This window comes from Coccidioides posadasii, chromosome 2 (assembly GCF_018416015.2).
Source record: "Coccidioides posadasii str. Silveira chromosome 2, complete sequence".
In the NCBI taxonomy this organism is placed as follows: domain Eukaryota; kingdom Fungi; phylum Ascomycota; class Eurotiomycetes; order Onygenales; family Onygenaceae; genus Coccidioides; species Coccidioides posadasii.
Genome location: NC_089408.1, coordinates 6389021 through 6653397, shown reverse-complemented (window position 1 = coordinate 6653397; position 264377 = coordinate 6389021). Strand labels below are relative to the sequence as shown.

The following is a 264377-nucleotide window of genomic DNA, read 5'->3' as shown; positions in this document are numbered from 1 at the left end:
GTCGCCAGATCTTTTCAAATCGGTTCCACTCTTTGTTCGTGACGTATTTTCAAGTCCAGGGCCCTCCAGCTCGTCCTCATCATCATCCCCCAAAACATTCTTCTTGATCAAACTTGGCCCCGTCACCGCCGCATCCCCACCCCCCCTGGAACCAGCATTACCCCCCGAAACAACTGTAAATGAACTCTTAAACCCTCCTTTCTTAAACCCCCCACCACCGCTGCCTCCGCCGCCAGCGCCTCCCTTCCCGCCAATCGCGGTTTGGGCCGTACCAACAACAACTAGTCCGGCCTCAGCATCGGCCTTGCGTTCTGCTCTTCGCGCTCTTTCTGCGGCATTGGGGTCACGCGATAATTGCTTCAAGTCACGTAGGCGCTTTTTATGCTGGTGGTCGTATGAGGAGATGTGAGCTTCGTATTCTGGATGGCGCGAGTATGATTTGTTGCAGAGGGTGCAGGTAAAAGAGGTCAATGCGGAGCGGGCAGAGTCGGTCTGCGAGATATACATAGTTAGGATGTTCGCTGTTTCTGCCGCAAAGAGTATGAAGGAGAGGTTTACCTTGGGAGCCGGATTGGTGAAGCCGCGCTGTATGGGAGAATGAGTAATCGCAATTCTTGTCTAAGCTAGAACCAAAAGGATAGTCCATAATAACTTACTGGTGGCATATTGACTGTTAAGCGACGATTTTTGGAGATGGAGTTACGGAGTACACACTGGCTACAAAGAGCATGCCGAGCTCCGATGTTGTTTCAAGCGGGTCAGCCCTATGATGATTATGTCAGCCGCTCGGATGCTTGGCATCAGGAGTCTGCCCATCACGCACTTCCCTCTACCCCGTACTTCGCAGAAGAGCAGCAATTGGCAAAATGGGTAGAACCTGATGACTATTTCAGGTCATAGAGCTGCAGCCTCAAATGGATTCCATGGGTCTTCAAATACTGCATGGTGTGACGGTATAAATTTCTAGTTATACATTGGAAAAGGTTTCAAGGAAAAGACGGGAGCTAAAAGGGAGCAATGCTGCATAATAAACGTGGGTTATCAGTCAATACATTTTGTAAAAGGTGGAAGGAGGAAAAAGAATAGTGGCAGCATAGCCCAAAAACTCAGAAAGTGGTATCAGCCGTAATCTTATACACGAAGGAGTTTGGCGGCTTGCGATAGAATAGTATCTTCCTGGGGGAAGCTCATCTCCTCCAGTTTCAATGCATATGGGGTGGGAACCTCCGCGCCGGTAACTCGGATGGCAGGTGCTTGGAGATAGTCGAATCCATATTCCATAGTCAAGGCTAAGATCTCTGACGCAACACCAAACATGGGAAAGCCAGATTCAACAGCCATCAGATGGCCAGTCTTCTTCAGGGATTTTATCACTGTTTCAATGTCAAGCGGCTTAACCGATCGCAAGTTGATGACTTCTGCTTCGACTCCGTATTTGCTCTTGAGCTGAGACGCAACGTTGAGAGATAGACCAACACATCGGGACAATGTTACTATGGTCAGGTCCTTTCCTGGTCTCTCAATCTTGGCCTTTCCGATGGGAAGGACAAAGTCATCTTTCTGAGCAGCTTCGCTCATAGGGAAAACTTGGCCGTACATAAGCCTATAGCATGTTAGTTTTGACTGCTGTTAAAGCCGGTGGGAGCCGCCAAAAGCAAACATACTCGTTTTCAAGGAAGACAACGGGGTTAGGATCGCGAATTGCTGCTTTCAAAAGCCCTTTTGCATCTTCTGAGCTCCAAGGTGCGAGAACCTTCAATCCAGGTATGCTTCCATACCAGGCGGCGTAATCTTGGGAGTGCTGGGCGGCAACACCGGCAGCGAAGCCATTGGGTCCTCTGAATGTGATATTGCAGGGCTGGATACCTCCAGACATGTAGTGAGTTTTCGCCGCAGAGTTGATGACCTGGTCGATCGCTTGCATGGCAAAGTTGAAGGTCATGAATTCGCACTATGGTCAACCAAGAGTTAGAAAGAGCTTGGAGAAGGCAAAATATGAACATATTTATTCAATCCAATCTTTGAATTTCCTTACCACTGGGTGCAAACCAGCCAACGCAGCTCCTACAGCCAATCCAGCGAAGCCAGCCTCTGTAATCGGGGTGTCAATCACACGCTTATCGCCAAAGCGGTCCAAAAGGCCTTTTGTCACTTTGTAGCTGTGAAAGAGTCAGCCATGACTGTATATTGAATGGATACATATGCTCTAGTAAGCCCAGGCCGGGGATACTACGTACGCTCCATTATATTGCGCAACCTCTTCTCCGAGAATAAAGACCTTGTCGTTAGAAGCCAGTTCCTCGGCCAACGCTTCATTTAAAGCATCTCTGACCGCAACTTCTTTCACGCCGGTCGCATCGGCATAAGTTCGCTTTTGGTGTAGGGATTGCGTGCAAAATGTTGGTTGAAACGTTGAACGGAGCGGAGCGGAGCACAAGCGGGAAGATAGTAATCTGGAAGCTGGCCGGAAGAGTCTGTGAGCCGCCATTGCGAAGAGAAAGAGTGGCGAGAACCCGGAAAGGATGGAAATTGTGTAAGACTCGGATTGACAGAGAGTAAAGGAAGGGTTGAATAGAGGTGCAATCAACGAGAACGGATTAAAGCGCAAAGAAACTGTCCTTTCACAGGCGAGCTTGGCCTGAACCCCGTCGTTGACAAGTAACTTAACCACCAACGACTTTCTTTGGGGTTGGCCGGCGCTGCTTTTGGCTTAGCTTCTTGTTGGGTGATCCCAAACTTTAATCCGCGCCAAGAATACGCTGTATTTCCGTCCGTACGATATCATTGATACACCGCTGCTCAGCCCTTCGTTGCCTGCCGAACCAGCAATGTGCTGGCGGGAAAACACCACCATCGATCCTCGCTTTTCGCGTCTTCTCGCATGACAACAGCGTATACTAGAAGGTGAGAGACTAACCTGCATGAGAAGTTTGTAAGGCAACGATTCTTCTCTGTTAAGCTTTCATCGAGAAGCAATTGTGGGGCACGTTGACGGACTAAAAATTTGTCGAAGATACATTGGCTACAAGCAGCTTCGAGCCTGGGAGACAGGCACGAATTCCGGGCTCAATACACAGCCCCCGAAGTATACAAACGAAAGCGTCTGGGAAGGATGATCATGAGGATGTGGACGATTGTACCGAACATTCCACCAGGCCCCGGCAGAGAAGCATGATATGAAGAAGATGTGGTCCAACTTGATTTCCATACATTTCGCAATTTCAAAGGTACTTTTCATTGGAGGGATCAATTAGTTCTCGAATCCAGCTGCTAGAACTCTGTCCACCGGGTCTATATGACATATCCGCTTGTTGAATATCATGTGCGGCCCGCTCTTGGTGAATATAAAAGAAAGTGACGCTCCTATTTAATCGAAGGTTGAGAGGGTTTCTGCTGTAGCTGTGCAGCTGGGTGTATTGTCGGGGACAAGCAGCGTGTAGCTGCTAAACCAGGGAGGTTCGTTCTTCTAACGGCGAATTTTTTGGGAAGACACCTATGGGCTACACGAGACGAGTATTCAATCCTCAGCAAAACCCGCTTTACCATATTCAAGCGACGAGTATCGTGTTAAGCCAAATGCCGAGGTCGAGCCACCCCGTGCCGAGCTACATAGCTAAATGATCCAAATATAACTGACATCTCAGAGATTATGTGCAAACGTGAGGACGAGAAATACATTTTCCGATCAGCAGCAGATCGAAAGTTGTATGAGAGAGATGGTTCGTCACCGAGCGTTGATTAGTTAACTAGTCGGCAAGCTTGCTGCATCGGAGCTAGATTTGCCGATTCCCGAGCGCCGCCAGTTTTGGCGCGAGCACTGATAGAGCTGCAAATGGCGCCATCCCCAAACATCGAGCGTCATCCTCGGTGCAGACTCTCCGACCTCATGAACTAATAACTAAGTCCCCGTTCGGCATGTTTAAATATGCTTAAATCCCTTACCGCTGTTCTTGTGGGGCTTGCTGGGTCCGTCCTCGGGACCCAGCCGAACGCACCAGATCCCATTCCCGCACCCTTGCGAGACCTGACATGGGGCCAGTTGAACTTCCTTCACACGACAGATACTCATGGCTGGCTGGCAGGGCATTTGAATGAGTGAGATATCCAAGTTCAACCATCCAAGCGCCGACGCTGAACGCTTTCTAAACAGGGCTCAATACGGTGCAGACTGGGGAGACTATGTGTCGTTCGCGGCCCATATGCGGAAGAAGGCCGAGGCGGCCGGAACAGACCTCCTACTTATTGATACAGGAGATAGAATAGAAGGAAACGGGTTGTATGACGCGTCAGACCCGAAGGGGCGATATACTGCAGATATATTCAAGTCTCAAGACATTGACGTTCTGTGTTCTGGGAACCACGAACTCTACAAACGACAGTCCTCCGAGGACGAATACTTCATCACCGTTCCCAATTTTAAAGGACACTACATCTCCTCAAATATCGACATAATTGATCCAAGGACGGGTGATATTGTACCATTGGCTCCCAGGTTCAAGAAGTTCACCACACAAATACAAGGAATCCGAATTGTAGCATTTGGATTCCTTTTCAATTTCAAAGATAATTTTAACAATACCGTTGTGCAGCCTGTGGAAGAGACCGTCAAACAGGAATGGTTCCATGAAGCCATCCAGGATAAAGAGGTAGATCTCTTTCTAGTCATCGGACATGTCCCCGTTCAGTCAAAGGAATACGACACCATTTTTAAAGCAATTCGAGGTGCTAACTGGGATGTACCAATTCAATTTTTCGGAGGACACTTCCACATTCGAGATTATGTCAAATACGATGAAAAATCGTACGGCTTAGCGAGTGGTCGCTTCATGGAAACAATCGGCTTCATGTCAATCAGCGGTCTCTCGGCTGGAGGCAAAAAGTCTTCTGAATCTTTATCATTCAACCGAAGATATATAGATAACAATCTTTGGTCATTCCACTATCACTCGAGCCATAACGAAACGACTTTTCCCACGGAAAAGGGAAATGCCGTCTCTGAAATGATCTTGAAAGCCCGCCGTGCTCTCGACCTTGACAGGATCTACGGCTGCAGCCCCGAAAATCTGTGGATGTCTCGAGCTAAGTATCCTTCGCAAAGCAGTATATACACATGGCTAGAGGAGAAAGTACTCCCGGACACTCTCCGTGGCGACAGACCAGCAATGGCCATTCTGAACACTGGAGCCATTCGGTTCGACTTGTTTAAGGGGAGAGTCACCGAAGAGTCAGCCTACAATCTATCACCTTTTACAGGGGGTTTTCGCTTCACCAAAAATGTGCCTTATGACAAATCTATCAAAATCTTAGAAGTCTTGAATAAGGCACCGCGCATTTTCTCTCAACAACCAGGCGTTCCATCCTCAGCTTTACTCGTTTCACCTGAACAATTGGCTACTTCCGGTGACATTAAAAGTCCATTACAACATAATCAGGTCCCTTTTGAAGTTTCAGACTTTTCATCTCATGAAATGGATTTAATACCCGGTTACACAACTGAGGACGCCGCCGGAAATGATGGAGACGACACAATACATTCTCCAATATCTTTCTACCGCTTGCCGAATTGTATACAAGCGTTCATTCCCGTGGTAAAGGAAGAGAAGCGTACTGTGAAGCCCGATACCGTGGATCTAATATACTTGGAGTTCATCGAGCCGTTTATCGATGTAGCAGCCAAATTTGTCGGGTTAGATTTTGATGTCAAGAGGGACACGGCGGAATATAAACCTGGCTCGAGCTTAAGATCGATTATTGTTGACTGGGTCGAGCACAATTGGAAGTGTGAAGGATGATGCTGACATTACGACGCCACTCTATTCAGCCTTAGATGTTCGTAGCCACTCGTTCTGCTTTTCAGACGCCTCGCCCAGTTTATTTTAGTTACACCAGTGGTAATAGACCAGATGCATCCCAATGCTAGGTTATTCTTAGAATTTAGAACAGCGGCTAAATGCAAAGACAATATTTGGCTCCTTAACACGTAGTAACGACGTTCATATTCGAAATTACATCGGGACCCGATATGACCCATTCCATGCAGCTATGATACCTGTAATTTACATGGACCAACAACAATTAAAAGATATAGATTCGCCTTCTAGTCTCCCTCATACACAAGCACTCCCTTCCCACTTCTAAACCCAGTCAAAGTTCCCTGGACCTCTTGCGCTAAATCTTCTCCCTTCGTGTCTCGCGTCCACTTGATCTCCTGGACAGGAATATCCTTGAATTTCCCGTCTCGAGTCATCCGAAGGATATCTCTAATCGTATTCTCTTTCAACGTAGGGTTTTGATTTCCCCATTGCGACACCCAGAAGCCCTGGAAGTTGATGTTCTTGAAGATCAAAAGGCCGGAAGGAAGGCTGAGAGGTTTCTTTGCCATCGCGCCATATGTGACAACTCGCGAGTTTGGCGCTAGGACTTTAGCAAGAGCGGTGGCACCATCACCCCCTACGCAGTTCAACGCGAGACGGATAGGCTCCTTACCCTTCCGGGTTACCTCTTGGGTTATCTCACGCAGCTTAGAAGAAGAAAGAAGCTCTGACTCGGTAATAACGACTGTTGCTCCAAGGGACCGAAGATCATCCTTTAGAGCTTCGGTCTCGGCCTCTGTTTTTCTTTCGCGAACCACGTTTATTGTTTTGATACCCCATTCACGCGCTAGTTGGATCACTGCCCGTCCGACACTAGAGTTTGCGCCATTTTGAATAAGCCACTCCTCACCACTACGCATCCAATCCCACTCGCAGAAGTCTTTAATCATCCGGTAAGCAGTGACAGGATTCACACCAACAGTACCCACTTGTAAGGGTGTTAATCCAGTGTTATCGACCTTGAGGAGCTCTGATTCATCAAACTGGGCGTGTGTGCGCCATGTCCCCATTCCTGTGCGTTTCATAATAACCCAGTCTCCTTTCTTGATATTTTTTACACCCGCACCAGTGGAAAGGACTTCGAAGGCTCCTTCGTTGCCAGGAACCGCATGTGGCTCCGGCGTGCCAAGCTCTGTGGTAAAACGTGGTTTGGTAGGGTAAACTCCTTGAATTTGGTTAATATCGGCGGGATTTAGGGGAGCTGTGAGGAGGCGGACTGTGCATTGAGTATCGTGGGGCGGGGAGATGGAGTACGAGTGTAGGCTGCGCGAATAGCCGTCAACCACGACCTCAATTGGCAAGAACAAAATATTAAAGCATGTAGACAAACCTGAGAACATCCTTTGGTTCACCGAATTTAGAAAATACAAGGGCTTTGGACTGCGTATACCCGAAAGCAGAGATGTATCGTCGTCGGTCGAAGTTGACTGTGATGGGGGAGTTCCGGGAGCACGACAGCACCTGCCGACCCAAAGGCAGGCGAACAGCAGGCCTCACCGATATCATCCTGAGTCACCAATGAAGCACTCTCAATCCACAACCATTCAACTGAAGCAACAATCAGCGGTTGTTGTCTGACAGGCTTGGTTGATGTGCACCAAAAATGCAAGCTGACGTCGGAGTGCATTATTGTTTGGCCGAGGTCCGGCCGTGTGATCCCGGTTATGATGTCATCCCAAGCTTCCACCAAAAATCAGTTACAGTAACAGTTCCAGGGATACACGTCTCACAAGGATACTTTGTAGAGGAGTTTGGTCAGATCGACATTCCTGAAAAGCCACTGGATACTTTTCAGCAGCAGTTACAGACTAAGTTATTTGGCCCTGAACAATCCACATGTGTTGGGAACTAGAATCTCCATGGCAGGTACACTTCATTTACTAGGAACATATGATGAGGCCATGAAGATGCATCAGCAGGTGCTTGAGCAGCAGAGGAAAACACCTGGGTATAAACACCCAAACATCATCAGGACCGAGCGTGTTACAATCCGAGCTGTGTTAAGATTCGTCTTCAAGACAAAGCTAGGATCTGCAGGATGGGAAGGTAAATCCTATCCATGAATCTAAAAGTGTATGCACAAGAATGTAAGGGCTCTTATATTTGACATTGTAGCTAATATCCAAGGGACTAGTGTCAGTAGAAGCTTTGACTCTTGTTAAAACCTTAGATATTGTTGATGTGGAAGAAACTCAAGTTGGAGATGGCCCATGAGAGCAAGCGATGTTGGACTGAGTGTTCCAATGCTAGATATTCCCTACTCCTTAGATCATTTCCATATCTATTCATCCTAAAATAAAAAAAAAAAAAGAGAGAAATTAATGGATGATCATATCCCTTCGTACAAACACATAGAAATCTCTTTGCGTTCATCAACGCACCGATTAACTTCGCCAAGTATCACAGCCACAGAGTCAAGCAATGGCGAAGCTTTCTTACAACCCAAGAAGACATCACTCCTTGCGATTTGAAGGCGTTTTCAGGAAATGACTGCTCATATACTGACAGAACCGGCCCTTCAATCTTATCCATCCTGAACCTCCATGCTCGCGGTTCAACAGCGACGGCCCTCCCGGATACTTTTTCGACCGTAATCATAACCTCATCGATGCTGATGTGGCTATATAATAGTCCGTCTAAGAGCACCCAGTGGTCACACCTGCGCGAGAACATTCCCTCGTATCCTGTATTATCGGCATCCGCTGGTACGACTTCTACTACCAATCGGAACGAAACATCGGTGCAACTTTTCCGGGATCCAGGGCATATCGAATCCCTCGTGAGCTGTGTCGGAAACAAACGGACTCTTGCAGTGTCCGAAGAGTTTCTGGAGCCAGCAAGGGTTTTCAATATTTCAATGACATCCGTACCATTACTATTCCAGCTAGAAATGCCAATTCCATGGTGTTTGTCATTTGCGTCCAGGACGATTGATGAATTCACGCCAGAGGCGCGATATGTCCCTGCAAAGTTCATCTGCGCCTGTCTCCTAGCTTCCTTCTCCAAGGCAGGAATCAATTGTGATGTCATAACCGAAGCAATGGGATAGAGTGGGCTTGGGCCGGGAGCCGCAACTAGGATGGTGAAACCCACATTGTGATCCGGCAGTAAAAAGAGGAGAGACTTGTAGGATCCAACACTCCCACTCTTCGAGTACATGTCGATCACGCGAGGAGAATCGACACGAAAAATCTCCCACGGAGCACCCACTGAGTAAGAAGTCGACCCAGTGTGCGTCATCGGTTTCATCCAACGACGCGTGTCAGTTGCGGAGAGCAGAGTAGCGTTTAGAATGGCCCGGCCCAACCGAGATAGATCATTAGCCGTAGAATAAGCATTGATCCCCCTGGGACTGAATTAGCTGCCGAACATACGAATTTGGGAATCCAAGGATGAGCTTACGGCGCCTCTAGCCCAAAAGAAACGTTCCAGAAGGAACTCATAGGACTCACTGGGACGATTCCCCAAGAGTGATTTTTAGGTTGGAGAAGACTCGTTCGCGACAGGCCCACCGGGACGAACACAGATTCATTCATCATATCCTCTAGTGGCTTACCTTTGATCTGTTCCAGGGCCAAGCCTAAGAGGGTAAACGCCGTGTTAGAGTAAATAGGAGCGCTGAAAGGAGGATAAACTGGATGGCGAAGTAATACTTCATCCAACAGCGCTACCGTTCAAAAGTAAGCACGTGGATATCCGAATCATATTCCATGTAATATATGGTATAACTCACCCTTTCTCGAGCATGGAGCATTTTGGGGTGAATATCCACACGACAATGCATCTTCTCCATCTAATGGAGGGAATGACCCTTCGGGAATGTGCGATGATTCAATGGTGGGCGCCAGGTCCCCGAAAGTAGCTATATACGGTGTTAGAAAAATATGACTTCGTAAAGCAGGCAATTTCATTGGTACCGGCACGGAGAATCCCAGCCAGGTGAGTCGCTAGGGCTCCGAGAGTAATATCGTTCCACTGTACGGTGTCGGTCTCGACCCCTTTCGGAACAGCCGCAAGCTCTGGGATATACTTTGTGATCTTTTCATCGAGTACTTCAAATCCAGACTCAATAAGCAAAACATATACAGTGAGCAGTTTGGTAATGCTGGCTATGCGGTATATTGTGTCTCCGTCCAGTCCCTCCGCCGGCAGGGTTCCATTGAACTGGCTCGCAACATGATGGTACTCCCAGATCGGCGCTTCGTCCTCGACGGTAAATATATTCAAAGAAAACGACGACTCAGCTCCATTAATCGTGGACGATTCCAACGCCTCTGCGAGTTTCCGAGATAGTCTATCTAGGTCGTCCTTGAAGCTTTGACTTGAAGGCAAGTCCGTTGGACGGGGAAATGCTGGGCCAAGTAAGGCGCAGTCCCTGGGTTTTCCCCGGGCCCAGACACCATACAATAAGAGTAAAGAGGCGCAAAGACCTAGGAGAACTCTCATGGCAACACTCCTTAAAGACTGAGTCCGACAACTGGGGAGACGACCGTAGGCGACGAAGCAGGAAATCTCTCCCCTCGGTCCACGTTCTTATACTCAGTTTTAAGATTTTGATAGCGCATCAGGCAAGGAGGCCAAATATCTCAAAAATAGCAATGTACGGAGTAATCGACTGGAATATGGGAGGAAGAGGGGCAAGATAAATAATTCACGAGTTACCATTGTTGCTGGAATCGAGTAACTAACGGGCCTGGGTGGCGTGCAAATCACATATATATGGCAATCCCAAATCCATAGTTCCATTCTCTGTGGAGTGCGTAGGAAGATCGGAAGCATCGGAATCGGTCTCCCAGCATCCACACCGACAGCTGCCTTGCACGTGTGCAGAAGACCAGGACAGGACAGGAGAGAACAGAACGGTAGGGAGCACAGTATCCAGAGGCTCTCTGGCTTCTGCAAATGAATGCGTACCCCGTATGGAGTACCCGCCCTCTCTTAACGAATCCACCGGGTGATCGGCAAATTTGTATTTAAATTCAGCCATCTCCGCTGAGCCCGCTCAACCGAGATGGGGAAATAACTAATTTAGACCACATCCATTGTCCCGTCGCCCTATCGGCGTTGAGTTGCCAACTGCACTTCAAAGAATGCAGAATTGCAGGGTCTGGTGGTTTAGGGTGCACCTGATTTGCTTCTGCGGGCTCGAATTCGTGCGCCATTCGTTTCCGGCGGGGAGAGCCCTCGTCAGACCCTTTAAGCTTACTTTTAAGGTCAGAGGGTGGTTTGTGGAGATGGTTGATTGGTTGACCCGTGGGCGAGAGTTGGTTCAATCACTCCGGCTGGTGGTTTTGCAGCTCTGGTTGGTAACTAGTCAACCACTCCCTACAGTGCGTGTGCGGGGTTATAGATATTAATTAACTAGCCGTCTCTCGCAGTCGGAGCATCGAGAAAACGCCGTTCCGTTAAAAGTGAACTCTTTACCTCCAAACCATGTTCTACATAAACCATCAGAGAGCTTTTTCATATAGACTGCATATCAACCGTTTATGAAAAAAAATCTCTACCATTAAAACACCATGGATGCAGCAGATCTATGTAATAATCTTCTAGTTTTGCTTTAGAGCTATCAGTGAGACAATCCTCAGTGACGTGGGCTATCGGACTAAATCGCTGCAACAAGCATATCCAGATCCTTTATCCTATACCTTGTTTGTCCAAGGCACACCCCGAATTCTGAACTTATTTACGGCCGGTTTGTCGTCTCGGCCATTTGAGCCAAGACCACCAGCACCCAGAATGGACCACTCCGCAACAGTGGCTCCAGTACCGTTACCGGCTTTAATCTCAGCATCCCCAAGACCCTGGTTCCCACTAATCAGGAGTGTCGCGAACTTCGTCACTGGCACCGGTGAACTCAGAGTGACATTTGTAGTATTGCCCTTGTAGCGCATAATTTTATTCAGGTCCGTCACGTTTGGCTTGTAGGGATCGGACACGGCTATCTCAGAAAGATCAGCTACAACGATGGAGCCTGGTGGGCTCTCAGCAAAGATATCTAACACGGGCGGTAGTGGAAAATCGTGCAGCAGGACTTTGGCATTTTGGGGAGGCGCTTGGGCCCAATCAAATCCAAATCCAGAAATGCTGGAGGAGAGCGCAGACTCTGGGAAGGTAACGGTAAGTGAGGCCGTCATATTGGCACGGGTGGGCTGCCATTTGGTCGATGCCGCCCCGTCAACCGCAGCGATGGGGAATTGGCCAGGTAAGTATTCATGTGGGGAGCTGACGGGTTGGCACTGCACGAGATTTCCAGGAAATGTATCGATAGAGCCAATCTGACGGTTCTGAATAACTAAATCTCCAGACGGTGGCAAGGAGTATACTGTCACATTGCTTTCGGGGCCGACATGGACCGGGATGGGTGCATCTGCAAAGCGTTGGTCAGCCGTTGGGAGGGCAGTTCTATGTTGCGCACGTCGGATTGTCGTATGTGTATAATTTGATTCAGCTTTAATCGGCCAACCATGCCAATAGAACGTTCGATAATTAATATACGGAATTTGTGGAGGTAGGTTTGGATCGATGTGAAGGACGGAATCAGGCAGAAGGCGGTAACCGAGATATCCAAACAGAACAACTTGATTCGCGCCGCCTTTTCCAGTCAAAAATGGAAAAGCAGGATGAGTGCCCCCGTTGGTTAACCAGTCATCAACCAACTGCTCCGAGAATTGGAAGAAAGGGGCTCGAACGTATGGGCTAAACGAGTATTGCGCATAGGTGTATGCGGAGCAGCCCGATGGAGATACCTCGTTTGCGACGATGGAGAAAATCGCGTATGTCATGGCTGGACCGTCTGGTGATTGCTTCGCGGCGTACTGCAGATTCCTGTTAGAATCTTAACATTAAAAGAACATAAGCACCAAAAAGGGACTATATACATAGTCTAGATCTAGTAGCGCATTCTCTGGTGAGTAATTTTCGGTATACCGCAGAGGAAAAGTATTAAGAACGATATCTGCCTGCTTAACCTGGGTGCTCCCGTTCATTGTTGTATATTCCAATGTGATACTAGAGCTAGGATCCCTAGATATAAGAACGTTCTCTGCCATATCATTCCATGTCTGATTTTGTTCAAGTCCAAACATTTGACGAAAGCTGTTCGCATATATCAGGGTAGATGCAATCATCGGCATGGTAAAGCCACCAGCATCGACGTGATTAGCGTATTCATCCTGGAAATAGGCTTGATTAGCAAACATCAAACGTAAATATTTCGTATTGTAAATTTCATACTGGATCCGTCATGTTCGTAAGAGTCCATTTCGATCCGTTTCTCTCCAAGACATCGGCAAATAGGGTAGCGATCGAGTTATAGAGAGGAAAAAGGTCCGACTTAAAATATTCCGTATCTCCAGTCGTAACCCAATTGTTGATGAGCTGCAGCCCAATATCTCCATTGAGATGATATTGGTAGTCGAAACAGGGACCTGTTCCCGTGCAATTTCCGAAGCGCCCACTGGTCCAGGAATAAATAGCAGCATCCGGGGAGATATGCGTCCGGTTCTTTGACGAAGTGAAAGCGGTCTGAGCATTTGCTAAAGCTTGTCCGTATTTATCAACCCGGTAGTTGGTAAAGGACTGAGCCGCTTCGGGGAACGCGGGTACAAATCCTGGCTGCATCCAGATATCTGCATCCCAAAAAACAAGTCCTGCGTAAGAATCTGAAGTCAATCCACCAACAGCCATACTTCCTCTATTTATTGGGGCATCGTTGACAGCTTTCCTTGCATTCGTACTGACTGTCGTCTGAAGTAGGTAATAAGGGTTGGCTACTGCTGTTATCGCAGATTCTATAATGTGATTGTCCAGCGGCAAGTGACCTGTGTCCGGCAAAGAGAAATTATCAACAGAATCATCCGGGAACACAATCGCCCATTCGCCGATATGGGACCTTAGGGACGTTTCAAATCCATTGTTCAGTGCCTTGGCACAAGAATCTTTGGCCACCAGCCGAGGGTCTGCAAATCCATCTGTCGAAGCGGCTCCCACAAATTTTGTTACCCCCGTTGTTACCCCAGCTCTTAATCTGACGCTCACAGCCTGCGCAATTGTCGAGTCATTTCTCCGAATATAAGGCTTATCGGTGACAAGAGAGAGGGTAGACATGTCTACCTCATCTGTGCCTGCCATTTGAGCATAGATATAGGCGGTAACGTTGCTAATACCGTCAGGCCGGACAGACGAGTAAATAGCCTGCCCGTCAGTTCCGGAACCAGCAAATTGAGTGCGAACAGCAGAGTAACCCTCCAATATGTTAACGATTGTCGCATCTATATTAGTCGATGGGGTGATCTCCATATGCACGACTGCTTGGTTGACGTGTAGTTTATGGGCAAATAGCTGGTAGGCGATATCAAAGCTGTCATTACGGCCCGCAGGAGTCCACTTATATTTCCAAGTTAAAGTCCCCGCCTTCATGTCCAACGTGGAAACAAAGTCTGAAATTGTACTGTTCTCCACAGATGCATCCAGATACCCGTCCTGCCCGAGGTCTAAGATCATTCCGCTCCAATGTGGAACGCCGCTGATGACGCTTTCGCCTCCATATTGATTCATCCAGGGGAAGTTAGTACCATTTGTTTCGGGTTGTAGGTCATGAAATCCGGAAATCGTCGCAAAAGTCTGCCGTCGAGAGAAAAGAGGCCATCCATTGATCACGTCGCCGTTGACTGGCACGTCCAGCTCAAAAAAAGGTCCCACTGCGGCAACGCTGATACCCAAGTAACCGTTTGCGATCGAGCCACGGGATTGATAGTGACCTTGGTCAAGGACCGTTGTCGTTAACCTCCAGTTTGTATTGTCCCAGGTTACCCCACTGAATTTTGTCGGGTAGAGGGGAGCCTGGATATTCGATTCCCGCTTGTCTAAACGTTGGGATAGAATATTGCGGTCTAATATCTTCGAAGCCTTGGAACCATGGGAATGAGCAACACCAAGAACCTGGCCAGTGAAAAGGAGACCAGCACAGAGAGTCTGTTGTAGATTAGCCTGTCAGCATCCTGGGAATGGAATCCTCCTTAAACTTACATTTGCAAACATTATTGCGATAGTTGACCCCAAAGTGCTATTAGTCCTTCAAAGCACCATTCTAGGAACATCCGATTTTCGATCTAAACAACAAGGGTATCACAAATTCTGTATCACAAGCAACGTGCAATTTCTGGCAGAAATTATATGCATAATACTGAAGGATACTTTCAGCACCCGTTCCAATAACCCGGCACAGGGAGGCCCCAGTTGCCGGTCTATGAAAAATTCAGCCAGAGATGTGATGACAAGGCGAGGGTTTCGTTTAAAAATTCTTGGGCAAAATGTTGTAACCAGCGGTATATCTATCATCACATCCGCTTTGTTGAGCGTGAGATCTAAAATAGCGCGCGAAAGAACGGAGAACTTCGACAGAGCCTTCCAAGGAAGAAACCACAATACTACCTCGTGTTGCTACGCCATGAAAAGGGACCAGCTGTCTTCCGGATGTCGAAGCTGTGAGTGGGGGTGCGGGTTGATTATGTGTGCTCGCCCGGAATATCAGCATGGATTGTACGACCCTCGGCCACGAGGGATGCTCAACCTCGTGGACAGCAGTGATCGATTGATCGATATTATTGTTGCGGACGGCCACGCCGAAAGGTTCTGTGAGAATGCTTTTAATAATTTTTTTTTTCTCCAGGTGGGTCGAGGGTCCATGGTACTGGTCGGAGAATGTATGTACATTTTCCAATCCATTATGGGTCATCGGCACATCGCTGGTTGAACGGCCTGAAAAGCGGGGAGCATGTTCGAGAGCTCCGAGCCACACGGGAGAGCGCGCCCTTCCCCTGCACTTGCAGTGTGATAATCCATGGCACCTGTCATCGTGCGCGGTGATCGGCATCAATGGGGAGCTTAACTTCACTCAAGAGTGTGGACATCTTCATGCTTTGACGCAGGCAAGCACCCATCCAACAAGAAAGAAAAATCTGCTCTCTGCAAATGCCCTCCCCCCTAAAGCCGAACGTTGTACCACGGACGCTGGGCGCTTCAAGTCTGGAGAAACCTCGTTGGAATAAGGTTGTCTGGTGCCAAGGAACAGCCAAGAGCTGGTGACGCAAGAGGCTGCTGTCGGTCTCGAAGGATCTCCAGTCAACCAGAGAGAAAGAAGCTCGAAACAAACCTGTAAATCAGCAGGAAGCTGGGCCATATCCTCCATGCCTTCAAATGCCAGAGGAGATATGAGTTCAACAAGTTAATTTTAACTGAACTCGGACCAGCACTACATGCTGGCTGATTCACGGGACCTAAAGAGTGCTTGGATTGAGTCAGGGGGGAAGTCAAATATGAAAGTCTGCTCGGTCCAGAAGCAGCGCCTGAAGGCATCGCGAGCGCACATGATTGGCGCAGCATCCAACTTTCATACCAAGTGGTTATTAGGTGAATACCAACACCGTCTCTTCAAGGTACAAGGCGAACAGGCGACTGATGCAGGTTCTCGGCCATACCTTGGGGTCGGTTATCTGATAAATCGATGGATATAGGTTACTCCCTCTGATATTGTGATGGTCATCGAATTTAGAGATATCTCCTTATGTTCCCTATCGGTTACAGTGCACTGCAAACGGAGTGCAACAACTCCTCGCTGGTAGACGTATATCACACTTCAAGGCCATCATCAGAGTCTACCGACGATAATCCACTGAACTTCTCCCGGAACACCATCAATTGAGAATCCGTCATATGACTTACAACTCATAATCTTGTTCAGGACATGGTCACGGATCTCGTCATGCACAGAATGGCTGGGAGGTGCCGAGACCTTTATCCAGTGTAGGAGTAGCTGGTACCAAGGCTCGCTCTTTAAACATGTCACTTCCACTTATAGAATGCAGAACCGCAGCTTTTATCGGCATCCGGCGTGCAAAAAGTTTCAGTGGATCACGTAGCCTCAAGCCCAGAGCTCTTTCTTCTGGTGAAGATGGTTTTGATCGAGAAAACTTCTGGCACGAGCTGGGCCATCAGTTTAGTCCCTGAGATGAACAGGCTGCCGTGAGAAGAGGAAAAAGTAGATTAAAGGTTGCATTTATAAATATTCAACATTAGCATTATTTAAGGGACTGGTTGAATGCCTGCACCAACACTTTGTGTGTTTATGTGGGAGATAGGGGCTTTTCGCTTCGAGCACTTTTCTAGAGACCGTTGCTCGGTTACGCATAAACTAAAACTCTCCAAGCTGCCTAGCTGATGCCGCATGTAGCGTGAAGATGGGAATGCCTTAAGACTTGGTCGTCTAATTTCTTTCGAAAACTTTGGAATAGCTCCCGGAATAATGCTTGGCGTGATAACAGATAATGTAGCGAAATCTATATTATCTCTAACATGGGGATGTTTTGATGCCCCACGGACAGGAGGAACAAAATCCATCGCTCGATAGCCAACAACGAAGCAAGCAAGTCCGTTCCTAGGTCTGGTGTCGATAAACCGGGACCCAAACGTCACGATGTAGCTGTACATGAATGCTATTCACATCAATGAATATCTCCATGTAGAGACAACACTTGCGACCTCAAATTTATGTTCTGGTGCTCTTGAATGATGCATTACAAGTAGCACGTGGTACGATGGAGGTTCTAACCCGAACCCATAATTCATCGTTAGATGGCGGTCGTATGCAATAAAGTGTAAACTCGAACTACGGGCGCAAAGCCACGTTCGAATCCAGGCTAGTAATTTCTACAGCACAGCGTGGAGCGTGGGATATATAGTAGACCTACCTGTCGATTCTCGGGTAAAAGGGTGACGGGGGATTTTATCTGGAAATGGATAAAGCACACCCAATCTTTATATGAGAAAGGGCGCAAACGGTGGCGAGAGCTTGCCACCCATAGAGGTGACTCTTGATTATTCAAAACCACCTGCATTGGGTTCGATATCCATTTGTGTTGATGTCCGCAGGGAGGTACGCGGTGCAGCACCGGCCGCACCTCGCGAGGCCTGGTTAGACAGAGCACGTTCGCCAACAAAATTATTCTCTGTCCAATTGGTTTTGCAAAGAGGGCAGGTTTCGGCTCTCTGCAGGCGAAAGAAATTTTGAACACACATATTGTGTAAGCGTGCTGGACATTGACGCTGAGAACACCGTTGGCCCTATGGTAAAATTAGTCGCCAATTTAACTATTTGAACCCGCAGACTATTGCCTGCCGCCTGATAATGATATAAAACCTACCACAGTTATCAAATCCTTGCAGGCAAAGCAAAACTTTATTTTGTCATGCCTTCGTCCATTATCCTGTTCGTCTTCATCCACATCATCATTATAAGATTCAATGAGCCATGTTCGCAGCTCCATCAGTGCGCGTGGTGTCAAGGAATAATTGCCCTTGCGGCTCTTTTCAAACCACCCTTCGTCGACTAATCTCTGCAACATATCTTCTGCTTCCCTCATACTCAATGGCTGCGCATTGCCTCCCTGTGTTGCACTCTGAGATTCTCGCCGACTATTATTGTTGGAAACTTTTGCCAATTGCACAGCCTTGATAGCGGACACTACCATAGCTTCCTCGCGTAATGTGTTATTTGTCTCAAACATGGCGTCGAGAAGTCGCTTCACGTACGCGATTTCATCCGCCGTGTAGGTGGTCGCAAGCTGCATGAGAGGATCACTGGTGGTGTTAACTAGAGCATAGACTCGAGTATGATTCGTCTGATGCACTGAATTACGAATCTCGAAGTCGAAAGGTGAAATAGCAGTGTTAATTGAGGAAATGTAATTTGATAGATCGGCTTGGGTGACATCTTCCGGTAGTACTTCTCGGCCGTCTACATAAACGAATGTTAGATGATGTGGGATACATTGTCAACGGAAACATCTAAAACATTAAAATAAATAAATAAATAAATAACTGCCATACCTTTGACAGAGAGGATAGCTGCTAAAATAGGCTTTGCTTCGTTAAGAGTCATGGTGGATCGAGCCATCAAAGCCTGCAAAAATGCCCGATGGCTGTTATCATAATTTTCATCTCCAGCGACTGGCATGGATGCAGTATTCAATTGTTTCTCGTATAATACCCTCAATGAGTCTGGCTAATGTGGTCGAAGTTGAGCGTTGAGCTATGATGGTTTTCCGTCAGACGTGAGAAGTTCAATTCATGCTGGAACTTTAAATCAATCTAACAACACGTTGCGACGCGATCCGGTTGCCCCTCAACTTTCGTGTAGCTTGAACTCCATGCGGAGTATTCAACTTGGAAGCGCAACACTGCTGCCCAGGGACTGTGTGAAGAAAGATGTGAGATCGATGGACATGTCTATTGAATAATTCTATTTCATTATGTTCATTATGACCGATGATACTGAGATTAGATTATTGGGTTCAAAGAGCACCAAGTGTTGCCGTCCGTGAAAACACACCGAAGGCAGGCGGTACGAACTCCTGGTTATAGGCGACTAGAGATCAGCCCGGCCTCTGCATTAAGGCCTAACTGTCCAACATCTGCACTTGCTCTTTTGCCAGTCACCATGTCTGAAACAACCTTCCCTGTCCCTAGCGAGAGCGCAATCCCCCAGGGACCATGGCCCGTAGCAATGAAAACATTCCCAGGGAACCTAACATTGGAGTCGAGCTGCTTATCCTCAATTCTACCAATGATCGGCCTTCCACTCTCTGTCCAGGGACGGAAACAGAGAGCTTCTCGTACGACTTCAAGATCATTGATATTGTCTGCCTCGCTCTGCAGGTTGGCAGCGATACCAGGATTGGCCCGCCCCATCAACATCACCGCCGTCCGTTTTACTCTGTCTGACTTCTCCTTTTCCATAATCTTGTGTGAGTCTGTCGCCACCTCAGGGAGCGGAACATCGAGGCTATTCAAGCCGGCGATGTAAATCTCAGCGTTATGGCGGGAGAAAATCTCTGGAGCGAAGCCACAAGATTTCGGATGAGTAGTGAAGATGGCGTGGCATTTGCCGCCGTATCTCTCTCGTTCGTGCTCCAAGGTATGCCGAGGTGACCGAAACACGAGTGAATAACCGGATAGAGCCCCAACGGGGATTCTCGTGTTTGATTTCGGAAATAATGTTTTGAAAACCCTGGGTGTCCACGCTCCAGCCGTGAGAATAAGATTTTCGCATGGGACACTCAATTCTCCCTTTGTGTCAAGGCGTTGCAGAATCAGTTTTGCAGATGCACCGTTCTTGGAAATTGCGACTGGGTGGGCGGGATAATGAACTCGAACGCCTCTCTCGAGACATTTTCTTATAAGAAACTGGCAGAGCCGTAGAGGGTCACTAATATTACGAGATTAGCTTCATATTCCGGTGCGGAAACCGCCATAGTTAAGGTAAACTGACACTTGAGCGACGCTGCCATTGTTACTTATCTTTTCGATGGTTCCCCCCCTTTGTTCCGTCAACCACAATGGAGAGGGCACGCCATCGTCAGCAGCTGCTTCGTCTCTTACTGCTACCTCCGCTCTGCTTGCGCCGCGGCGGAGCCAATCATCTCCTCGTTTAGTCTTTTGCCCATCTTTTCCAACAACCTGCAAACTGAGTGCAGAGCTCGTCATATAACCCCATCTTTCAGCTCCCTGATTATCTTCCGCAAGCTGACGATGTAGATTAAACGACAATTCGCCCAGTGGTGCAATTTCGGGCGAGAACCAATCTTTGGCGATGAACCCTGCGGCAAAACCAGATGCAGAGGCGAACAGTTCCGCGGAAGAGTCGATAATGTGAATCTCTTTCGGCCTTGGCGATCTCTGAGGGTCTGAAAGGTAATACGCAGTTGAGACACCAATTATCCCTCCGCCAACAATGACTGTTGACATGACCGCGTTTATTCAACAGAAGTCTTCAATTGATCACTTTCCGTTTGAGAATGCGAGTCCTCTCTGACCATCAATCAAGTGCAAAAGCCCAGAGTGTTCTCAGCAATATATAGCAACGGGCTCAGAACCAAGGGAAACGCGCAGCAGAAAATCATCTGCTTTGACCTTGGTCAACTGACGTACAAGTGTCATTACCGTGCATGATAAAAGCCCAGCTATCCAGTCGTTCGACTGATAAGAATTCTGGCTAGCGCAGGTCTCAGTCAAGCTCGATAAATGGTTCCACTTAGAGAGTCAATTCCCGTGGAAATGAATGGATAATGGCGGACAAAGGTTGCACAATGGGGGGTCTAGAAGCTTTTCCGTTGCGCCCTTTGGTCAACGGCGACCAGCACAGCATCTGGCTGTCCCCGCGCGTGGGGAATATCAGGGTGAAAAGTTGGTGCGGGGAGTTGACCCGGCGGAAAACTTCCACCGATGTCGGCTTTCCATTTTGCGAACCGGAATCGAAAATTATCAAGCTTTGAAAATATACGGTACGTAAGCTAACACCTCTCTTCCCTAGGTCAGGAATCACGGTTTGGCAGAAGCAGGAAAAGCCTAACTTGGCTTGAACTGTCCCAAGATATGGTGGGTAAAAAAAAAGATTCTCAAAATTTCCGACCACGCTGCGATTCGAACGCAGAATCGCTGGTGGGTTCAGTAACCGAAAACCAGCGCCTTAACCATTAGGCCACGCGGCCGTTCCGTGGGGGAAGTGGGTATGGAACAATGCTCCAGGACTTTCATTCCGCTTTGTTCTACTCCGTACTCCGATCTGTAAAAAGGGCTATAGATATCATTGACGGATGAACCGAGACGGCTAAATGTGCGTTAAATGCTGGCAATATTTTGTGTTTGGGGTTTTAATCCCGCTTCCTGTTCGACGCTTTACTGGCCAGCAACTGATCATCAAACTCTATCCATGGAGAATAACAATGGTTGCTCGCAACTTATCTAGGTGTCGGTTGGTGCACTAATTTTCAGCGCAAATGGCTCCAGGGAGATACGGTGCAGGAACCAGACTCCTGATCAGGGTTGGTAATGCCCCGGCCATAAAAACCGTAACCCTGTCTAGGAGCTTGGGAGTATATTGGCATATCAAGTCTTGAGACCCATTGGCAAACATGCTATCTGTGGAGTCATAGGTATCGAATCACGTTATTCTTTTCTGCACTATTGTAAGGTCATCGGTGATTAACCTCAAATTTGAGCCAGTGTAGCCCTTTATCGTATGTGCAAATTAGTCACACCCTGTTAAGTCTCCAATATTCCAAACTACACAGCATATTAAGGAGCACATTGAAGCAACAAAAGTGAGATGTGCGACGTAGATGCATCGCGGAGCCATCCAAGCAACTTCTGTGGCAGATCCCAAGGCGAGTTTAACTACTAAACCCTAGATGGCTTAGCGCGCCTCCAGGTCCCGGAACTCCAACCCCTCGAGGGGTTCACCGTGCGCCGTGATGCAGCTTCTCACACCAATCAACACGCGAACGTTCTCAAAATGAAATTTGCAACTGGCCGGACTATTATTCTTACTGGAGCTTCCCGAGGCGAGTTTTAGAGCACTTGTCCCGGCTAGGAAAAATGGTTTCATGTAGTTCTAATCAATGGCATTACAGGAATCGGGTGGGAAATTGCTCGTTGCCTCTTGAGTTCGCCGCTGTCCAGCAATGTTGTAGCGATTGCTCGCTCCGAGCAACCGCTCTTGAAGCTCAAGGAGCAGTATGGGCGGCAAGTTGAGATTGTGTGCGGCGACGCGACGGAGCGCGGCATAGCCGACAAAGCGGTCAAGGCAGCTCTTACGGCCTTTGGCAGGATAGATGGCCTAATTGTCAACCACGGGGTCGTGGCTCCCGTGACTAAAGTGGTAGAGTCTGATATGGAAGCATGGAAGAAAGGGTTTGACATTAATTTTTTCAGTGCGGTTGAATTTGTAAGTTGCAGGGAATATATATTCTACTAAGCTGATTTCTAATGCCAGCCAGGTCAAAGCAGCGCTTCCGCATATCCGCATATCAAGAGGAAACATCATCTTCACTTCCTCGGGCGCTGCTACATCGGCTGTAATCGGATGGGGCTTCTATGGCGCAAGCAAGGCTGCTATGAACCATTTCAATGCTACTTTAGCAAAGGAGGAGCCTGAAGTCACATGTATTGCGATCCGCCCCGGCATGGTGGACACGCAGATGCAGGAAGAACTAAGATCCGAACATATAGATGTACTCGGTCCCGATGATGGGCAGAGATTCATCACTGCGCACAAGGAAGGGAAGCTACTGCCACCCGAAAAGCCGGGTCACGTAATTGCCAAGCTCGCGGTTAGCGCCCCTCGCGAGCTCTCTGGCCAATTCCTAACGTAAGTACAGTTTATTCCTGTAGCAGTATCCATCAAAGCTGACTCGAGTAGTTGGAATTCGGAAGAATTGAAGGATTACCAGGATGATGCATGACGCTAAGGAACTAAGGACCAATTGATGAGGTTAGCATTATCCTCGACGAACTACAAAATACAGCAGGTATCGTATATTAGAGCCATAGAATGCATCAGTCGAAAGGTTAAATGGATACATGTAGCTAAGCATCAGATGCAAAGAGCACCTTCATATTTAGCATGGAGTGATGTTTTTTTTCATCATTTTGCCAGGACTCGAATCCTGAAGTGAACAATGTAATAATGGCAAGACATACCTACTTAAGGAAGTAAAAGAGCAAGTGTTGCTATGAATGATACTCTGCTGTCAGGGTCAATTCAAATCCATCGGGGAATCCGCGATAAAAAGACACCCCAAGACTTGTGCCGATGAGGCAACAGGCAAATATATAGTCTTCCGGTGTTTGAATTGAATAATTGACAAACGTTTGTTCATCATATCAAACAATCCACGAAGGCTTGCACATTCCTTTTACAGCAATGTATTTACAGGATGCAAAACGAGAAGAGGAACCTAAGTTTTGGCTTGAGTCAGAATTGATTCAACTCCAAAGAGCGGCGTAAGAGGCAGAAGTTATGACAAGGGAGCATTATCAGAAAGTCCGTTTGGCTTGGACAGGTAAATCACCACATGGGCAGTGCCCACTGTATGATAGGGGCGACAACAAGGTTCATCATGGTAGAAAGATGGAAGGAGATAGCAAACAAGAAATGATTCACTCACATTTTACATCACACCAGAGTCATTAAGGTGTTTGCTGCTTCTGCCATGTTATTTCACATTCCTGGGCGGAGGGTTTTCTTGGGAAAAGAAACAAGAGAAAAACAGAAGCTGGAAGTTCTCTGTGGAAGTTGAATTTAAAGGCATCGCGAAAAAGCTTAACTTACTTAGTTAGTTTATGTTGTTTGCTTGACTGACTAAGCAGAGCTTGACTTATCGCGTAATCACGTGATATCGACTCCCATGCTGGCTACGGAGTACTGAGGCATAAATAGCAGGCGAATGTGCTCGTCATCCTTGGGTGTATTTGTAATTCCTTTGGTGTGACGATATAGTATTTGGGTTGCGGACCATCCATATTCACTATGTCTGATAGAGAGTTTACCAGTAAGTCAAGTATCCCGGTATTTCTTTTCTGTCAAGCGCCGACGTGACTGACGGAGGTGTAGGTAACGATGACCTCTCACTCCCTAAAGGTGCGGTTTCTCCCAGTCCTCAATAAACGCTGTAATTTATTCCTCGCGAGGTCCAATTTTCCAAGAAGTTCTCCCTTTTCCTGAGCTTTATCTACATTCTGAGTCTGACGGCTATGATTTGAATGTAGCTACGGTTCAAAAGATCATAACCGAGATCCTGCCCCCATCGTCAGGGCAAAACTTCGCCAAAGATGCGCGGGATCTTCTTATCGAGTGCTGTGTCGAGTTCATAACTCTGATCTCGTCCGAAGCAAATGAAATTAGCGAAAAGGAAGCCAAAAAGACGATTGCTTGCGAACACATTGAGAAAGCGCTTACGGATCTTGGATTTGGAGATTATGTGCCCGATGTATTGGCCGTGGCGGAGGAGCACAAAGAGCAGTTGAAGGTTCGTTCAAACTTTCGCTTCCGCGTGGCAGGGATGACGATAGTTCTTTCTTCATACAGTGGATGGAATCTTACTGACCCTTGTCACTTATCTATAGTCCCGCGAGAGGCGGACAAACAAAATCGAGCAGAGCGGGATGTCTGAGGAACAACTTTATCAATTACAGCAAGAGCTTTTCAGGTCGGCTGGTGAGAAATATCATGCAGGTAGTTAAAGGTTCTTGGAGGTTTCCCTTTGCGGCGTTCGGCATTGGCTTCGATTACTTTAATACGAGGTCCTAGATGCCAGGAATGGGTAACTATGGCGTTTTGATTTGAGACTTTCGTGGGCTATGCATGGGCATGGGATACTTCAAACACATTTCAGCCGATAGGTTTGGTTTTCTATATGGAGACTTATGAGACATGATTTTAATGCGTGATGCACTAGATTTTCTACTTTCTTTCTCATAATTTCATATTTTACGGAGAGAGCTATCACCCAAATTTACAGGGCTCCCGTCAACTGTATATAAAAATTGCACTCCGTACGGAGTACATCGCAGACCAATTCTTAACCCCTCAATCCGTTCGTTCGAAGGACAGCGGCATACAAGACGCAAGCATGGATATATCCCTATGATATGATAACCACTTGAATTGCTCCATTGAACTCCGTACGCAGAGCTCCGAAGTTCTGGGCAGACGTGATGGCGAAGTTGCCAGAGGATTCGCTTAGTCAGCCGAAGATAAGGAATCTCCCACGCGTTTCTGGCAGGCGCTTCAGCCCATGACCCGCAAGCCCTCTCTAGTGATCGATCGTCAACATGCCGTCTTTCAAAGATGAACATATCCTGGTAAGGATGGAATGGATGCGCCTCCCCTGGATGGATTCCTAGCTGTTGACACTACCTGGTTCTCACGTACAGACCGCTAACAATCGCATTTGTTCTAGATTATTGCGCCAGGGTCGCAAACTACCCTGGCGCAATTGGGGCTTCCGGACTCGTTCACGCCGGCGAAGTTTCGTTTTCCGACTCGCATGTTTCCAGCTGAAAAGAAGGGAGAATGGGAGCCATTTAAGATACGTCAAAAGGTTATCACCGTTAAAAAGACTATCCCTAAGGACTCCGCCACTCGCAATGATGCCACCGCTCCTACTACAGGAACCTCCAATGCCGCCGAGAAATCAGAAGATACCGAAATGAAAGATGCCGCCGACGGTGTGCAACAACCAGCAAAGGAACAGGACACGCGGCCCGAACTAGTGGAGGTGGAGGAAGAGCAAGTCGTTTACGAAGAGGATCCAACATCAGATGAAGGAGCCGTCTACCCCATACGCGGTGGTGCCGTTGTCGATTGGACGTGCTTTTTCGCCTTGCTAACACATATCTATAATACGCTGAGCCCTCCATTCCATACTCCGATTATGCTCATCGCGGAGCCGGTCTGGACCCTACGCGACCGTGAGACACTCACACAGTTTATATTTGAAAAGTTTAAGACGCCGGCATTTTGCTTGATGGATTCTGCCGTGGCTGTATGCTATGCCTATGGAACCCCGAATGCCACGGTTGTTGATATTGGTCACGAAAAGGCGGATGTGACGGCTGTTACAGATTTCATGGCCAGCGAATATGGAAGGGGAATCGCATTACCAGGCTGCGGTGGCGATGCCATGACTAGCCGCCTTTTTGAGTTGCTGCAGTCCCAAGGGTTTACTCGAGAAATGTGTGAGCAGCTAAAAAGGAGCAATATATGCGAAATTCTTCCAACCGGGACTCCCCTGCCGACAAGTGGACAGGACCGGGAACCGGCCAAAGCTCCGCCACCGTCTGCTCCTGGAAAGGGCCCGGATATCGCTCGAAATGTTGGCAATGGTGATGCTGAAGATGATGAGGGTATTCTCGATGTGGCTGCCATCGTGAGTGGGAATACGAGTGAGTACCTGGCAAAAAGAGAGAGAGAAAAGGCAGAGAAAGCCGCTACCCGTAAAGGACACGGAGATCCAAGTGCCACTACGAAACAAGTGCGCCTTCCGAATTCCAAAAAAGAGAAGGCGACTTTCCAATTTCAAGAGTACAAACCCGTTGAATCCAGAGATGAGAGTGGCCAGAAAACAAAGCAGTTCGTTTTACACAAACGAGACGTTGAAGTCGGGACTGAAAGGTTCTTGGCTACAACTCCAAGCGACACCAAGGCTAGCGAACACGGCTCCTATAGCATTCTCGACACGCTCGCGGCGCAGATACATCATACAATTCATTCTGTCTCCGACACGTCGAAGCGAAGCGAATTATGGGATTCCATGATCATCCTTGGAAATGGAAGCAAAATACGAGGTTTGTATTGCCTCCCCCCAACAAACTCAGCGCATTTATTAGCGGGTCTCAATGAGCAACATGAATGCTAACCCTACGCTACAGGATTCCCCCAAGCACTTGTTTCCACAATAACGCAGAAATACGTGCTATCGCCTTCAGGCACCATATTCACTTCCGAAATCCCCTCTGCACTCTCCACTCCTCTTCCCACAGGAGGCACAAATACCCCCGCACACCAGCCGAACCCTAGTCCACTCCTACACCCCGCTGCCCATGGAGTAAACCCTCTTCTTGTTGCTGCTACTCACGCAAATAACCCGATTGCCCCTAATCACCTAAATCCAAGTATGAACAACCCCGCAGACCCGAACGCTTCTGCGCACCACAGGTCAACAGGGCATTCCCAAACCCCGACTTCCGTCAAACTTCTCAGACCACCGGAGTACTTTCCGGAATGGAAAGATCAAGGAAGTGGTGGGAGCTCCGCGGCGTCAATGGCAGCAAATAACGTCTCTGCTTCTGGAGGAGCTGTAACGGGTGTAGCGACTAGCTCTAACAACGTTGGTATGGAGGAGGCAACATTCTTGGGAGCGCAGGTCGCTGCAAAAGTTATATTCGTCATTGACCAGGGTTTGACAAAAGGATTCCTGAGTCGTGTTGAGTACAATGATGCAGGGCCCACTGCGATTCACGACTACTCGGTATAAAAGTTATTTCGACTCTACGAATGCTTCTTGAGCTCCCAGACGGTACTATACGGATGATTTGGGTCCTTTTTTCCCCCATATCGCGTTGTTTTTGATGGCTTCAGATTGTGTTTAGATTGCGGGAACAATAAAAGATGCAAAGGATGGTTGGAGTTGGGTTTGCAACCTGTATTTCTCCTAGTCAGCGTTCTATCAATACACCACCATAACTTAAATCCCCCTTGAGGTGCAGTTCAGTGTTTGCCTACCTTGTTTCGCTGGCGCATTTTTTTCGCGGAGGTTAGTGGAGATCAGATAACGATGGCGCTAATCCTATTTGGGAATCACTTATCACACATCGCAAAAATGTTTATCAATCCCACCTGAAATTCTGTAGATTCGAATCACAGCGCCGCCTAACACAGGGGTGAAATAAAACAAGTCAGGAATTCATAACGTTGCTGTTTTCTTACGCAGAATCTGCTGCAGCAAAACCACAAATCTCCTGATACTAAGAGTCACTTCCGATACTAATGCGATAAGGAGCACCCTATATCAAAAAATACGCCCAATCCAGCTACGAGATTTCCATATCTATGCCTCGGACAACAGCTGCGCGGCCGTCGACCGCGGCCGCTGAGCGGCGACATGTTCCCCTCGCCGATGATATTCTTAATGCGGGCCATCTCCGCACCAAAAAAGCTAACAAGCGCAAATCTCGACATGACGACGATGCTGAAGCCGATGATCACTATATCGACGCCAAATCCTCCAGGAAGATTCTCCAGATCGGTCAGGATTTAGCTGAGGAAGAAGCTGCCGAAGAGCGCGCCGCGGCTGCAGCTAGACGCCCTGCTGCTACTAATTCAGCGTTCGATTTTGAGTCGCGATTTGGAAGAGAGCTTGAGGAAGGTTCCGATGAAGAAGAGTTTGGAAAGTTCGGGGAAGAAGAGGACCAGTGGGAAGATGAGGGAGAGGTAGAAGAGGTTGTACGTTATTCTCCGGTTTTATCAACCCGCGGGTCTCATTTTTTTTTCTATAGGGTGGAAAAGGCTGACGATAATTGTGTTTTCTAGGAAGTTGATCCGAATGACCTTGAGATGTTCCACAAGTTCGTTGGCCGCGACGATGAAGATCCTATTTTTAACCCTAGACAGCCTGGTGAGGAGGAAGAAGGGGAGGGCACGAATTTAGCAGATCTTATCTTAGAAAAGATCGCTGCATACGAGGCAAAACAATCGGGTCAGCCACAGATAATTGGTGGAGGTTTGCCGGAAGATGCCGTGCAGCTGCCAGCCAAAGCAGTAGAAGTATATGAAAAGTACGTATGAACCTTATCTAACTCTTCGTAGCCCATGTCGTTGTATTAACCAACGGTATTTAGAGTCGGCTTCCTCCTTTCACGATATAAATCCGGCCCTCTCCCGAAACCCTTCAAAATCCTGCCCACGTTACCTCACTGGGATACATTGCTCGACATTACACAACCTGACAAGTGGACTTCAAACTCGATATACGCAGCGACTCGGATTTTCATATCTGCCAAACCGCACATCGCACAGCATTTTATCTCCGTTGTGCTTTTGGACCGAGTACGGGAAGAAATCCGTGAAAACAAAAAGCTCCATGTGCACATCTATAACGCACTCAAGAAAGCTCTCTACAAACCTGCTTGTTTCTTCAAGGGATTTCTCTTCCCACTTGTCGCCGGAGGCACGTGCACCCTAAGGGAAGCCCATATTGTATCCAGTGTGATTGCTCGCGTGTCCATTCCCGTCCTTCACTCCGCCGCCGCACTCCTTCGTCTTTGCGAAATTTCAGCAGAGCAAACCTCTACATCACTCACATCTGAGGGAACAGGCGCTACAAATATTTTTATTCGCGTATTTCTGCAGAAGAAATATGCCCTACCATATAAAGTAATTGACGCTCTCGTATTTCACTTCCTCCGTTTCCGTGCCGTCCAGCCACAGGATACCAATGGCGACACAGATATGAACGATCCCTCGGCAGCCAAAGCACACAAATTACCCGTTTTATGGCACCAGTCTCTCCTCGTCTTTGCCCAAAGGTATAGAAATGATATCACAGAGGACCAGCGCGAGGCACTATTAGACCTACTGCTTGTTGCAGGACATAAAGACATTGGACCAGAGGTGAGACGAGAGCTGTTAGCAGGCAGAGGGAGGGGCGTCATGGCTCCAGAATTGCAGCAACAAAATAATGGGGGAGATGATACAATGGATATGACCATGTGAATACATTTATCTCGAGTAATACTCGGCAACAAGGGTTTGGTCTTGGTTTTACTGTGCTTAGCATTTTGGTATAGCTCTGATTTTAGAGCGCTTGATGTGCATCGGCGTCCTTTTCCTAGTTCCTTAAAAAATATGAATGGACCATATTAATTTGACGAGGCTATGAAATATGCACGGGTTTGCAAGTACAGATACCTCCCGTGGCTCCATAGCATCCGCTTCTCATGACTTTTTGTATCTCTCGGTCCCATCAATATGGCTTTTCGTGGCCTTTGGAAAGGATATTGAGCATAGTCGGGAATTTTATGCTACTCGCTATACACTATGCCCTTTCAACTATCCACCGGAGCTGGTGTCCCACCAGCTCCATCTATTTGCATTCGGATATCGCCCGCCACAGACTGCGCTCTCGGCGTTCCCGTCGCACTGCCAGCCGCGGTACCATTTCCTGTTCCACCTCCAGCGATATTCTTCAACCCAGCCAAAGCTTCGGTTACACTCCAGCCCATAAACATAGCTTCAATCTCATCCACAATATCAGCCACCACATCCTCCACGATTTGATCATTGAATCTCTCCCCGAACGGCTTAGCATCTGGGAAATCCTGTATCGGCGGACCAATCCACCATGGTTCTTCAAATCGGCATTCTACCGCTCCGCCGTTATGGCAGCTCACCATGGGATAATACCCGATCATCCCGTCATCTGCGTTTTCTCTTTCGCCGATCCCAAGATTGTTCGATAGCTGGGTGGCGCGTGAAGCCGGTGGGAGGAAGGCATAGAGGTTAGTGAACGGAGTACCCATTCGGACTCCATTCTTGTAAATTGTTATGCTAGATCCGGGAAGAGTGCGTAGAGAAGGGTCCTCTGCGTTTCCGGGTGATGGTGGGCCGTATGTTGGTGTTTCTTTGAGGTTAAAAGCATAGTCTCGGAGGTGTTTGGACGGGAAGATGTGACTTTGTTGGTAAAGGAAGTCTGATTTCAGGTGGAAAGGTATGCGATCCCGAATAAAATTGATGGAGGCTGGTTGGGATGCGCAATTGCTGTGTGATGAAGGATCAGATCTGTCGCCGTCCACTGCCGGGTCATACGTTCCGGCCACGACTTTCTTGTGTAGGCCCAGCGGTGGCAGTGTGATTAGCATTCCTATCACGTCTCCTTCATTTATAGCTTCATCCTTAGGAAAGAAATACTCGCATCTCATGCGGTTCACAACCTCGCCGTTAACGTCCCGGATTCCGTATCCGTAGCAATCCACGCCAACGTTGACATCTAAGTCTGCCTCCCGACGCGCAAACCCCAGCCTTACGTTACCCCGAGGCGACGGACCGGGAAGAGCATTTTTACTCGGGACAATACCGCTAATAACCCGAGCTTCGTAGTAATAAGTGCCTTCACGCGCGCAAATATTGGCGCGGGCTGAATGCCACGGGTCGTTTGTGCTAACCGCTAACCCACTTTTTGTAAATGCAATTGATGAAGGAGAGTCTTCAAAGCTGAATCTCGAGTGATATGGAGGGACATCGGTCTGGCGGTAGAGGATATGTGGGAATCCAGGGTCCGCGACCGCGTAAGTGTATCTAAACCCGTTCCGGTTGCTCACTCTGGACGAGGAAAAAATATGTTAGTCGAATAGTTCCCTTAGCATATTAAGTACTCCTCGCTAAAACTCTGGTACTCACTTGTCTGCAACCTCGAAGAAAGGCCAGGACTGCTTTAGCACGTCGGAATGCCTGGTGAAGACGGGGTTCAGCTGTCGCGGTCTTGGGGGCAATACGTCAATTGATCGTGGGTCTGCTAGTGGAATGGGCATGGACATCGATAGTTCAGACGATGGAATTGCTGTGCTGGAAGCCGACGAGGTCACCTTCTTGCTGTAAGAAAGGCTGCCATCGTCCAGCTCCTGTCTCTTTGCGCCGCGTTTCTCGCGGCCGCCACCGTCGCGTTTGGATCGTTTACCTTTTCCATTGGTGGGTGCAGTGCTAGTTGCCATGTTCAATGATTTAGATTAAGGCAGTAGAGATTAGCAGATCAGTTCGGGGCCACGCATGGCTAAATGCAGCTCGAAGCAAGATATGAGGGTTGAGCAGTTCGTCCTTTTGTTATCGCGCCTGATAAGATAACTGGTTAGCTCTAAGGTGGCTCACCACTCAACGAGCCAAACCACTCAACGAGCCAAATTCCTTCCAATGCTCCACGCTACGAATTTATTAATTATCTCAACAACGAATTATTATTATTAAACTAGCTATTAAATATTAAATGAGTGTGTTCTTTAAAGCATAGAAATTAGTGTGGCTATGAAAATAAATGTGTGGACGGCCTGATATTGCGGCCAGAGCGAGAGATACGGGGGGTGGATAGGAAAGATTGTAAAGGAATGTCAGCAGTAGATTTCTCAGCTAGAGAGCCTAAAGACTTGTTAGGGAGGCTAGTAGAGCTCTTACTACTGCTTTGGGAAGATTGTATAGGCTTGCTGTGATGAGGTTCTTTCATAGGGAGGCCCTGCTGATGGTGCTTTGAAGCCGGCGCTTGAAGCTCTGACTGCCGGCATTTACTAGCATGTTCAACAGCCTGTCTCTCCTTCTCTGCTTGTTGTAAAGCCTTTTTCTCCTCACAGGCAACATGCTGGGCCTCTCATTGTATAGCACATTCAAGCTTTTCAGCCTCTTGTTGCTCGCGGGCCTTTATACAGGCAGTCTCTTGTTCAATCTGTTTTTCTTCAGCCTCTCTAGCTGCCTGCTCTCTTTGGAGCTCCCATTGAAGCTTTGCCTCTTGTGTTTGAGTGATTTTGTGAGCTTTCTCAGCCTCTATTTCATCCTGGCGTTCCTGAGCCTGCAGAACTTTTGTAGGACTCCAGAACTGGGCCTGGCTTGGATTATTGTAATCAAGTAGGCCTAGGGGCTTGCCTCGCTTGCGGCACTGTTTCTTCATCACAATAGTCAATTTTAGAGCCTGATTTTCATGCTCTAGCAGTTCATTTTGTATTGCAAATTGCTCGCTGGCTTTGATAACCTGTCCAATACTCTGTGAATTTAAGCTGTGCTGAAGACAAATACCCTTAATCTCTTGACAAAGCTCCTGTATATTTGTAGGGATGGAAGGCTCAACTAGTGGTGCAGGGCCTTGTTGATCAGCAGTTTCAAATTGGCTTAGTTGATGCTGGGGATCCAGGGGATAAATGCCAGTCTTTGCAAAGCCAGCATGTATATTGTCACCTGTCAAAGCCTTCTTCCATGCTGCATTGAATAGTCTCCAGAAATCCCTTTTTGTCATTCAAATATAGCCCAGTCCACAGTGTAGTAGGGATTCCAGCTTGCTGGAATACATCTTGCCCAGCGGCCCAAAAACACCAACATCAAGAGGCTGCAAACAGTGGGTAGAGTGCAGTGGAAGAATCAACAGCAGGATCCTCTCGCGGTTTGCATATTCAATAAATTTCATATTTATATGGGAAGAATGCCTATCTAGTAGAAGCAGACATCTTGCCCTACCTGCTTTTGCCTTTGTATGTGGATTAAAAACCTGTTGCAACCACTCCAGGCCATATTCATTATTGCTCCAGCCATTCACTAAGGCTGCAAAGTAAGCATATTTGCTTCCATCAAAATCATCCAGTCATGTATCCTGAAGATCTCTGGATTCATTCTGATAAATAAGAGCTGGAGGTAATGCAATCCCATCTGTAGAGACTGAACAGAGCAGTGAGAGGAATTCCTGGCTTCCATTCTGAGTTGCAACACTTTTACCAGCTTGTAGGGCTTTAATAGAGACAAGGTGCTTTAAGGCATGACAGGAGCCTAGGAGGAATCCTTTTTCATCAAAGTTGTATGTGTTTTCTGGTGTAATATTATACTGGCTGATTTTCTCACTCAACTAAATGCAGCAGTGCAAGCACTCAACAAGTTAGCCAAATTCAACAACTGCACTTGCAAAGAAGCAAAAAAAAAGCATCAAATTACAAGGCTATAGAAGTGCTGAAAGCAGTGGTAATTATCTGCTACCTGTCTATTCTTGTCAAGTGGCTTGAGATAAACAGTCTTGATCTTGTCCTTGTGGCGCTCATGAAACCATGTCACCCAGTTGATTCCCATGTCCTCTCCTGTCATCTCTTGCACAATATTTTGAAGGATTTGAGGTGTAGGAGCAAGGCTGTGGTTGCAGAGCTTGTTTATATACTCTAGGAGCTCATCCTCCTGTATATTGGTGAGCTTCTTCTTATGTCTGGAGGTTGCTTCATGGCAATTGACTTGTAGGCCTTGATGCTGCTGGTGCAGGGTCTCTTGGCTGAGTGAATATTTTTTTGCGGTCGCACTGTAATTTGGAGTCTCTTGTGATTCAAGATCTTCAATTGCAAGCTTAATTGCTTCGTTGTTGACCATGCTATTGCATAATGAAGTTGAGTGTTGAAGAAATTTGATGGTGCGAAAATTTGGCTTGTTGAGTGGTTTGGCTCGTTGAGTGGTGAGCCACCTTACCTCCCAAGCACGGACATTGCACGGACTACCCCGTACTCCGTAGCAACATTGCCAAACAACTTTTTTGTAATTTCAATGCATTTATTGAGGCTAGGTAAGTAAAAGTGAATTTGAAATGATGTTGATAATGAAAGCGGAAATTACAAAAGCAGGCTGCTTCTAGCCTTATGAAGTGCCAACACGCTTGAAACATTATGTCGCTTACTATTTTACACAGGAATGGATCTATAACTACATACTAGGACGGAGTAACCTGTACCGTCCTATTGTATATTCATCTTCTCGAGTCTGCTCCCAACATCCAAGACTAGCTGGTCATCTCCAAACTGCCCAATGACCTGTATACCGAGAGGACTCTCCTGCTCACGATCTCCAGGAGTAACAGGGACACTCAAAGCAGGAAGACCTGCCAAGCTAGCCGGGACGGTAAAGACATCGTTGGTGTACGCTTCAGTCGGCGCAGCATTCTCCAGGGAGCATAGGAGAGGAGGAGGTGACGGAGCAGTCGGGCAGACAAGAACATCTACCTTCTCAGCCGTATCGCCGTCGGATTCCAGGGCTTTAGGATGAGACGTAAGGGTTGCCTGGAGCAATGGATTGTGAAGACGGAACACTTTATTGAAGTCCGATTGGACTAGTCGCCGGACCTTTTGGGCTTGGATAAAGTAGTTATCTATCGCTTCAGCGCTGAGAGAAAACGCGCCTAGAACGATGCGTCGCTTAACCTCGGGTCCGAAACCTGAACCGCGGCTCCTTGCGTAAAGATATCCTCCTGTATTATCCGGGGAATCAAGGTCACGGGTACCATAGCGGACACCATCGTATTTGGCAAGGTTAGAAGATGCTTCAGCTGGCGCGAGCACGTAGTATGCGGACAATGCTTGTTTTGTTGCGGGAAGAGAAACGGGATGAACGGTGTGACCTTGATTTTTCAGATGCTGGATCGATTTACGCCACGTTTCGCGAACAAAAGGGTCTAGTTCGAGAATATTATACTCTATGGGAACGCCAATGCGCAATCTTTCGCTCCGCGTTTTCGAGGTACTCCCAGTTATTTCGTCGATACGAGAACGAGTAGCCTTGGAGATGCTGGTTGGATCTCGATGGTCATAGCGATTTAACACTCCTATCGCATACATTAGAGAGAATAGTAGAAAATAGTTGTATATTTGAACCTTACCGAAAACTTCACTAACCGTGGAGGTATTTGCTCCAATTATCCCAACCGTATCAAGGGAATTTGCATACGCCACCACTCCCCACCTCGATAATAACCCATATGAGGGCTTGAAACCAACAGTTCCCGTATAAGCAGCTGGCAAGCGAACAGAACCCCCCGTATCAGTTCCTAGTGCTCTAGCAAGGATTTAGCAACGGTGGAACATAGAGAGGCAGGAGCCGGACATACGCGTAACACTGTTCGGTAGCTACAGCAATCGCACTACCTCCAGAGCTCCCACCCGCGGATACATGGCCCAAGTCATCCGCACGAACCCCTTTCACTGGCCCAAAATGAGAGTATGTAGAGTGTGACCTGAAATTCCATCAACCATTGCACATCGTGCCGAAGCAGGGTGTAGCGGCATACCCCATTCCAAACTCATCCAGATTAGTTTTCCCGGCAACAATAGCACCAGATTCCTCTAGAAGCTCCACCACTGTGGCATTGAACGGGCTCGTGAAGTTTTCGAGGATCGCAGAGGCACATGTCGTTCGAACATCACGAGTGCAGATGTTATCTTTAATGGCGATGAGTTTTCCGTCTAATGATGACTTCGGCGCGCCTATAACCTCCAAAAATAAATATTAAGCTCATTATCACCGCCCTGATCTGCCATAGCTTCGCACCTCGCTTCCGCCGAGCATCGGCGTCTTTCACACGTTCAATCCATGATCCGACTCGATCGAGCGGCGTTACGAAGGCATTGAGGCTCGCAAAGGCCTTTCGGTTAACAAGACATCTTTCCGCTTCCCGTAGAAGGGACATTTATGCCGCTGCAGCGAGAGAAGGACCGGGTGAATGTCCACCTGTCATGAGAATATACAGACCGACCGAACGAGACGGGAAACCCTTTGGAATGCTTGCCGACGTCATGTGATCTACAGTTTAGTCAGTTCCGCAGAGCGGGCTCTAAAACTCAGCCAAACGATTTTCCATCGTCAAAAGCTCCGAAGAAGAGGTTCATAGCTTTGGGTGAATCCACGATTGGAGCCCGCAGACACGGGTACTCCTCTTTTCATCTCCTGATTATATTCATACCTACGCTCCTGCAGCATGACGTACCCGCACCGCGCGCCTGCTCACCCACATTCTAACCCACATCATCCTCCACCCAAGATTACTTCCGCGATTCCTCCGCCCCAAGGGCCTTCTCCGGTGTACCACCATCCCACCAATTTGAATCATACTCCCGCAATGCACGTACAAGCCCATCCTCCGAATGTGCACCCCACACCACCTCCAAACCCGCCACCCGGATATCTTATGCTTCCCATTCCGTTCCCCGTGAGACCGCTATTCAATAACATTCTCAATGCGCCGGACAATATCGGAGAGATGAGACGGCGATTTTTCCTTCTAGGGACACCAATAATCCAATCCCATTACGAACATGAGATATACTGGCCGTTCATGGACAACTTCTGGGTGCGGAACAAAGTCAAAGACTCTGCAGATTGTAGGACAGAGTATTACTGGTGCCGATTGTTCAGGAAGCAGGACCAAAAGTTGGTTTATCTGCTAATTGCTTTTAACGGCTACTGAACAACGATGCTGATTACGCGCTATTTTCTAGATCCGCCGTTCCCCCCGAACTACGAAAGCGAAAATGCTCCATTCGCAGCGCTGTGGGATGCGAGATGAAGCTCCGGAAACGCTTCTGGAGGGATGGCACCGTCGAGATCTCAAATCACGGAACATGCAATCAGCACTGCCATTCAATGGACGAGATGGATCAGATCAAACGCAACTCCGCCGTTAGGCTTGCGATTGGCAACGAAATCGGCAAAGGATACAGACCCACCGAGGTGAAAAGGGTGCTGCTAAAGAATCGGGAAATTTTAACCGCTGCTGGCGGACAGTGTATCACGATAAAAGACTGCCATAACGCCGCGCTAGTACATAATAAGGAGCAGAAAGAGAATCAAACATCAGTAAAGGGGGACGATCAGCCGGAAGTACAGGAGAATATTCAGGATGACGATGAACCTATGCTGGGGTCTGTGCTTGAAGACAACAGCCGTGTGGGGCCAGAAGCCACAAAAGAGCAGAGCAGCAGACCGCCAATGCAGGGTCAGCTGCAAGTGGCGGGGCAAGACCAGCAAGAGCCGGGTGGATCTGGAGCTCATTTGGCTGTGTCCACAGCCCTAGAGCTGACGAGAGATATAAACGGCGAACCCGATGGGCAAACTAATCAGGGCTAGGTAGAGATATTATAGTGTATTGTTCGAAGCCCCAATCTACACAGAACCCTCCCCCCAAAACGCCATCCCGGGACACCTGAAGACACAAGAAGAAATCACAAACAAGGGAAAGACGTATCCATCGTCACCCATCAATCTATCCCAGCGGAGTGGAGCTGGGCGGGCGCAGGAGCATGCAGCGAAATTCCAAGAAAGAAGAAGACCAAAAAGGGAGTCACAATCTATGATCTCAGCGCTCTCAGCCTGCCCGCCAACCCATCCTCGAAATCCGGTTCCTTCTGCTTCCCCGCCTTGACGCCAATCTCATCACTCGGCGCGGCATTCTCCTCCAAATTCTGCCTCAAATCCACTCCAGCATTATCCGCCAACCTCTCCATCAACTTATCAACCTCATCTTCGGCGCCCTCCGCCCCGTACTCCGCCATCTGCACGTCCCTCGACACCCCCTCCAGCGCAGAGCCCGCCAGCTTAAAATCCTCCGACCTCGACACGAACGCGTTAGCGATCGCCAGCGTTCTCTCAAGATTGATGCTCCTGCTCGCCGAATCCAGCGCCTTGGACGCTTTCATCAGCGACCGCGTCGAGTCCCGCGTCGATTTGGCCGCCGCGAGATCGGAATATATCACGTCCGCCTCGGCGGCCTTGGAGAGCAACGTGACGGAGCGGCGCTTTTCGCGGATCGCGGAGCCAGCGTGGATGCGCGAGATTTGGAACTGGCCCTTTTTCATGGCCTTGGTGGCCTTGTCTTCTTGGGCACGCGACATGGATTCGGCTTTGGTGGCTTGTTTGCGGAGTTGGTTGGCATTGACCTTAAAATCCGATTTGAGCGGTTAGATTAGGTCCCGGGCCGGGGGGGGGAGGAGAAAGAAAATGATGGAACAGAATGAAACAGGGTTTTCTTCACAAGAGAGCTGCGCTAACGTATCCAAGAGAATAACGGAGCGACAGCTCATCGAAATGAATCTTGAACTTGAGAAACACGTTTGTACGTCGAGGAGCACATACCTTAACTTCGGCCATAGCCTCGAGGAGGGGATCTCGAGGGCCCATTTTAAGTTTGGCGCTTAAAGAGGAGATGCGGATGAACTCAGTGTCGGGGTGAAAGTGTACGTGAGGCTTGACGACTATCCGCAATACAGCAATGTGGAAGAAAAGAACGACTTGGAAATGCCCGCACAGCGGGTGTGAAGTTTAGAAAGGCGCCTGATTCCGCCCAGTGCGTCATGATGCGCTTCTTGGCATCACGTGGTTGGGTATATGGCACACAAGTGCTTGGCGGGAGAACAGACGGAGTTCAGATGCATGGACCGAGTAACTACGAAGAGCACAACTTATAGACAAGAGAATAAATAGGGTCTGAGACGTAAAACTTGAATTCAAATGAATCTAAAAATTACATGTACATTGAATGGCACAAAAGGGTAGACATCAAGAAGGCAACCAATCCTCCGAAAAAAAGGGGCTCAATGATACAAATAACGCTAGAAATGGCTATACCCATCGTAGTCCACCGTACTCCTGGAACTCCGCGAACGACGTAGAAATAATTGTTTCGCCCTGGCATGATGTGCCGATCGAGCTGCTCGGTGCAATGCTCGGGACGGTTTAGAATAGTGGTAGCCATGCGATCTTCCGATTCGATCAATTGCCCAGACCGTAGTCATCAACAACTCCCAATCCTGGCTAGGCCGGCCACCTTGGACCATTGATCGATTGCTAGTGGATCGTGGCAAATCACGCACTGCCAGCTGCAATGCCCTGCTCGTCGCATCTCTTAGTGGACGCGCCAAAGCTGGGCTGCACGCTAGGAGTCGGGTGAGAAGCTGGATCCGGAAGACCGATCGCTGGATCGAGGTGTTCGACTTTGACAGGGTCGGGGTCGAAATCAACCATAGAATCAAAGGCAAGTGTTGACAGATCTCCTCCTGGGAAAAGGTCAAAGGAGAACCCTTCTTCAAGGAATGAAAGATCTGGCTTAGCGGAAGAATCACCGTCGAATAGGCGGCGGAAGTCATCATCAGAAAGAGGTGCTGCATGATGACCTGGAGCATCAGAGCAAAGGTCGGATGCGGAGTCGAATATTGATTGAGAGAGACCGTCAGATTCTTCGATTCCTCCGATTGACACTGCAGGTCGCACAACATCGCTGCAGGATGTTGTGTCAGATCGGAGGCATCTATCGAATCGATGACGGCCGCGCTGGGGGAGTAGATGGTGGTGGGCGGGGAGGCGATTGGGACTTTTTCAAGGGGTAGCTCGTCGTCTTCCTGTTTGAAGAGGACGGGAGCGAGGGTGGGGGAAGGTGCCGATACGGACTGTGGGGAAGCACCGCGGGAGCTGCGGATTTCGGTCGATAGTTTGGCGACCTGTTGGCTCAGGCGGTTGTTCTCCGCTTCCATCTGCGCCAGGCGTTGGAGGAGGAATCGATTCTGCTGTTCCATCTTGGCCTTCTCGGTTTCCAGCTTCTCGATCTCCAGTCTCTTGCGTTCCCTTGAGATCTGGGCGGCGGCTCGGTTGCGGAGAACGCGCTCGATTCTGCGCTGCTCCTTCTCATCTTCGGTCTTGGCCCGTTTCCTGTCGCCTGTTAGTTAGCACAGATTCACCATCTCGCCGGTCATACGTAGATCACGGCATACCTTGGTGGCAGATTGGTCTTGGGGATGGGCAGCTCTTGACCCCATGACTTTCTCTTTTTGACAGGCTTCTTTTCCTCTGGCTTGGGCGGCTGCTCCTTGGGCTCCGGCGTTAAATCGTCGAGTTTCAAGGTAGTTTCGGCCGGAGAGATTGTGAGCTGAGGAACATCGGCCCCAGAGGCGAAAGATATCGAGTCGAAGGTGGTAGAAAACGTAGAATCCATGACTGTGGGGTATTGTTTGCCACGAAAAGAGGGAATATACCTTCGATCGTGGAATACTGTGTATGTGTGCGTGTGTGAGTGTGAGACTGTCACACTCGCAGTGGGAGGGAGAGCGAAGTCGAATGCTCGAGAACAACAGAGAGGGCAGAGGGATCAAAGTCAGGCGGTGGTGTCAAGGACACGGTGGCACTACGGGGGCGGGCAGGGCATGGCGGGCTGGCGGGGGGATCGCCGGCAGTGAGAGCGGGAGGCAACAATCGGGTTGCCGGAAGGGCGACAAAAGAGAGGCCAGCTTGTTCTTTTCCCCGGTTGCTTGTGCGAAAAAGACGCTCGCTGGGCTGGGAAAGGGGGGCGCGCCTTCCCTTTTAAAGGACACGCTGGCCTAATTCAGCCTCTCCAGTCACGTGCGAGTGAAGCATTGCCCCTTCCCTCCTAGGAGAAGTCTTGGCGTGTTTCCAAAATTAAATGTAACCTGACTAGTCCTGAAGCAGCCTAGCGCGGAGTCCCCCCCCCCCAGCCCCCGTGGCTGGCGTTCGCGTGCGTTGAGTGGCTGCAACCCGCTCCTTGTCTGAGGTCTGCCGGTTCGTCCGGTTGGGCCCCTGAACCTTGGGTTGAAAGCTTTGGATTTTTGCGCCTGCAAGACACACTCTGCAAGTCCTCCGTGGCGGCGACGGAAGACTGGGCAAAAAAGGGCGCCGGCTGCGTCGCTGATCCCTCCTTTCTCCGTCCCCTTGCTCCGCGTTTGGCTGCGTAACTTCTGGCCCCAGGCCCGGATGTCCTCCCTGCTTTGTCCTTTGGCCGCAATCCCTTTCATGTCCAGGGACGGAGTAAAATATACATCCTGTTCGGAGTGGGTTATGGGGCCAGCTGTCTTCGTGAACCCAAACGGTGCTACTCGTAAAAGTGAACTCTCAGCGTCTCACAGAGGCGCCATAATTTGCACATAGGGTACTCCGGAGTTACTCGGATTTCTACCGCCAAGGCAGGTCTCACGCGTGCTACAACCTCGTCTATCTTCATCCTGCGATAACGGGTGGGCCCAACTTCAAAACCTACACCGCATTCGACTTGACATCCCTCCCTGTTGGGAAGAAAGGTAGCCTGCAGGATGCTTTTGGCGCTAAAGCAACCCGATATGTATGTTGAATTGTACGGAGTACTCGCTACTCCGTACTCCGTAGAGGGAATCAGGAAACACAAAATATAGTTACACATGTTGATATCACATTTGATAGCTTCAGGCGGCGCAGTTCATTGGCCGACTCCCGGTTCCTACCTTAAGCCACTGTGCCACGGAAAAAAAAAGGATATAGTCATATCCGGGAGTCGCTGCGGAGTAGCATATCCGCAAACGAGCAATGATTCGCTGGCTCAATATTTTTTATTCTTTTTTATTTTTTGTTTGAATCAATCATGCAGAATGCCTTTCCTCTGGTGTTGCACTCGAGTCTCACCAGGACTGACGGTCAGATGGATGCTTGGAGTATCGTACCTCGCCTATTCGACCAGCGTTTCAAGGGCCCCAAAGCGCGCTCCCATCCCGCGAACCAGCGCCTTCGATTCACACATCGGCAGGAGACCATGTCCCTGCCCAAGGACTCGAAATTTGTACAAAGGCTCCACGTGGGTACCCTGGGGTAAGGGCGAGGTTAGCCGCTCTGTGGGGTCAAGGTCAATCTTCAAAAGGCATGTTGCAGACATGCACTCAATATCTATCGCTCGCATTGTTCGGTTAGCGAGGCGGGAGACCTGGGCACGGCTTGCAACCTTTCCCTTTGTTCCTGGCTTTTGACACCAGTGAAACTTAATATGACACACATTCGACAATGTGGAGACCCAAGTCGCAATGACCAGGGAAAGCGACCAAGCTCTGACACGGACATCCATGAGTACCTTTTGCGTCTTTGTAATGAAAAAATCAGCACCGGTTTCAGTTGGAGTTCTCGAAGCATCATCACTGGGACACACTTGTCGCTATTGAAGAAAGTTGTGCCGCGCCATTTCATTTTTGTTGATCGGTTAATGGTCGAGCCCACTCGAACAAAAGCTCGATACAGTGGCATCCTCCCAACAATGACCATGTCTATATCGCGCATTGTGACGCCATCTGCGAGTCAAATGCAACTGCATTGTTGAATAAAAGCCAAGGATTCTGGGAAGGCACGGGATCTCAAGGTTCTCCACGTATTTCATATCTGATTTTCACGGGTGCGCATCCTTCAACAGGGATGAGGCTCAGACCCTTGATTGGCCCTGAAGAACCAAGAAAACGGCTCAGAGATTCGGGTTGAATTGTAATCAATATTGTCGTCTTTTCTCGCATCTGCAGAGGTTTTCTAGCCGAGTCTTTGTTCCGTGGACATGCACACATGTCTTGCGTACATACAGAGTACAGAGTACATAACAGCGCCTCCATTATTCAGGAGATGGGAGAGTCGACACAAGCGATCTACCGATCGTCAATCCTTGATTGTCGCGGGTCTGGGCCGGCTGGCGATCATCCAAAGCTTGATTCCCTACCCGTCTGGCTCGAATGAAATTGCATAGCGCCCTTCATCAATAAGCTGCTGCTTGTTCATGTACCCTTGACGATATTTTGCTCCCAGCTCTGGATTGAATCAAAGCTGCAAAGCAACTTTTGGCAATTATCACAAGAATACGGGTCGAACTGACAAGTCATGCAGTAACGTCGATTCAACACATCAAGTAGCACCAAAGCGTCTAAGCCAAAGCTTCGAGGGATTCAATTAATTTCCTTTTTCAATTTTTATTTTTTTTCTCTTTATTTTCCCCCAAGAAGTTCGATCTGCATCGGGAGCTATACGGAGTACGTGCTATGTGTACGGAGTATATATCCTGCATACAGATATGAGGCGTACATTTACATCCAATCACAGAAGCCAAATCCCGTCAACTCCAGCCTCCATATGGAGTACGGAGTACTCCGTACACGCCCCCCCCCCCAAAAAAAAAAAAAGAAAAAAAGAAATTCACACGGCCAAATCGGGCTAGAAGAAAGAGAAGCCAGGACCCCCAAAAGCCTCTCGGGACTTCTAGCTCAATTTCTCAGAGTCTCGACCCCATTGGTCTTCTTTCCGGCGAGAGTCTCCTCTGTTGTCTTTGCAATGATATCGAACGCCCTCCGCACATACTTCTCTTCCGACAACCATGACCCGCTCACGACGCGAATCACATATATCCCTCCAACCACCGAAGACGTGATGAATATCTCACCGCCCGCGTTGATCTTTTCATAGACCTCACGCGTAATCGCCGCACTGGTACTTCCACACGCCGCCGCCGCCGCTTCATCCGTGACGCGGAAGACAGTCAGCCCGAACGCCGGTGGCGTGACTATTGTGAACAAATCCTTCCTGCCGCGGCACATCTCCACAAAGACATCGCCGTGATGTAAGCCCTTGTAGATAAACGCCCTCATCCCGGACAGCCCATATGCGCGCATGACGAACCAGATCTTCAGGGCGCGGAACCGTCGGCCCAGCGGGATCTGCCAGTTTCGAAAATCGACGGTGTCCGGGAGCTCGGAGTAAGGGTTGCGTAGGTATGCGGGCGTGATGTCCATGGCGGAAGTGACGTCGGTCCTGTTGCGGACGAATAGGCAGCTGGCGTCGAAATTGACGAGGAGCCATTTGTGCATGTTGAAGTTGAAGCTGTCGATGCCGGAATCCCATTCACGTGCGATTGGCTGGTATTCTGGCGTCACGAGCGCGGCTCCGGCGTAGGCTGCGTCGATGTGTACCCATATCTTTTGCCAGGAAGGTTTGGACGCGAGAACGGCTTTGATCTCGGCGAAACGGTCAGTGGCACATGTGCTAGTCGTTCCGAGGGTGGTGGTGAGATAATAGGGGACCAGCCCGGCAGCTTCACATTCTTCGAGGACCTTGCGCAGCGAGGCTCGGGTCACTTCAAAGTTGTCCGAAAGCGCCGTGGGGACGGAACGGTAGCGGGTGCCGACGATACGAGCGCCTTTTGCGGTGCAGCTATGTGCCTGGTCGCTACCAAGCGCGACGAGGTTGCCGCGGATAGACATAACTTTATCCTCCCATTCGGGGGTGTCTTCCTTCAGTCCCTCGGCGGCAGCGAGATCGCGAAGCATCCGCTCCCTCGCGGCGACCATGACTGTGACAACGGCCTCGCTCGCGCTACCCTGAATGACACCACCGCCCTTGGTTGGGCCAGTGCTGTGGAAGCATTCTGGCAGTCCAATGGCCTGCGCGACCCAATCCAACACCACGATCTCCAGCTCTGTGCAGGCGGGAGAGCATAGCCAGTTGAAAGCGGGGGCGCTGAACGCTGCGGAATACATTTCGCCCAGGATACTAGGGTAAGTCACCAGAGCCGGAAAGAAGGCCATGAAGTGCGGGGACTGCCAGTGCGTCAGGCCAGGCTTAATTTTGGATTCGATATCCAGCCGTATCTGTTCCCATGATTCAGGTTCTTTCGGGGGGGACTGCGGAAGAAGTGGGCGGAGGTATCCCGGTTCAATGTTTGGAAGAACCCGGCGGGAGGGGAGGGTATTGAAATGTTCGATTACTGAATGACAACCACCGGGTCAGCGGCCTTTTTTCCACCTTGTCCGTTCAACTTGGCGGGAGATACTACTCACTTTCTTCAATGGCTGACTGGGCAGCCTGCCGGAACTGTTCTGCGTCCATGTTGAACACACAGCGCGTGCTGCTAAATAAACGGTAAGGAGACGAGTGTCTAAAAAGCCGATGACGGATGCTCCGGGGCAGGATGTTTGGACGAAGCATGCAAAATATTTATTGTAACACGTAAAGAAGCATTATCATTTGAATCAAAAAAAATAAAAAAAAATAAAAATAAAAAAAATAGCTCAAATCTTTTTGAACAGAAGACAAGCACGAAACAGTTTTTTTTTCTATCCACGACAAAAATCGCTCCGGATGAAGCTTGCAGGTCTTGATTCAAAGGGCGTTTCGTCCAAGCCCTGCTTCTTTTCCCCGCCTTCAGCCGGACGGCCCGATTATCGGAGGCCCTGGAGCGAACCAACAGTCGGGACCGCGGGATCGGCACTTTGAGTTGTTCCAGAATGATGGAGGACTTGTATGCTTGTTATTCACTAAGCTACCTAAAGGGGAATCTCGGCTAATCTATGTGGGTCACGTGAGCGAGGTGCTGGTTGGATTACCTAACACCCCCCCATGCAACGAGCTCCAGCAGCGAGCGAGAGCCACAAAGATCCAAAGCTTCCAAATCTCTCAAATCCGCGATAAAAATTAATTACAGAATCCAGATTTATTCCTTCTTTAGGCTTAGCTCCGTTTCGCCGCGATACCGTATTTTCGCTGGCTTCACTGATAAACCTCCATATTTTCCTGTATCAACTCGTCACCCCTATCGCGCTCACGAATTGAGCGTAGGGATCCATTGCAAGAGCCTTCGTGAGCCCGTCAGCTTTATTCGCGTCGGTTCCAACGTGCTCGATTGAGATTTCGTCCTTTTGAACCCAGTCTCTTAGCATATGGTGCCGAATCTCAATATGGCGTGCTCTTCGCGTTATAGCTTCAGCTTTGGCTAAGTCAACCGCTCCCTTGTTGTCAACACTTAATTTTGAGCTCCTTAGCTTTGCTGAGCCTTCGCTAATCACCCCGGCGTCTATCAACAGGTCGTTGATCCAAACTAGTTCACAAGCAGCTTCGCTAGCTGCCAAATACTCCGCTTCGGTCGTTGATTTCGAGACGGACGTCTGGCGCTGTGATCTCCACGATATTGGAGCTCCGTTCATATTTTTGTAAGACTTTTGGGGATCCGAGCTTGTTGCATTTGTATTTGGCTTTGTAGATCCGCCTTTCTTCTGGTCTTTCTTGGGGATTCGGTGGAGGATATCCTTCAGTAGGCCTTCCAGATCCTTCTCCGGTAGGTTCGTTCCGCTCTGGCATGCCATATCAAATCGGTTCTGTATGAACTCTCTCCATCGGGACGTAATGTTCATCTTCAAGATATCATGTAGGGTGTGGTCAAGTTGTTTGAACCCTAATCTCTCAAATTCCCCACGGATTGCTAGGAATCTCTCTATATAATTCCTTTCTGAGCCAGCGGATTGTGGTGTCATTCTTACTAACTCCGTAAGTAGGCTTTCCCGCTGTATCTCAGGTCTCTCTTGGAAGGCTGTCCTTACAGCTTCCCAGAGTTTGTAAGCACTAAGGCTATCTGATTCCTCGAAGTGCTCTCTGGCTTGTGCAGATATTGTACTGTCGATTAGGCCGTGTAGCCAATTATTCTGAACATTCCAGTATTGTGAAATCTTCAAGCGCTCTGGCCGTGGTGAAGTCTCTTGCCTTTCCAGGATAATCTTCTCAACACCTACTTGGCGGGCTACCTTTAGGATGGCTTTGCTCCATGCTAGGTAGTTGCTGGCTCCAGCCAGGGTCATAGGCTTCTTCACCGTCTTCGTGATCTTCGTGAATTGGGTGATTGCTCTGCCGATTCGCGTATTTGTGTCTATAAGGTTGCCGACATATTCTTCTAGTTCCTCATCAGAGTCTATTTCTCGGTCCTCTTCTTCTTCTTGTTGAGCTTCGTGCTCTAGGTTCTCCTGCATCGTTGCAGGTGCGTTTGCGGTGCTTGCTTGGCCTGATAGGAGGTTCACTTGCTGTGCCAGCTGTTGTACTCTCTCCTGTTGCCTTTGCATCGACTCCTGTTGCTTTTGCATCATCTCCTGTTGATTCAGCATCATTCTGCGCAACATTTGGAGTTCACTCTCCTCCCTAGGCTCCTGCTCGTCGTTTGGCGGGCTGCCTCTGAGCCTACTCGACCGCCTAAGCTCGGTTTGGGGTGTAGGGAGGTTTGTTGGAGCCTCCCGGTCAGGAGTTTGGTGCTCCGGTCCGTCCGTACGGTTCACCATGGCTTTGGCGTTGCCAGGTGTTCGACTTGCTTGCTAGGTGCGTTTAGCAGGCGTTTCGCTCACTCTCTGGTCGCGTGCCAGAAAGCTACAGGGTTCAACTCGCTCCCCAGCTCGGTGCTAGAAAGCTACAGGGGTTGCACGTATAGGAGGCGTCTATCTCAACGTACGCTCTCTCTTGTGCTCGTAAAACCTCGTTATCCACAAGGATAACCGTTCAGGATGTTGATCGTAAGCTTCAATATCCAATTGAGCTGTAAATCAACCTTATACGCTTGCTCTTCAGCGCAAAGGGCTATAACCTGATGGAGGACTTGTATGCTTGTTATTCACTAAGCTACCTAAAGGGGAATCTCGGCTAATCTATGTGGGTCACGTGAGCGAGGTGCTGGTTGGATTACCTAACACAGAAGCCCGGTCGTCGGATCAATAAAGGCCCGCTGTCACGATTTCCGCACCCGCTGACAGACGGCTTGTCGAGAACGCGGAATTAAAAATAAAAATAAAATAAAAATCAGAAAAAAGGAAAGGAAACTGAACTGAACGACTTTCCTGGCGACTCTTGCGTGTTGGCAATCCGACCGATGATGCGTCGAGCAATTTGGCTAGATCGGTTTGTACTGCAATTCAGCCGTAGATCAATCCATAGTCTTAAAAAGGTCTTCAAAGTATGCGAATTTGGTGGACGGAGGTGGCTGCTATACTAAGGTCTGGAACATTTCTGTTAGTTTGCGCATGAATGTTCCTGTCCACTCTTTTTTCTTTTTTCTTTCTTTTTTTTTTTTGGGCCATCAAGGTTGAATGGGCGGCTCTCCCATTTTACTTCACTCGCAGCTCTCAAGCACATAATGGCTCAAATTCACCGTACCCAGTTTTCAATTGGACAGGGCTTATTTTCGATCGTCGTAAACTCTACTCCGTATTCTCTATGCACTTGCAACGATCATGATGTGGAGACGCAAGGGAGACGCCTGTATGCACACAGGTCGGTCTGTGTGGCTGCAGGACCTTACTGGGGATTCTGCACAGACCTCGGCTCTCCGAATAACTTTGTGGTATTTGGTGTGCCAGTTCCATCCTTCATATATTCCCCCCCACCCAACCAACCAAGAAAAAAAAAAAAAAATTTTTAAGTGCCGAAACCTTGGGAGCTATGTGTTGAAAGACAAATGTCTCAGGGACGCATTCTGGTGTGGAGATACCAAACGTAGTGTAGGGGCCCCGTTGGCAAACGAACTAAGCGCACCAGAGATGTTTGTCCCCCATCTCACGCTCTGGCCCGGTAGGTATTTTTTTTGGCAGCATTCGTCCAATGTTTCAGGGCTGCTTGCTGTCCCCTTCAGCACTTGCAGCAGTGGGCAAGGCCATGCTTCTCCTGACATCTTCCAGTTGCGCGAAAGCAGCTCGCGATGTCCTGTCCTTTGGTATGAATACGAGTGCCTTGGGAGACGAGCTGTCACATCGAAAAGCAAAAGACGCGGACCATCGACATAGTCTTGTAGTACAGGAGGTGAGAGGAGGATCAACATGTGGCAATGACTGAGCAGAGACAGGTTTAGGCCTCTGGCATTTCGAACATGTTGCCCGGGCGACTCGCCGCTGAAAGTTCCCCGTTGAAAGTCCGTACTCCGTAAAATATGTCGACAAGTTTTGTATAGTGTACTTAGAAACAACTCAGGTGACGAGCAGCTTCTGTTATTTCTGTGGCAAAGTCCGGGGGACGGGGGATTTGGAGAAATGCTGGCATCTTAAAGCTACAGCGGACCGCAATTCTGCAGCAAGACATGTCTTTGGAGTCTTGTTTGGCACCGGGAAGCCAGCGGGCGGAGCCCAACCGGAGTTTGAGTTGCCCGTCGGAGAACAACAAAATCTTCTCATCGGATGACATAACCAAGACCGGCCATGATCTAGCCTCTATTGGGTTTAGCCTGTCGAACACGGTTGCTCCAAAATCCCCCCGTTCCAGCCAATCAGCAATCACTAATATTGCTTATGTAATATCCACTTTTGGACCGCCATTATCGCACGTGACCAGCCGCTGTCGGCCGAGGCGTGCCTGTGCCGCGCAGCCAATGGGAGGCCGTGCTGCGCTCCGCTTTCGCCGCAGGCTTTCGCTGGGCGGACGAACTTTTTTGGCAGCACTTTATTTTTGGGTAACTTAACGCCAGCGGTCGAGTTGCACACGCCTCGCAGACTCCCCGCTCCCTCTGACCCCCTGCAACCTCATTCTTCTTCTTCCCCTTCCTCCCGGCCTCTTTTCTTTTTTTCCTTTTTTCATTTTTTTTTTTTTTTGTGGCACTGCTCTTCGCTGTCGTCCTGTCGCCGCTTCAATTGTCTTTCTTTTTGACCCGTCGCACTTTGCATTCGTTATTCAATTGCTGTTCGGGGCGAATCTGACTGTGTCGAGACGACGAGTCTCGGTCACTGGCCTCTCTCTCCCCCCCCGCAGTAGACTCGCACGCAAATTCTCCGACCTGCAACAATGGTAGCACCGTTCTCAGTTGTCCGACTTGGGGCCCGCCAGCTGGCCTCCAGCTCGCTGCGCAATGCTTCACTCAGGCCCTCCCGTGTGTCGCCGCTCACCGCCTGCAGGCAATGCCTGCAGCTGGTGCGTTACCAGCAGACCCAATCCCACCGCCGAGCCGTCCACCTGAGCTCCAGCGGAGACACCGAAAACCTCCTGCCCCGCGACCTTCACTCCCCCCTTGACACCTTCCCACGTCGTCACATTGGCCCCGGTGCGGATGCCACCGAGCAGATGCTCGCCGTGCTGGACCCTCCGGCGAAGAATCTGGACGAGTTCGTGAAACAGGTGCTCCCGGCGGATATCCTGACCGCCAAGAATCTTTCAGTCTCAGAACCGCAGGCCGCCGCGGAACTTCGCAGGGACGGCGTCCTGGGTGGTCTAGGAGAGAAGGATATGGTCAAGCTGCTGGAGTCATACAAGAACAAAATCGATGCCACGGGGAAATCGTTCATCGGATGCGGATACTACTCAACCGTCGTCCCACCTGTCATCCAGCGCAATGTCCTCGAGAACCCCGCCTGGTACACCAGCTATACCCCTTACCAGGCCGAGATCAGTCAGGGCCGCCTCGAATCCCTCCTCAACTTCCAAACCCTGACCGCCGATCTGACCGGTCTTCCCGTCGGCAATGCGTCCGTCCTCGACGAAGGAACCGCCGCCGCCGAAGCAATGACCATGTCCTGGGCCACACTCCCCATGAATAAACAGAAGCAAGATGGAAAGGTCTTCGTTGTCTCGAACCTGTGCCATCCTCAAACCATTGCCGTCATGAGATCCCGCGCCGAGGGATTCGGAATCAAACTTGAGATTGGAGACATCATGGCTGACAACTTCAAGCTGGTCAAGGACCAAGGAGATCGATTGATCGGTGTCCTAGCTCAGTATCCTGACACCGAAGGAGGAGTCTTTGACTTCCAGAGCCTGAGCGACAGCATCCACGCACAGGGCGGAAGCTTCTGTGTTGCCACTGACCTTTTGGCTTTGACCGTCCTGAAGGCCCCCGGGGAATTTGGCGCTGATATTGCATTCGGAAACGCCCAGCGGTTGGGTGTGCCTATGGGTTTCGGTGGCCCGCACGCCGCTTTCTTCGCTTGCACCGATAAGTATAAGCGTAAGATCCCTGGCCGCATCGTTGGTGTTTCCAAAGATCGCCTTGGAAACCGTGCCCTGCGGCTGGCTCTTCAGACTCGTGAGCAGCACATTCGCCGAGAAAAAGCCACCAGCAATATCTGCACGGCACAGGCGCTCCTGGCCAACATGACCGCGATGTATGCGGTGTACCATGGTCCTCAGGGCTTAAAGGCCATCGCTGAACGTATCATGGCGTTGACTGCTCTTCTCCGTACTAAGTTGCAGCTCCTTGGCTTCAACGTGCCTGTGAGGGGAAATGCCAGCTTTGATACCCTGGTTGTGGAGACAGAGAGCAGCGCTGAGGCGGATGCAATCGTCGGATCAGCCCTTAGCGCCGGCCTGTACCTTCGACGTGTGAGCCCCACGAAGGTTGGCATGTCGCTTGATGAGGCTGTCGGCGTAGACGAACTGAAACAGCTTCTCGCCGTATTCGCAAACCTTTCAGACAAGAAGGGAGCTGAGACTCTGGATCTTAGCAAAGACATTCCCTCAGTCGAAGTGCCCGTCGACATTAGGAGAACCTCTTCATACCTCACCCATCCCGTGTTCAACACACACCATTCAGAAACGGAAATGTTGCGATACATGCAGCACCTCGTTTCAAAGGATCTTTCCCTCGCCCATTCGATGATCCCTCTTGGCTCTTGTACCATGAAATTGAACGCCACTACTGAGATGGTCCCCATCACATGGCCCGAATTTTCGACAATGCATCCGTTTACTCCTGCTCAGAAGGTCGAGGGCTATGTCAACATGGTCGAAGACTTGGAGAAGCAGCTGGCCGACATCACCGGTATGGCTGAAGTTACAATTCAACCCAACTCCGGAGCCCAGGGCGAGTTTGCAGGCTTGCGCGTAATTAAAATGTACCAGGATAGCCTTGGCGAGCCGGGAAAGAGGAACATCTGCTTGATTCCTGTTTCTGCCCACGGTACCAACCCTGCCAGCGCCGCAATGGCTGGAATGAAGGTCGTCCCGGTGAAGTGCGATACCGGTACCGGAAACCTCGACGTTGCGGACCTTCGAGCCAAGTGCCAGAAGCATAAAGACGAGCTAGGAGCGATCATGATCACCTATCCAAGCACGTTTGGTGTTTATGAGCCCACCATCAAAGAGGTTTGCGACATCGTCCACGAATACGGCGGTCAGGTGTATATGGATGGTGCCAACATGAACGCCCAGATCGGTCTTTGCTCACCCGGAGAGATTGGAGCCGACGTCTGCCACCTTAACCTTCACAAGACCTTCTGCATTCCCCATGGAGGCGGTGGGCCAGGCGTTGGTCCCATCGGTGTTGCTGAACATCTCCGACCTTTCCTTCCATCCCATCCTTTGAGCGAGCCCCTCCTGGCGAAGCGCCCGGCATCTGTTGACTCCCCTCCGATCTCGGCCGCCCCATACGGCAGTGCAAGCATCTTACCCATCACGTTCTCTTATATCAATATGATGGGATCTAAGGGCCTCACGCACGCCACCAAGATCACCCTCCTCAACGCCAATTATCTCCTTTCCCGCCTAAAGCAACATTATCCGATTCTTTACACCAACGAGAACGGCCGATGTGCCCACGAATTCATTTTGGATGTCCGTAAGTTCAAGGCGACCGCGGGCATTGAAGCGATCGATATCGCCAAGCGTCTTCAAGACTATGGTTTCCATGCACCGACCATGTCCTGGCCCGTTGCCAACACTCTGATGATCGAGCCAACTGAATCAGAACCCAAGGGCGAGTTGGATCGGTTCTGTGACGCCCTCATCTCCATCCGGGAGGAAATCGCTGCCATTGAGCGTGGAGAGCAGCCGAAAGATAAGAACGTGTTGAAGATGTCGCCTCACACACAGCGCGATTTGCTCACTGGGGATTGGGACCGTCCATACACGCGAGAGAAGGCGGCATACCCATTGCCGTGGCTCCTGGAGAAGAAATTTTGGCCCACCGTGACGAGAGTTGACGATGGTAACCCCCCAAAACCTTTCTCAAGATTTTTGACCCTTTTTTGAAGCCCTGGCTAACTAATTTGCCTAATTAGCTTTTGGTGACCAAAACCTCTTCTGCACATGTGGTCCTGTTGAAGACACGTCTGAGTGATTTCTGACCCCTTTCTCACGATTCTGCATGCGTACCTCGATTCCTTTGATACTCCTGGGATACCTTCGCACATAATGACATCAACTGCATCCACAAGCACCTCTTGGACTCCATCTTTTCCTTCTTATCCCTTCTGTCACGTGTACAAATAAACAACATCCCACCAAAAGAAAAAAAAAAATGACCCTGTAATGTCTGGAAATACAAAATGTTTCAACACATGATGATTGCTGTGTGAAAAAATATGATATTAATACCCTGGTTGTGTTGTGTTTCCTTGTTCATGATAGAGTGACTTTTGTGACCCAAAAAAGAAATTGATACTGACCTTTTAAGAATTTTTTCATGTGCTCATCATTGTATCTTCGCGGATATGTACTCCTTGTCTTCATATTATGAGACGCATATCCACTCCCAATTCTTGTGAATATCATTTGACTCTGGGCATGATTTATTTCCCACCCACTCTCGGTGAAGAGTCGACTCTAGGTTGTCAGGGAGTATTTTGAATTTCGTTGCCATATTTCGGGGTCAAGGTTTGATTTCGTCGAAGACGCCGGCGTCTCTGAGAGTTGAACTCTGTCCTTATTTTTCCTCAAATTTTTTCCTTCTTTTTTTTTTTTTTTTTTTTTTTTTTTTTTTTCCTTTTCCTCGTCCACTCCCTTTTCCTTCAGGCAATTCCGGCTCCTGAAATCACCAATGCCAAGAGTCTTGGCAGGGGTTATTCCGCCCAGCCAGCCCTTTCTGCGAGAAACACGATGCGTGTCGGTTCAGTGCTAAAGTCGAGGGGTTCCGGGGGAAGAGGGGGGAAAGGATAGTAGCTCTATATAAGACCTCGAAGGTTGCGGAATTTCTCAGCCGGACTCGGCGGCTGCGCATCGTCGCGGTGGCTTGCGCGACCGACGCAGTTGTCACATTTTAATCAGAACTGGCACTCTTTCATACCCGTGCCGGGTGACGCCGACCACAGTTTCCGGCGATTGATGCATGTATGTTTCCAGGCTCATTTCAAAACGTCGGGAAAATATTTTTTCTTTTTTTGGGTTCTCGCAACTGCCTTTCTTGCATAATGGCGAGAAATGGACTCTGTTGTACGACCGAGCAGAAACAAAGGCTGGGATCCGAAAATGTTTCCCACAGAAAGCCAGATATTCTCAGAGCAAACCTTGCAGATGGATAATAATGGTTTACGTATGTCTCTGGGGATGAAGGAGGAGACTGGTTGATGGACGTACGCCTAAGTGTCCCCCCCCCCAACAGACGTTTGAACGTCTGGGCTTGTCGTTTCTTGCCGAAATCGCTTACAGCGTCAAGCAGAGACCTTTTAGTTTACGCAACTTGATTTGTTCGGGAATTAGTTGACACATATATATGGCTATAGTCAATTACATGAAGGAGTTATTGTGCTCTAACTATAACGATAGCCACTATTATCTAATAGCATACTCGTGTATGGTGCAGTCTATTCGCAATGACAGAGTACCCGAAAATAATTATCAAATCAACCAGAAATCCTCTACTCAATGTGTCAGGGATGGTTTCCAAGCAAATAACCCGAAAAAGCTGGGTCTTATGGGGTACATCTGTCGGATATATTCCCATGGACCAGCTGTCCTCCCACCCACACGGCCTTGACATTTCTATCGTCACCAGACCACATCCACTTCGCAAGCTTCTCTTCCCAATTCTCCCATCCAAAAAGATCCACGCTGCCTTTACCTTCATCACCATCGTCGTCCTCTCCCACGATCGCACCCAACTCGATCATCTGCGCATCCCACAACATGCCCACCTCAAACCCACCAATATCGTCCTCCATCCTAACTGCTTTAGCCCCACCACGCGTCGCCAAATAGAGCACCTCTTCAACACTCAATTTCTCCCGCCCACTGGTATTTGATGTTTTCTCTCCAGAATTTCCGTTTTGGAATGAAAGCAGCCTTGACACCAGGCATGCCTGCCTCGCCGCCTCAAGTATACTCGGGCTATAACCTCCACTTACATCCGTTCCCAGACCCACAGGTATGCCGTCGTCCAGGAGCGTCCGGACAGGGCATAATCCAGAGCCAATGGCCGAGTTTGACGCAGGGCAGTGGGATATTGACGAACCGCGGGAACGAATTAAATCCCGCTCAGCCTTGGTTAGATGAATACCGTGCGCGAGAATGGTGTGCGGGGTGAGCAATGCGGCTTTGTCGTATACCTCTGCGTAGCTGCTGCAGTCCGGGAATTGGGATAGGACGCCTTGGATCTCGTCCTTGTTTTCAGAGATGTGGGTTTGGATATAGGTTGGCGGCGAAGTTGACGCAGCGAGTGCACCGAGTTCGGAGAGGGCTTGGGCAGTGCAGGAGAGCGCAAAGCGAGGTGTGATGACTGGCCGGACGAGGTGACCATCTGGATCTATAGAACGGATATGGGCGATTGAGGCCTTCGTGGCAGTGATGGATTGCTCGGAAGATTCGTCCCGGTAGTAATCACGACATGTTTCGGTGTTGTCCATGCAAACACGGCCTATAAATGCTCTTTGGCCGCGAGAACGGCATATGTCCGCTAGCAGGTTAGTAGCGGGGACATGGATTGTAGCGAAGTAGGCGGCACAGGTGGTGCCATGGGACAAGGTGCGGGATACTACACGGTTATATGCGGTGTGTGCACTTTGAGGAGCAAGCTCGGGGGTTTCTTTGTTTCCAAACGATGATTCCAGCGGAAACGTATAGGTTTCTAACCAGTCCAGGAGCATTGACGAGCCAAAAATGCCAGAGTTTGGGTATTGCGGTGCATGGATATGAGTGTCTATCTCAGATGTCAGCCCAATTCATAACGGTTGCATGACTGGCCGCAGGTTCAAAATCTCCCTATCAGATACTGATGCTTATACAGGTGGAAAACTTGGTGGAAGCCATAACTTTTCTCCGTTCATTTAGATTATCTACGGAATGAAGAGCCAACATACCCACAAACCCGGGGAAAAAGAACCCGTTCTTCTCGTGTCTCTGCCTCACTATCCGCACAGACTTTGTTGGATGACCCTTTTCATCTGATTTCCAACCATATCTCTCAATAAAGTCGTACAATCCACTTTCGTTTTCCAAATGCCAGTTGAATCCCTCGATTCTCCCAGTCGCATCATTTACCCACAAAGCACCATGATTGACAATTAATCGATACTTTGGTGGTGAGTTTGGCGTTGCTGAAATATCAGGTACGCGCGGAAGATGGAGGAATGTCCCATAATAGATGGTCCGTGAGTAGTTACTCTTCGAACCGTTGGATCCATTCGTCATGACGTTCGGTGCCATGTCCCGCCCTTAGAGAAGAGCGCTCCGCATCAAGAAAATATCCAAAGCTATCCAAATATAGATAAAAAGGCTGTAAATTCAATACGGAGTTCTCTGATATACTTTGAAAAATGAGGGCGAATAAGTGACAATATAGGTAATCAAATCTCTCGACATGAAACGACTAGGAGTTTCTCCAAACCAGGTCGGCCGCCAACAGCGCCCAAACCCTGAGGAGATCTGGCGTAAGTTGATGGATTCCACGGGTGAACGACTCCTTATATACGGACGGTGTCGTCGGCTACTCTGAGCTGAGCCGACCCGACGGACGTCGGCGGGGTCCGAAGGCCTTGCTTACCTAAGGCGTCGATGGCGGCGCTGGCTCCGTGTCACGTCGAAGCGAGTGTGATAATACTTTGAGGATCCTGGTATACCCCTGCATGCCGGAGGAGTGATGGTTAGTTAGTCGATATATCGGTTGCTCCATGGTTGACCGGCCTTCCTTCGAATGTCCAACACACCTTCTCAGCGCTAAACGCTCCTGATTCCACACAGTTAAAACTGGCATCCTCAGGCAAGCTAATCAAACAAACTGATGGTAGGCGGTCTTTACAAGCATAATGGCTTCTGGTGTAACAAGAATGAGTCCATTGCCGCCCTACCAGCTAGGTCCCGACCATCTGCTAGATACCTTAGTTGGCACAGCCTGTCGATGCACCAGAATTTGGTTGTTCATATTCTTTAGCCCCAGATCTCATGCGGCGTAGCTGGTTAATTGGGGATAGAAGTCCCTGATCTTAGCGCCAATAGACGTGATAACAACGCGGTGTGCCCTGGAGGACCAGAACCCCCTTTTCGAAAATATCGAGGGCATCTGGGAGTTTAACGGTGGTTTTCTTCTTTGAAGCATGGCTAGAGGACGAGAATATCTCTTCTTTTTCTTGCGCTGGTCTGCATCAGACCTCGCAAGTACACCCAAGAATTGTATCTGAGCTGTTACCATATGAGCAATCCTGTCTGTTCCCAGGGTCCCTAGCGTCACTAGTATTCCCCTAATCGATGTGCAGGATCAATACCTCCAGCGAAGATCCCGTTTGCTTCTCAGATGCATTGCGCAGACACACTTACCCTGCGTGTGAGGCTGCGTATGATGGTCAAAACATCGATGGCAACTGCTCCGTACGTCCCGAAAAAACTTTCGATGCTCCCGACTCTGGCCTTTCGAGTGAGGTCGAGCAGCTGGTCGGGTGGTATGATCACTTTGATGAACCCGTACTATGATCTCGGTTCCCGCGATTACTCTCGAATCCTGGTTCTGGAAAGTTAGCCAAAGACATTGAGCAGATGAGAACACGACTATCGTCACGTAAAATCACTGGTTTCTATCCAGACCAAAAGCATGACCTGAACCGCATACGCTTCCCAGTATTGAGCTCAAGGTTGCCTTTTCAATCTGAGATAACTGTAAATTACCAGAAGCACGGCGCTCAGATCTCGGAACGTAACGTACTGTAGTAATAGTAGCCAATCCCACGACGATATCCATGCCTCTACTGGGGTAGCAAGCTACATGTGGACTGAAATGGGGATTTTGAACTGTTGTTCAATATCACGCGCTCTTGTCTACGGTAATGCCAGCCCATAACGTTGTTTGACGCCCCATCTTTACGTATATCAATATGTTGAAGTGAGACGAACGAAAATGTAAGGGGGGAAAAGGCTCTAAATAACAATCTCCTTCATTTCATCCAACTAATCATAGTGCTTTAGATGACAGGACTAGAGGATAAAGAGCAACCCCGCCAGACACCATCACCTCTCTGCGCTTCTAGAAACCCAGGACGAGATGAGAGATGGAGGATGACCCTTTTGAGTGTATTAATTGATAATATTTTTTCCCATTTTTTTGTGTAACCTTGTTGTTTTCCCCGATCTCTCGGGGGTTTTTTCCTCCTCAAATTGCGTGTTGAATCATTTTCTTAAGTTTTCCGTGTTTTTTTGATGATTTGAAATATTTTTTGATGCGCCCGTTACTCGCCATCCTAAACTCCTCCCAGTATTCGCCTTGGACAAAATCGGCCCGTCGTCATTCCAGTTGCCGTACCCGCAGTCATTTGTAGAAAAGCAAGCGGGTTTTAGCTTGTTTTCCTTTGTATGCAGTCTTTATGGACGATACTGCACCTCCCTGCCCACTCTGGGCCAGCGGTTCAAATACTCAACATTGCCCAGGGCACTCTGTCCAACATTGCGGATATACATCTGACTTCCATCCGACATAGGCGTATAATCCCAAGCTGTGATCTTACCTTTGATCAAAGCCGAGTAGACTAGTCGACGGCGGCGCTGAGAATGCAAGACTTCTGCCTGGAGACGCTTAAAGTCCCAACGGGCATGGACTTCTTTGATGAATGACGCCAGGAGGCTCGTTATATCGACGGACGTTTTAGCACCGTTAATAACGGTAGTAGCCTTATTGGGGCTTGGGCTGCGGGGCGGTGTGAAGATGGAGGGGTTTGAAGTGTTTGCTTGAGAGAAAAATGGGACCGGGAGTGCTTCAGGGCTAGGAGAGGTGACTGGTGTTGGAAGAGGAACCGGGCCAGTGGGGTTCGAAACTGCTGCTTGGGGGCTTTCTTTGGCGACCACATGATGTGATGGCAGTGGGATTCCTTCGGCGAGGTTAATGGACTCGGTGGGGTCTGCTTCCACATTGAAAAGCATCGGGGGATCGATGGGTGAGTAGATGAATTTCCATGGGCCGCGGCGGATCATAACTACCGGAGCCAGTGTACCTTCTGCCATGTATTCTCCCAATACTGTGTCGGTCTTCTCACCACTAGAGCGCTCATCGAGATAAGGCATCAAAGAGACACCATCAAGGGGCAAAGAAGGGTCAACAGAGCTACCACTCATTGCAACGAATGTGGGTAGTAGATCCATAGTAGATACATTCTCCTTGACCCGTTTCGGCTGGTATTTCGCAGGTGCATGTACAATCATTGGCACTCTTGCAGACATTTCATACCACACCATCTTATACCACAGCCCCTTCTCCCCCAGCATGTCACCATGGTCGCCAGTAAATACAACAATTGTATCATCCGCCAATCCGCAATTCTTCAGAACGTTCATAAGCCTGCCTATTTGCGTATCCACATAGGTACAAGCAGCAAAATAAGCACGACGAGCAGCCTTGATACGCTCCTCAGGGATCTCCTTGCCCCATAAATCAATAATCTTCAGCACGCGCTGTGAATGAGGATCAAGCTTGTCCTGGGAAACCGCAGAGGTCTTGGGAAGAGGGATCTCAACGTCCTCGTACATATCCCAATAATCCCTGGTCATGGTGTAAGGATCATGGGGATGCGTCATGGAGACAGTAAGGCAGAAGGGCTGACCCGTACGATATCGGACATGGTCATACAAGTATTGCGAAGCCCGATGAACAACCTCATCGTCGAAATCGAGTTGGTTGCTCCGGACGCACGGCCCTGCCTCCATCACGGACGACATGTCATGATACCAATCTTTGCGAAGCTCCTACTCACATTACCTTTAGCATGATGTTCCAACCACACATTTTCACAGGCATAATAAAAAATTACAAGAAAGGAAACGAAGGATTACATCGGAGTTTTTCATATTACTTCACTGCCTTTTGTATTCTCACTCACCGGCTGATCCCAATCCACAGTCCACCCGTAATCACCCGGGTAGATGTCGCTGGTTAGGCGTTCTTCATAGCCATGCAGTTGGTCTGGACCCGCAAAGTGCATCTTTCCAGAGAGTGCCGTATGGTAGCCTTGAGCACGCAGATAGTGTGCGTATGTAGGCGTATCAGCAGGAAGGTCACTAGCATTATCATAGCCGCCAATGCGCGAAGGCAGCTGCCCGCTGACCATAGTGAAGCGTGAGGGGGCACAGAGTGGAGAGTTGCAATATGCAGATTCAAAGACAACTCCAGACTCTGCAAGTTTCTCAATATTAGGGGTCTTAATTAGGGAGGAACGGTCGTAAATGGAAAGGAGCGGAGCAGCCATCTGGTCTGCCATAATGTAGAGGATGTTAGGCTTTTTTGTGGTGGCCATCGTGATTGCTTTCTTCTTCCTCTTGGGTTAGTTGAGTATGATATTCAGGTGGCGATGCTTCGAAAGAGGCACAACAGGCGTTCGAACGGCGGTACAGAATAAGAAAAAAATATATCAGAATCGCTAAAGCTTCAAGAAGAGACAAGGCAGAGGCCAGGCTGTCAAACAAGGTGTCTCAGGGCTTGGATGAACGATAGTGGAGAGATAGCGCAGGATGCTGACAGAGGAGAGAAACAAAAGACGGGGAAGAATGCGGGAGATGGGAGGGGATTATATGCGAATCGAGGAGAACCAGAGCCAAGCATCTGAGCTTGCTCTCCCATTCCCAAGCTAGTAACAGTTGATCCATGCAATTCAATCCTTGGAAACTTCGGCAAGTGGCAAAGGAGGGACGGCGGGAGCAGTTGATTTCTCCGCCCAATTGCGTGATGGGTCGATCCAACATAGTCAGATCGCCGACGTCGGAAACCCCGTATTCCATGATAAGCAGCAAGGAAGCCATTCTCCTGGCTTTTCGCCCTCATCTGGGTAATTTTGGCCAGCATACGGAGTATTCTTTGCTGCTTTAAACATCACCGCTGGCTGTTGCTGTGGAGAGTTGGGATGGAAGCGAAGGGAGCAAATCAAAACTTACTTTACAATACGGAGTACGAGCGCATGACCAAATACCGGTTCTGGTTGGCCCCACTCGTCTTAGTAGGAGTGGAGCAAAACCATGAAAACGGGGCTTCGAGAACCGTTGGAAACCATCGTCACACTTGTCAGTTTACATGTCTGAACATGTACAATACTTGCGCATACGATGCCTGGCTCGTAGCGAGTGCCTAGAGACAGGGCTGGTGGCCTGTCGGTGTGGAAATGGTGATGGAGTATGATTCTAATCTCAATTCTGCGGGGTCTTATCGGTGGAAGACGCGGGCGCATCCTGGCTACTTTGCTGCTTGGAATAAGCCAAACAGCAAGCTAAATTGCGCAGGGGCTAAGGACTCTTAGGGTTTAGGGCCGGCTTTAAGCCAATATAAGCTTCGACTTTGCAAAGGGGAAAAAGAAGAAAACCAATAAAAATTACAAGTCTAGATCTGCCTTTCCGTTCGTTACAGTACATTACCGGAGCACCTGTTCATGTGATGAGTGTCCTCGAACTGCCAATTTGATTTGAAGTCAAACCAAGAAGTCTGCCGCAAGCCATGAATCGTTATTGGCCCCCAAAGGCGTCCCTATGTCTGGTGATGAAGATGCAAGACGCCTTGCCTTGGGGATTTCTCGCTTGGCTTCAGCTCAGGGTCGGAGAAAGTGGAAGAGCAGATCCGAGACGGAAACAACACCCAGCCCGAAACAGGAAATGATATCCCTTGTAGCCGTAAAGGCTTGCTTTTAGTTCTTTCGTTATACGTGTGCTGCTCCCGTTCGCTCTTCATGAAACTTTCTTCCCGTTGCGCCGTGATTCAGGATTGTCGCATCAAACTGGGATGCTAAATCCGAAGTGAAAATTTATGAGGGTTCCTGAGCACGTGGGTACCTCAAGACAATGCTAGTCCCAAGAGGGCTAGAGCGGCTCTTGAGCCCAAAAGCTTGGCGCTTAATCGGCTCCTTTCCCATTGGCCAGAAAACCCGCGCGTCTAAATGGACCCGACATTCCGATTGGCGTCGCCCGCGTCTCCACCGTCTCCTCTGATACCCGGGCCCGTGATCGCTGAGACTGAATCGCGGAACGTGCGCCGGTGGGTCTAGCATCATGTTGCGGCTTCACCGCCAGGCCATTGCTATTATTTCAATGCTAGAGGATCTAGACCCTCGAGTGTCGTTACACCCCAAGGATCTCTGTTCTGTCGTGAAGATAGAATGTCCAACCTTCAAGCATGCACGCATATATCCTCCAAAATATGTCGAAACAAACCGAGCGTTCTTAAGTTTTCTGCCAGTGAGCCTTTTTGCCACTGAAACAGGGTGTTACAGCAGTGACACATCCACCACTGTCTCCATCACCTCAATCTGCAGATCACCGTCGCTTGCGCATCACTGCATTAGATGCCCACACTCTTCGCCTCCTCGCAAAACCCGTGTGTATATGTTCCGTATACATAATTATTATTATACCTAACTTTAGCCTAAATACGCGCATATCTCTCTCTGCCCTTGGATTTCGCCCGACTCATTAGTTTATATTAACGTTGCCGTGGTAGGGTTCTGAGATCGGTATCGGCCGTTGCGATATGCAGCCTAGCTCAAGAGTATTGGAATATCGACTAGGGTCTGGCATATGATCTCCCTTCTCATACCACTTCGTTTTCTTATCACCCTAGGCCAACGGGCCATGAAACATAAAATCTGTGTCTCTCAATATGCCAAGGGAATTAAAGTGTTTTCCACACATGCGAATCCCTGGGGGTCGTGACTACATAACGACACATTTTACGTTGCAAATCGCGCTGGATACTTGAGGATTGTGGGAATCTGCAGAAAACGGAAAGAGTCCGTGGTTACATGTACGAGGGGCGTGTCTATCCAAGTCTGGGTTTTTTCTTGCTGACTCGTGCGTTCACATGTTGTAGGGTTTGTATGAGCGTAAAGCTAAGAAGCAGAAACAGCGGGTTAGTAAGATTCCCCGTGGTTTGATACAGAGATCGAATGACGATGACTGACACTACGATGATCAGTGGGGTGCACATCAGGAGAGACTCTCGCTCGGTACAAGATAGTTGCGATCGATCAGCAGAATATCAAATGATCTTCAGCATAGGACGTCATTCATCGCCATCAAGAATTCTTCTGAAATGTACGGAGTACGCAAGGATTTCGAAGAAAGGTGAAAAACATTTTTGAAGATTCTAGCTCTGCCTCGTCATACATGACTTGGCCCTAGCCAATTTTCTTTTAAGTTCTGAAGATCTTGATATCTGTATCTTTTATCTTTCCGTCTCCGACCAATCTCGCTGCCTCCTCGGCATACACCGCCTTGACCGCAGCGGCATCCTTGCCGGCTTTGCCAAGCTTTCCAGCGAGCGCAGCAAGCTCCTCATTATTAATTTGGCTCATAATCTGTTCCACATCCCCAAGCACACTATCAATCTGTGCCACAGACGCGTCACCAGACTCCACAAAGTAATTGACGTCCTTCACACTTCCTTTCAGCACACGCTTGTTCTTCTTCGCAGCATTCTTGGCAGCTTCCTTGGCTTTCTTCCCTTCAGCCTTTTCGGCCTTGGCGGCTTCTTCACGTTCTTTCTTCAGCCGCTCCTCTTCCAGCCTAGCTTTCTCCTTCTCCTCAGCAAGACGTTTGGCCTCAGCTTCCCTTTCTAGTCTGCGCTTGTTCTTGTTTGCATGCTCTTCTCGACGGAATTTCTTGATACGAGCATCGGCTGCAAGAGCATCGTCTACTGTTTTTCGTAGACGGGCAGTATCTTCCGTCTTCTTCTTCCGCCTAGCGTTAGCATTCTTGCGTTCAATGTGGCGTTTATGATCACGGTTTTCATTATCATCGGGGACATCTTCGTCTTCATATTCAAATGATCTCCAGCTGTCGAAGTTGTACCAGAAATTATAAAACTCCTCAACTTCTTCCTTTGTACTATTCTCGTCGCCCAGCATAGGAACTGGTGTGATCTTGGAAAATCGGGCTTCAGATTCGAAATAAGGGGACCAGAGTTTGAAGAAATCGCCCTTCTTCTTAGGGCCTGGTGGTGAAACATTGGCCAACTCATCGACCGAATCCCATTGTCGACGGCGCACCGGGTCAAGGAGGATCTCTGTGGCCTTCTGGATGCATTTGAAGAAGTTGTCATTCTCATCTGAGTCACCTGAAGCAGCCTTCTTGTCAGGATGATGACGGAGGACCTTCTTGCGGTGGGCACGCTTGATTTGCTCATTGGTGGCCTTGTAGCGGTATTTACTTAAGCCGAGGACTGCGTAGTGATCTTGTCCCTGTTAGGTTGTAAGTATATCATCGGCAATTTTGAGAAGTGTGATCGAAGAGTCCATACCTTCCAGTCCTTTGCATCCCTCTGGAGCATGATAGGGTCTTCGGGCTCGGAGATCTCGCCATCGTCTTCATCCTCAACCTTCTTCACATTTTCCTGCGCGAGGATGCGGTCATCTTCGGAGAAAGTGCGATTATGGCGTTTCTAGTGATCCAGAATGTTAGTTTGTTCTCAGAACATTATCGCAAGACGTAAAGGCTCGGGTCGAAGAACGCACTCTCCGAGCATGAGCTAAAAAATGTGGCCCAACGGGCTCAACGGTCCGTTGGTTTGCAGCAGACAAACTTCCCAAGACTTTGAACCCCTTCTCACCACCATCCCAGCCATCAGGCAAGTGAGGCAATGGGAGATGCACAATTTCGGGAGTCGCCATGTCGATAACTATTTCGACAACCGTACTTATGAAGATTTGGTTGGGCGTCGCGCTGAGTTCAACAAACAATTTTTGCGGAATATTTTTTTTTTTTCCAAGGGAGCTCGGCTTGACGGCACTAGACTATTTTGGGACAAGCTTCATTCGAGCCTGTCTGGGACGGCTCCGCCGGATTTTGCGATTCGAATCGTCAAGTCCTGATACTATTCTGAAGAGAAAATCCACAGTGCTATTCGCCGAATAAGGACTTGCTGCTTCTTATATTGAATTTATATTTACCACTCAACTTTTACCACCGTGCCACAATCTCCCTTCCCCTGCAAACGAATCGTTTCTTCCAAAATGGCATCCTCAGTGAACGGGATGAATGCTTACCGCCAGCTTCTTCGCGCAATGCGCATCGCATTCGAAGGTACCATAAAGCTCAAACCCTCTCGCCTGGGCTCTTAAACTCACAATGATCCCATACAGGTGACTTCCGAACGTACCACGCCGCTCGTACCGAAGCCCGGAGGCAATTCGACATGAACCGCCAATTGGGAGAGGGCACACCCGCGCTGATCCAAAATGCGCTGGAAGTAGCGCATATTTTGAAAACAAACATAGTGCAGGGAGAAAAAGTTGAAACAACGAATGAGAAGGGGGAGACCGTAGATCGTTACTGTGGGTTTCCTCCCTCGCCGGAACAAATTTAGTTCCGGAATATGGCAGGCGTTGGCGCTGATTTGACAATAGCTTTGAGGATACATGAGCATATTGAGCGTGGGGATAACGATACTGTCAAGACGGCTGGAAAAGAGAAGGTGAAGGTGAAGCCCTGCTCGAAGTAGTAGAAAACATTTAAAAACAAGTGCAATTGCGCAACGAAAATAGAGATCAAAATACGATTGCAGGGGCATTGGAACGGCGTTCTAGCATGGGACTTTTGGCAAATGTTATATACTGTGGGCTTTGTCTTTTTTTGTTTGATACCATAAATACCGGGAATGTGGATAATCCCCCCTTTGGTTACTTATATAATAAATATAGAAAAGAAAGCCGCCTGGTGTAATCTACATGCATTTCAAACCATAACGCCAAGTCGTATGAGAACCAAAACTCAGCCATATCATCAGTCGCCTGCCATACTGGCATACTGAACCTCTTCTTTTCCGGGAGGAGGAGCCACGGCGTAGGTAGGTCTATCTCCTGATCCCGCAGCATCATGCAAATCACCGCTGACTGGCGCACCTTCGACAGCCCTCTGCCCACCACCAGCAGCTTTGGCGGCAGCCGCCGTCTGTCTACCTTCCCGCGCATATTGCATCCTCTCTTCCCGTTCCATACTATCTAGAGGTCGTGGTTTACCCCACTTCACTCTTAACGGGCATCCTTGAATGACTGCTTTTCCTTGGCAATGAGCGGCTGCAGCTTCTGCAGCTTCTCGTGTGGCATAGTTAACGAAGGCGCAGTGAGATCGATGTGAGCAAATAAGGGAGCGAATGATGCCAAAAGGGGTGAAGAAACTTCGGATCGCATGTTCTGGCAGATCATCTTCGACACCGCTAAGGAAAAGGGATGTGATGTTCGGGTCTGCTGGGGGGAGTATATCTTGTGGTCCAGGTGGTAGCTGAGCGGCGCTTGGGAACACTCGGCCACCACGCCCGCGACCCGCATTTCCTCTTCCACGTCCGGGTGGGTGGCCTCCTTGACGAGTGTCGCTTGTTCTAATAGGCCCAGGGCCCGATCCATATCCTATTTGCTTTTGTCCTGTTTGTCCGCCCTCCGTGGCCCCGCTCGCCTCCAGCCGACGTTGTCTCTTGTAATATGGTTCACTCCTTGCCAATCTCCGTAACAGTTCGCGGGCCTTTTCATCGGTTTTCTCGTATTCTTCTACCGCACCACGGCCTTCTTCAAGCTCTTTTTCGTGCTCCTGCGCATAATATTCTCTGTTTATCGAACTCTGCGGGCCAGGCGCAACCATCTTTAACGCCGCATCACGTACCACGATCGGAAGACCGAACGACAGATCGAGCATGCAGCACTGGCAGCAGTTCTTAAGTCGCGCGCATGTCAAACAGATATTTGTAGCCTTTGTTCGTGCGGTTCGATCGGCCTTCCATCGAAACACTGTCATGGGGCGCGTACATATCTTGCATTCCGCGGCATAGTCTTCTTTGAGCATCTGGACGTAAGGATTATCGGGTAAACATTGTTCGCAAACGGAGGGGAAATCCGTTGTTTCCCAGCCAGACCGATTGATATCTTGCTTTATTTGTGGAGGCATCTTCACCGCGGTTCTGGGGTGAATGTTGGAGCTTCCGACCACCTGGAGAGGCTGCGTTTTGTTGCCGTCATGATGAAAATACCCATCTGCCAAGAACCAAAGCTCGATTATGTAACACAGACCTTTGGAACGAGTAACTTACGTAACCGCTGCACGTGAATGTGGCGTGATCTGGTTTAGTCAATGGAAATTCGAAATTCCGTCCCGTAATATTTGTATTAACCTTTCTCAATTAGGAATGGTGGTATTGCGTTGGGTGGGATTCCGCCACAACAGCGCGTGATTGGTGCAAAGCCGCAACTTAATTTGGGAGCTGGGCGGAGAGCTTCGAGCCAAGCCACAGTTTACCCCTGGAGTCCGCTATCGCCAGCCCAGCACTCTCTCCACAAAGATTCTTCGCCCCCCTGTGCTGAAACTTCCAACTTTTTTTTTTCGAGACTCTTCATAAGTACTCCATAATCCTCCTCACCTTACGAATACCCAGACACAGGAACCTTTGTTTTTGAACCGATTGCCGCCTTTTCGTCTCAATTGAGCGGGCATTTTATCTCCCATTCCAATCTTCTTTTCTCCCAATTTACATTTTTTGAAACAACACTAGATTTATTTTATTCCATTAAAACCCCGATTCTCTCTCACAAACCTGCCGAAATGGCCTCAACAAAGCTCGAACGAGAAGATCACGCTCGTGATGCAGCGTTTAACAAGGCTCTTCATGGCGACTCGGCCAAGGCCCGAGGTGGCTTGCGAGCAATGATGAGCAAGGATAAGGCGGCGCAAGAAGCTGCTTTGGATGAATATTTCAAGCATTGGGACAAGAAACCCTCTGCAGACGAGACAGAAGAGATCAGAGAAGTAAGCTCCGTTCCTACGACGCCCTATCTCCAGGGGACGTTTCTAACTTCCGTAATCGGTAGGCCAGAAGAGCGGAATATGCCACTTTAACAAGACAGTAAGTTGATGCCTAGAATGCCTAGCTCCCGAGCTTGAACTCCCTTTCTGTTCCATCGCCGCCAAGGAGTGATAGGTTGGTACGTTGGCTAACTGATTGCTGCTTCAAGTTACTACAATCTGGCGACGGACATGTACGAATATGGATGGGGCGGTTCTTTCCACTTCTGTCGTTTCGCGTATGGCGAACCTTTCCGTCAGGCTATTGCTCGACACGAACATTATCTCGCACACTCCATCGGCCTCCAGGAGGGCCAGATGGTTCTTGATGTCGGCTGCGGCGTTGGTGGCCCCGCAAGAGAAATTGCCAAATTTGCCGGTGTCAATATTGTTGGTTTAAATAACAACGACTATCAAATTGAACGCGCAACTCGATATGCGGCGAAGGAAGGTTTGTCAAAGCAGCTCCGCTTCACAAAGGGTGACTTTATGCAAATGTCCTTTGAACCAAATACATTTGATGCTGCATATGCCATTGAGGCTACAGTTCACGCTCCTTCGCTTGAGGGCGTCTACAGACAGATTTACAACTCATTAAAACCCGGCGGTGTTTTTGGTGTATACGAATGGGTCATGACCGACGCTTATGATAACAACAACCCCGTCCACCGTGAGATCAGACTTGGTATCGAACAAGGAGATGGAATTTCGAACATGGTCAGGGCAACCGAAGCCCTTGATGCCTTTAAGGCCGCCGGTTTCGAACTCATCAAAGCTGAGGATCTAGCAGACCGTGGAGATGATATTCCATGGTACTATCCTCTGGCAGGTTCTTGGAAGCATATGTCCTCCCTTTGGGATGTACTCACCATTGCCCGTATGACATGGTGGGGACGTGGTTTGGTTCATAAGTTTATGGGTGGTATGGAGACGATTGGTTTGTTCCCAAAGGGTTCACAGAAGACAGCAGACAGCTTAGCATATGCTGCCGACTGCTTGGTCAAGGGTGGTGAGATGAAGCTCTTCACTCCCATGTACTTGATGGTGGGAAGGAAACCAGAGTGATCCGATTATGAGATTCATGACGAGATAGTGGATGATTCTGAGCTGACCCTTTTAGAGAGTTTCCTTCAAGATGACTTTTCCCTTTAACTTTCCTGTTTTCTTTCTCTTTCCAAGCCCAATGGGTTGAGGACATGTGCTTCATATATATCACATCCCTGGCTTGCATGTCTTAGATCCTCATTTAATACTAATATTTCCTTTTACTGTACAGGCGTATACTATGTATGTATAGGCCTTGAATGGTACCTTCGCATTTTGATTCTTATGTCCCGTTAACTTTTACCGGGATTAAAGGCTTTCTGACAAACTCCTTCGACTGTGATATGTTGAGGGCGTATAACTAGGCTGTGATAAGTTACACCTGCATGGCTTTCCGCCCAATCAATTTTGCGTGGACGAAGAACAACAAAAGAGGCATCATAGCTCTCTTATCCTGAATTCATTGATCTTATTCGGAGGCATGCTCATTGACAAACACGCTTTCTCAGCCACCTGGTCGATGCGCATTGGGCTGCTAGGAAATATGACATGCCACACTCCTCCGTACACATGAGTATGGCCTCTTTGTATGTCCACTCCCCTTAGTCGTATATGCTTGCCGCTCATCCAGAATTTCATTCGAATATGATGAAGCCCAGAAAAGTTACTGGAAAAAAAGAAAAGAAAAATCAACAAAAGCATCCAGATATACTAAGGTCGTGCTCACCCGTGCCCTGAGTCTCGTCGTGCCACCTTTTTTTGGTCCACTTCTGGTCGATTCGCCCGCCTTCATCCCAGCTTCAGTCACATTAAGGGCAGCTCACATATACCCTGTGCGACCGGCGCTTTCTCGTCACAAGAAAATTTGGCGAGTCTGCACTGGACTGGAAATCGAATGGAAATGGCGATGCACGAAGATGGCTTTGTTCCTTTCCTCTGGCCGCTGACCTACACCCAGTGAGCCATCTGAACCTTCAGCCAGCAAGGCCTGTAGTCCCAAGACATTTTGCGGGCTGCTTGAATTCCTGGCCTGGAAATCCTGTGGTTTGTGTGAGTGATGGAATACAAAGAGGAATATCGAGTATCCCCAACGGGTTGCTGTCTCAAAATGAAAACGAATGGCCTGACAATCTATATGAGATTTCTGATGCTCGATACACATGGATAAGTCAGGCTACGACAGGATTCCCACACATTCTGTTCCGTCTTGCTCTCGATCCCGGCAGAGATAGCTCAGTTGGTGAATCAAGACGTGTCCAATTTCTATCCACGCAGTAAGAAATGGTTTCAGAAATCCGACAACGCATGAATTCATCCGACTCTCAGAGGTTGCGTTGCATCAAAAGTACATTCGCGCATTTATTGATGTGTTGGGATACGGCGAGGTAATTCTCTCTAATTTTTGTTGGTCGAATTGCGATTCTATATCAATCGCTGGAAAAGAGATCCACCACGGACTTTGGACTGTCCATGCGCTGGAGGTTGTCCCTGCCACCTACTCGAATGACAATAACATAATGAATGACAATTGGCGGCAAGGTTGTACGAGAGATGGCAGAAATTTGGCACAGGCAAAAGTGATCCATCTATTGTCTCAAGCTGGTCAACTTTACAACAGCTTGCGAGTGTAAATCAAGAGAGATGTGCTTGACATTCTAGAACAATTTGTTTTCTGATCCTCTGTTTGTTCTTTTCAATGTGGCTGAGCACGCAAGGTCTTGACTCTTGTATCCATTTGAAGCAATTATACTTGACTAGTGACCGATGCTAGAAAAATTAGCAACCTCACAACTATTTATAGTTTTATGATATGCTTATATTACACCACAAGTTTCCATTCACCACCAATTCCTGCAGGGGATTTCGCTCGGATATCATTACCATACGCTTCACATATCATCAGTATGATTTGGTCAACTGAAAGGAGATGCGGCAAAATACTAACGAGTAATATTGACATCAACAAACTCCTTGAACTGATAGCCAATGCTTATGTCACACCGCCTTCTTGTTCCGTTGTTATACTTGACAATGCACTGATTAGATCTGCCTTTCAAGATCTTAACTGCACCTGTAGGTATTTCCACCGGAGTTCTCTCGATGAAATAAACTGTGATACTTTTCACATCAGGGCCGAGGTCGTTTTTGACATGGTTTTGCCCGGAGAAGAGGATTGGGCCTTCACCAATTTTGAGGTCGGCGCGCAGCCGGTTACCTTCAGTCACAGAGAAATTGAGTTTAATAACAGTGCCATCACTGATGGTCGCCTTGCAATTAGGGGATTGATCCCTAAGCTGTTGCGCTCCGCCCCCAGTATAGTATCTTGGATGAAAATCTTTGGCGGTCGCATCATCTTCAAGATCGACAACAAGATCGCACCACCTCTTGTAACTGTGAATACCCATAGCTAATAAGAACGTCTCTTCAGTCGACGACTCGAATCGTAGCATTCCAGAAGTACCCCTACCTCCCATATATAGGATATAGCCGGCTCTAGATTTCTTCCATTGTGCGCCGTTCCCTCATAATGCCAGCCTGATTCCTTGACAACGTTGAATTCGTCTTGTACGCCATTCTGGAGGTAGAGAACGATGAGCTTGATACGCCAAATGTTATGTAGAGTAAACCACCAAAAATTTCTGGTTTCCCTCATCAAGGTCATGCACGAGGGGGCAAAGACGAAATTATATAGCAACGGGGTGTCCAAGCCCAACAGTTCACTGTCAAAATTTCCAATCACATCCAGACAGTTGGTCACCGACGCGCAGCCAATGCGCAATTCCGTATTCACGGGGCTCCGGGGTCACACGTAGCCCCATCCTACATGTATAAAAAGCATGGTTATGGGCATTAGCGATTCTCTCCAGGAAGCATGGACTAAGCTTTCTGGGACGACTTAAAGTATGTAGACAACTTATACATATCCTGGCTACTATCCTCTATACTGATCGAGCTACGAGGATCATTTATAAGTCTACCAGTCGAAGGTCACAAGGGATGTTTTCAACATTGAGATAACATAGGGTAAATTAGCGAACATCAAGAGGAAGTTGAAGCAAAGTCCCGGACATGACTCTTGACATTCTGGCACAAGTTGTGTTCAAATCCTTTGTTATTTTCAGCGTGATTGAGCACGCAAGATCTGGTAACCTTTTGAAGTGACTTTTTTATGCCTGACAGTTGTCCTTGACTGATGTTGAAAAAATTAGCAACCTCATATTATATGTAGCTCGTTATACACTTACATGCCTATTTACACCACAAGCTTCCATTCACCGGCAACTCCTGACGGGAATTTTGCTCGGATATCGTTACCATACTCTTCATACGATATCAGTCAGATCCAGTCAGCTGAGAAAAGGTGAGATACTGACGAGTAATAGTAACGTCAACTAATTGCTTGAACTGATAACCAGTTTTTGCATCAAACCGCTTTCTGGTTTAATCATTGTATGTGACAATGCATCACTCAGATCTGCCCTTTAAGATCCTCTGTTCACCTGTAGGGATCTCTACTGATGCTTTTCACCTCAGGGCCGAGGTCATTTTTGACATTGTTATCGCCAGTGAAATAAATACCGAGAGACATGGCTGGACTTTGGAAAAAGTTGAATAGGGTATGGACAGGGTCTGTTCTGAAATAGGTATGGTAATAGCCTGTTGTGATAAAAGTATCAATTCTGAATGAAAACAGAAAATAATTCGGGGTCCTTCCCTCTTTTTAACATTGTAAGAAGCCTGTCTGTATTCCACACTCTGCCAGATTCTGAGATTCTCCCCTCCTGATATGGTTCCACTGGCACCCTCGGTAAAATGGATCAGGTTGACTTGCAGGCCACAGGCCATCTCATCGACCAACTGGTCAGCGAGCACCCAGAGAAGGGGCTGAGGAAGTCTTTTTGCGGAGATACTGCAGGCTTGGGTCCCACCGGAAACACAGCCCGAGGTCCAAGAAATTTCGAGCTAATGAACAAGGAGTCTTTTGTATTGGTCGAGCGAGCCAATCAATTGGCTTTCGTATAAAGGACTGAAAGAGACCGACAGTATGTTTCCTCTTGCTCCAAAATGAGAACGTGAAGATGTATAAAAAGCCTAATGTCTAACACGAGGGCAGCCTTGCCTAGCATTTTGAACAGGAAAATTCGTTTCTATCATATGCCAAGGAGAACTTGAACAGTTCAGTAACTTCAGTTTTAAGTTTTAAGGTTGCCCCACAACGGCAGCCTAAAAGTCTAAATTTTGGTTGGGAGATGCATGCTTCTGCGATTGAATCAGAGATGCTGTGTAAATTATAGCTGCTTGACTGAATCTAGGGTACGGATTTCTTTCAATAGATATATGGGAAATTTACCAAGAAAAGCTCGGGGTTGAAACTGACTTAAGGAGCTGGTAGCGGTTCTCTCCCAGCAGCATCCTTAGCAGTGTCCCTAGCATTTCGGCCACATAGTCTATGGCGATCAGGGTAAAATACCTCTCCTCTGCCTGCAACCCACCATGATGATTTGCTATCATATCCTGCAGAACACTATCCCTCGTCAAAAGAATTTTATTGGTCATTCTGAGGAGGCAGAAATATTAATCCTTACTATGCAACTGCAACGGCAATTGAATTCCACACCTGTTGAGCTCCCTGTACCGATGGCGCGACTCAAGACTTTGGCATGATATTTTCACTCCAACAGTCATCCATGTTCTCGCGACACTGAAGAAACACATTGATACCCGAACATATCATGCAGTAGTTTGTTGGAGTTAATAGCTGAGCAACACTCCCAAGCCTCATCACAATGAGCTAATTTCATCCAATTGGCCATGTCAAACCTACCACCACACCTGGTGGTTTCTTGAAGTGGATGATTTTAAGAATATTAATAGGCCATTTATTGTGGTGTCAAACAATCTGAGATATATCCCTGCAGAAAGTGTTGATTGCTGTTCACATCCCAAAATGTGTGAGAATTTCATTGTATCAACTCACAATAGAGATGCTTGGTCTCATTTTCATAACCCTTACGAGCCTTGAGGGCTCAGACCTTGATTAGTTGTCATCTGATGCATGTCTGTGTTTGATGTGTGTCTACTGAATCTCCACTGCCAGGTCGACATTGTGCCTTGGAAAGTGAAGCTTTACCCTACAACTTTTGGGGTCCACTGACTTGCTACCCAGCCTCTGTTCATATTTTTGCGCATCCTTGTCCGTCTAGCTTACGCTGAAAGTAAGCAGCCCTGACCCAGGTTCAGAAAATGCACTGATGATGTGAAAAAATAAATATTCATCGCCAATGGTCAAGAGGGAGTCCCGGCAGTTATGTTTACAGCAAAAATGAAAAAGGAAAATATAGGAGCTGATGAGGGTTGAAAGAGGATATCAACTGAATAGCTCAAGCTACACAGAAAAACCCCTCCAGGAGAGCGGGGTTGCAGGAGGGGAAAAGGAGAGCATATTTTTAGGGCTGCCTGGATTAAATTGAATGGATGAGTACAGTCGAGATTGACCTGTAAGAGATCTAGATAGGCGGTCAGAAGTGGGCATCAAGTTCAACGTGCATTTGATCTACAGATGGAGAATTCGAAGAACTTAGTGGCACGGGAGCTATAATAGAGTCTCAAGTTTCAACAAGTTATATTCGCTACGAGTCCAAAGCTGAAAAGTCTACGTAGTACAGGATGGGTAAGTCAACTTGATATCATTTTCTAGAGGCGGTAAGTCATGAGGAAGAAGTTGCCAAAAGGTGGAAAACAACAGGCTTGATATTAAGCTTGACATTGAAGATGCATTGGCTGGTAACCCGGCCGTATAAATGTGAATGCACCTAGGTCAATGGGAGTGTCCATCGTTTCCCATATCCTCATGAAATGGTTGAAACTTGTGGGTTTCGACGGTTGGAAAAATGGAGTTTTCAAGTAATTTGCAACATTGAGCTGCTGTTAGCTGTTATACTCGACAAACAGACATGAATTTTTGAATAGGCTAGCTAGAGCCAAAGTGTGGCGGAAGCAGGTTAACTCTCAAATGAGAAAGTGATGCTAAAAGGTTACTTGTACTCTCCATATTAGCTTCAGCTATTTATCTTTGTTGTGATCTTTGGTTTATCGCGACAGGGTCTTCGTCTCATTGGGCTTGGCATGGTTGAGCCAGCAAATTTTTTTTTTTTTTTTTTCAAATCAGGTTAGCACAAAATCCTGGTTTTCAATCTCCAGATGTGCATTTGGCTAATAGTCAACACATTTTCCCAGTAAACAAATTGATTAAGACATGAGTGAGTAATCTTTGCAGCTAGACAGCTGAGGATGATAATCTGTCGTCTTCTCTTAACTAATTATGTGAGGATTGTGTTTCGCGGCAGTGTGACAATGACACCCACAAATGGAATATGTGGAAGGTAAAAGTAACCTTATTGTTGTTCTGACAGGCTTTATGAGTGCGCACAACTTACAAGATTGCTACTAGGGCTCTCTTAAGAGATTCACACGGTGGCCATCTTTTATGCGTTGCTTGCAAGCATGTGAGTTAGTGTCTTTCGAGCACACACTCATTCGGTGAATAAGAAAGATGAGGCTTGCTTGTGGAGTACTGGTCTTATTCTCAGGAATAAGTCTGGAGCACTCCGTATTAGCCACTGGAAACTTCCTTGGGGAGAGCGATTCCGGTAGATATTGCAATGCCCGCCACTGCCTAGGGTGGTCATAAAATTCCCCGAGTGGAATTCGAGATAAGCCTAAGTATGGCTGAGCGGACCGGAAGCCCTGTTGTCTGCTTCCTATAGTCGTATGTGCTTGATGTCCGGCTCCAACTGAAGTCCACTGCGCCTGTCCAAAAAGCTACCAACGACGAGCTCAAAAAAAAACATACAACAGCTGGGATTCGCTGGTGGTCACCCACCCAACTACTAGCCAGCCGGCAAGTAGCTTGAGTACGGCTGAGCGGACGGGAAGCCCTATTTTCTACTTCCTATGGTCGTATGTGGTTGTCATACATCCAAATCTTTACCTAAGGCCCGCCACGATCCACAAAGTAGTCAAAAAAAACATACAACAGCCGGGATTCGCTGGTGGTCACCCACCCAACTACTAGCCGGCCGGCAGGTGCCTTAAGTACGGCTGAGCGGACGGGAAGCCCTGTTTTCCACCTCCTATGGTCGTATGTACTTAGCATATGTACCAGGAAGTACTTGACTCATCGTGCATGCCACACTGCATATCTAATTTCATTGCTATAACTAGCATTTCTTGCAATGTTCAACCCCACTTTGTCCTCAGCTAAAATTGCCCCCATCCTTATATAGATATAAGTATATATGTACATATACTCCGCATCGACCTTGGGGAGTGGAAGACGGGCGAAAGACGTCGTGGACGATGGCGACGAGGTCTGGGGTTTCTTCTTCTTCAGTTGCTCATGGAAAGTCTCCCATAGATGCTGATGTTGGAAATCGCGGTTGAATTCCGTGAAGAAGTTTGCGTCTAGCTTGATCTCGCCTCTCTCGATCCGATGCCAGGCGCCGTTTGGAGAGGTGTGTTGGATGGCGTAGTGGATTGGTGGCGTTGTGAGGCTAGAAATGTTCTTCCGGTACCAACTGGTCCATATATTGGGTTTATCGGACATATTTCACCGCCTAGCTTGGGCAGGACCAAGAACAGGCAGCCTATGTTGCGGGTAAAAATCAGATTGCAGATACACCTCCTCATAAGACTGAGATTTCACACGTCATGGCAAACAGTACGGCCAATCATCCAGGCCGGACCGTTATCCCTATAATTCAAGATCAACTTGAAGTTCTGGATCCTAATGGATGCCATACATGCTATGTGACATCTCAGCCTGTAATAGTGTGGCTGCAAGATTATCTTGATGTTTTGAAGTTATGACAGCCCGAATTCTGGCTGCGCAGTTAGTTTTGGCTGTTACATATATAGCAGTGTACTGGCAATCGGTGCCATGCCACTCTTTCGTCCTATCTTACCATGTAATGTCCTTTTAAGCCTAAAAGATCTCTTCCGTTTCCATCTGATATCTGGACTCTCGCTTGCGCTATGTGGTCCATTCTTGGGTCCTTCTTTGATGGCACGCTTGCGTCGCGCAACGACATCGCCTCTCAGAACACAGACCTCCTCAGGCTATCATCCTTTCCAACGTTCGAGTGGTACACGTGGAGGGGCATGTCGCAAATATTTTGACAAGGCAAGGGGGCCAAATCAAAGCCGAAGTTTGTGCCTATCTCTTGACTATTCGACTGAGCAGGAGATATAGGCTGTGCAACAGGAAGGTAAAATAAATGAATTTGGTGGGAAAAAGACAGCAGCCATGCTAGCCACTCTTCGCCTAGTGCTCCAATTCAGGCCAGAGAAACAAGCGACGGCAGAGTCGGTCATGTTTTCTGAATGGATAAGGTGGAGATTGCCAGAGATGGAAAAAGCTCAGAAACTTGAGTGCATATGAACACTAAATCATGCATATGAGTAGGAGCAGAATTGAATGACAAAAGAGTGTCCGGGTTAATTCTTGAAACTGGCTGTAAATATATGGAGAACATACAAAAACACCCACGTTCTACATGTTTGCAACGGTTTCCAAGCCACAACCAATGACAGATTTGGTGCATGAGAGTGCTTTCGCTAAATAGGGTAGTCATCCCGGTGATTGGGCTTCGGAGACAGTCAGAAACTGACAATTCTTTGTATGTTCCTTGCTTTTCTCAGGGACCCAAAGTCATTGTGGCAGCGGTAGGCTGGTCATACAATGAAGCTGGGGATTCATATAGCCATCAAGTACATGCAATCGAACGTGACCATGATATTCTTAAGTTTTAGATCTAGAATACAAGATATAAGCCTGACATTGTCCGAATGAACGGATTTGGTTTGACGAGAATACACACCACTACTAAAAACATCGCAAGTTGTATGAACATAATCCGAACCTCTAAGAAGAAAACAAGTATATGTCTTGACGATTGGAATGGGAAGTATGCTATCCATAAAGCACCGCTGAAAAAGCCAAATCGGCTCCCTCATGGGCTCATATGTCACACATACATGTCTTCCCTGCACCTATGCTATCGGGCATACTGCTGTAGAATCGTAGGTCTCACTTCAAGGGCGGGGGTATAGGAAAGCGTGGTTCGACATGGGTACTGAATTTATTAATCCGGTCGAGTAGAATATTATGCACGTATCTATTACAAAGATATCTGAGGCTTTCCATGGTCAGCAAACCCCCTTGTACCGTACAATTTGAATAGAGCTTCGGAGGGCTTTTCGACGTCAAGTCGACAATAGCGTAACATATTAATTACAAAAAAGAGGGCCTCCAAATCGAAAATAAAAAGGATGGAGCTAAGGTGTTCATTCCGAATCTCTCACGGATACGTATTGTCAGCATCTACAGCAACAAAAAAAAGAGCCAACTGTCAGTAATCGCGGGGCAGGTTGACACGTAAGTATAAGCACATTCACGTTGGATGCTTACTCGGAAAGTCACAGGCAGAGAGTTCCCGACACGCTTCCTCTTCATGGGTTTGTACCACGTTTCATCAAGTGTTGTTTCATACGAGAGCACCTTCTAGCTAGCAGAATCTAGGGAACGGTGCTTTTGAACCTGGGGACGGAATGGACAAGTAAATGGGTGGGTGTATCGGGATTGTTCGCAGGTGCTGGAAGGAGTTATCTCAAGGAAATGATTAAAAAAAAATTCTGGGATATGCCGTTAGAGCTCAATATTCCAACACGAGCATGAAAAGACCTCCGTGGGGAGTTAGAAGTAACATGACATTAGGAGTATACACACGCGGATACAAAAATCCTTTTCACGGTGGTATGATCGCTGTCGTTGACTTAAAACTGAGAGGAAAAACATATGGGCCTCCAGTTCCAAACCAGCTCATCCTTGCGGTTCTGGAAGACTTGTTGATTGAATTTGTGCCAAATAATCGCCATTACGAAGTGGCCATAGAAATTTGAGAATCGTAGAGGGCCATTGGATCTGATCCAGGATACTGTTCGTCAGGGCGCTGAAAGTGCTGGATCCAACACCGTATTTTGAACATAGTCCTTGAATAACGAAGAATATGCTGGTATGCACTCCGTATTTGAAGTTTGAAGCAAGTTCACCACTGGTATCACATATCACCTTCTTTGGGGACATCTGCACCCGCAAAGCTAAACACAGGCTGCACCATAATGATGTACAAGCCAAGTTGTAACTTTGCGCCTTCTTTTTATTTTTTTTATTTTTTGTTTCTCTCAGCAAAAAGGAGCACGCAGTCATGGAGAGCTCTGCAACCCCCTATCTGCAGCCAACGGGGATAGAACTTCAAAGCCTCCGTCACTATCAGGACATCCCCGACCAAGAAGTACTTGGCGTGCTGGGAATATGAAAACGCGAAGTGTGAGTGTTCCCGTGTCCAAATTTTGCAGGCTTGTCGAGTGGACGGCTTTGAGCGGATTCTAGCAGAGTTTGTAAGATACGTTCTCTTCAAACAAAAGATTATTAATAGAAACAGGGGGCAAGTCCTCTTAATTTACTGTGCGGGCCCCTTTTTTTTTTTTTTTTTTTTTTTTTTTAAAAAAAAACAAGACGGCGACCAGTCCCAAAGAGAACCCTGAAAGAAGGTTCGACCCGATGCACCCCCCCACTCTGCTGGCGGGCTCGCCCTTGAACTAAATGGGCGCCGGCGTGCCCAGGAGCCAGGGACTAGGAAACCTCGGGAGGCGGCCCAAGCTGCAACTGTGCCACATGGCAAACAGCAGCGTTCTGCCAAAGTGGCACTCCGTACAAGCTGGAGGTCTTTCCCCAGCCATGATCCGATAGTCGGCGGAGACAACGCAGATCTTGGTGAATTCGGGATTTGATTTAAATCCCGAATAGCGGAATCATTGGTTTTTTATGCCCAACAGGGTCCGTTGAAGTCAGCATCAACCTTCCAACGTTTCTTCAGGCGGGTGCAGATGAAGATCAGGAAATTCCGAGCTGCTCAGGAGCCGCAGATCCTTTTGTTGAAGGGATATCATGCACCTAGTGAAATGTGCAGAGCACGGAGTATTTCCCGCTCTTTAGGTTGTGGCTCAAGAATCGATATACATACAACGCTGGAGCGCCAGTGGGCCATCAATCGAGCATGTCACTGGCCGTTTGTCCTGCTCAACCCCTCCCAAAGAATATAATCAGGAATTTCCTGAACAACTGCCGTAAATAGTTGTGATAGGCGTTTGCGGCCCAGGCTAAAGTTAATTTCTGTTTGCTTCTCTCGACGGCTAGCATCTTCTCGGTACCGCTCAAGGGACTACTGGTTACCTTGGGATGAGAATCCGGATGCATGGATCTTGCCAGTTCCCTCCTCCCTTCACCAACAAACTATTTTGTGATGAGTGGACTTACTACAGCATAACTATGGCCTGGGGTCCCTCGTTGTGATGCCAAGGAGGTGAGACCCATGCCAATTAGCAGAGCGGAAGGATCCATGGGGTCAAAGCCCTGATGTAAAAATTGTTCAAGGCACGTAACGTTTCCATTTCCGGTTCACCGTATCGGCAGGTCAGAAATATGTAGGTTCCGTCTGATCGGGTTCTCCCAAAGTGCTTGGGCCCCCTCTCCCCCCTCGGAGATGTGAGACATCTTGCAGCTCCCGATCGACGTCAGTTTGCGAAGCCGCCCACATCGATCGAATGCTTCGCATCAGTGGTAATGCCATGCTTCATGTCAAGAACGTTCCCGGCCATATTACTCCGTACCATAGGCCTGATCGTAATGACGACGAATTTTCCGATTTTGAGTTTGTTGTGAGAATGCAAGCGACCCAACGTTTGACCCTTGAACCGGATGGCGGTCCGTGTTTCTTTTGATCAGGGGACAATAATGGAAATTCGGGCCACGTCATTTGAGATGTTGATATCATCCCATTTGCTAGGGAGCTCAGGCAAACAAAAAGATGTCAATACTCTAGCTGTTTCAGCAGGATCCCTATCTAAAAGTACTGATTTGTCTAGGTGCATATCTATGGACTTGTTCCCTCCATCCAGCTTTATCTTGCACTTCGGCGGACGCTGCTCGAGGCTTATCTCACTAAGAGAGGCAAACAAGCCGGGATTTGCGTATATCCGCAAATGAAAACTGCATGTATTGAACATGAAAATATGCCCAAATTCTCCTAGATCTGCCAGTACCAGTCATTCGATTAAGCACGTCAAATATCTGCCATCCATTATTCTGAGGCGATGAACTGCCGAGCGAGAGTAAAAAATGACCGCAAATATTACAGCTCTGCCTGTATTAGACAAAGCTTTGCAACTTTGGACAGGGAAACAGAAGCAGACAACTCAAAAAGGAAAGCTAATAATATGCGTTTGTGGTTCATACCTCTGAATCTTTGCTAAAGAATCCTCACGAACTTGCCCTAGCAATGCACACTAATTTTTGAGTTGTTAATAGCAAACAGAGATTCTGGCTCAGCAAAATCAACAATCCCGAAGTGGCAAAGGTGACAGGCGGAAGCTGTCTTCTACCTGCTAGATCTAGGGCTCTCATTCAGCCACACAATAATTACTAACATTCACCGCCGGCACAGACATTGTGCTAGATGGGCTTGCCATGGATGATAAGGATGCTGTGTGGTCCTCGACTCAAAGGTAGAGGCTTACGGAGTACCGAGGACAGTCTCCAGAGTGCGTAGCTCGCCCCGAGTTTACAGGGAATTTCTTTACCACGACTTCAAGGGATGGTGAAGCATCTGTGTATTCGGAAGAAAATTGTGTCAACTTGATGTCAGATTCAGGGGCAGACCCAGGAATAAATTGAGACGAGGGGCTGAAAAGTGATCGCAGCCAGACCAGTCCTTCCCTTGCTCGGATGGCAAGGGTGCCTGGGATTGGAAACCAGGGAATAATAAAAAGCGGCGTGTTCTTTCATACCCGAGCGGCATTGCGCTAATAAGGGTGTCTTCCGTACTTTTGTACGAAGAATCCCTGTTCAAACCGTTGGTGATTTCGTTGGTGCAGATGATTCAAAGCTTAAAGTTTCGCCTTCATGCAGATGATGCTAAACAGGGGCGCATCGAACCAGGCTCGCTGTTGTTGCTCCGAGCTCTGCCCCCCAAGTGGATGGCCGTAATTTGTGCTGGTCACCAACTCGGTGCCCCTTATCTCTAATTATTTCCACAGTCGGAAACTAGCCATGCAAGACAATAACCTCAAGAAAATTGGTATGTATGCGTTGTTAATAATGTCGTGTTTGAAGATGCATTCGACACAAACCTTGTCGTGTTGACGAAAGGATCGAGGATGCGCCATATCAATCCAACAGAGACTTCGCTGTTATTCGGGCAAGGGGCTGGACAACGGATGACGGAATATCTCAACCCATGATTGTGACACCATTAGTTTGGTAGGCTCAATGGCCTTTCATTTTGATAATGTGGAAACTGCTAGATAGGATGCATCTGCTTGACCTGCACATATATGTGCTTTGTCCTATGTCCGCATAATCCCCGCTTCCTTAGGAATAGCCATTTAGGGACTGGTTTGCCCAGAAATGGACGCCAACGTTCCCTTTCTTGAAGCTTTCAAGCTTGTACTTTCCTAGGGAGATCAGCGCCAGCTGGGCTTTCTTTGGAGGCAGCTCACGGGCGCTGCAGACGGATTTGGAATTCCAACCAGCCAGATCGTCATCTCTGAGAAGCTGCGAGCAGTAAAACAAGGTAAAATATCTTCATCGCACCCTCTAGCGCAATGGGGAAAATTTTCAGTTGAAGCCCGTAACAAATACTACTTGGCAGAAACCGATTGTTCACCGGCCGAAATGCTCGCGGGCGATATGAACCGAGAGCGTGGAACGTTTGTGCTCCGGATCTGACCGGCCACCGCTAATTGAGCACAACCGTTGTCTTTGTGTTGAGTGGATGACGTTCTAGTGTGTTGAGGCGATAACATGGCTCAGATCGAGGATCGCCATTGCAAGGAATTGTCCTTTCTTCCGTCATCCTTGAAGCACCTGGTCAGAATTTAAATATGACCACAAGCCCGGTCAGGAGGCCTGCCGGTTCTTCCTATCTGAATTGCTTGGTTATTAACATTAACTATTTATCAACCCCAGTTGATACCAGAGATGGAAAAAGGTGATGCTGTGACGGGGAACATTTGCGTTGAGAGCTTTATCATTCCACATTTCAATATTCGTATATCGTTATTGTAGGGATGTACTCTGAATAGTACATACGTACATACATGTAATACCGTGGTCCTGCGTACGCTTTCTGCCAAGTAAGACTGGAAATTTGATTTGACGGGTTGAGAATTTCGAACGCAACCGGTCTATGGGATTGGTGTTTCTTTAAGCCACGTAAGGTATTGTACGGGGAAAGAGCAGGGAGATATAACGGCTCCCTTTGTCCCTCCTCGGGATCTCTGAAAAATCGGCGGCCACATGTCGTGAACGAAGAGGTACGAAGCATATGCACTCCGTATGTATGTATGGACATACATTTGTTTGAACGCCTGGAGGCCTGAATAAGACCATGATTGAAGGTATTTATGTATCTGAAGTAACGGGTAAACATATATAAGATTCAACCAATCTCACTTGTCGCCGTCACGCATTGGTTGCAGTTCCGTCATTTTGAAAATACGGTGAGCTGTGGAAAAGCACCGGTACGGGTACCCAACTCCACATGGACGGAGTATGAGAGCGGCCAACACATTACTTTCCGGGGGCTGACATACCAGATGCATATGCGTATTGTGTGCATACATTAACTGGTTGCTGCAAGTCACCCTGTGGCAAGGCTGGAGAGCCGTCACACGGTGCGGTAACCGCATTTTGCGGGGTTCGGGGTCTTCCCTTGCGTAGGACACGAAGCAGTCGCGATGTCCTCGATGTATCCAGCACAGAGTTTATCATTTAAATTCATCTCAGATACGAGGCTCTTTCGTTTCAAGAACAGGATTTTAGTGTGCCGTATGATGAGATGGCTTTTTGGCCCTGACAAGTCTCATCGATACTTTCCTTTGAGTTTCCAAAAAAAAAGTATGCTGCAATGTCGCTTCAATCGCGGAACTATCCGCCGTTGAAACCAGCGACACGGTGTCGACGAAAACACATGATCAGGGCCTGCGTGGGGCCGGGTTTGTTTGATGGAATCCAATCACGGATCTCTATTCTAAGAAGATCGACATGGAATTTCCTAAACAGGATTGATCTGACAATCTGTACTCAGGGAACGCTGATATCGTATCAGTGAAATGGAGACAGGACCAGCGCCAGACTCAAAGGAACGGAGGATATCTGCTTAAAACAAAGCGATCAGCAGACAGCTGTATCAGTGAGAAGGAATGCAATTTCTTTAGCCCAAACATGTTACTAAGAGTCTGGGCTTTGACTGTGTCTCGGCGAGCCCCAGGGACGAAATGCGTGGCCAGTGACTTAACAGGCTAGCTCCTCCGTACCAAGGGAGCAATTCTCCGCGGGGCCCGCGACTCCCTCACAAATTCAATCTATCTCCGAAGCTTGGGCTGAAACAAGCCCATCCGCGTTAGAGATCCGTCTGCCATCCAGAAAGCCCTGCCTCGTTGGACTTTGGGGCCTGGAATGCTTCGAGAAAGGCTGCGGGGAGCGCTTCGAGAATTGAGACTGGCCGTCCCTTTTGCAAGGCGAGGCGAGCATTCGGCCCCACATCCCTGTTCCGTTCCAGCAGTTTCCTCCATGATAATTCTGTAGTGACGACGAAGCTTATAAAATGGAGAATCAATTTTCCGCTGGCGCCAAAGACGTGTCGAGGTACGGAGTCGACGGAGGGTGGAGGACTATCTTTCGAGACCGACGGAATGAAAGGGAGTCTCTTGCGCTTTATGCAGTGCGCCATTGGGGAGGTATGACATGGCTTGATACTAAATCTGGGCAATGGCAGCGGTCAGGATGTCCACCAATTCCAGACTCTTCTGCATGGCATTGCGTCGAAAAAGCATTGATCTCGAAATTTGGAGCTTTGGTGAGTAAAACTTCGAGGTAGGCATTCAGGCTCGTTTCCCGCCAACCAAGTGCGATGTTCCATTACTAAGTAATAGTATTACGGAACACCAGTAATCTCATATTACCACCTGGTTACGGAAGCATAGTTTACATACGGTAACTCTGCTTCCGCGATTCCGAACCTGGAAGGTAAGTATCTTGTACGAAGTGCATACTTACTAATGTTGCATCCTGGATACCATAAGGTGGGCAAGAAATAGGACCGCTGGAGATCTCACTTCGACAATTGGAGTCGAGACCAGTTACGGCAGATTGAACTTGAACTGGAGTTTGCACTCGTACATCGCTGTATCCATCCTAACTTTCAGAGGCGGCCTAGACAATTTATGTGACTTTTGGCCCTGGAGCCTGGAGAAGTCGACTATTGAAGGGGAGTATGCTTCGATCGGGGGTGACTGACCATTCCGGCTGCTTACGTGCCTAAACTCTTTGAGCATCCCGGGGGCGGTAACAAGGCATTGGTTTGTCCTCTCAGGCAGAATTCACGAGCTTCATCTGAACTGACTGACGCCCACCAAGAATTATATAAGACGAAATTCTACTTCGTAGTTACGTCCGAAAATAGACGCTCAAAATGGTACAAATTGCTGGACAGATATGCTGACGCCCCGGAACGGAGCGCTTCCCTTTCCCAATCGGGCACTTTGATACGCGTTGCACCATGCCAATGCAAATGGGGCCGTATGACGCCCATTCGCCTTACAATATTCCGAAATGGAAAGTCGAGTTATTCAGCGGCTAGCTCATGTGGTTTGGCAGGAGCCAATTTATGGACAGCGGGGAATATCCAGCGTGCCCAGAGGATGCTTTTGGTACTGGTGAAATGTGTTTGGTGATGTGTTCGTGACCATGGCATGGGAAACTCAGTGAGATGCTACAACTGGTCAAATTGCGATCGAGGAGTGTTTGGAGGAAGCTGCGCCCGAAACTTGCAAGACCGCTCTCTTAAATCCTTTTGGTGGCTCAAAGCCACGTTGTTTGCCTGGAACTTTGCCAATTTCATTTCTTTGGGAATTACACCTTCATTCTCTTCTCAACCCAAGGAGGCCTGATCGCCTTGTATCTCAAGCATATTATTCTGGCTCAGGAGTATAATGATCGAAATATACACTTCATCGATCCATAGTGTTGTATTTTTTCGTGCAGCAAGTTTGCTACGTGGGAAAGGATGAATGTACTTCGTGAATGATTCTGAGTACACTTTCGGGCCTGGCTTAACGGCGCGCGAACCGCCTCCCCACGTTTGACAAGGATTGCAGGGTCAGTCGTCAGTGCTTTTATGCGCCATCAGAAATAGGATTGATATTGACCAGGATAAAATTGGAACCAGAGATTCTCAGAGAACGGCGCCTTTGGAGATTAACCTTGTTGGGCCGCTGTCACAGGTGTGATCTTGCGCCAAGCGGATTTCATTCCTCCATGGTTCTGTCGCTGTGCATGACGACGTATGTATCATACCGTAATACATGGTGTGTTTTGAGCGGAGCTCTGTACGGTACTTTCAGTATGAACTAGAGTAATCTTACGGCACATGAATACTGATATTCCGGATTAACATTGCGCAAATTTGACTGACCTCCTTGCATGGCTCTATTGGGCATCACCACGATGGAGGCGCTTGGGGCCGTCGCAGCCGCCACCACTTCTTCTGATATGGCCTGCTCGAATCTCGTTCTGACGAGAAATATGGCGAGATTTCAAAAGGTCATGCTGGTCATGGCAGTGACTTAGTCCGCTTTCCAGCGTTCCGTCAGCGCCAACATGAGATGTTGCCTTCTAGCGATGGTTAACTAACTCGGAGTCCCTGAGTCGCGATTCGTCCAATTCCCGGCAGTCAAGTTACGAGCCGACGACGATTTCGATGTTCTTCCGTACAGGATCCCATCGCCGTTACGACAGCTTATTAGTATTAACTTTGAAAGTGGACCATTCAGGAGACTGTGTCGAATCGACTCCGTCAGGATTCTCTGGAGTTGGGACTATTATTACTGCAAAACAGCCTGGAACAAGGGAAAAAAAGAAGCGGCGGGCTGTGCAACAAATTGATTCGCCCAATTGGGCCTGCGAGTCTGGCACCCTTGATCCCCTCCGTGATCCACTAGCATTTGAATCCGACCATTCTCACGGGTGCTCGACTTTCGCCGGTTAGCGTGTGACCTGAGATGGAGAATCTGATCCAAATCCCACACTAGTTAACTTCTGCCCCCCATCTCTCGTAGTATCCCCATCAACAAGTAATCCGTGGGTCCCCGTTCCATTAACCTGTTTTCACCAACGCTTAGCTTGCTGTTGTGGAGCTCGTGGCCGACAGAAGCGTGGAGCATGTTTTGCTCTGTCAGGCCTTTCGGATGACTCCAATGTCAGGGTTCTCCTATATACTTTACGAATCGTTCTTGGGACTGGAAGCTTGACTGTGATCACTCTTATATTTCTTTTCTTCCGGTGAAGCATAGCCTCCATGTTATCCTATTCAATCCCTCCACCTTGAAACACCCTCTGCGGCCATCCCTCACTCAAAGTTGGTTCTCAATCTTATATCCCTTTGGATCACCCAAATTTTCGTCCATTACTTCAACATTCTTTCAATCCGTCAACGTGGCTGCCCTTGGAGTATCTCAGCTGTGTCGTTTGACTGATTGTTCACGGCAGACGCGCATACCGACTTGTGATTCGAAACCAATTTCATTGGCTGATCTCCTTCCAGGAGGTTCTCCCTCCCTCTCTCAACTTCGACTGCTCGAGGTGCATAGCCTTTCAGAGAGAGGGAAGGACCACCCATGCCCAGAGACGCGGCTCTCCAGAGGAGACCAGGAGCTTATGTCGAAGCGGTCGCATGTGCCAGATATCCCCGATCAGAGTTCGCCGACTGAAGGTTCCAGCCAGCTCCAGCATGAGCCAGAAAGATTCCCTTCCACGGCCGGTGATACTACTCCTGTTCATGCAGGATCTCGCTCAATCGCAGTGGATTCAATTCTGAATCCGCCCGCAAATCCAACTCTCGAATCACCCTCTCACCAAGGCAGCAATGGCCCACTAGAGTCCCCCGTTTCTTCGACATCCCCCTCTCCCTCCCCGTCTCCAGTTGTGCCACTTTCCCAAACGGACCCCGCGCGCTTTCGACTCGACAGATCCGTGTCTCCAAGGCTCCATCAACGACGAATATTGACCCCTCGATCCCCCGCTTCTCGTGCTGCGAGCTTGGGAACCAGATTTGCTTCATACCCAGGAACCATGGATGTAACCCAATTCCCTTTCATCCAGTCTCCGCCTCCACAAAGCGGTGCAACTTTACCGGGCAGTTATAGTCACCCTCAATCCTCCTTTCTCCCTGAACAGCGAACAACTCTTCCACCTTCACAAGATACTGCCCCAAGCACTCCACATTCTTCTTACAGCCCCTTCCAGCAGGCGTCGCCAGCGCATATGCTGCAACAGCCTTTACCACTGTCCCAAGTGGGACTGCCTCCATTTATAGCTCATCAGATGGCAATGGAAAGCACTCAGGGGCTGATACCAGTGACCATTGACATGGATTCTGGTTCAAAAAAAGCGTCCGACAAGCGGAAGAAAAACAGCCACGCCTCAAGGAGATTCCGCCAAAGGAAAAAGGCAACTGAAAATGAAAAAGCCCGCATCTTAGAAAAACTGCAGGAGGACATGAAATTTTTAAGGCAAGCGGTCGCGTTTTATCGAAGTGAGCGCGATTATTTCCGTGACTACATCAGTAGGATACCGGGTGTGCATATCCCTCCTCGTCCTGCTTCTCCTCAATTTCCGGAGCAGGCCCCGGTAATTCTTACTCAGGCATCTGAATCAGAGTCAGATGGTCGGGTAACGTCTCGTCGCAATGTCCGGTCGCGAACCGGTCCTCCATCTTCGGGAGTGTCATTGCCGACTACTCTTCAACCACTACCATTTAATCTTCCAGGCTATCAATCCGCTCAGCAGTCCCCATGGCCCCCGTCATCCGCAACGACTCCCGAGGCTTCACAGCAATTTCAACCACCTTTCCACGCTCCTTATCGTGCTCACCCTCCCGCATCACCGCAGAGCCATGACGCCATGTTTACCCATCAACAACAACCTCCAAAAGGGTGACTCCATCGATTTATTTTTATTTGGTTGTATTGACTGCCTTTATTGCATATTTCGGATTGGATTGGCTTATTCGAATACCTCGAAGAATTTAATTTGAGGTCGACTTCGACCCGAGTGTGCAGGCGTCGATTAGGCAATGCTCGTAATCTACGTCTTACTCTCCTATTGTTTTATAATGCGTGATCATGGAAGACCAATTTCATTCTTCAACACACCCTTTGCGTTTCTTTGCATCCTCCGTATTCTATCGTTACTATTTGTTCTGGCTGGGGACCACAAACCCCGTCCAAATGTCTGGTTTGTATTTTTACCTCAAGATACCCTGGGTGGCACGAGTTCTTCGCTATGCTTCCTTGAAAGTTTATTCTTTGCCCCGTAGCATAATCATTTTCCTTATTCCACATTTTGTCATTTATCCTGCCGGTTGCACCATTGCTATCTGTGTTCGATTTCCATTTCCTTGGTCTCTCTAAGTTTTGCTACCCTTTGCTTGTTTTCGTTATATAAGCCTTCGGATTGCTTATGCAAATAAATACGTTTTACTAAGGTTAAGATGTGTCGCGAGTCATAGCGAGATGCCCGGATATTACTATCGGTGCGTTTGGTGCTCTGGAGTTTGTTGACTCCCTCCGATGAGAAGTGTGGGACACCGCTTTTGCACTGCCATGCCAAGGTGTGGCATGAAATTTTTCATGCTCCTTTCTTTCCAAGGGTGCCTCTATGCCTTCTGTGGTTTGGGGAGTGGGGGGGTGGGTGTTCTTTTTGGCTGTATAGTTTGACCAGATTGAAAATAATTTCAGTGATTTTGGACATATCTCATGTACCTACTCCGTATAATACATACGGATACTTCGAATCAACAAAGAAATATTCGAAGTAAGAAATTTCCAAGGCAGAGAAGAGCAATGAGGCTGAAGAGATCGCAATCAAAAGAACATATCACATATTCGAAACGGACACGTCCACATGGTTAGCATGTACGGTGTATCAAGAAAGAATCGGTCCAAAGAGGCCCTCCAGGTCTTTATGACATATCAACATAAGTGCGCGGATGTTACTGGAGGAAAGAGAATCCACACCAGTTTTACTGCAGAAATTCAACTGTTTACCAGAGTAGGAAACAATGTGATGCGCAAGTGGGATAGTAGTTTTGTGACCGGTCACATCTCCACTCTGGGCCCCTTTCAAGCATGGCTTGCTTTTGCCCAGGAACCCAATCATCCTTCGGATTAACCACCCGCGATCTGGTTCCATGATCCAGAGATTCGGGCCGCAGATGTCAACGGTCACGTGAGCAACCGGTCTGAAAGTACGGAATGCCAAGCGGCTCACCAGGTTTGGGGCAGGTTTGGGGCTGTAAATTAGGCTGTTCCCGGTATTTTAAATTACGCAGGTGCTGGTAGCCAATCAAGGGCGCGGAAAAAGAAGCTTAATCCCGGATGACTTTCGAACCTTATTTTCAGCACGCTTCGACGGAGAAATGATATTCCTCAACCCACCCCCTGAGCCCCTGTCTTCGAATGTAATACGCTACCGCCTTAGGTGGGAATATGGACAACGCCTCTCAGACTCAGAAGCAATGGCGATGTGTGTCTGATGGTTATCATTATCGAGATATCCAATGGACGCTTGTGAGTTGAAGATGGGGGATGCAGTACGTCGATTTCATCTGTAATTTGAGCCACATTGTCTTTTGTTACCCGTCTCTTGTTCGGGGGCTGATTAGAATTGCTGAGAATCCAGCAATAGCCAAGGTCGGGCTATGTTTTGCAGTTTGACGAGAAGATATCCGGACAGAGAATGGTTCGGATGGGCTTATGACATACATGCGCCCTCTCCGAACTCCTATTCGATCGAAAGCACAGACCAGACGGGAAATATGCAAGTCTGAAACCATGCATGGGTCGACGAACGCAATGTAAACTGATTGCGCTACGGAGTGCTGTGTACAGAGCTTGCTGTCTAGTGGGACAGTCGAATTCCAGATTACTCTTTGAAGCGGTTCGGCTGTGGAGTTTGTGGAAATGGGCCTGGACCTTCCAGAAGCTTCCTAGTCCTTTTTTTGGCCGACGTGCTCCGTACTCCGTACATATTTACGACGCTTTGGAATGCCACGCGCCGTGATTATGTCGGGAACTTTGATCATTCTTTAGAAAGTTCCCGCATGGGGGCGAACGACACGGTATTCGCGGAACTAATGGAGGCACTCGACTTCCAGCCCGTGCGACTCGAAGCCGTTAAAAGTGTGTCATAGACATTGGTACTGGTCTCGCATTTTCCAAGCTACACGTGGAATTTGCAAGGAACGATGAGTCGCATGGCCCTGCAAATCTTTACCCCTCTTTGTAGACTTTCATGGAGTATATACGCCGTATGGTTTATTCAATGGTTTAACTGTTCATTTTGCCCCCATATATACCAAGATCATTGAACCTATGTGAAGTGTACTGTGGTGAAACGAGTTTGATAAATAGATTGACCTTATGTCAGGTCCACAACGATGCCCATTTCTCTTTGACATGAGTGACGTATTCCCAAATCACGTTGCCTCTGTGCATCGGACATAGTTACACTGCGCTCTAGATACCTTGGGCAACGCTAGATCTGGCTCTGCGAATGTATTCGGTGTCCTCCGCTCATGCATATAGGCCATGCGATGCAAATCATAGTTCTTTACACCTGCCACAAGTTCACAGCGACCCTATTTGGAACGAGATATCTCATTTCCGGGCTGCTACAATGCAACAAAACAAAAACTGGGAGCAAAGTTACTGTTTATCTTTCCCATCTGCCTCTTTAGTCCAGTTCAATTCCTGTTTCATTCTGCAACCTGTTCAGCACTCATCTGGGTTAGCTTGGCCGTGCATTCAATTCACGTCCAATATGGAGATAATGACTTGATTGCATTGCATTTAGATCACATCGATAACTAGTATCACTTTCTCTGGTCACTAACTGTTGGAGCCGAGCCATTACCCGCGAAATTGCATGAGAATTGCGGGTGTTGGCTGCCACGGGCGGATCACAAAATGTGACTCTCAAGTGACAGAGCAGGCTTTCTGCATTGTGAAGCTTGAATAATCTTTCACATTGAGAGAGATATACTACAACTGTTATCGGAAGCTCACTGTCCAGTGTAACGGGACCACATTTAAACGCTACTTCCCCGAATACAACTATAGCAGCTAGGTTTTAACTGATGGACAATAGGTCTTTGAGGATATCCATGGACTTTTCTTTCATATATTATTAGGAATGTTCCATGTTTAATAGTACAATCTGCCAGGGCTAACCATAACGAAGCTGTGTTGTTCCTATTGCTGTTCTTCATTGCCAGTGATAGGCTTTGCTTGCTTGAGGCAATGTTATATGACACTGAACCGCATATCTACAGGGATACTTGGACTTTTACGTTGTAAGTATCTTGAAAATGCTTTGTGCTATTGATCTGTCCGTCAAATGTCTGACATCTCCTGGGAATTCAGGCACAACTTTGTTCTTGTTCTGGAAACATGTTTCTAGAGCCAGAGTATTTGAAGACAGGTGTTCAGCATGCCATATTGTGTCTACACCGCAAATATTAGCCTGGTCTAATGCGAAGGACTTTCTAGTCCTTTGAATTGAAATTATTTTTCTTAGATGTTGAATTTGGGCTCCTAGGGCCCGAGACCACACAATTCCCGGTCTCATATATCCAATATTGTTGCTTGCATTATTTTGTGTGCCGTGTCGTACATATTTGGCTACATTGACATGCATGCCGTGTTTGCTATCCTGAATTCGACTGCCACCTGTCATCTAGGGCCAGCGAGTATGACCCATAGCCTGATGGGAACCCGAAATTTTGCCGGTTCTCGATACCTTTGTTTAACTATCTTTTGTGGCATCCCGTGAAACAGCTCATCCGAACTTGAGAACAACGTGCAAGGGAGAGGAAGATCAGAGAGAACCTTCCAGTTTATATATCGCAATATAAAAACGGTCTAATCTCCCGAATCATATGCCGGCGTTGAGAGGCACTCCAGTGCAGCACCCCGAGATCTCGCATAGTCAGCTCTCTTTATTAAGCTATCATAACATTCCGTTTGATCTTCTCAAAATGAAGTTCCTCGCTATTGGTTGTCTTCTCGCAATCGGTGCGAATGGCTTGTACATCAAATCCGGGGCGATCAGGGCCCCGGATCATCTGAGATTGAGATCAGCAAACAGCTCCATCTGCGGCACCCAACTCACCGACAATTTCGAGTTCCCGCATTTGATTGTCCCCGTCAACTCGTCTGCACCCGACACTGCGCTGGGCACCTCATTCAATGGCCAAGTGTCATCGACTATCTCGTCGTTATTTAACTTTGACATCCCCGCGGGCGGCGAGCTCAAGACCTGCTCGCTCGTTTTCCACTTCCCAAGCACGATGCAGCACCCATCCAACTACTACACTTTCGAAGGGGATGGGAATATTCGCTTCGGTAAGCTCGAGACTCCAGCTCAGGTCACGTCCACGTTCAACAATGCACCGCCGGTGCGTGAGGATTATGGGAGCTTTGCCATGCAGCCTGGAAATGCGTATAGTATTGCGAATTTCCAGTGTCCGATGGGAGAGAAGATTGCGTTTCAAATGTCAAATGCTGGCTCGACGGTTCTGAGCTACTTCCAAAATTATGGAGACCCTCCGTAAGTTTGCATGGATGGATCAAGGCGGAATTTTTGTATAGCTAACGAAAAGCGAATAGATTCGGCCTCTTCATCACCCGCTGCACTGGCCAGTAGAGTTGGGTGCTTAGGTAGGTGCGCTCTTGCAAGGAGGGCTGATTTGTTGCTGGGGTTCCGAGATGGCGAGAAGGGAGAATGCTAGATTTTCGGATCTCTGGAAAGTTGAGCTTGTGTAGTCTCTTCTTTTTCTTAAAAAAATTTCTTTTCTTTAAAAAATAATAAAAAAAAAAAAAAGAAAAAGAAAAAGAAAGAAATAAAAGGGCAGGACCTGTTTATGGCCATGTTTTGGCTATTATTGGGAACTTGATCGTGCAGAGGAATTTTTTTTCAAAAATTTATTTGTTTTATTGAACCGCCTGGTGTTGAGCTCAACATCTTCCGTGCATAGCCCGGAAGAACAGCGGATGTCAGGGACTGCAAACTTCAAAGTCAAGATGTAAGGAGACTAGAAAGCACCCTTGCTGGCTAATAACTATTGCGAATTCTACGTGAATGCTGGGGCGTGGATACTTCTGCATACTTGATAGCATAACGGAAGCGAAGCGGTGCGCTTCTCCGGCTGCCACTTGGTCGAGAGCAAGGTCATTATTGAGACACCCATTCTGCCGTGAACCATCAATCTTCGAGGAAATTACCCCGAGGTAACTGAATGGTGTCAGAATGTGCGCGGCCTGCAGCTCCTGTTGGTAGGGCTGGCGTGCAGGGTTCACGGCCGGCCCAGGGTGCTGCCCCGTCGTGTCCTTCGAGGTTGGTATGAGTTCTCCCCAGAAGACGACGAGCTCAAGGCTCAAGGACCTCCCTCCGTAGCGGCGATGTTTTGGAGCCGTTGAACCTACTGACTGTTTCTATATTTGTGACGGCGTCGTCAGTCCATCATCCCGTCAGCGCCAATAAGTTCGGAGTGAGTTTGGGAGCAACCCCAGATGGGAAAACCAGCCACAATTACATAAGGGATCGTCAATGGCTGAATGCTTGGCGGTTACGTGGACTGTGCTGGGCGCCAACTCTGAGCGAGGAGAGAAGCGCATGAAAGGGGAGTCTGGTCGCGAGGTCAAGCAGACTGACGAAAAGACATCGGCCGACGGAGCATGGAGTAGTCGTAAGTAGACAGAGAGGCAGTTCCTCAGCCAGTACGGAGCAGAGAACGGGCCAACGGGTTCGAGGTCTCTCGGTGTGTGGGAGACGCAGCGGCGCTGTCAAGCAGAGTACAGTAACAGCAAATCCAGGGCGCCTCTGACAACGGTTCTGGTCCGTTCTTGGGGTTGATGGGGCGGGCGAGTCCCCGAACCCAGTTAAGGCACAGCCAACCAAGAAGCTAATTTTACCCTCTTGAAACGCTGCAGCACAAGGACTCAACTCTCTTCATCCTGCTCTGTGATATTTTTTTTCTTTTCTCTTTTTTTTTCCCTTTCTTTTGCTTTTTAGTTGTAATAGTTTGCTTGACTTTTGATAGCGAGAACCTTCATTCTTTGAATGCTTGATACTTGACCTGTCTTTCTTTCACATCTCCTTGTCTTTCCCCTTCTTTTCATGAGCCGGACTTTGGTGTTTCGCCGTGCGAAAGGATCGAAGTGATGGAGTCCCAGCTCCCAAACAAACTCCCTTTCTCCAAAAAGCCACTTCGCGCCAGGGTGATTATATCGTGAGTGATTCGGCTGGCCTGCTAGGAGCATGTGACCTTACTGACAGCGTGCCCAGGTACATCCTAGACTATGTTATCCTAGTGTGCGTCCCTCTGCTCCTCCGCGAATACACATGTGACCAAATTCCCCATTCGGCGTCGAGGACTAACACCAACAAATCTGTAGTGCCCTTGTCATCGGCTTCTTCATACTCGATAAAGTCGAGCCCCACCATCAGCACTTCTCCCTCCGAAACTACACCCTTCAATATCCCTTCGCCGAACATGAGCGCATCCCGATGTATCTAGCCCTCGCCATCACCGGCGGTGTCCCCATCGTCGTGATAGCAGTATATACGATTGTCATAGATGGGCTGTTTTCGCACCACAAGCCCACCAATCCTGCCACTGGACGAAGGAAGGTGATGGGGAGGTATCGGCTGAAGGATCGCCTTTGGGAATTGAACTGCGGGATTCTTGGCCTGTTTCTGTCCCAGGCCGCCGCTTTCGTTATCACTAGCGCCCTGAAGAATGCCGCGGGGAAGCCTCGACCGGACTTCATTGATCGTTGTCGCCCACGGCCCGGGAGCGAGGACGCACCAGTTTTTGGGCTGTCGAATTCAACTATCTGCACCCAAACTGACAACGCTATCATGAAAGATGGATTTAGATCCTTCCCTTCTGGTAAGTCAGACAGGACGTTACTCGCGTTAATATACCAGGCTAATCGAGGTTTACTCCATTATAGGACACAGTAGCTGTACGATAATCCTCCCCTAATTGCTCAGTGACCTTACACTGTTCATTTTTCTAACATTTTCCCTTCACTTAGCTGCATTTGCCGGACTCTTTTACCTTTCGCTCTATCTTGCGGGCAAGCTTCATGTTTTGGATAGTCGAGGAGAAGTTTGGAAGACCTTCGTGGTCCTAATGCCCACACTTGGCGCGGGGCTGGTTTCCGTGTCGCGAATCATGGACGCCCGCCACCACCCATTTGACGTGATATCAGGATCGTTGCTGGGCATTTTATGCGCATGGATGTCTTACCGACAGTATTTCCCGTCTATTACGGAAGCATGGAAGAAGGGAAGAGCACATCCCATTCGGACCTGGGGAACTATCCCTCAGCCTCCAGAATTAGTCGAACGACGTCGTTTCGAACTTGACGACGATGATGATGACGAAGCTAAACCCATGGCCCCACGAGACGAGGAGTATCAGGGGGTAACGTCCGCTAGGCCGCCAATGTTTCCTTCACAGCGACGAGAGACTGAGTTTTCAGCCGTCGGCGACAATCCATTCCAACCTCCACGGGCGTACTCAAGACGAAGACGTGATGACGTAGATCCTAACTACTCGTCATCTAGTGGTGATTCACATGGCGGCTACGAGATGCAATCAGCTTACAAGGGAGGAACCCAAGCAAGCGAATCCCAAGAGCGTTTGGATTCGGGCCGTCCCACAGATATCGCCTTTCATTCATCGTCCCAACGAAGGCCGTCGTCGCCCAGCCCACTCCGTCGATGATGGCATATTATATTTGCTTATATTTCGTTCCATCTTTGGGAAATGAGTTCAGAGATAATTCGGCAGCTGGAGTTTTTATTGTCAGGCGCTTCTTCTTGCTTATTTTCACACTGCAATTTCGGCTTAAGGTTTCGTGGGCTGGGAAATTGGGAATTTTGTGTCTCTTTTTTGAGCATTATGATGCACGAAGCCTTGATCTTGCAAAGTCTAACCTTATTACTGTATGTACGCCAAAGCATAGGTTGAATTTTCTTTTTTTGAATCACAAGCATCAGGTATTGGGTGAAAGCTCTTTGTTGTATGACTTTTGGAATATTAAGCTGAGGATAACTCTGTCGATGCTTCTATGGACACTATGTTCACCTCTCAAGACCTTGTTGACTGGTTGATGAGCAGCACATTGCTATGGGTGTGTTGTAAACTTTTTCCCTTATGACCAGTGTTGAAGCGCTTTTGAATCAAGCCCTAGACTTAAATTTCTATCTATGAGGCATGACGCATATACCCAGAAGATTGAAATTGGACGGCTGCATCACTGTCTGGACGCCGTACTCTGTATTCTGTACCCCGTACGGAGTACGCGTGTAGCTTAACGCTTGACATGCTGGGGGATCAGCATACTATTTCGCGTGGGGAGGGGGTCCTTGATTGGTTTCAGTTGGATTAACGCCCGAGCCCTACGGAGTACGACGCTGGTTCCTGCAAGCAATGACGCCGATGGCCATCCACACCTTTGCCGACAGCGAAGCTGGCGGCCCTCTTTGGCCTCATGATTGGGTGTTTTGCCAAAGGGCCAAGCCGTACTAGTGGCATCTTGTCCATCCATCCCCGCCATCGTATTTTCTTTTTTGTTCTCCCAGCCTCCCACACAATGTCTTTCCCCCCCGGCCTTATGAAGTCACGGCTGGACAGATATGAACTGCTGTCAAAATTATATTTGTCTTGCTGCAAGTCATCTTCCTTTATCACTGTTTAACTGGGTGTTTGGGGTTTGTTGACAGCAGAAGTGAGCTGTTGCTAGGACAGTTTTTGTTCACTGATTGTTCCCCACTGTGACGTTGCACACAGAAGACAGAGGTCTTGTTGCCGTTCTTCCTTCGCCCCGGAGCTGAAAGAATTTATTCTGCGAAAACAACATTTAGCCATTGCTATGAAGTACTGTGTTCTTTGAATATTAATTACAAGGGTCAAGTGTTTTGCATTGCTTCTGCTGCAGTCAGTGAGTGGCTTTGAGCCACTGTCCAACATCCTCTCACGCGAGATAACCATTTGCGCCTGAACCTCGAGAAGTGATATCAATTCTGTCACATTGCACGCTCCTACTATAGCCATGTTTTCCGGACTCTTTTTCATCTGTTGGAGGGCAGGGCAGCTGGTCACTCTCATCCCGCCCTTGGGCATGCTGGTATGTCCAAGAGGATGTGTCGTTACTTGACTTTTCCCATTCTTACTGACATGATTTTATCACCAAAGTCCTGGTTCATCGATGGCTTCGTAAAGGCCAACATGCTCACCCCAACCTACATCCTCGTGCTATTCATCGTCACCGTGCTTGCTTCCGTATGGGCAGTCGAAACGCTCGTCCGCTACAGTAGCACCAAACGATCCGCGATATTCGTCTCCTTCGTCGACATCTGCTTCTTCGGCTCCTTCGTTGCAAGTGTTTATCTTCTCCGGGGCATTGCTGTCGAAAACTGTAACAGCTTTACCCGCAGCCAATTCCTTCAGTCCCTAGGACCATTTGGGTTCTGGGGCCAGCGGACAAATAATCCTCTTAGCCAAGACCCAACGAAAGTCTGTTCGATGCTGAAGGCTTCCTTTGCGTTTGCTATTCTGAACACGATGTCGTTCTTTTTCACGGCCATTTTCGCGTATTTCTTGTGGCAGCATGAGACTAAGCATCAGGGAGAGAAGAGATCGCGCCGGCATAGCCATTCCAGCAGACGGAGCCAGCATCGCCATCGAAGCAGCTCTGGTCGACGGGGTGATTATCATGTTTGATTTCGGTGTTTTCCTTTTCTTTTCTAATATGGTAATGGCTCTTCCCGCCCCGAAGATAATATTGGGAAGATCTTATCTCACGACGGTGCACAGTAATCTCTTTTTGAAGGCCTTGCCGAGATGATTCCATGCTAATTCTCCGGAAGGCTAGGACTCGGGATATCCGTGACATGATTTGATGACTTATGCGTTTCCTTTTGCAATAGCCCTTCAGCTATGTTTACGACTTTAATGATCTCTTTTTATGTATAGATGCCCTGTATGTATGATCACATGGATGGATTACACTGTCATCTCTTTTTCCCTGCTCTGATAATTGCTCTAAAACTGGGTGTGAATCCCCTGATCAATGAATGCTGCATGTCCGTAAATGGTGGCTTACTCAACTGCTCATACCCGGGTTCGGATGATCAGTGCTAGGCATTAGCTTTCTCGTAACGTCTTTCAAGCCATTTCTGTGCTTCACTGTCAATCTTTGCCTGTGTCAAAGATAACCAGGCTCTGGATTGTGCCAGCCTTCAAAGAATTGAGGCTGGACCTCCTAAATGTTGCGCTGTTCTTATGTTTGTTAGCATGTTCATTCTACTTTTCTTCAACCCAACATATGCGGTTGCAAGGGGCAGGAGTGCACTTGCCAGTGATTGCTTGTGACTATCAATGCGACAGTGATATTTAGATATATCATCCTCCGTGTGCTTGCGGACTAATAAAGCTGATTGAAAATATTTGCTGTGTTTTTTTTGGGGGGGGGGGGGGGGGGGGGGGGGTGTGCTGTTCTTTGTGCAAGCAAACCACCCAAGGCCAACAAGTTTTTCTGAGAAAATCCATTTTGTTCTGCATGGTTAACATAACTATCAAGGAAATATCTACAGATCAGAAATAAGAATTAACCCATAGATATTCTATATTAGCGTATTCACTGCAATATAATGTTTTGATAGATCAGAGAGTTGCTTCATAAGACTTGTTATGGTATAATATATGGATAGGCCGCACGCGCGGTGCACTGGCAGGGCCAGCGAGTACATCACCTTGGCCGAGAGGCCTGCGTTAATCTTGTTAAAACCCCCCCCCCCCCCCCCCCCCCAACTTTATCCAGATAAGTATGCAAGCTAAACCAAAATAGGAAATTACGTGTACCGCGCCAAGCAAACCCTGAACTCCGTGCAAGTTAAAATTGATAGGCTTGATTCGAATCGATATCGTACCGAGTTCTGTGTTCCAAGAGAGTAAATATCATCCCCAGCACAACTCTTTAATACCCTACATTTTAACTGCAAGCTGGCCTTGGGTTGCTCTGACAGCGGCGACCTGAATAATGCCCCACTTTCCAGGTTGCCGGGAGTTGAGCTAGTGTGATATAAGTTTCGCCATCTTGTACTCTGTACTAACCAAAGCACCTTGGTTCACTTTTCAGCATACCTCAGAAGAAAACATATCTCTGATGACCTCACTTTTTGAATGGCCACCTGCCCTCTTGCAAAGAATCCAAGTTAGTCGATGACTTGCGATACTACGCCCCCCGCTGCCTGGTGAGCTAGGATGCAGATTCAACCTGGAGGACGCGGGCACTGCGCTGCTTCCCTCGGGGGCCTTTTGCGTCTAATCAGCTCCGGAATACCTTTATAATGGAGGGCTTCGTGGTGCTTTTGGGGATATTCTTGTATGTTCACCTTCTTTGGACCCACCCGCAGTGTTCTTTTTTTTTTTTTTTTAATTTTTTTATATGACCGGCTAGGATTTACAATTTAACCTTGTTGCCTTTATAGATTGTGGCTAGGGAAGATGTCGTTGTCGACACTCTTGAGAATTTCTAGACTTAGGAAAGAAAGACATGATGCGTCATTTTTGAAGACAAGTGAGAAATCGTCTAGCAAGCAGAAGACGGTAGACGCCGGTGCCGTGGATGGCGAGAGTGCGGAAAACCTCTACCCGGAAAACGTGGAGACGATACGGAGTCGTGAGTTTCCTCTGCTAAAAAGTGAGCATCTCCATAATCCATCAGGGCTGGTAGAATGGCGATGATTGCTGATTGTACCGGTGGCTTTATAGGCACGACTTATCTCGACCATGGAGGTGCAACGCTATATGCAAAAAGCCTCATCGATGACTTTTCACGGGAGATGACCTCCCACATTTTCGGGAACCCGCACTCTGCGTCTTCTTCTTCTCAGCTGTCTACTCAGCGGGTAGACGATGCACGGCTAAGGTTGTTACAGTTCTTTAACGCAAGCCCGGACGATTTTGATATTGTCTTTGTCGCCAATGCTACTGCAGGCATCAAACTCGTTACAGAGGCTTTGCGGGACTATGACCAAAGGGGTTTTTGGTATGGGTATCATCTGGATTCGCATACCAGTCTGGTTGGACCGCGAAATGTTGCGACTCGAGGAAGCAGGTGCTTCCTTGACTCCAATGGCGTACAAGAGTGGATTGATGGTCTGGGTGCTTCGCCGAGCGGACAGGAGGAGAAACCATACCCCAAGCTGTTCGCATATCCCGCCCAGTCAAACATGACTGGATCGCGTTTGGGTCTTGAATGGTGCAAATCCATTCGAGCGAAGACAGGGGGAAAGCAGAATGTCTTTACTTTATATGATGCGGCAGCCCATGTTTCCAGTTCGCCATTGGATCTGAGTGACTCGGATTCGGCTCCCGATTTCACCGTGTTGAGCCTCTACAAGATATTTGGGTTTCCGGACATCGGCGTTCTTATCGTTCGCAAGGCGGCAAGACATACCTTTGAAAAGAGAACCTATTTTGGTGGAGGTACGGTCGGAATGGTCATCACTCTCGGAGAGGAATGGCATGCCAAACGAAACGATGCCGTCCATGACGGACTCGAGGATGGAACGCTACCTTTCCACAGTATCGTGGCGGTACATTCTGCGCTTGATGTACATAAGCGACTTTATGGTTCAATGCGAAATGTGTCTTGGCACACTGCCGCACTAGCGAAGAATTTATACTGTCGCCTCGAAGGTTTGAGACATTCCAACGGAGAAAAGGTCTGTGAAATATATAAATCGTCGTATTCTACATATGGCGATCCAGCTACACAGGGACCGGTGGTCGCATTCAACTTGAAGGATAGTCGTGGGTCGTGGGTAGGGAGTTCGGACGTTGAGAAACTCGCCGCCGTCAAAGACATTCATATTCGCTCCGGAGGTCTTTGCAACCCTGGCGGAATAGCATCATATCTTCATTTTAACCCCGAAGAGATGAAGAGAAACTATACCTCTGGCTTGCGCTGTGGCAATGAAACTGATTTGATGGGCGAAAAGCCGTCTGGAGCAATACGAGTTAGTCTCGGTGCGATGAGCAGTATGCGAGATATCGATACCTTTGTTAATTTTATTTCCGACTTCTATGTCGAAAAAGAAACGCGTACGTCTCTGCCCGAAGCCCCGGTCCCATCGACCCCCCTGAATCCAGAGTTTTATATTGAACAAATTTACGTTTATCCGATTAAGAGCTGCGGAGCACTTGTCATTCCTGAGGGTGAACAATGGGAGGTCAAGCCAGAGGGCCTCGCATGGGATAGGGAGTGGTGCCTTATACATTTGGGGACAAACACAGCGCTTAATCAAAAGAAGTATCCCAGGATGGCTCTCATCCGCCCCATTATTGATTTCAAGAAAGGCTTCTTGCGAATTACTTGTGGAACCACTGAATCCGAGGACTGGAACTCAATCGAAATACCCCTATTCCCTGACGATACGAAGGGGCAAACAGCTATTCAGATGCAGCAGAATGCGAAGGCAGCGACGGTTTGTGGAGATACCGTCACCGTACGGGTATACTCGACTCCAACTGTAACAGCTTTCTTTTCGGATTTCCTCTCCACTCCTTGTACTCTCGCTAGACTACCTCCTCAGTCTACAATGCGATATTATAAGCCTCGCCTGCCTGCAACCGAGACGAATAAGCGATCAAGCATTCTGTCGACCACATTTTCCAAGCTCAGACCTTCACTTCACCGAAACCCTATTCTTCTATCAAACGAAAGCCCCATGCTTCTTGTCTCCCGGTCAAGTGTCAATAGACTTAATGAGGAGATAAAGACACGCCAACACAACGCCAAAACAGTACCCTGTAATGTCTTTCGTGCCAATATTATCGTTTCTGAGGACCTGTCCCCTTCGAGAATGGACAGGCGGACCGGCGATAATGAATCCTTGACAGAACATCCTTACATCGAAGACCATTGGTCCGGCTTCCGGATAGGAAATTGGAAGTTCGATGTCCTTTCATCCTGTCAGCGGTGTCAGATGGTGTGTATCGACCAGGATACGGGTGTTCGAAGCGAAGAGCCGTATTCAACGCTTGCGAAGACAAGGAAGATCAATGGAAAGGTGTATTTTGGGCGTCATATCTGTTTGGCTAATGCTTCGTCGGGACGCCAGGGGCTTTGTCCAACCGTGAAGGTTGGGGATAGAGTTGAACCATTTTATGGGAGTTCGTAAGGTCGCATTTCTCTTGAACTTTGTTAATGATATTTATTTTCCTAATTTCTTGCTGCCTATATCTGCTTAGGATTCGGGTAGAGTATTAATTTGCACAGGCTTCATTATTTTCGAAACGCCATGCGGGAGGCTGTGAGGCCTGACTAAAGCTGTTTAGTGGATTTTCAGTTGTTCTTGATATTGTACACATTTGTAGTAGGAATGAGGATAGTAAAGGAGACAGAACGATGTAAGTATATTCAAAAGCTGGCGCCCGTATTCGTACAACCGCCCGATGTGTCGCCCAAAAATGAAACCGTAACGCAGGGTGAAAGGGAAAAATCTTTAACAAAACATAGCATCCGAATTGCTTTGCGTATGCGCCTATTATCGGGGATATTTCTTCCATCCTCTTCCGTGTCCACGCTGTTAAACGAAGGGTTAGTGTTAGCCTGCTCATATCCTCGCATACACAACCGGGGAACCGAAGCATCAAACATACCTGTTTCCATAATCTTATCATCTCCGGCATCTCCAACATTGCCTTCCTTCTCTCCTCCAACCTGGTCTTCAATGTCCTCTCCCATTTATGACCCTTCACCTTCTGTCCAATACCTGTGCCCTTGATTCGCAAGCCTTTCTCAATCACTCTCGCTTCACGGTATTCCGATGACTTCTTTCCCGGCGGTAATAACTCTTCTACACCATGCTCTCGCGCTAATTTGACCAATTCATTCTGTCTGCGGAGAGATATCACGGCACCTCTCCAGCGGTTGGTCTCTGGGTTCTTATATGGGAGAAAAGGATTTGGATAGTCTGGGTTCGATCGGAGAAGGGAGTCGGTTAGGGAGAATGAGCTTTTGGACGATTCAGCTATCTTGGAGGGCTTGGAGTCCCGAGACGGAGTGTAAGGGCTTGGAGCGGCACCGGGAATAGTTGCATCGGCGGGCGGCGTGGGTTTTGGGATCGCAGCAGCTGAGTAGAATTGGGGAGGATAGCGGGCAAAAAAATTGCGTAGCCTGACAGGTAGTGTCTCCGTGAGACTCGTTACAGCTTGTTTAGTAGCCATTGTGCCTGATCTGCTTTGTCCGTTTCTTCTTTTGTCAAACTTGATTTCAGCGTTTAAGATTTCGGCGGAAATTCTAGATCATGTGACCTCGAATGTTTTGACGTATTTGCACTTGATGGGAGCATCCATTACAACGGGTACCGTAACTTACGAGTTCTGTGTGAGGGCCGGAAATAAAATACGTATTGCCGCGTTTTGTGCACTGAACTTGAGGCGCTTGTCCAGCTGCAACCGCTTCCTTTCTTTCAATCTTCCCCTCCTCTTCTCCATCCCCAACCACGCCTTATTCGCTTCTCACAGCCTGATAGGCACTGAAGCTTGATTTCTTTCCCTTATATCACACCTAACGTACCTGCCGCCATGGCAGACTTGCACTTTGCTGGTACTGATGAGGAGAACGCCGAACTGAAGAAGCTGAATGCGGAGGTGGTAAGTGAACCTGAGAAGCCGACTCGGGATTCCCATATATTCTCGGGCCATTTACTTATTGCAACAGCTTGAGGATACCGATAATTTCGAGAACTGGGAGAAACTAGTTCGGGCTGCCGAAAGCCAAGAAGGCGGCATTAACCGGAACTCCAGTCCCCAGGCGATCACCACCACGAGAGCAATATACGACAAGTTCTTGGCCAAATTTCCCTTATTATTCGGATACTGGAAAAAATATGCCGACTTGGAGTTTTCTATCGCTGGTACGGAGTCCGCTGAAATGGTTAGTGTCTCTTCTGGTCAACAGTCTGCCTGATGGATGGGGAACTGATGCTGTGGCTTAGGTTTATGAGAGAGGTGTCGCAAGCATCACGAATTCAGTAGACCTTTGGACAAACTACTGTACCTTTAAGGTTGATACCACTCATGATCCAGATGTCATTCGAGAGTAAGTATACATAATGCGTTGGTTTCCCTGCCCCTATAACTATACCAACCATAGTTAGAGAGTCATGATGTGATTGCGAGGACATGTGGTGCAGATTAATATTCATCAAAGGTTCCTCCGTGGGTGAGATAGTCGTCTGCTACCCAGGTTCCTTGGAAACTACTTCTCACCCTTTAATTTCAGGCTGTTATCTCTTTTTCTCATCGTGCCACCCACTAGGCCAGTTGGGAGATAGCTCCTTACTTTTGCGCACGATGATATGAAAGCACCATGATACGTTGCAACAATTCGGCACTTTGATACCTACAGATCCATTCATATGCCATGTTTGCCATCCTTTATCCCCTTTCCACGCCCATCCCCTCCCTCTCTCTCCCTCCCTCCTTTTTGTGTGATCATCGTTCGCTGACAGTTTAATGAACAGGCTCTTTGAGCGTGGTGCCAATTGTGTAGGCCTTGATTTTCTGTCGCACCCTTTCTGGGATAAGTATCTTCAGTTTGAAGAGAACTTAGAGGCTGGCGACAATAGGATATTTGCGATCTTGGGCCGAATCATCCAAATCCCTATGCACCAGTATGCGCGATACTTCGAGACGTATCGTCACTTAGCACAAGCTAGACCCTTGACGGAGCTTGCGCCTCCTGAGACTATCGCTCAATTTAGAGCAGAGGTTGAAGGCGCTGCAGCCGGCATCCCGCCGGGATCTAGAAGTGAAGCAGAGATTGAAAGGGATGTCCGATTGCGCGTAGATGGCTATCACTTGGAAACCTTCACTCGAACACAAACGGAGACCACCAAGCGATGGACTTACGAGTCTGAGATTAAACGTCCTTACTTCCATGTAACGGAACTTGACGATGGACAGTTGGCTAACTGGAGGAAGTACCTTGACTTCGAAGAATCGGAGGGTTCGTATGCAAGAACGCAATTTCTCTATGAGAGATGTCTCGTCACTTGTGCCCACTATGATGAATTTTGGATGCGTTATGCCCGATGGATGTCCGCCCAGGACGGAAAAGAAGAAGAGGTGCGAAATATATACCAACGCGCTAGCACACTCTATGTCCCAATTTCGAGGCCCACTATTCGGTTGCACTACGCCTACTTCGAAGAGATGTGTGGCAGAACCGATATTGCCAAGGATGTCCATAGTGCGATCCTTGTTTCGCTGCCTGGCCATGTGGAAACAATAATATCGTTTGCAAACATGTCACGACGTCACGGAGGATTGGATGCTGCGATTGACGTTTATAAGTCACAGATTGATTCCACCCAGTGCGATATTCAGGCGAAATCTGCATTGGTCGCCGAATGGGCTAAGCTTCTCTGGAAGATTAAGGGAGTACCGGAGGAGGCTCGACAAGTCTTTCAAAACAACCAACATTGGTATCCTGATAGCCGTCCGTTCTGGATGAATTATTTGACCTTTGAGCTCGAGCAACCAACAAGTGCTGATACGGAAGGTACTCAATACGAAAGGATCAAGCAGGTCATCGAGGATGTCCGCACAAAGAGTAGCCTATCCACACAGGTGGCCAAGGAACTACTTCAGATCTACATGGTCTACCTGTTGGAGCGAGGTTCAAAGGATGCCGCGATAGAGTACATGGCTCTCGATCGTGAAGTGAACGGACCCCAGTCTGTACAAACGATCATGAAGAATGCAGAAGCTCAGAAAGATAATACTGCTAAACCCACAGCTGTTGAAAACGGTAACCAAACGTCTGCTGAGGTTCCTGTCCAGTCTCCTCTTCAACCTCCCACCCAAGTGCCTGATAATCCTTATAACAAGTACTACCAGCCACCAGTTTCATCTAATGGGGCTGTAAGTTTTTATCTTTTGGCTCTACTTTAGGTGACCACCTTGCTGATATTTATATAGGCCATGCCTGTCAAGTATCCGTAGTTATACTGTTCGGTATATTCCACAGTTTCCAAAATTGCTTAGGGGAAGTTAGGTTATTTGGTGTATAGACGAAGCCTACGCGACAGGCATATCATGGAACAATAATGACGGCCTCTGTATATTGGGGATTAGCAGCACGGCTTTCAGTGGGGATGAGTGTACGATGCTCTGCGATCAGGGTGGACAGCGTCTGGCCCTCCTTTTCTGAATTCTCGGCATGTACTCTACTAATTTGTTTGCTTTTATTCATAGCTGTTTTTTGACTGCAATACATAAGATTTATAAAGGTGAAACAATGCTTAGAATAACTTTCGAAATTCAATGGCCTGGAGGTCTATTCCTTTGCAGCCTTGCCCATAAGTGGCTTCGCTTTGGTGTTTGCACCGTTTGCATTAATTAGTCATCATAGTGGCGATAACTAACTAGGTCATGTGATAGCAATCTTTAGGTAAGTTGCGCGAATCCTTGGCTTATATCAAGCGCGTTGGCTTCGAACGAGACAGCAGTAGGATGTACTTAAGCAATAGCATCATGGATGGCATGTTAACTGAGGGCACCTCTGCGATTCCTCCTCCGCAGCCCCCTCTGGAGCCTATTGAACGTCCGCCAACCCCTCCTCCATTGCCTCCCGACGAATCCGCCCTTCCTCCGCCACCAACGGACCCGGCTCCTCCTCCACCTCCGCCAGATTCCCTTGCTCCGCCCCCGCCGCCGGAAGATGTTCCTAGGTCTACATATACTGTACCGGTGGTGGTAAAGAAGAAGAAAGTAGGATGGGGAAGCTCAAAGTCAACCACACCTTTAAGTGTCGAGGAGCTATTAAGGAAGAAGAAGGAAGCGGATGAAGCAGCTTCAAGGGTACGCTCTTCGTTCTCAAACTTGTATATCCGCTTATTGTATTGCAAAGTTAATTTGATCTTACAGAACTATAGCTAACTGCTTGTACTGCATATATAGCCTAAATTTCTTACAAAATCCCAACGTGAGAAACTTGCAATGGAGAAAAGAGCGAAAGAAATCGAGCATGAGAGACGAATAAGAGCTGCAAGTACGAACGGCAGTATGGTGTCAGATTCTAATGGCGGGGGTGGCAATTCGAATGGCCGTGCTTCGCCGACCACTCGATATGATAATGTGAATGGAAGCTCGACGACCTCAATTCCTACCGCGCCGCGTGCGCTACGAGGAGAAATACCCACGGCCCCGGCTGCCATGCGTAGCTCTCAGGCGAAGAATAATGACCCGCGGCCAGGAAACAAAGTACCGTCCGATTCGGCTGCCACAGGCGAGAAACGAACGGCACCTGAAGATGCTCAGGCCCTGCTCACCAGACAGCGATATATGGGCGCCGACCAAACATCTAGCTTCTCTGCCAAGAAGAAAAGAAGACGTACAACTGAACGAAAGTTCAACTTTGAATGGAATGCGGATGAGGACACTAGCCCTGATTATAACCCGCTGTACCAGAATCGGTCTGAGATGAACTTCTTTGGCCGAGGTCGATTAGCTGGGTTCTCTGACGATGTAGTCGATAGCGCGGCGAAGAGATATGCGAAAGCTCTTGAGGATAGAGACCTGGAGGCAGGTAGCGCAAGAGCACGGGAAATTCTTGAAATGGAAAGACGCAGGAGAGAAGAAGGTGGCCGAAACGGGTTGGATTTGCATTGGAGCCAGAAACGGCTGGATCAGATGCGTGAAAGAGATTGGAGAATTTTCAAAGAAGACTTCAATATTAGCACAAAAGGAGGCAGCATCCCGAATCCTATGCGATCGTGGGGCGAATCCGGTTTACCGAAACGTTTGCTTGAGATCATTGATAAGGTTGGGTACAAAGATCCGTCACCCATCCAGAGAGCAGCTATACCTATTGCATTGCAAAACCGAGACCTTATCGGAGTTGCGGTTACTGGCTCCGGTAAAACGGCCGCTTTTCTGCTTCCGCTTCTCGTCTACATCGCCGAGTTACCGCGTCTCGACGAGTTCGAATGGAGGAAAAGCGATGGACCTTACGCTATCATATTGGCCCCTACGCGTGAACTGGCGCAGCAAATTGAGAATGAAGCCAGGAAATTTTGTAATCCACTAGGATTCAACGTTGTCAGTATCGTTGGTGGGCACTCCCTAGAAGAGCAGTCTTTCAGTCTCAGGAACGGAGCCGAAATCATCATCGCTACCCCTGGTCGTCTGGTGGATTGTATCGAACGGCGTATCCTTGTTCTCAGCCAGTGTTGCTACGTGATCATGGACGAGGCTGATCGTATGATTGATCTTGGTTTTGAGGAGCCTGTCAACAAAATCCTTGATGCTCTTCCGGTTTCAAACGAGAAGCCCGATACAGAAGAAGCAGAAGACGCGCGCGCTATGAGCCAGCATCTTGGAGGCAAAGATCGCTACAGGCAGACAATGATGTATACTGCAACCATGCCTTCCGCGGTGGAACGTATAGCGAGAAAGTATCTTCGGAGGCCGGCAATTGTCACCATTGGTAATATTGGCGAAGCCGTTGACACCGTCGAGCAACGAGTTGAATTCATCTCTGGTGAGGATAAACGGAAGAAAAGACTGGCAGATATCCTTGCGTCAGGCGAATTCAGACCTCCAATTATTGTCTTCGTTAATATTAAAAGAAATTGCGATGCTGTTGCTCGTGATATTAAACAGATGGGATATTCTTCAGTTACTCTGCATGGTAGCAAGACCCAGGAACAAAGAGAAGCAGCGTTGGCGTCCGTTCGTAATGGGAATACGGACGTGCTTGTCGCTACAGACCTCGCAGGACGTGGTATTGATGTGTCAGACGTTAGTTTGGTGGTTAATTTCAACATGGCGACAAATATTGAGAGTTACACACATCGTATCGGACGAACTGGGCGTGCTGGAAAGAGTGGTGTGGCGATCACGTTCCTTGGGAACGAGGATGCGGATGTCATGTACGTGGAGCTCTTTTGTTCCTTCATTTACAAAGTGATATATTGGTTTTTGAGACTAACAATACTCTACTTCGTAGGTATGATCTTAAACAAATGCTTATGAAGTCCTCGATATCGCGAGTTCCGGAGGAGCTCCGCAAGCATGAGGCGGCTCAGTCCAAGCCTACCAAGGCTGGCGGTGGACAGAAGAGGCTTGACGAGGGCGGCATGTTTGCGCCCAAGACTGGTTCCGGGTGGTAGTGGATTTTTGTCAATGGATTTCAAGCGACCGAATTATGAAGTAGACCTTACTGCATTGGCCTGTACGATTAAAGAAGTACAGTGGTGGAAGACTATTGATCTTTTTTTCTTACTCCCATGGTTTATAACAAGGTTAAGGGCCAAATTCCGGATCAATCCTCGTAGCATACGGTTTATTAAGAGAGCTGGAGGAAAAGAGAATTCGACTTGATTTCATAGCTGTGGCAACTAAGGTAATAGTAAAATTGGCTGTCCCGGGGTAAAACTTTGACGAAAATATAGTTACGAGAAGACTCGAAAAATGTGACAAATATATAGTACAAGATGCTCTTAGTTGAATAGACAATTCGCTCAGCGTACAGGTTAGATCTTGCCTCCAGTGAGTGCCTCCGCAATCTTCTTCGTCCGATCTTGCACCAGATCCCATCTGGAGTTTTCATCATCTTTCCTGTGCACCAACGAACTGACGGCTGGCGGGGGACCCAGATTCCAGACGTTCTCACCAGCTCTCTGGTCGTTCATCCATTCAGGGTTATCTCCAGCAGGGAAAACTCGCTCAATCTCCTCATTTAGCTGCTCTTCAGTGATAATAAAATCGCGAGCATTCATGTACAGTGAGTGAATTGCGTCCATTCTCTCCTCGCTTTTCAATTGCTGTTTCATGGCGACGTTGGCCAAGGACTTCGCAAGCCGGGCTTCGGCATTGGGGTCGGGAAGAATAGGATTCTTCTTTGATACCATGGCCTGCACGATTGTCGCACTGGTCAGGCGCTCGTCCTCTCGTGATGGCTGGTTGAGGACCTGTGTGTTCTGGGCCTGTCGTGCTTTGCTTCGGGCCAAAACCTTGCTTTCCGCTTTTTGTTTTCGCTCGTGTAGCTCGAGGAGACCTTCTCGTAAATTCTTTCGTCGCACTGCTGCCATCCTGCGTTTCCACTCAAGCTGCTCGAACAAAGGGTGGTCATTGTCAACTTTTGGTTTGTTGCTGGCTGGCTCGGGGGTTGCGTTGGCGATGTAAGACTCTGAAGGCTTGTCCGGTCTTCGGGCCGGAAATATTTCACGCGGAACGGGTAGCACACCCTTGGCTCTCTTTTTTCGAGGAAGGTAGGGTTGGATAGTTCGAGGGATGTCGATATAATTGGGAGATTCCGGACCAACCATTGAGGATGGAGACGAGGAGAACAGCCTCGCCTGGATTCGAGAGGTGTGGCATGTCCGACACAGAGACATCGTCGACTTGACGCCGGACTCGATTATTGACGCCATGGCGACACCTGGAGGATTGGACACCACTATGTTCCGTTAGCGGTTCGTCGTCGAGGAGAAGACGTGAGGTTGTGGTGTTGCTGAAGCAAATTTCTTGACTTGGTCCGTGCACGATGGAAGCTTGGCGTTTAGCCCACAACCAGAAAATTTCCTTGCGCAGACTTTTCTGTTGCTTTTCGTCCGTCAGCAAGTTTGTTGTCCTTCTGCTGAAAGTGCGGAGCAACAGTGCCCTGAACCACTTCTCCAAGTTTTATTGCCATCTTGCCTCTAGAGCAGTATCGATTAATCGATCCGCATCATGGGCACAGGCAAAAAGGAAGCTGCTCGTCGAGAGCGGCAGGGGAAGACGGGGGATGGAATGGCTAATGTTCGGGTCAAGGGTGAAAACTTCTATAGGTAACACTGACTCAATTTGCTTAATATAAAGCATTTCTTGTGTTCCTGGATCATGCTAACCGCTTGTAAAGAAATGCAAAGAAGGTGAAGACTCTTAATATGTACAAAGAGGGTCGGGCACAGCGAGACGCCTTTGGCAACGTCACGAAAGCTGCTTCCTACCAATCTCGAGAGGTACCAAATGCAAGGATTGAACCCAATAGGAAATGGTTTGGAAACACCAGAGTTATTTCGCAGGAGGCCTTGAATTCATTCCGAGAAGCCGTTGCAGAACGAGCGTCCGATCCCTACCAGGTTCTCCTTAAAACCAATAAGCTCCCAATGAGTTTAATTCGTGATGGACAAGCTCCAAACGGCTTGAAGCAGCATGAAGCGAAGGTTGCAGTGGAGGCTGCACCATTCAGTGACACATTTGGCCCGAAAGCACAAAGGAAGCGGGTCAAACTTAGTGTGGGAACGTTGGAAGAGCTTGCCGGCGAGACAGAGAAGATGCACGACACTTATCTGGAAAGGCTTGAGCAAGCAAAATTGCTGAGTGGAACATCGGGTGAAACCGGTGATAATACAGAGCAAGATGGAGAACTCACAGCCGCCAGGGAGCCCGTCTTTTCCAAAGGGCAGAGCAAGAGAATTTGGAATGAACTTTATAAAGTTATCGATTCATCCGATGTTGTCATTCATGTTCTTGATGCCAGAGATCCCGAAGGAACTCGCTGCAGAAGTATTGAAAAGTACATCCGCGAGGAAGCGCCACATAAACATCTCATCTTCGTGTTGAACAAATGCGATTTAGTGCCAACCGGTGTAGCTGTGAGTTTATCCCTAGCCTTTCTGTGCTTCTCTTTCCCATTACCATGGTCTCCCAATCATTGGAACCAGTGCCATCGCATGTCAAGACTCCTTCCGGTGCACAGCACTGCTCTCTCGATGGAAGTTTGTCTGTTACAGCTTTGGCAGATTGACTCCGCCCGCCGCCTTGGCCTCTTTCTGAGGTTCGAGGTTAGACTTGCTTTTGTTCTGAAAGCGCTGTCGTACAGGGCCAGGTGTGTTTTGTTTTGAGTTGAGCTCTGCTCTCACCATTAGGGTGATCTCATAGCAGTTCTCTTAGTTACATTTCACACATTTATCCTTCGCATACTCGATTTATACCAAACTCACTATATTCCGGATGCTAACTCTATTTTGATAAAAGGCGTCTTGGGTACGTGCTTTGTCCAAAGAGTACCCAACACTCGCATTCCATGCTTCTATCAACAATTCCTTCGGCAAGGGGTCCCTGATCCAGCTTCTTCGCCAGTTTTCATCCCTTCACTCAGACCGGAAACAAATATCTGTTGGGTTTATCGGATATCCAAACACGGGAAAGTCTTCCATAATCAACACTCTCAGAAAGAAAAAGGTTTGCACAGTGGCTCCCATTCCTGGAGAAACAAAAGTTTGGCAGTATATTACCTTGATGAAGCGTATTTACCTGATTGATTGCCCCGGAGTTGTGCCACCAAGTAACACCGACACAGAGGAGGATATCTTACTCCGTGGAGTGGTTCGTGTGGAAAACGTTCAAAATCCCGAGCAGTACATTCCTGGTGTTCTTAAACGAACGCAGCGGAAGCATATTGAAAGAACTTACGAAATCAAAAACTACACCGATGCCATTGACTTCCTTAGCATACTAGCCCGAAAAGGTGGCAGACTCTTGAAAGGAGGGGAGCCTGATCTTGACGGTGTAGCTAAGATGGTTATAAATGATTTCCTCCGGGGGAAGATACCGTGGTTCACCCCTCCTCCCCACACACCAGGTGAAGAGAACGAGAGGATCGAGGGACGTGATGGTCGTTTAGGAGAAATCTCCCGTAAGAGAAAGGCCGAAAACTTGGGGAGCCATGATGACAATATCGCCGAAGAACTTTCGTCGGAGAATCCCGAGGATGAGGACGATAGTTTCAACGGTTTTGACGACAGTGAGGAAGGGTCTGGCAATGAAGAAGAGGCCTCTTCTGATTCCTTCGATGCCACGGGTTGAAGAGTAGTCCTAATAGGAAAGTTCGGATATATCCTAGTGGAACTAGTTTGGTTGAGCCCGGCTCGCCAGTTATTTACTCATGCATCGCAAGAACCAGCTTCATCAGAAAGCAATTCTCGGAGGACTCCCAAGGGCGGTCTGCAGGTGACACATGGCCCTCAGTGGCTGCTTTGTGTCGATTCCTGTCTGGACTGACAACTGGCCCCGCGTTACCTGCATGGGGCGTCGCCATTGCGGACGTCCTACCGCCACCCGGCTTGCTATAATGGCCATTGGAGCCATCTCTTCCCCCCAGCGGGATGATGTTCTTAGGAGCTCTAACAAGCAGCTACCTCTCTCCCGGGCGCCATGGACCCGTACCCCCATGAGTAACTTAGATACCCAATTGTATAAATTACTTTCTACTTGTTTTTCCCCGTGACGTAGAGACCAAACTTCAAGCCGTTAACTTAGCCGTATGTGTCACCACCAGCATGGAGGTCTAGGGTCTTGGAAAGGCTTGCCGCGGTCACGTGGCTGCCAACGGACTTTTGTCCTGCCAACCAGTATTATGTCCCAAGACCACCCAGCTTCAAAGACCTAATTGCCACTCCACAAGGAGAAGCTGGCAAATACTGCCTTGGCCCCTTACAGTGGAAATGATACCTCATCTCTATCTTTGCTCCCGGCCTTCAGCGACTGGGCGGTTGTTACACAATGTCTGATCGAGACGAGCGGAGCATGTCAATTGTTCCATACGCCTCCAGTCGTGACGTCGTTCTGTAAGGACGCCTCAACCGAGGTAATGAGAAGAAGTTGAGAAGCAGATTCTTTTGCTGATGTTGATGACCTGCAGTCGTCATAATGATGCAGTGGTAGTCTTCGACCGTGCCTCCAAGCAGCTAGTCCTCCAGAGCGCCGATAATGCACCAACGAACATAGAACCGCCAGAATGTCCCTACTGTCACCAGCGGCTGCGAGATGGAAACCACACTAACAGAGAACGAGGGCACACTCCAGCTGCTCAGCATGGGTTCGTTAACCCTGAGTATTTTCGTATGCTTGATGCGACGCTACCAGGCACCTCCGAACGATCTGGACCCCCGTCTCCCCGAAGGCGATTAGTACAACCGATACCGCTCGAGGGTTCACCCCTAGGCTCTTCGTACAGTGATGATACCACAGCTCCGGCGTCTCCTGGCATCTCTTCCACCGCATTCAGTCAGGGATATTTTAAGCGGTTTTTTGTCGAAGAAGGCGTGCTCGGTAGAGGCGGAAAGGGTGTTGTACTACTCGTTAAGCACGTCCTCGATGGTGTTCCACTGGGCCAATTTGCCTGCAAACGTGTTCCAGTAGGAGATGACCATGAGTGGCTAAAGAAGGTATTAATTGAAGTTCAGCTGCTCCAGGGTCTGTCGCATCAAAACTTGGTGCCATACCGGCATGTGTGGCTTGAAAATGCGAAACTGAGCAATTTTGGTCCAAGCGTGCCATGTGCCTTTATATTACAGCAGTACTGCAACGCCGGAGATTTGCAAAAGTATGTCTGCGGCTCGGTTCAGTCGGCCGTAACCCCACAGCAACTGAAAGAGCGCTTGCGCCGAAGATCCAAAGGTGAGCCCGAAGTCCCTAGCTTCGGCGGTCCGGTCAAGCTTCAGTTTGAGGAGATCTATTCTTTTTTCAGGGACATAACTTCAGGCCTGAAGTACCTACATGAAAATGGTTACATTCATCGTGATTTGAAACCGAGCAACTGCCTACTCCATGAAACTGGGCGCGAGCTCCGAGTTTTGGTCAGTGATTTTGGGGAAGTCCAGTCGGAAAACACTATTCGAAATTCTACTGGCAGTACAGGAACCATTTCCTACTGCGCACCCGAAGTGCTACGACGTCTCTCCCCCAACGGTCCTTTTGGAAATTTCACGTTCAAATCTGACGTGTTTTCTCTGGGGATGATTCTCTACTTTCTTTGTTTTGCAGAACTTCCTTATCGGAATGCCGATGTCATTGATGAAGACAAAGAGGACTTAGATGAATTGCGCACTGAAATAAGCCAGTGGGCTGGATTTGATGACGCAAGACGCCTTAGACCAGAACTCCCGGAAAAGCTTTATAGCTTTTTGAAAAGGATGCTTTCCGTTGACCCTAATGAACGCCCAACCGCTGCAGATGTTTTAAGTGGAATACAAACTGGTGTAGGTGCTTCCGATAGCCACAGGTACCATAGAAACGGCCGTTCGGCAGAAAGACGTTCGAAATCACTTGCCCTCCCCGTTGAATCGCCGAACCCTGCATCAGAAATGCGAAGTCCGAGTAATGGACTAGGTACCGGAATCACCCCAAGCCGTCACGCGCATGGCTACGGAACCAACAAAACAATCGACATTAGACGCACCTCTGAACCAATTCCCGAAATGGGAGAAGAGATCCGGCCATCCGAAAATACCCTACTCATCCACTCTCCTACGGACGCCGATCATTCCATTCTACATCCAGGCCACCAGCGGATACCTGCAGCTAACCATCTCCTCATGCCCCCTCCACGACGATTTTCTTTTTATAGTCTCATTAGACACCGAATAAATGGCCATTATGTTGCCATCACACTTGCTTTCCTCAAAATCCTCTCTATCACCCGGCCTTGTTCACCTCTGGCAGTGAACACTTGGATATTTTACCCACTTCTTCTTCTTACTATATCAGATTTAGGGACCACCAGGACCTGGATTCATGTTTCAACTTTGGTGATACATTTGATCGTTACCGCTTTTGCTTTGCGTTTGGACTTTTTTTGTCTTAGAGCGAGTAAGTTTCAACACTTCCCACTAAACCTATGATGACCTAACGGGGGTTGATGTTGGCTTGTAAGTTCGATAAAGAGAGGCCCTGATTTTGCTTATGATTTTTACGAATGTTTGTAGCTATGATGTATTGTAACAAAATTAAAGTACGCATATAAAGGTTCAGGTTTATATTCCTATGGCGGAGATAATTGACTTGCATGGGGTGTAGTGAGGGAAACGTAACCACAATCCCATGGTCACATCACATCCGATGCCTTCTCAGAAGACTTCGGGGGATAGCGGGGGAAAGGTGGTCAGAGACCTCACCCTTAAAGAAGCACCTATATTATGTGAGGTGTTTTTTAAGTTGATTTTGGAACGTCAATGTATTCAACATGGTCCATCAACAGATATCCTTGGGACCAGCTGAAATGTGAGGCAAACCAAGTTGATTAATCAAATGTGGTGAGACAGTGATAAACAACTTACTCCTCTGACAATTCCAAGCTTGGCTTTCAAAGACATACCTTTCGAGATATGCTCTGGGATAAAAAGAAAAAGCAACATGAAGATCTAAAGGGAATAGGTTGGTGGGTACGGAGTACGGAGAGAATATTTATCGAATAGATTTTTGTAATTTGAATGCATCTGATTTATGTGCATGACGTAATGCTGATGCAGAGTACATACCACGTTAACTCCCCGAATTCCCTTTCACTCTGGCAGATTTAAAACGACTCATGCGCGGTTTATTAGAATTTGACTCGGCATCAAGAGGAATGATTTGAGGTTCGTCTTCTTCTCGCATGAATCCGCCCTCCTGCTGGATTTTCCTGTTTCGAAGATTGTAAAATTCCGTTGCAATCTGCCGCTTGAGAAAGGCCTCGTCGAAGTCCTCAGGATCTGGAGGGAGAGCTGAAGTGTCATTGACTTCACGTTCAATGAGATTATCGGCGATCGTGCTTGATCTGGAAAAATCGGTATCTGGGTCTTCAATTGGCTGAGAAAAAGGTTTTGGATCCGAAGTCGTAGCTGGGAAAAGTGTTGGCGTGACTGGAGGAGCTTTCGAGCGGAATAATGGGCGTGAAGTTTGCGAATTTGTGGTGAGAGGCACAGAGACGGGTTCCGGCCGAACATGTCCTTCACCTGCCCGAGCGATTTTGAAGCGCGATGCCTTTTTCCTTGGCTTCGACTCGAAAATAGCAGTGTTATTCGGTGCGCTAGAATGTTCCATTACTACATCATGGATAGCTGGAGTTTCAGAAGCCTTCGGCTTCCTAGGACTTTCGGGTGAGTTGCCAGCTGGAGCGAGAGTAGATGGATCTGGTGCAATATCTAGCTCGTCTGCAAAGGCAACCTTTTTTTTCTTTGCCAGTTTGTCTTCATTTTTCCCAGATATTGCAGGCTTCAAGTCAGGTTCTTCCAGACCCCGTCTAACTTCAGGAGGTAGGATACTGGTGTCAGGACCAATATTGTGCAAACTCTTGGCATTTAGTTTCTTTTCGAGGTCTCGCATTTGCCTGTGATATTCATCGGAAAGAACCCGCCTTGTGGCCCGACCATATTCATCCTCCTCTTCATACTCATCACTCATGATATAGTCATCGTATTCTTCGTCGGATATGGAAAACTCACTGCCAGATTTGTCTATTTCGAGTTCCGCAACCACAGCTCCAACTTCTTCAAGACCATATTGGAGAATCTCTCTACGCAATGCAGCGTCTTCAGGAGATTCGTCTAACTCTGGCATTTGAATATCACCTTCCCTGTCCATTCGCTCAGACACAGATTGGCTACTCACAGTCGAGCCAACTGTCGGAATGTTGGAGACCGAACCACTTGCCACGTCACCATCAGCCAAACAGTGTTCAAACCGTCCAGTACTTTCATTTGCATCGGTCACTTTTGAATCCGTCGTGAGGCCCGCGTCCACGCCCATGGGATTAGGATCTCCTTTGCTTTCCGCTTCCGATATCGCCTTTGAATCTTCCACGTTGCCCTCCGGTATATCTTTCACACCTGCCCTTTTAAGAACCTCTAAGATTTCCTCCGCTGACCTTCCGGGTGTAGTCGTAGAACCTGATATCACCCTCCCTGCGTCGTCAAGCTCTTCCACAATATCCGTCATCGGTAGTCCTTCTTCATTAAGATCCCCACCAGGTTGTTCAACGACCACCATCTTCAGTAACTTTTTCTCAGCCACCTTAATTCTCTTTTCCAACGTCCTGATATTATCTCGTACATAATCAACACGGCGTTCAATCACCTCGATGACCTGCCGTCGGTTCCGATTCACGCCCTGCGATTCGCCTAGCAAATTCTTGATCTCATTTTCAGTGACGAGCAATCCGCCATAATCCTTTGCAGTGCAAAGAATATCTTCCTTTGAGCTGTTATCATCGAGAGCGGATAACTCTTCCTTTAAGCCGTCGAATTCTGCATCCCAGACACGCCATTTGTACAGAGATTGCTGGAGATCGGAAATTTGATGCTCCAACTCCACACGTTGGCGCTCAAGACTTGAGAGAATATCTTCTGATGTAGACATCGTACTTGTTTAGCCCGAGCTCACGACTTGGAGCTTGAAGAGAAAAAACGCTGAGTTGCTGGAGTGCTCGAAGACCGCGCTTTGGATCCAACTAGTTACATAATCAAGAGAGCTGATTATATAACAAAGCCAAGAACCTAACTAGTTACAGTATTCCGTACTCTACATCTAAATTCTAGTCTACTCCGTACATTCAACAATGTTGTTGAGATATAAGAGAGCAAAAAGTTGAGATTTGTATGTGTATTTTGGTGTCCTGCTTGCTTGTTGTCCCGCTCGGTTGTGGAATATGTTATATAACGATCACTTTACATAATGAATCCTCTACAAAACGGACGAAAATCTCTTCCAAAATTAAATCTCCATACAAAATAATTGTTAACCTGTATACTACGAGATTCGTTGAATATCTCTCAAGATTTCTTAATATATCTTATAAAAAAGCCAAAAAAGACCAAAATGCCCCACCAAACCACAATTTTGATTGAGCAGAAGAAGAAATTACACTCCCACAAGACTCTTAATCCTTCCCTCTCCAACATGGTTTTGATGACATGGTGAAAAAGCTTTGCTTGTATGAAGAGCAGCAGGATAAGGGAGATACAGAGCTAATTCAACAGTTAAATTATTATGAGAGAAGATTAGGGGCTCGGAGGCTTGAAAATCAGCAGCAGCTGGATATTAGAGCATATTTTGTATGCTAGCTCTATATAACGGATCCCTCTATATAACGAACTGAAAAGGCTTCCAAAATTGATTCATTATATAGAGGCTTTACTGTAGTTAACTAACTAAACTAATTAACTAGTTAACTAACTAAGTTAGGTAGTTATTTAGTTTGTACAGAGTACTCCCTACAGAGTCGAACTTAACAACTTATTCATGTGACATATCAAACACTGGCAAGCTTTTGCACTCATGATTTGTGGATAGACGAATGTACAGAGCATGAAGGTTGAAATTAAGAAATTTTAACTGGTGTTTGATTTAGCATGTGAATAATGATCAAGTTCACTGTGAACTAAAATAACTATCATGTGATATTAAAATGAGAGTGTGGAAGACATGAGAGAGAGTGAAAAGATAAAAAGTCTAAAAGGCTCGAAATGCAGTTTGAATCCCATAAAATCCTCCGCCACTACCAAAAAAAAAAAAAAAAAAAAAAAGAAGCAAATATCTCACATAAACATTATGCCCATTTTCCTAGCACAGCCATTGCAATCATACCCAGAAGCAGAGAAAGCATTCCAAGACAGGTTTTCATAACGCCAGTCTGTCTAAATTCCCCATAAATCCAATCATGACCCCACATATTTACAAGGGATGCCCACGTCAAAATGCCTGCAGAGAAAGAGTCGAGAGTTCCAATCGCAATAATGGTGCTTCTATCGTTTCCGTTGAACGTCTTGCGGACGCCAAGTCCGATAGCCATACCAATTGGAGTGATGAGTGTAAATATAGTTGCCATGATGAGTTTCATACCGGTCGCCATCTTGGCAAGGTCGGCGATTCTGGACCCAAGGGCCAAGCCTTCGAACATTTGGTGAAATATAATCACAATAAACAGAGGTGTGTATGCCGAATCTCCAGCAACAACGAGAGTGAGACCGAGAACTATACAGAGTCAGATTTATCCTCTGCTAAACGAGGGCCGCTTATCCTGGATGTTAAACTTACTAATAGAATGGAAAACAATTCCAGCTTCCATAAGAATGACACTCAGTTTATCGCTTCGTGGTGCATGCTGATGGGACATCTCGGGAGCAACGGCACACGTTGTTGATGAATCCTTTTGGTTTGCCTGCTGTGTTGAGCTAGATACCGAGCCCTCCCGGTCAGACTCTGGACGAATCCTCGAAGCCATCACTCTATGGCCAAAGTACTCCAACAAGAAAGTTAAGAACAGACCCGCCATCATGATGGCGGTAGCCGTGGCTTCGTATTGAAGGCGTCCGAGACACCTGTTCGCGAACGTAAGCTGCGCATGGGTCAAAAGCTAATGATGGCATTAGATGTAGACACTCAAGGGATCTGGAAGTGGATAACTAACATGAATGAAGGCAGTAGCAACCATAACACCGGTACCGAACTGCTTGATGATAAGAAACGCCGATGCGCTTGCCGTCGAAGGAGAAAACCGCTTCCAAAGTACGGGGGCGAAAACGGCGATACCGCTGGTGATCAAAATAGCGAAAAGCGAACCAATACGGTAAGGAACGTTGTAATTGCGGTCGATCCTGTCACAAACTAATTGCGGCTCGTTTGCCGATCCACCTTTTGGGACACAATGTCTTGTTCGGTTAGCGACTATGCTGGTGGGAGAGGTCATTTCAGAAAACATACTCTACACCTGCATGAAAGTGGCAATCGAGCTCCTGCTGGTCATGATCATTGCCATGGTTGTGGCCGTCGTGCCCTCCTGTAGGACTTGAGGCTTCTGCTGCCAAGACCTCGACTTCTTCATTGTTAGGGCCTACGCAGTACCTAGGATTGAAATCAGCATCCTTGTTCGACGTCCGTAGTGGGATTGATAAAGGTGAAGTTTCGAGAATCACGTACAACTTAGATCCATGTCGATGACAATCGGTATATTGAGTAGGTGGCGTAGTATTGGGCCCTGCCGGCCCCGTTACCTGAACCTCTTTGCCGTCTCCGGCGATACAAAAACTGTCTATATGTGAGAAGGAGTTTCGGTGATTTCGCACAAGGACTACATACGTCTTGGTGGCGTGCAGATGGCAGCCCGTGATGGCTGTTGTCTGAGCCGCATTTGTAGCGGTTGGAGTTGCGCTTGCAGCATTTGGTGCGGTTGAAGGAGCCGAAAGATGTGTCGTGACAGGAGTCTCTTGGCCATCAGGGCCGTAGCAATATCTGGAAAAATGTGTTAATGAAGTCTCTCGATTCTCAAGGCTGGTCACTTACTCAGTTGAGCCGTGGCGATGGCAATTAGAAAGGCTTTGTGCGTATAGTTGCGGAGCTAGCAGTGATGTAATAAGACAAATCTGAGTCCAACCAGACATGCTGGAAAAGATTCTCGAAAACATGTCGTAAGCACAGCCAGACAGAAATATCTGGTCAACGAGCTTGAAACAGGAAAGTATTGCGAATGGGAATGGACTATACAGAGTACTGGGGGAAGATCCTCAGCCTTCAAATACGAATGGTAAGTCGGGCCGCGCGGGCAAAGGTTCTCATTCAAAAAAGAAAAAAACTAATAACCACCAATGCTCTCGCTGCAATACGAGAGAATCCTGCTCAAGATGGAGTCGTATTTGAAATGAAAGATCTCCGAAGAACGCCAGAATAGGCAAACGCTCTGCATCCAACAGCGCGGATGGAAAAATTAAATATATCGCCAAGATACAAAGGAGTGCCATATCCCACCCTGAGAGACATTAAAACGGGATGTTACCGCCAAGTTGGCTGAGACCTTGCTCGTCCAATTAAAGCATCCATATGTGAGGACTTTGGTGGAAAGTCACCGGAACATTAGCCGACGCCGCTGTGGACACGAGCCAGGCTGACTGAGAAGAACGTGGTCTTTTCTCCGAAGCCACTCGGCAAGGCAGCGCCAAAAGGGAGAGAAGCGGGATTCGGGTTGCTGAGGACCTTCGGAGACAGCGTTGTTGGCGCGAAGCTCCATTTGGGCTTGGCAACGTCTGACAGCCAGGCAAAAGGGACGCGATTGCCGGGAAACGAAGCATCAAGATGGGCACGGGCACGGGCTCGGAGAGAGAACGAACCCCATCGCTCCAGTAAGCGAGCTGCCAGCCCGCCAGAAACACCTGACATCACGAAGGCGGATGGGATGGACGTCGTCCGGTGTGAACGTCGAATTAAAGTTGGACAATCAAGAACCTTGGGGTGCTGACTCAGCCACGCAGGCCACCTCGCATCATCAATGGTGGCAATCGGGGGAAGGGATGGGACCGCGCCGGCATCGTGACCACGGGAAGGCCGTCAAGCCCAGGAGATATGGGCCGGCTCACTGTGGAGCATCCCGAGATGCGGCACCCGGACACACTGGGCTAATTGACCAGTTCGGTGCAATTTGAGAACCTTGCGCGTGTAAGGCCAACTCTGCCAGTGCAGAGCGAGTTGGCCAGAGAGAGTTTGGCTGGATGCATCTTTGTATCCTCCTTGCGTGGATGGAAACTTACATGCGTTAAATAGCTACCCAGGCCCAAGTTCTTCCCCCCAGTCACAATCGAAACAGGGACCTTGACCTTGCTTTCCAAAATGCAACTATATCTCGTTTCCCTTTTGGCCGTTGTCAGCCCCCTTCTTGCTGCTCCCCTCGCAGGGCGAAATTCTTACCCTGGTAATGATCTCCCTGCATGGGATCATGGCGCAGTCACTCAATACCCTATCCATGATTCCTGCAACGTCACTGAAAGGCGGTTGATCGAGAGAGGACTTCAAGACGCCATCACCCTAGCCAACCACGCAAAAAAGCACGTTCTCCGCTTCAGCAATAGCTCTTCCATATACCGGAAATACTTCGGTAATGCTCCCTCAGGAGAAGTTATTGGCAACTTGGACAGAATCGTCAATGCCGATAGGGCGAAAACTCTATTCCGCTGCGACAATCCCGACGGTAATTGCAAATTACCAAGTAAGTACATTCGCCCGAGAACTCCATTTCACGGAATGAATGAAAACTGAATTCACATGCTTCAAAGAATGGGGTGGTCATTGGCGGGGGTCTAACGCTACCGGTGAAACCGTGATCTGCCCGCTGTCATATACAACTCGGCTATTCCTTGAGCACTTCTGTACAAGAGGTTACACCGTTGCCGGTTCACCTCTCAATACATACTTCGGTACCGACCTGCTGCACCGGCTGTACCATCTCCCTGCAATCGGAGAGGGCCATATCGAACATTTCAGCGATTCATACGAGGATGTGCTCGAGCTCGGAGCCCATAACTCTTCTTTTGCCGTCCGTGATAGCAATGCCCTCCAATATTTCGCTGCGGACGTGTATGGTTTTGACATAGCCGTTCCGGGAATTGGATGTGCAGGGACTCCTTCCCCAAAGCCAAGTACTACCTCGCAACCTCCAGCGACAACGACAGCCGCTGTGCCACCTGTTAGTATTGCACCCCCCTAGTTTAGGAATGAAGCGCTAAACACCATCGTTTCAGGGTTGTCATACACATGACGGTGGTGTCATTCATTGCCCTTGATTTGCGAACGCGCTTATTGGCCCGTAACTGTAGATCAGCACGGCCTCGGATTGGATATTTTGATAATGCGTTTGCCCCGCGCAGTATCTTGAATAGAAGTGGGAAATACCGAATTCTTGTTTTAAAACCTGTTCGTTCCCATGCCGATGGAATGGCCTGCTAACGGACAATGTACATACATATGCCGAAATGAAAGTAGTAACGCGAAATCAAGGTCTTGTGCAGTTATATGTCGATTCGTCTCATTCTAAAATTCCGTGCGAAGAGCCGGCTAGAAGTACCATTCTCCCCATCCCTCGGGTCTCCAGCTCTTCAGGTATTTGGTGCGACATAATTAGGAGCTTGTGAAAGGCGAAAATGTTCTTGTGCCATTGAAGGAGATTATTCAGCTTGATGTTCCCTCTTTCAACTTCACCCTGGAGTTGGTGTAACTGCCTCTGAGAATAATGAAGAACGTCTTCCTTCGAAACCATTTCCTCACAGAAAGAATTCCAGGTCTCCAGATCCAAGATCACTTTGGATTTGAGGAGATTTTTGCTGAATTGTGAAGCTTGGTTTTGAATAAAGAGGTCATCCAGATATCGGGATTGAACATCTCTCCATGCACCATGAGCATAGTAAATACTTTGGCGCAGTTTATCCTTCATATATTTAATAAACCGATAATCAAAGATGGTGCATTGAATATTTTGGTCCCAATCTTTACCGAGCAACTCGTAGGGTGGCTTAGGAGCATCCTGCTCAATCCACCGAGTGAGTGGATCCTCATGCTGGATCACTGTAGTGCCGGTGTTCAGTAGCAACTGCCATTTCTTGCTATCTAAACTATGCCGGTCGAACGAGGTATGCCTTTTCGGTATGATGTGGGCGACAGCCGTGGAGTTTAGAGAATTCTGCCAAATGACCAAGGTGAAATTCCTGCAGTCGAAGGTTGCCCTGTAGGATGCCATGGCGCTGTCTCGTACGACTCGAGGAATGCCGCCGTTTGCGTAGCCCAAAACCACCAATCCCCAAAAGTCCATTCGAGCTGCCGGCAGCGAATTTGCTATCCCAATACAGGATATCCCGTCTGTTACTCCCTTGATGAAGGCACCGGGCATTTGCTGAGAAAGTGATCTGTAGACCGGTAACCAGCAACATTGTCCACTGGAATGGGCTCTCCACCAATTCTGGGCCTTTTCGAGAGAAATTCTGATAACATCGGGCCACCGCTCATTGTCAATGGCAAAAACTTTAGCCAACCTGGGTTTTTCTTCTCCTGTGCTTCTGGAAACGGAAAGTTCGCAGAAGGTATTGCAATCTGCACCGTACCATGCTTTGGCGATGTCTTCTGTCTCGAGCCAGTCATCAAGGGTGCGAAGGGCTTCGATGCCAATTACTGGAGTTGCTCCTGCCACCGGATCCATTCTGATGGCATCTGGTCGAAATGAACTTGAAGAGGAGGCATTCGATGGCAGAAATTCGAGGGCCCCCAAGCCGAACAAAAAGGATCAGCACGCGGATGGCCATTGACTTTTTTATCGGCCAACTTTCAGGTTTAGGGCTGCGTCATAGGAGGGGCGTACTCGAAAGTTTAACTTCACGTGGTGGGTAATTTCCACCAATTTCCACCTGTAAAGAATGGAAGAAAGGGGGATTTTTCGCTGGTCCCCCTCGAGATAGGGTTTCTCTGCCTCTTGGCACTTGATATAGTTGCGATTTGAGCTGCTGCCCGTTCCTGAATAACACACCAATCTCGAATACACCCTGGAGCTGGGCGAATAGCTTCAGTGAGCCCCGCAGTCACCTAGAATTCCTCAATGCATTAATGGCGTGTAACATGAAATAGAAGTCCTGGATGGCTGATTCAGAAACTAGTTGAATAAGATAACAATTGGAAGTAAACACAAGGCCTTCCACGTAGACGATGGTCTATGAACGTAGCCGTGAGTTAGAAGAACCCTTTTGACTTTACTGCCTTCCCAGACCACTTGTCAATGATAAGGTCCCACAGCTGATATTGGAGATCGGCCCCAAGGTTCAGCCTTGGGGCCGTACCTAGTGGCTAGCACCATTCCTTTCGAGTGACTGTATTCCACCATTGAATAACCTGGCTCCAGCTCCTTCAACCCGGAGAAAACGTCTAGTGTAAGTGGTAACTGGGGGAAGGAGAACGATATGGATGTTATACGCGAAGTAGTCCGGCTTGAGCAACCCTGGGAAACACGCCAAACTCGATTTATTCCGGCACACACTGGCCACGAAGGATCCACGTCAAGCATTAAGGCACATGGTGCGATAAGGGACGCAAGGACACGTCAAAAAAGTGGCACTTATATCCGCAGCTCCGATCGACGCAGGCACATGTACTCCGTAATATCGAGGCTCCATCACTCTTCCAATGTCACTGGTATGGAGATGCAATCGTGAATCCGAAAACAGGCGATCCCGTTCGGCGGATGCGAGACGAAGCGGGACTGTTCCCAAAGGGCAGTTGAGAAGGTTCCACTAGTTATGTCACGTGATACATCGGCCCGACTGCACCTCACTTCCACCGCTGCCAAGCACGGCGGACTTGGAGCTGGTGAAAAGGACTGCCGGGATTGGCTTTCTACTCTGAGCTCTTGTTAAAAGGGGTGGGATTATCAACTCGGCGGGCATTAAGCTAGCTAAATGGCAGACCATTTATCCACCAGTGCCGGCGGGATGCCTTGAGCTTCACCACTTTTCAACCGCGTCTGCCCAGTCGCGAGGCCAAAGACGAACTGCCTCATTTCCAAGAGATGCCTTCCCAACTGAATGGCGCCAGCCGCCATGGCGAAGACGACGGTATGCTTTTACCCGGCAGGCTGGCCGTCTGCTCTCTAGCTAACCCTTCGCGTACTTTTAGAAGTATGTCCCGTCTGCAAGTCCTCACGTTATCTCAACCCGGACATGCTGTTTCTCATCAATCCGGAATGCTACCATAAGATGTGCGAGTCATGCGTGGATCGAATATTCTCCGCCGGCCCTGCACCGTGTCCCGTAGCGGGATGCCATAAGACCCTTCGCAAAAATCGGTTTCGAAAGCAGACATTTGAAGATATAGGTGTCGAGCGGGAGGTTGATATAAGAAAGAGGGTGATGGGAATGTACGGAGAAAAAAGCGCTTCTGTTGTCTGACGCACAAAGCCATAAGGACAGGATAGCTAACCATCACTTTATCTAGCTTAAACCGCCGCGAGGAGGAGTTCGATAGTAAACGCGCCTGGGATGACTTCCTTGAGCAGCGTGAGGAGATCATAACCAACCTCGTCTACGGTACAGACGTCGCAAAGACAGAAGCTCAACTTGCTGAATACGCTGCCCAAAATGCCGCTTCAATCCGTCACAACAAGACTCTCGAATCTCAAGAATCCGCTTTTCTCCTTCAACAGCAAACCCTCGAGCAAGAAGCTTTTCGACAACGCCGTCAAGCCGCAAGGCAGGACTACGATGAAGCACGGCGAGCCAAACTTGCAGGACGACAAGAGATCATCACACGCCTCGCCACTGGCACCCCCGAGGACGCAGAGGCAATCGCGCGCGAAGCCAAACATGGAGGCTTATTGAAGAAATCATCCGCTAGACGTAGCGAAGAAGAGCGCATCAAGCGCAAACAGGCTGCCCTGCTGGCGGAATCTAGAAAGGCGGGTGCTCAAGCTCCACCTGCGGGAGACACTGGTGCCACCCCGGCCGCGGGTCCGTGCTTGATCAAAGGCCTCAGAAAAATCAAGACTCCAGAACCTGAGAAGCCATACGATCCTTTCGCCGGTGGATTATCTCTTACTAATCACGACTACTACACACTAAAAGATCACTATCCATCTCCGTACCTTGACCCGATAAGGGATGATGTTCGGATGCTTGCCGGAGGATATAACCTCAAAGAATATTACGCCAGAACCCTTCTTGAAGCATTTGCGGGTTTGGGGTGCTTTATTGAGGAGGAAATCTCAGCAAAAGATCCGCCATCTGCGTCAATCGGGCCCTCGTCGCTCTCGTCCGAAAGTCATTCAGCTTTGGCAACTGGTAAAGCTGCAGAGGAGGGCATTCATAGGCCTACAATATCCAGCGACGACGTTTTTTAATCTTGGGTTTGCATCATTCTATATATTATGGTTATTGTGCGGCGTTATTATTCTCTAGTGACGAATTTTCAGCATCCAGGCGCAGTTTTGGAACCATAGATGGGTTTGATGCACCACCGAGTTTTCGCGTGTCCCAGATGAAAATAAAAGAATTTATATTGAAAGTATTCCGTAAGGAGAAAAAAGATAGCCAACAAAATCGAACGAATCCACTTGACCAGCGACGTGACGCGATCCCAAAGCGTCTCGAAGAGTCAAATACAAGTTGTATCACCAATCACAAATAAAAGCCCAACAAAAAGCCAAGCGTAATATAATTATTCCCATACAGCGATAAAGGGGATAAAGGGGTAGCCGAAGCCAATGGCCTCAAAGGTGAACCCAAAAGCTTGAAGAAATGGTACCGCAATGATAAAGTAAACACCCAGCGCAGCAACCTTGTCTTCATCCATTTGAATGCGGTGAACCAATGTAACGTACCCGACTCGACCAATTCTGGGACACAGTGCAGGTAACCTGCCAGTCAAAAACCAGGACGGGAATCAAGGGCAAGAGACTACAGCTGACAGGATTTGTGGATCAAGGGGTTGAAGAATCCTCCATAGCCGTTGATTAAATGCAAGGGCCGAGGATAGAGTGTAAACCCAACGGTAACTAATGTCCTGAACTATCAATCCTGATATGCAAAAACGATATGCAAGGCTTAGTGTATGCGTGCATTTCTTCGATCAATATCCACTCGGCTTTTTAGCCGAGAAAGCTTTCGAGGTTGATTCTATAGTGTCATCAAACCCTTCCCAAGGCAATTCCTCGTCATCGCTATCGCTCAGCTTAGCCTCATGAGCTGTATTATGCTTTCCTTCCTGGAAATCTTGGCCCAGTCGCTCAGTGAGGTTTGGTTGCCCGCTGACTGGGGCTGCAATTCCGAGTGAATGCAGCGTGACCTCAACCTCTTCCTCAGTCATTTCCTCGCCATGTTTCTTTTGTCCTTCCAGAACATCATAGAGAGAATATATTTGATCCGATTTCTTCTCAATTTCAGTCATGAGGATTGCAATTTTTTGACACATGGCTTTCCGCTGCCGTTTATTAAGTGATGGATCGTGCTTGGCGTAGGTGGTTTGAAATACTGTCAGTTGCATTTTCAAATGCGCTAGTTCGTCCTCAAGGGCTTTGAGAACAGAGGCTAAGGCTATGGACGGTTTCTGGGATGGACGCAGCGTCGGTTCATTACCACAGGCAGACGGTCCAGGTCGACGTTCCGAGACTGGGATCGGCCGAGGGACTTTGATTGGTGGAAGGTTCACACTTTCTTGTGCAGGATTGTGCTTTTGAGATTCATGGCAAACGAAACAGTTTTCTTTTTCGTGGCTGGCGACTTCATCAAGAACACGTTGCGCAGCTGCAGAAACCTTAATCGCCTCATACTTGCTAGTAACGCCATGCAATGTGATGTCTGGTAGAATAATGGCGGATGTCATATCGCCTGCCTTGCTCTGAGATCGTCGGCGCCCGGGCATGGAGCGAGTGCTTTGTGCTGTTTCAGGGGCCGCCATTTTATCCCGGGCCTGGGCAGTGTCAGGCTCAGAGATCTTCAATTTCACATTGGTTGCTGGTTCCCTTCCAGTTTGAGGTTCTATCCTTGATTCTTGGACGTTCGACCCTGTTGTCAAATTATCCAATTGTAAGGGATCAAAATGGGCTCGAGCCGCACCCTTTAAGGGAACCCGGGCTGTTTCCTTTGCACGTCGCTGTTTACGTGCGATGCGCTCTTCCTCGAGCGTTTTTCGAAGGAGTGCAATTTCATGGCGCTAGGCTCTTGTTAGTCGAAACAGGGCAAAGGACAACCTTAAAGAAATTTCGTAGGGGCACTTACATCGATGAAACTAAGGAACGTTAAATCCTGGGTGTTTCTCCCATCTGTGCGGCGATCTTTCGACTCTACTGTGATCTCGGCATCTGACAGGTCACTATCATTTTCCATTACTGCCCTCTTTACACGCTGTTTGCTTGTGTTGGGTTCTTTCTTTTCCTTTCCGGTTTGAGAGCGGCTTCCGCGCCGTCGTTCCCGAGACTTAGATCGACAACGTTTAGAAAGGTCAAGCGAAAACAAATCTTCGTAATGATTTTGACATTGCTTCGATCTCAGGGCATCATCTTGGGTCGATTCAAGGGTTTGATCGTGAGTATGGCAACATCTGTGATGCTTTCGATGTCCATTACAAGTGTTCTCGGGACCTTCTTCGACACCCAAATCTCCTTCATCAAGGAATTCGAGATCAAGTAATTCAGAGTTTCTTCTCCTTCGAGATCCGCTCCTAGACGTCGTCTCTTCTTTGTGTGCTTTGGCTTTCGACAGAGCATCTGGGTTCGATTCGTCCACGTTTGGCATCGACGTTAATAATAAGAGTTGGCTCCGAAGCTCTTCATTGTCTCGGCGAAGTGATTCATTCTGAGAACGAAGTTCCTGGCAGCTGAGATACGCAACACCGAGTTTATTCATCACAGTATCGCGCTCTTTCATTACTCTTCGCATGTCTCCATCATGGCCTGCAATTTTGTGGTTGGCAATATCGAGGCGATTCTGAAGTGCCATGTTGGCCGTCTCCAGCCCTAAATCATCTAGTTAGCCAGGCTAGGCGGATTTCCTTACTAAACTTACTATTTCTCTCAACGGCCAATGTCGCCGCACCTCGACCTGACTCATCCTCCGTTCTTCTATACATATGTAACTTTCCTTCCTCCCTTTTTTTGCGGCTAGATCGTTCAGCTCGAAGTGCTTGATTTTCTTGCTGAAGTTCCTCCAGTCGGTTCTCTACTAATAAATTTTCTTTCTCTAGTGAAGCAACCTTGTTCTGGAGCAACTTAAGTGATGCGAATATCGCCTTCTCATCCTCTGGGATAGGAACACCATCAAAAGCAACGTGTTCTTGGGAGGCCGCCGAAATAGTCACAGCAGGTGGAGAGGCAAAACGAGTAGTTCGCGACCGGCCTTGCCGTGTTCCTGCCGGCACACCTTCGTGGTAAATACCTGACACCAATTCAGACATGTCTGGCATGTCCGGGAGGATAAATGATTCGTGATTGGCAGTTTCATGTAAAGCGTCATTCGTTCCCGTCATATCTGTGTTGTTTTCTTCCGTGAAATCCGCTACATTCTGCCCAATCCCCGGGTATGGTTTGCCAGCGGCGTTATTGACAGCATGGGCTATACTTTCGACGTGTTTTTGAGCTTTCTTACTTCCGAACCGAGTATTCTTAGACTGCCCATCGAGAGTTGGAGGACGCTCATCGCTCAGATATGAGCCTTCATAGCTCTCCAGGACCTTTGCATGCATATCAGACAATGTGCGACGTTGAGTTCTTGAGGGTCGCCGGCTCGAATTTGCCTGTCTTCTACTTCGAATTTTAAGCTCCTTCGGATCAAGATTCTCTTTTTGTGACACGTGGCTTGCATGCCGAATCTGAGCATCTTTCCGAAGATTGTCCTGATTCCTCATCACAGCTCTATTAGAGATTGACCGTAATGCTGGCCTTGAGCACTGTGGTTCAGGAAGGTCCTCGCGCCGGGCCCCGGGTGATGTAGCTAATTTACTATCCTCAAACGATAGAACAGAACTATGAGTATGATCAGTTCTTGGGATGTTTCTCCCTCCCCTGCCGATTTCGATCGACAGGGCTTCCGATTCATCAGAACTGCTAGCATCGGTAAAATGGGGTAGCGCTCTATGGAGGGCGGAGGTGTCGATGGCATAATCGAGGTCCTCAGCTTCCTTGAGAGCGTTCTCGTTGGCTAATTGCTGAGTTGATATCAGAACATCGTTGTCAGGATCAAAGTCTGAGAGGGTGGAGTCTCTCGATGGCTGGCTCCGAGCCAACACATCGGAGGTGCTGGTGTGGTCGTTAGGAGACATCGAAGGTCAACAAACAAATTTTCGCTTCTGAATAAATTCCGGCGTGGTTAGTTGGACGCGTGCAAAAAATTCGCTGGGTGGTCTAAGCCAGCCTTCATAGATTCAGAGACATACCCTTGATACCCGAAGTCTACGCGTCCGGTTCGCGCCGTATCCAAGATAAGACGAAAGGGTGCAGGGTATAGGACTTGAATCAGTATCCAAGAAAACATATAAATGCCATATGCAAGCTTGTCAAAGCTTCGATGGCGGTCCTCTCAGTTGAGGAAGAGTTTGCCGACAGATGGTGGACAAGAACGACAAGCTCTCTGTTTGTTTACGTTCCGGGCGCTCACCTCGCGCTAAATCCAGGAACGGGAAAGCGCGATTCACCCCCCTTCTTGCCCCGTCCCGGCCCAGGCCCACAGCGCCGGATTATGTAACAAATAATTTTCATTGAGCCCGATCCGCCGGTCTGCCGGGGAGCCGGAACAACTTTCTCCGGCTGACTCGACCTCTCATATGATGGATCCGAGCTGGAATATGCACTGGGGCCCACCACGACCGCAAACAAACTGCTTGGTGGCTAACTAAATCCCTACTTACTGGTACACCAGTTGTTTGGTTTAGCTGCTCTATATCACAAATCGGTGCTTCTGCCACTGGTTGATTGCCCGTTTCCGGCCGCCCCTGTTCATCTTCAAACTGTCACTTCGATTTATAGTATGCCCGAGGAATATGATCATAGTATGGAATCACAACCATCTCCGGGTTGTGTGTATTACCCACCATACGTTCAGTGCTAGCATGTGTCGGCTTATTGCTGACAATCAAGTTGATACATGACGGCCCCTCGACCGCGGATAACTCCTCCACCGTTTTCTGGATGTCATCGATTGAATCGACCCGGGCGGACTCATTTCCCAACCCCTTTGCAACAATTTCGAAGGCGGTCGCGGGACTGAGGCTGCTGATCGGTCGGGCCGGGTTTTCTGTCCCATAAATGAGATCCTGTCCGTTTGAGCTCACCCCCAAACAGTAATTATTGATAACAACAGTCATGATATTGAGCTGGAACCTGGCATACGTGTCCAGTTCCGTGAAGTGGAATCCTGCAGAGCCATCGCCTTGGACATTGATGATCTGGCGGTCTGGAGCAGCAATTGCGCAGCCTAAAGCATAGCCAAATCCATTTCCTAGGAATCCAAGATACCCGGTTGACCTGAGGACTATGTGAGGACTTGCCAAAGCAATACAGTGGGAAGCCCAGAGTTCGCATTCACCACCATCGGTGCAAATGATGCTCCCTGGTTTGAGGGAACAGAAAAACTGCTTAAGAGCGTGAAATGGATGTAGACGGCCCGGGCTGATCCCGTTGGTTCCTGCTCGTGTCGACTTTGAAGAGATTTGATGCTGGTGGCAACCTTAACCCATTCCTTTTGCACTCGAATTTCGGACTTGGACAACGCCTCGTTCAATGCAATCAAAACCTGGCCAACATCGGAGACGATCCCAAGATCAATAGGCAATGATCTACCAATTTCACCGCCGTCAAGATCAACTTGGATAACCTTGCATCCTTCCTTAGGGATAATTGCCCCGCTGCGGCCAGCCAGGTACATTCCAGTTCTTGCTCCAAGAAGGATAATTGCATCTGGCGGAGGGTACCCTATAGCCCGAAATAACGCCAAATTTGTTGCATTTCCACCATTCAAAGGATGTGAAATAGGAACGAAGGCCGAGTACTTCTTTGAATTAAATATCGGAATATAGGTGTTTTCGATGAACTTGAGCAGTTCTGGGGCGCACTGCACCCTAGAAGTCAGCTCGAGACTGTGTACAATCGTTCGTACGCACCTTTTGTGACCTTGCACCGGTCCCAACAATGATCACAGGGCGTGTTGGTTGCTTTAAGATATTAAGTGCTTCTTCGATTGCATCCTTATGAGGACCCGGGGGGTATGGAATCGGAGAAGAAATGGATCCCCACGATATCCTTGACTGGTGAACAGGAGAGAACAGCACATCGATCGGAAAGTCAATCAATACGGGGCCTATACTCCGTAAGCCTTGATATATATATCGTCCGTGATTCTATTTCTTCCCTACCTGGTGGGCCAGCTACGGAGTTTCGAAATGCATGAGAAACTAAACGGGGAATATCCTCGGCGTGCGTGATACGGTGTGCAAATTTGGTCAAGGGCTTCGCCACGACGACTTGATCTATGCTTCCCTGGAGAGAATTGTTTTCTGCATCCCGCAGTGGCGCCGAAGATGTGATGCAAAAGATCGAACTTCGATCTGCATATGCAGTGGCCAATCCTGGCAGGCCATTGCTGTACCCGGAATCTCTGTAAATATTACAGGATCGAAAGCGTTGGAAACTCATGTGGATGTTTTCGTTCTCACCCGCTATTGGCAGTCACAAAGCAGACGCCAACCTTGCTGGGGATCTTGGAGTATCATTCTGCAGCCTGGACTGCGACGGTTTCATGTCGAGTGTCTATCAGCCTGATGCCAATGAACTCACATCCTATGAGAAATGCATCTAGATGACCACCATGTAGCCCATACACATCTGTAACTCCTAAATACTTCAGAGACTGGGCCAGAAGGTCACCACCGCAAACTCTCGGGATCTGAGGAGCTCAAGCGGAAAGCCAGCCATTACGGTTAAAGCACTGCGATTCTCTCGGAGGACGGTTGATTTCTAGGAGGTGTAACCTCGACTTCCGCCCGAGAATGGGAGGTTTTAAATGTTAAGGCCAAACAACCACCAAAAGGCGCCGATTGAATTCTGGCATCGTCGGTTGAATAAAATTCAGCGTTCCGAGGCATCGCGGAGTCGTTTATCAGAGTCTAGTCACCCAAACGACGCAATGCGATCCTCGGATCTAATTGACGAGTGGAGAAGGCCAGTTTGTGGGAAAAGCAACTCCACTTCATAGTATGTAGTTAATACCAGGGCGCTGGTCAACAATCCCCTGAGAACGAGCCTTGAGCCCATGATGCATGCATGTATTCAAGACATACATAACAAGTTACCCCGCGTTAAAACCTTAGCAGCGGACGAGGGTAACGGTGCATGCCGCGCCCCCTTGGGTTTCGGGCAAGAACATTTATCACAGCGTTTCTGCCGTATCAAAGAGAAACAGATTTATGATAATTTACTTGCGGGAGGCCATTCAAAATGACATCGATTACTATCACGGACGAATCGTTGACGGGCCTCAAAGATAAGGTGGTCACCATCTCAGGTAAGTATAATAATCGCCCTAGTGGCGCGAAACACATTTTCAACGCATCGACATCTATTCGTTAAACAAATGCTAACACATGATCATATCAGGCGGCTCTTCCGGAATCGGTCTCGCAACGGCTAAACTCCTCCTATCTCTTGGAGCGAGGGTCTCGATCGGCGATCTCTTACCTCCGCCTGATGATGTTCTTCAGGCCGATGGCTTGATATTCACGCCTGTTGATGTCACGAAGTGGAAAGATCTATGCGGTTGGTTTCGCGAGACAAAGCAGAAATACGGCCGGATTGACCATGCTTTTTGCAATGCCGGTATTAGCCACCGGGCGGACTACTTTGATGAAAGGGTTGACGATGATGGCGACCCATTCCAGCCGAGTGGACTTACATTGGATGTGAACTTGATGGGCGTCATTAACATGACGAAGTTAGCCATTTGGTATATGAGAAAACAGGAGAGTGGCGGAAGTATCGTGATCACGGCCTCGGCCAGTGGTATGTGTTCGTCCTTCCTGACAATCCTTTTCTGTTTTCTCTGGAAAATGGTTTGGAACCTGACGGTGCCTTAGGTTTCCAAAGATTCGGAATCGTCGACTATTGTAAGTGCAAAGTTTAAATTTTCCCTATTTCCCGGGGATATATACTGAAACTGGCGCTGTGAAGGCGCTTCAAAACATGGAGTTATAGGTAAGCGAGACTTCCCATTGTGCTTCTTTTTCACCCTAGCGCTTCACATCGCTAATGCTTTACAAGGTTTCATGCGTGGGCTTGTGGCTCGCGATCTGTATCCCGGCCTCTCCATTCGTATAAACTCACTCGCTCCCGCCTGGACGGACACGGCAATTGTTCCCCGGGCCCTGTTGGAGGCTGTTGGATGGAAAGTTCAATCTGCAGAGGACGTCGCTCGCTCTGCTGTGATTTTGATGGCTGACGAGTCTCGCCATGGACAGCTGATCTACTCCGCGGAAGGAAAGTTTCTCGAAATTGAAGAGCCGATATTGGAGGCAACCGTCAAAGTTATCGGCGCATCACCGGAGACCGATACCACAAAAATGGCGGCATTAAGGGATAAAATCAGGGCGGCCCAAAGACACTGACGTATACGGATCGAGTCCTGGGAATAGGAAGACCTCGGGGAGCATATTACCTGAAGTAAACCCTGTAAAGTTAGATGTCAATACCCATGCTCTAAGCTTGAATTGAGGCATGAATTGAGCTTCAGAAAATTTATTTTTTTTCGCCCTGAGCATAAGAGGAATGTTAGATGGGAATTTTTACGGGTCCATACCCTGCTGAACAAGATTCGACTGAACCACCGCGAACCGGTGGGGACGTCTGGATGGTCGAAGCTCGGATCTATGATGAACGAAAGTAGCCAAAACCGCGCCATCATCGAAAACAAACGGAGGTCGGCTAACATTCTTCGAACTATTTTCAACCTAGTTGACGGACGTGAGGCTCGGAAAGTGCTTCTGCTGTTGTTGAACGAAGGCGACGAGCCGTTTTCAACTCTAACCCAAACGTTACCTTGCAGAGGGAGCTGGAGGTTCCTATCTGCCTTTGCGAAGACAAATGAACTGACGGGTCCGGTTAGTTAATCAAAGTTAATTTTGAGGGTCAGGCCGTCATGTCTCAGTGTTGCCATGAGAACTCGATAACAATTCCAGACAGAAAAAAAAAGCCTGACAAAAATTTTGTAACTGAGTCTTTCCTCGACACCGATTGGACTGACAACCCAAAGCCCAAAGGGCAATTATAACTGCTCAAGGTTCAAGAAACGGGTGATATCAAGATATTAACAATGACAAATATACAGGACAATTGATGTAATGATGTTCTTCTGTCCGTGAACAAAAAAAGATATTCTTATGGCAAATCAGCACACCAATGTGGTCAATACAAAAGCAAACCGAGTATGCCGTAGACCCGGAGGCGAGGAGGAAAGAAAACCAAGGCACCCAACTATTAATCAAAAACCAAATGTTAAGCAAGGATTTGTAGAAGATTTTGCCAGAGAGTCATGAGTTCGTTAGATGGGATTTTATTCGGAGCACAAGAAACGGATAAAAAAGGGCAGTGGGTTAGGGCTGAGGCCCGTAGGTGTATAAATACCGACTCCGAAGTTTATCGGTGCAGCATTAATCCTAGTAGGACTAGTAGGAGAGGTGGATATGCATGATTAGTTATGGGAAGGCTATGGTGGAACAGATACAGCGCTTCTGGAAGGAAAAACGGGCGAATGAGGAGTGCTAGGGGGTGGCGTCGCATTCTCGACAGCAATACTAGGTACATTGCTATTTGGAGCGAGCTGGGTCGGCTGGTGAGCAAATTGCGGTGATTCAGGGTACGGAGGAGCCTCGCCAAGATCTTCGTAGGGTGGAGGTTGTGGGATAGAAGAGTCTGCAATGTCAGTTTCTGGAGTGGGTGCATTTTCAGCATCGGAGAAGATTGTAGACTGTGACAGGACAGAGGTGCTGGACAAAGTACGACGATGCATCGGCGGCATTCCACTTCCGCCCTGGGCCATGGCCGCGGGGGTATCTAGGAGGGGCCGGGAATCCGATCCCTGAGAACTTGCGCGCAGACGAGAGCCATCATGGCGGACATGCCCAACAGCGGCATATGATACACTTGATATGCGTCTTTCCCGGCCCCGAGACTGATGCTCCGCTAAGAGCGAGGCTGCGGACACTGTCTCGTTGTTTGCGCGGGCCTGCACCCTAGCGCTGCTCTCCGCACGGAGTTGCTCTAAAAGCACCCAGTCTCCACGTTCACGCGCCTCCCGGCGTATCCGCCGCCTTTCCTCTCGCTCCGCAATTTCCTGTCTGCGACGTAGTCGAATTTGATACAGAGTCTCCATCTCTTCCTCTCTCCGGGTCTCCTCTTCGTCCACTGTTTCCGGAAACTCCACCACGACATCCATACCGGCTCGCTCTCCTTCCCTTCCGATCACTTGTTCGGACGGCTTAGGGATGGGTGAGTAGGCAGGAAGGGTTATTATAGATCGGATCGATGTGTGTCGGTCGATTGCCGCCTGTGTCGCCTCCATTTCCGCGGCTCCTGCACCTGCATAGGCCGTATTCTGCACCAAATCGAGCGACGATGAGCCGTCTCGTCCCGCTCCAGAGTTGCTTGGAACGTGGCCATAAGCGGCACGGGGCACCCATTCCTTCCATTTGCGCTTCAAGAATTTTGTTGGGATAAATTTTGGCTCGTAGTTTCGAGCACGAAGGCTTCGCAGGACGAAGTATATCAGGATAATGACGCAGAGGATAGCAAGGACTATTACACAACCCTAGTGTATAAAGCAATTGCAAATTAGCTTTGGCGATTGTTAGGATGGGATCTGGGTGCAGAGCACGACTCTCAACCCACCACGATGAGGTTTGTAGTTTTGGATCCCGGACGACCGTCGTCGCTTATCATTGCAACAGCTTGTAGAGGGATATCGTAGTAAGGCGCAAGCAAAAGCGACGAACGTTTTCAGGCGATAAACATATCTACACCGCAGACACTCGAAACAACGCGCGATGATTGGCCTGTTGCCGTTGCTGCGACTGGTATCTTGCGACTGGGAAACACGGGGAGAAGTTTCGAGAAGACTGGCCCACCGAAAGAAAAGTTTTGTGTTGCCTTCGAGCGGTGTTTGGCGATAACTATCCATCAATCCAGGAGAAAAAGACGACGGGAGACAAGGAGGCAACCGAAACGGTTCGGTCAGCCCTATGGGGAAGCAAAGCGGAATTTGCACGGCGTCCGAGTCAGCGAGTGGCTTCAATGGCCTGCGCTGGTTGGTGGGATCCTCAAAGCAGCAATTTGGCGAGCGGCTAGCCAGGCCAGTTCCGGCAAACAAGCCGTGCGGGCAGTGCAACGGTTTCTTGGGTGCAAAACCTTCGGAATACGGGTGCAATGGCTGAGCACCATCCTCCTCCCTTCATTGAGCTCTGCTTTTCTTGGATTTTGGCTAACTTGCCAACCACCTCAGCCAACTCCTCACTCTAAGCCACGGGAACCGCACTCACAAGATGCAACCTCACATGCCATTTGGAGTGGAGGAAATCAAGTCAGCCGAGAGAAGTGTACATGCTCTAACATTGCCTGGCCAACAGGGGTATTCAGCCCGTTCTTCTCCACTACAAATATTTCCCAGCTCTCCAGGCGCACAAGATCTGCCATCGATGACGATATGTCAATGTCATTATCGGCGGTTTCTAGAACTTCTCCTTGACCCAGATTGGAGTTTTGAGGCTTGACGCTTCCTGGTTCTCGAAAGACATACGCGCCAGGTTCTTCCAATGGGCAACACTCATTGGATAGAGATTTTCCTTCTGTCCGGTTCCAGAGTCGCTGCACTGAATGTCTTGAAGGTCTCTGTCTGCTCTCTATACAGAGATGCATCCGGATGGTCATTATCCCTGCTACGTGCTTTCCTCGCATGTAAAGCCAATGAGCCATGATAGTGCGCGGGAATTGCGGATGGACTTTGACACCACCCAGGACACTTGGTGGAGTTGGCGCTGCTACAAACCTCTGGAAGGTTTGCTTCAAGGAGTCCTATCGTTCGGAATATTCCCAGATCCCATATAGACGTATGGGCTGTGTTTCATGAGGAATAGACGCAAAATGATAGAGAGTTCTAACAGAGGGCCATGACTGCAAAATGCAAGGGCTAATAGAGACACACTTTGACAGACTTGTGTGTCCTGCACTTCAGCGCAGTGCCTTGAAGTGGCATTCACTAGGTCTGTGGAGGATTTCAGTTATTCTGAACCACACACAATGTTCGCACCCTGTGGAAAATTTCACCTTTCCCCGGAGCTGAAGGCCACTCTTTTCTGCAGTAACCTTTTTATCATCATGTTTCTTCAGTCTTTCACAAGTGACTATCATTGCTAGTTCTTGGGTACTTTTCAATGTGCTATCCATGCCCTCAGCACGGGGAGCTCGATTCTATTACCTCGGGTGACGATTTTCAACTGCATCACGCAACTCGCCCTGTGAAGATATTTGATCATCTCTAGGGAACAACAAAGGACCCTGAGTTCATCCCACCCCTATCCTGGATGATTGCTCCCTTCACATGCTATCTTCGAGAGAGAGGTTGGAAAGTTGTGGTTGGAGCTTGGAAGAGAGCATTCCTTCCGCTGATTCATCTCCCCGTACACAATTAGATCAGATATTTGTCTTTTCGAATCCCCTCTATGGTTGATACGCATTCAGTTTTTGCCGGCGAAAAAAATATACTAAATCACGGGTGCTCCTCCGCGGTGCGCAAATATGGCTAGCAGGAATGCCTTAAGGACTATAGTATGAATGAAGTATGCCTTATTACAATGCTGTACGATAGGTAGAGTAAGAAAGAGGAACCAGTGAAACAATATTCCGTAGACTCCGAGTAATTACTCCGTACACATGCGAAGTTTTCATACGTACCCAGCAGCCCTGCACGGCGGGCGCTTTTTAAGGGGCATTTTGGTTAAAGGTTACGGCCTTAAAGCCAAGCCATGAGAGAGTTTGATTGATTGATTGATTGATTGATTATGTCATCCACCGGTCCCAGCCGCTTTGTCAGCAGCTATGCGGGCTTGTCCTCACGTGATCACCGCCAGCTCAGTCACGTGCTCTAGATACAAACTAAACAAACACAATAACACGGATACATAACTACCTTCACAGCGCGTCAAGTTTATCTCATCTTCTTCCATCTCATCGTCTTCCACTGTGGAGGTTACCAGTGGCTACTGCTTGTCACTTTTCTCACCCGCTCTCATGTTGGGTCACACCAGTCGCCCATGTGGCCCAGAGGGTACCATTTACGAGAACGAGAAAGGATTTGACAACAATTTGAGGATTGAGATCGCTCCCACAAAGATTGACTTTATTAAAACACTGAAAAGATCAAACACGTCATTGATATTCCATGTGAACTATGATGGCAAGCCCCGCGTTCTGAAAGTTGTATGTGCCTTGACCATTGCTATATGCCAAACCTACCAATTTCTGACCATGCCCAGTTCCACAACAATGAAGACGCCGGGTATGCTGATGATGGGATTCGTGATTTGAACCGCGCTCGCTGCGAAATCCGGGCCTACTGCAGTCTCAAGCGATCCGGTGTATGCGACAGGGGCTACGTACCACAGTTTTATGGATACACATTTTCTCTGAACCAAAAGGCCTTTGCCCCCCATCTGGATGCCTTTCAGCACGATGCTGGCCTTCCAAGTGCTATTTTGCTGGAATACCTCCCGAACGCCTTGTTAATGAACTGTGTCACGTACAGCAAAGAGCGAATGGCCAAGGCAGTCAATGGCATCCAACAGATCCATTCAGCTTTGGTTGAACACAATGATCCATATCCCAAGAACATTATGATTGTTCCTGGTGACCCAGAAAGAGTTGTGTGGATAGATTTTGATGTTGCGATCACTTATCCCGACATCACTTATGTCAGAGAGAGAGAACGTAACTGGTTCAAGTTTGAAACCAAATGCGTTGAGAGTGTTGGAGTGAAACTTGTTGGTGTCTCAAAAAAATTTCCCTGCTTATTTCCTTGTCACTGATAGGTTTTACAGGCAGATGATCAGAAACAAGGCCTCCCACCAAACACAAAATATTACTAGGCTGGTTATCACTTGACGTCCCAAGCATGTTGCGCAATTGCATTTCCTGCTTCGTTCTACAGCTGCCAGTCATCATCCGCAGCCCCCAACATCCCAAGATACCAAAGCCCGAGAAGAATGGTCAAACGTCCAGGCCCTGCTGCTGCCCATGGTATGGCCTGTGCTACCAACAGGTTGCCATTTGAATCGAGTCTCTTAATAGGGACCAGCTCAGTATCAGTTAGGACAAAGCCATACCGCGCGTTGTGCTGTTTCATGTAATAGTTGACCTGGGACAAGACCTGAAAATACTCTCTGCGGGCTATATCGGCTGCTGCCCAGTCAGATCCCCATTTCCATGACACCTTCAGGTCTCCTGGGCAGCGATTGGGAGAGGAGTTGAGTGTACTGCCAGCTCGGAAAAACGCAATATCAGGTCGGAAGTTGTTGATAATCTGAGCTGCATCGCCTATGTCGACTGTGATGGGAGTAAGACGCAGATTGGCAAGCTGAGGTGCCATATGCTGGAAACCAGCTCGCAGCGCGCGGCGTAATCGACTTTGGACATAGGTTGTAAAACGGACTGCGAACATCAGCTCAGTGTTTATAGGTTGTGGAGGAGAGTTTGGCATCAGTTCTCTTGCTATGTGGGTTTGCTGAAGCAAGGTCCCGTAACGCTGAATGATATGGGCGTAGGTGAATTCGGACCATTGATTAATGCTGTTGATCTGCCTCCAATTATATTGCTCATTTGTTGTATTAGGTGTTTTGTTCGTTTCTTCGGTAGGGAGGCCCGGGGGCGCCACCATCAGATAATCCAAGAGTCTTTGCGTGTTGGCCATGATTGCTTTTGCTCTCATAGAATAATCACTGTGGGAGGCAAAGTGTCTCTTTCTGTGGAAGATCACAGTGCTTTATCAGCCAAACCAAGGGGCTTACCTGCCTTCTTTGACAGCCCCTTTTGCGTGTTGCCAGGTCTTCCTGCACAATGCCCAAAGAGGAAGGCATTCCTGCGCTGACATCATATCCTCCAGCCAATGAGTTTAGGCCACTCTCCGGGACTTTTTGTATGTTCAATCAGATTACAAAAATCATAAGCCAGGTTAAATTACTACATAATATGCAATTAAGTGCATAATCACTTCAGTCAGTTAATCCGCTTCTCCTGCGTACTGCTTGGCCTAATCACTGTTTGCCACGTGACTCCTGCCTCTAAGCTTAATTAACTAACTAGTTAAGAGGCCAACTAAATTAACTCATGGCAGATGCGAGTGCGGAAGGGAGGCTCAGTCGGTGAGACATATCCTGATTAGCTGCCCAAAATTCCGTCAGCTCAGAGAGGACATCATATGGAAAGAGGAAAGAAGGACCACAGACCTGAGAATAATGCTCTCACAGCAAAAGTACAGCATCAGAGCAGCCAGATTCATGATGGAGACTGGACTTCTTGGGCAATTCTGGCATATCAACACGGAGCCAGCAGAGAGTGATCCAGGACAAATAGATGCAGCAGCAGAGATGCGCGGCATCCTGGATGCACCAGCTAAATGGCATTGAGGGGTCTATCTATATTTTCTATATACATACCATTTCTTGCTTTTTTGACGTTATGGTGGTTGGGATGGAAAACCTGTATGTTAGCTGTGTTTGTTTCCAGCCCCTTTGGGGTATGGAAACTCTGATTCTACACTAATCCCTTTTGAGGATCTGTTGCATGCGCACGTGCAATGATCTTGCAAGACCAAATATAATGAGTGTATATTGTGTATTGCCTATATTGTGTGTAAAACTAGGGCGGAGATTGAACATCTCAAGGGGGTGAAATCTCTACAAGACACTAAACCTAATGTAGACTGGAGAAACTAAGCACTGTGTTCAACATATCCTCCCAGCTTGAAGAGCTGCAAATAGGCGCCAGGAGGCCGGGCTAAGGGGTCAGGTGCACAGTCAAATTAGGTCCAAGACACTAAGAAGGCTAGAGCAGCGTGCACCAGGTGAGACCCAGTAACTGCACAAAGCACTGATGCTTCTGGTAGCCGAGGGGTTTGGTCAGGCTGTCAGCGGGCATGGACAGTGTACTGATCCAACTAATGTCCAAAGATCCATCCTGAACACATTCCTGCAGCCAGTGTTGATGAATATCAACATGCTTGAGTTTTGTAGAAATGCTAGGCTTAGTTTTGGTGCAAATTCCTGCAGCCATTTGGTTGTCAGTTTGTAGGCTGAGGCAGTGCCCAGGATTGAAGCCAAGTTGCTTGAAAAATTGTTGCCACCAGTAGACCTGTGTGCCAGTGTGGCTCAGGGCTAGTAGCTCAGCTTCAGTTGTAGATGTAGTAACTGTGTCTTGATGAATAGCTCGCCATTCAACTCGGCCGCCAAATAGTTTGAATAAGTAGCCTTCTGAGCTGTGGTGAGTGTTCAAATCATCTGCAAAAGCAGTGTCGCTGAAGCCTTCAATTATTGAATTTGTAGTGTATGAGGCTTTTGAGTTGTGCCAGAGTCTGTTGAGAGGCCATCATAAATCAGTGAGAGATCCTTTGTGTCCCTAAGATAGCAAATAACTCGATCAACCTCAGTTGAGTGAAAGGGTGAAGGGTTTTGCATAAAGTGAGCAAGCAGGCTCGCAGCCTGTGCAATGCCATGTAGGCTAGATACATTATAGAGCCAATGTGATGTTGGAAGATCTTTATTTCTTCAGTAGTAGCCTTGCCTTTGTAAGGTGTGTAGGCGGAGGCAGAGTCTTTAGACAAGGGGGTGTAAATGTGCGGTCTGTCACTAAGGCTGTAGTCCTTGATGATCTTATTGATATATGAGTCCTGGGTGAGGTAAACCTTTTGATTTGCATGGTCCCTAGTAATGTGGATACCAAGGAACCATTTAAGATCTCCCATATTGTGGAATTTGTATGTTTTCTTCAGCAGTTCCTTTTGGTGTTCTTTGTGGTTCAGAATAACAATGTCGTTGACATAGAAGAAGACAATAATTCAACCATTTGTTAGCAGGCAATGGTCCTCAGAGACTGGTGTAAAACCAAAGGACTTGAGCGAGGTAGGCCATAAAGTGGGTGTAGAAGCTTCCATGCTTTGTTGTATTTATAGAAGCCCTGAGGTTGGTAGCAAATGTATTGTTTGTCCTCCTCAAGCATGCCATTCAAAAAGGTGTTGACACCATCCATATGGCGCGCATCCAGGTCAAAATAAGCTATGATTGCTAGTAGGGCTCTTGCTGTACGAGCTGCAAGCGTATCTGATGCCGTTTCTTTGCCATTATCAGGCACTTGATCTCCTCAGACGACAAGACATGCTTTGAACTTGAGGAGAAAGCCATTGTCATTGATTTTGTAGGTAAACACCCACATCATTGGCACAAGCTTCTTGCCATATGGTATGTCAATCTCTTCAATAGTGCCTTGATTCTTTATCTTTTGCACTTCAATGTCAGCTACAGCCTTGAAGTATTCTCTGTATGGGTGGTTGAGCATGTCATTCCAGTTTCAAGGCTCTGCTGGCAGGTTGTTGTGGTGAAGTTGCTAAGTAGTAAGATCTGCTGTTGTGGTAAATGCTGCCTTGCAGGCTCCACATTGAGCTCATGTCATGAATCACAATACAGCAGCACTGAGGCTGTGCATTCTCACTGGCTGCTGAGATTGTGCCATCCAAAACCATGTTTCCCCTCAACCAGCTGAGGATGGAACATACTGCCCTTAGTAGTTCTCATCATGATTGGGACATAATGCATACCAGTGTCTCAAGTGCAATGGGGTAGAGTATTTGCTGCAATGAGGCATTTTCATCATTGGCTATCACAATTGCCAGCATGCTGTGAGTAAGCAGGGGACTCATCAGTCACCACAGATCCACAGTTGCGGATAGGACTAAGGATGACAGGTCCTGATGTGCTGAGAGAGAAAGCAATCAGAAATTTCAGTAACAAATTCATCTTTGGAGCTTGCTGACACTGGATAAAAGTCAATAAATCAAAGTTATAGAAAAAGAATCTTGACAGAAGAAGAAAAAATCAGTCAGCCATGCCAGGCAAAGCTTGTAATTCAGAAAGCAGCAGGATGACAGACAGTGGAAAGCAGGAAGTGAAAGCAATAGCTGGAGCTGTCTGCAGCACAGCTGTTCCATGTAAAACTGAGAGTGGGGGCCAAGAAGACAGATGCAGAGAAATCTGTGACAAAAGAGAGAAAAATAAGGACAAAGAAGGAGGAGGATCAAGTGGCAGGAAGAAGGCAGTTTATATAGTCATTGAAGCAGCGATATGGCGCTTTACCCGATTTGGGTGGCGCTAAACCCTGTGGGGCAACCCCCCATGGTACGGTATACCTAGGTACGGGTCGGGAGCAACGAAGCTCAATGTTTGTCAAAGGCAGAGAAATTCGACGAAAACATCAGCATCTTCCTTTGGGATAGCCGTGGACTGCAAGAATATGGATCCTCCTTCCGGTCAGCGAGTTTAGTAATCCGATGCCGGAGCTATTCGATCTTTGTCAGTCCTACTCGGACGACCTGTTCTTCGATTTTTTACAAAACACGCCGGATTTGAAAAATTTCTCTGATCTCAGCATGCCTTGCCATGGTAAGTGTCCAATCTATAGAATTGTGATTTGGATTCTTTGTTGCGCAGCCGCCTGTGATAGAGATTCCACTACTCATATCTACGTTCGTTATCCGCATGGGCCGGACATTCTGGGCTAAAAGCATGTTTACAAAACTGAAATGACCACTGCTTCAAAGCAAGTACCACTGCAAATCAGGTAGAACACATGGCCTCATGGCGTTTGAGTGGGTGTCACGAGGCCGCGATATACACCACAACTCGTAAACTATGCCAGTGACGCGGCGAAAGGTGTATCGGCCGTGGTACAAGGTTTCGGCTGTCCCTGGACCATCTTCTGCCAGGACTTGTTTTACGATGGTAGTTGGTCTTCCGCAGCGTGGGCCTGAAATGGAGGGACGGAGTACTAAACCAGGGGTGTTGGCTGGGCTTCCCCGCATTTAAGCCAACCAGTGGCCGACGGCGAGCTCCCATCGCATGTCGGAGCGCAGTCCGAACCTCCTCATGAACATGGACATGTGGCTCATCCAATTGCAAACCCAAGTCATTGAGCAGGTTGACCGTTGGATTTGCTGGCACTCCCGCAAAGCTACGCCTTAGTGAACCTGATAGGCCAATTGCTAACATATCCTTCCTGGCTGGCACTTGGACCAACGGCACGCGTCAAATGCAAAATACATTGCTATTCGGCCGTGATGCCCTGCATGTGTCTCGAAGGTCGCCACGTCATATCACATTGATGTACGGAGAACAGTTCATCTCTTAAGAAAAGAAGTCATATTCAAGCCGGAGGCCCCACCGGATGGTCCAAGATGTCGAACTCTTCTCTTGATCCGGGTCACAGACAATGGCACGCCTTGGCGCTATCGCGGAAAATATAGCCCTGCTGGCATTGTTAAATCCGAAGGAGCCAGTTCCGGAAAACCCCATCCCATCTAAATTCATTGATGATGGCCGTGCGTCGCATTTCATATTGTCATTCGAGGACGAGCGGCGAACAGCAGAGGCATTTGCCATTTTATTGTCAAACACAGATAATCCTCGGAAGGTGGGCGCTGTTTGCGTCGAGCAGTCGCTCGATGGACACAGCCTTACCATTCGGACTGCTGTAAATGCGGGACCCCAGACAGATCGAAAAGATGCATTCGCCAGAATAACCAGTGCTTTGAGGAAGGCCTCATGTTCAGGTTTGTTGGTGAAGACTGAAATATATTCATCACTAATAGTGGTGTAGAGCCCCTGAAAAAGCAAGAAGATGTGCTGCTGAACGAGATCATCGGCGCTTGCCAATTGCGATTACTTGGTCGTCTCCGATCGCGTCATGCGAAGTCCTCGCGACAATCGGGAAGAGTGCAATTTATACACAAGCTTCGTGATAACCTGAAACTGCTGGACTGGGACCAAAACCCTCCTAAAGATATTGACTTCTATTGGCAGCAAGTCGATTCTTTGATAGATTTGTTTGGCGATCTTGAAAGCCTTCCACCTCGTGATGCAAGATCAGAATCAGGGAGGGCAATCCTTAACGATATCATACGTCGTGTTGGGCGGGTACTTCGTCCTATTGATACCAGGTCAATTTTGAACAACCCCAGTCATCCCAGGTACGACATGATCAGGAGCCTCAATAAACTTCATCAGTATCGCCATGCGGCACGGTACCTCTTATCAGCGGCCCGGAAATTCCATGCTTTCCATGACTTACGCATAGAAGAGGTCAAGCCTTTTGGTGAGAGCAAGACTGGTGCCGAGTCGTTATCTGTTCGTCGAGGCCTCTTTAGTCGTTCTCTTACTTCGCGTAGACAGAAGAATTTTGTGCGTTTGGTTCAAGAGCAATCGGGGAAAAGTTTAAGTCAAATTGAACAAGAACTGCAGAAGCATCCCGAGCTGGACAAACGAGTGCACGCCGAAATTCAGCTGCTGTTTCATTACGAATGTCAAATGAATACGGTCACTCAACCCCGGGTTATCGTATCCAATAAACAGGCATGCTTGTTGTGCGATTTGTTGATAAAAACCCACGGGGGCTTCTATACGCCTAGCTCCCATGGGACTCTCTACCCGCGGTGGAGGATTCCCCGATCTGATGAAGTGAGTTTTCCGACACCTGCGAAAGCTCGAATGGTGCAATGTTTGGATCAGTTCAACCGCGCACTTGAAACCAAGATCAAAAAGTTTGCCGCACAAAAATGTGTCATACCCAACGCCCCGGAGAGCGTTATCTTTAGATCATACAATCACTCCACTTCATCTACAGTCCCGACACCGACAACAGCCGGGAAGGGATCTGAAGGAAACCCGGAAGTGCCGATAAATCGCGGTTTTCCCAGCGCACGAACCTCGATAAGATCTCGTGTGTCTTCAATATCGACAAAGCTGCCGGCATCAACGATAGAAGATGATGAAACGAAGTCATCACGGCCACTTAGATCTCCAGTTCAGTCTGATACAACACCTTGTCCTTGCCCACCAAAACCAAAGCGTGCTCTTTCCCTTTCATCTTCCCAGACCTATGCGCAAAGTGCGCTAAAACAGCCGAGAATTCTAACCCGCGGAGTCCCTACGACTTACACCATGTCACCCGGATCTGTAGCCCAGTTCCAGGCCCCACGAATCCATCTAGACTTATCGTACGAGCAAGCTTGCGCCTTGGAGGGCTCTTCGCTCTCCCCCTCCTGCACCTCCGCAAGGAGTGCTCTGATCCCGAGCACTGCTGAAGCCCATGAGGATCTGACACTGCAGGTCGAGTGGTTAGACGCAGAGAATACCAAACTTGGTGGATTGCTGGAAAGGATTGTCGACATTGCATTCCCGTGGGCAAGGAAGAGGAGGAAAATTGCTGATGGGGCTCTGTTCAAAGGGCATGGCTTGGTGTTTGTGAATAAAGACAACGCTGTTTCTCTGAAGGCTATTGGTCCAGGGTAGCCATTTCTACGAAGCATCATATTCTCGGTGGATTTTTTTATACTTCTTGATCTGTATGAAATATTAATACAGAATCTAATACATTGCAATTGGATGATGTCCGGCCCCAGACATTCCGGTCGTCATAAACCAATTTAATCATCGCATAAAAAGGCCTTGCAAGCGATCAAAATGCCCACCAAAATGTAACCCAACCAATATGTCAGCCTGCTGATGACATGTTCATCTGGAAATCATTCAATCACATGCACTCACTTACTCTCAACAGCCTTCTCAACTCACCACCATGCTTATTTACCAGGTCCTCGAAAGGTCCTTCCTCAACCACTTCCCCCTTATCAACTACCACCACCCTGTCTGCCACCTGCATCATCTCCTTCGCATGGGTAATAATAACCACTGTTAAGCCACCACCGCGTCGGCCATCCCGCGCCCTCATCAACCTACTCACCGTGCGTTTAATAGCTGCCGCACTCTCAACGTCTAAGCTCGATGTGGCCTCATCCAAAATCAAGACTCGCGGCCGACGAATGAGTGCCCTGGCAATAACCAAGCGTTGCGTTTGGCCGCCAGACAAGCCAACACCTCCATCACCGACAATGGTATCGTACCCTGATGGAAGGGAAGAGATAAAATCATCGATCCCAGCTGCCTTAGCGGCAGCACGAACGTTCTCGAGTGTATTGTAGAAATTTGATTCCTCGAGCCCGTAACTGATGTTTTCACGGATGGAAATGGGGAATATCACGGGTCGTTGGGGAACGATGGATATCAGTGAGCGGAGCGTTGGGACGTGAATTTCTCGAAGGTCTAGGCCTCCAAGGGATATTGAACCCTCTTTTTGCCCTAGATGCCTAATTCTCCTAGTCTTGGTGGGGTAAAGTGCGAGAACAAGGGATGCGATGGTGGACTTGCCCGAACCAGAGCGACCTACAATGGCTGTGCAGGTGTTTTCATTGATGGTCAAGTTGAAGTTGTGCAAAACGAGTTTGTCTGGCTGGGCTGGATAGCTGAAATTAACAGCAGTGAATTTGATGGGTACCGGATGTAGGATACGCAGATGGCCTTCGTGCTCATGAGACCGATCGCTCGGTAGCCCTGCGAGCTGCAAAACCTGAGTGGCACTATCTCTAGAAGAGCTGATCTGTGGAACTAGCAGAGAATGTTGGTATTGAGTTGGAGATCGTATGCAAGAATTTAGCTCTTACCAAGGGAAAGGACCGCTTTAACATTGGCCATGCTAAACAGCAACATAGAAAAGACAGTCAAGATTGCCTTTGTGGAGTACTGCATCGAAGAAACCAATAATGCCCCATAGTAAAATACAAGAGCTGCATGAAACTGTTAGAGCCTGTAGTGAACTGCAAAGAGCTTTGCCACATACCGTAGACAAATACGATAGATGACTCTGACAAGCCAAACATGAAGCCCGTATAGCACCCTCTCTTTATCCCTATAGCTAGAGTCTCCAAGTTTGCAAGAAAATGCTTTCTGTGGAAGTAGGACTCCAGAGTGAGGGATCGAACGTTGCGAATATCCAAGAACGTCTCGGAGAATATACCCGACACGACCTCTGCTGCATTGTTACAGCGAGCTTCCCAATACCCGCTTACTTTCTCAAACACTCTTGTAAGCGCATAAAGGACCGGCGCACATGCGCAGCCAACCAAAGTTAGTCTCCAACATAGTGCCAGACCCCATACTGTGCCCATCACCATCATCACGGCAGCAACAAACATAAAGCCAGAGAATCTCCCCACAAGATTTCTCATTTCCTCGGCATTACGATCTAAACAATTAACTAAGCTTGAAGCATTGTTAGGACAATTCTCAAACCAAGTTTTAGGCTGTTGGACGATCCGACTGATTGCTTGGTGACGCAATCGATCGACCCAAGCATGCCCGCAACGTTCCAAAAGGTAGTGCAGCCAGAAGGACGCAATACCATTTGCAATCGACACGCCAAGGATGCCCAGTGCATAACGTAGAGCAGCTGGAAGACGGTCTTCAGTCAGGTAGAATGTGCTGAGCAACTGAGAGAATAGAAAAGCAAATGCCGGGGTGGCAGCAGCGTGAAAGAACGCAGCGATGAACCCCAATGTCAACAGAATATTTTCTGTCTTGGATAAAGAAGGCACAACAGTACGCAAGGTTTGGAATAGGGAACCTTGTTGATGAATGGACGGTGACGCCTCTGATATTGAAGCTTGATACCTAAGCTGCTCGACCTCTGAATGCTTGCTCAAAGGCGATAGTGCCGCGAATCTGGTGCCAAGTTCCCCTGAATGGGACATTGAACTTTGGAAATGGGCCGACGGTTCGAGCGAATGACTTGGGCTAGGCTGATTTGAAGATAAATGATAGCGCGACTGACGAAATACTGGGGAGTAAGACACCGGGGAAAAGACAAGACGGGAGCAATTATTGACTGAATAGTCTGGGCTCATTGGCCGGGGTAGAAAGCTCGGAGGCCTTTGGGAATCTGGATAGCCAACAAACGATACGGGACCTGACGTAATATCGCCCACTTCGCTGGACTTGATCCTAGCGCGTTTTGGCGAAGGAATGATAATGGGCTGATGTTGACTATCGAGCCCTGTCTTATATCCTTGACAAGATATTCTTCCATTATCCACGACATAGACAAAGTCTTGCTCGTCTATCTGAGATAGATCATGCGTGATAATAACTGTAGTCTTTCCTTTTCTCCATTTCCGAAGGGAGTCCATAATGGCTATTCGTGTATAATAGTCCAAGGCGCTTGTTGATTCATCCATGATAAGAATAGGCGTATCCCTCAGATGCGACCTGGCTAAAGCTACCCGCTGTCGCTGTCCGCCACTAAGGCGGTCACCGCCCAGCCCAACCACGGTATCAAGGCCGTTAGGCATGGACTGGACAGTTTCTTTCAAGTGCGCAAAAGAGACGCAGCCGACAATATCATCCAGCCTAACACCGACAGGGTCTTGAGCACCGAAAGCGATATTTCTAATGATTGATTCGTTGAAGAGCGGGCTTTGTTGCTGCACCAAAGTGATATTGTTCCGAATCCAGTTGATGTCCAAAGAATGAATTGGAACACCGTCAATCAATATTTCCCCAGAAGCGGGAGCATAAAACCTCAACAATAGATTTCCTAGGGTGCTTTTCCCTGATCCACTCCTCCCAACGACAAAAGTGATATTGCCAGCGGGAAAGAAGAAGGAGCAGCGGTTCAAAACCAAGCGATCGGGTTGAGATGGATACGCAAAGGTGACCTCAAAGGAGTCAACATGTGCCTTGGAAAGCGGAATCGAAACTTACATTGTCGAATTTTATGTCCCCATCGCAAAATTGCGGAGTTTTGTTCTCGCTCATCAATCCACTCGAGCCGTTGATCGGGTGCACATGGCCAAGAATGTCCTTGAGGGCTGTCGCCGCGGCCCTTCCCTTTTCAAGGACAAGCAGCTGAGGAATGATATTCTCGATTGACTGCGTGGCTTGGAGGCATGCCCAGAATGTGGTTAAGACTTGTCCTGGATTCAACTTTCCGACTGAAACAAGATAGGCTCCATACCAAAAGCCCTGAACGAACATTCCAAACGTTAACATGTGGATAGATCCTATTTCGATAGCAGTAAATCGTACTTGTTTGAGGTAGTGACGGGCAGCCGCGCGAATTGCAGACATATAATTTTCTATTTCCAGGGCCTGTCCATTCATTACTTTAACGACGTCGATCGAGTAAACAGCGTTGCTGGAAAATTTAGAGGCTCTATCCAATTCTTGCCGCTGTGCTTTGATCTCCGGCTGTATTTTCATCGAGATTACGGATATGACCACAGCACAGACAGGAACCGTGGCAAGGGAGATAAGAGTAAGGCTCCATGAGATATAAAGCGCCAGTATGAGGCCAGTGAGAGACGCGACCATGCCCTGGAATACAGAGCCCAAAGGCTGAGAAACTGCCAACTGGAAATCTCGCATGTGTCTAGAAAAGTTATCAGCTTAAAGTTGTCATTCAATCAATTTGGCACAAGGTCGCTTACGATTGAATGCGTGGTAGAAGCGCAGTGACTCCATCTGTAGTCAAATCAAACCATTTCGTTTCCTTAGCGAGCAATTCTTTGAAAAGCTCGTCGCGAGCTCTCTTTACCTGCAATTCTCCAAAAACAATCCATAAAGAAAGATAGGCAGACTGGATAAACCAAATGGAGAGTCCCAAGGCAAACAGGAATATGCAATTGACGGAGATTGCATCCATCAGCTGTGCTGTGGCGATCGAATGGGCGCCAAAATTCGTAAGCTCATTGAAGATGCGACCAAGTATGATTGCAAGAAGAGGAAATGTGAGTCCACTCGCGAGGGCAAATATCACTGCTGCAAGGAAGGGTATGATATGCCTCCTTGTTGTGAAGTAAAATAACGACATCCATGTCCTCTCCGGTCCTGGGTCGCAAACAGAAACTGTTTCTGCTAACATCTCTCCTGCCAATGTTTCTGAAGCCATGGAAATGCTTGATGCCAGTGGACTGTCTCCAGAAATCAGATATCATTGTTCGGGTTTAAGCTAATTTGAAGAGGAAAGGAAGGTAAGAACATGCGACGGTTAGCCTTTCTGCTCGTGAGCGTGGGATTCAACACAATAGATCCCGGATGGATATGAGAATAGATTGGTGGAGAGTGAAGATAATGATCCCAGAGACATGGCGGAATGTATGTCAATAGGAGTTCTTGGAGGCTCTCTTGCTATTGTTCTCGTATATTGTTCCAAAGCACCACAGTAACAAAGAAACGCCGTCAGAAGCGATAGATATGTACGGAGTCAGCCATATGGAGGACATATATGCATTTTCCCATCAAAACCGAAAAACTAATCCAATGGAAACTTCTTATCTCCAAGAAATGGCGCAAAGCCATTTTTGGCGCTCGGTGCATGGCGAGCTGTTTGGCAAGATGATAGGTTGGCGCAACAGGCCCATGCTTCAATCCCTCTTTTAGTCCACGGGAATTCTCAAGAAAAAGAGGGGGCGTCGATCTCACGCGTCCAGCTGCAGCCTCTCGCAACGAGCCTTTCAAAGTGATATCACCGTGTCAGCGATGCCAGACGGTATTTGTTTTCGCCCTGGGGCAGGTTTTGTGAGGTCCAAATCGCACGGCCGGAAGCACAGAGTCCGGCTCCCGAGACGAGCCTTGGTTGGAAGCCAAGACAGGGCTGCAACCCAAATTGTGAGTGTCCATGGTATTCCAACTTTTCTAATCCACACTCCGTTCCTCTGGATGTGGGTTTTAGGTCGTCAAGGAGCTTGATTTCTGCCTCAGGGGACTTGATTTTATGACTCGTGGTACTCCTGGTATACGTTTATCTCTCTATCGTGGTCCGACGACCATCCAACGAGATTATAATTACATGGAATCCGCGAACAAGAGACTGTTAAATGTCTGGATTGCCCACGAAAATCGAGCAAATCCCAGTTTGCAGGCCAAAAGAGTTCGCCTTAAAAGTGTTTTACCTCGCCGCCAGCCTTGCACAGCCAGACGCCACCGCGCAAACCTCGACTGCAAGCTGCATACAAAGTGGATAAGCACTGTCGATCCAGCCCTACTGAAATTTCGTCGCATGCCGGCTCTTAACAAGTGAGCATTTGTCTCACTGCCATCAAAATCTACGTTTTCAACATGCTGAAGGGGCCATCCAAACCATCAGCTTCAGGAAGATTTATTTGTGAAGATGAATCCATGCAGGCAAATTAGAGTTGGATTTGGGCAAGTTTTTGATTATTTTACGTCAATTGATGGGAGAGAAACGCCGAAAAAGCAGAGTTGTCTCTTAGGATGGCAATAAATACATGAAAACCTGCACGAGCACCGCTCCAGACAAGCATCCAGCTGCGTTATTTAAAGATGTAAGAAGCATAAGATGTTGGAGTTAACCGAATTGAGAATACACACGCATACACACGAGCGATCAATAACTGAACCTCTCAGATTCGAACTCACTGAGTTACTCCCCACAACTTCCCCTCTGGGCTAGACTTGATTGCCAGCTCGATCAAGTGAGAAAATGTCGCTAGTTTTAATTCACCAAATGAAGACAAATTCTCACAACACTCGCATGGTCAAACGCACCGTGACGACGAGCAGCTGCCTCAATCGCTCAGCACTGAACCCGTCGGTATGGAATTTGCCAGGTTGAAGCAAATCGTTATCTGCCTGGGCATTTAGGTCGTGGCTCGGTGCCGGTTATCTCGATTTTACGATGGTAGGTAGAAGGTCCATGTTTGTCAGGGCCAAGTCACTTTGTGAAGTTCGGCACTAGGCAGTTGTCCAGGTCATGGGAAGCGATAGAGGTTGGCTGGCAAGTATCATTTTGGCAAACTAGCCTAGAAGAGTCCGGATGGGTGATGAGAGGTAATAGACCCCATCATCCAAAGACAACTAGCTATCATGAACTTCGGAGCACCGACGGCTGATTAGGGATGATATACTACATCTGGGGCATATATTAACCAACGATTTTAAGCTTAGATGCCGATCTCAGCCCACGGTTATGATGAAGCTATAACCACGTAGCTTTTGAATAAGGTGATGGCAATTGAACATGGACTCGATCCGACAATAACACCACTACGGTCTTCAAAGACTTTGCGCGGCTAAGTTTAAAGAGCCAAAAGGCCAAAATTTTGCTTTGCTGCCTTGGGTTTCCAGTCAACTCCGTCCTTTCAGCAAGTGTCAAATGGAATTAGGAGTAGGCTAAGCACTTCAAAGAGAAAAGGATTGGAATTCCAGCGAACCACTTGCAGTTGCTAGTCTAACAAACGTATTCATCCAAAAGCATCTCCAAACGAGCAAAAGTGATTTTTCAACTAGGTACGGAGTAGCCCTATACAGAATAAGTAGCTTACCTTGAACTAAACTTTCATCTGCCCAGAAAAAGTCTCATCGAGCCCAAGGCCCATCGTCCGGTGCTGGCCAAAAAAAAAAAAGTCCTCCGTGAGTAGCCAGTCTCCACTGCGTGGAGGCGCACTCACCATGCCAATGGTGCATGAAATATATGACCGCATCTTGTTCAAAAGTTAACTGCATAGTTACTCTATACAAGCTTTTCGGTCCCGTCCCTACAGATAGCCTTATGAATAAAGCGATTCCTTCAGGCGTACGGCCTTGGTAGAAGGAATGAGACTTCCACATTTTCGATATTCGTTGCCACTAGTAAGGTAACTAGCGGCTATCAAAAGGGAACGAAGGCGAAGATCATCACTGCTTGCTGGATACCTTGCCCAGTCGGTACGTCATAGGTGGGATTCCACATATGTTCTCCACCGATTTTCCTCAAGGTCCGAAAGGCAAAAGTAAAAGAGAACTAGCGGTTATCAGCGTTCCGGGCTACATAGAGTTTCCAACGTTGACTGATTTTACTTTGATGCGGTGGCACGTATGTGGTCCGATTTGCTATGTGTGAAATGGAAACCATGGAACTGAAACACCCCGGCTTTTATCCTGGAGTGGCTTGCCGATGCGCAGCCCAATCTCTACATAGTACGCAGTCCGTACGGAGTACATCTGTACACTTATTCGCCCCGCCGATAAGATCTCCGACGCTTGATCCAAGGTGTTGGGGTTCCCCATGGAGACTGACCCAGAGATTTTCTCGCCGGCCATGACCTCCAAGGCTTCGTGGAGCGGTTTGAGCTTCCAGTTTCCACTATGTCAGTTGACTCGAGCCGGAGCGCCAGGGATATGAGGCGCCTGACCATCTTCCTTGTTTGGCACGGCGGAAGATACTAGCTCGCAGAGTTTGCAATACTGGGGGATTTAAAAGCTCCAGATGCTCCACGTCGGTCGAACATAAAATTATGCGTCGGCAAAAGTTGGCTAAGATCGTCATCTTAGCTACGGGGTAGTTGCCTCTTTTCCTTTGCCTTTTTTTTTTGCCGTCCATCCCTTGACACCCCTTCCACTACACCTTCGTGTGCATCTGATATATCAGTGGAGATATAACTATTGCCAACTTCTTACATATCTCGCAAGAAGTGAGAAATGGAAAAACTTAGAGATTATATCCATTTTGGGCGAAATAGAGCCTCATCTGAATTGGAAAAGGATGTCTCCGCTCAACATGCAGAGGCCCAAGCCGGCCAGTTCGTGGAAACTCCAATCCGATGGGTGACATTGCACTCAGTTATCATGGGGATGTTCGTCTCCATGGGTGGATTTCTCTTTGGCTATGATACCGGCCAGATTTCTGGAATCCTGGCCATGGAGGATTTCTTGAAAAGGTTTGGTGAGAAAGACGCCACCGGGGATGGCTATCATTTCAGCAACGTTAGGTCTGGTTTGATCGTGGCAATAGTAAGTGTCTTCGCGCATTGTCGTGGAGCTTCGGATGACAAAGCTAATGATCGATATGTGTCGTGTATAGCTTTCTGTCGGTACTTTGATGGGCGCGTTGATTGCTGGACCCATTGCAGACCGACTGGGGCGGAAGTGGTCAATATCTTCATGGTGTATTGTGCTCGCTGTCGGTATCATTGTCCAAGTGGCTTCAGAAGCACCAGACTGGTGGCAAGTTGTTATTGGTCGTTGGATCGCTGGTCTTGGAGTCGGTGCTCTCTCGCTCCTGGTACCTCTATACCAGGGTGAGAGTGCCCCTAAGCACATCAGGGGTGCTATGATCAGGTAGGATACTACCGAGCACAAAGAGGCGAAAGCACCACGCTAACATTTTATTTTTAGTACCTATCAACTCTTTATTACCTTAGGTATATTCGTCGCAAATTGTATCAACTACGGAACTGAGGGAATTGACAACACTGGCTCGTGGAGAATTCCGATGGCGGTCACTTTCCTTTGGCTTCTCATTCTAGGGTTTGGAATGATGTTCTTCCCCGAGTCCCCACGGTATGCTTACCGCCAAGGCAAGATCGCGGAAGCAAAGAGAACAATGATGAAGTTCTACGGAATTCCTGAAAATCATAAAAGGCTACATGAAGAATTCGTCGAGATCCAGCAAAAGTACGAAGAGGATATGGCTGCCAAAGATGAAAGTTGGTGGCAAATGTTCCGTGCGCCTAGAATGAGATATAGGCTCCTGCTTGGCATCATCCTTCAAGCACTTCAACAGCTGACCGGTGCTAATTACTTCTTCTACTATGGCACCGTTATCTTTAAAGGCGCTGGCGTCGAGAACAGCTATGTAACTCAAATGATTCTCGGAGCTGTCAATTTTGGCAGTACATTTCTCGGTTTATACAACATTGAACACTTTGGCCGCCGCAAATCCTTGATCGTGGGTGCGGGATGGATGTTCATTTGCTTCCTTATCTTTGCATCTGTTGGCCACTTCGCTCTGGATTTGGAGCGCCCCGAGAGCACTCCCAAGGCAGGCACTGCCATGGTTGTCTTCGCCTGTCTGTTCATTCTTGGATTCGCAAGTACATGGGGCCCCATGATCTGGGCCATCGTCGCAGAATTATACCCATCTCGCTACCGTGCACGATCAATGGCTCTCGCCACCGCGTCTAACTGGCTCTGGAACTTCCTCATCGGCTTCTTTACCCCCTTTATCACCGAGAAGATTGATTTCAGATACGGCTATGTTTTCGCCGGATGTCTGTTTCTCGCAGCGGCCACTGTGTATTTCGGGGTTATTGAAGGCTCGGGCCGCACCTTGGAAGAATTGGATACGTTGTATATTCTCAGGGTCAAACCATGGCAGAGTGCCAAATATGAACTCCCGCCGGTTGAGGAGTTGCCTCTCGAAAATAGAACGGCCGGCACTTCTCACGCCTCGTCTCATGAAGAGGCTGATCTGAACCGCCCAACGTCGGAACAGAAGAATTATGATTAAAGCGATGATCATCACAAATGTTCATAAAATCAACTTCAGCGTAGGTTTAAGATGTTTACCCTCTTTTCTCCCCGCTTGATAAGGGCGTTGAGTCGAACACTGCAAAACTGAAATTAAATACATACATTTTTTATATGCAATGCCAATGTCGCATAAATGTGTCCCTCTTTGTCTTTTTCATGCATCATTTCCCGAAGATTAGCCCCCTCTCTTAGACTTACATTAGATTAGCTTGTTTGTCATTCTTTAGCATATGTATGGCATAGCGATGGACTCTCTTTGGATAATTGTGCTGTAGCCAATTCATGTATGTATATTTACATGGTCTGTAACTTGACTCTTCGTTGGACAATCTATTGATCTTATCAGAGACGGGCTGACCGTACAATAGACAATATTCAGTCCGGGCTCCAGAATCAAACTAAAATTCACAGTGTAGTGCATGGCAAAGCAAGAACTGTATCTGCCGACCTTATGTAGCATGTATGTATATAGAGTACAAGTCTGGTGTTTCGTGAAACTGATGCTGACTTCAAAATGCATCGCAACATATGCAAATTCAAGCTGAATTTTCAATTCAGCAATCGATGTGCAAGAGTCCAGGCACGTATAATAGGTAGATGGAGCTGTTTAAGTTGAACACCATTAGCTGCACGAAGTATTCTAAGCCCCTTTTTGGGACTCTTCATAAATCCAGTCATTGAGGCCTTCTCGGTTTCTAGAATGGAAGCTTTAGCGGAAAGAAGAAATATCAGATAGCCGTCGACCTGCTCACCTTGCGATCTCTATGGCATAGAATTGCATTCGAATCACTGGAATTCCCAAGATCAAAACGTCATTAGCAATGTCTTCCAAAGGGGCCTCAGCAAACCGCATGGTTATCAAATCATGTCAGAGTCGATGGTGAATGGGACATACCGAACATGGTTTCCTTCTCACCATACTCCCACTTCGGATTTTTCCTTAGCAACGTCCCAAAATTGTAATCATTAACCTTCTTCTCGTACGCCATAGCAAAATTGCGCCACTTCTCTTTTCCCTCTTTGCTTTTCATTTGGTCTTCATCAATAGTGCCTTTGACATCGAAGCCAGGAAATTCATTCCTGAAATGCTCATATATCTCGTCATCTAATTTCGTAAGTCGTAATTTGGAGCCAGGTGTTTTCTCGAGGATAGCCCAGTAAGTTGCCATTTGCTGGACAGCTAATGAAAGCGCCCAAAATTCAGTATGCTTGTTACTGGTCTTAAAGGGAGGAAGGAAAGCCTTTGGTTGTAGGCATTGACGAACCTTTCACTGCAAACTGCTTCTCAATCTGCAGAAGCAAAAGGATTTTTATGTTAGTACTGTTGATGTAAAATAGGGGAAAAAGAAAAATCAAAGCCATTGTTTATAACACACATCTTCCAAGTTCTCTGCCTTCTCTGGATCAAATCCTGCTGGTACTGGTTGTGACATTTTGATTTTTTCGTTGGAGAGAGTCCTTCGAGACGGAGCTGTTCGCTCAGCCAATTCGATCGTGACAGTCGTTTAAATTCAAATGCTGAGTTAAATGGGGTATATAGCACAATTCAAATGGTTCAGGGAAAAATAGCAATCCAATTAGTAGGATATTTCGACCTTTACACCAAAAATCGTCACGCTGTGTATAAATGCCCCTCGTCCAATGCCCCTCGTCCCCATGAAGCTTCACGAACCTGCAGGTGGCTTCGGGACGGTTCAAGCCACATATGTGGCTCATGTGCTAAACTATTTTCGATGACGCCACAGATGACATAACTAGCTAACTAACCACGTAACTTAATCTACCACCAAGCGAAAAACCAAAATATACTCCGTACATTCAAATCTCAACTTTTTGCTCTCTTATATCTTAACAAGTTTATGTCTGATCATTATAATATGAAGAAGATACTATACAGATATAATAAACTTTGTAAATTATAAGAATTATCTAAATATAATAATTATTTCTTAAGTTAAAGTATTTTATTGTCTTTTTACTGGAACAATGTTGTAAGAGAGCAAAAGTTGAGATTTGTATGTATATTTTGGTGTCTCACTCGGGCGGCGGTCCCGCCCGGGGGTGGATTACATTGGTTAACTGGAGCTGAAACTTCAAAGTTGTGCTTTGGGCCGAGTCAGCTGACGGAACCCCACAGCGGACATATCTTTGAATGCGCTTCTGCTGGCCGCCATTCCCCGGATTCGGCGGAATCCAAGTTCTGCAATGGAGGTGAAAACAAAGGAAGCTTTGATAAATTGGCGAGAGTGACGTAGTTACACGGGTTCCCGTTGAGAACCACGGGCTATCTCCGGTTATAATGACACCTACTCCGTACAATCAGGTTCTTTGGCCTTGGATGGCCGAAAAATTTGCCTTGACATCTCTGCCGAGAAAAAACTGCAATGGTCATTGCGTTCTCATTCTTTAGTTAGTGCCCCTTACGGAGCATTCCATATTTGCATTGAAATTAGAATTAATAGATTGGAAAAACCTTGCTTTCCAAGCCAACATTTCCTCCCAGTATCATACTCCGTACATTTGTCAAAATTCAAACAAAAACAGGAAGCGTTAGAGGCGCTCGTAGCCGATTGGCAGAGATAATAAATGAGATAATAGGTTGCATCGAGCGTTAATCAAGATCGTCCAGCTCTTCAAAGCGGCCCTCGCTAAGTGCAGTTTTGACAGGGTTTTCGACGTTAACAACGCCCGTTGCTCGAAGCCTACGGTTGTCAGTCAGAAACAGACTAAACTTTAGAGGGGCAAAGAGCTACCTTTCAAAAAGGACGAAGAGCCTTTCTGCCTCTCTTTCCTTTTCTTCCATTGTCATTGGAGGTCCGGTATCCTGGGGCTCAGCATCAAGCCTTTGGCCAGTGATCGGGTTTATCGGGACGGTTTGCTCGCCTGGCTTCGTGGGTCTCGTGCTGAATGCCTCCTTTGCAGTTTCGGGGATAGACATATTGTGGGACATAAGAAATCCCGCGGCAAACCCATAACCAACATTCCTCACAAAATCACTGGCGTTACGGCCAGATAGTTCAAACATCAGCGCTGATATGCCTTCTCTTAGATGAGGAGCAACAGGGGATGTCGAAAGACGCAGAAGTCTCGAAGACAGTGTATTCGACTGTCCAATTGGTAGGTCTCTCTCGCTGTCGTCTGGAAGAAGAAGCCATTCCATATACTTCCGGGACCCTTCAGGTGCGATATCGTAGATTTTCCTTAGGAGGGTGAGAAGGGGTAGCGCCAACGTATCCAAGTGGGAAGGTTTATGCACCGCAACGGCTTGGTCCAAGATATTAATCAACTTATCAACGTTGCAGTTTTGATCAAACTTCGGAAAGAGAGGATTCGTGCTGAAATGGTTCGTTTTCTTGGCCTCAAGGTCGAGATTAAGTAAAGCGTTGATTAAATAGTTCACAGGTGCCTGGAGCGGTGGCGTGGGTATCTCAATGTGGTTTAAAATCTTCAATATATGGGGAATCGAAGGAGAAAATGCATCGACCTGGTCAGGGTAATAGCTAGTCACGTTATACATCAGCTTGAGAGTTTCTGATAGACCGAGCTCATCAATCTGCGTCAGTTCCTTCTTTTTGCCTTTAGAAAATTGTTTTGAATGCCGATATATGTGCTGGATATGTACGTTAGCCGCAGATGGAAGAAAAGCCGAAAGCGTCATCGCTAGACATACATTGTTCATGCTTTCTCCCAAGGCGTGCTCGTCAAATAGCTTATTAAAATCCAAATTAGAACCGTACGTTGTAAAAAATAGGAGACGGGCGGCTAGGAATTCATCGTCTGAATTGTCTTCCTTCACCATAATGAGTTAGCAGCTTTGTTGGAACAACCACGCCTGTCAGAACTCACTTTGAGCTTCTCAGCCGCCTTATGCCCATTTCCCAAGTCCACAAATATTTGACGAGTCTCTTTTTCGAGGAAGAGAGCATTCGCAAGACAACGAAGGGCTTCTCGAGATATTTCAACGTCCTTTTCCCCAAATCCGTATGAGGAGAGAACATCGATTCCCTAATCACCGGTTAATTCGGCGACAGATGGGTCTGCGTATAATTTCCATGCCTCTTTTTCAAAAATGGGACCAGCATTCTCGGGTTTGCGCCCATGAACGCGAAGCTTTTGAAGAACTTCAATGCGTCCTATGAAAACCTGCCTTAGCAAATGCAAAATATTCGGCGATACGCTATCCACATACTGGCACGCTCAAGTCTTCTCTCACCGAAATCTCTCTTGAGGATGTCAAGAAGCCGTGTGACCTCTTCGAGCTTTTCTACCCCCCGCGTTAGCCGCAGTGATGACCTGGGAGAGATTATGGGTGGGGAAAGCATCGTCGTTGCGCCACCCTGTAAAGAACGCACCTTGGCCATGTAGTTCGGGCGTATCCATGCTGACGATAGAGAATGACTTCGAGTGAAGTCCGAAGCTGTTCCTCAAGCTGCTACAGTCAAGAGGAGGAAGGTTGAAACGTTAAGAAGTTTCGGGGCCCAACTGAGCTGCCGTCGTGGTGGGCCAGGAGTTAGGTAAGGTCAATGATCGGTTGCGACCCGAAGCTCCTCAAACAAAGTCGCGAACAAACACCCCGGCGTTTATAGCCGGATCGCAAAGACAGTGCTTCAGTTCTAGGGCGCGCAAATTGGAGGAAGTAGCCTAGCTTGGATTTACAGCATAAATACTACTTACTAAATATCTGGGCTTTGGCCTGGCTGATAAGAGCTTTTCCCGCATTCAATCGAGAGTTAATGAGCTAAAAAAATCGTCCCGCTGACCGGTCCCGGCGCCTCCAACCCAGCTCCCACCAATTGCGGTGCACCATTGATGGGTGAGGTTCAAAGCTCCGGAAACGAAGTTGACCATCATGCAAGAAATCTGCTGCGAGATCATCACCTGATAGCTGTCATTCATCAGGTGCCTGGATTTTGACAAAACTTTCCTTCAATGACCATTGCATGGATTAGATATCTGCCCCGTGAACAGTCCTCATTATGAAATTTTAGCTTTACCACCGCTACAGGAAGAAAACCAAGGCATAGGGACACAAAGAGTACAGGATTCTCCAGGATCTCGTCCAGGATAACGTGCAGCACCGTCCAAGCAGCCATTACCTATGTGGCTACTGTTCATTCTGGACCACTCCTCTAGACTGTGCAGCCCGCACGATGTAATGCACAGTCCATGGCTCCTCATTATCAATGCACCAAACTGTTGCTTAATTTTACATGCACTGCTCCATCCTTCAAACTTCAGCACAATTTCTATTTTGGTGTGAATCACTCTACTGTATAATCCAAATTGTTTCCCTGCTCGCTGCATACTTGTAGCCAATAACACCCTGTTTTTCATATCATCTCTTTGTTTTCTGATACGAGCCTGCATCCAGCACACACTCTTGCACGCACAGAGACACAAAAAGAGGAGGCCGGAGGGGGGGAACGGATAGAGAAGGTAGGCTGGATAGCAAGAGAGTCCCAGCTTCCAACTGGCAGCGAGTTGACAGATCAACATTCAGGTAGTGCCAGGATTAGGGCAAATTACACAGTCACGCTCAACAAATTCACATCTTGGCGACATGAAAGGCGTCGGGTTTGAAGTATCCTGTACGGAGTAGATCCCTTTCTCATATCAACCATGTTAAAACAGAGTATGCCGCCCATTATAGTTTAAAGCTGATGAATAGGCTCAAATTGATGGCAATCAAGTCGCGTTACGACGAAAATGTAGTAAAGTGGGATTTTGGGGTGGACAGGTGAGGCATGCTGCTAACGAAGGGGACAAGATGCTGACATAAAGGTCAATTTAAGAAAGGAAAAAAGGCAAAAAGGAATTCGATTTCTACGGGTGGGGATGCATTGAGGTAGTTACTTAAAGTCAAACTGCTTGGGGTACTCCGTAGAGATGCCCTGTTGTAACCAAAACAATACAATTGGAAATGGGAGATCCTCCATATGGGGTGCAGGCAAAGGTTAATGCAGTCATTCACCACATTTTCTCCCCCAGGAAGTCATGTTAACTACTCTGTACGGAGTACGGAGTACAGAGTATGCTTTTGGGAGCTCCTTCATCCGAGAGCATAGAGAGCTGATGTGGGGGAGCTTGCGATGAAATGCAACTCTTTGCCGACGGAGCAGACGATCTCCTGCTCGCTCCGAAGAGCGCCAAGAACCCGCGTGTTAAATTGGAATCTATTATGTAATCACGCTCGACGCGTCGATGAGTTACACGACCGCGATCTCACGCGGCTCGCGCTCTCAGCATCCAACGCTCGCCGCCGATTCTCATGGCAAAAAATGGTAGTTACCAAGCAGACCGCGCGCGATGAACTTCCATAGCCTCGAGTTGGAGGATTACTCAATCCCATCAGTTTATGTTCGATATGTTCTTTATTCGCATGTTTTGATTTGAATTGGGCAGTTTTGATCGTTTTTCATTTTATTCTCCCTGGCAAGCATGGTCGACAAAGGCGGACTGAGCGCCCTCCCAGCCCGCCCACCAACTCCTCCACGATCTTCATCAGTCTCACGGACAGAACAAGTTAGACGGACGTCTGAACTTCAATGCTCCCCTCCTGCCAACGAACACTCCTCAACGTCTCTAATCTCCCCGCATCCACTCTCAGCGAGAAGCTTGAAACGCGTTAATTTCTCTCCATTGACAAGTTATATCAAGGCACCTGAGTTTCCAGCCTCGCTTGCAAAGAATTCAAGGCCTCCTTTGCCGAGCTTACGTCCCTCAAAACAATGCAAACCAGCGAAGTCCATTCTCAAGAGCAGACCATATGTCGAGACCCCAGACGAACCACGGTCGAGTCCGATGGACGATCTGCCTAGCATGTTGGACTCCATTATGCAGCAGCTTGAAGGAGATTGTCGCGTTTCAAGAACCGATGCATATATGCAGTTACTGGGCAGCCTGGCCGCATACGCTGACCTGCCCGATGCGGCTGCATTACTAGAGAAGATGCCTTTATTAACGCAATATATTCGCCGAGACCTCACTATTACATCAAGCGCATTTAAACATCTTGAAATATCTCTTCTTCACCAAGCTTCAAGCCTCCTGTGTTTGCTTCTTTGGAACCCCAAGTTCGCTGGACGTATTTCGGATGACTTCAAAAGCTTTGTCCTCGATCTTGCCATTGGATCTCTTCAAAACCCGTCCACACCGAAGACTATTGTCATCGACGATATGCGCATTTTATATGTGCAGAGTTTTCAGCCGAAGCTTTTCACCTCCTCGAGAATCACGCTGCTCTTGCACACTTTAGAGGATATCACAACCCGGCTCGGCGGTAAATCAATAGTTATGATGCGATTAGGTATCTATGAAGGTCTACTGAAGCAAGCACGCTCATTGATGGCAACTTATGCGAGCCTGTGGATTGATCATGTTATAAAGGCTATGTTTCATCGAGTGAAAGACATCCGAGTACGAGCTATTAAACTCGGATTGGAGGCTGCAAAGTCATTTGGTCCAAACCCGTCAATCTCAAAGGCTACTCAAGATGCTTTGGACTTGACCATGGAAAATGGTGCAAAGTTTTCTGACGAATTATGCAGCCGATTGATAACAATGGTCACAAGCCGAGATGGAAGCGTTTATGTGCCTCAGATCTGGAGCGTTATTATTCTCCTCCTACGGAAGCCACGAGCGTCTTTGAACGGATGGGCAAGTTTCAGGCGGTGGATCTTGGTTATACAGAAGTGCTTTAATTGCAGTGACACGCCAACGAAGACTCAAGCTTTGGTTGCCTGGGATCGTTTGGTATATGCATCGCAAACAAACGAGCCGGCTGGGAAGGATCTGACCTTTCTGAGCAAGCCGGTATTTCTACAACTAGAACGTAGAAAGGATGAGACTTTTACTCCGCTCATCGATCGGGCGCTTTCCAGCTATTGCAATTTACTTTATTATTCCTTTCGACCCTCCGCCTCGCATGAACGTCTGGATGCCTGCTGGCAAGAATATATATCTTCTCCGTTCCAGCATCGATTGAATTCGAATCATAGTAACATGCGATTTGCATGTAGAATCTTTGCGGAACTCCTTTGGAATCCCCATCCTAAAGTTTGGGTTGAGGGAAAAGTGCTTGAAACCGCAAGGTTCAAGCCAGAAGACCTGCTACGACTGGATTGCAGATGGGTGCGGTCAAGGATTGCTGTAATCCTTCCGATTTTTGAATCGTTTTTCAAGAACGCCGACTGGAGTGACGATGCCATTACAGGCTCCCCGATAGGCCTTGCCTGGATTCATATGATGAAGGCCTTATCCGACGCGTCCAGCAAAGAAATTCAGCCCTCTTCAGAGTTAATGAAAGCTATTGCAGCCCTACTGGACATGCTTCAACGCGTCTGGAGAGAAACCCAAACATCATTGAATGCAAAATTGACAGACAACCTTGATTTATTCCTCAGTCGCTTCCGCTTTTTATTAACCAACATGATATCAATTATCACGCCGTTTCCATTTACTGACAAGTTACTTTTGAGAACCACCCAAGACACCTTTCAACCGGCGCAGACTCCCACCCACCGACACCAAAAAGATGGAATCACACGGGCCCCTATTCTTCATTTATTTAATATGATCCTTAATTCCTTTCCTTCCGCACCAACGTCCGAATACTATGACCTTGTCAACGACTTAATCCGGCTCGCTGTATCTGGACACTCCTCAAGGAGCCCCCGATTGGAGATACTTCGACAATTCACAGAAATCCTCGAAGAAGCCGGGACGGAAATTCCACCGTCTGTATCTCGTGTGCAAGATGCCTGGAAAGCCATATCCACTGTAACAATGGAGTGCTTGAAGGAAGCTCATATAGGCACACCGAATAAGCGACGAGATGACATCAGTGTTGGCGATTTCAACAAGGCTGTTGCCATTTTGAAAGTCGGAAATAAATTGCCGGGTTCTTTGCCAGAATGGATCGAGCTCTTCCAATCTATGATCTCGGTTGTGCGAACCGAAGGGGATGACGCCGCTGTATCTGCTGCGATTGACGCAATCTCTGAAGATTGCAATAGTGCCTCTTTTTTATCAATTCCACGCGTCGTAAAGCTATTCGAAGCAATTGTCTTTCCGGGTACCCATACTGCAAAGCAATTGCCGCCCTTTGCGCAAACAATTACCGGCCCCAAGCATCAAAACATTAACATTATTTCTTGCGAAAAGTTGCTGTTGCTCGTTACAAGAGCCCTACAGGATGCCTATGTCAAGCAAAAGGAGTTTAGCAAAAGCGATACGCTTATTTTGCTCGAAGCAGTGGCGCGCTGCTTTGACAAATGCCCTCCGGACTTTCAATCAACGCTCTTGGAGAAGCTTCAAAATGGCCTTTCCGTGTGGATTACTGATGCTCAAGGCCAATATAGCGCCACATCTGGCTCTGATAAGTGCCTCGCCATGGCTGTAGGTAAAAGCTATTGATGCCAATTAGTTTGAAAATTAACGTTCATGTTTATAGGTTCGGAACATCGTGTTGGCTAGTTTTCAGTCCCTGCGCTCCTCTGGGAGTACTGACTCCCAACTATTGAATCAGTTGACTCCAATGGTCGCCTCCGGATTTGAATCGCGCCATAAGTCCATTGTTAACAGCTTTATTAGAGAATGGAACTCGACATTCGGGCTACAGGAGACTCTGAAGTACCCAGCTCGATTAGAGGCAGCGTTGGGAAAGTTGGGGGCATCTACAAGCATCCGGCTCCCAGGCTGGCAGCATGAACTGGAACTCAAGGTATTCACGAATACGTTCCCAGTCTGCGCCTAATTTGCTAATAATGGTCAGGAATCCTTTCCGCCACATAAATTCCTAAGTTCTCCAGAAGAGTCACCAAATATCGACTCGCCACTTGGACCGATGAGCCGGCGCGACAGGATTTATAAAAGACCTTCAAGCTCACCATCCCTGATGGTTACTCCCTCATCCTCGAAGAAGGATAGCCGTACTAAACGGAGAGCTTGTTCGCCTAAAAGTAGTAAAACTGCAACCCCAAAATCCCGGTTACGCCACGATAGTTCACAAATACAATTTGTCCCTGTGGAGTCTTCTCCATCATCCAATGCTTTGCCAGAAACACAACTCCTTACGGAGCGTCAAAAGGATGTGAGGGAAAGGCAGCGTCTAGAAAATGCATCATTGTTTCCCGGTGCTCCCACAGCTGCCATATCCCCCAAGATTCCGGGTGCTGCCTCCAAGGAGACCCACCCGGATTCGGACCAATTCGCCAGCGAGCCACTTACTCCCGTTATTGCGGCGGAATCAGGCGCGAATGAGGATGATTTCACATTTTCTTCCCCGACACCAGGCTCTAAAGAACAGAGCGCACAGGAGCTCACCGATTTCTCTCTATCAGCATTTGAGTGGAGCTCCTCACCCAACATCAACGCTGCTTCAGCATCATCGAGGCCTCAGAAAACTAAAACACCAAAAAAACCCAATGAGCCGAGCGCTAAATCATCGTCAGCAACTCCTCACTCGCAGTTCAGAAGTGGAACTGTAGCATTGGGGCCAACTCCACCGGGCAACCAAAATAATGTCGTTGAAATTCAAGGAAACGGTGCATGTGTCCAGAAAGGTCCTACAATCGCAGTTGACACCTTCTTTCATGACCCGCAGGAGTCACAGGAGTCGCAGTCACCATCATCCGACGATCCTCCCGTCGAAAAGCCAATCGCTCAAGGCCCTCCCGGCACAAATAGACGGGCCTTACCTGCCCTACTCGAAACACGTAAGGATAGTGCGGAACAGAAGAAGGACGTTGACCTTGTTCCCGATTCGTTCAGCGACCAGCTAGAACAGCAGATTGCTTCCCAGCTTGAGCAAGACCTAGAGCTTTCTATGGACCTAGAGTTATCTGATGCTAAAGCCCGGGTTTCGACCTCTGCGAAAAAGCGAAAAAGAGACGTTGCTGACACTCGGAAGGACCGGACAAAGCGACTTACTCGTGGTACAGGTCTCTCCGTCGAGGTTGGAAGATGCCCAGGCCCGGACCTCTCCGGATTTACCTCCAATTCTGCAGATCAGACAGCCCTGCAGGAATCGCCCGGTCTAACGAGTGAGATGCAGTCAACAAAATCACAACGGAGTCGTAAGTCAACCAGGCCATCCGCACGCAAAAACCAGCCAAACGCGACGAATCCAGGCTCTCCCGGTTCGCAGACATGTCCTCAACGAAGATCACTCCGGCTTCGCGGAAGGCCGGCCACTGAAGATGCCGAGGCAACCTCTGGATGCGGAGGATCAGAGATGGACAATGTTTCAAAGGTGGAGCGAGTCGCAGTGTTCGAGCAGACCGGATCAGAAGGCGGTACTGGAGAGGACAACATCCCACAAGTAAAGGCGACTCCATGTGAGCCTCTCGTAGAGAATGGCCCGGAGACTCTCAATGTCTCTGTCCTTGCATCTCTCCGATCCGTTCTCGACTGCATCAAAGGAGCTTCCTTCGAGAAGACTTTTTTGCGGGAAATTGACGATGTTATGTTTGATATTAAAATGGAAGCTCATGAAGCAGTGAGAAGACATGCTGGGTGATGAGAACCTTCCTTCCCCCCCCCCCCCCCCCGGGGAAAAAATGATCATTATCCCTATTGTATTGTAGATGTGATGGCGCTCTGGACTCTTTCATCAAATCTTTATGCGTTACCCTTTGGTGTTCCAGGTGAGCGTGCTCGATTCTTCTGTTGATTATGTCTTGACACTAGGACTATGCATATGGATGGCGCTGGTATTGGGATCCCTGTTTCTGTAATCTCAGGTGCTCGTTGTTTCAACCAAGCTTTACCTGGTTCTATTACACTTCTACATGTTTCTTCACATCCATTGCTCCGGATTCAGTGCTTGAGATGATGACTGGGAAGCTCAGTGGAGGAAGCAGACCAGATTCCCTCCTATCAACCTTTAACAAATCTAATCAATTGGGTACCGTTCCATCACATCCATCCACTGCTTTGAACAAACATCTCCTTGCATCAGACGTGGGAACTGACGCTGGCAATCTACAAGTGAAGGTTATCGAATACCACCGTGAAAGGGATATGGAAATTGACCCGAAAACAAATAAACCACATTGTCAGAAAAGCTCGCGCCAACTCACATTGACAAAGCCAAGTTGATGGAAGGCAGCAAGAGCTTTCACTCCATGCTCACAGAAAGCTGGGTCGACTCCGATGATGACACAATTTCCCTGGAAGGCGACAACATTAAGAGTCTTAAGCTCTAGTTTAGACACTTCCATGAGCTTCTATTACCAATTGCACACAACTTGATTTCCATGGCAGAAGTGAGGGAAAATGATTGTGACAGCCAACAAGTACAATTTCAAGTTTGGTTTTGATGAGCAGTATCTCCCTCTCTCCAGAGTTGAGATGTAGTTGCACATGTTTTGACTACGGGCTGTGGGCAACCACTACTCTAATTGCTGTGCTTGATAGCAAGATAGGAACAAAGCGAGGGCAAAACTAGCTTCATCTCAAGAAGACAAGTGACACAGCGAGGTCATGTTTGTTGCCATTTGCTAGCGTCAAGGAGAAGGAGAATTGAAGGGGATTTGATTTAGTTAGCCGTTGATAGTTGGGCCTGTGTACCTGGAAAGTCATCATGAACAGCGTTTGTACGGAGTACCTACCACTAATTTACACTCAATAAGGCCACGATATACTCCGTACGTACATCGGCTCTTTAAGCGACGCCCTGATTTTACTCCATACATATATGCTCGACCAGTAGGCCGCGTGTGACCCCCTGAAAGCGCAGGTAGTCTAAGTGGTGCTTATAAGGAGCGCCGTCAGGGTGGTTAGTGTCGATGTGCGGTCCCACTCGACCATCAGACTTGTTCGAGACCTGGGTGCGATGGGCTCATCCCATCCTCCCCGTCCGTGGATCGCAGTGCGCGCTGCACAATGCCCAGCGTCCTCCCTGCGGCGAGCCCCCCCAGCAAGCCCCTACTGCGTACCCCGCACTAAATTGCTAGGCTACCCGCCGAGCGCCCGGCCCAGCCAATCACCGGGCGGCAACCACCGCTGGAAGGCACCCGTGGCGGCGGCGGGGCGAACACCAAACAACGGCCAGTGTTATGTCATTTTGCTGTTGGCTCAGACACGCATTGTCTGAGCCCAAGACCGACCGGCCCCTCCAGCTCATATCGGTCCATTGGACGCCAGCTCGCTCTCTTTCCTGCAACTCATCTCTCGACCTGCATTCGCTGGCAAGCAATTGAACTCGGCGACAATGGACCGTTCAAACAAGCCCGCTGCCATTCCAGTCACCTCCTCTCTCCCGCAACCGTCGGTCACCGTTCAGGACGGGAGGGTACAGGCCTCGCTGGCTTCGGGGGAATCAGTCACAGTTCATCTCTTTGGAGCCACAGTCACCTCATGGAAGCTGGCCAACGGACACGAGCTACTGTTCCTGAGTGAAAAGGCCCATCTGGACGGCTCAAAACCTATTCGTGGTGGAATTCCACTGGTCTTCCCCGTACGCTGAGAGACTAAACATCCCATCCGTTAGATTACTACAGACGACAATAAACTGACTTTGGCTCGCAATGTTTTTGACTTAGGTGTTTGGACCTCCTCCGCAGAATCATGCCACGTCCGCCCTTCCACAACACGGCTTCGTGCGTAATTCCTCATGGGAATTGCTTGGTAAATCTACATCCGAGTCAGAGAGCGGAGCAAGCGTTAAGCTTGACTTTGGCCTCTCAAACTCTATGCTTAGCGACAAGTTCAAAGGCGACTGGCCCTATGAATTTGGCTTGGTCTACAGCGTTACTTTGAGCAAACGAAGCCTGGAGACCTCGTTACGGGTACAGAACGAGGGCTTGAAATCGTTTGAATTTCAGACTCTGCTGCATTCTTACTTTAAGGTCGAGGTATGGGTCACACCATCCCCACCGTAGAATTACGGATTCCCCTCCAAGGTGGCTTACACTTGGGCTCTAAATAGGATATCTCCAAAATTCGAGTCCAGAACCTTCAGTCGAAAACATACGTTGATAAAGTCCGGAACGCTGAGGCTTTCACAGAATCATCCCCGGCACTCGCAGTTGAAGGGGAGGTAGACCGGGTCTATCAGTCTCTGGACCCCAAAGTGCCAATAGTTATAGCGTCGGAATCTGACAAGCCAATCTTCTCTATTACCCGTGAGTCGCTGAATGACGTCGTTGTGTGGAACCCGTGGATTGAAAAGGCCAAGGGAATGGCCGATTTTGCTCCTGACGAGGCATATAAAAATATGATCTGTGTTGAGGCGGGATCGGTAGTCGGTTGGCAGACCCTTGAGCCGGGTGATACCTGGGAAGGTGGACAGACAATTGAGTGCAAATTATAGTGGTAGAGACGTGGCGCTGCTATCTCGTATAGCACAACTACGTCCTTCCTTGATACATCTCGCTCCATCGCTTTTCTCTCTCCTTTCTTGAAAGAAATGGCACCAGTGACAGGGGATCTGGCGATTTGGGCTTTCATCCAGTTTTCTACAGGCCTAATTATATTCCGAGCGCATGATGGGTCAAGGGCGGAGTTTTCTCCAAGGACGGTTACTGACGACAGGATACCATCAGCTTCAAAGAATCTATGCTAATTGTCGAATTTTCTGACTCTAGACTTCAAATCATTGTTTTTGCAGGGTGTATATTCCTCCTGATATGGCCCCCCATCAATCATTATAGGGGTTACAGAAACAAAGAACGTGTAATTTTACCATGTGCCCTGGAGTTGGACCAGTAGATATCCGAGAATTAAGCATATATTCCTAGCGTGTCTGCCATCTCCAGTCATATTGCGAGTCGCTGAAGCGCATGCTGTAATTAATACCCCGTCTTACCCCCTTTCGTCCTCCTTTTCCTTTATCGCTATTCACCAACGGCACAAGAAGTACACTCCAAGAAGAGTGCAGATGACGATATGGGTGGGTCTCTTGTGTAAGTGAACTGTCTCTTGAAGTAATTCTACGGCCTTCATACTTCAAGTAATCCCGGGTTTTGGCACAGTTAAGTCGTCACCTTGGACGGTTTGCTTCACATTGGACTAACCGTCTCACAGCGACTGAGATTCATGGTATAGCATTCACCCGGTTATTTGTCGAATATGATCATATCAGGGAACCATTGAAGAAATACTCCGCAAATGCTTCCGCCGCTGGGAAGCAGTTTTCGTTAAACGATGCAATCAAGCTTCCGCCATCCAAAAGAAAGCGGAATATATTTCTCCGTCAACAGCGAGCCGGGATCGTCATCGCCACGAACAGCGATTTAGGCTTGGGTAAGCATGGAATTAGCAAGAGGCTTTGCGAAGCGTTATCTTTTGAATAAAAGCTCCGTTTGTACTCCATGATCTCTATATACTTTGTTCAGTGCATCGTGAGAGTTGAGAAACCAGCCCACCCAGCCGAGCAACTTAGCAGTTAACTATTGGCCCGCGCGTTTTTCCCGGCAATCGGCACAATCAAAAAAGCTTGTCTGCACGAGGCCGCTTGGCAAAGGGCGTGCCTCCAAGTTCCCGTCACCTTTTGAATGGGATCGCGTTTTGAATCGAGAGATGATCTCGCTAAATCCGCTTCATCTGAAGATGAGCTTAACCGACCATTTTCTGATGGCAGCGACCGGCGGCGGCGGATGAGTGATGACGATCATCGTAGCGTGCAATCGGGCACTCCGGACCTAACAGGTATGATGTCTGAAGCGTCACGCCCTCCGCTCGAGCCTCCATTCTCTCCTTCCCGCCGCAGACGTCGATACTCGTACAACGAGGAAGACGAGACCACTGCCCTCGATGGCGCTGAGGGTCCTAGCGCGAAGCCGGTGTCGTGGCGCTCGCTTCCGAAAAAGGGCCAGTTGGCCATCATCACTGTCGCCCGTCTAGCAGAGCCTCTTGCACAGACGTCGCTTCAAGCCTATATGTTCCACCAGGTGAAATCCTTCGATCCATCGCTTCCAGACTCTACGGTTTCCACACAAGCGGGTATCTTGCAAGGATGCTTTACTGCTGCGCAGTTTGCTACGGGTGTGATATGGGGACGGCTAGCAGACACCGAATTCTTTGGCAGAAAGCGGGTGTTGCTTATAGGACTGTTTGGTGCCTGCTTATCCTCGGTTGGTTTTGGTCTCTCTAAGTCCTTCGCTGCCGCTGTGGTCTTCCGAATACTAGGCGGTGCATTGAATAGCAATGCCGGAGTGATGAGAGCGATGATTGCAGAGATAATCGAAGGGAAAGAGTAAGCTTATCAAAATACCCGTACACTCCTTGCAAATTTGTTTTTGTTTCGACTTTCTGATAGACATCTACTAGGTATCAGTCGCGAGCGTTTCTGCTTCTACCTATGTGCTTTAACACTGGCATGATCTTGGGACCGATACTTGGTGGGATTCTAGCAGACCCGGTCAAGAACTACCCTGGATTATTTGGTCCGGGCTCCCTGATCGGTGGCAAAGATGGTGTCTGGTGGATGAAGCAATGGCCCTACGCATTACCAAATTTCATCAGTGCATTGTTCATGTTAATCGCACTTGTTGCAGTGTTCTTGGGACTTGATGAAGTAAGCTCTTCCCAGAGCCCACGGATTTCGGATTCCTTGAGCTAACCTTCCCCCCCTCCAACCACTAGACACACGAGATCGTCAAACATCGTTCCGATTGGGGTCGCTGGTTGTGGAAAAAGGTTGCAAGGCGGCCATCTTCTTACACTTATCGACCGCTCAACCAAACGTTCGACGAAGAAAGAGTGGACTCTATCGACTTACAGCCCAGTGAACCAGCTCGATCCGCACCAGCGAGTCCCACGACCAATCGAACGCCCACCATCCGTCGCAAGCGCCCTCCGTTTCGACAAGTGTGGACCCGGAACGTTCTCCTTACCCTGCTCACCCACTTCGTACTTCCGCTACACACGAGCGGCTTCAATGCTCTATGTTTCCTATTCCTGCCGGCGCCCCGCGCTCCAAACAGCCGCGAGGGTCTTTTCCTCTTCGGAGGCGGTCTAGGGATGCCCAGCTCTCGCGTCGGCCTAGCAACCGCCATAATTGGAATCATCGGTCTGCCATTCCAGATACTCGTCTACCCGCGATGGCAGTTCCGCCTCGGCACGTTGAGAGCATTCAGGGTATTTTTACCCTTTTCTCCTCTGGCCTACTCATTGGCACCTTTTCTCGTCCTGTTACCAGATCGATCGTATGTCATCTGGCCTGCCTTGTCGGCTGTGATATTCCTGCAGGTCATTTCGAGGACATTTTCTATTCCGGCGACTGTTATCCTGGTTAATAACTCTGTGCCTGATCCCAGCGTCCTAGCCACCGTACATGGTGTAGCGCAGAGTGTCGCATGCGGTGCAAGAGCAGTAGGCCCGCTACTTGCTGGATGGGGATTGGGCCTGGGGTTGAAAAATAACATTGTGGGAGGTGTCTGGTGGGCGCTAGCTTTGATAGCGATACTCAATTGGGCTCTTACTTGGACCATATTTGAGGGAAATACGGAGAAAGGAAACGGAGATAAAACACACCATTCTCCGTCTCAATGAACACAATCGCAGGGGAATGCCGTGCCCACCTGAACATGATCTTTTGGTTTTGACTACCCTGTCAAAGACGTCTGATTTTGTGATCGCATGTTTTGGTATATGTGATCCACACATATATCCAATCCAGGTTATATGTACATACATACATACATACATACATACATACATACATCCATCCGCGCATATATGCTATTAAATCCGAAGCCAGTGCTTTAATCGCCGAGCATTCTCTGTGGATTGTGGGGTGGCAATGGAGAGATAACCTGGTGGATCCTCATACTTTTTGAAGCATACTTCCTTAATGTCACAAGAGCACTTCAACGCTTTACATCCATATGGCCTGGAAAGATATGCAGTCCAAAACCTCCCGAGTATCCGAAGCTGCTCTTAAACAAGGCAAGGTTTGGCGGACTTCACGCAGGAGATGTAGGCGGCATTATAAACGCACGCAAGGCCCTGATAGGGTCGTTTTCATGTGTCTTCAACAGTTCAATAGCTTTTGGTTTAGCAAGATCAAGTTGTTCAACCTATATATGTTGGAGATTTCGCGGTGAAACAAGGTTGGTTATCCAATAACGAGCAAACCAAATTCCAGCCAGAAGAAAAAGAGCGTTGGCCAGAGAAGTGTAAGCGACACCGTTACTCACCAACATGTTGACATCTTCCGCCTTGACCTTCACTGCAGGCTTCTTGACAACCTTCTCTTCCTCCTTCTTTCCGGTGGGAGTTGTATCTTTCTTCGTTGCACCGGTGGCCGCAGGAGCGCTGGCCCCAGCCTTCCCAGTCGCACTCGCAAGAGCCTCCAGCCGACTCATTGCCTTGCCCAGCGCCTCCTGGTCGGCTTTCGAGGGGAGAGCAACCCCCGTCTGTGCATCCTCGGTGGCTGCGGCGGTGGTGGTGTTGAGAGAAGAGAGAGCGACTGCAGCGGCGCGATCTTCAGCGTTGGCGGGAAGGTCATCGGGCGCGGTTGAAGCGCTGTCAGCTTTGGCTGCTTGTGTGGCCGAAGGCAGAGGTTCCGCCATTGTGTCAGTGGTCTCCTCCGTACTGGTTTCACGTCGTCTGCGCAAGAGGCCGTGGGGCCGTCGCGTTCAACAGTTATGTACCTAAACACCTACCCGAAAGCGTCCCGGGCGTATCTCCAGTCATGTGACCGACACCAGAGCTAAAAAAAAGAGTCGATCCCTCACAGGAGTTACCAAAGAACACTACGCAAACCGCGAGCACAGCGAGAAGTCATTGTATCTGCTATTCATTAAGGTGCTGTTGGGTCATAAACGGAGTACAAGCACCACTATTAATCTTACGACCATAATTTCCATCAGCATTTTAATTGGCCATATCATCTATCGTGACGGTTACGAGTATCCCGAATGGACGAATGCCAGCCATACCAGACATCCGGGAGGAAATAAATCAAAGATTTGCCTTGTCCACGACGCTCTCTTCCACCGCCTAAGTTTACTCAGGATGATTTCCGGAGATTTAAATAAGCAAATGCTCGTGCATCTAATGAGAATCTAGTTATGAGGTCAACTCTCCCTATCATAGAAGATGACTTTGGTGATTCCAGATGCATTGGAAGAGATTATTTTTTTGTAAACCTCACAAGGTTTGCTGGCCTGTGCTAAGCCTAAGCACTTTTATGGTGCACATCCTAAACAGCTTGACCGCAAAATCAGAGAAAATCTCAGTGATCAGATTGTTCCATCAACACAGTATGATCTTCTGATGGTGCTGGAACTTCTTTTCAGGGGAGCAAAAGGGCCCTGATGAATTATTGGATGTAGCCCTGCGGCAACCTTGCTGTGATGGCGTTGGTTAGCCAACTCACCACCAACAGAACATATGATCCGAAATGCTTGTTGATTGGATTCTCCAAGCATGCCAGACCATGCGATCTGGCCCCCGGCAACATACTCCACATGTGCGCTCTGTCCCAATCCGACGCCTATACGGAGTACTCCCTACAGAATTGAAGTACATCCCATGACTTTTCGGGACATGCCGGGAGATCTTGAGGGAGTGGAATTGCGAAGCCATCCAATCCAACTCGAAAACCAAACCTACTCTATAATACAAAGTAACCATCATCAAAAACGGCTAGAAAGGTAGAACCCGGTGATACCAATACGTCGCCCAATTTTTGCTACATTCAAGTAAATCCCAGGTTGAGAGCTTTTCTTTGCTTCCCAAGGCGCCGCGCTAGCATGACTCAAAAGGCTCGGAACTAAAGCCAAAGCGATCTCAGCCCCGGCGATAACACTGACAGGAAGTCATAGTAATCATACCGTCTACATCTCTGTAGGATTTAATCCGATTCTTCACCCTGGTGCTCTTCGGGAGGGTAAAAATAGCGCATTGCGGCTTTGGCATAGAAGACGGTCTCCATGGTGCCGAAGATGCAGAGGCAAATGATGATCGTGATCTTAACGGGGCGTGAAGCTCCTAGTTGATCCAGAATGGGCACCCGGGGCATCGATGCTGTGGTGGCGCGAGATCCCGGTTTGTTTGTGGTGTCCGATGGCCAGGCATTGCCGTTCCGTTGCTCGTTGATGCATCGAAAATGCGGCATGCCGCGGGGACGTAATGATCGCTGTCGGAAACCCGAAGCTGCTACCATGCGAGTAAGCTGGCCATGGCCGAGTGTGTGCGACAAGTTTGAGGATTGTAGCGATATTATCGCCCTTGGTGCGAGCGAAGGCGGCAATAATGGCATGACCGGCAAGGCAAGTATGGTAAAGTAAAAGATATAGCTTTGGATAAGAAATCTGCCACCGAAGGCTCAAGGCGAGGGAGCAATGGGACAATGAGAAGATCCAACAAGGGGCGGATACAATAAATAAATAGATAACCTCACGAAAGTTGAGAGCTTCGCATAGCCTCGTTGAAAGGCTACTACTTCGTGCAAGGGTCGGAGTATTTAGGGGGCTAGAGGATATCGCCAGATCCCTTTTGTCCCATGCCTGAGAACTAGTTAGTGACCTGCTGCCGTTGGTCATTCACCTTTGCCCGAGAAAGGCAACTTTTGTGCAGAACACATGGCTTGGTCCGAGCTGGCTTTGGGGCTCGTATGTGTGTGACCTTTCGAATCCCTTTGCCATGCATCGTGACCGTCAGGAATATAACTTCCCAAGTAACCGCTACTCATCGGCATCAATGCGACTTAGAAATTCTTCTCAAAAGGCGCCGTGACATGTAAGACGCGCCAGACGAATGCCATCAAGGACCAGGAAATCTTCAAAATCTCCCTGCCATTGATCCGCGAGTTATATCTTGAATAACTATCAATGCAATTTTAACGCAAAGCCTTAGACAACGTAAGAGGCCGCCGAGGAGCGAGCAGTGCTCGCCTGGGTGTAGCTAAATTTAACGAAGTTACTGCGTGCGCGCGCAAGGAAAGTTTTCTCGAAATTGACTTTTTCTGTGTCCCTCTCAAATCATTCATCAGCTTTGCCTTAGATTTCGACTTGGGCCACATATCAAGACGGGCAAACATCGAATGCGCCTTTGCGTTGACAAGTGCAGGGGTTGAAAAGCCGCAGAAAAAAAAATTTTTAACCTGAAGACTCTTTTCCGCCCCGAATCAAATAACTCTCGAATGAGTCATTGGTGATTCGCGGCCGGACGGTGAAGCATTCTCGACGCCGGAAACTTTGAAAGGGGATGTAAACGTGTTTATAATCATAAATTTTCTAAAAAAGAATACATTGCGACTCCGTCTGTGTCACTTCATCTGCGTTCTCTTTGATTCTCGCCTTTTTTTTTTTTTCCCCGCTGGAGGGGTGTCTAAGCGCAAGGCTTGGGTTAGGGAAACTTGAAAATGGACGACAACTGGACTCCATCGTGTAAGAGAACAGCTTCCCGTGTTTCCGTAGTTCACTCTTGTGTCTAACCTTGCTGCTGTATATCCTAGCCTGGACTTCAAAGCCAATAAAGCAAGAGGTTGTCTATGAAGACAAGGAGCGCTTTCAGGCTGCTCTGCAGAAATTGCAGAGACTACCGCCCTTGGTGACTCCTTACGAGGTATGTGTATGCATCATTGACTGCTTTTACCTCTCCTCGTTCGCTACTTGACGTTTGCTAATCATTCAGTAGGTTGCAAATCTTAAAGACAGTCTGAAAAATGCGGCGCTCGGAAGAGCGTTCGTCCTTCAAGGTGGTGACTGTGCTGAGCTCTTTGACTATTGCAACCAGGATATGATCGAATCCAAAATCAAGTTGATTTTGCAAATGAGCTTGATTTTGATCTGGGGTTAGTTGCTGCTAGCATATTTCGTCCGATAAAGGGAAGAATATTAGCTAAATCGGCGGCATTAGGATCGAATAAACCAGTTATTCGCATCGCACGGATCGCTGGCCAATTCGCAAAGTATGGCTTTCCTTTGTTATCTTGACCTAAGACGGGCTTCTAACATTTCCTAGACCACGATCAAGCCCCTGTGAGACGATAAATGGCGTAACAATGCCATCTTTCCGCGGAGACAATGTCAATGGCTTTGACCCAACGCCCGAATCTCGTAAACCTGACCCGTCAAGGCTGGTTTCAGCCTATTTCCATTCCGCGGCGACTCTCAACTACGTTCGCAGTGCACTCTCGTCTGGGTTTGCGGATCTCCACTCCCCTCTGGACTGGGGTCTAGGACACATCACCACCCCAGCGATCAAAGAAAAATACGAAAGAATAGTTTCCCGACTCACAGACTCTCTCCGCTTCATGCAAACGGTCGGACTTGATACCGACCGCGGCATTGAAACCGTAGACTTCTACGCCAGCCACGAGGGTCTCATGCTCGAATACGAACAAAGCCTAACCAGACTTTTAAAACACCCCGCGATAGCTCTTCCAGGGTCGGACAACACCACCGCACGGCGGGTCAGCATGCACTCTAGACCCTCGCCGACTGGGTACTACGCAACATCCGCCCATTTCCTCTGGATCGGTGATCGCACCCGCCAACTTGACGGGGCGCACGTTGAGTTCTTCCGCGGTATATCCAACCCAATCGGCATTAAAATCGGGCCTACCATGCAACCAGACGAACTAATCTCCCTCCTCGACATCGTCAACCCCTCCCGAGAAATCGGGAAAGTCACTCTAATATCTCGCTACGGCGCATCAAAAATCGCAGAGTATCTGCCCGCACATATCAAAGCCGTGCAGGCCTCGGGGCACGTACCAGTCTGGCAGTGCGATCCTATGCATGGAAACACCCGTGCGACTCCATCGGGGGTGAAAACCAGACATTTTACCGATATCCTATCCGAATTAAAGCAGGCCCTGGAAATCCACCGCTCTCTTGGCTCCTACCTCGGAGGCATGCACCTCGAATTAACCGGAGAGGCGGTAACAGAGTGTGTAGGCGGAGCAGCAGGTTTGACTGAAGACGGCCTGAGCGAGCGATACGAGACGTTCTGCGACCCGAGATTGAACGAAAAGCAAGCCTTGGAATTGGCATTTTTGGTAGCCGGATTCTACCGTGAAGAATTGGATGAGCCGGTTGCGAATACCATTTGAAGCACAATCTTTTAAAACAAACAAAAAGGATACAGGTTCTGCCTCTAAGTACAGGTTTCGGGCTCCTTCTTACCATTTCGTCTAGGAAAGCTCATTTTTCGGCATAAGAATAGTCATAAGCTTCAATAGAACAAATTCTATTTCCCATTATTGACAAAAGTAAATATAGCTAAACATCACCGCCAGATGCATCTCTATTAGAATACTTGGCCGCCCTGTGCTGGTGGATACAACCTCGAAATTAGCCCCCCAACGTATCGGATATCAATGCTCCCAAAAATCCAACCTAGAGCCATAAACACCAAGTTATACCCCAATAACTCAAAACATTAAACAGGGTATTCTTCAACGAAAAAAAGAAAAAAAAAAAGAAAAAGAAAAAAAAGGAAAATCTAGCTGCGACCTCTCACAATTGCCGCCCTAAAGGACTTCCAATTTTGGGTTTCCAGATCAAGCTCTTCCTTCTTGCAGCGTCGAGTCGAATTCTCAACGATTCGGTTTGCTCCTCACTATTTCCATCCACGGGAAACAGCCCCTGACGTAACTGCTTTGGCGGACAAGTCTGCTGTATCAGTTTTGCCCCTTGAGATAGATAGTATGGCGTGGTTGGTGACATCGACGTAGACGGATCGTAATCATAGGAATACCCTGGCGTTTCAGGTGGCGCAATTGATGAACGTGGCCGGCGCTTGGGTTTGGGAGTTGCCAACACGTCTTCTGAGTCGTTATAATCTGAATCTACCGAGCTATCTCGTGAAGACCGGGGTGTGAGCGTCGGGGAGAGTCTCATGAACTCTTCCATTGTTTCCGGGTCGACGCTGGAGCGGCCACTACCCGAAGACGAAGAAGAGCAATCTAGTGTCACTAGGGTACCATTGACATTGCCAAGGGCTCTCGGCTCCATGCTCTTTCTCCGTTTCTGTCCACCACGCGGAAGCATGCTTATATCAACAGCATATTCCGCCTCGTCAAGCCATTTGTTTGACCTTTCGCAGCTGGGGTGGGATAGAATTAGCACTGCATCCTTGAAAATTCAGGGGAAAGGTGGGGAAGGACATACTCAAGAACCCAATTGACCCCAACACATTTCACGACACCGTTAGCTTCTCTAACTTTCTCTAGCGTTCGTACTCCGCCGTCTTTGAAAACGACATGGGTGATCCCTACTTTGCTCTCCTTTGGCTCGACCCCATCCACAGGGGAGAGACTTGTCCTTGGGTTCCAGTTCCAAGACTTTACACATCGGGCACCCATTTGAGTAAGAAGCTCAACAAATATGCCACTTGCATCAGCTCCTTCCTTTGTATGAACATCTGTGTAGACCACAGCCCCCTGTAAGACGCCATCATGCCCTGGAGGCTGCTTGCGTGGCGATTTAGATGGGCTAGAAGCTGTCGAGGATGGTGCACATTTCGGTCTTTCGGGCAGTGCAAGCGTAGGAGGGGCATCAGGTTCGTCTTCAACGGGAATGAATGGTTTCAATGGGCTTCTAGCCTTGCGCGGTGAAGGTAGAGTTTTGCTCCTCGTGACGATTGGGGTAGATGGTGGCGACGAGTTGGCCCCAGACGAAAAGGATCGAGTTCTTTTTCTGGGAACTTTTAGAGACCCGTCTTCACTCTTTAAAGGTACTTTAGACACTGTATGAACAGTGCGTGTATACCGTGGACCCGATCTCACAGGTGTCACTGACATAGGAAGCATCGGGTGAGGGCTGTGCGCTTGGGGCTCATGCTGTGCTGTCTCAAAAAACGCAGCATTGATTGTGATAGTTGGTTCCTGAGGAGCTATATTTTCATCCACACAACTTCGCAAATCTTCACTTCCATCCTCTACTATGTCCACTTTATGCTCCAGAGGAAAGGCTGTCAGAGTATCCTCATCGCAGTCTTCCAGGATCGTGAAGTTGCCATCATCACCGTTCGGCATATCGCCATCCATGGTGGTATCAGGTTCATGTATAGCTGTCTCGCCCTCAAAGAGAGTTTCTTCAGCTTCGGTAACCACAGATGTGATTCTAGGGCCTTGAGATATCAGGTGCCTCATGGCCAACGAATGGCGAGCACTCTTTGCATCAAGCTGCTCCTCATCACCGATTGAAAACATTCCCCTGCGATTTGGATACTTCCTTTCCTGAATATCTGGCTTCCATTGGCTAAGTTTGTTTGCCAACGGCGTAAATCCAATGTTCTCAGAACTGTCCGCTCCATTCACCAGACGAATCGACTGCCTCCTAGCTGGACTTCTGCTGGGGGTCACAGTAATCATGGATTCATCGTCTGATTCCTCATCAGGTAGGTCATCACGATAATCCAGCCGAGGGAAATAAGATGTGAAAACAGGAGGTGACGGTGCCGGAGGCGGAACACCAGAAAAATGTCTAATAGAACTGATGCTGGAATTTCCGCTCGTAACCTCATATCCACGCGCTGGAGTAGAAATGTTGGATTTGTCTCCTAGACTTATAAACGGATCCTGCATATGGGCTGATAGTTGAACGTCCAGCTTTCGGGAAACTTCTGCCATATCAGACACTTGAAGTTGGTCGTCATCGTTGGACATTGGCTCATTTTCATCAACCATTACGTCGTCATTCATGTCCTCTCGGGCAGGGCTGTTTGATTCGCCACTTTCGGCCTGTCCCAGCCGTCCAAATTGAGTGTCTAAAGCCCGAAATTCAGAGCAAGAATCTTGCCCAATGTTGTTCACACTCGACTCACTGTGTTCTCCATCGAGCATGGGTGGAAACTTCTTGGATGGTGATATCAGTCGTTTCGCCGGAGATTGGAATAAAGACTTCTTTTCTTTTATCGGCGACTCCGAAGGTGCAACGGACCATTGCAAAGGAATCGGCATACCCTTTGGCTTTATCGCGGATGCTTTCAGAGGAGATATTTTAAGAGCGGCTGACATTTGGTGATGAGTACTATCAATTGGTTCAAGCATGATGGGGGCCTTTCTCGGCGATTCTTTGATAGAGTCTTTGTAAGGAGATGGTGGGGGTCTGCGCGCAGGAGTGGATATCATAATCGAGTCTTTCAAGGACATCAACTCTCTTCCGCATGTCATCGTATCTTCCTGATCAACCGCTGGATTTTTTCCTCTAGGTATCGGTTCGGTTAATCTTCGGGAGGCATTAAAATCTATTTTCTTCGCCGGAGATGCCAAAGATGGACGCAAAGTTGGAAGCTTGACCGGTGATTTCTGAGGCGTCTTCAACAAAGGTGCCGATTCTGTCCAGCTAGCGGCGCTGAAGGCACCGTCCGAACTGCCTGAAGGACTGGTTCTGGCGAGTTGATTTGGCTTTTTAGGCGATAGAGGTTCTTTTCTAACCTGTGCTTTGACGTTGGAGACCTGCTCCTCGTCCCGGGAAACAGGGGTAACCGGCCGACGAACCGGTTTGGCCTTTAAGCCAAGTGCGGCCTTACCCTTCTGTTTCTCAGTCATTTCGCGCGGTAGAGGCTGGTTCTCCTTATCAAAATCTTCTGTCATATCCAAGAAGGCGACCTTTTTCTTGGGAGCGTTGGTGGTTGGCTTGCTCCGCGTAGAAACTGTCCGTGCTGGGGCGGCTACGGATTGCTTCATCCGAGATGAACCACCTGCGTTTGCTGCCTTTCTTCCTCGGCGAGCAATAGCCTGATTTCCGGATTCGGTAGATGATGCCCCGCCTTTGTTAGAAGCCAAAGTCGCTGTTTTTCTCGATCGGACGACTTTTCCTTTGTGCTGGCGGGGCTGCGCAAGCTCATCATCGTCGTCTTCACTCTGCCCACTGTTCTCGGGCAAGAGGGGAGTTTCTTTCCTCGTTCGTGTGGTCCTTGTGCAGGACGAAGTTGAGGTCTTGGTTGACAGAGGCTTAGCTGCCGTTCTAACAGTAACAACATCAACTTCATCGTCGCTTGAGTCGTTGTCGACCGGTACTTGGACATGTTTGGCTTTGGGTCCTCGTCGTTTCGCGGCACCCCCTTGCGTGTCAGTCGCAGCGGGTTTGGTGGTTGGCTTTGACGGAACCTCGACGGCCGCTGTATTCTTTCGTGGTCTTCCTCTCTTCGGCGCTGTGGTGATCGACGTCGAAGCAGCCATCGCGTTGTTTGTTTCTTTATTAGCTTCTTCCTTCTCAGCCACGGTTCGCGTTCTCGCTCGGGTGACACGCTTCGGAGGGGAAGGTAACTCAGGTGCTCTTCGAGCCATATTGTCGACCTAAAGCTCTTAATGATGGAAATTGGTATGGAAGTACCGTCCAAGACGGTCTTTTCACTATCACCGCTGTACTTGAATCTCAACCGGATTCCGGGCTTTCGAGCATACTAAATGGAGTTATACTGAAGGACTCGAATGGAATTGAATAAGAGCTAGCTATAATTAGCTATATGTATTAGGACACGAACTAGAACAAGTAGCATAGATGCAACAGTTGCGACATGGACAGCTGGAGAGCTGGAGATCTGGAGGTGAGCGTTGAGCGACGTCGTCGGTCGTTTCGCCGAAGCCGAGTTTGTGTTTGTTGTTTGTCGCCGTTCAGCGGTTGCCGGGGAAACGGATAACTAGAGTAAGTGATCTGGCTGGTCTTGGCGTAGGGTCGCCCTAGGGGCTCACCATCCATAGAACTACGCTCAAGAGGGCGTCCATTTCTCAAGAAAGCAGTTGAAAAGCCTTGAGCCTGTTACCTAGGAGCATTAACCTAACAAACAAAAGGAGCGTAGCCAAAAGTTTTTATCCCACTGAAAGAAAGTGAAGCTCCCTCCCCCCCAGCGTATATATCCGAAGAAGCGAAACCTAAAATCCCGTGTCGAGCCCCTTTATCCGATCAAGAGGAAAAGAATTCAAAGTAGAGGAGAGATGAAAATAGGAAATTTGTAACTAGATGCGGGGGTCAAAAGAGGGAGCCAAAGGAAAATATAGGAAAGCTAGATCACTGGGTGGAAATTAGTATCACCAAGACGCCGCAATGCCTAGAACAACAACGGAAAAGACAACAACACTGTGCTTACTTGGAGAGGCGCGAATCCTAGCAGATGCGGCGCTCTTTGCACCTGCGCTGGGTGGTCCCACACTCGGGGCATAGTCCGCCGGAGTGGCGCTATTGACAGTTCCATCCCAACAATGTTTCTTGAAGCATTCCTGGCAGGCAGCCGGCATCGCGGTGCCTGTCCTCTCAAACGACCGACTCAAGATAGCGCATCCAACGCAGGTGGGCCACTCCTTTTCTCCGGTGGTGCCGCCCATGGTAGCCACATCATAGCCGTTTTTGATGATTGCATCCCGAGTCTCATTCGGGGTAGCTAGGGTAAAGGTGGAAATGTTAGACCAGGTCGTGTACGGATAGTTTGGAATATAAACAACGAGAGGGGTAGGCTTGGTGGTGTTCGAGCTATCGCAGCCGAAGAATGTGGGCCTCGTATTTAGCCCAAGGTTCACAAATGTGTTTACGTCCGGCACTGCAGGGAACGATGTTCCGTTGGCAATTCCAGACGGGTCCAAACTTCTCTTATAAGCAGCTACTAGGGAACTTCCGTTTGGCCAATTGTTCTTGGTATTTGCAGAAGAGTCGATGGCAAAGATCACGTCAACCTTTCTCGCCGGCTGAATTAGCGGATGAAGAGGGATATTTTGACCATCCTCTCCACCGTCAACAAGGGGGAGAGATAGAACGCCAGCGAACGGAGATGTCCCGGTCGCATATTGATAGAACGGGTTAGGGCTATAGTCTGCGATGTCATTATTTTCGTCTCCAAGGGCCTTCAGAATCTTTCGTAGCTCATCTTTGATGAACTTTGGTATGTCGACCTCGTCCAGACGAAGGGCAAATTCATTGAAGAGTGAAGAAGATGTGCCCATTATATACCCAGCGTTGTCAAAGCCGCGGACACACGATTCGTTGCTAGGAAGGACCCCACCTTGAAACTTGGAGCCAAGATATTCAAGAGGGACGAAGCCGAAAATTGTTGGATCAAAAGTACCGAACTCCCACGGATTAAACTCGAATACAGTAGCATTTCCGAGGATAAGCTTCTCTCCCGGGTTCCGTCCATCGGCGAGAATGATTGGCATTGGGTATTCAGCATTCTGGAAATCTGAGCTCAGTGAGATCGAAGACCACGTATATGAAGGACCACCTTCTTTTGCATTAATAAACTGGTAGGAGAGAGCGCGCCCCCTACATTTTTGTTTCTGATATCAGTATTTTAGTTGAAGATGAAAAAAGAGGAATTTCCACCACATACCAGTAATCCGTAATAGAAACTTTATATCCGGCGTCTTGTTTCCCAGCCACGGCGCTTTGAAGCTGCGCGTAGTACCGGAGGACGTCTAGGAAGGTGGAACCGGTGAATTTGGGGCCCTGAAAGATAGAACGGTGAAAGTCCCATGCCTTTCCCTCCATGCCACTTGTCAAGGCATCCACGGATGTCTCGTTATTCAAATACAGAGAGCCGACCAACCATCCTCCGCCACTCAAACCTGATAAATAGGTCGCCGACTGCAGAAGACCACCGAGGTGACCTTTAGATGTCGAACCCGCGGTACGAGAGTCAAACGCCTTTATGGCGCCGGCACCATTCATCAAAGCTCTATATCCTCCTCCAGACACGGCGATCCCAATGTTCGGCAGCTGAGCAAGATTTTCGGCATACTTCCCGATATAGGCCACTGCATCAAAATCGGGGATAGATACATGACCGAAGAAGCCAGCCAGTGCCGACATGGCCTTCTTCCTTCTCTTCTCCAGCCAACGGGCTTCTTCCGGAGAAACGCTGGCGGCACTCCGAACAGTCGGACGATTGGCGGGACAAGGCACATTCGCGGGAGTATAGCCATTCGGAGCATTAGGCAGAGCTCGGATATGTACGTTTGAATCCAATGGAATTGCGGATGCCCCAGCCGTGCCTGGCCATTGACGTCAGATTCTTCTTTTTGACTGGTCGTAGATCCCCGAAGGTGTCACAGAACTAACCTGCAAGCAGAGCGGCCGTTAAGAGGGCATTGACAGCGGCCCCGATAGGTCTCATGATGACGCTTTATGCCAATTGGAATCAGCAACAAAAGAAGCACAACAGAAAGGTTCTATATCATAGCCGTGCAAGTGGCTGACAAGGCTGGAAAAAGCGACAGACAGCATTCTAGATGCGGAAGACAATGTCTTCTTATTATACCAAAGGCAAAAATAAAAATAACGTCTCCTCCACGCGGGAGGAACGTTGAAGAACCAGCATCTCCATCAGAAACTCCGAACTTTGCAAAAAAGCTTGAACAAGTTAAACAATCACCGCAAAAGGAGCTGTTGGTGGGGCCGTTGGCTGGTCTGTCATGAAAGCTAAACCGAAACAGCCTTTAGGGCTCCTCAGACCGGTTGGACGTGTCTGGGAATGGAGTGAAGCTATACCAAGAAAAGGGGGGAGGAGGGAGGGAGTTAAACCAAGTAATAAAGGGTATATTGTTGTAGTTATGTCCATACTCCGTACATCCCACGGTACATCGATAGCCATGGGGCACCACGACCGAAAAAAGAGGGAGACAGGCCGCATTAACTAGTTAGTTAGTTATGCCACACAGTAGTTACGTACGACCCTGATTCCCCAGCCGGGCGCCGAAGTGACAGCGCAAGCCTGCAGCGGTGCTTGTGCCCAACGCATCTCGGAAAGTTTTCGCCGGACTTAGTTATGAGTTTAGTGGCTGTCAACCCATCCCTGCACACAAGTCACAGCGGTATGTCATCCTGCGCCATCGGCCACGAGTCGTCGGATGTTTCGGTTGCGCGAAGGTACATAGTGAACTTTCCCCCAACTCTCTTCTGCTCGGTACTCGGACGGGGGGTTTTCACCCATGAAAGACCACGCTTCTGCTGCGCCGGATTGGCTATGATTCCCTATTTCATGCACTATTGAGAGGGTAACGAATACTGTACAAATCTCTCAGTAAACACAACATACCCATTTGCTTTTTGACTCTAGCCCTTATCGGGCTCATGTAATTTGACAGACGGAGCGCTGCTGCGCTCCCTGCCCCTCTCCAGCTTGCTGGCAAACTCGGTGCTTTTCGACAAAGCAATATGAGGTACCCCCTCTCATACTGCAGATCTTTCTAGAGATCCCGTTGTTCCAGCCACCGCAGCCACAGCGAAGGCGGCAAATCCTCTGTACTCCGAACTCGGAACCGCAGCGTCGAGTGAGGGGCGATCTCGTCGGCAGTTATCCAGCCCTACCAGCACGTGGGCCTCGGTGCAATTGTTTTGTTTCACTGACACATCACGGCATGAGTTGGGCAAAAGCTCCGAAAATAAGCCACAGCCCCCGATTGTTGTCTTGGGATGATCGACGGAAAACCCGCGAGCCAATCCCGAGAGAAGTGGCCTTCCTCGCCCGAATATCATATTGATGGAATCTTCAACCTTCCGGAGACGCAACCATGGTAGGGACTAACATCCACCGTTAGCCATCCGTTTGAGCATGCCCCCCGGGCCCTCGCCACAAAGAGAAAAGAAACGATACAGTAAAGAAAAAAAGGAAAAAGAAGACGACAAAGAGAGGAAAAGAAAATTTAACTAGCGGCTGGGACACGGACCGAGATCAGAGGTTCCATGGCGTTTCAAAAATAAGAACAAAAGACTTTTAAACACTTTCGCTCAATCTCAACGAAACTTTCGAATGAGATCGGATGAGATTTACTGACGTTCACCGACTAACGCGGCCTCTATCCCATGTTCACCAAAGCAGCTCTCAAGCCCAACAGCCGCAAAAGTTCAAAGATTGACCCTCGATGATGGGTTTGTTGAATCCGCTTCTACATAATTAGCTTACATGCCTCTTCCCGATCTCCTGCTCCATGAATCTTCCTCTGTTGCCACGAGGAGCTCGAAAGAAGAGAAAACTTCCTTGGACTTGCAGTTGACTGCAAGCTGTCCGATGGTTGGTGCGAAACCTAGGTGGAAAATAGCATCACCTGTGGCCGTGGCTACATGTCTCCTCGTGGCGTTTGTGTTAGCTAATGGGGATTCTGATCATTCCTAGTTACCTGGATTCTGGGTGTTTTTCGATCGACGGTCTTGGAGGCTGACGAGCGCTATACATTCGCAATTCAATACGGTACCTTACTTCTAGTCTTTGGGCTTTTAAGTGTAGGATGTTCGAGGAGAGGGGAAAAAAAAAAAAGGAGCAGGGCTGAAGCCACTTCCTCACCCAAATTACACACCAAGGTAATGCTATTTAACCCTATAAATGGGTCCTTACATTCACTCCCGGGGGAAATTGTGTCCCTTGTGGCTGATAATTAAACACCTCGTTAGGGGATCCGGGGCGCGAATTGGCATTTCCATGTGGCCACACAAAGTCTCTTGAAGGTAGCAGGAGCACTAGCTCAGATTTCTATCCCTTGCCGTACCTTTTCTGATGCTGAGGGTGGCAGGGAGGTGTCAGACGGGCCCTTCAAAAACCAGCCACCAGGGAGACAGGAGCTTTTGATAAAACATTACCACTCTTCGTGGGCCGGAGCTGGATTTCAGCCTTACAGGAAAGTCCAACGCAGTAGCCATGCCATATCTGCTCTTAAACATTGGGACCTTGGCATCTACGAGGAACACATCGATTCGGAGCGTAAAAAAAGCAACGGAAGTCTTTGATAGATCCAATGATTGTTTTTGAAGACTACGTGAGGACATCTATCGTTATCTGAGCGCTGTTAAATATGACCACACTAGTTGTATCTCCGAACCCTCCCCTCAGACGCGTGGGGCATAAGCGGCCGGAAGAGTCATTGTCCTGGAGAAAGCTAAGGGGGAGGAAGGAATTAATCATCCAATCTTTAGAATCTCATCGAGTGCTGTAGAAACTGGGGGATTTATGCTCTTATCAAAGCGAGTTTAAGGCGGCAAACAAACAAGAGACTCCAAAGGGGCCTCCGGTGTAAGCCGAGCTTTACTCCAGGGTAACGCAATCTAGATCGTTCTGCCACCAATGCAAGGAGGTGATGGCCTCGCAGTTCAGAGTGTAGTTCAGCCTAAACAAAAAACATGCGGACAAGCAGAGACTTCCCCCCCACAGCGTTGGTAGTGTTCAAGGTTCTAGGTTGCGGGTTGGCCCACTTCCCCCAAGGACTTAACTTAGCGCTTCTATCGAAATTCCATGCAGAAATCTCGGGCCGGCGAAAGAGGGGCGTGGGTGACAGTCAGCGCCGATGCATTTCCCGGGAAGAGGATCGAACCTCGACAACAACTCGAATGTTAGTCGCCCCTTAGTTAGAGCCCCAGAATCATAACACCACTTTCGAGTCATAAGGATACTAATTCGCACCAGCAAAATGATGATGCTCGCCCAACGTTTAAGCGATAGCTGCGACATCCTGTTATTCGCGACTGTTCTCTGAGTGCGACACCCAAGATCACCACTCCCCACCATACCTCATCGGAGCTTCCGCGTTGTCTCGTTTTCGGGTTTACCCGATTTGGATATCCGATAGCCTGGCTTCCCGACTCCGTGTCACTGACGACGACGACCACCAAGACCAAGATCGTGTGTGTCGCCAAGGCTGGCCGATGAGGCTTTCAAGCTCTCGGCATCCATTTTACAATCGGAGTCTATGACGCCTGACGGGACCTAATCAGGATCGCTTTCATCTGACCTCCGTCCATCGATTGGCGCTATCGATAATGCTGAATGCATCCTCCGATTCCGGTGAACGCAAACGAAACGGCACTAGCCTTGGTGTACTCCTCCGCCCCCGAATGCCTATTGTCTCACTGGCCGCAAGGTTTGTCACAAACCACGAAGCGGGATGCTTGTTCGAAGAGGAAAAAAAGAAGGAAAGAAAAACGAGACCATCTGACGAGCTGAAGCTGGTCGCTGGTTGTTGGTCGCGCCACCAACCTACGGGGTCCAGCGTAGTTAGTTAGCCCATGGGTGCCGAGCCATGCCCCCCAGCACGAGCGCACGCGTATACACAGGATCATTCGCGCTCTATTGGAAGTTCCACAGAACTAGTTGTTCTCACCAACCACGGCCAGGCGCGATCCAAAATCACGATACATCTAATTGGGAAATACCGAGCAGCGTAGACTCGGAATGGTCGTCGATGATCTAACCTATTGGCATCAAACCCCACTCAAGCTGTCATCCGGCCATGGGCGACCATAGCCTGGAGATCAGCGGGAGCACTCTATATATTAAAAAAAAGCAAAATCACTCGGCTTCTAGTTTTCAGAAAATTTTCATGAGAAATGCTTCGCGCTTCCTTAGGTACTGAAGACTGGAAGCAACAGCACCCAGCGGCCTTTTATATACTTCCAGCTCTCCCTCTTGTAAACGATAGCCCGTTTCGCATATCACCATGACAAACGATTGTGAAGACCATGGTCAAAACGGCACCGTGAGACCAGGGATGGCGCCCCGCGGCCCAAGCAGCCCACCAAACGAAGAAAAGAACCCCATCGATGCGTCTCAACGGCCCTTATTCCTAGGAACCAAGAGAAGACTCCCCGAATTCATCCTCACCGACAAAGTCGTCCTTGTTTCCGGTGCCGCAAGGGGCCTCGGTCTGACCCAGGCGGAGGCGTTGTTGGAAGCGGGCGCTACTGTTTATGCGCTCGACAGGCTTGAGGAGCCAGTAAGTTTCTACTCTATACCATGTAAAGACCCTGCTTCGTGGTGGCCTGCCCTTACGATCATCTCGTATCAGTCACCAGACTTCTATCGTATCCAGAAGCGAGCCATAGAGGAGCTCGGAACGAAATTGCATTATCGCCAGATCGATGTGCGCAATGCAGAGGAGCTCAACAAAATTGTCGAAGACATCGCCAATGAACAGGGCCGTCTGGATGGCTTGATCGCAGCCGCCGGCATCCAACAGGAGACACCCGCGTTGGAATACACAGCCAAGGACGCCAACACAATGTTCGAGGTGAACATCACGGGCGTATTTATGACTGCTCAGGCGGTTGCAAAACAGATGATTCGGTTCGGAAACGGCGGAAGCATTGTCATGATCGCAAGCATGAGCGGCAAGGTTGCGAACAGAGTGCGTTTTCCCCGCCTATCCTTTCCCGATCTGGGATTCCTACCCCACCCTTTTTAACCCATATGCAAACATCACAAACAGCTAATCGTTTCCCACGTTGAGCAGGGTCTGATTTGTCCGGCGTACAACGCGAGCAAGGCTGGCGTGATCCAGCTGGGTCGAAACCTTGCCGCCGAATGGGGTGTGCACGGAATTCGTGTCAACACGATATCCCCCGGCTATATCGTCACTGCTATGGTCGAACAACTCTTCCTTGAATATCCAGAACGCAAGACCCAGTGGCCCAAGGAAAATATGCTTGGTCGGCTGAGCAACCCGGCCGAATATCGGGGCGCAGCCGTATTTTTAATCAGCGATGCAAGCAGTTTCATGACTGGGAGTGACTTGAGAATCGATGGGGGACATGCTGCATGGTGATACTGGAGGTTGTTGTTGTTGCGATTCTTATCATTAACGGTTTGGGATTTGTCTGGTGGATACGGGGGGGCGGGCGTTTTGTTATCATTTCATTTGCTGTTGCGTGCTCCGTTCGAGTTCTCTCTATTCCGTTGTCACGATCGACGCGAAAATGTACTGTTTAAGCGCGTATGTATGTATCTATATTTAGAGTACTCTCTATGGATGTTTTCCCTTATTGGATACTCGAGCAAAGCGAAGATGGCGTCATCTGGTTTCTCGCTCACTGTCAAATTTGAGTCTAGCGGAGCCTTTCGAGCTGCATGAGCTCAGGAGTGCTGCAGATGCAGGGATACGAGCCGGAAAAAAAAAAGAAAAAAAAAAGACAGGGGTTCTCTCTTCCGGCGCTTTCACCCACGACGACTCCACATCACAAACGAACACGACAGTCCAATCGAACCTTCTGTTGTCCGTTGAAGAAGAGAGGATTGGTAAGACAATACGCGGAGAATCCTCCCCTCAACAAACGATCTGGATGGATATGTGCCAGTCACTCAGTGGTGCCGCAATTTTAAAATAGTCCGGATGCCTAGGACACTGCGCAATCCACTGGGGGAAAGGCGGCGCAGTTTGCAAAAAAACTTGTCGCCTTTGCATCGATTGGATAGGAGGTTTCCTTCTCAACCCATCTTTGCATGAAAGAGAGGGAAGATTCCGTGCGCTTCGCTTCAGAATAACCCGCCTTTTCCTGTTGAGTTCGCCTTGCAAGGTGGCAACGGGGGTTCCTTTTGGCCCCAAAAATAAACAGCAATAAAAAAGAGAATTTCAATAGGCGACGATGGGAGGAATTGCCACGCCAGATGATGCCATTGATGCTTGAGATAAGAGGAAATTGGAGGGGTAATTACAGGGTAAGAGTGCAGTTTCCCCAGCCTTGTTCTGCAGGACGCGACCTGTTTTTGATTTGAAAAAGTCAATTGACCAGTAACTAAACAATGGAAAGTGACCTCTCTTTTGCAGCATGCGAAGTTAACTTTTTACGCACCAACCTTGAGGGCTCCGCCAAGTACCCAAACGCCACATACAGAGTCCGGAGGATGGGGCACCCCATAGCCATTTACTCCCGTATGGGGTACTCCGTACAGAGTACTCTATTAATTTTTTTGTTTTGTTTTTTTTTTCCCCCTTTGTTTATACTCACTCGGGAGTGACCATGTGGGGTTGGGCAGCTCCTGCCCCACTAGCTAAAGTGAACCTCCCTTCCCAGTTTTTCATGATAAAAAGCTTACCATCGCGCTTACTCCAATTACCAAGATCTAAATACTTCCCTTTATTTGGCAATCGCCTGTGAGTGCGAGAGCCATTGCTCCTTCCTATGCTACAAAGCAGGCCCAAAATATACAAACATAACACACAACACACGCGCACAAAGCTTATGAGCGCATAATTGCCTGCTTCATTCGCACCTTCCAGTGTCTTTTGGCTCTCATCACCCACTTCTTCCTTCTTCTTCTTCTTCTTCTTCCTTCTTCTTTCACGTCGCCCGGCATTTCCTTCCCTGTTGCCAGGTTTCCTGGAGTACAAATTCAGCTTCCCGTCCGCTCTCACCCTCTCTAGCAACTCATATCTTTACTCCCACAGCAATCTTATTCTAGAGACCATCTGTACTCATCACCAATTCTTAGCTCTTCCCATTCACTACACCTTCGCACTCTATTCTTCCTCGAATCTTTAGTTTTTCTTATCTATCATTCCCGCAATGTCTTCTCCAGCGCCTAAAGGTGGCTATCGGGGTGGTCGTGGAGGCTATCGTGGAGGCCGAGGTGGCGGAGACCACCCTGGCAACCGTGGTGGCTTTAGTGGAGGTCAGGGTGGAGGTCGCGGCGGGGGTCGAGGGGACTCACGGGGGGGTGGCGAGGCCCGCGGACGTGGCAGAGGAGGCCGTGGTCGTGGTCGCCCACACGCTGAACCGCAAGTATTCAGGTAGGCAAAGTTTTATCTCTTCAACTTTACCCAGCATGGGAACACGCAACGGCTGCTCACCATGTGTAAAGCCCGCCCGTTGCGCCAACACTTGATCTAGGCACAAAAACCATAGAGGACAAGTATAATAGTAAAGTTCGGGAGCCAGGGCTGGAGGCGCTCTCCCTGGATCGCCAATTTCCGCTTCGCCCAGGATATGGAACCCGAGGTCGACATGTTCTTCTGTGGGCAAATTACTTCCAGTTGGTTGCCAAGCAGAATACGGCCTTCTACCGCTACAACATTGAAATCAAGGCTCCAGGCAAGTGCCCTGAACCAAAGGGAAAAAAGGTGAAAAGAATCATCCAGCTGCTACTGGAGGATCATCTCCAGGAATTCCGTGGTCGTATTGCAACGGATTTCAAAGCAACTCTCGTCTGCCGTGATTCGCTTCAATTTGAGTCACAGGTTTTCGATGTCGCATATCGCGCGGACAATGAGGATACGCCGCCAGCCGATCCAGATGTTTATCAAGTGCGTGTCCTTGCCACAGGATCCATTGGTGTGGCGGACATCCTCAATTACTTGTCGTCTGCGAACCTAAGTGAAAGGTATGATAGAAAGGAGGAAATCCTTCAAGTGCTGAACATAGTCGTGGGATATTCCCCGAAGACGAAGGGAAATATTCTCACCGTTGGCGCGAACCGCCATTTTCAACTGGGACCGAGCGCCGAGAAATCGAATCTTCAAGGTGGCCTTGAAGCCTTGAGAGGCTACTTCGTTAGTGTGCGTGCTGCCACCGCTCGACTTCTTGTGAATGTACAAGTGAAACACATTGCTTGCTTAAATGAAGGTCCGTTAAAAATGGTTATCACAGCTATAGGCGGGAATGATAAGAGGCTACAAACTTTTTTGAAAGGCAAGAGAGTTCAACTCTTACATCTTCAGAAAGTTAAAGGAAATCAACGAATTCCAAGGGTGAAGACAATCACTGGTTTCGCGAATACAGGTGACGGACGTGGTCTCGAACACCCTCCGCGTGTTGCACACTTCGCAGCTGGCCCAGACAAGGTATACTTTTACCTCAAAGGTCCTCTTAAAGAAGGCCAAAGCCAATCAGAAGGGAAAGGTGGTAAGAAAGGCAAACGCGGCAAAGGCAAAGAAAAAGATAAAGCAGGGGCGGCCCCTGACCACGGGTATATCAGTGTCTATGAGTATTTCAGCCGTGTGCACAATGTCAGTGTGATGGACTTAAAAATGCCTGTTGTCAATGTTGGTAGCAAGCAAAACCCAAGCTATCTACCGGGCGAAGTTTGCTATGTCGAGGAAGGTCAGCCTTCGAATACCAAGTTAACTCCAACGCAATCGCGGGCAATGATTAAATTTGCCGTAAGACCACCTTACGAGAATGCGAAATCCATCACCGGGAGGGGTACCCAGGTAATTGGCGTCACTCCAAATACTCCGCAAGTGCTGGTAAGCTCTTTGGATTTCGTCTTTGCCATGTTACAGCCTTTTAGAATCGTGCGTATGGTACTAATATCTTGAGCAGACAAACATGGGTCTCTCAATCAGCCCCCATTTGATTGCGGTTGATGGCCGTGTTTTGGAAGGACCTGTGATTCGTTATGGAGAGAGTTCAAAATATGCAAAGGGAGCAAGCTGGAATTTAACAGGTGTAAAGTTCCCGCAGGCCTCCACGCTATCGCAGTGGACCTACCTATATCTTCCAGGCGCAACCGATCAAGATATCTCGGAGAAGATCAGAGAATTTATAGAAACCGCTGGAAATCACGGACTCAAGGTCTCGAATCCTCTTCCACCAGTCTGGTTCGGGGAGCGTTTCTACGATAAAGATAGTTCTGAGACGCTTGCTGACAAAGTTGATCGTGCCTTCAACGCACTTTTGGAAAGGCATCCGTATGTTAAATTTGTGCTCGTCATCCTACCTCTTGAAGACTCGAGCATTTACAACCGAGTGAAGTATCGGGGTGATATTCAAAATGGAATTCACACTGTCTGTGTGCTTGCGAATAAGTTCCGAGGAATTCAATATTGTGCGAATGTCGCCTTGAAATTCAATTTGAAGCTCGGTGGCACGAATCATGTTCTTGACTCCTCAAAATTGGGGGTCGTTGGGGAAGGCAAGACTATGCTTGTTGGTATCGACGTCACTCATCCTTCTCCCGGCTCGTCTTCGCAAGCACCAAGTGTCGCGGCCATGGTTGCAAACGTTGATAAACATTTGGCACAATGGCCGGCGTCAATCCGCCTGCAGCAAGAGCCAAAAGCAGAAATGGTTGATAAACTTCAAGAAATGCTCGAATCTCGCCTACGACTTTGGCAGAGGAGAAATAATAAAACTTTACCTGAGAATCTTCTCGTTTATCGGGATGGAGTATCCGAAGGGCAGTATAATAGGGTCCTAGAAGAAGAGCTGCCTTTATTACGCAAAGCATGCGAACGGTTGTATCCAGCAACATGGACAAAAAAGAACCTTCCGCGGATTTCCATTATCGTTGTTGGCAAGCGCCATAACACGAGATTTTACCCAGTAACTTTGAACGAAGCTGATGCTAACTCCAATCCAGTCAACGGAACAATTGTCGACCGAGGAGTCACTGAGGCGCGGAATTGGGATTTCTACTTGCAGGCCCATACAGCTCTCCATGGGACGGCCAAACCGGCCCATTACTTTGTTATTTTGGATGAGATCTTTAGAGCACGGAAAACGGGACCTGCGACGAGCGACGCCCTGGAGGATCTTACTCATAACCTTTGTTACCTCTTCGGCCGTGCGACGAAGGCGGTCAGCGTTTGTCCGCCAGCATACTACGCTGACCTTGCTTGCGAACGTGCGCGACGTTATCTCAGCAGCTATTTTGACGCAAGTCCATCGGAAACCGTTGTTTCTGGACAAACTGGACAGGGTCCGAGTGAGGATGAGCTGAGAATCCACCCAAACCTCGAAAACTCGATGTTTTACATCTGAGACTATTGACCTTTTAATGATCTTAACGCCGTGAATTTGGTGGTTTCATTTGTATCTGTTCTCAAATTGACATCTCACTCTTACGCAGTATGAAACCTGGCTTATATGTTCTTTTAAATTGTACCTTTTTATAATGGATTTTGGATAACTTTTGAAAAGCCTCTTGCTTATGGCATTGCGATTGGAATACACTGGTTTTCACAGAGTTTCATGGTCAACACGGATTCAAGTCTTAGGCGGAGCATCGATTTAAAAAGTGTTTGATGTGTAGCATATAATTGCATGAAAATGGAAGCAATGTACGGTTTTTCACCGACAATTACACGTTGTTAGCTGCTCAATGTATGCTTTCCACCTTTGGCAGATCGGGACGTAAATGGACTCCATATCGTACAGCACATAGATACAATCGCGCCTATGATTGCGTAAAATAGAGATGGTTTCAAAATCACCTTTGCGCCTTTCACCATCGCCATATCCATGGAATATACAAAAAGGCCCAAATATTTCCACCCATGCAAAGAAATCCCCAACAGATTAGAGAAGGGCGGTTGGGAACCACCTCAGAGCAGCTCCTAGAGTGTCCTTTTTTTTTTTTTTTTTTAAAAAAAAAAAAAAAGATTATCATTATCGAACCTCGCCCACAACCCCCTTCGCCCCTAATCTGCCGACCAATCCCGCCTTTAGCCTATAATGCCTCTCGATCATGTCCGGGCCGATCCCCTCCCTGTCCCTCATACCGAGAATCTGCTTTATGGTGACGACGTCGAGGAACTGACGGCCCGCGTGGCTCTGTTTGCCGAAGGACTCGAGTTCTTGTTCGGCAAATTTGGCGAGGTTGGAGCGGGCGGAGAGGATTTGGATGGCAGGGTTGGGAGGAGAGGGGGTTGCGGAAAAGGAAGAGGTGGAAGAGGAGGAGGAGGAGGAGCTGCTGCTGATGCTAGTGCTGGTGGTGCTGGCGGGCGGACGATTGAAGGTGCTGGAGTGAGAGAGGGTTGGGTTGGGGATTACGGGGCCTATCGAGCGGAGGGAGGCGGCGAAGTGTGGGTCGCGGGCGTCGAGGTCGATTGCTGTTGAGTGTTAGATTGTTCGTTATTTTTTCGGGGCTTCGGGGGGTGGGTAGGGGTGAAGTCCGGGAGTCTGGTGTGTCTATCTTTGTGTATACCTTCGGTTTTTGTCCGGCTGGCCTGTTCTTTGGAGTGGTAGACTGGTCCCGCTTTTCTTTTCGGGGCGGTGGGTTCTTGGGCATGTGAGGTGGTTGTTGATGGGGAAGGCTGTATGGGATACTGTCGTCTGGTGGCCGCTGAGGCTGCGGCCCGAGCGGGTTTTGATGCTGACGCGCCCATGTTATGTGAATGTCGCGGGCCAGGAGGGTGGTGTGCCGTTGCGGTGCTTGCAAGAATGGCTGGCGGAATGGTCGGCGGAGATATTGCTTGGATTCCGCGATTCATTATTCGTGCGAGATGTGATTGGTCCGGAGCTCGCAAGCCACTACGGGATAGCAGTGGAGCTATTTGGGCATTGCAACCAAGCCGACGACAGGAACACAACACCTCTGCTCTCGTTCTGAAATCTTGCTCGAATGTGCTCTGGAGATACAAGTGCATGGAAATCATCCATATGGTAAATTCAATCTACACCCCTCCCCAGCACTTTTGAAGCCTATTTCCGAGGGTATAACTGTAAGAGAAAACGCAAAGCCAATAATTTACACGATCTCCGCATTAAAAAAAAAAAAAGAGGCAGAGCATTCCACAACCGTCTCCTATTATCGTAGGCCGGCTAACCGCCTTTCCTGAACCTCGCTGAGAGCACGACTGCCGCTGAGAACAGCCACTCCACCCACAGCCAGGAAGACGGGGAGAGTCTGGAAAAGGTTCCAGCAGGTATAATACATAAAGAACACGGCCTCTAATCCAAATATCGACGCCACGAATATAGAATGGGAAATAGGCGAGGATTTTAGAGCCATTGGCAATTGATTGAGGTTCACACCCAGGTACATCCACTATATTCTTAGTTCAGTAGATGCGCTTTCAGCAGGACCATGCGGTACCACTTACCAAACCTGCCAGCACGGGCAAAGATGCGAGGACGGCGATAATAAATGCAAGAGAAATAACTATAGGCGGGCTCTTGGGGTCCGTCTTGAAGATATGATGGATCTCATCAAGCTTCCCATATCTGAGAGTATTTGGAGTCGGGAGTGCATCGTTCGGGTCTCGCTTGATCAAAAGACGAAATACCGGACTGTTGTATCCCGGAGCAGAACCAAAAGAAGCAATTACCAAATTTGCATCAAGCGGGTTCTCCGATTTCAGCAGCTGGACAGGGAGGTCTTTGTGCGTCTAGGTTAACCGCCATTTAGTCGCCTAGTTCAGGGATCGGGGAGATGGCCCAAATACTAACGAGTTCCAGCCTTGCTTTTCCACTATCTTTGATCGTTAGCGGGTAGGAAATATCCAGATTCGATGCGGTGTCTTTTAGGAGAAGGAAAGCCTGATGGGGTTTCTTCGCGGTGCGGCCTTCTTGGGCTGTGAGGAAGAGCTTCAACGTGTCAGCTTTTCCCAACGTAACCGGCTTCGACAGTGGCTGCTTGTCCGAGAATCTACGCAAGAGCGTTAATAGGATCCCAAGAGAAAATCCGCGGGAGAGTCTGACTTCTCTTTCAGCCCTCCGCCCACGCCAGCACCTTTCTGTTGAATTGACAGCGTGGCGTCACCAAATCCCCAGCTCGCCGCGGCCAAAGAAGGCGGAAACGCAGAAAGGGCCAAAAGGCCGAATTGAACTAGCGTGCTAAAATGCATTCTCGAGTCTGTTGTGACGACAACCCGACAAACCCCCAGGAAATCGTGGCCGCAATGGACAGGCCTAGCTAGCACTTCACGACGCCGCACTCCCAGGCGATACTGAGCTCCGGCGTTGCGCTTGCGTAACTGGGCTGTAAGTTACGGTAACCCAAATACAAAGTTTACCAGCTTTACATACACGTACTCCAGCCCGAAGCTAGTCCAATACGGGGTTAGCGCATCCGAGACAAGTGAAAGTTGAGATCTTCAATTTTTATGCCATGATATGCTAGAAGAGTGAACTAACCATACACTGGCCCTTATAATAGGGGCCATACGCGCCGCTCAAAGCCCATTCTATCTTTCATCTAGCTCTTACTCATTGATGACCCCAGAATACCTATGTACATGAACGATCTCACCTCAGTTGCATCGCGCAATGGGAGCAGTACTAGCTCTGTGCAATTGTCAAGGGCTTGCTCCAATCCAGCCGCGCGGTCGCGTTGACAGCCCTAGATTGACCTGGGAGTCTAATATTATAATGCTACAAGTTGCCCTTGAAATCAAGCCTAGCACGAAATCCTAAAGTCTCTCGTCGGTTCTTGGGAGCTTGGCTCAAGCTTCGCTTGACACTCACATTGATGAGAGTCTGTACTTTGCCCATATTCTTGCAATTTGGGAATGCTACTATTGATCAGGCTATCAAATAAATCACCCACTCAACAATGACTGAAAAGAATTACCATTCCATTGATAGCCAAATAGGCCAAAAGAGCTTCAAATTCACATAGTATCCGTCAAAAGCCAATATTGAGCGGAATATCCCATTGAACTTCCTTATAGCCTAATACCAACATATTCACTAACACAATAAGATAAGCATCATTCATATATGCTGAATTGGCAGCTGAATGAATAAATACCATCAGAATGGCCTATTAAGCAGTGTGCTACTGCCCTCGAGGGCTATATCAAGCTTTAGCGCTCTCCCTTCTCTCGTTTCTTTCTCTTTTTGCTTCGAGCCTTGACCCCCTCGCAATTCATGCTCACTTCAAAAAGCCTCAGACTCTCTTCTCATCCTCCTTTCTCTTTTTAGAAATAAATAAATAAAAATGGTCCGAGCCTCGACTCGAGTAAGAAAGCCCTCCCAGCGGGCCAGGGAGGCCGGTTACACCTCGGCTCCCCATAGCCAGGTGACCGAGAAAAGGGAGCTGGCGAAGCGAAAGACAACCCCGAAGCCACGAAAGCCGCGGGCGGCAAGTGGCAAAGGAAAGGGGAAGCAGAAAGAAGGTGTGTGTGTCTCACATATCAACTAGATAACGCCATCTTTTTTCTTAAATCAGAAAAACGAAACCTAACAGTCCCCTTCCTTCTATACAGAGGTGGTCGAAAGACCAGTTTTTTTAACGGTCCTCAGAGAAGAGGACGAGCGGGCGGTTTGCCTGCTGCTTGAGCTGGCCTCGGCAGCATTGGCTCCAGATTTCAAAACGGAGGTGGAGGTGGATTTGGAGGCCCGCCGAAGGGCGTTTTACGCCAAACTTCAGAATTAGGCGTGGTATGTGAATCAACTTAAACCAAGTCCTGGTTCTGAACTAACTTATAAAAGCAGGCGTTGGGCGGTTGGGGGTTGGTGTTTCGGAGGACGGGCGGGTGGGCGGCCAGGTCCTGGAGGATACTGTGTTGTGCTTTTATTTCCTGCTTCTTTCTTTTTTTTGGTGGGGGTTTGGCGCAATTTGTTTATCACAATGCATGAATATCGTTTGTGTTTATTTTCTTATGCATGCCTCAAAGGCATCTTAAGCATGTTGACTTGGAGTCGGAATCAACGGTGAATTGGCCTTAAAGGAGAACTCCTGCTCCCTTCTCCATACTCCTGTAGTCACGCCTTGGGATTCTCCAGACGTGAGCATCCTGTTCAAAGGGGTGCGCTTCAGAAAAAAGGCAGCCGAATAGAAAGTCAGAATGAGAAAAATCATTACAATGTAGAAATACCCTGGCGGGCCAGAGACGAGAAATCATGCTTCAACAGAGATTCCCATAGGAGAAGAGACAACTGTACATATATTTGCAGTCATATGTACCAGAAGACAGACATCATGCTATCCTCTTTCAAAAGGACGCCCCGAAAACTGTTCTGGGATTCGAATAGCGACACAAAACCTCCAATGACGGGCCAGGAAAGCAGGCAGAACAACAAAAACAGGCACAAGCGCACCAGAGACTGTTGAGAAAACAACTAGTGATGTAAAAGAACAGCCGAATTGAGGATCTATGCCGAATGATAGAACTTTTTGTCGCCGACGTTGCGAGAACGATGGTTAAAGAGACATTTGAATGTGGTCGCCGAGCTCACTAGTTAGTAAAGTTAGCTTGGCGTGTCGGAGAATCCAAAGCTCCGGGAATTCGGGGCCAGGAAAGACAATTGCATCACAAAAAAAGAGTAACAGCGTGAAAGACAAGGAAACGTGCCTCAAAACCAAACCCAGAGGAGAACTCCCGTGCAGGAAACCCATCCCCGGAATTACATTTGTATCCTCGCACCCGGCACACTACAATATCCTTTCCACTCTCTGCGCCTCGGCACCACGCTGCGTCACTTGCGTGCCCTTTCCCCTCCGCTCCGCCCGCCGAAGATCCCAGCGCTACAATTCCAGACATAATGCCAGCGGCTCCCATACCACCCAAGACGCCAGCATCCAAACTGGCGTCCTCCATATCCAAATCGCGACAGGTCCTCCCCGACCCAACTAATAGCTTCAAGCCCGGCGCAAGGCAGTCCTCTCCCACAGTACGAAATTTCGATCAAATCACAAGGATCGGAGCCCAGCGGAGCATGCCAGCCCAGTCAAGGCAACAAGCGGCGGCGCAGGATATCCGTAATTCAAAGTCATATAAAAGTTTTGCGAGAAGGTGTGTGATAGTTTGACATATAGAGGCATTTGTCTCACGATTTTTCTTACTCCCAACAGACGGGCGGCTAATCTAAGGCGTTTCCTTCACGGACTAGATGGACAGCAACGATCGTCGCATTACCTATTCTGTTATATACAAGCTACGCGTTGTACGAAAGAGGTGAGAATGCTGTATTCCATCCTCTCGCAGCTCAGTGGGCAAACGCTAACCCAGCGCCTTCTGTGCAGTATTCTATGATAAAGAACCTCGAAGTCTACCGGGAGCGAACGCCTTTCCACCGCCGGAATCGTCAAATCAACCTTCTGACTTCATGCCCCAATCTGCGACGAGCAACGACAGCTCTACGCACTAATTCTTGGTCTTTGTATTATATATTTCTTCCTCTCTATTAAAAAGTGCTTGCTCCATTGTTATTTTTATGAGGATTCGAGTATAGAAATACCCCCCTTGGCTTCTATGTTAGCGACTTCATATCCTCGCTCTTATTAAGGCGCTATTGCCCGCATGTGTATATAGGGATTGGGCTTGGTCTATAAGGCGACTTTGGTGTTCGGTGGCTGATGTGTATGTGTGACGCTCCTCTCCTATGTTGCATTTTTCAACTCCTCGAATTCGATTTACCTTTTCATCCATGTCACCAACAGCTTTGATATGCTCTTGGCAGTTAAGATGTTATCAGAAACATACCGGAAGCACTTGACAAACAGTGGAAAAGCTGGGAGGTCATATGCTGATCAAAGCATTTCTATCGTAGTATTTCCATTATCAGATGAGATATGTATAACCATATTAATTGAAAGAAAACCGTATCATCCCTTGTCGCAATACCTCATTCGCCCCGCTTAGTCCTTGTTCATGTCATCTATCATAATTACATCATCAAGTCGTTCCCAAAATTCACCCATTCCTATCAAAAGGTTCCGAAGTAAGAAGAAAACACCAAAAAAGAAACATTTCACTCCCCCTTAACTATTACCCGATTTCTTAATAAAGCATCTGTCCCACATTCCCCCGCTCGCTGCATAGCTCAGCCCCTTAACAAAATCATTAAGCTCGCACCGGCCTAATGAGTCCACGTTACACCCATGGAGCGGATAAACACGATCATTTAGCAAGATTCTCACAAACTCGTCATCCTTCCTTGGCGACCAGTCACACTTCATCTTCTCAACGTAAGCCCTACCGGCAAACGGGACCGTCCACGACGCAGAAAATCCGTCCGACTCTACGGGGGTCCGGATGCGGTCAAGGGGGAGTGGTTCCGTGCTATTGAACAGCCCCAAGGCCGTGAAGATCGTTATCATAGTGTTATCATGGCTGAAGTCTGCGTAGAGAGTGGCGTTTAGCGGGAAGGTGGTCGGGTTAGAGGTAAGAGTGCGGTTGGTGGAAGTCGAGTCATTGACGGGGGTGTTTGTGAGACGGGCTATGAGTTCGTTGGTGAATCCCATGCCTTGCTCAGCACCGAGCGGGCTGCCTGGCCCATATCTGTAATATTTCCCAAGAGACTGGTAGTAGTCATAGTCAACCCATTCGCCTGGGGTGAAGAGTTGGCAGAATGGAGATAGTTTGCTCGCGTCGGGCGTCGACATCACGGTGTGGAAGGAGCACATATCCATGAGGTAGATCACATCTGTGACCGTAATATTGGCGCCAGGGAGATGAGTTTTCACACGCTCAAGAATTGGAGGGGCAAATAGGTCCACGAATTTTTTCTGCTTCTCTTTTCCTGAATTATCCTGTTCGAAGTTTTCGCATAAAGAGTGGTCAAGTGTATTGTTACTCGACTCTCCTTCAGGGATAATCAAGTTGACGATAGGGGGTCTATCCTTCTCGACACCATCAGGATCAAGGCCCAAGGACTTCTGGAATCCTTGAATAAATCTCTCTGCTGACTTGATCACCCTCGGAGACCCGGCAGCTCGAACGAACGGTCGTATCTCCTTCGCCAAACCCCTATAGCGATCGTAGAATTTTGCCCCAGAATTGAAGAGTTGGGTGTTCCCGAATTCTGTCATATCATCGCTCTTCAGCGTATACTCAAAGTTTTTCAGGAACTTGAAGTCGTCCTCATAAGACTTGCTGGTTTCCTTGATCCGATCAAAGAGTTTTGCGTAGAGCTCGGTTTTCTTCTTCGTGGGATACCTTGCTCCATGCCGGGACAGGACTTGGGCAAAAGTAATAGTGCATCCAGACGGTACATCCGGAGAGATGGGAGACTTTGACTTCAGAGAAGAATAGGGGGAATATTGGCCCCAGAGCTGAGCAAACGGCTGGTTGCACTGGTATCCGAGCTTGACACTAGTGCATTCAAGATCTCGTCTCCGAAACACTCGTCCATGGAGGCTGCCGTTGAATCAGTCAGCACCAGTAGCCTCACTTGACAAACTTACCTCCCCCTGATTTACAAGTGGGTAGCTGTGGTTGGAATGGGAACGAAATGAACCTCAGGGAGAAGAAAGGAAAGCAGAATACATACAACGGCGCAAAAATCCCGCCAAAAAGAACCAGAAGCATTAGAGTTGTGACGACGGTGACCAGGTTCAGTTTGAGAAGGGCGGCCAAAGTACTCTTCTTGCCAAGCTTCGAAGTAATGCCGCGTCCCCCGTGCACTGAATTGTTAGATGCAGGCAAGACGTCGGCGGGATGAGAACCCAGGCCAATTGACTCTTCATCATCCCGATGCGACAGCAAGGCCGTACGATCACCAGCTTGTTCCATCGTGAGAAAGAGTTCTTGACTTTTGAGCGCGGATCAACTTCAATTAGGAGGTGAAATCCGGGAGACTTCCACGATGGAATTTCTTCCAAAAAAACACCGTACAGTAAAAAGTGAAAAAAATGCTCAAAACAGCGGGGGTATCATCAAAAGCAACCAAAAAACAAAAGAAAGGAAATGAAAATGTGAAAGGGAACGGGATGTGCGGATAACTATACTGTCACCTGCCAGCCATTAACCAAAAAACCATCAATATCAAGAAACCCAGGAAAAAGGTCAGACACAAAAAAAATAAGAGTTACACAAATATTAAAATAAACGGCTCCCCTCCGGGGCCCTACAACCCTTTTCCCAAGCCCAAAGGAACGACGAGGGCTCGCCGGTCACCCGCACCACGCGAGTGACAAGGGAGCGTGAAGCCAGGCACAAGAGAGGGCGCGCGAGAGAGATAATAGCGCGGTGCTGGCTCGGGCAGTACTGATGATGCTGGTGGCTGTTCAATTGACGCAGCCACGTTCGCCCCTGATTGGCTAATTGGCGCCCCCGGGGCACGTGGCCCTGTCGGCAGCTGGTACGATTAGATAAGCACAACTGAGGATCTCCCGAGAGCCGCACCAGCAGCCATTGACAGCGACGGACGACGGGCACGTTGTCCCGGGGAAGAGGGGTGTGTGCGGGCGACACAGGCACGGCTGCGCGGCGACTCAAGGGCGGGAAGCAAGCCGTGAGACCAGAGCTTCTGTTCGGCCTGATTGCTGTGAGCCAGTGGTGAATTTCACCGTTGCTTCGTGGTCTGTGTCATAGATCAGGAGGGGAGAAATAACATACGTCCAGAAGCTCAGTAGTGGATGTGGGCTAAATATAAAAATAAAATAAATAACAGGGGGGGATATATTTAAATGAAGGAAACAGAATCGGCAATTGACGAAAAGAGAGAAATGCTGGGGATATAAATAAATTTATTGCCAGGTGGCAGGCGGATTTTGAGAGCAACCCTCAAACAAAAGGCGTGACAGCCAACAGAAAATGCTTGGCCTTCGTTGACAAGGCTTGTACTCCCAGGCCACAATTCACAAGTCGCTGTCGGCTAGCTTCATGGTGTCAGGGTGAGCACCCAGCCTTCCACAGCATCGTTCGCAGTGGGTTGGGCTTCACTGTCTACATACTTTCTCCTCGAAAGTCGCTGTTGGGCTGAATTGACTTTCTCCCCCCGGATTTGGGACCTCAAACGCTCCTGATACAGAAACAACAGGAACAACTAGTCAGCGAGAAAGTTCCGGCTTTTCTTTTCTTTTTCTTTTTCTTGTTCTTGTTCTTTTTTTCTTTTCTTTTCATTTTCTTTTCTTTTCCTTTCCTTTTCTTTTTTTCCCCCCTACCTGGCATAGAACTTAATTCCTCCATTTTCTTGTCCCATGTTCAGGCAGGAGAATTGATTGAAAATCTCCATCTTCTGTTTCCACCAGATCCATGCTGCTATTTACAAACCATATCAAGCTCTACGCTTCAGATACCATCTACCAGACACAAAAATAGTGGTCAAAATTTAGGCTCTATAGATCTCCATCTGTCGCCGATGTTTCTTCCAGATACCCTAGTTGCGATCTTGTGTTTCTCAAAATTCCCTTTTCACTGCAATTCTATCGAATGTCTCGTCGGCGGATCGGCCCGCCCAGACAAGTCCAAGCATCGTGTTGAATGTGCAAGCGTTCGGCAAGGAGTGCTCTTTGCGAGCCTCTACCCCATTTCAATTCTTCGTTGAGCATTCGTTAACGTGTTTCTCTTTCATCGAGTGGCTGGGAGAGGAGTTCATAAAACATGAAACGATATGGATTTTACCTGACAGTATCGATGTCAGACTCTTCACTTATTATGCATCGGTCCAGTCACTTTCGCTTCCGCTTCCGCTTCGGGGAAGTTGTCAGTCGACCTGAGGTACCACTCAGAACAGGAACCTGGAGAGAAAACAGCAGACTCACCATGGGAAGAATTGCAAACCAGGATAGACTTTAATGGCCTCTTTTTCGCCTTCAGCAAGGCTGTTTTGTCAGTTCTAATTCTGACTTGCATACTCGCTTGGGACATTTGGCAGCATCACACAGTGCTCTGGTCCCCACCTTTACAACTGACAGCCAATTTTCCCTTTTTTTTTTTTTTTTTTTTTTTTTTTTTTTTTTTTTTTTTAATAAAAACACTACTTTGCTTAAAACCTTCTTTGATATCCTGTCAAAGGCTTAATTCAGGACGCAGTCCTCCAATGATGCATCCTGGCTGGTAAAGCTTTGTTGTCATTAGAGGTGAGCAGCTCTCTCAGCAAGCATACGTACGTTTCAATCTTATCAGCATCTAGCGAAGCTGAGTTTTATCACAGGCACCCGGCACGCTATCACCCATGAATTCATCTACAATCAAAATGATATTTCGTACATCCACTTCTTCTTTGCGATTACGTGGTCTGCGGACAGAACACTCGAAGTCTAGGCTTGGGCTACAAATAAGGACGTGCTGGGCCACCAGGAACTCGAGACCACTCCGATTGTGTCCTCAGAAAACGGCGTAGCCGCCTTGGCAAGGTGCAGAGCAAGAGGCAAAGCAAAACAGTGGATAACTGGCAGCAATGATGTATGGTGTGTGTTGCGGCGTTTACTCCTGTGGTATTGTCGGGTAGAAAAAGACGAGACCCGTCTGCCATGAGGTAGATACCTCTTCTATTCTAACTGTCTATCGTTACTCCTCACTCCCTCACAACTGTATTTGCCTCGGACTGTGTATTCCCGACTTCCCTCCCGGACACTAAGCCAACGATGTTTAGAGCATGCTAAATCATTAAGCATGTTACTACCTCTCTCGGAAAACAAATCGCCGTTGCATACGTCACGAAGACCGATACTTGGGAACGCGCATTTCTTTCGCAGACCGTCCAAAACCAGTTTCTTGTAGTAGCAGAAAAGTACAATGATACTCTGAAGCCCGAAACAGTCAAAGTGGCCATGAAGTGAGTTCTCTGTCCGACGGTTATAGCCACTTCTCTTACACTTGACTAGGGAGCCGGAACATCCGAGCCACTTGGCATCATCACAAGTAATATCTCATTTGCATAAAGCCTTCCACACACAGCGAGCATAGGGAGCCACGAAGTAGGCTGGGTTACATGGGTAGGTTTCTTAGGGGGTGGGTTGCGAAGTAGAAAGGGCCATGATAGCGGCGTAGGAATTTGGAGCGGGAATATGGTGAGGAGACGACTAGGGAAGCTTTATAGTTAAGTAGTTAACTAGTTACATCAAGGGATTTCAGGCCGCTTTACTCCGTACCTAAGATGTCTAACACGATGGAGGAAGCCAACTTCGTGAAACGTTCACTGAATCAAACCTGAGAAACAATTCGCGGCGTCAACAGTAGTTTCTGCTAACGAAAAAAAAAAGACTGGCCTTTCACAATTTCGAGTCACTCGGCGTGATCAATCAGGAGGAACGCGAATATGTCACCTCCACCCACTGAATTGATAGGTGCTGCTGGACGCCGCTATCTCTTCAAGCAACTGATTCAGGGGAGACCCCATCTCGGCCGCGTCTGGTTGGCAACGTGCGGCCATGCCCGCTCCCTCGTGTAGCAGGTCAACTGACAGTGTTCCAGATCCGGACAAGACAAATTTATCTTAAAAGATATCCCAAAGCCCATTTTCTCGAGCTTCAATGAGGACATACGCCCGCGACTTCGTGAAAGCCAGTTTTTAGGTAACACCATTTCGGATCCGCGGATATTCGTGTACAAGTACATGAATGATGACGTTCTGACCCTTGTCAGAAATCAAATACCCATTCAAGCCCGGAAGCAGATTCTTAAAGCCACATTACGTGGGATTGCTGAGCTGCACAGCCATGACATTGTCCGCTTAGGTGATGCGAAGTGAGCACTCTTCAGTCGCATAACCTAGACCTAATCCCCTCTAGATATCAAACCTGACAATATCATGGTTAACTATCGTGGTACTGGTCCAGAGACTATTGTTGAGCAGGTTCAGCTCATTGATCTCGAAAACGCAACCTATCTCCCTAAAGGGAGGTGCATTAAAGGGATGTTACCTGGCAATGATAGCTGGCGCAGTCCAGAGGGTCACTTTAAGGGAGAGCTTAACAAGCCTACTGACATCTTTTTCCTTCGCAGCTGTGGTAGTCTGTCCCACTTGAAAGTGGGCTCTAGCTAACTTGCTCAGTGCATCTACGCTATGCTTGGCCAAGTTATCTTCGGAGCTGATGACGATTTGCGGAAACATGAATCACAAGGTGCATTCCCTCATATCATTCGCCTGCAACGTCAAGTCTCCTTTCTTGGAGACCGAGAAGGATTGAACGGGCTCATGAAGCACGTTGGAGATGAGGAAGTCAACTGCCAATTCCTAGGATGTCTTTGGGATGATCGAGTGGCAGAGTACCATCCCTACAAACCTTTTTCAGACTGGCCGAACGTCGATGATGACAACTTCAAGGACCTTATCCGGAGAATGACGAACTTGGATCCTCGGAAGCGTGCAACAGCGCGTGAAGTGTTGGCGCATTCCTGGTTTGCTGATTGCGACATTGATTAAGCCCCTTGAATATGATAGTCCCCGGAATATTGCTAGCATCGGACGGCCTGCTCCCTGTCTTCTATATCGCCCATTCTCCCTCACCAACCCTTCCCCATCCCTTAACTAAACGCAGCATCCCTACTCCCTAGACAAAGTCTCTTTTTATTCGACAATAAGACTTGGAACGTTTCTACCTTTGGATAGACGCTGCTTTCCTAGCTGTCCCTTTTCAGTTATGCAGTTTGAGGTGGCTGGAGCGAGCAAAAAGGGAATATATTTGAAAAAGAATATGGCGAATTGTCAGCGCAATAAATAATAATTTCGTTTCAGAGATATTGTAACATTTTCTGCTGGCAATGTAAAGCTCCAGAGTTCGAGTCCATAACTGCGGGCACTAACACAAGACTCTCACCCGGGCGTATAGTAATACAAAGCGCAAGGAAGTGTGCGAGATAGACCACCGAGCACGCTTCTACCAGTCGTTCGCCAAACTGCGCCATCAGTGGCTGTGATAAGAAACCAAATCTAAGCAGGGGAGGCCACTACTCCGTACATTCTGAATGCTTGGAATTCTGGGATAGGCGGAACTCTGATGATGGGGTATTCTATCCTATAGACTGTTCGTTACAGCGAGGGTTTACTGTATTAAGAGATAATAACTTAAATCAGAACAGTGGCTCCACCATTTGCCTGAACTTTCCCGATTCCGGTAAGGACCTGAGGTCGCCCTGGCGATCGCCATCAACAACAGTGAGCTCATCTCACTAGAAGTTGATCTGCACACACACCTTGTACTGTGTATGTGTAGTACGGAGTACGTATGTCCGAGATTGCATTAGTGCTCTGCACACAAGAAGGCCGGATTGACGACTACTTGCTCTGGCTGAATATGGTCACCGTCCACCCAGTTCACCATCTCTCTACGGAGTAAGATGGCCAAAAAAGACCTTGGCTCCGGCTTTCAGGTTGAGAAATGTCCTCGCGTCTTCTAAAAGTAAACACCAACTGCCCTCTACTGTTTTACGTGCTAATATGCACCCAGTGCATCCGAGTACTATACATACACAATTAAAACCATATCCATGTTCCTAGCTACTCGACACCTGAGTTGAGAGCCATCAACGCCGGAAAAATCTAGTCGCCTACAGCTTCGAATCTCCAAGGTACCCATTCGCTTTGAGCCATGATTCGACGTCCTCCCTATCGCGTTGCAGCCAACCAGTCTTCGCACGGACGGAATCCAAGCTTTGCTCCAGAGATCGGTCGAAACCCTATTCATCATTGTCAGATACTAAAGTCCAACAAGGCCCTCCCTAGATAGCAAAGAGGAAACACTCACCTTCTGGTCCTTATCCTTGAAGAACTCTTGCACATCCTTTAATTGCTCCTCGGTGCACAAGCTAGCAGTGCAGAGCTGTACGACGGTGCTGAGCATGGTGAACGTAGGTGGCAGCCTCTTGACCACGGTCTCCCAGTTGGCCTTCAACCATTCCCATCGCGCAACGATGCTGGGGGCATGAATTCGAAGGCCAGAAAGTGGCATATAGATATCCTGCACCCTAACTTCATCCGAAAGAGCCAGCGCAAGGGTGCGCTGCACCAGTTCTGGTTGTTGAGCACTTCCCAAGGAACGAAGCGCTGTATTCTTCTCGGTGGACGTAGGGGCATTTCTGTATCGATCAAGGATGACATTGTATTCCTCCTCTCCACCATTGCGGAGAACAAGGTCAAAGACGCTTCCGCGAAGATTAGGGTGAATAGCCGAATAGTCCCCAGCAGAGAACCGACTGAACATATCCTTGGCAGCGTCAAGGACCTTTTGGTCGCCGGCAGCTCCAGCAGCGCCAAACATCAAAGCCTTGAATTGCTGCAAAACGTGGCCATCCTCCTCAGAGAACTCCCAGCCGAGCTGATGTGCCTTAGCGCTGACAAGGTTGCGCTGGAAGGTCTTCAGTGCGTCCTTAACCTGGGCATCCTCGAAAATCCATGCACTGCGAACGGAGCCCAGTCGAGTGAGGATCTCGTTCCACACCACGAATTCCGATTCGCTATCAAATCCTTTGAGTAGGGAAAGGCTGCCTGAAGTCTTCTGGTATCCAGATGATGCAAGCACTCCGGCATCAGCAATCATCCCAGCCCTATCCTCAACGCTGAGAAGCCCCGCCTTGGCGGCCTCGCCCAACTTTTCGAGTCTTTCCGGGGTATAACGGGTTCTGAAGATACTTGAGTGGTCTGCATTGAGTTTGAAGAAATCCAGCTCCGGAAGCTTGATTTCCCGTTCCCGTTCTGCCAACATAACGCTTTCGTCAACACCTTCCTTGCCTTTAAGTCGCAGAACAACCGGGTACACTATTGCATCTTCTTCCGGCCTGACGTCTCCAGTTCGAAGGAATCGGTTTTGCTTAATGGAGATAGCCTTCTGGTCAGGCTTTTCCTGCACAGTAACGACGGGATATCCGACCTGCTTTGTCCAAACCTCCATAACCGACTCGATCGGTTTGCCACTCACTTTACTCAGGGCTGCCCACAAGTCCGTCGTTGTTGTGTTGCCATAGGCATGCTTCTTGAGGTACAACCGGATGCCTTCCAGGAACTTCTCTTCGCCCATGTACATGGAAATCATGCGCAGAACGGCAGAGCCCTTAGAGTAAGAGATCGCGTCAAAGATTTGATTGATCTCATCCGCACGCTTGACAGGAACTTCGATGGGATGACTGCTTCTCAAAGAGTCAAGTGCAAGCGCCTGTTGAAGATCATTCACAACATAGCTCTGCCAAACCTTCCACTCAGGGAAGAACTTGTTGCAGGAGTACCACGACATCCAGGTAGCGAATCCCTCGTTGAGCCATAGGCCGTCCCAGAAGTCCATGGTCACCAAGTTACCGAACCATTGATGAGCAAGCTCGTGCTGGACAGTCTCAGCAATTCTCTCCTTTGTTGCTGCGCCGGTGGTCTTTTCATCGTAGAGTAAATCCACGATACGATAGGTTATCAAGCCCCAGTTCTCCATGGCACCAGCAGCGAAATCAGGGACGGCGACCATGTCCATTTTTGGAAGAGGAAACTCGCTGTCAAACGCTTTCTCGTAGAAATTCAGCGTTGTGGCGGCGAGATCTAGGGAGAATCGACCATGCTCGATGTCTTGATCGGGAGTCGCATACACGCGAATAGGGACTCTGAAGGCGTTGGTTTCGATATAGTTGAGCTCACCCACTATGAATGCAACAAGGTATGTCGACATGATCGGTGACTTGTTGAACTTCACGGCCTTTTTTGGACCACCACTCATCTTGGAATGAACTTCCTCTTCATGAGCCACGTTCATGTTGCTGATGCAAGTTAAGTTTTTGTCCGCGATGAGAGTGATGGTGAATTCAGCCTTTAATGCCGGCTCGTCAAAGCAGGGGAACGCTCGTCGGGCGTCGGTCGCTTCCATCTGAGTGGAACCCATGTACTTTTTATTTCCACTGGCGTCCTTATAGGCACATCGGTAGAAACCAGCCATGTTGTCAGTCAATTTCCCGGTGAAAGTCTGCTTCAGCTTGGCTTTAGAGCCTGCGGCGAAGGTCTGGTTGAACTTCACGGTCGCTCTCTGTTTGTCCTGGTCCAGCGAAAGCGAAGAGGCAGACACTTCGCTTCCATCGTCCAAGATGATGGTTGACGAATGGATGTCAATGTCCACGGAGTTAAGGGTAACAGAGGTGCTGTCCTCGACGACATCAAGACTGTACAAGGGCAGTATATATCAGCATCCATGCAGCAGCAAGAGGAGGAATCTCCCTGGGAAATGCAACGTACTCGATGACCACTGTCCCGTCAAAGGTGAAGGTCTCGAAGTTGGGCTCCAGAGTCAGGTCGTAATGGCGGGGCTTCACGTTAGTCGGGAGAACCTCGCGGTTGGCGGCGATGGAGGCGGCGCCTCCTGCGGCATCGTCTCCCATTGCACGACACATTTTTCGATAGGAGCAGTATCTCTTGAACCGGCGAGATCCAAAGAGGGGAACACGCGGGGTATCTCTGAGGTGGGGTGAGCTAATCTGGAGGGAAGTAGATCTGGCGCCGACGGAGGTGGAAAGGTATCTGAGACTGGCTCTGGCGGATCGAGTAGCGGCGGATGTAGCTCGATAAGGAGTGAGGAGTCGAGAGGTATAGGATTGGGGTTGTTTGACGATATTCACGAGAGAGTGAACATGTCTATGATGGAGGGGTAGCATCGATGCAGCGAAGGAACGACAGACACCGCTATTTGGTTGCCCGCCAAAACGCCCACACGATCCACAGAGCTAATCCCGCGTAGAGACCGGCAAAAATACGAGCCTTGTCCCGGTTCTGGCGCGCAGGAATATCCCGATGCCCAAACGCAAACCTAAAGCTACAGAGTGTCGCGCCGAAGACGGCAGCTTGCACGCAATGTAGTGACCGGCTACGGCAGACGGAAGCGATGCTGGATAGCTGATGACTAGCTCACCAAGAGGACAACCTGCTCTGCCTGTGCAATTACATATGTTCCCTGTGCCCGGCCGTGGTTTTCTTTGTCGTGCTGGCTTTCTGCACTTCCGAAAGCGGCAACTCGCCAACTTTTCATCAAGCCGCCGAAGCTGCTTATGTCATCGCATGGTGGCCAATCGCATTCTGCTGCCAAGAGATCAGAGCCTATCCAATCAACGCCCGTTCATTGATGACTACTCTTGACAAGTTGAACAGGAAATTGATGGAGGAACTCAAATGGATATGCTACCTAACAAGGGATTTTGTGTTGGGTAATTCTGGAACTATTTGTCGAGCATCTCGTGGCGCATGCATGAATTCCAGGCTGGTAGGAATACTCGGTAAATTCATCGCCACATCGACATCTTGAACACCGGATGCAGGCAACTGCGCCGTGGGTGGATGAGCTCTGGCTCAATGGCGATATAAATATTCAAACCAACAGGCAGTTTTCCGGAGCCGCACGGTCCTCTACCCTCAGTTTGGCGTAGACTCTGCAGGCCTGCCATATCAAATTTCAAAGTCAATTGGCTACTACCATGATCGTGTTGGTTGCGATTCCGATAAAGGCAGGGATAAACGGCTCGGGTGTAGGTGTACCCAAATTTTCTAGCCATCTACCGCCGAATCAACAACTCCTGCCTAACAATCATATGGCTCTATCGCTGTCTGTTGATGGATGGCCTCCTCCAGTGAGGCGGAAACACCGAGCTGACGGGAAACGGACCATGCGGCTGCAAAAGATACCTTGTTGGGCTCAGGATCTCTATCATCGTAAAATCATATCGTTAGGCAAGCACGCCTCTACCAGCAGTTCGCCGAACAGTGGCATCAGTGGCTGTGACAATAACCAAATTTAAAGAGGGAAGGTCCAGGTAGGGGCTAGGTTTCTATGGCCATAACATTCCGAATGCTTTCTGGCCGTTCGTGAAGGTCCCAGAACAGGTGGCGGATTCGACGAAGAAGATGATTATTGAAGCAAATCAAGGCAAGGATATTAAGGAGAAACAATATTTTGTGATCGCTCTAGTTGGATTGTTCCTCCTTGCATGAGCCCTCAATGTTGTCAATACCGGAAAGCTCCAGTTCCGTGATGGCTTCAAACAAAGTGATGCGTGCATGCACATTTTCTACCATTAGGCAACCAGCAATCCGCTCCAGTGTCTTCGCAGTAGGGCTGTCTTCTACATGTAGAATAGTTCTGACAGAAACTTTCCGTAAGCCCAAGTGTCATTCGATTTACGCACCTCATACGGGAATTCGCTAAGTGATATTCCGTCTCGGATCTCCGGGGCACGCCACCCCTGTGTGATTCCACCAATGCCACTGATGTCGATAAGCACTGCATTTCCATCCGCATCCAGAACAACGTTCGAAGGCTTGATATCCATGGGAGTTTTTCCGGCCATGTGGAAACGGCCTAATGCAGTAGCAATTTGTTTTGGCCACCGTTTCCAGGAATATCCAAGCGGGTGATGTATGTTCAAGGCTCTCTGGATAGAGCCACCACTGTAGAATTCCAGCACAATACCAGTGACTATCAGAGGTTGATCCCTTGTGTTCGATGTCATATAAGGGTTTGCAGATACTGCGATACCGGCTGCTCGTACACGGCGTGCCTCGGAATATTTCATGGTTTTTGAGCTCTTCGCGTATGACCTCCGTGTCATAGGGCTTATAGAGGGGCCGGTTCACAATCTTGAGAATATATGGCGTTTTGCTGTTGACGTTGAGGACTTGGAAGACTCCGTCCGTGATTTCAAACGAGTTTTCTGGCACTGTAGTCTATGAGCCTGACAAAGTTTCGGAATTCTTTGCGAACGTTTCTTTTTCAAGGTCCTATGTTTTACTGTCGGTTCATTCTGTAAGTTGTGAACCTCTTTTATCCACCACTTTGAGTCTCTCGAATGGTAAACCAAAGTCTGCGAGCGAATGTTAGCCTCAAGTTTTCCATCTATAAGATAGTCCTCATTTTCGCTATATGACTTGAAAATCGAAGTCAGCAATCTCAGTTTACAATGACAGGACTGACAAGTTATGAAGTACAGCCCTGAGCACAGTGGCATGATGCAAAAGAGGGTGCTCTGTGCGGAGTACGGAGTGTTCAGCTGTGTTAGGTAATCCAACTAGCACCTCGCTCACGTGACCCACATAGATTAGCCAAGATTCCCCTTTAGGTAGCTTAGTGAATGACAAGCATATGAGTCCTCCATTAGGTTATAGCCCTTTGTGCTGAAGAGCAAGTGTATAAGATTGGTTTACAGCTTAATTAATTAATAAAGCTTATAATTAACACTCTGAACAGTTATTCTTGTGAATAAAGAGTTTTTATGAGTACAAGAAAAAGTGTATGTTGAGATAGACATCTTCTATACATGCAATTTCTGTAGCCTTCTAGCACCAAGCTAAAGAGTGAGTCAAAACCTGTAGCTTTCTGGCACTTAATTAGAGAGTGAGCAAAATAGCTACTAAATGTATCTAGCAAGCAAATCAAGCATCTGGCAACACCAAAGCCATGGTAAATCATATGGATGAACTGGAGCACTGAACTTCTAATCAGAAGACTTCAATGAATCTCTCTAACGTAATCCGCAAGCGAGCGAAATCCGCAAGCGAGCGAAAGATTTTTTTCAACTTCCTCAACCATCCACTTCAACGCGTCAGAATGCCACCAATTCGCAATAAAAATGCAAGATCCTCTATAGAAATAGAGGGAAGGATTGAACTTGCTATTTTTACTCTTAAAAAGCAAGAAATTAGCTCAATTACTGAAGCTGCACAGCTATTTAATATGTCTTATACTACCTTATATCATCAAGCAAAAGGAAGACATGCACAAATCAGTCTACATGCAAATTCAACCAAATTGACTGAGCCTGAAGAGAATCAGCTAGTTTAATGAATTCTAGACCTAGCTAAACAAGGAATTCCCCCCCAACCAGTATTTGTTGAGAATATGGCCAATCATCTTCTTACAATGTGAGATCCTACCTCTTCTCCCCCCTATGTTAGCTAGAAATGGGTGTCAAATCTGATTAAACACTATAAGAGCTCAAATACTGCTATTTCAGATACTATAATCACAAGCAAGCAAAATATAAGAATAGAAAGATTATTCAGAATTGATTTAAGACTCTGAAAGATATAATTACTGAGTATGAAATTCTAATAAAAGATATCTACAACTTTAATAAGACTGGATTTGCAATAGACCTCTGCACAACTATCAAGATTATTACTAGTGCTGAGCACTATAGTCAAGCAAAGCTTCTACAGTCTGAAAATTAAGAATAGGTCACAGTAATTGAATCAGTTAATGTTTCAGACTAGATCTTGCCCCTATATATCATTCTTAAAGAGTAAAATCTACAGAAAGGCTGGTTTGATAGACTTCCAGCTGGCTGGAGACTTGATATTAGTTCTAATAACTGAACTACAGATAAGATAAAAATCAAATAGCTGACTAGGCTATTTATTTCTACTGCAAATTTACAGAGAGTTAGCACTCATATACTTCTTATTCTGAATAGATACAGCAGTTATCTTACCCTAGAATTTAACTATATCTGCAAGAAGAATAAGATTATTTCTCTATATATATCACTATATTCATTCCATCTCTTGCAGTCTCTTGATGTGAGTGTTTTTGCAGTTTTGAAGCAAATATATGACAGTCTAGTTGAACAGTAAATGCAGCTTGAAATTAATATTATTAAGAAGACAGATTTTCTGAATGTTTATTCTACAGCATATACAGAGATCTTCAAGACTCAGAACATTCAAAATAGCTTTATAGCTACTGGAATAGCCTTATTTGATTCAGATCAGGTTCTTCAGCAGCTGGATATTTAACTCCAAACCTCTACTTTTCCAGCTAGCTAATCTAGCAACTCAGTATTATTCTGAATTTTACAAACATCTCACAACCTCCAGCAATTGCATAGGCAGGTGGATAAGATCAAGAATCTTATAGAGCAGAGGCTTGAGAGCTCACTTCAGAGTTTAGTAGAAGAATTTGATTAAATTATCAGAGCTTGCAAGTATAAAATGGTCAACATTACTATTATAAAAAAGCAATATCAGAATATATTTGCTGTAAATAAGAAAGAGAAGCAAAAATATACAAGATTTAAGCACCAAATTCAATATGAAGAAAATCTAACTAGAGAAGAGATTACTGAGCTTGCCATTCCACCTGCTCAATCTGTTGAACAGTTGGTTGCTTAACTTTCTGAGCCTGCAGTCTCAGAGTCTGCATTACATTCACAGACACCACCAAGATGTACAAACTGCTATATTTTAGACCATACAAGAAGAAGCTGCCCCAGTTCTATTGCAATATAATTTAATTTATTTAGGGGTTGTTGAGTGTTAGTATTTTAAGTTAAATTCTAGTTAGTTGAGATGCATTAATTTAATCTTTCACTCACTTGTGGATTTCACTTGCTTGCAGATTACATTACATTCTAAATCAGGCTTAGATAATCAGATAGACTTAGAGACAACTCACCAGATAATGAGCAGAAGTCTAGAGAGGAGAATGAACTTTAAATATTGCACAAATGATGCTGAATCAACAGAAGATAATGAAAAAACAACAGAAGATAGTGCAACAGCTGATATAGTAAATAATGTATTCCACAACCAAGTGGGACAACCAAGCGAGCGGGACACCAAAATCACCATATAGTGTTGTGTTGATGACTGGGCATCTCTCAGAGTCCTTGGGGGTTTGAAGGGTATCAAAGAGCTCAAAGAGAGTAACAACAGATTGAAGATAGTGATCAATAGTTCAATAGTGCTCTGGTTAAGTAGGCAGTCTTGCTCTGATGACAAAGAGTTTCCATGCAGATATATCAGAGTCAGGGCAAGGCTATTGTGCCTTCTCAAGAGTAGTGGGATCAGGTACAATCATACAGTATCATAGGACTTCAATGGTATGGAAAGTAACCAAGGTATGAAGGTATCTGATTCAAAGATATCTATAAGATAGGTGGGAAGATTGATCACAACGAACAAGTCCATGAGATCTCTGGTAATATTAGAAGAACCAGTCATAGGTTATGTAGATTTTTGTTAGGAGAACCAGTTGTAAGTCATGTAGATTTTCCCAGGATTAGGGGTACAAAAGAGCTAAGTAGATACAATGCCTGCAACTGATGGGAGAGAATTATGTGTAGAATATAGAGGTTCTCTAACTAGAAGACTGAATACTGAAGTTTCTACAATCCATGTAAATTATGTAATTCTTATACATTCAGAGTTGGGGTTACATGAATACTTCTGAACATCTGACATTATTCAATGCTTGATTAATCTAGATCTATGTTTGTAACACTATTCTCTCTTTCAGAGGCCTCAGACTCTGAGATATAAAACTATTAAAGTGGTTTTTTGTATGTTGTTGTAGCTTCTCTATTATTAGTGAAGTATTATAGATTCTTGAATATGCAAGCTTCTGCATCACTACTGCTTATCTATATAAATATTCTGCATGCATATTATTACTGGTTGCAGTAGACATTCTTTGTTGTAGAACAGTAATTATTTTATTATAAATATTTAGTATTTTGTTTTATACTTGTTTCTTTATTTGTTTGCTTGTCTGATTACTATATTATTTGTTGTCTGTTGTTATATTGTTTATTAACAAATTATAAAACTAGTAACTTTAGTGTATTGTAGTATAAGTATAAATAAAGAGTTTTTGATTTTCTTCTTTCTTCTTTTTCTTCTGCTTTATTTGAGCTCAGATGTTGTTTCTTGTTTATTTTATAACTTGTTATAATATTATTGTTAAAAGACTCTGTTATATATAATAAAGAAGACACTCTTCTGTACTTTATCTATATTTACTTGATGTTTATAAATTATCTGAATGAAAGCAAGTCTTATCTATAAAATACTAAGAAGAAATCTTGTTCTTATTATTTAGAATATTAAATCTGTATCTGTTATAATATAAGTGTGTCTTTATCTGTTCTTCTTGTTGTTCTGACATAGCTGTAGATTTCAGAATCTGCTGTTAAACTAGTTTGTTAGCTCTTGTAACTTTAAGAAGAATATTATAGTTTTAATATAGCTGATTCATGTTATCTGTACAATGTAAAGTGCATAAGTATACTTATGCAAGAGTTTAGTAAGCTTAACTCTGAAGCTGCTAAATATTGTCACTGTCAAGTTACTTCTTGTCTTGAAGAATCTTCTACAAAATACCATTATTCTGCATCATGTTGTGAAACCAAAACTGTGAATCTTGTGTTCAAAACAAAATCTATTAAAGACAGTCTGTCTAAGCTTCTTTATTCAACAATCTCAGTTTGTACTGTCTTGTCTCAGATAGAAAATAAAATCAGAAATATCTGAGTTTCACTTAATTATTTCATCACTTATTTAATGAATGAAGCTAAAGCTCTTTAGAGTATTACAGAAGGCAGTCTTGTAGATTTTCTTCACTATTTTTTCTTATTATCAGACTAATCTCTGTCTAAGTCAATCTTACACCTTTTATTAACTGTCTAGCTGATGTTATTTTCTCTAGTTTTCAGAGTATTGTTATTATTATTATTATTATTATTATTATTCATTATAGTCTTATGCAGTCAGTGACTATGAAGACTACCTAACAGCTTCTCTGTTAGGATTTACTTAGTATACATTGTAGAAACTGAATAAAGGAAAAAATTCAAAGTATTTCAAGACAATATAAGATGTTCTTTCTCCACAAAAGTTAAATAGCAGATAGAGCATAATATTAATTTTAAAGAAAAATAATAATTCTTGTAGCAATATGATACAAATTAAAAAGAAATAAAATTAACATATTTGGGAAAGCCACTGTCTAGTAGCTATTCCAGTACATTTCAGAAATAAAACTAGCTATTTTAAGCCTAATTCAGTTTCAAAAATAAAATTTAAAGATAGTTGAGAAATATCAAGTTCTTGTTGAATTTTTCTTCTCTCAGTATAATAAGCTGAGCAGTCTAATAGTAGATGCTTTGGATTTTCAACACAATTACAGAAATGACATAAATTGGAAGAGTAGTCAGATAATCTTATTAGATAAGATCTGAAATATCTATAACCAAGCTTTAATTGGTAAATAGTTAATCATATCTTCTTAGATATAGAAAGAGTAGATGCTTTCCATCTGGGTTTTATTTTAAATTGAAAGTAGTGATTTATAAAACTTTCTCTATTAAAAAGATCTTCAAACTACTCTATCATTGCTTGTTCTTTTATTTGTCTTTTTATATAAGTAAGAGATATATATCTTTCAGAACAAACTTGATTCAATTCTGTAGCTTTCTTTACTGCTAGATCAGCTTCTTCATTTTCATGTATATTTACATGTGCAGGAACCCAATGAAGATGTAGATTAATTTGCTGATTTTTAAAAGACTTAGCAGTTTTACTTATAGATTGAAGATAATATAAGCCAGAATTAAGATCTTGATTCATGAGTCTCTGAATAGCAGCTTGACTATCAGAAAACACCCAGATATCTGATATTGATCTTGATTGAGACTGAGAGATAGAACTTGCTAATTTAAATGCTTTATCTATAGCAAACAGTTCTGCATCAAAGACTTCAAGATATTTTCCTAGATTCCATAAAAATCTAATATTATCTTGTAGATTGTATATACCAGCACCAGCATATTGACTTTCTTCAGCTTTGGATCCATCTGAATAGAGAATTAAAGATCTATTATCTAGATTTTTAATTCTATTTATGTGACTATCTTTAGCTGTTTTCTTGTCTGAATTTTCAATTTGAATATCTATCAAATCAGCTAGATTTTCAGACTAAGGTACATTCCATTTTGCTTTGATTCTCTCTGTTTTTAGAGAAGATAATATATTTGAAATCATTGAACAAATTCTGAATAGTTGACTTGGATACTTTTTTTGTTTATTGATTTTTCTTCTTTTTCTTTTGCTTTTAGTTGATGTTTGTACAACATATTCATTGTTTAATTCTGATTGATTCCAATCTAAAAACCTTTCCCAATCAAGATCAACACTATTATTATAATGTGGAAAGCTAGAAGATAATTTTTTTCTAATTGCATATTCTTTTGGTATTTTTAATAGTCTATAAGCATAGTTTCTGCATAGTCTATTAAACCTTACTTTAGCAGGAGGAATAGCAGCTTCAATCTCCATAGTATAAATTGAAGAAGTTTTAAAAGCTCTTAGAGCCTTCCTTAAAGCAGAGTTTTAAAGTTTTTCATACTTATAAAGAAGATTTTTTTGATTCTTCCACCAAATCTGAACACCATAATCAGCTACTGAAGTAATACAAGCTATATAAAGTTGTCTCATAGCTTGAAAAGTAAGACCTTTTTCAGTATTTAAAAGTCTGATTATTTAATTAAGAACTTTTTCAGCAGCTGATATCTTAATTTCAACATGGTTCTTGAAAGTAAGAGTATTATCAAGCCAAATACCTAACCATCTCACTAGCTTTTTTGGTTTAAAGACTTGATCATGTAGTTTAACTGAGTTATCTTCACTAAATAATTTAGTAAAGTGGATTAACTCAGTTTTTTCCATATCAAATTAAACTACATGAGAATCTTGTCTATTAGACATTGCTTGTAAAGCTTTATCTAACTTAAAGCAGTTTTCTTCTAATGAGAAAGAGAAGACAACAAGTCCAGTATCATCTATATAACTAGGAATTCTGATATCTTTAAGATCTAGATCATTATTATTCTTAAAGAGAAATATAGTATATATAGAGAAAAGTATTGGAGATAGAGATGAACCTTGAGAAATTCCAATATTTATAGATATCTTTTCTTGTTGTTTCTCACCATCAAAAACCAGTTGAATTTTTCTTGTTTGCATAAAATGAAAAATCTATATAGATAGTGATTTAGGTAGTTGCAAATCAGAGAAGACTTTTAAAAGTCTATTTAGTGAAACATAGTCAAATGCTCCTTTTATATCAATAAAAAGAGCTGAGGATACCAATTTATTGGCTTTTGCTAATTGAATATCATGTACTAAGCTCATTACAGCATCTATAGCTGAGCATTGCTTCTTTCCTCCAAACTGATCAAAATATAGTAGTTTATTTTAGGAGGCCCAATGAGAAAGTCTAGAAGCAATAACTCTCTCTATAACTTTTCCCAAGCAGTTAAGTAGAGAGATGATTCTGTAAGATTTTAGTAATGAAGGAAGCTTTTCTATTTAGTTTCTTTAGAATAACTCCAGTAGCTTCTCTCCAGATTTCTGGATGATATCCCTTTTCAAATAGTATAGAGTATAACTTGAAAAATCTATCTTTAAGTACTGGATAGATTTTTTATAGTATAAGAAAGAATATACCATCTGGGCCAGGTGTACTGGTTTTAAAGCCTGAAAAAATAGAGTTCTTGATCTCTATTTCTTGAAGATTAAGTCATTCCCAATCTGGATTTTCATGATATTCATTCCAATTTATTGGTGGATAACTTGGTGGTTCTCTGAAAAGAGTTTTTATAAAAGCATTGCATTTCTCTTTAAATGAAATACCTTTATTTTCTATTTCATTTTCAGAGTTTGAGAATTCTAGAATAGGAGTTTTTTTCACTCTTTTTTCTTTGGTATATTTATATGCTTTAAAAATCTCTTTTTCTTGAGCATTTTTCAGAAATTCATTCCAACAAGATTACTTTGCCTTTTTAATAGCATTAAAGTAGTCATTTCTAGTTTGTTGAAAGAACTCTAAGCTAACTTGCTTGTTCTTCAGTTCTCTAAAGGCTTTTGTTATAGCTTTTCTCTTGATTTTTAGCTCATTATTCCACCAAGGCTTAGATCTTTCAGTTATTTTCTTTTTGGGAATGTGTTTCTCAATAGAGATTTGAATTAGATTTCTTAATTTAATTGCTTCTAATTCAAGTTCTGATGGAGTATTTTCTATTGAAGTCCATTGAAATTCTTTTTTTTCTAGATTTTGAAGAAGAGATTTATTTACTTCATCCCAATTAGCTTTCTGAAAATTATATTGATTTGAATAAAGTGGATTTTCAACAAGATTTTCAGTATTTAGTTCAATACTGAATTGAATAATTTCATGATCAGAGCCAGAGTGAAGAGCTTCATCAATCTACCACTCATGTATCTTTTGAGTTAAGTTGGTGGAGAAGAAGATCAAATCTATAATTGATTTAGATGATAGATTTGGTCTGAAGAAAGTTTCTCTGTCTATCTCATTTATTAAATCCATATTATTCTCCTCAAGCTATTCTACTAGTTTTTCAGCTTTAACTGAATTGATTATATTTGAATTCCACCATGAATGGTGAGCATTCATATCTCCAGTAACAATAGAGTATTAGAAAGCTGAGGTATTTACTAGTTCTCTCTCAATAGTCTAAAGATTTGAGTTGTCCTCTAGATCTTTTTGATTATAGATATTTATCAGTTGTATGGTTTCAAACTGATTGTATTTATCTTTAATATCTATAACTAGAAGATCATTACTAGAGCATATGTCAGATCTTAAGCAGGGTTGATATCTGGACTATTTTCTAGCAAAAATAGCTACTCTAGATCTCAAATCTTTATTCTCAGGAAGAATACAATAATATGCATTATGAGAGACTGTAAACTGATTATCTGAGCTCATCCATGATTCCTGAAATAAAATATAATCAATTTTCTTTTCAAACCCAATATCAAGACATGTATGCATTGACTTTTCATTTCTTCCAACATTATTCTGAAGAAAGATCAATTTTGAAAAAGTATTTGAAGTTTTATTTAACATAAATTAATAAATGGTGGTCTAACTTCAATCTTCTTCTTAGAGATTACAACTTGATTTTCATCTTCAGAATCTGTTTCATAAGATCTCTTAAAAACAGGTTTAGTTCTGGAAAGATTCTGCTCAGCTCTTACTAGTTGCATTGATTTACTAGTATTTTGTGCTGAATAGTTGGATTTTTTAAAGAAAACACACTCTGTACTTTTAGCCATATGATTTTCTAGGCAACTAGCACATTTTAATGTAGAGTGTATATATTTTCTTCCAGTAATCTTACAAATTGAGCATTTATGCATACTTGTTTGATGTTTTTAAGCACAGATACCACATCTAGCTTCTTTTTTACAATTTGGTGCTGTATATTCATAGGTTTGACAGTTAAAGCATTGCACTGTGCTTCTAAATCTTTCTGACTGTTTGTATTTACAAACTTTAAGATTCTGTCTAGCAATCACAACTGTTTTCAGATTTTCAGCTATTGTAGTATTTTGAACATGAAAGACAGCAGATGCATGTTTTTTCTGTATTCTATTTTCAGCAGAAGATAGCCAGATTGGGGTTCTTTTTAAAGAGATAGAGTTAAAGATTTCTACCTCTTCTTTTAGAAGAGATAATCTATTCTCTATATTAAAGATCTCTGTAGAGATACCATGAACTTACAAAGACTCCCCAGTGCTCATCTTTGTGAATTTTCATGCTCTCTATATCAAAGTTCATTAGATCAGAAAATATAGATATCCAAGTTTGCTTGTGTTTTTGAAGGAAATCAGCTGAAAAGTCTTTTATTGTTATTAGAATTAGAGATTGGTCTCTAAATAACTTAGTAATTAAAGAAATAACTGGTTTTTCAGTAATATTTGCTTCAGTAAAGCTGATATTTGTTCTATTTCTGAAGAAGAAAGCTTTGTTACTGATCTCTTCAAGTACTTAAGTATTTATCTTGAGAATTAGTCTTCTTTCTCTAAAGAGTTTTGGCTCAGAAAACTGTTTTTTATCTTCTTTACCATTTACTTTAAAGAATAAAGAAGATTTAACTGAAGATTCAGTATTTAGTCCAGTTTTTAGAGCAGAAGAATATGATTTAGAAGTATTACTAGTAGATACTTTCTCTTGAGAGCAGCTTTGTAAAGTATTACTACTGTCAGTAGCCATCTTTTTCTGATGTTCAAGCTGTATAATTCTTTTCTCAAGATTTTGAAGTTCAGAGTTCTCAAAAACAGTAGTATCTTCTTTTTCTTTAAAAGAAAAGATTTTTTGAATACTCAAGATACAAGTATTTAGTTCTTTTTGCACAAGAATATGATTCTTCTTCTGAGATTCTTTAGCAAGAAGCTTAAGAATTGACTTTAGATCTTGCTGTTCAGATTCAGAAGAAGAATCAGAAGTAGAAGGCATTTTGACTATATTTTAAGAAGTATCTTCTTGAATAAGAAAACAGAAGATAATCTTTTGAAATTACTTTCTTAAGAAAATCTTCTGGAGTTATTTTGTATCCCACTTGCTAGTTAATCTAAACTAGTTCAGTTATTTTACTGAGAGCTGAAAATCTCAATGTAGTAGATTTTTCTTTAGCCAGAGCTATACCTATTAAATTCTGGACTAGTTTTTTGAGAGAACTAGCAAACTATATAGTTTTTTTTGAAGACTGTGATTGCAGGAACAGCTTCTAGGATAAAAACTATAAAAAAACTATTGAAAGAGTAGAGGGCAAGAGGGCAAGCTAGTAAATTTAAGAGATATAAGTAATTATGTCTCAAAAATCAGTTAAATTAATACTAGCAAGTATACTTTTTGAAGAGAAGTATCAAACTAGAGAACTTTTTGCAGAGAAGCTTTCAGAAACCAGCTGAGAGTATTCTTAAATTTAGTAGTAAAGACTCATATTCAAGATGCCAGAGCCAATACTATAAAAATAAGGTATATTCTAAGCAGAAAAGTGAGAAGAGCAGCTGGTTTTTTTAGATGTAGCAGCACCAGAAAGCTAGCATATCTTTTATCAGATGGAAAAGATAGCAAACCTGTTAAGTCACTAGAAATCTAGCTTGATTTTTTTCTTAAATGCAGAAAAATTAATAAAAACTGCTCTGATTTGCAAGATAGTGTTAGGTGAACCGGTTGTAGGTCATATAGGTTTTCCCAGGATTAGGGGTATGAAAGAGCTAAGTAGGTATGATGCCTGCAACTGATGGGAGAGAGTTGTGTGTAAAATGTAGGGGTTCCCTCACTTGGAGACTGAATGCTGGGGTTTCTATGATTCATATGAATCATATAATTCTTATACATTCAGCATTGGGGTCATGTGAATACCCCTGAACATCTGATGTTGTCTGATGCTTGGTTAATCTAGATCTATGTTTGTAACACTATTCCCCCCCCCCCCCAGAGGCCTCAGACTCCAAGACATAGGGCCACTGAAGTGGTTTTTTGTATGTTGTTGTAGCTTTCTTATTATTGGTGGAGCATTATAGATTCTTGAATGTGTAAGCTTCTGCATTACTCACTGCTTGTCTATATAGACATTCTGCATGCATATTACCACCAGTTGCAGTAGACATTCTTTGTTGTAGAACAGTAATTATTTTATTACAAAAGTCCAGTGTTTTGTCATGTACTTGTTTCTTTGTTTGTTTGCTTGTCTGGTTGCTATATTGTCTGTTGTCCATTGTTACATTGTTTATCAACAAGTCATGGGACTAGCAATCTTGATGTATTATAATGAGTATAAATAAAGAGTTCCTGGCTCTCTTCTTTCTTCTTTTTTTCTGCTTTATTTGAGCTCAGGTGTTGTTCCTCATTTATTTTATAACTTGTCATGATATTATTGTTGAAAGACTCTGTTACACACAATAAAGAAGACACTCTTCTGTGCTTCATCTGTGTTTACTTGATGTTTACAGATTATCTGAATAAAGACAAGCCTTGTCTATAGAATGCTGAGAAGAAATCTTGTTCTTATTGTTTAGAATATCAAACCTGTATCTGTCATGTTATAAGTGCATCTTTATCTGTTCTTCTTGTTGTTCTGACATGGCTGTAGATTTCAGAATCTGCTGTTGAACTAGTTCATCAGCTCTTGCAACTTCAAGAAGAATATTATAGTTTTGACATAGCTAATCTACATTGTCTGTACAACATCAAGTACATGAGTATACTCATGCATGAATTTCATGGGCTTGACTCAGAAGCTACTAAATATTGCTGCCATCAGGCCACTTCTACTGTTAAAGAATCTTTCATGAAATGTTGTCATCCTGCCTCACATCATGTAGCCAAGACTATGAATCTCATGTCCAAGATGAAATCTATCAAAGATGGCCTGTCTGAGTTCTCTTGTTTATCAAGCCCAGTTCATACTGTTCTCTCTTAGATAGAAAATAAAGTTGCAAATGTCTGAGTCTTGCTTGACCATTTTATAACTTGTTTGATGAGTGGAATCAAAGCTCTTCAAGACAGCACAGAAATCAGTCTTATAGATCTTCTGTACTATCTTACTTATTCTCAGACTAACTTCTGCTTAGGCTAATCTCATGTCTTCTATTGATTATCTAATCAATATTGTTTCTTCTGGTTTTTGAAGTATTGTAGAAATACTTTATTCTCTTCATACTTTTTTATCTGTAATATCTTTCTCTGTAACTACATCTTCTGTTGTAGTTCTATCTGTTGTTGTACCAAACATACCTGTGACTTCTGAGTCTTGCTTATCTATGACTGATTTGCTACTGTTACAGCTGTGTCTCAGGCATTCTTGTGGTACACCTTCTTGCCATTAAATTCTTGATTTTGTAGACATATTGTGATCTTTATGTTTGTTTTATGTCATATTTATCTTTCTTTCTATACATAGATTTGTTTGCCTTCTTGTAATTTTGTCTTTTCTTTAGGTAATTCTTAAGGGTTTCTTGTGCATTTTTGAGATTTTCCTCAGATTCTCATGTTGATTTCTCAATAGAGAATTCTTTCCACTTCACTAGATAATATCTCTTGCAGTAGCATGCTTTGTCATTCAAGATTTTATCTACTTTCCACTCATGATGATTGTCTACCAGTATCACAGGAGAACACATTGGCACCTCACCTATTCTCATACAGTATGGTTCCAACAATAAGACATGAAAAACATTGTGGATCTGATAGCTTGAAGAGAGCTTCAGTCAATATACATTATTTTCTATAGCCTCTATCACTGAGAAAGGTTTATAGTACTTGTTGTCTAACTTCTTGCAAGAACATATTGTTTGTAGATTTCTTGATAACAACATTACTTTATCATCAGGTGCATACACTTTATCTTGATATCTTTGGTTATAGAATCATGCTTGATTCTCTTTTGCTTTCATCAAACATTCTACCAGACTATCTCTTAATATAAAGATTATTTTCAGTCTTCTGTCAGGCACTATCTGTACATTATTATTGTCATCAACTGACTTCTGAATCTTGTCTGATCCTCTAGATTTGAAGCTGTACATTGCTTTGAACAGAAATATGTACATTACAGAGTGTTCTGATCTGTTGTATGCAAATCCTGTATACACAAGCCACTTCTCCCAGTTGTCTTGTCTATAGCTATAATAAGCATGAAGATATCTCTCCAAAATCTTGTTCAGTATCTCTGTTTGGCTGTCTGTTTGTGAGTGGAATGCTGTGCTAAGTTTTTATCTAACTTTCATGTGAAAACATAGCTCTGACCAGTATTTACTTGTGAAAACAGATCCCTGGTCTGAAATAATATTATTTGAAAATCTGAAGTCTTTAAACACTCTTCTGAACAGAAGATTTGCCATCTCTAATATGTAAATCTTCTTTCTACATGCAAGAAAATGTGCAAGCTTTGTAAATTGATCTACAACAACCAGAACTGCATTGTATAAGTTTCTCTCCTCTCCACTTAGAGAGAGGTCTGTTATAAAGTTCATAAATATTGAACACCAGAAACCACTGGATGTCAGTAATAATGCAAGCAACCTATATAATTTGTGCATTGGAGTCTTCTCTTGTTGGCAGATTTGGCATTTGTGTATGTACATCTGAATATCTTGTCTTATTAATTGCTAATTGTATTTTTGCTGAAGCAAGACAAATATCTTTGCCATGCTAAAGTAATCTGTAAATAAATTGTTGTGGTGAACTTGTAGTAGTTCCTGTATTAGAGTCAGATTATTAGAAATGTAGATCCTGCTGCTCTTTGTTAAAAGATCTTGTTTATCTATTTTTCACTCTGACTGCTGAGATCCTGTCTTGATAAATCTTGCTTGTACAGAGAGATTGTCTCTCTGTGCTTCTAGCAGCAGATTCAATACACTCACAGTTGGTTTATTATAGATCTTTTTGTTTTTTGTCACTGTATTCACACACACACAGAGAATCCAGAATCTCCTGCAATTTCTTTATTGAGCCTCCTCAGCATCTTTGACTGGTGCTCTCTGAACTGACTCAATCATCTTGATGCCATCAGATCTCCCCTGCACCACCTCTACCCTACTGCTTTAGACAGCATAAGCAGCATGTACTTGAATATCTTCTTCATTAAAGAAAGTTCCTTCAAATGGGTCTCACTCTGGAACACTATCTGCATAATGTTGTTTGAGTATATATATTAGCAGATTAATATCTTTTTCTAGTTTGACATAATCTGGTCTTTGTGATAATGTATTGGCTGGGTTATGCTTCCCAGAGCAGTAGAGAATCTTAAAGTCATACATCTCAAGAATCTCTATCCATCTTATATGTTGTTGTTATGCCATCTTGTTCATGAACTTCATAAATGAACAAAGATTTGCATGGTTTATAATAATCTCTACAGGGTACTTCATTTCTTCTAAGTACTGCTGCCAATGAACAAACACTCAGACAATGGCTAACATCTTCTTATCTGGTATGCCATAGGCTTGTTGGGTCAAACTTGAATAATCAGTAGGCAACTGGATGCTATCTATCTTTAAACAGCTGTAGCAATATTATATCTGCAGTATGTTCTGAAGCATCTATCTCCAGATGTATTCTACATTCTGGATTATAGTGCTAGATGACAGACTCTCTGAAGAAGACCACCTGCAACTCATGAAATGCTTCTCTGGCAGCAGACATTAGAAGAAAAGATTCTTTCTTTCTTCTCTTTTCACTGCTCTTCAAGAGATCTGTCAACAGCACTATAATAACTGAGTATTTTTGTATGAATCTCCAATAGAAGTTTGCAAAACCCAGAAATATCTGAATATTATAGAAACTTTATGGCAAGAGCCACTCTGTAATTGTCTGTACCTGCTTTGGGTTCATTTTAATATCTTTGTTATCAATGATATATCCAAGATATAAGATCATTCATCTTTTGAAAGCACACTTGGCAAGCTTTGCAAACAACTGATATTCTCTTAGACACTCCATAACTAGTCTAATGTGTTTCTTGTGCTCTCTCTCTGAGACTGAGAAAATAAGAATATTATCTAGATAAACTACACAGCATACATCAACCAGGCCTGCCAGTGCTCTATTGATATAGAACTGGAAGGTCACTGGTGCATTTAACAATCCAAAAGATATAACAAGATACTCAAAACTCCCAAACTTTGTATGAAATGTGGTCTTTCATTCATCTTCTTCTTTAATTCTAATTCAGTAGTAGGCATCACATAGATCTATCTTGGAAAAGTAGTGTGCTCCCACCAACCAGCTTAACATCTCATCTATCAACAGCAAGAGGTAACAGTTCTTCACCATAATTATGTTAAGATCATGATAATTAACACAAAGCCTGAGTTCTCCATCAGCTTTGGGTGCAAACAATACTGAAGCCTCTGCTGAACTTTGTGATAAACATATCCAACTCTTGCATAACTTGTTCTTGATGTACTCTTATAGAATCTCCATCTGCTTGGGTGATAGTTTATAGATTGGCATGTACAGGGGCTTGTGGCTATTTTTAAGAATAATCAGGTGACTGATCTTTGTTAATTCTGACAACTCTGCTACTTTTTCTTCTAAGAAGATATCTTTGTAGTCCCTCAATCACTCAGGCACTTCTGTCAGAACTTGGTTGTTGTCTGATGTGAAAATGATATAAGAGAGTTTATTCTTGATGCACACTACTTGAAGAAATCTACCTGCATTCAGAAGTTCTACTGTTTTCTCTGAGAGTTAGTAACACTACATCTTGTTCTTCCAGTCTATGTCCAGGTTGAAATCTTCTAATCATGGCATGTCTAAGACTATATTCACATCAATTATGTTGATCACTGTGAATGTACATTTTACCATCTTTATGGTCCCCATGAAGTCTGTTATAGTGAGTTGGGCCTTGTAGATGCTGTACCAATCAGCCTCAGCTTCATTCAACATCTCAATAACTTTCATGGATGTCTCTGGTTGATCCCAGTCCAATTGGGATGCCAGTTTGTAGAAGATACTATCCACTGTAGTACCTGAGTCCAACAGTGCAGCTTGCTCTGCAAGATCATCTGATGGTGTAGTCAGTATAGCTAACAAGCACATACTGTGTCTGCTTGCCTTCTTTATTGGATTAACACCCTGTCTTTCTAATATTTGATCTGGGTCTTGCATGGGCTTTGCAGCTCTAGTCTTCACCCAATTCTCATTCTTTTTGTCTGTCTGCTGGAACTTGTTAGAGCTGTTTGTACAGAACTTTGCCCTATAGCCTGGTTGGTCACATCTTAGGCAGAGCTCTTTATCTATTTGTTGTTTGTGTTTCTCTTTCAACATTTTTGAAAGTGGTTTCACTAGTATCTTCTTTGTTTGTGGATAATCTTCTTCATTGTCTTATTGAGACACATCTTTTTCTTGAGAGATTGAGATTTTCTGTTTCTTCTTATTTTGATTCTTGTTCCACTGACTTTGCTTCTTCTTTTCTAGAATGAACTCAATAAGTATTACTTATTCTTGTAATTCTGCAACTGTTTTTGGTTAATGTTGTAGTTTATTCAGTTCAGCTTGAATGATTGATCTGAGCTTCATTCATAGAAAGAGTACACAAAAGAATTCATCTGATAAACTGTTCAGGTCCTGTTTGAGTTCAGCAATATACATGAAAAATGAGAGTATGAATTAATTCTCTTGTTGAACAGCATTATAATAATGCTGCATCATGCCTTAACTACAAGTTATCTCAGATTTAATATTGTTCTTACACCACATCTCAAATTCATTCCATAATGTGAGTAGTTGTTCTTTCTCTATTCCCAATATCTGTCAATGCATCTGGGATTTGTCACAAAAATAGCTGGATACCCAATCAATTCTGATCACATCTGGTGTCTTTTATAATGATTTTCTCAGACAAAACTGCTGTCTTATTGAAGCTAACCACAATTTGCACTTGCCAAGTGATTTGCCATGATAGTAAGGTGCTTTTAGTGGCTTCACATTATCAAAATCATCTGACTTCTCTATCAGTCTTGTGTATAAGAGAAACTCTAAAGAAAAATCATCATTCATTATTCTCTGTTCATATTCTATCTGCTTCTGCAGCCTGCATATCTTATTTTGTTCACATATATCTGCTAGATTCTTTTACAGACATGTCTTCTTTTCTTCAAAGATCTCCTCCCTTCAGATTTCATCCAATGTATTGAGAGATATATCTTCATTATCTATATCATCTGCTGGTGTCTTGCTGGTGATGGCTCCACTGCTACCAGCACCTTCATCAATGTTCATCTCCTCCACATTGGTGTCTATCTCTGTCAGATCTGCAACATGGGGTGTTGTTGTGATTCATCTCATGGGTCTTGATGGTATTGTACCAACTTAGGCAATCATATGTCAGAGCATTCAGAATGTTAGGTGAACCAGTTGTAGATCATATAGATTTTTCCAGAATTAGGGATAAAAAAGAGCTAAGTAGATACAATACCTGCAACTAATGGAAGAGAGTTGTGCATAAAATATAGAAATTCTCTCACTCAGAGACTGAACACTGGGGTTCCCACAATCCATGCAAATCATGTGATCCTTATATGTTCAGCATTGGGGTCACATGAATACCCCTGAACATTCAACATCATCCAATGCTTGGTTGGTCTAGGTCTACGTTTGTAACAGATAGCCTATATTATAGCTTGTTCCTAGTTCAAAAACTTAGTTACTATAAGTATTTGAAAAGCTATTTTTCACTAATTAATTCTGATTTCTCAGCTACCAAACAGTATAGAACATACTAGTATTTAGTGGAGATTGGTCAGAATTTGCAGGGATCAATTTGGCTCAGCTATATCAAGAGTATCAAGTTGATAGAGATGATTTAGTGCTGGCATGAGGCCTGGGGAGCAAAGATCAGATGAGAAGAGGTAGAGAGATAAGATGGAAGTAGATAAGATAAGATAAGAGCTCTAGCTTAGCTTGGCACACCTCAACAAAATGTGAGTAAGCAAGAGTCTTGACAAGGAAAATCAAAATAAGAGAGTGTCCAGTAAGAGATTTTTCAGATAAAAAGAGTGCAATAACACAACAAATAGTAGAGATATAGTAAGGAAAATTTGGTAGTTTGTTTAAAAGGTGCTATTGAGCTTGTCTCTCAAAATTCAGATGAAAAGGTCATATAGTTGCTGAGTAATAGTGTGAGAAGTGTTTCTGACAGGCATGAGGCTGGTACCATTTATTTCCACTTATATCTCAACAACCAGCAAGGCAATTCACATGAAAATTGGAGAGGTTGTTAGATAGAGGAATAGCTTTCAAATGAATGTGATTTTGTCTATTTTGGACAAGAATTGACTGAGTTGTGAAAAGAGTGTAGTGACTACCTATGAATGAGATCTTTTAATGAAGAGTGGCAGGATCTATATCTCTAATAATCTGACTCTAAGACAGGAACTACTATAAGTCCACCATAATGATTCATTCACAGGTCACTTTAGTGTGGTGAAGATGTTTGTCTTGCTCCAGCAAAAATATAATTGATAATTGATGAGACAAGATGTCCAGATATATATATATGAATGCCAAATCTGCTAATAAGAAAAGACTCTAACACACAAACTATATGGATTGCTTGCATTATTGCTGACATTCAGTGATCTCTGATATTTAATATTCATAAACTTTATAATAGATCTCTCTCTGAGTGAAGAGAAGAGGAATCTATATAATGCAGTTCTGGTTGTTGTGAATTAATTTATAAAGCTTGCATGTTTTCTTGTATGTAGAAAGAAGATTAATATACTAGAGATAGCAAATCTTCTGTTCAGAAGAGTATTTAAAGACTTTAAATTTTTAAATAATATTGTTTTGGACTAGAGATCTGTTTTCATAAGTGAATACTGGTCAGAGCTATATTTTTACATAAAAGTTAGACAAAAACTTAGCATGGCATTCCATCCACAAATAAATGGCCAAACAGAGACACTAAACAAGATTTTGAAGAGATATCTTCATGTTTATTATAGCTATAAACAAGATGATTGGGAGAAGTGGCTTATGTATGCAGAATTTGCATATAATAGATTAGAACACTCTGTAATGCACATGTTCCTGTTCAAAGCAATGTACAGCTTCAAATCTAGGGGATCAGACAAGATTCAGAAGTTGATTAATGATGATGATGATGCACAGACAATGCCTGATAGAAGACTGAGAATAATCTCTGTGTTAAGAGATAGTCTGATAGAATATTTAATAAAAGCAAAAGAGAACTAAGTACAGTTCTATAACTGAAGATGTTAAGATAAAGTGTATGTATCTGGTGATGAAGTAATGTTGTTATTAAGAAATCTACAAACAATATATTCTTGCAAGAAGTTAGATGACAAGTACTATAGATCTTTCTCAGTGATAGAGACCATAGAAAATAATATATATTGACTGAAGCTCTCTCTTAGCTATCAGATCCATAATGTTTTTCATGTCTCATTGCTGGAACCATATTGCATGAGAATGAGTGAGACACCAATGTGGTCTCCTGTGGTACTAGTAGATGACCATCATGAGTGAAAAGTAGATGAAATCTTGAACAACAAAGTGCACTAGGTAAGAAATATTATCTAGTGAAATGGAAGAGATTCTCTATTGAGAAATTGATGTGGGAACCTGAGGAAAATCTTGAAAATGCACAAGAAGTTCTTAAGAATTACCTATAAAAGAAGTGAAGTCACCCTAAGATAAATGAATCTATATACAAAAAAAAGACTAGACATGCTAAAGACTATTATATGTAATGGAACCAAACAACTAGTGATGAGAAGAGGTACCATAAGAGTGCCTGAAATATGGCTGTGACAGAGATAAACCAGCTAAAAATAAATATGGTTCTGGAGTCACCAGAACTGGTGGTACAACAACAGACAGTACTGCAATAGAAGTAGGCTTAACAGATAAAGAATTATAAGAAGAATAAATTATATCTATAATACTCTGAAAACCAGAGAAGATAACATCAGCCAGATAGTTAATAAAAGACATAAGATTGGCCTAGACAGAGATTAGTCTGATAATAAGAAAAAATGATAAAGAAAATCTACAAGACTGCTTTCTGTAACACTTTAAAGAGCTTTGGCTTCATCTGTTAAATAAGTAATAAAATGATCAAGTAAAACTTGAATGTTTTTAATTTTATTTTTTATCTGAAACAGAATGGTACAAACTGAAGTTGTTGAATAAAGAAGCTCAAACAGATTATCTTTAGTAGATTTTATTTTAAACATAAGATTCATGATTTTAGTTTCATGACATGATGCAGAATAACAGTATTTTGTAGAAGATTCTATAAGATAAGAAGTAGTCTGGCAGCAATAATATTTAGTGGCTCCAGAGTTAAGCTTATAAAACTCTTACATAAGTATACTTATGCACTTTATGTTGTATGAGTAATGTGAATCAGCTATATCAAAACTATAGTATTTTTCTTAAAGTTGCAAGAGCTGATAAACTAGTTTGACAGCAGATTCTGGAATCTACAACTATATCAGAACAACAAGAAGAATGAATGAAGATATACTTATATTATAACAGATATAAATTTAATGTTCTAAACAATAAGAACAAGATTTCTTCTTGATATCTTATAGACAAGACTTGCTTTTATTTAGATAATCTGTAAATATTAAGTAAATACAGACAGAGCATGAAAGAGTATTTTCTTTATTATATGCAACAGAGTCTTTTAATGATAATATTGTAATAAGTTATAAAATAAATGAGAAACAATGCCTGAGCTCAAACAAAGCAGAAGAAAAAGAAAAAAGAAAAAGATCAGAAACTTTCTATTTATATTTATACTGCAATACACTAAAGTTGCTAGTTCTATAACTTGTTAATAGATAATATAACAACAGATAATAGATGATATAGCAACCAGACAAGCAAACAAATAAAGAAAGAAGTATGTAATAAAATACTAGATATTTGTAATAAAATAATTACTGTTCTATAATAAAGAATGTTTACTGCAACTGGTGGTAATACACATGCAGAATATCTATATAGACAAGTAGTAGTAATGCAGAAGCTTGCACATTCAAGAATTTATAATACTTTATTAATAATAGAGAAGCTACAACAATGTACAAAGAACCACTTCTGTAGCTCTATATCTTGAAGTCTGAGATCTCTAGAAGGGGATAGTGTTACAAACATAGATCTAGACTAACCAAGCATCAGACAACATCAGATGTTCAGAGGTATTTATATGACCCCAACTCTGAATGTATAAGAATCACACAATTTGCATGAATTATAGAAATCTCAGTGTTCAGTCTTCTAGTTAGAGAATCTGTATATTCTACATATAACTCTCTTTCATTAGTTACAGGCATCATATCTACTTAGCTCTTTCATATCTCTAATTCTGGGAAAATCTATGTGATCTATAACCAGTTTTCCTAACAGTGCTTATAATACTTTTTTGACTTATTCTTGACAAATTACTTGACTATCAACTCTTTAATAACTTTATCTTTAATTATCTTGTAATTCTTCTTGCTACTATTCTGCCTGCAATGAATATCTATATAATTTAATACACACTACTAAGAGTGTATATCACTTATATTTAGCTTGAATTTTCTTCAGTATATTATAGCATGCCTTGCAATCTGTTTCTTCTGTCTTGAATATATCTTTTTGATAATCTTTTAAGATCTGGTGGTACTTTCATGTTGTACAGATCTTCTCTTTTATTGAATATTGCTTTGACTTTATTTTTACAATTATATGTGATGAGGTGAATTAAAGATACTGTGTAATGGAATTATAGAATATATTAATCAAGTACTTGCATAGAATGGTTACTATATATATTGTTTATATTCTACAGATATGTTGCTATAGACAAGCTTAATATATTATTGTTATGCTGGCTACAGAATAATAAAATTATGAAGTGTATTGATTAAGTACTGTAGAATAATTACTATATATATTATTTATATTCTATAGACATGTTGCTATAAACAAGCTTAATGTGTTGTTACTATACTGACTACAGAATAATAATATCAGATTAGTCTCTTTTTTCTTCTCTTTCTCTTTCTCTTCTTCTTTTTTCTCTTCAGAGCTAATATTGATAATTTTTTTCTCTCTTTCTTTTTATTTACTGCTCTTTAATGTCTCTCTGTATAATGAACTGTACTACCACAATGAATTGTATTAAAAGATGAGTGCTTACAGAATACTGCTCTAGTACATATTATTTACTGACAAGATGTTAGTTTTCTCTGTGTATATCTATTTTGCATAGCTAGAGAGAAGTAGCACAAGACTGTATTAAAAAAATGAGCTCTGAAAAAGAGCAATTGATGTAAAGCTAATAAAGATGTTGATTTAACTAACTTTAATCAGAAGAATCTCTGCTTCTATCTCTCTGTTTGAAATTAAAAGACTGACACTTGTATGTTAAAAAGTAATGATTTTTGATAATAATCTTGATACTAATTGATGAAAATAAATATTATTAAGAAAATCTGTTACTTCTAGAGCTCTACTAAGCTAATCTTTCTGATAGCCCTGTTTTAGTAATTAATTTGAGAAATTACTTTGTTCTGTCACCAATACTATAAATATTACTGATAATGTACTATTATTAACTTACTTTAGAAGATAACTAAAGTAATCTTGTATACTCTGTTTAAGTATAAGTTATTATTAGCAATAGCATCAATAATTATACTGAGTAATATAAACTCTATTATGGCAATGGCACACTATAAGCATATTATAATTAATACTGATGATATAAAGCTTATGCTTGATATCAGTGTCAAGATTAGATTAAACTATTTTAATCTGATTAATGTGTCTGATTACTCTGTCTCTACTGTTATCATTTATTATTTGCATGCTGCTTCTGCTCTGCTAACTACTGCTACTACTACTTTACCACTACTGTTACTGTCTACTACTGTCTCTCTGTCTCTTCTCAGCATTATCAGAGTCTCTACCTGTCAAATAATAAGTATTAGAGCCTCTGTCTGGTTCACAAAGCTGGTTCTAAAGGAGCAGCAGGAGAAGAAGAAGAAGAAGAAGAAGAAGAAGAAAAAGAAAAAGTAAAAGAAGAAGAAGAAGAGTAACAAGAAGAAAAAGAATGGTAATAATAATAAAGATGATAATAATAATAATAAACTTGTTATTTAGATAGTTTCTGATTATTTGCTGGCTTTAATTATTAATTAGTGTTAATACTTTGTTTCTTTTGAGTTTTGATAATTAAATTGATTTTTTTAAAAATTCTATCTTTATCAAAAAAGTAGTAAAATTTGGTAATAGTTTATATAAAATTTAATCAGTTTAACTCTTTTCTATAAATTTGATATAATGGGACCAGAAAATCTGATTCTATTCTGGTCTCAATATGGATCTGGCTGAAATGAGAAATGGGAGTCTATCTTCTCTACTGGAATAGAATGTGGGACATAATTTTCTACTTAAGAATGGGACCAGGAAATAATTTGTAGGATAGAAATAAGAACAGAATCTCAAGCTCTTGGGTGAAATGAGATATAGAACTGAGATTTCATATTTGGAATTCCAGCTGGTTCTAAATTTGGGACCAGAACCAGCTTCAATGGGAAATAGAATCCCATTTTGGTTCTGAATACCAGTCTAAGCAAGACAGAGTATTGTCTTATTCTCTGCATTCTAATCAGTTGTCTTGTTCAACTGCTGCAATTCTAGCTTTAACTAATATAAAAGATGTAGTACTTGCATGATACTATTATTTGATATATTGTTACTTGTAATTGCAAGAAGATTGCTCTCAAGTCTTCATGCTGCTAACAATTATTGGAAAATCTCTGCTATATTCTTATCAGTATAGTGTAGTGGGAATTCCGGTACCTTATTAGGACAAAGGTTGTTCCAGTCCAAGGCGCAAACCACCCTAAAGCTACTATCCTTGAGCTATATAAACCACCTGTAGCCCTTGCATCTGGCTTATTACCTTCATGCACCATGGCTCTTTTCTACACACTCATTTCTTACTACCAGTTCAGTTATTAGTTAGAGAATATGAAGATTTCTTGTTCATGAAACTTGCTACTGTTCCTCATTAGAGCTGCCTGTGTTAGTACAAAGCTCTTTAGTACTATTACTCCTTGCAAGCTTAGGTGTCTGTTAGAACATATCTATCTCTACACTTACTACTCAACCATACTCTTACTATGTGGTGATTTTTCACCTTTCTTGTGCTCTCACCACATCAACCAACTCACCTACTTTGACAAGGCATTCCATTGTACCCCACTCCAATAGGCACTCTCTAAACTTTTAAAACTAAGTAAATGCTTACAATACTTCCAATTCTTTGTAATGTAATAATCATTAATTACTATAAAGATAAGATTATTAGAACTTGTCTAATTATTTACTATTAGAGATATCTTGATTGTTGAGTCATGGTTAAAGAGAAGATTTTGAAATAGCTAACTGTACATATTATTCATAATCTAATATAATATTTCTTGTATGGGTATCTGTAATGCTATTGCAAAGTCAAGCATAATTATTAATGTGTGGAATGCTGAATTCTTGATAATATAAAATAAGAGATTCAAGAATATTAATGTTTGCACAAGCTGCTGAAGAAAATTATCTTGATTACATTTGAAAACAGACAGATCTGAATCTGTTTGAGAATGCTTTAAAAACTGTTGCTAAGATATGTTGTGTTAGGTTTTTGGTGACTGGGAATCTCCCTGGGTTCTTTGGGGTCTTGAGAATATCAAAGAGCTCAAAGAGAGCAACAACAGATTGAAGATAGTGATCAATAATTCAATGGTGCTCTGGTTGAGTGGGCAGTCTTGCTCTGATGACAAAGGATTTCTGTACAGATATATCAGAGTCAGGGCAAGGCTATCATGTCTTCTCAAGAGTAGTGGGGTCAGGTACAATCATACAGTATTATATGACTTTAATAATATGGAAAGTAACTAAGATATGAAAGTATCTGATTTAAAGATATCTGTAAGATAGGTAAGAAGATTAATTATAAGGAACAAGTTCATCAGATCTCTGATAATAAGCATTCTTATATATATGATGCTCTTCTGATGATAGTTCTGCTAAGCTATCCTATCTATTCTATTGCAGTATGCTTGCTATATTCTCCAATCAGTTCTATCATACTTGGTGTGATTGGTCAGCTTATCAGTTCTATTACTGATTATGTGACTTTCTATTTTAAGGTTTCTTCACAACAGTCTGTGACTTTATCTTGTTAGGTTTCATCCAATTATTCTGTATCTCTGACTGTCATGCTACAAGTTTCATAACATTATCTTCTTCTTTCACAGCATGTTGTCCCCAACTGCTCTGCTTTCTTTTCTGGGGTATAAAAAAGTTGTAAGGATTCACCGCGAACCCCTTACATGGACAAACAGCACCTGTGAAGACCAGAGGCCTCAGCTTGTGAGCTGCTGGGAGTTGCATGTGTTCTTGTGAGGCACTAAGTCATGTGCTTGCAAGCACACATAAAAGGCTGTCACTGTGCAAACCCCTTGCTGGGAGCCAGTGGCAATCTTGTTTACAAGTTATATATAGTTGCCAGAATACAGATCTTTTACCTTGCATACTCTTTTCCATGTATATTCCTCCTAGAGATTCATTGTCACACTGATCCACACATACAATCCTCACATTTTGCCACTCTTCTTTGGTGACACCTGACAATGGTATCAACATGAAGAAGCCAACCCCCTGAAACTTGTGAACCTGGGACACCAGCTGAAAACCTACCTGAAGAACAAACCCAAGTTCATAAAGAGACAACCAATCTTGACATCTCATCTCTCTCAACTGTTGATGAAACAAGCACTGTGAACTCAGAGAGAGAGTCTACCCCAATATCAAAAAACAAAATCCAACAGCTTCACAAGGAGACCAAGCTACTAAAGAAAATGGTGAAATGGCAAGAGAAGTTGAATGCTCTCCAGAACACTCAAAAGCACTCACAAAGTGAATCTCTTGATATGGTTACCTCCAACCCAACACCCACAAAGCATCTGTTAATCTTGAGACCACCACAACACACAAAGTACTACCAGACTGGAATCTACACAGAATATCACCAGTTTATCTCAGATATTGAATCCATTCACAATGCAAGCAAACTGAATGATGAGGATACCCTTGTGTATGCCCTCACAGGACTTGGTTATATTGAGAAAGACCTTTGGGAGGCCCACTGCAAAGGCAATCCATCAAAAAACAACTGGACTGGCCTTAAAGAATTTCTACATGCAAGGCTAGGAGACCCAGCAAACTGCATGTGAAACTCTTGGCAAGCAATCTTTGGTCTTTGCAAAAGTTTGGATGAAACCAATTATGCCTATTGCCAATAATTTCTAGAGCTCACAACAGAGATTGGTGAAGAATTTAAAGATTCTGCAAAAATGAAGAAGAACCTGTTTATATGGGGCTTGGATAAGCCCATGCAAACCAAACTGGATGAACAGCTGGAGATACCAGATGACATTGACAATATAGTAGCACTGGCCACCCGGCTCTGACCAAGTGTGTCAGTAGCCTATGCGAAGAATGCCTCACACGCGAAGTCTACCAATCCAGTTGGAAGTGCTCGCGGAGGTATGAAGACCAATGACTCAAGGCCGCGAATGGATAAGAGGAGTCAACCCCAGAGGCCTGCTCAGGAGATGGGGGAGGACCACCGGATTGGCCCGCGACGCACCAGCGAAAGTAGCAGCTGGTGGCATTTGGGTGAAGGTGGTCTGGGACCACCATTGTCAGTCTCGCGGGGGGGGTGCTGGGCGGTCCCAAGCACCCCACAGGACCACAGCACCCACAAACCCTGCTGGTGCAGAGGGAACAACAACAACAACCTAAAGAAGATTAGCCGCGAACTGAAATGTGATAGAGAATACTCACATTTCTGGCCAGGGCTGGAGCAACAACTGCAGAGAAGGGAGACAGAGCAGCAGGACCCTAACTCCATCAGCACACAAATCAATGTCAGCTTGTGAGAAGCACTTACAGCTTGAGCTGGCACAGAAGAGACAGTAACAACTGGTAGAGAGAGAGGAGGGGGAATAACAATACTCTAGAACTGTCAGTTGTGAACACTTTCCAAACTTCTTATAACTACTCACTGAAGGCCCAATCTCATCTGCAAAAGAGGGGGTGGGGATCCTCTCAAGAGAGAAAAGCAGAGACAAGTCACAAGAGAGGGGGGGAGGGGACTGCACACCAGCAGCAACTGCTAGCAAGCATCAGTCTCTTTATGAACCAAACCCCATGTGAAGACAAAACCTAATAGCTACATGAAGCAAAGGCACAACCAGGGGTGAACTCACCAGCTTGTGGTCTTTCAGCCAATCACACAGAATGTTGAAGTGAAGCTATTTTTCTTCCAGAACATCAGAGATCTTCTGTGAGTCTGCCTCCCACATGAAGCAGTGCTTGAAGGGTTCACTTACCTTGGTAATGATGATATAGACTAGAGAAGAAAGAGAAGAAAAGAAGAGAAAGAGAAAGCAAGAGAAAGCTCTCTCTTAAGCTAGTGTTCATTATCTAATAGTGACACAGGGCTAGCAAGAATAATAGAGACTCTCTACACATTGTTGTGTTATTGGGTTCTGTTGTGTTATTAGAGTTGTGTTGATATCACATCTCTAGTGAGGCTGTACTCTTTTCCTTATGAGAAAATTTTTATTTTTCCCAAGAGGTTTTTTGTTTTTCTACTCATGAAGGTTTTTAACAAGACAGCCACCTTGAGGGACCAAGACTTACAAGAGGGGGGAATCTGTAAGGATTCATCACAAACCTCTTACACAGACAAACAGCACCTGTGAAGGCCAGAGGCCTCAGCTTGCAAGCTGCTGGGAGTTGCATGTGTCCTTATAAGACACTAAGTCACATGCTTATGAGCACACATAAAAGGCCATCACTGTGTGAATCTCTTGCTGGGAGCCAGTGGCAATCTTGTTTACAAGTTGTACATAGTTGCCAGAATACAGACCTTTTATCTTGTGTACTCTTTTCCATGTATATTCCTCCTAGAGATTCATTGTCATGCTGATCCACACATACAATCCTCACAAAAGTGTTCTCCCATTCTTTTTTGGGTTTTCAGGTTTTTCTCTTGTTTCTTATTTTAGTGAGTGTCTTTATGGTTTCTTTTCATCATATCATCTGCTTCTAATATTTGCAAGAATAATCTTCTTTTTGCCATTGAGCAATCCAGATTCATTATGCTTTCTCCCTGCTCTCAGTGTTCCTCACTAGGTAAGACTTGTCTAAAGTCAAGTCATTTCTCTTGGTGTAGTGAGTGTGTTCACACTGATTATTATTGCATTCACAATGATGATTCTTCCACTGCCAACTGGCAGAAATTGTTTGAGGCTCAGAATAAGCTTGAGTATACTAAGCAAGAAACTATCTCTCATCTTCTCCATCTTCAAAAGCCAAAAAAGTTACTTCACAATCAGGCTGGTAAATTTCTTGAGTCTGAATTGAAGTCTGTGGAAGACCTGGAACATCTTAAGAAGAAGAAGCAGAAAAGAGTGACTGAGCAGACAGAGGTCCAAAATCTGCTTGCTTTATTAAATAATTTTCCTTTCTCAGATTCTCTTCTGGTTATTTCCAATTTGTTCATTAATGCTTTGCTGAGTGAGAGCATTGTTAATGATACATCTTAATAATCATTCAGGCATTCTTGAGGTTTTCTGTTGGCTCTTAGGTGTTTTTCAAGATATCATACTCTTTTCATTTTACTAGATAGTGAAGTTTTTCACTGATCTTCTAATAATCTAGTATTCATTCAACTTCATATTCTTGTTCTTTGTCAATCTCTATAGGCATTTCTTTGGCATGTAGCAGTGCTATCTCCAATAATAAGACATGAAATACTGGGTGTATTCTCATCTTTTTGGGTAGCTGGAGTTTGTAGTTGACTTTTCCAATCTACTTCATGATTTTGTATGGTCCCAATTTTTTGAAATCAAGTTTTTCACTTGGTTGTTTGATTTTGATATTCCATTAAATTAGAAATACTTTTTCTCTCTCTTTCAGAGTTAGTGTCTTCTGGCATCTTCTGTTATAGTAATGCTTCATTCTCTTATTCAGGAATTCAATGTTTAGTTTCATCTGGTTCTGCAGTTCTTATAGTTGTATTGCTATAAGTTCTGCTTCTTGAGTCTTTTGTCATGCAATTCTTGGCTGTTTCTGTATTTTCAGTTCTCTGCTATAGTTTATGTAGAATGGTGTCATTTCTGTAGTGGTGTTCTTTGCTCTGTTGTATGCCAATTGTGCTATGAGTAGTAGCATAACCTAATTATTCTGTTGATAGTTAACATATTCTTACAGATATTACTTTAAGATTTAGTTCAGTTGCTTTGTCTGTTCATCTGTCTGTAAGTAATAGACTGTTGATATTTTCTGTTTAATTTCCAATTGTGCTATTAGTATTGTCCAGAATTTGCTTATGAATCTGGTGTCTCAGTCTGTGATTATCTCTTCTGGTATTCTGTGGTTGGCAAGCATATTTTGCAGTATTATCAGTGCTGTATCTGGTGCTGTTATTGCTTCTCTGAATGGTATGAAGTATCTGTACTTTGTTAATCTGTTAGTAATCACTAGTATTGAGTTGTACTTCTTCTTTTTCATATTCTTTGAATTCAGAAGTTTCATGATGAAATCCATCACTATAGATCTCCATGGTTCTTGCAGTTGTGGTATTGGCTGTAGCTTCCTATATGGTTGGTGTTTTTTGGCTTTGCTTCACACACATGTCTCATATTCTTTGATATGTTGTTGAACATTCATTCACATTCCTGACCAATAGTAGATTCTTGTGATTTTCTCTATTATCTTGTCAATTCCAAAATGTTCTGCAGTGATTGTGTCATGTTCTTGCACCATCACTTGCTTTCTGACTTCTCTAGATACATATATCAATTCATAATATAGTATCATTCCATCTTTTTTTTTGAAGTTCTTATTTTTCTTGTTGATTTTCTTTGCATATTCATCTTTCTTTATTGCTTTTTTGATCTTTTCTTTAATATCCAATTCTTTTATGATGATTCTTGTTACTCTTAATGTTTGTCAGTCCAGAACTATATTCTTTGTTCCTTTCAACTCTTTGAAGAGTACTCTTGAATCTTGTTCTTTTCTCATAAGATTCAGTCTTCAGCTTAATGCATTCACTCAGGTATTTTCTGTGCCTTTGCAGTGTTGTATTCTGAAGTTATAGTGTATCAGTACATCTGTATACCATCTGGCTTGTTGTCTCATAAGTTCTTTAGTTGTCATAAAGTATCACAGGTTGTTATAGTCTAAGATGATCTCTGTCTGGTGTTGATTTTCTTGTAGTTCAATTTTCCATTTCTTCAGTAATGCCACTATTGCAAGTAGTTTTTTGTCATGGATATTGTAGTTTTGTTCAGCTGGTGTTACCATTCTTGTATAGCATGCAACTAATTATAGTCTTCCTCACTCATCTGGTTGTTGTAGTCTTTCTGCTATCATACAGTCTGATGCATTCATATCAATCACACATCTTTTTGTCAGATTATAGTGTTGTCTCATCTCTTCTTTTCTGAACTTGTCTTTTATTACTTCAAACACTTGTTGACACTCTGCTGTCTATTTGAATACTTTATCTTTCTTGAATAGCTGTATAGGCAGTCTCACTTTCTTTGAAAATCTGTGTATAAACTGTTGGTAGTAATTCACTAGTCTGTGGAACATCTGAACTTCTTTGACTTTCTTTGGTGTTGGCCATTGTTGTGAGGATCGTACATGTAGATCAGCGTGACAATGAATCTCTAGGAGGAATATACATGGAAAAGAGTACATGAGATAAAAGGTCTGTATTCTGGCAACTATATACAACTTGTAAACAAGATTGCTACTGGCTCCCAGCAAGAGATTCACACAGTGACAGCCTTTTATGTGTGCTTGCAAGCATATGACTTAGTGCCTCACAAGGACACATGCAACTTCTAGCAGCTTGTGAGCTGAGGCCTCTGGCCTTCACAGGTGCTGTTCATCCGTGTAAGGGGTTCGCGGTGAATCCTTACAATTGTAGTATTTTGTTAATTTTTCCTGACTCTATTTGTATTTCTTCTGTTGACACAATGTGTTCAAGATATCTGATTTTCTTCTTGAAGAAGTCACACTTCTTTAGTTTTGCTGGTAAGTTGTATCTTTGTAGCTTTTCCAGTATCTTTTTGACTTTTTCAGTGTGATTCTTTCAGTCTTCTTTAGTGAATATAACCACATCATCAAGATATGCAATGACAAAATCATCTAAGTATTCTTGCAGTATGTTGTTGATGAGTGCTTGAAATATTGCCAGTGTGTTTGTTAATTCAAACAGCATGATATTATATTCATATAGTTCATATTGTGTTCTGAATGCTGTTTTCCATTCATTGTCTTCTTTGATTCATATTTGGTGATAGATGTCTTTAATGTTGATTAGAGTAAATCATGTTACTTCTCTTAATCTGTCTTGCACTTCTTCAATCAGTAGTATCAGATAGCAGTTCTTGATCATGATGCTGTTTAACTGTCTGTAATTCATGCATAGTCATAAGATTCTATTCTTCTTTGATGCAAACAGTATTGGATATCCTGCTGGTGACATCAACTCTCTAATGTAATCTTTCTTGAGATTGTTCTTAATGTATTTCTTCACTTCAGCTGATTCTTTCTCATTCAACCTGTATATTGGCAATTTTGCTGGTTGTTTTCCTTCTTGTAGTTTTATCTTGTGGTCCCAGGGTTCATGCTTTGATAGACTGTTGCTTTAATCTCTTTCTCTGAATACATTGATGTATTTCCAGAACTCTTCTGGTAGAGTTTTCTTGATTTTTTCATTCTGGTCATTCTTTTGTACTTACAGCTGTTCCAAGTTGTTAAGATTCTCTGTGGCTTGATCCACTTTGTTGTCATGGGTTGAGTTTTTATGAATTTCTTTGGTGTTGATCAATCATTCTCTATATGATATCTTTCTGTTGACCTGACTTATTACAGCCAGTGTCTCATCTAAGTTATTTCTGAGTATGGGTCTCTGATCATAGCATGCTGGTTTGAAAGAGCATCCACAGTTTGTTAGCCTAATCTTTCCTTCTCATCAGTTAATTTCTGGATTGTGCTGTTTCAACCAAGAGTATCTCAAGACTATATTATAGTTCTCTAGGTTCATCACTTCAAAACACACTTTCTTGTGGTGTTGTTCTATTCTCATTCTGATAAAGTATGTCTCTTCTTCAACTCTATCAAGAGTTTCTTCTTCCAGTTCTGATAACTGGTAGAGATATTTCTTTATTTGCTTCATAATACCAGCTTATTTAGTGAATCTTCTGTTGATAAATAGTCCAGTCACTTCTGAGTTCACTAGGACTATTGCACACTTTGATTCAAGTAAGATTGCTGTAACTCTGAGGTAACACATTTGTTTATTGGTGGCTAACAGTTTTACTTGTCTATTCATGCTGCTTACAGACTCTTGTTCATAACAGTCTGCTTGTTTCTCAAATTAATAAGAGTTGTCTTGAGTGCCTGTTTGTGTATTTTGCAATCATTTCTGTCAGTATATTATTTCTTGTATATTTTCCACACATACTTGTTATCTTTACATTCTGTGCAGTTTTCACATTCTTTCAAACTATGCAGAGATCTCATTATTTTCCAAAATTTTTTGTCTTTGTGAAATTCACATTGGCATTTGTATTTGAATTTGTTGTAGCATGGGTGGTTCAGTTTTTCCATCTCTTTCTGTTTTTTGTTCCAGTGCTGCCTGCATGTTGTTATTACTAGTAAGTTATTTTCTTCTTCACATGTGGTTCAGTGCAATTGATTGTTTTGAATCCATAATATTCTTGCTGTTGGGCATCTTACCTCTTCAGATATCACACTTTCTATAAGACTGAGTTTCTTCAAGACATCTTCTTTATGTTCCTCAAATTCTAGTATTTCCCAACTTGATTCTTTCTTCAGCTTTGGTGTAATTATTTGCTCTTTGCTTAATCAATATTCTTTATTATTGCTGTGGTCTTGTCTCTGAGTTGCTTGCAACTTCTTTGGTAATTATAGGTAGTATCTGCTGTTCTTTCCATCTCTGTGAATAGAGCAATTATTGTTGTAGCAAAAGCTTCAATGAATTCTGGCATGATTGGAATGTTCTGTAGATGAGATATTCTGTGAGTCTGATATTTCTCATTCTTCTTCCTCACTATCACATCTGCAATGCTGGTAATTCTTGATATTATATCTGTAGTTTCTGTAATACATGAAGTCTTCTGTAACCTGTGTTTATTGTTTGAACTCTTCTTGTTATTTCTGGTAAAGCTCACATAAACATTTATAGATTGAGTACTGAGCATATTTCTTGTGCTTTAGATTCTGAATTTCATTCATTTTCTTTTTGTAGTGGTATTTGCAGTCAAGTGGTTGAATTCCTCAATCATTACTTGATTTGCTTCTTGTTCTCACACATAATTCTTTGTATAACTCTCATTTTTCATTGTCCAGCTGGTTTCAGTATTTCAGTTTGTATTTTGGCTGCTGGAGTAGCTTCAGATAGACTTTTATAACTTGCTTTTTGAATATTTCTCTAAACTGTTGTTGAAGTTCTTCTTTAATTTGCTCTTTCTGAGTTATTGCTTGAAGATATTGTTTGACTTCAGAGTCTTCTTTATTTTCTTTTGAGATTGCTCTGAGTTTCTTATCTCTTTAATCTGCTTTCTTTGCTCTGCACTGTCTTGCTTAATATCTGGGCTTGGTACAATAGAAGCATAATTTCTCTTTCTTTCTTCACTCTTTTTCTTTCTTATCAAGCATGTTAACTTTTGTTGTGTCTAGCTCCATGGGTGTGTGTCTGTAGGGGTCTGGTTGTACATGTTTGCTCTGATCTTGACTTCCAGTGTGGTTTAATAAACTGGGTCACTTTCATAGTACTTTTTCTTGCTTTTTCATCTTTTGTTTGTAAAGTTGGTTCTCAATTCTGACTATCACTTCAATCATCTTGGTCAGAGTATGTGGTCATTTCTCTAATTATGCTATTTCATCTTTAATCTTATTAAATAGTTCTTGGTAGTAGATGTCAGCTAAGGCTTCATCATCCCAATCAGTGTTGACACAGATTTGCTGGAATCTTATAGTATATTCTTGTAATGATGTCTTTTGTTGTATGTGATGTAACTAGTGAGCTGCTATATTTCATTTCTCAACTTCTCCAAAAGTGATTTTCAATGTCTGAATAAAGATGTTGTAACTGTCAATAACTCTAAGCATGTTATTGTTCTGATCAACTTTATCTTTTTTATAATAATTCTGCAGATAAGCATCAAACCAATCAAATGCTGCTCTGCAAAGATATAATGCTGCTATTATTATCTTGTCTTTATTGTTGCTAAGTTCTTTGTCTTTCATATTCATGTAAATGTGCAGTTGTTTCAAGAAAGCTTGTAATTTTTCTTATTTATTCTTAAAGAGTTCTGGTGGATTAACTTTAGCTTTATTTTTTCTTTTCTGTTGTCCAGTGAATGGGATGGCTATAATCTGGGCCTCAAGCTACTTGTTATGATCTTTCAATTTACAGTTCTGCTCTTCAAGTCTCTCAGTAATCTGTTTGAGCTGCAAGATTCTATTTATAAGATCTGGAATATTGATAGCTGATGCTTTAGATGCAGACATGGTTTCTATACTTCATTAGATCTTGATGTGGGGTGGAGGTTGTACCTTTATACTTGATGTGATGCAGAAAGTTCTTTCTTTGTATATAATCTCTAGGGTCTCAGATGTATTCTCTCCTGAGTCAGGGGTAATCAATATGTCATATTAGGTTTTTGGTAACTGGAAATCTCTCTGGATTCTTTGGGATCTTGAGAATATCAAAGAGCTCAAGAAGAGTAATAACAGATTGGAGATGGTGATTAATAATTCAATAGTGCTCTGGTTGAATGGGTAGTCTTGCTCTGATGACAAAGAATTTCCATACAGATATATCAGAGTCAGAGCAAGACTATCATGTCTTCTCAAGAGTAGTAGAGTCAGATATAATTGTACAGTATCACAAGACTTCAATAATATGAAAAGTAACCAAGATATGAAAGTATCTGATTCAAAGATATCTGTAAAATAGGTAAGAAGATTGATTACAATAAACAAGTTCATCAGATCTCTGATAATAAGTGTTCTTATATACATGATGCTCTCTTAGTGATAGTTCTGCTAAGCTGTCCTATTCATTCTATTGCAGTATGCTTGCTATATTCTCTGATCAGTTCTATCACACTTGGTGTGATTGGTCAGCTTATCAGTTCTATCACTGATCATGTGACTTCCTGTTCTAAGGTTTCTCTACAACAGTCTGTGACTTTGTCTTGTCAGGTTTCATCCAATTGTTCTGTATCTCTGGCTGCCGTGCCACAAGTTTCATAACAAGATATCAGAACTGTTACTACAATTTGTTATATTTATAAAATTAAAATCTATAATCTATTATTATATTAATCAGAGTGTTACTCTATCTGTCACTAGTTTTTATATAATTTTTGCTGATTAAATACTTCTTTAGACCACTTGTATTATTTCAAGAAAAGCTTGAATAACTAAGAAAGATTTGACAATGCTTGCAAATTATTTCTGAAGTATTCTTAGAATGCTTTACTATCTGATTAAATTTTGATCAAAAATCAGAATAATGTTGCTTTATCTTTTAGTTGAGATCATCATACTTCTTATTCTTAACTAACTAAGCAGCTTCAGTAGTCAATTATCAAGTAACAAATAACTTATAATGCAGCTTCTTTCACAATACAAATTATTTTTTACCATGTTAAACTATGATTAATTCTGAAGAAATCTCTGTAGATTTTGCTTGTTTGCTGGCTTCAGTCATTAATTAAGTTTTTTTTTTTATAATTAAATTGAATTTTCTCAGAGTTCTGTCTTAATTAAAAAAGTAATAAAATTCAATAATAGTTCAAGCAAAATTTGATAATCTTCAGCTAGTTAGATTCATTCTACTCTATACAGTAATCAAACTACAAAAAATTATTATTATCTACAAAATGGAATATTCTTCTTCAGGAAAATAAAACATTTTGCTAATTTAATAGCACCTCATTCTCAAATTAATATAAAAAAAGAACTAAAAATCTAACTTTCTTCTCTAGATATTAATAATTCAATTATCATCCATCTTATTGTTCTTTTTATTATTCTTATCAGAGAACACCACAATCTTAAAATTATTTTTCTTTATCTTCTCTGAAGTAGATAAGCTGTTATTATCTTTAATCAGACTTTGTAATTAGCTCAGAAATTCTCTTATTTTTTTCTTAATCCTCTCTCTCAATATACTAACTGCAGTAAAATAATTATAATTATAAGCTATGACTCTGATCTCAAGTCTGACTATTATTTGATAGAATTAGATTTTTCTACATGCAATAATAAAATACTGTATCTGACTTGTTTTAGTTTAAATATGTTAGAATTATTATCAAATTTTGTTACTTTTAAATTCTATCTTCTTTTTCTGTTAAGCTTTATTCTTGATCTCTGTAGTTTCTTCTTGATAATACTTCTTCTTCTTCTTTCTCTTTTTTTGCTTAGAGATTATAAGCTGGTGCTTATAATACTTTTTTGACTTGCTTTTAACAAATTACTTAATTATTAACTCTTCAATAGCTTTATTTTTAATTATCTTGTAATTCTCCTTACTGTTATTCTGTCTGTAATAAATATTAATATAATTTAATCAAATTACTAAGAGTATATATTACTTATATTTGACTCAGATTCTCTTTAGTATATTATAGTATATCTTGTGATCTATTTCTTCTGTCTTGAATATATTTTTTTAATAATCTTTTAAGATCTGGTGGTGCTTCTGTGCTGCACAGGTCTTCTCTCTTATTAAATATTGCTTTGGCTTTATTTTTATAATTATATATAATAAGTTGAATTAGAGATACTGTATAATAAAATTATAGAGTGTATTAATTAAGTACTTATATAAAATGATTACTATACATATTATTTACATTCTACAGACACATTACTATAGGCAAGCTTAATATATTATTGCTATACTAGTTACAGAATAATGAGATTATAAAGTGTATTAATTAAGTATTGTAAAATAATTACTATACATATTGTTTATATTCTACAGACATGTTACTATAGGCAAGCTTAATGTGTTGTTGCTATACTAGCTACAGAATAATAATATTAGATTAGTCTCTCTTTTCTTCTCTTTCTCTTTCTCTTCTTCTTCTTTCTCTTCAGAGCTAATATTGATGATTTTTCTCTCTTTTTCTTTTTATTTACTCCTTTTTAATATCCCCTTATATAATAAACTATGCTGTCACAATAAGTTATATTAAGAGATAAGTGCTTGCAGAATACTGCTCTGATATATATTATTTACTGATAAGATATTAGTTTTCTCTGTGCATGTTCATTTCACACAGTCAGAGAGAAGTGGCACAAGATCACATTGAAAGAATGAGCTTTAAAGAAGAATAATTAATATAAAGCTAATAAAGATATTAATCTAGTCAACTTTAATTAGAAGAATCTCTATCTCTGTTTTCTCATTCAAAATTAATAGACCAGCACTTGTATGTCAAAAAGTATTAATTTTTGGTAATGATCTTGATACTAATTGGTAAAAATAGATATTATCAAGAAAATCTATTACTTTTAGAGCTCTACTAAGCTAATCTTTTTGGTAGTTCTGTTTCAGTAATCAGTTTGAAAAATTACTTTATCTTGTCATTAAGAATATAAATATTGCTGATAATATACTGTTATTAAGTTACTTCAGAAGATAGCTAAAGCAATCTTATGCACTTTATTTAAGTGTGAGGATCATACATGTGGATCAGCATGACAATAAATCTCTAGGAGAAATATACATGAAAAAAGAGTACACAAGATAATAGATCTGTATTCTGGCAACTATATACAACTTGTAAACAAGATTGCCACTGGCTTTCAGCAAGAGATTTGTGCAGTGACAGTCTTTTATATGTGCTTGCAAGCATATGACTTAGTGCCTTATAAGAATGCATGCAACTCCCAGCAGCTTGCAAGCCAAGCTCTCTAGCTCTCACAGGTGCTGTTTGTCTGTGTAAGAGATTCATGGCAAATTCTTACATTAAGTATAAGTTATTATTGACAATAGTATTAATAATTATACTGAGTAATATAAACTTTGTTATAAAAATAGTATACTGTAAGTATGTTATAATCAATGCTTATAATATAAAGCTTGTGCTTGATATTAGTATCAAGATTAGATTAAACTATTTTAATCTGATTAATGCATTTGATTGCTTTGTCTCTGCTGCTATTATCTGTCATCTGTATGTGTGAGGATCGTACGTGTGGATCAGCGTGACAATGAATCTCTAGAAGGAATATACATGGAAAAGAGTACATGAGGTAAAAGGTCTGTATTCTGGCAACTATGTATGACTTGTAAACAAGATTGCCACTGGCTCCCAGCAAGGGATTTGCACAGTGACAGCCTTTTATGTATGCTCACAAGCATGTGACTTAGTGCCTTGTGAGGACACATGCAATTCCCAGCAGCTTGCGAGCTGAGGCCTCTGGCCTTCACGGGTGCTGTTTGTCTGTGTAAGAGGTTCGCGGCGAATCCTTACAGTATGCTGCTTTCACTCGGCTAACTACTGCTGCTGCTACTTCACCACCACTGTTACTGCTCACTACTGTTTCTCTATCTTTCTCTGGTGCTGTCAGAATCTCCACCTATTAAATAATGGGTATTAGAGCTCCTGTCTGGTTCACAAAGCCAGTTCTGGAGGAGCAGCAGAAGAAGAAGAAGAAGAAGAAGAAGAAGAAGAAGAAAGAAAAGAAGAAAGAGAATAATAATAATAATGATAAACTTCCTATTTAAACAGTTTCCGATTATTTGCTGATTTTAATTATTAATTAGTGTTAATACTTTATTTCTTTTGAGTTTTAACAATCAAATTGATTTTTCTAAGAGTTCCATCTTCATCAAAAAAGTAATGAAATTTGGTAACAGTCTACACAAAATTTAATTAGTTTGACTCTTCTCTATAAATTTAACATAATAGAACTGAAAAACCTGATTCTATTCTGGTCCTAATATGAATCTGGCCAGAACAGAAAGTAGAAGTTTATCTTCTTTACTGGAATGAGATGTAAGACATAATTTTCTATTTGAGAATGGGACCAGGAAATAATTTATAGAATAGAAATAGGAATGGAATCTCAAGCTCTTGAGTAGGATGGGACATGGGACTAAGATTTCATATTTAGGATCCTGGCTGGTTCTAAATTCAGGACCAGAACCAGCTTCAATGGGAAATAGGATCCTATTCTGGTCCCAAATACCAGCCTAGGCATGCTCTCATGCTGGCAGATTATCAGCTGCCTCATCTGAAAGATATTCCCCAATCTCTCATGCTTTTTGTTATTACTCTAACTGTTTCAGTGATTCTGGCTTTGTAGAATTTATCATATGAAAGATACAAATCTTGTGTGAACAACTCTTTAGATTCTGTGTAAAATACCATGTATAGTCTGAATTGAATTCTAGTTATTTGATTCAGTATTGAAGCTTTCTTTTATAGATCTAGCTTGCTAGAATCTCATTCACTTCTCATTCATTCTTATCATAAATTATAACAGGGTCAGAAGAATCTGTACTTTAGTCAGAAAAAGAGTCATCTGCAGCTTTTCTTAGCTTATTCAGAGAGAACACAGAGTAGATCTTTATAAAGCTTGATAGCTAAAGCTGGTAGCTATTATCAATCTTATTCAATATTTTAAAAAAGTCTTTGTTCTGCTTTGCCAGCTTTCTGCTTGATTAGTCAATACTATAGTTCTTTAATAACAAGAATATCTTATCTTTAATACTGAAATCAGATTTGCAGTGGTACTTATTTGCTTAAATCATTATAACTCTCTGTGCCTTCTTTATATCTTACTGAGTCTTATTTCACATCTTTTGTAAAGATCTTATTTATTTCTAAGTCTTTTTCTGACTAATTCTTCTGTTTTGAAATAATGAAGCATTCTCCAGTGATTGCTTCTCTTAATCAAAAAAGATTCTTGATTTGTATTTATTTATTATCTGAAATAATAAGATTCTAGTACTGATGCTAACTGTAGCTACTGGGTGGTCTATCATCAGTAAAAGATCATTCCAATTATTCTGGTAGTAATTAATATATAGCCTTAGGCATGTGATTAGATGCTAGTTTGTAATCTTGGTCTGTTTATCTGTTTGAGTATGGTGAGCTATGGAGAGCTTCAGCTTAATATTCAGAATCTGTTAGGGGAACCAGTTGTAGGTCATGTAGATTTTTCCAGAATTAGAGATATGAAAGAGCTAAGTAGGTACAATACCTGCAACTGATGGAAGGGAGTTGTGTGTAGAATATAGAGATTCTCTCACTCAGAGACTGAACACTGGAGTTCCCACAATTCCTGCAAATTGTGTGATTCTTATACATTTAGAGTTGGGGTCACATGAATACCTCTGAACACCCAACATCATCCAATGCTTGGTTGGTCTAGGTCTATATTTATAACACTATCTCTCTCCCCAGAGGCCTTGAACTCTGAGGCATAGAGTTATCAAAGTGGTTTTTCATACATCATTATAGCTTCTCTATCATTGGTGGAGCATTATAGATTCTTAAATGTGCAAGCTTCTGCATTACTACTGCTTGTCTATATAGATATTCTGCATGTGTATCACCACCAGTTGCAGTAGATATTCTTTGTTGTAGAATGGTAATTATTTTATTACAAACATCCAGTATTTTGTCATGTACTCATTTCTTTGTTTGTTTGCTTATCTGATTACTATATTATCTGTTATCTGTTGTTATATTGTTTATTAACAAGTCATGAGACTAGCAACTTTAGTGCATTGTAGTATAAGTATAAATAGAGAGTTTCTGACTCTCTTCTTTTTTTTTTTTCTTCTACTTTATTTAAGCTCAGATATTGTTTCTTATTTATTTTGTAACTCATCACAATGTCATTATTAAAAGACTCTGTTGCACATAACAAAGAAGACACTCTTCTGTACTTTATCTGCATTTACTTAATATTTACAGACTATCTGAATAAAAGTAAGTCTTGTCTATAGAGTATTAAGAAGAAATCTTGTTCTTATTGTTTAGAATATCAAATCTGTATCTGTCACAATATAAGTATATCTTTGTCTATTCTTCTTGTTGTTCTGATATGGTTGTAGGTTCCAGAATCCACCATCAAACTAGTTTGTTGGCTCTTGCAACTTTGAGAAAAATACTATAGTTTTGACATAGCTGATTCACATCATCCATACAATGTAAAGTGCATGAGTGTATGTGAGGATTGTATGTGTGGATCAGTGTGACAATGAATCTCTAGAAGAAATATACATGAGAAAAGAGTATGTGAGGTAAAAGATCTGTATTCTGGCAACTATATATAACTTGTAAACAAGATTGCCACTGACTCCCAGCAAGAGATTTGTGCAGTGACAGTCTTTTATATGTGCTTATAAGCATGTGACTTAGTGTCTTGCAAGAACACATGCAACTTCCAGCAGCTTGTGAGCTGAGGCCTCTGGCTCTCATGGGTGCTGTTCATCCATATAAGGGGTTTGCAGCAAATTCTTACAGACTCCCCCCTCTTGTAAGCCTTGGTCCCTCAAGGCAGCTGTCTTATTAAAAACCTTCATGAGTAGAAAAACAAAAAACCTCTTGGGAAAAATAAAAATTTCCTCATAAGGAAAAGAGTACAGCCTCACTAGAGATGTGATATCAACTCTAATAACACAACAGAACCCAATAACACAACAATGTGTAGAGAGTCTCTATTGTTCTTGCTAGCCCTGTGTCACTATTAGATAATGAACACTAGCTTAAGAGAGAGCTTTCTCTTGCTTTCTCTTTCTCTTCTTTTCTTCTCTTTCTTCTCTAGTCTATATCATCTTTACAAAGGTAAGTGAACCCTTCAAGCACTGCTTCACATGGGAGGCAGGCTCGCGGGAGATCTCTGATGTTCTGGAAGAAAAATGGCTTCACTTCAACATTCTGCACAATTGGCTGAAAGGCCACAAGCTGGTGAGTTCACCCCTGGTTGTGCCTTTGCTTCGCGTGGCCATTTGGTTTTGTCTTCGCGTGGGGTTTGGTTCGCATGGGCTTATCCAAGCCCCATATAAACAGGTTCTTCTTCATTTTTGTAGAATCTTCAAATTCTTTGCCAATCTCTGTTGTGAGCTCTAGGAATCATTGGCAATAGGCATAATCAGTTTCATCCAAACTTTTGCAAAGACCAAAGATTGCTCATCAAGAGTTTCACATGCAGTTTGCTGGGTCTCCTAGCCTTACATGTAGAAATTCTTTAAGGCCAGTTCAGTTGTTTTTTGATAGATTGCCTTTATAGTAGGCCTCCCAAAGGTCTTTCTCAATATAACCAAGTCCTGTAAGAGCATATGTGAGGGTATCCTCATCATTCAGTTTGCTTGTGTTGCAAATAGATTCAATATCTGAGGTGAACTGGTGATATTCTGTGTAGGTTCCAGTCTGGTAGTGCTTTGTGTGTTGTGGTGGTCTCAAGATCAACAGATACTTCACAGGTGTTGAGTTGAAGATGGCCATATTAAGAGATTCACTTCACAAGTGCTTTTGAGTGTTCTGGAGAGCATTCAACTTCTCTTGCCATTTCACCATTTTCTTTAGTAGTTTGGTCTCCTCATGAAGCTGTTGGATTTTGGCTTTTGGTGTCAGAGTAGACTCTCTCTCTGAGTTTGCAGTGCTTGTTTCATTAACAGTTGAGAGAGATAAGATGTCAAGATTAATTGTTTCTTCATGAACTTGAGTTTGTTCTTTAGATAGATTTTCAGCTGGTGTTCCAGGTTTGTGAGTTTCAGAGGGTTGGCTTCTTTGTGTTGATACCATTGTTGGGTGTTACCAAAGAAGAGTGGTAAAATGTGAGAATTGTATGTGTGGATCAGTGTGATAATGAATCTCTAGGAGAAATATACATAGAAAAAAAGTATATAAGATAAAAGATCTGTATTCTGGCAACTATGTATAACTTGTAAACAAGATTACTACTGGCTTTCAGCAAGAGATTTGCACAGTGACAGTCTTTTATGTGTGCTTGTGAGTATATAACTTAGTGCTTCACAAGAACACATGCAACTCCCAGCAGCTTGTGAGCTGAGGTCTCTGGCTCTTATGGGTGCTGTTTGTTTATGTAAAAGGTTCGCAGTGAATCCTTACAGTGTACTTATGTGAGAGTTTTGTGAGCTTGACTCTGGAGCTGCCAAATACTGTTGCCATCAGACTACTTCTTATCTTGAAGAATCTTCTATAAAATACTGTTGTTCTGCATCACATTATAAGACCAAAATCATGAATCTTGTGTCCAAAACAGAATCTATTAAAGATAATCTGTTTAAGCTTCTTCATTTAACAACTTCAGTTTATACTATTCTGTCTCAGATAGAAAATGAAATCAGAAATGTCTGAGTTTTGCTTGATTATTTCACTACTTGTTTAATGAATGAAGCCAAAGCTTTTTGAAGTGTTATAGAAAGCAGTCTTGTAGATTTTCTTCACTATTTTCTCTTGTTATCAAACTAATTTCTGTCTAGATTAATCTTACATCTTTCATTAACTGTCTGGCCAACATTGTCTTCTCTGGTTTTCAGAGTATTATAGATGTAATTTATTCTTCTTGTGGTTCTTCATCTGTTAAGCCTACTTCTATTACAATACTGTCTGTTGTTGTACTATCAGTTCTGGCAACTCCAGAACCACATCCATCTTTGGCTAGTTCACTTCTGTTATAACTGTATTTCAGATGTTCTTGTGGTACTTCTTCTCATCACCAGTTGTATGGTTTCATTACATGTGATAGTCTTTAGCATATCTAGTCTTTTTTTTGTATGTAGATTTGTTTGTCTTAGAGTGACTTTACTTCTTTTGTAGATAATTCTTAAGAACTTCTTGTGCATTTTCAAGATTTTTCTCAGATTCTCATATTAATTTCTCAATAGAGAATCCCTTTTATTTCACTAGATAACATTTCTTACAATAGCATACTTTGTCATTCAAGATTTTGTCTACTTCCCACTCATGATGGTTATTCACTAGTACCACAGAAGGACACATTAGTGCCTTATCTGTTCTCATACAGTATGATTTCAGTAATGAGACATGGAAAATGTTGTGAATCTGATAGCTTGAAGAGAGCTTCAGTTAATATGCATTATTT

At 45.8% G+C, this 264377-nt stretch overlaps 73 protein-coding genes and 1 non-coding gene across 74 annotated transcripts in view; 34 read left to right on the top strand and 40 right to left on the bottom strand.

Annotated features, from left to right (window-relative positions):
- D8B26_004585 (uncharacterized protein) overlaps positions 1–665 on the bottom strand; it is a gene marked incomplete at its 5' end in the record, with an annotated part of 926 nt that extends 261 nt beyond the window's left edge. The window contains 3 exons of the mRNA XM_003070365.2: positions 1–492; positions 559–585; positions 657–665. The exon at positions 1–492 is cut by the window's left edge and continues 261 nt beyond it. Of these exons, the coding sequence (XP_003070411.1) occupies positions 1–492; positions 559–585; positions 657–665 (528 nt within the window). The remainder of the gene's footprint in view (positions 493–558; positions 586–656) is intronic.
- A 247-nt stretch (positions 666–912) lies between these two features.
- Positions 913–2655, bottom strand: PDB1 (pyruvate dehydrogenase E1, beta subunit). The gene is made up of 4 exons (XM_003070364.2): positions 2238–2655; positions 2036–2159; positions 1665–1951; positions 913–1603 (listed from the first exon to the last, which is right to left on the bottom strand). The coding sequence occupies exons 1-4, from the start codon at positions 2486–2488 to the stop codon at positions 1132–1134; spliced, it is 1134 nt and encodes a 377-aa protein (XP_003070410.1). The 5' UTR covers positions 2489–2655; the 3' UTR covers positions 913–1131.
- Positions 2656–3867: 1212 nt separating this feature from the next.
- On the top strand, positions 3868–5920 carry D8B26_004583 (uncharacterized protein). Its single transcript, XM_003070363.2, has 2 exons — positions 3868–4095; positions 4151–5920. The coding sequence occupies exons 1-2, from the start codon at positions 3926–3928 to the stop codon at positions 5790–5792; spliced, it is 1812 nt and encodes a 603-aa protein (XP_003070409.1). The 5' UTR covers positions 3868–3925; the 3' UTR covers positions 5793–5920.
- Positions 5921–5967: 47 nt separating this feature from the next.
- ETR1 (mitochondrial 2-enoyl thioester reductase) lies at positions 5968–7450 on the bottom strand. Its single transcript, XM_003070362.2, has 2 exons — positions 7204–7450; positions 5968–7136 (listed from the first exon to the last, which is right to left on the bottom strand). Exons 1-2 carry the CDS (start codon positions 7377–7379, stop codon positions 6098–6100), a joined length of 1215 nt encoding a protein of 404 aa, XP_003070408.2. The 5' UTR covers positions 7380–7450; the 3' UTR covers positions 5968–6097.
- An 823-nt stretch (positions 7451–8273) lies between these two features.
- On the bottom strand, positions 8274–10827 carry D8B26_004581 (uncharacterized protein; the record flags this gene model as incomplete). Its single annotated transcript, XM_003070361.2, has 4 exons — positions 9791–10827; positions 9607–9735; positions 9276–9540; positions 8274–9219 (listed from the first exon to the last, which is right to left on the bottom strand). Exons 1-4 carry the CDS (start codon positions 10317–10319, stop codon positions 8274–8276), a joined length of 1869 nt encoding a protein of 622 aa, XP_003070407.2. The 5' UTR covers positions 10320–10827.
- Positions 10828–11515: 688 nt separating this feature from the next.
- Positions 11516–14915, bottom strand: D8B26_004580 (uncharacterized protein; the record flags this gene model as incomplete). The annotated part of the gene is made up of 4 exons (XM_003070360.2): positions 11516–12691; positions 12755–13048; positions 13110–14849; positions 14904–14915. 4 exons carry the CDS (start codon positions 14913–14915, stop codon positions 11516–11518), a joined length of 3222 nt encoding a protein of 1073 aa, XP_003070406.2.
- Positions 14916–17205: 2290 nt separating this feature from the next.
- D8B26_004579 (uncharacterized protein) lies at positions 17206–18928 on the bottom strand. Its single transcript, XM_003070359.2, has 3 exons — positions 18762–18928; positions 18077–18669; positions 17206–17996 (listed from the first exon to the last, which is right to left on the bottom strand). The coding sequence occupies exons 1-3, from the start codon at positions 18886–18888 to the stop codon at positions 17751–17753; spliced, it is 966 nt and encodes a 321-aa protein (XP_003070405.2). The 5' UTR covers positions 18889–18928; the 3' UTR covers positions 17206–17750.
- Positions 18929–19289: 361 nt separating this feature from the next.
- On the bottom strand, positions 19290–20678 carry D8B26_004578 (uncharacterized protein; the record flags this gene model as incomplete). Its single annotated transcript, XM_003070358.2, has 2 exons — positions 19290–20139; positions 20203–20678. 2 exons carry the CDS (start codon positions 20676–20678, stop codon positions 19290–19292), a joined length of 1326 nt encoding a protein of 441 aa, XP_003070404.1.
- A 660-nt stretch (positions 20679–21338) lies between these two features.
- D8B26_004577 lies at positions 21339–21421 on the bottom strand. Its single transcript has one exon. It is a non-coding gene; the product is annotated as a tRNA-Arg (tRNA).
- Positions 21422–22224: 803 nt separating this feature from the next.
- On the top strand, positions 22225–23353 carry D8B26_004576 (uncharacterized protein; the record flags this gene model as incomplete). Its single annotated transcript, XM_003070357.2, has 4 exons — positions 22225–22273; positions 22343–22656; positions 22709–23079; positions 23131–23353. The coding sequence occupies 4 exons, from the start codon at positions 22225–22227 to the stop codon at positions 23171–23173; spliced, it is 777 nt and encodes a 258-aa protein (XP_003070403.1). The 3' UTR covers positions 23174–23353.
- An 826-nt stretch (positions 23354–24179) lies between these two features.
- On the top strand, positions 24180–25166 carry D8B26_004575 (uncharacterized protein). The gene is made up of 4 exons (XM_003070356.2): positions 24180–24262; positions 24325–24351; positions 24480–24739; positions 24837–25166. Exons 1-4 carry the CDS (start codon positions 24241–24243, stop codon positions 24951–24953), a joined length of 426 nt encoding a protein of 141 aa, XP_003070402.1. The 5' UTR covers positions 24180–24240; the 3' UTR covers positions 24954–25166.
- Positions 25167–25544: 378 nt separating this feature from the next.
- ARP9 (Actin-like protein arp9 (SWI/SNF complex component arp9)) lies at positions 25545–28054 on the top strand (the record flags this gene model as incomplete). The annotated part of the gene is made up of 3 exons (XM_003070355.2): positions 25545–25574; positions 25673–27059; positions 27144–28054. 3 exons carry the CDS (start codon positions 25545–25547, stop codon positions 27746–27748), a joined length of 2022 nt encoding a protein of 673 aa, XP_003070401.1. The 3' UTR covers positions 27749–28054.
- Positions 28055–28136: 82 nt separating this feature from the next.
- Positions 28137–31445, top strand: ENP1 (snoRNA-binding rRNA-processing protein). Its single transcript, XM_003070354.2, has 3 exons — positions 28137–28716; positions 28804–29048; positions 29112–31445. The coding sequence occupies exons 1-3, from the start codon at positions 28324–28326 to the stop codon at positions 29983–29985; spliced, it is 1512 nt and encodes a 503-aa protein (XP_003070400.1). The 5' UTR covers positions 28137–28323; the 3' UTR covers positions 29986–31445.
- D8B26_004572 (uncharacterized protein) lies at positions 30276–32028 on the bottom strand. The gene is made up of 2 exons (XM_066124527.1): positions 31669–32028; positions 30276–31590 (listed from the first exon to the last, which is right to left on the bottom strand). Exons 1-2 carry the CDS (start codon positions 31977–31979, stop codon positions 30318–30320), a joined length of 1584 nt encoding a protein of 527 aa, XP_065980608.1. The 5' UTR covers positions 31980–32028; the 3' UTR covers positions 30276–30317.
- Positions 32029–34636: 2608 nt separating this feature from the next.
- Positions 34637–36499, bottom strand: HER2 (Trimeric GatFAB AmidoTransferase(AdT) complex subunit). Its single transcript, XM_003070352.2, has 5 exons — positions 36313–36499; positions 36053–36248; positions 35873–35998; positions 35645–35820; positions 34637–35590 (listed from the first exon to the last, which is right to left on the bottom strand). The coding sequence occupies exons 1-5, from the start codon at positions 36449–36451 to the stop codon at positions 34728–34730; spliced, it is 1500 nt and encodes a 499-aa protein (XP_003070398.2). The 5' UTR covers positions 36452–36499; the 3' UTR covers positions 34637–34727.
- Positions 36500–36739: 240 nt separating this feature from the next.
- On the top strand, positions 36740–37887 carry D8B26_004570 (uncharacterized protein; the record flags this gene model as incomplete). The annotated part of the gene is made up of 2 exons (XM_003070351.2): positions 36740–37191; positions 37260–37887. 2 exons carry the CDS (start codon positions 36740–36742, stop codon positions 37885–37887), a joined length of 1080 nt encoding a protein of 359 aa, XP_003070397.2.
- On the bottom strand, positions 37260–39105 carry DID2 (Vacuolar-sorting protein SNF7). Its single transcript, XM_003070350.2, has 2 exons — positions 38893–39105; positions 37260–38696 (listed from the first exon to the last, which is right to left on the bottom strand). Exons 1-2 carry the CDS (start codon positions 38935–38937, stop codon positions 38109–38111), a joined length of 633 nt encoding a protein of 210 aa, XP_003070396.2. The 5' UTR covers positions 38938–39105; the 3' UTR covers positions 37260–38108.
- Positions 39106–39239: 134 nt separating this feature from the next.
- On the bottom strand, positions 39240–41079 carry D8B26_004568 (uncharacterized protein). The gene is made up of 2 exons (XM_003070349.2): positions 40524–41079; positions 39240–40461 (listed from the first exon to the last, which is right to left on the bottom strand). The coding sequence occupies exons 1-2, from the start codon at positions 40742–40744 to the stop codon at positions 39369–39371; spliced, it is 1314 nt and encodes a 437-aa protein (XP_003070395.1). The 5' UTR covers positions 40745–41079; the 3' UTR covers positions 39240–39368.
- A 2430-nt stretch (positions 41080–43509) lies between these two features.
- On the bottom strand, positions 43510–45638 carry D8B26_004567 (uncharacterized protein). Its single transcript, XM_003070348.2, has 2 exons — positions 45372–45638; positions 43510–45298 (listed from the first exon to the last, which is right to left on the bottom strand). Exons 1-2 carry the CDS (start codon positions 45517–45519, stop codon positions 43803–43805), a joined length of 1644 nt encoding a protein of 547 aa, XP_003070394.2. The 5' UTR covers positions 45520–45638; the 3' UTR covers positions 43510–43802.
- Positions 45639–49830: 4192 nt separating this feature from the next.
- GCV2 (glycine decarboxylase subunit P) lies at positions 49831–53706 on the top strand. Its single transcript, XM_003070346.2, has 2 exons — positions 49831–53245; positions 53319–53706. Exons 1-2 carry the CDS (start codon positions 50113–50115, stop codon positions 53375–53377), a joined length of 3192 nt encoding a protein of 1063 aa, XP_003070392.2. The 5' UTR covers positions 49831–50112; the 3' UTR covers positions 53378–53706.
- Positions 53707–54694: 988 nt separating this feature from the next.
- On the bottom strand, positions 54695–56883 carry D8B26_004565 (uncharacterized protein). The gene is made up of 2 exons (XM_003070345.2): positions 56331–56883; positions 54695–56170 (listed from the first exon to the last, which is right to left on the bottom strand). Exons 1-2 carry the CDS (start codon positions 56674–56676, stop codon positions 54948–54950), a joined length of 1569 nt encoding a protein of 522 aa, XP_003070391.2. The 5' UTR covers positions 56677–56883; the 3' UTR covers positions 54695–54947.
- Positions 56884–58545: 1662 nt separating this feature from the next.
- Positions 58546–61056, bottom strand: D8B26_004564 (uncharacterized protein). The gene is made up of 2 exons (XM_066124526.1): positions 60327–61056; positions 58546–60192 (listed from the first exon to the last, which is right to left on the bottom strand). The coding sequence occupies exons 1-2, from the start codon at positions 60738–60740 to the stop codon at positions 58819–58821; spliced, it is 1788 nt and encodes a 595-aa protein (XP_065980607.1). The 5' UTR covers positions 60741–61056; the 3' UTR covers positions 58546–58818.
- Positions 61057–63391: 2335 nt separating this feature from the next.
- D8B26_004563 (uncharacterized protein) lies at positions 63392–65131 on the bottom strand. Its single transcript, XM_003070343.2, has 3 exons — positions 64935–65131; positions 64721–64861; positions 63392–64661 (listed from the first exon to the last, which is right to left on the bottom strand). The coding sequence occupies exons 1-3, from the start codon at positions 65088–65090 to the stop codon at positions 63615–63617; spliced, it is 1344 nt and encodes a 447-aa protein (XP_003070389.1). The 5' UTR covers positions 65091–65131; the 3' UTR covers positions 63392–63614.
- Positions 65132–65432: 301 nt separating this feature from the next.
- Positions 65433–65920, top strand: MZM1 (Mitochondrial zinc maintenance protein 1, mitochondrial; the record flags this gene model as incomplete). Its single annotated transcript, XM_003070342.1, has 3 exons — positions 65433–65502; positions 65562–65753; positions 65826–65920. The coding sequence occupies 3 exons, from the start codon at positions 65433–65435 to the stop codon at positions 65918–65920; spliced, it is 357 nt and encodes a 118-aa protein (XP_003070388.1).
- A 281-nt stretch (positions 65921–66201) lies between these two features.
- Positions 66202–67356, bottom strand: SLT11 (Pre-mRNA-splicing factor slt11; the record flags this gene model as incomplete). Its single annotated transcript, XM_003070341.2, has 1 exon — positions 66202–67356. The coding sequence occupies one exon, from the start codon at positions 67354–67356 to the stop codon at positions 66202–66204; it is 1155 nt and encodes a 384-aa protein (XP_003070387.1).
- A 420-nt stretch (positions 67357–67776) lies between these two features.
- Positions 67777–69566, top strand: ERG6_1 (Delta(24)-sterol C-methyltransferase). Its single transcript, XM_003070340.2, has 3 exons — positions 67777–68211; positions 68274–68308; positions 68418–69566. The coding sequence occupies exons 1-3, from the start codon at positions 68008–68010 to the stop codon at positions 69310–69312; spliced, it is 1134 nt and encodes a 377-aa protein (XP_003070386.1). The 5' UTR covers positions 67777–68007; the 3' UTR covers positions 69313–69566.
- Positions 69567–71110: 1544 nt separating this feature from the next.
- Positions 71111–71765, bottom strand: D8B26_004559 (uncharacterized protein; the record flags this gene model as incomplete). Its single annotated transcript, XM_066124525.1, has 2 exons — positions 71111–71178; positions 71237–71765. The coding sequence occupies 2 exons, from the start codon at positions 71763–71765 to the stop codon at positions 71111–71113; spliced, it is 597 nt and encodes a 198-aa protein (XP_065980606.1).
- Positions 71766–88126: 16361 nt separating this feature from the next.
- Positions 88127–89407, top strand: D8B26_004558 (uncharacterized protein; the record flags this gene model as incomplete). The annotated part of the gene is made up of 1 exon (XM_003070338.2): positions 88127–89407. The coding sequence occupies one exon, from the start codon at positions 88127–88129 to the stop codon at positions 89405–89407; it is 1281 nt and encodes a 426-aa protein (XP_003070384.2).
- A 4099-nt stretch (positions 89408–93506) lies between these two features.
- Positions 93507–94174, top strand: D8B26_004557 (uncharacterized protein; the record flags this gene model as incomplete). Its single annotated transcript, XM_003070337.2, has 2 exons — positions 93507–94078; positions 94138–94174. 2 exons carry the CDS (start codon positions 93507–93509, stop codon positions 94172–94174), a joined length of 609 nt encoding a protein of 202 aa, XP_003070383.2.
- Positions 94175–95691: 1517 nt separating this feature from the next.
- D8B26_004556 (uncharacterized protein) lies at positions 95692–97388 on the top strand (the record flags this gene model as incomplete). The annotated part of the gene is made up of 5 exons (XM_003070336.2): positions 95692–95759; positions 95816–95842; positions 95926–96422; positions 96487–96498; positions 96571–97388. 5 exons carry the CDS (start codon positions 95692–95694, stop codon positions 97263–97265), a joined length of 1299 nt encoding a protein of 432 aa, XP_003070382.2. The 3' UTR covers positions 97266–97388.
- An 817-nt stretch (positions 97389–98205) lies between these two features.
- Positions 98206–99569, top strand: D8B26_004555 (uncharacterized protein). Its single transcript, XM_003070335.2, has 2 exons — positions 98206–98670; positions 98739–99569. Exons 1-2 carry the CDS (start codon positions 98596–98598, stop codon positions 99264–99266), a joined length of 603 nt encoding a protein of 200 aa, XP_003070381.1. The 5' UTR covers positions 98206–98595; the 3' UTR covers positions 99267–99569.
- A 1240-nt stretch (positions 99570–100809) lies between these two features.
- On the top strand, positions 100810–103741 carry D8B26_004554 (uncharacterized protein). Its single transcript, XM_003070334.2, has 3 exons — positions 100810–100929; positions 101036–101247; positions 101319–103741. Exons 1-3 carry the CDS (start codon positions 100895–100897, stop codon positions 103730–103732), a joined length of 2661 nt encoding a protein of 886 aa, XP_003070380.2. The 5' UTR covers positions 100810–100894; the 3' UTR covers positions 103733–103741.
- A 35-nt stretch (positions 103742–103776) lies between these two features.
- On the bottom strand, positions 103777–104801 carry D8B26_004553 (mitochondrial 54S ribosomal protein mL59). Its single transcript, XM_003070333.2, has 2 exons — positions 104214–104801; positions 103777–104137 (listed from the first exon to the last, which is right to left on the bottom strand). The coding sequence occupies exons 1-2, from the start codon at positions 104778–104780 to the stop codon at positions 104099–104101; spliced, it is 606 nt and encodes a 201-aa protein (XP_003070379.2). The 5' UTR covers positions 104781–104801; the 3' UTR covers positions 103777–104098.
- A 339-nt stretch (positions 104802–105140) lies between these two features.
- On the top strand, positions 105141–107834 carry D8B26_004552 (uncharacterized protein; the record flags this gene model as incomplete). The annotated part of the gene is made up of 5 exons (XM_003070332.2): positions 105141–105209; positions 105277–105492; positions 105554–105657; positions 106082–107483; positions 107541–107834. 5 exons carry the CDS (start codon positions 105141–105143, stop codon positions 107562–107564), a joined length of 1815 nt encoding a protein of 604 aa, XP_003070378.2. The 3' UTR covers positions 107565–107834.
- Positions 107835–108059: 225 nt separating this feature from the next.
- On the top strand, positions 108060–110845 carry PRP28 (mRNA splicing protein prp28). Its single transcript, XM_003070331.2, has 3 exons — positions 108060–108422; positions 108522–110494; positions 110572–110845. Exons 1-3 carry the CDS (start codon positions 108075–108077, stop codon positions 110732–110734), a joined length of 2484 nt encoding a protein of 827 aa, XP_003070377.1. The 5' UTR covers positions 108060–108074; the 3' UTR covers positions 110735–110845.
- A 193-nt stretch (positions 110846–111038) lies between these two features.
- D8B26_004550 (uncharacterized protein) lies at positions 111039–112049 on the bottom strand. The gene has a single exon (XM_003070330.2). It carries the CDS (start codon positions 111995–111997, stop codon positions 111098–111100), a length of 900 nt encoding a protein of 299 aa, XP_003070376.2. The 5' UTR covers positions 111998–112049; the 3' UTR covers positions 111039–111097.
- A 161-nt stretch (positions 112050–112210) lies between these two features.
- NOG2 (GTPase required for pre-60S ribosomal subunit nuclear export and maturation) lies at positions 112211–114799 on the top strand. Its single transcript, XM_003070329.2, has 3 exons — positions 112211–112393; positions 112465–113203; positions 113586–114799. Exons 1-3 carry the CDS (start codon positions 112296–112298, stop codon positions 114414–114416), a joined length of 1668 nt encoding a protein of 555 aa, XP_003070375.1. The 5' UTR covers positions 112211–112295; the 3' UTR covers positions 114417–114799.
- A 212-nt stretch (positions 114800–115011) lies between these two features.
- Positions 115012–117349, top strand: IKS1 (putative serine/threonine-protein kinase iks1). Its single transcript, XM_003070328.2, has 2 exons — positions 115012–115177; positions 115252–117349. The coding sequence occupies exons 1-2, from the start codon at positions 115113–115115 to the stop codon at positions 117230–117232; spliced, it is 2046 nt and encodes a 681-aa protein (XP_003070374.2). The 5' UTR covers positions 115012–115112; the 3' UTR covers positions 117233–117349.
- A 475-nt stretch (positions 117350–117824) lies between these two features.
- D8B26_004547 (uncharacterized protein) lies at positions 117825–119743 on the bottom strand. The gene has a single exon (XM_003070327.2). It carries the CDS (start codon positions 119724–119726, stop codon positions 117873–117875), a length of 1854 nt encoding a protein of 617 aa, XP_003070373.2. The 5' UTR covers positions 119727–119743; the 3' UTR covers positions 117825–117872.
- A 1033-nt stretch (positions 119744–120776) lies between these two features.
- On the bottom strand, positions 120777–122746 carry D8B26_004546 (uncharacterized protein; the record flags this gene model as incomplete). The annotated part of the gene is made up of 7 exons (XM_066124524.1): positions 120777–121340; positions 121404–121722; positions 121777–122017; positions 122070–122210; positions 122286–122393; positions 122445–122597; positions 122649–122746. The coding sequence occupies 7 exons, from the start codon at positions 122744–122746 to the stop codon at positions 120916–120918; spliced, it is 1485 nt and encodes a 494-aa protein (XP_065980605.1). The 3' UTR covers positions 120777–120915.
- Positions 122747–123787: 1041 nt separating this feature from the next.
- Positions 123788–124915, top strand: D8B26_004545 (uncharacterized protein; the record flags this gene model as incomplete). Its single annotated transcript, XM_003070325.2, has 3 exons — positions 123788–124341; positions 124409–124818; positions 124874–124915. The coding sequence occupies exons 1-3, from the start codon at positions 123966–123968 to the stop codon at positions 124913–124915; spliced, it is 828 nt and encodes a 275-aa protein (XP_003070371.1). The 5' UTR covers positions 123788–123965.
- Positions 124916–124959: 44 nt separating this feature from the next.
- On the bottom strand, positions 124960–126427 carry D8B26_004544 (uncharacterized protein). The gene has a single exon (XM_003070324.2). It carries the CDS (start codon positions 126319–126321, stop codon positions 125158–125160), a length of 1164 nt encoding a protein of 387 aa, XP_003070370.1. The 5' UTR covers positions 126322–126427; the 3' UTR covers positions 124960–125157.
- Positions 126428–127480: 1053 nt separating this feature from the next.
- On the top strand, positions 127481–129202 carry TFB3 (TFIIH/NER complex subunit). The gene is made up of 3 exons (XM_003070323.2): positions 127481–127723; positions 127785–128025; positions 128103–129202. Exons 1-3 carry the CDS (start codon positions 127678–127680, stop codon positions 129001–129003), a joined length of 1188 nt encoding a protein of 395 aa, XP_003070369.2. The 5' UTR covers positions 127481–127677; the 3' UTR covers positions 129004–129202.
- A 484-nt stretch (positions 129203–129686) lies between these two features.
- D8B26_004542 (uncharacterized protein) lies at positions 129687–132917 on the bottom strand (the record flags this gene model as incomplete). Its single annotated transcript, XM_003070322.2, has 3 exons — positions 129687–130814; positions 130880–131616; positions 131666–132917. 3 exons carry the CDS (start codon positions 132915–132917, stop codon positions 129732–129734), a joined length of 3072 nt encoding a protein of 1023 aa, XP_003070368.2. The 3' UTR covers positions 129687–129731.
- A 687-nt stretch (positions 132918–133604) lies between these two features.
- D8B26_004541 (uncharacterized protein) lies at positions 133605–133958 on the bottom strand (the record flags this gene model as incomplete). The annotated part of the gene is made up of 1 exon (XM_066124523.1): positions 133605–133958. One exon carries the CDS (start codon positions 133956–133958, stop codon positions 133605–133607), a length of 354 nt encoding a protein of 117 aa, XP_065980604.1.
- Positions 133959–134125: 167 nt separating this feature from the next.
- D8B26_004540 (uncharacterized protein) lies at positions 134126–135285 on the bottom strand (the record flags this gene model as incomplete). The annotated part of the gene is made up of 3 exons (XM_066124522.1): positions 134126–134704; positions 134754–134950; positions 135006–135285. The coding sequence occupies 3 exons, from the start codon at positions 135283–135285 to the stop codon at positions 134126–134128; spliced, it is 1056 nt and encodes a 351-aa protein (XP_065980603.1).
- A 681-nt stretch (positions 135286–135966) lies between these two features.
- Positions 135967–138161, top strand: D8B26_004539 (uncharacterized protein). Its single transcript, XM_003070320.2, has 5 exons — positions 135967–136153; positions 136246–136647; positions 136722–136751; positions 136816–136839; positions 136906–138161. The coding sequence occupies exons 1-5, from the start codon at positions 136087–136089 to the stop codon at positions 137247–137249; spliced, it is 867 nt and encodes a 288-aa protein (XP_003070366.1). The 5' UTR covers positions 135967–136086; the 3' UTR covers positions 137250–138161.
- Positions 138162–138312: 151 nt separating this feature from the next.
- D8B26_004538 (uncharacterized protein) lies at positions 138313–139907 on the bottom strand. The gene is made up of 2 exons (XM_003070319.2): positions 139528–139907; positions 138313–139447 (listed from the first exon to the last, which is right to left on the bottom strand). Exons 1-2 carry the CDS (start codon positions 139576–139578, stop codon positions 138347–138349), a joined length of 1152 nt encoding a protein of 383 aa, XP_003070365.2. The 5' UTR covers positions 139579–139907; the 3' UTR covers positions 138313–138346.
- Positions 139908–141867: 1960 nt separating this feature from the next.
- On the top strand, positions 141868–143588 carry D8B26_004537 (uncharacterized protein). The gene is made up of 2 exons (XM_066124521.1): positions 141868–142110; positions 142167–143588. Exons 1-2 carry the CDS (start codon positions 141922–141924, stop codon positions 142713–142715), a joined length of 738 nt encoding a protein of 245 aa, XP_065980602.1. The 5' UTR covers positions 141868–141921; the 3' UTR covers positions 142716–143588.
- D8B26_004536 (uncharacterized protein) lies at positions 142730–143596 on the bottom strand (the record flags this gene model as incomplete). The annotated part of the gene is made up of 1 exon (XM_003070317.2): positions 142730–143596. The coding sequence occupies one exon, from the start codon at positions 143594–143596 to the stop codon at positions 142832–142834; it is 765 nt and encodes a 254-aa protein (XP_003070363.2). The 3' UTR covers positions 142730–142831.
- A 4565-nt stretch (positions 143597–148161) lies between these two features.
- D8B26_004535 (uncharacterized protein) lies at positions 148162–150239 on the top strand (the record flags this gene model as incomplete). The annotated part of the gene is made up of 2 exons (XM_003070316.2): positions 148162–148501; positions 148549–150239. 2 exons carry the CDS (start codon positions 148162–148164, stop codon positions 150237–150239), a joined length of 2031 nt encoding a protein of 676 aa, XP_003070362.2.
- Positions 150240–150480: 241 nt separating this feature from the next.
- On the bottom strand, positions 150481–154701 carry D8B26_004534 (uncharacterized protein; the record flags this gene model as incomplete). The annotated part of the gene is made up of 5 exons (XM_003070315.2): positions 150481–151391; positions 151448–151570; positions 151624–153496; positions 153543–154209; positions 154268–154701. 5 exons carry the CDS (start codon positions 154699–154701, stop codon positions 150481–150483), a joined length of 4008 nt encoding a protein of 1335 aa, XP_003070361.2.
- An 852-nt stretch (positions 154702–155553) lies between these two features.
- On the top strand, positions 155554–155859 carry D8B26_004533 (uncharacterized protein; the record flags this gene model as incomplete). The annotated part of the gene is made up of 1 exon (XM_066124520.1): positions 155554–155859. One exon carries the CDS (start codon positions 155554–155556, stop codon positions 155857–155859), a length of 306 nt encoding a protein of 101 aa, XP_065980601.1.
- A 2399-nt stretch (positions 155860–158258) lies between these two features.
- HXT1 (hexose transporter hxt1) lies at positions 158259–160068 on the top strand (the record flags this gene model as incomplete). The annotated part of the gene is made up of 3 exons (XM_003065049.2): positions 158259–158570; positions 158641–158897; positions 158955–160068. The coding sequence occupies 3 exons, from the start codon at positions 158259–158261 to the stop codon at positions 160066–160068; spliced, it is 1683 nt and encodes a 560-aa protein (XP_003065095.2).
- Positions 160069–160355: 287 nt separating this feature from the next.
- D8B26_004531 (uncharacterized protein) lies at positions 160356–161746 on the bottom strand. The gene is made up of 5 exons (XM_003065048.2): positions 161468–161746; positions 161357–161381; positions 160987–161271; positions 160844–160880; positions 160356–160786 (listed from the first exon to the last, which is right to left on the bottom strand). The coding sequence occupies exons 1-5, from the start codon at positions 161522–161524 to the stop codon at positions 160732–160734; spliced, it is 459 nt and encodes a 152-aa protein (XP_003065094.1). The 5' UTR covers positions 161525–161746; the 3' UTR covers positions 160356–160731.
- Positions 161747–162702: 956 nt separating this feature from the next.
- Positions 162703–164471, bottom strand: D8B26_004530 (uncharacterized protein; the record flags this gene model as incomplete). The annotated part of the gene is made up of 7 exons (XM_003065047.2): positions 162703–162793; positions 162845–163701; positions 163762–163881; positions 163938–164096; positions 164148–164224; positions 164281–164355; positions 164444–164471. 7 exons carry the CDS (start codon positions 164469–164471, stop codon positions 162703–162705), a joined length of 1407 nt encoding a protein of 468 aa, XP_003065093.2.
- A 1920-nt stretch (positions 164472–166391) lies between these two features.
- On the top strand, positions 166392–169845 carry D8B26_004529 (uncharacterized protein; the record flags this gene model as incomplete). Its single annotated transcript, XM_003065046.2, has 2 exons — positions 166392–169487; positions 169543–169845. The coding sequence occupies exons 1-2, from the start codon at positions 166530–166532 to the stop codon at positions 169843–169845; spliced, it is 3261 nt and encodes a 1086-aa protein (XP_003065092.2). The 5' UTR covers positions 166392–166529.
- A 90-nt stretch (positions 169846–169935) lies between these two features.
- Positions 169936–171609, top strand: D8B26_004528 (uncharacterized protein; the record flags this gene model as incomplete). The annotated part of the gene is made up of 1 exon (XM_066124519.1): positions 169936–171609. The coding sequence occupies one exon, from the start codon at positions 169936–169938 to the stop codon at positions 171607–171609; it is 1674 nt and encodes a 557-aa protein (XP_065980600.1).
- Positions 171610–173168: 1559 nt separating this feature from the next.
- D8B26_004527 (uncharacterized protein) lies at positions 173169–174762 on the top strand. The gene is made up of 3 exons (XM_003065045.2): positions 173169–173550; positions 173636–173947; positions 174022–174762. Exons 1-3 carry the CDS (start codon positions 173305–173307, stop codon positions 174403–174405), a joined length of 942 nt encoding a protein of 313 aa, XP_003065091.1. The 5' UTR covers positions 173169–173304; the 3' UTR covers positions 174406–174762.
- Positions 174763–174990: 228 nt separating this feature from the next.
- Positions 174991–177617, top strand: D8B26_004526 (uncharacterized protein). The gene is made up of 3 exons (XM_066124518.1): positions 174991–176289; positions 176364–176610; positions 176679–177617. Exons 1-3 carry the CDS (start codon positions 175589–175591, stop codon positions 177585–177587), a joined length of 1857 nt encoding a protein of 618 aa, XP_065980599.1. The 5' UTR covers positions 174991–175588; the 3' UTR covers positions 177588–177617.
- A 147-nt stretch (positions 177618–177764) lies between these two features.
- Positions 177765–178807, bottom strand: D8B26_004525 (uncharacterized protein). Its single transcript, XM_066124517.1, has 2 exons — positions 178235–178807; positions 177765–178066 (listed from the first exon to the last, which is right to left on the bottom strand). The coding sequence occupies exons 1-2, from the start codon at positions 178607–178609 to the stop codon at positions 178001–178003; spliced, it is 441 nt and encodes a 146-aa protein (XP_065980598.1). The 5' UTR covers positions 178610–178807; the 3' UTR covers positions 177765–178000.
- A 1088-nt stretch (positions 178808–179895) lies between these two features.
- D8B26_004524 (uncharacterized protein) lies at positions 179896–180303 on the bottom strand (the record flags this gene model as incomplete). The annotated part of the gene is made up of 1 exon (XM_066124516.1): positions 179896–180303. The coding sequence occupies one exon, from the start codon at positions 180301–180303 to the stop codon at positions 179896–179898; it is 408 nt and encodes a 135-aa protein (XP_065980597.1).
- A 676-nt stretch (positions 180304–180979) lies between these two features.
- Positions 180980–183398, top strand: ARO8_2 (Aromatic/aminoadipate aminotransferase 1). Its single transcript, XM_003065042.2, has 5 exons — positions 180980–181432; positions 181501–181610; positions 181683–181839; positions 181905–181956; positions 182010–183398. The coding sequence occupies exons 1-5, from the start codon at positions 181408–181410 to the stop codon at positions 183100–183102; spliced, it is 1437 nt and encodes a 478-aa protein (XP_003065088.1). The 5' UTR covers positions 180980–181407; the 3' UTR covers positions 183103–183398.
- On the bottom strand, positions 183272–187287 carry D8B26_004522 (uncharacterized protein; the record flags this gene model as incomplete). Its single annotated transcript, XM_066124515.1, has 3 exons — positions 183272–183317; positions 183513–184097; positions 184163–187287. The coding sequence occupies 3 exons, from the start codon at positions 187285–187287 to the stop codon at positions 183272–183274; spliced, it is 3756 nt and encodes a 1251-aa protein (XP_065980596.1).
- A 447-nt stretch (positions 187288–187734) lies between these two features.
- PLB1 (Lysophospholipase 1) lies at positions 187735–190103 on the bottom strand (the record flags this gene model as incomplete). Its single annotated transcript, XM_066124514.1, has 3 exons — positions 187735–189253; positions 189321–189981; positions 190049–190103. The coding sequence occupies 3 exons, from the start codon at positions 190101–190103 to the stop codon at positions 188029–188031; spliced, it is 1941 nt and encodes a 646-aa protein (XP_065980595.1). The 3' UTR covers positions 187735–188028.
- A 4309-nt stretch (positions 190104–194412) lies between these two features.
- On the top strand, positions 194413–195686 carry D8B26_004520 (uncharacterized protein; the record flags this gene model as incomplete). The annotated part of the gene is made up of 2 exons (XM_066124513.1): positions 194413–195099; positions 195205–195686. The coding sequence occupies 2 exons, from the start codon at positions 194413–194415 to the stop codon at positions 195514–195516; spliced, it is 999 nt and encodes a 332-aa protein (XP_065980594.1). The 3' UTR covers positions 195517–195686.
- Positions 195687–196851: 1165 nt separating this feature from the next.
- D8B26_004519 (uncharacterized protein) lies at positions 196852–200550 on the top strand. Its single transcript, XM_003065038.2, has 3 exons — positions 196852–197478; positions 197550–198933; positions 199010–200550. Exons 1-3 carry the CDS (start codon positions 197255–197257, stop codon positions 200447–200449), a joined length of 3048 nt encoding a protein of 1015 aa, XP_003065084.2. The 5' UTR covers positions 196852–197254; the 3' UTR covers positions 200450–200550.
- Positions 200551–200784: 234 nt separating this feature from the next.
- Positions 200785–201900, bottom strand: D8B26_004518 (uncharacterized protein; the record flags this gene model as incomplete). Its single annotated transcript, XM_066124512.1, has 2 exons — positions 200785–201519; positions 201615–201900. The coding sequence occupies 2 exons, from the start codon at positions 201898–201900 to the stop codon at positions 201077–201079; spliced, it is 729 nt and encodes a 242-aa protein (XP_065980593.1). The 3' UTR covers positions 200785–201076.
- A 317-nt stretch (positions 201901–202217) lies between these two features.
- On the bottom strand, positions 202218–203350 carry D8B26_004517 (uncharacterized protein; the record flags this gene model as incomplete). Its single annotated transcript, XM_003065037.2, has 4 exons — positions 203111–203350; positions 202859–203057; positions 202513–202797; positions 202218–202457 (listed from the first exon to the last, which is right to left on the bottom strand). Exons 1-4 carry the CDS (start codon positions 203254–203256, stop codon positions 202218–202220), a joined length of 870 nt encoding a protein of 289 aa, XP_003065083.2. The 5' UTR covers positions 203257–203350.
- A 1000-nt stretch (positions 203351–204350) lies between these two features.
- Positions 204351–204788, top strand: D8B26_004516 (uncharacterized protein; the record flags this gene model as incomplete). The annotated part of the gene is made up of 2 exons (XM_066124511.1): positions 204351–204528; positions 204619–204788. The coding sequence occupies 2 exons, from the start codon at positions 204351–204353 to the stop codon at positions 204786–204788; spliced, it is 348 nt and encodes a 115-aa protein (XP_065980592.1).
- A 2205-nt stretch (positions 204789–206993) lies between these two features.
- D8B26_004515 (uncharacterized protein) lies at positions 206994–209446 on the bottom strand (the record flags this gene model as incomplete). Its single annotated transcript, XM_066124510.1, has 3 exons — positions 208628–209446; positions 207128–208494; positions 206994–207058 (listed from the first exon to the last, which is right to left on the bottom strand). Exons 1-3 carry the CDS (start codon positions 208867–208869, stop codon positions 206994–206996), a joined length of 1674 nt encoding a protein of 557 aa, XP_065980591.1. The 5' UTR covers positions 208870–209446.
- Positions 209447–213088: 3642 nt separating this feature from the next.
- On the top strand, positions 213089–213448 carry D8B26_004514 (uncharacterized protein; the record flags this gene model as incomplete). Its single annotated transcript, XM_003065034.1, has 1 exon — positions 213089–213448. The coding sequence occupies one exon, from the start codon at positions 213089–213091 to the stop codon at positions 213446–213448; it is 360 nt and encodes a 119-aa protein (XP_003065080.1).
- An 805-nt stretch (positions 213449–214253) lies between these two features.
- Positions 214254–217782, bottom strand: APE2 (Aminopeptidase 2 mitochondrial). Its single transcript, XM_003065033.2, has 3 exons — positions 217229–217782; positions 214770–217155; positions 214254–214701 (listed from the first exon to the last, which is right to left on the bottom strand). Exons 1-3 carry the CDS (start codon positions 217642–217644, stop codon positions 214573–214575), a joined length of 2931 nt encoding a protein of 976 aa, XP_003065079.2. The 5' UTR covers positions 217645–217782; the 3' UTR covers positions 214254–214572.
- A 1162-nt stretch (positions 217783–218944) lies between these two features.
- Positions 218945–219552, bottom strand: D8B26_004512 (uncharacterized protein; the record flags this gene model as incomplete). The annotated part of the gene is made up of 2 exons (XM_066124509.1): positions 218945–219102; positions 219162–219552. 2 exons carry the CDS (start codon positions 219550–219552, stop codon positions 218945–218947), a joined length of 549 nt encoding a protein of 182 aa, XP_065980590.1.
- Between the last annotated feature and the right edge of the window lie 44825 nt (positions 219553–264377).

Excerpts from the sequence above, each read along its gene's own strand:
- PDB1 (XM_003070364.2), bottom strand. The coding sequence starts at position 2,488 with ATGGCGGCTCACAGACTCTTCCGGCCAGCTTCCAGATTACTATCTTCC. Across the intron at positions 2,160-2,237 it reads GTTGCGCAATATAATGGAGC|CTACAAAGTGACAAAAGGCC; the intron begins GTACGTAGTATC and ends ACTCTTTCACAG. Across the intron at positions 1,604-1,664 it reads GTTGTCTTCCTTGAAAACGA|GCTTATGTACGGCCAAGTTT; the intron begins GTATGTTTGCTT and ends AACATGCTATAG.
- D8B26_004583 (XM_003070363.2), top strand. The coding sequence starts at position 3,926 with ATGCTTAAATCCCTTACCGCTGTTCTTGTGGGGCTTGCTGGGTCCGTC. Across the intron at positions 4,096-4,150 it reads CTGGCAGGGCATTTGAATGA|GGCTCAATACGGTGCAGACT; the intron begins GTGAGATATCCA and ends CTTTCTAAACAG.
- ETR1 (XM_003070362.2), bottom strand. The coding sequence starts at position 7,379 with ATGATATCGGTGAGGCCTGCTGTTCGCCTGCCTTTGGGTCGGCAGGTG. Across the intron at positions 7,137-7,203 it reads GAACCAAAGGATGTTCTCAG|CCTACACTCGTACTCCATCT; the intron begins GTTTGTCTACAT and ends CTATTCGCGCAG.
- D8B26_004579 (XM_003070359.2), bottom strand. The coding sequence starts at position 18,888 with ATGCCAGTCGCTGGAGATGAAAATTATGATAACAGCCATCGGGCATTT. Across the intron at positions 18,670-18,761 it reads AGCTATCCTCTCTGTCAAAG|ACGGCCGAGAAGTACTACCG; the intron begins GTATGGCAGTTA and ends TCGTTTATGTAG. Across the intron at positions 17,997-18,076 it reads GCAAGGATTTGATAACTGTG|GGCCAACGGTGTTCTCAGCG; the intron begins GTAGGTTTTATA and ends ATTTTACCATAG.
- D8B26_004575 (XM_003070356.2), top strand. The coding sequence starts at position 24,241 with ATGTCTGATAGAGAGTTTACCA. Across the intron at positions 24,263-24,324 it reads GTCTGATAGAGAGTTTACCA|GTAACGATGACCTCTCACTC; the intron begins GTAAGTCAAGTA and ends ACGGAGGTGTAG. Across the intron at positions 24,740-24,836 it reads AGCACAAAGAGCAGTTGAAG|TCCCGCGAGAGGCGGACAAA; the intron begins GTTCGTTCAAAC and ends ACTTATCTATAG.
- ENP1 (XM_003070354.2), top strand. The coding sequence starts at position 28,324 with ATGCCTCGGACAACAGCTGCGCGGCCGTCGACCGCGGCCGCTGAGCGG. Across the intron at positions 28,717-28,803 it reads AGGGAGAGGTAGAAGAGGTT|GAAGTTGATCCGAATGACCT; the intron begins GTACGTTATTCT and ends TGTGTTTTCTAG. Across the intron at positions 29,049-29,111 it reads GCAGTAGAAGTATATGAAAA|AGTCGGCTTCCTCCTTTCAC; the intron begins GTACGTATGAAC and ends AACGGTATTTAG.
- D8B26_004572 (XM_066124527.1), bottom strand. The coding sequence starts at position 31,979 with ATGGCAACTAGCACTGCACCCACCAATGGAAAAGGTAAACGATCCAAA. Across the intron at positions 31,591-31,668 it reads TTCTTCGAGGTTGCAGACAA|AGTGAGCAACCGGAACGGGT; the intron begins GTGAGTACCAGA and ends TTCCTCGTCCAG.
- HER2 (XM_003070352.2), bottom strand. The coding sequence starts at position 36,451 with ATGTCCCTTCTACGGGAAGCGGAAAGATGTCTTGTTAACCGAAAGGCC. Across the intron at positions 35,821-35,872 it reads GCTACCGAACAGTGTTACGC|AGCACTAGGAACTGATACGG; the intron begins GTATGTCCGGCT and ends AATCCTTGCTAG. Across the intron at positions 35,591-35,644 it reads CACGGTTAGTGAAGTTTTCG|GAGTGTTAAATCGCTATGAC; the intron begins GTAAGGTTCAAA and ends TGTATGCGATAG.
- DID2 (XM_003070350.2), bottom strand. The coding sequence starts at position 38,937 with ATGGGCCCTCGAGATCCCCTCCTCGAGGCTATGGCCGAAGTTAAG. Across the intron at positions 38,697-38,892 it reads AGGCTATGGCCGAAGTTAAG|GTCAATGCCAACCAACTCCG; the intron begins GTATGTGCTCCT and ends TCGGATTTTAAG.
- D8B26_004568 (XM_003070349.2), bottom strand. The coding sequence starts at position 40,744 with ATGGATTCTACGTTTTCTACCACCTTCGACTCGATATCTTTCGCCTCT. Across the intron at positions 40,462-40,523 it reads AAGACCAATCTGCCACCAAG|GAAACGGGCCAAGACCGAAG; the intron begins GTATGCCGTGAT and ends AACAGGCGACAG.
- D8B26_004567 (XM_003070348.2), bottom strand. The coding sequence starts at position 45,519 with ATGCTTCGTCCAAACATCCTGCCCCGGAGCATCCGTCATCGGCTTTTT. Across the intron at positions 45,299-45,371 it reads CCAGTCAGCCATTGAAGAAA|TAATCGAACATTTCAATACC; the intron begins GTGAGTAGTATC and ends GTTGTCATTCAG.
- GCV2 (XM_003070346.2), top strand. The coding sequence starts at position 50,113 with ATGGTAGCACCGTTCTCAGTTGTCCGACTTGGGGCCCGCCAGCTGGCC. Across the intron at positions 53,246-53,318 it reads CGTGACGAGAGTTGACGATG|CTTTTGGTGACCAAAACCTC; the intron begins GTAACCCCCCAA and ends TTGCCTAATTAG.
- D8B26_004565 (XM_003070345.2), bottom strand. The coding sequence starts at position 56,676 with ATGGCACCGAACGTCATGACGAATGGATCCAACGGTTCGAAGAGTAAC. Across the intron at positions 56,171-56,330 it reads CTTTTTCCCCGGGTTTGTGG|ACACTCATATCCATGCACCG; the intron begins GTATGTTGGCTC and ends CATCTGAGATAG.
- D8B26_004564 (XM_066124526.1), bottom strand. The coding sequence starts at position 60,740 with ATGGCCACCACAAAAAAGCCTAACATCCTCTACATTATGGCAGACCAG. Across the intron at positions 60,193-60,326 it reads CTGTGGATTGGGATCAGCCG|GAGCTTCGCAAAGATTGGTA; the intron begins GTGAGTGAGAAT and ends TAATGTGAGTAG.
- D8B26_004563 (XM_003070343.2), bottom strand. The coding sequence starts at position 65,090 with ATGGCGACTCCCGAAATTGTGCATCTCCCATTGCCTCACTTGCCTGAT. Across the intron at positions 64,862-64,934 it reads TTTTAGCTCATGCTCGGAGA|AAACGCCATAATCGCACTTT; the intron begins GTGCGTTCTTCG and ends CTGGATCACTAG. Across the intron at positions 64,662-64,720 it reads GGGATGCAAAGGACTGGAAG|GGACAAGATCACTACGCAGT; the intron begins GTATGGACTCTT and ends ACAACCTAACAG.
- ERG6_1 (XM_003070340.2), top strand. The coding sequence starts at position 68,008 with ATGGCCTCAACAAAGCTCGAACGAGAAGATCACGCTCGTGATGCAGCG. Across the intron at positions 68,212-68,273 it reads AGACAGAAGAGATCAGAGAA|GCCAGAAGAGCGGAATATGC; the intron begins GTAAGCTCCGTT and ends CGTAATCGGTAG. Across the intron at positions 68,309-68,417 it reads TATGCCACTTTAACAAGACA|TTACTACAATCTGGCGACGG; the intron begins GTAAGTTGATGC and ends TGCTGCTTCAAG.
- D8B26_004555 (XM_003070335.2), top strand. The coding sequence starts at position 98,596 with ATGTTTTCCGGACTCTTTTTCATCTGTTGGAGGGCAGGGCAGCTGGTC. Across the intron at positions 98,671-98,738 it reads TCCCGCCCTTGGGCATGCTG|TCCTGGTTCATCGATGGCTT; the intron begins GTATGTCCAAGA and ends TTATCACCAAAG.
- D8B26_004554 (XM_003070334.2), top strand. The coding sequence starts at position 100,895 with ATGGAGGGCTTCGTGGTGCTTTTGGGGATATTCTT. Across the intron at positions 100,930-101,035 it reads GTGCTTTTGGGGATATTCTT|ATTGTGGCTAGGGAAGATGT; the intron begins GTATGTTCACCT and ends TTGCCTTTATAG. Across the intron at positions 101,248-101,318 it reads TGAGTTTCCTCTGCTAAAAA|GCACGACTTATCTCGACCAT; the intron begins GTGAGCATCTCC and ends GTGGCTTTATAG.
- D8B26_004553 (XM_003070333.2), bottom strand. The coding sequence starts at position 104,780 with ATGGCTACTAAACAAGCTGTAACGAGTCTCACGGAGACACTACCTGTC. Across the intron at positions 104,138-104,213 it reads TGATAAGATTATGGAAACAG|CGTGGACACGGAAGAGGATG; the intron begins GTATGTTTGATG and ends TTCGTTTAACAG.
- PRP28 (XM_003070331.2), top strand. The coding sequence starts at position 108,075 with ATGTACTTAAGCAATAGCATCATGGATGGCATGTTAACTGAGGGCACC. Across the intron at positions 108,423-108,521 it reads CGGATGAAGCAGCTTCAAGG|CCTAAATTTCTTACAAAATC; the intron begins GTACGCTCTTCG and ends CTGCATATATAG. Across the intron at positions 110,495-110,571 it reads AACGAGGATGCGGATGTCAT|GTATGATCTTAAACAAATGC; the intron begins GTACGTGGAGCT and ends TCTACTTCGTAG.
- D8B26_004550 (XM_003070330.2), bottom strand. The coding sequence starts at position 111,997 with ATGGCGTCAATAATCGAGTCCGGCGTCAAGTCGACGATGTCTCTGTGT.
- NOG2 (XM_003070329.2), top strand. The coding sequence starts at position 112,296 with ATGGGCACAGGCAAAAAGGAAGCTGCTCGTCGAGAGCGGCAGGGGAAG. Across the intron at positions 112,394-112,464 it reads AAGGGTGAAAACTTCTATAG|AAATGCAAAGAAGGTGAAGA; the intron begins GTAACACTGACT and ends CCGCTTGTAAAG. Across the intron at positions 113,204-113,585 it reads TAGTGCCAACCGGTGTAGCT|GCGTCTTGGGTACGTGCTTT; the intron begins GTGAGTTTATCC and ends TTTTGATAAAAG.
- IKS1 (XM_003070328.2), top strand. The coding sequence starts at position 115,113 with ATGTCTGATCGAGACGAGCGGAGCATGTCAATTGTTCCATACGCCTCC. Across the intron at positions 115,178-115,251 it reads TCCAGTCGTGACGTCGTTCT|TCGTCATAATGATGCAGTGG; the intron begins GTAAGGACGCCT and ends GATGACCTGCAG.
- D8B26_004547 (XM_003070327.2), bottom strand. The coding sequence starts at position 119,726 with ATGTCTACATCAGAAGATATTCTCTCAAGTCTTGAGCGCCAACGTGTG.
- D8B26_004544 (XM_003070324.2), bottom strand. The coding sequence starts at position 126,321 with ATGGATCCGGTGGCAGGAGCAACTCCAGTAATTGGCATCGAAGCCCTT.
- TFB3 (XM_003070323.2), top strand. The coding sequence starts at position 127,678 with ATGCCTTCCCAACTGAATGGCGCCAGCCGCCATGGCGAAGACGACG. Across the intron at positions 127,724-127,784 it reads CCGCCATGGCGAAGACGACG|AAGTATGTCCCGTCTGCAAG; the intron begins GTATGCTTTTAC and ends GCGTACTTTTAG. Across the intron at positions 128,026-128,102 it reads AGAAAGAGGGTGATGGGAAT|CTTAAACCGCCGCGAGGAGG; the intron begins GTACGGAGAAAA and ends CACTTTATCTAG.
- D8B26_004539 (XM_003070320.2), top strand. The coding sequence starts at position 136,087 with ATGACATCGATTACTATCACGGACGAATCGTTGACGGGCCTCAAAGAT. Across the intron at positions 136,154-136,245 it reads TAAGGTGGTCACCATCTCAG|GCGGCTCTTCCGGAATCGGT; the intron begins GTAAGTATAATA and ends TGATCATATCAG. Across the intron at positions 136,752-136,815 it reads ATTCGGAATCGTCGACTATT|GCGCTTCAAAACATGGAGTT; the intron begins GTAAGTGCAAAG and ends GGCGCTGTGAAG.
- D8B26_004538 (XM_003070319.2), bottom strand. The coding sequence starts at position 139,578 with ATGATAAGCGACGACGGTCGTCCGGGATCCAAAACTACAAACCTCATC. Across the intron at positions 139,448-139,527 it reads AAACTACAAACCTCATCGTG|GGTTGTGTAATAGTCCTTGC; the intron begins GTGGGTTGAGAG and ends TTTATACACTAG.
- D8B26_004537 (XM_066124521.1), top strand. The coding sequence starts at position 141,922 with ATGTTGGGTCACACCAGTCGCCCATGTGGCCCAGAGGGTACCATTTAC. Across the intron at positions 142,111-142,166 it reads AGCCCCGCGTTCTGAAAGTT|TTCCACAACAATGAAGACGC; the intron begins GTATGTGCCTTG and ends GACCATGCCCAG.
- D8B26_004531 (XM_003065048.2), bottom strand. The coding sequence starts at position 161,524 with ATGTCACAACCAGTACCAGCAGGATTTGATCCAGAGAAGGCAGAGAAC. Across the intron at positions 161,382-161,467 it reads AGGCAGAGAACTTGGAAGAT|ATTGAGAAGCAGTTTGCAGT; the intron begins GTGTGTTATAAA and ends TTGCTTCTGCAG. Across the intron at positions 161,272-161,356 it reads GAAGCAGTTTGCAGTGAAAG|CTGTCCAGCAAATGGCAACT; the intron begins GTTCGTCAATGC and ends CGCTTTCATTAG.
- D8B26_004527 (XM_003065045.2), top strand. The coding sequence starts at position 173,305 with ATGGACCGTTCAAACAAGCCCGCTGCCATTCCAGTCACCTCCTCTCTC. Across the intron at positions 173,551-173,635 it reads GAATTCCACTGGTCTTCCCC|GTGTTTGGACCTCCTCCGCA; the intron begins GTACGCTGAGAG and ends TTTTTGACTTAG. Across the intron at positions 173,948-174,021 it reads ATTCTTACTTTAAGGTCGAG|GATATCTCCAAAATTCGAGT; the intron begins GTATGGGTCACA and ends GGCTCTAAATAG.
- D8B26_004526 (XM_066124518.1), top strand. The coding sequence starts at position 175,589 with ATGGGATCGCGTTTTGAATCGAGAGATGATCTCGCTAAATCCGCTTCA. Across the intron at positions 176,290-176,363 it reads GAGATAATCGAAGGGAAAGA|GTATCAGTCGCGAGCGTTTC; the intron begins GTAAGCTTATCA and ends GACATCTACTAG. Across the intron at positions 176,611-176,678 it reads TGTTCTTGGGACTTGATGAA|ACACACGAGATCGTCAAACA; the intron begins GTAAGCTCTTCC and ends TCCAACCACTAG.
- D8B26_004525 (XM_066124517.1), bottom strand. The coding sequence starts at position 178,609 with ATGGCGGAACCTCTGCCTTCGGCCACACAAGCAGCCAAAGCTGACAGC. Across the intron at positions 178,067-178,234 it reads CGGAAGATGTCAACATGTTG|ACACATGAAAACGACCCTAT; the intron begins GTGAGTAACGGT and ends GAACTGTTGAAG.
- ARO8_2 (XM_003065042.2), top strand. The coding sequence starts at position 181,408 with ATGGACGACAACTGGACTCCATCGT. Across the intron at positions 181,611-181,682 it reads CCTTGGTGACTCCTTACGAG|GTTGCAAATCTTAAAGACAG; the intron begins GTATGTGTATGC and ends ATCATTCAGTAG. Across the intron at positions 181,957-182,009 it reads ATCGCTGGCCAATTCGCAAA|ACCACGATCAAGCCCCTGTG; the intron begins GTATGGCTTTCC and ends AACATTTCCTAG.
- D8B26_004519 (XM_003065038.2), top strand. The coding sequence starts at position 197,255 with ATGTCTTCTCCAGCGCCTAAAGGTGGCTATCGGGGTGGTCGTGGAGGC. Across the intron at positions 197,479-197,549 it reads GCTGAACCGCAAGTATTCAG|CCCGCCCGTTGCGCCAACAC; the intron begins GTAGGCAAAGTT and ends CCATGTGTAAAG. Across the intron at positions 198,934-199,009 it reads CAAATACTCCGCAAGTGCTG|ACAAACATGGGTCTCTCAAT; the intron begins GTAAGCTCTTTG and ends TATCTTGAGCAG.
- APE2 (XM_003065033.2), bottom strand. The coding sequence starts at position 217,644 with ATGCTACCCCTCCATCATAGACATGTTCACTCTCTCGTGAATATCGTC. Across the intron at positions 217,156-217,228 it reads GACGGGACAGTGGTCATCGA|TCTTGATGTCGTCGAGGACA; the intron begins GTACGTTGCATT and ends GCCCTTGTACAG. Across the intron at positions 214,702-214,769 it reads TCAAGGATAAGGACCAGAAG|GGTTTCGACCGATCTCTGGA; the intron begins GTGAGTGTTTCC and ends AATGATGAATAG.